This window comes from Molossus molossus, unplaced genomic scaffold (assembly GCF_014108415.1).
Source record: "Molossus molossus isolate mMolMol1 unplaced genomic scaffold, mMolMol1.p scaffold_m16_p_10, whole genome shotgun sequence".
Taxonomy (NCBI): Eukaryota; Metazoa; Chordata; class Mammalia; order Chiroptera; family Molossidae; genus Molossus; species Molossus molossus.
The window spans coordinates 47,199,687-47,488,044 of record NW_023425345.1 but is presented as its reverse complement, the minus strand read 5'-3'; the positions used below and the strand labels follow the sequence as shown (position 1 = coordinate 47,488,044).

The 288,358-nt window shown below is 41.3% G+C and overlaps 1 protein-coding gene and 1 long non-coding RNA gene across 5 annotated transcripts; one reads left to right on the top strand and one right to left on the bottom strand.

Annotated features, from left to right (window-relative positions):
- Positions 1 to 64,699: 64,699 nt before the first annotated feature.
- On the bottom strand, positions 64,700 to 266,752 carry ANO6 (anoctamin 6). 4 transcript variants are annotated; one of them, XM_036251953.1, is made up of 21 exons: positions 266,605 to 266,752; positions 215,760 to 215,819; positions 182,597 to 182,676; positions 139,891 to 140,019; positions 124,640 to 124,705; positions 123,445 to 123,732; positions 123,112 to 123,225; positions 120,516 to 120,631; positions 114,241 to 114,375; positions 111,460 to 111,565; positions 106,634 to 106,694; positions 98,344 to 98,486; positions 95,967 to 96,044; positions 90,426 to 90,651; positions 89,279 to 89,448; positions 89,002 to 89,099; positions 84,818 to 84,948; positions 79,026 to 79,231; positions 75,087 to 75,289; positions 73,248 to 73,353; positions 64,700 to 66,116 (listed from the first exon to the last, which is right to left on the bottom strand). In XM_036251953.1, exons 1-21 carry the CDS (start codon positions 266,675 to 266,677, stop codon positions 65,910 to 65,912), a joined length of 2,796 nt encoding a protein of 931 aa, XP_036107846.1. In that variant the 5' UTR covers positions 266,678 to 266,752; the 3' UTR covers positions 64,700 to 65,909. The 4 variants fall into 4 exon arrangements, with proteins under 4 accessions (XP_036107846.1, XP_036107848.1, XP_036107847.1 ...); XM_036251955.1 differs by lacking the exon at positions 266,605 to 266,752 and adding an exon at positions 239,958 to 240,165; XM_036251954.1 differs by lacking the exon at positions 215,760 to 215,819.
- On the top strand, positions 207,814 to 240,596 carry LOC118624029. The gene is made up of 3 exons (XR_004958319.1): positions 207,814 to 207,913; positions 209,029 to 209,104; positions 240,471 to 240,596. It is a non-coding gene; the product is annotated as an uncharacterized LOC118624029 (long non-coding RNA).
- Positions 266,753 to 288,358: the final 21,606 nt, after the last annotated feature.

The following is a 288,358-nucleotide window of genomic DNA, read 5'->3' as shown; positions in this document are numbered from 1 at the left end:
TTGGAAGACATTTTGGCAGGTTCTTACAAAAATAAATATACTCTTATCATATGATTCAGCAATCATGCTCCTTGCCATTTACCCAAAGGAGTTGAACACTTATGTTCACACAAAGCCTGTATATGGATATTTATAGCAGTGTTGTTCAAAATGGCCAAAACTTGGAAGAAGCCAAGATATTCTTTAGTAGGTGAATAGATTAATAAACTGTGGTATATCCATACAATGGAGTGTTATTCAATGCTAAATAGAAATGAGGTATTAAGTCATGAAAAGACATGGAGGAACCTTAAATGCATATTACTAAGTGAAATAAGCCGATCTTAAAAACGCTACATTCTGTATGGTTCTAACTATATGACATTCTGGAAAAGCAAATCTGTGGAGACAAATGATCAGTGGTTGCCAAGGGTTTGGTTTTAGAGAGGTGTGAATAGGAACACAGATAATTTTTATGGCAGTGAAAATAGTCTATATGATGTAATGGTGGATATATATATAATTATATGCTTACTAAAACCCATAGAGTGTACAACACCAACAGTGAACCCTAAAGTAAAACTGTGGACTTTGGGTGACTATGGTATGTCAGCATAGGTTCATCAATTGTAATAAATGTTCCACTCTGGTGGGGCACATTGATAATGTGGGATGCTACGCATGTGTGGGAACAGGGGTTAGAGGGGAGTCTCTGTACCTTTCTTTCAAATTTGCTGTTAACATAAAATTGCTCTATTGACCTATTTTGATTTTAAAACTAAAATCTTTTAAAATAATAGCAACAGCAAGAAATGAAGGGATCTGATTTATTCAGATTTCTCTGTGGATGTCTGTTTCTTTGGATCAAATGTTCACTTCTTACCCAATCAACTATGATGGGAAGAGTAACAGGGCCCACTGCCCATTCAGGAGGAGTTATGGGTAAAGAAGAATATAATAGTGTCTTAGTCTGTTCCGGCTGCTATAACAAAAATACCAGAGACTGGGTGGCTGATAAACAACAGGAATTTATTTCTCACAGTTCTGGGGGCTGGAAGTCTGAGATCATGGTGCGAGCATGATCGGATGAGGGCCGTCTTCTTGGTTGTAGACTTCTTGTTCTATCCTCACATGGCAGAAGGGGGTAGGGAGCTCTCTTATAAGAGCATTAAACCCATTCATTAAGGCTCTGCTTCATGACCTAATCACCTCCCAAAGGACCCACCTCCTAATATCATCACCTTTGAATTTTTAGGGGACACAAACATTCAGGCCATAGCAAATGGTTTTGGTGGAAGTTTGAGCAAGGTGACCACTCTGACTCTAGCGCCCCTTCAAGGGAGAACATTCTTTAGTAGAGCCCTGTGTGGGGTTTGAAGAACAATGGTAATTCAAGTACACAACTCTCAACGTTTGAACAAGGGTTTGATTCACTAGTGGCAGATGGAGCTATAATATTCAAATATGGTGATGAACAATGGCAGCATTGTGGCAAATCAGAACATTAGCACCCAGAAGAGATAAGAATCATTATGGATGGGGAAAAAAAAGGCTCATCTGCTATCGTAAAGTAAATGGTGATTGAGAGGATGGAGATTTAAAGATCGGCAAATCATGTGCTCTTATTGTGACTTAAAGTGGTGCTACTGAAAGTGTGATTTGTGAGCTTGATGGAAATGCATATTCTCAGACCCAAAGCTGGACCTCTGGTGGTGAGGTCCTGATTTGCCAGGTGATTTGGGGGCACACTGAAGTTTGAGAAGCACTGGCTGAGAGGACAGTCTTTCCTACTTGATTGGAGACCACATGGAAAATGGGGGGAGGAATGAGCCTGGGAGGGGGTGTAAGTGGGTTAGTTTGAGGTTCAAAGAGATGGAGATTTTTGGTGCAAATGGCAATATAAAAGTGGCATCCCAGGATTTGTAAGGGGGAGCCATTTACTCTTGAGAGGATGTTCATATACATAAGCTGAGCTTCTGGGAAATGAGAAACTTCTGGAAAGGCACCTCATACATCTGGAAAATTTGCACTGACTCATAAGGTCAGAGATCATAATGTCCTCTAGTCATGCCACCCTATTTGTGGAAATAAGGACATGACTCAAGACTCGTACACATCTAGACACATACCTCACGGATGTCACACTTATTAGAGAGTGTTCTATGGGGGCGCGGGCTGGTTTGCCAGGCATAGCAAATGCTCAAGACTTTCCTCCCAGGCATGGATTCTTAGGAAAGGGGTAGAAATTAAGGCTACTCTTCATTTTATTGTAGAGGGTTATCATAAAGAGCTTTCTGATGTTCTCTGAGGGCCTGAAACTATGTAGATAAAGAATTGTTTCACACCCAAAGTAAATTTTTTAACTTTATTTTTATTGTTGACACTATTATCACATGATGTCCCCATTTTCAAAGCTGATTTAACAAAAATGTACTGGTTTATCAAATAGAATGTGATGATGTCTATCAACCAGGCTGGGCGCTTTTCTTTGAATCCAAGCTACTTGACAGACTTTTTAAAAAGCTGCTGGTTCTGCTATTCTGTTTTTGTATTTCCTGATCTACCTTACTCCTAAAATAAATACAAAAAACACCATATAATGTCCAGTTACTCTTGCTACCATGGTAATAGACAAGATGACCCAGACTTCCTACTTTGTATGATTACATGAAGATCAAACTGAATCAAGAGCTATGCCATTTCTACTAGTTACAATTATTATAAATATCTTCATCAGTTCTTTAATAACATCTATAATAGCTTGGCTAATAAAATTGATGGACTTTGACATGTAATATTCACAGACACTAACAAAACTGTTATGATAGCCTTGGTTATGATAAATTATTTTTGGAGATTCCTATTTGAAGAGATGCTCTTATTAAATACTGTACTATAAGTCCAGGTCCAGATCTGTCTGCAGCATGGCCTCAGAAAATATTGATTTTAAATTAAGTATGACATTTAATCTTTTCTATCAAAACAGAAGACCATATGAAAACAAAAAGGAAGATAGAGGTTGGACGTTTGAAAAGAAATGAAAAAAGATGTGGCAGGAGCTCTTAGATAAAACTGGTTGATATTTAAAAGATAACCTAGTCCTGAATTAGTGAATTTAGATGGCATAGCTTTTAGAAAATTAACGTGTCAATGTAACTATTATACTTTGTGAACATTCTTAGCTGATGAGACAGGTTAGGGAGAAAGTTAAATTGCATTTATAATTTCTCATTTGTGTTGTATGGTCCTTAGCAATGCTGTGTGTGCGAGGACATAGAATTCCATTATTTCCTCTCCAGCATCAAAGGGATGGGATCTCAGGGTAGCCACAGACGTGGCTGGCGACTGGATCCAGTAGCTCACAGTTAGCTCCTCAAATCTATTTGTTAGAAACCTGAAATAAGTTGTTTTATATTAACAAAATCTTCAAGAACCATATGAAACTGTTTTTATGCTTTTAGTCAGATAAACTCACCCAGTGACTTACCTTTGGAAATAATGACTACTCTTTCAAGCCCTAATGCTGCTGGGCTGTGAGTGGCCTTCACTAATAATCTGGTATTTTTTAGAAGCTGTTTGCACTGTATTCGAGATTGCATGACCCCGATGTGTCCTGTACATATTTCACTGGAATCATTGGTATGAGACTGAGGGCAGCAGGAGCTGGCCATTTTCTTTTCCTGATAAAAGACACCTGAATATGGGTCGGGGAACCATGGTACCAATCTCTAATGATCAATCCATCAGCAACTGCCAAACAAGTCTACCTGGTAGCAAAAGTCTAGTTGTTCTTACCTTATTAAATTTGACAAAAGAAAATCATTGAGTCTATACTAAGGGCAAGGCACTGTGGAGAAATCAAATATGTAAAAAATATGTAATACAATATAATAGTGACAAGTTGTGTTTAGTCATTGTTTCCAAAGGGCTGGCACATTCATTGACTCATTTGATTTTCTAACAACTCTTACCCCTACAGTTGAGGAAACAGAGGTCATTGGTGACTGGTCTTTGATGACAGAACATAAGACTAAACCTAACTTCCCCACCCCCATTCAGAGTTCCCACCATCATTCTTACCTCTGCCCAACTTGCAACACAGCAATTGATTTGTTGCCATCCACTGTTTATTGATGAACATGATGTGGTGGAAAACATCATTGTACACAGGATTTCCTGGTTGCTGAGCCACTCTTCACCCTGGATGTGAAGGATGCTGCCTGCCAAGTGAACCTGACCCAGAAGGCTAGAGGTTTATAGCATTAACAGGTGCACGTCAAGTCGTCATCCATCATTGTAACAGCACCACTCTCACTCTCTTTAACCTTGCTCTGAAGTGTGATGCCTTTGTTAAGACTTGATCGGATGGAAGAAAAAGAATATTTCTCTTCTGAAGAGCATGCTTACTTTATCAAATGTATTTTAGGACAACACAAAACCTACTCCTTCCTTGATGTTGTGTGAAATCCTTTCCCTAGAGCAGACTGCAGATTCTTACCCAATTCTGTCAAATGTCAACATTTGGCTTCTTATTAACATTTAGCCGCAAACCTGGGAGAATTCAAGGATGCTCTCTAATCCATCAGTAAGTCTCCATGGCTCCATCTCCAAAATCTGCCCCTCTATTCAACCTTATCTCGTCTTCTCCCTGCATCCTCCTGAATCCGATCCACCAATACTTGAGCCTGCCCTTCTCTGCAAGAGCTAGGCTCTAGAGATTCCATTTACTTTCACTCTTGCCCCTGTTACTGTCTAGCCTACACAAAGTGACCACAGAAATGCTTTTAAAATGTAAAATACTCTCACTCCTTGTTTTAAATCTTTCACTGGCTTCCCATTTATTAAATGAAAACCTGAATCCCTTACCTTGGTCCACAGGTCCTGTCTATGTCTCTGCCTTCAAGGCCTTCACTCCCCCTTTATGCATGTTGCTCCGGCCATGCGCAGTTAGAGCACGCCACACTCGTCCCCTGCTGCTCCGGCCACACGCAGTCAGAGCACGCCACACTCGTCCCGTGCTGCTCCGGCCACACGCGCAGTCAGAGCACGCCACACTCGTGCCCTGCTGCTCCGGCCACACACAGTTAGAGCACGCCACACTCGTCCCCTGCTGCTCCGGCCACGCGCGCAGTCAGAGCACGCCACACTCGTCCCGTGCTGCTCCGGCCACGTGCAGTCAGAGCACGCCACACTCGTCCCGTGCTGCTCCGGCCACGTGCAGTCAGAGCACGCCACACTCGTCCCCTGCTGCTCCGGCCACGCGCGCAGTCAGAGCACGCCACACTCGTCCCCTGCTGCTCCGGCCACGTGCAGTCAGAGCACGCCACACTCGTCCCCTGCTGCTCCGGCCACGCGCGCAGTCAGAGCACGCCACACTCGTCCCCTGCTGCTCCGGCCACGCGCGCAGTCAGAGCACGCCACACTCGTCCCGTGCTGCTCCGGCCACGTGCAGTCAGAGCACGCCACACTCGTCCCGTGCTGCTCCGGCCACGTGCAGTCAGAGCACGCCACACTCGTCCCCTGCTGCTCCGGCCACACGCAGTCAGAGCACGCCACACTCGTCCCGTGCTGCTCCGGCCACGCGCGCAGTCAGAGCACGCCACACTCGTCCCCTGCTGCTCCGGCCACGCGCGCAGTCAGAGCACGCCACACTCGTCCCGTGCTGCTCCGGCCACGCGCGCAGTCAGAGCACGCCACACTCGTCCCGTGCTGCTCCGACGCGCAGTCAGAGCACGCCACACTCGTCCCCTGCTGCTCCGGCCACGCGCGCAGTCAGAGCACGCCACACTCGTCCCGTGCTGCTCCGACGCGCAGTCAGAGCACGCCACACTCGTCCCATGCTGCTCCGGCCACGCGCGCAGTCAGAGCACGCCACACTCGTCCCATGTTGCTCCGGCCACGCGCAGTTAGAGCACGCCACACTCGTCCCGTGCTGCTCCGGCCACGCGCAGTTAGAGCACGCCACACTCCTTCCCATCTGTAGTAGGCTGAAAATTGCACTCTCCCTCCCTCCAAAATATATCTTTCCCTAATCCCTGGAACCTGTGGATGTTTTCTTATCTGGCAAAAAAGGGCGGGGGAGGAGATGTGATTTTTTTTTTTTTGGCAGATGAGTTTAATTATGTGTCATGAGATAGGGAGATGGGCCCTAAACGTCATCACAAGTCCTTATAAGAGAAAGGCAGAGGGGGCTTATTCAGACAGTCGTCGAGGAGATGTGAAGATGCTGGCCTTGAAGACGAGAGATTCAGACAAAGGCCAAGAAATGCTGGCGCTGCCAGAGGCTGGGACAGGCAAGGAACGGTTTCTCCGGGGAAAACACGGCTGGAGAGCACCTTGTCTTCAAACCTAAGACTATGAGAGAGAGCATTTCTGTTGTTTGAAACCTCTAGGTTTGTGGTCATTTGTGACAGGAACCATCGGAAATTAATATACTATGAGGCTTTTATGGTTCCTTCTGTTTGCAGCTTATTTCTTTGAGACCTTTTTATATCTATTCTTTCTTGTTCCTTAAGACTCAGTTGAAATGCCACGCCCCAGGAAGGACTCCTTTGACCGCTGGAGCTAAGGTAGCTAGCTCTGGTCAGACATTCTTCATCACATCAAATGCTTTATTTTCTTCATCAAAAACATTATATTTTTTTCTTTGATTTGCTCGTTATCTTATTCAGCACATAAAACAGTCTCTGGCATGCAGCAGATGTTTGCTAAATATTTGTTAAAGGAAGGAAGAAAATAAGGAAAGAGTATTGCTAATTGCCTGGTAATAAAGAATTTAATAAACATCTAAGCTTTCGAAAGAGCTTTAGCTCCTATGGTGAATATTTTCTATAGATAGGGCTGTCTATTTATAGTCCTGTAAATAAAATATGGGGTACCCAGTTACATATGAATTTCAGATAAACACAAAGAATCTTTAGTATAAGTATGTCCTATGAAATAAGTATGTCCCACCAAATATTGCTCAGCATAGACTTAAACTAAAAATTATTAATTATACAAAATCAAAATTTAAATGTAGCTGGGCATCTTGTTTTACTTTTTTTTTTTTTTTTTTTTTTACATATTTGTAGATTGTAACTGTAGAACACCACAGCTCTCTGTCATAAACAGAGATTATTATCCTGTCAGGAGATAAGGGGATTCATTAAAAAAAAATCTTTTGAAAATCTTCTCTCCTGTAATTCTTATTGAAAATCTCAGAAGTGTACACAAAGCAGTCAGTTTACCCTTCTCTCTCTTCCTCATTGACGCACCTCCCAGGAGGGAAGGCACCTGCTGGGGTAAGACAAGCCCTGGTGGTTTCACGCTCTCTGTGTGCATGATGCCAGAGCTGGGTGTGGATTGATTCTGCCTGGTGGGACCATTTACATATGTGAAGGCTCTGTGAGTATCTGGGATAGTTTTCATTCCCTGTATAAAGTGCTGGGGGGGGGGGGCAGTGTGATGAGATTTTGCGTCTGCATCCTTTACTTACCCCCTACCTCCTTATTCCCCTGGGTCCTGGCTGATAAACAAACAAAAGGGGGATTGACAGAGGGGATGAGATATCACTGGATCTTTTTGGTCATGATCAGCTTGGAAACTGGGGCCTCTCACTGCCCACCCCAATCCAATGGCAGACATAGCCCTGCAGACCACATGCCCAGCTGGTCTGTGCTGAGAGAGAATGGAGAAGGCCCCGGCAGGGGCAGGCCCGCCTTCTGTGCTGACACAGAGACACCAGATGAGCTGCCCTGTGCCATGTGAGCAAGAGGCCATGCATCATGTGTGCAGTGGCTGTTAGCATGCCAGGTCCTCTCAGTAGAGAGCCGCCGAGACCCTCCAATCTGAGCAACCAGAACTCTTCCTATGAGGAGAGGGAGTGTGGGGAGAGGGGGTGGACACTCCTTCTCTAGCACTTCCTATCACAAGTGTTTGTGGATGTTCCCTTTTCTTTGGGTCAAGGAGGGAATATGAAAAGAGGAACATAATTACTTCTCCCTAAACTACTGCTTCAGGGGAAGCACATATTTATAGGACAGGGTTGTCATTGCCATTGATAGATGTGAGCAACCTTTAAAGCTGCCAACATGAGAGAGTCGCTGTGAGAACAAATCGCTCCCACTGGGCAGCAGAATTGCTCCACCGCCCCATAGACCACATTCCAATAGTCGTGTTTACCTCGACATCCCTTGGAAATCTAAAAATAGGGGGTTCTATGTTGAAAGACTGCCCATCAGTAAAGAACAGAGGGTGCTAGCCCTGCAGATGCACAACCCTAAACTCCATGCCTCAGTTTACCTAGTCATACAGTGGGGTCTCAATCCTGCTCAGTTCTTCTCAATGAGTTTGCCTATCACAATAGAAAAATGCCCTAGAAGAAGAAATTGAAATAATGACTAAAAATTAAAATCACTAGAGCAACATAGTTTTCTTTTTAATACACAAACAAGGTTCCCCTCAATCATCTCAGGAGAAGGGGAAAGAAAAGACATGTCTTAATGAGGCCCCACCCCCATCTTCCACAGATTTCCCTGGAATTCTGTATTAAATAAGATGATCACAAAGACAATCTCTTTTCTCTTCAGGATCAACTTAGAATAAGTGTTGTGATTGTTTTCTAAAAATGCATTAATTTCACATTTTAAAGAAGACACTGAGCCCTAGTGGTTACGAATAAAATTAAGTGTAGTTTTCAAAGACAACCTTTAAGAACTGAACCTGAAGTGAATTTGCTCTTCTGGACCATTAAGATTTCTAATAGGTAACTTTCCCAACTCTACTCTGATGCCTCAAAAAAGTAAATGTAAGTCTGGTGGATGAACCCATGCAGTTGGATTATTTTATTTCTTTAAAAGGTCATTAAGATCTGGATCAAGTTTTGTATAAGAAATTTCTCAAGTTTAGCTTCACAATACTTTTTACATGCTTCTCCTTCTGTAAGTTTCTTGCAATATTTGAGACTCCTTAAATACATTTATACATTTGAAAATTCTCTATAATATATAATCAAAAGACTAATTAAAAGAATTAATTATGGAAAAGCAATCTTATACATTTAATTTTTATTCTTTCTAATTAGAAATATGTATATTCATTATGAAAATCTCAAGGTGTATAAAGTAAAACAGAAATTTCCCTTCCTTTGACTCCAATTCTATACTTCAGAGATACCCATGGTTAACAGTTGACATGTGTCTGTTCAGATTTTGTTTTCCTACAAACATAGAAACATTTATGTAAATATATTTTAATTTACTTTATTATGAAAATTTCAAACTTGAAGAAATATAATATTATAATGAGCTAATATAAGTCTATCACCCAACTTCAGCTGTTATCGATTTACAGTCAATCTTGTTTCATCTATACTCCTACCTACTCTCTTCCAATCCTCAGTGGATTATTTTTAAGCAAATCTAAAACATAATAACATTTCATTAGTAAATACTTTAGCATTTATCTCTAAAAGATAAGAACTTTTTTTTTTTTTTTTTTCATCCTCATCCTCACCCATTTTTTTGTTCAGGTAGAATGGGAGGGAGAGAGAGGAACAGAGAGAGAGAGAGAAACATCGATGTGAAAGGGACACATCGAGTGGTTGCCACCCGCACAACCAACCAGGGCCGGGGACAAACTGCAACTGAGATACATGCCCTTAGCGGGAACCGAACCCGGGTCTCTCCGGACCGCAGACCGATGCTCTAACCGCTGAGCCAAACCGGCCAGAGCTAAAAGATAAGAACTTTTAAAAAACCATTGCCACACCCCAAATTTTCTAAATAAATAACTCTAAATAATGTCAACTTCCTCTTGTTCAAATTTCCCCAATTTTATATAATCATCTCTCAGTGTCTGTGGGGATTGGTTTCAGGACCCCTCAAGGAAACCAAAATCCAATGATGCTCAAGTCTCTTACATAAAGTGGCATAGTATTTACATATAACCTATGCATATCCTCCTGTGTACTTTAAACCATCTCTAGATTACTTATAATACCTAATTCAATGTAAATGCCATGTACACAGTTGTTATACTGTATTGTTTAAGAAATAATGACAAGAAAAAAAATGTCTGTACATGTTCAGTTCAAATGAAACCATCGTAGGCCTAATTACATAGCAACGGCATAACCAATATTTCTGATCCCTGTTTGGTTGAACTCACAGATGTGGAACCTGTGATTAGGGAAGGCCAATTATATATACGTTTGTTTGTTTTTCTTTTCTTTTTTTCTTTCTTTAACAAAAACAGAACTAGACATAGTATATACAACTTGTGGAAAAATTTAAACTTTGAAGAAAGATATTCGAACAAATAATATGGTCGAGATCCAAAGATACTCTTGAACTTATGTTTTATACCCCTTCTATTAATTAATAAAATCCTAATCATCTAACATTCATACTCACTCCCCCCCGAAATGCACAAGTGGCCAGTAAGGTCAAACATCTCTTCATGTGCTTCTTTTCCACCCGCACAGGGCGGAGCAGATGTAGGTTCACAGTTGTGAGTTCTGAAACACAGAGTTTATTCTTGTATTATTATTCGTTAATTACTGTATTACTTTCCATAGGGACAACTGTAAACCTTTGCCATGCCCTGTCTATCCTTTCATCAGCGAAATGTTTCGTGTCTTCCACCTAATTGAATTGTTTTTCTTTTTCCCCTGTGTAATTTTGAGAATTCTTTGTATACATGTGGTTCGCAAATATTTTTTTCCAGGTTCTTGCTTATCTTTTCATCCTCTTAACAGACTCTTGCACATACCCAAGTTTTCAGTTTGATACAGTTCAATTTATCTATTTTTTTCCTTTACGAGCCTTGCTTTTGGTATCATGCCTAAGAAGGTATCATTAAACCTTAGGGCTCAGAAGTTTCTCCTATGGTATCCTCTAAAAAATTTTGTTTTAAATATAAGTTCATGATTTATTTTGAGTTAATTTTTGCATAAGGTATGAGACTTAGATTAAGGTTCATTGCTACTTCCGCTGACCATTGGCCTTGACCCCGGCTTAGACCTTCTGCAGGCCCCATGTGCTGCCTTGAGACAGGTTTTCTTACGGCTGCTGCTGTGATTCTCTCTGCACGACTCTGCTGTGAGTAGTGGCACAGTTCAGTGTGCAGGCTGTTACCTCAGCCTTGTCGGGGATGTGTCTTCCCTGGGCCCGTGTGTGCTTCCCCACCCCACTTTCCCCATACACACGGCTACCTTCAACTGTCGTAATAGCCTATGAGTCTCCCGCCTGCTCCCCCTCAAGGCCGTGGACATCCTGTTGTTCTCCTCTGCCCCTCATCTCTTGACCCAGGCGTCCGCGGGTCCGCAGCCTTCCTGCAGCTCTCCTGCGCCAGTGCCCACCTGCTCTCTGAACAATGTCACCACCCGGCCGTGCCCTCAGGAAGATGAGACAGAGACCAGTCCCCCGGGCATCCCCCAGAGGAGCCAGAAAGGGGCCCCAAGGGAGGTACCAGCAGTCGGGCCTTCTCCCACCAATCACCCCTCAGCTCTCTGGAGAGGAATGGATTTGGGGGGCAGAAACGCCATGAAATTTCCTACCCTTTTGAGTGCGACCTTTCCTGGTGAGGCTTTTACTTGTTTGCTGCAATGTTGGTTCTGCAAGTGACTGTTTATTTGGTGTTTCTGTGAGAGAACAGGCTTGAGAGCTCACTGGTCTGCAGTCTTGCGGAGTCATTCTGCTAGGTTCCCTTAGACGTAGGTAACCTTGCGTCTTCTTGGAAATATGTCATAAATTGAATACGTAAGATAAATTCACATCATTTAAGAGGGAAACAAATGATAGAATATTAACATATTTGTGCTTCAGAGATGTGAGTAGATTTCCTTGAGAGATTAGTGCTCAGAGTAAGTGCAAAGAGGTGCTGAATGGCGGTGGTTTAAACAGCTAAAGACCTGGGAGACCGGATGTGTTAAAAGGACCTCCAAACAACCTTCGGTTAAACAGAGAGTAGTAAGAGAATATTTAGTGACTGTGTTGTAACATTGGGATATTAAAGTGAAATTGTTTTTACAAATTTTTTGTTTTGCAAAATGGGGTTTTCATCAGTTAGGCATATGCTCATTAGACCTCAAATTTATCTGAGGTCTAATAAATTTGGTTACTTTTTCTCATATGGGAAGTCAAGAGATAGATTCAGGCATTGGTTCAGCAACTCAGGTGGGTGGGTGTCAGCACCCTTCTGGCCTTACCCCCTGGTTGTAGTTGGTTCCTGCTGCCCCACATTCAAAGCAAAAAGAAGAAGGAGAGTTGGTGCTAGTGATCAGACACTGTCAGGAAAGCACATATTTCCCAGGAATCTTCAATCCCTGGAGACTTCAAGTGTCAGCTCACGGGCCATACCATGGTCACATGGCCCTCTTTGCTGCAGAGGAGGCTGAGCAAGTGAATGTCCACATTTCCCAGTTTGTGGAGGGTGGCAGGAGACAAGGCGGTGGGAATGGTTGTTGGGTGAGCAGAACCGGCTGTGTTTCCCCAGGGATATATATATATATATTTAATCCTCACCCGAGGATATTTTTCCATTTTTTGTACAGATAGAGTGGGAGGGAGAGAGAGGAAGGGAGAGAGAGAGAGAAACATCGACGTGAAGGGACACATCGAGTGGCTGCCACCCGCACGACCAACCAGGGCCGGGGACAAACTGCAACCGAAGTACGTGCCCTTAGCGGGAACCGAACCCGGGTCTCTCCGGACCGCAGGCCGACGCTCTAACCACTGAGCCAAACTGGCCAGGGCTCCCCAGGGATATTTAATGAGCAAAATCCCACTTGGTCCTCAAGTAAGCAAGAAATTCTGTGCCTTTATTTTATCACACAGTTTCTTAGTCTCTAGAGTATTCTAATGGAGAGGGGCATACACAAAGTGTATTCCTCAGTGTCTATTTTAAGATGAAGTTTTATATTTTGGAACAAAAGCATACTTTACTTCTTTTCCCCTATTAACAATTTTAACAACATTCTGACTTATTAACTCATTCAGCCAACATTTATTAGTCATTATCTGTGTGATAGTAATTATAGTAGATAATGATAATTCAGAGATAGATAAGATCCCCAGCCTCAAGTGGTTCATAGTCCAGAAGTTAAACACTTAGGTGTGAACAGTTATGTACATACAATTACAATGTATTTGTAAAGAGCTCTGATGAGCATATATGGTGATGTGTACATCCAGCTCTGGTGACACACATATCCTTTGTCTATGGATAATCAATCTTTTGAGCTTGTCCTCTTTGCTAGGAGATCCAGGAAGATCAGTTTAAGATGCCTCTAAGTTCCTTAAGCAAATGTCACTTTGTAATGACACTAACTTTACTTAATCTTTGTACTGTTCCCTAAAGTCATTGTAGGTCTTTTGTATAAGGCTAGCTTACCCACCTTGATGATAACATAGCAGTTTGAATTTCGGTACTCATGCTATGCTTGGAAACTAAGAATAGGATGGGCAGTTAGCTTATATCTGAACAGGGTTGGAGCATTTCTGTGTCTGATTTACTTGATGTACTGGGCTCTGAGTAAGAATAAGAATGTGAGTCAGAACTGCACCAGGCAGCCTAGCACCGAGCAGCCTTGTTTCAGGGCCGCTGAGATCCACTGCTCCAGCTCAGACGACGTGGAATGATTCCCCCTCACTTCCCTGCTATCAGCAGCTCACACTGGAATCAGAAGAAACTTGAATTCCTCTTCTTGGCTAGGACTTCTCCCTTTCCCCCAGTGGGTCACAAGAGACCAGGGCATGACATTACAGCGTGCTTTTCTTGACCTGCTTTGTGACTCGGTGTCTCTGTGCAGAAGTCCCTCCTTTAGAAAGAAGTCCACAAACTCCAGCCCATGGACCACATACTGTAGTTCTGTCATCCATGAGCTAAGAATGGTTTCTGTACTTTTTATTGGTTGAAACACTCAAGGAGAGGATTTTTGGATGATGTATGAAAATTATATGAAATTCAAAATTCAGTGCCCACAAATGAACTTGAATTGAGACACAGCCCTGTTCATCGTGTGCACATTGTGTGTGCTTTGAGCGACAATGGCAGAGTGGGACAGTTGTGACAGGGACTGTATCTGTCATCGGCAAAGCCTAAAGTATTTACTATCTGGCCTTTTACAGAGAGTGTTTGCCAGCCTCTGAATTAGCAGAAAATTTCCCCTGTGGATATAGAAAAGAAGTCTGTAATCACAGGGCTGTGCTGCACCAACCAGTTGGCGCTGTCTATCCTGCCAGTCTTCTGAGATGTAGGGACATTTGGCGCCTTGGCCCACCACAGCGATGAGCAGGCAAAAACAGAACTGTTTTTTCAAATAATTTGTATTTATTTATTTGATGTGGAACCAGATAGATAAATATAGACATAGATATCAATATAACAATATATATAATATAAACATAATGTGTGTGGTGTGGCTATAGGTTTGCCCCTGCAGTCCCAGCCCCTCACCGTCTCTGCATCTGTGCTCTTAGTTAGAAGGACTCCAGTTCACTGCGAGGAGGGCTCTCCATGACCCAGGAGGTCCATTGTTCTCACCTTAATAAATGGCACCGATCATCCCTATAAATAAAAAACCAGCAATGTCAACTGTAACAGTCATTCCTCTCCTTTATCCCCACATTCAATCCATCACCAAACTCCATCATACCTATCTCCTAAAAGTCGTGCCCAAGTGTCCTTATCTTTCCCTTTCTACCGCCCCCACCCTACCCAATGCTCCTACCACCTGGACTCCTGGACAAGCCTCCGGTGGTATTGTTCGCGCTGCCTCCCACCGACCACTCTCCACAGAGCAGCCAGAGTAGGCTTTTGCCAACATAGCTCTGGCGTGAGATTCCATGACTTCAGATCTTCCGATGTCTTCCCATTGACGGCCTCTTCCAGCCTCTCTTACCTCCTCTGCCTCGGACCCAACCTCACTGGTCTCCCTCCGGTCCCTCCACTGGGCAGTGCTCTGTTCTAGCTCGGGGCCTGCACGCCTGCTAGGTCCGGCCTTCTCCGCCCTCTTTGCCTAACGATTCCTTTTATTCTTTGGTTCTCAGTTTTCATTTACAAAATGAAATTCTGAGTACTTATTGTGATCCAGATGCTGTGCTAAGAACTCAGAATACAGGTATGGAGAAGACAGAATCCTGTCCCACAGACTTTATATTCCAACAGGGGATACTGGCGTCAAACAAATCATCCTCAAACAATGAGTTAATTAGTTTTGTGCTAGTGCTAGGGAGCTGAAATACAGCAAGATTTCAGAGAGTAAAATAGGGGTCTTGATCTAATGTTGGGGACACAGGGAAAACTTTGTGAACCTCAGAGGACGAGCAGTTATGGTCTGGATAAGGGAGATAACAGAATTCAAAGCCAAGGGAAAAGCTTGTACAAAGGTTCTGAGACCGAAAAGAATGGAAAGAGGTCCAGTTCCAGAACGTGAAGAGTAAGAGAGATGATGACTCACAATATGCTGAAAATAGAGGCAGGACCTAGATTATGCAGGGTCTCATAGTCCCTGTTAAGCATTTTGGCCATTAAGGAATTTAGGCTTAAGTGTCCCTTCCCCCAGGAAGCCTTCCTTCATTCTCCAAACTGGAGGCAAACAGCCCCTGCCCCTATCCCTAGCTCTGACATCACACACACATTATTCCATAGTCTCTCCTCCTTTTTAAACAAATCCTCACCCAAGAATATGTTTTCATTGATTTTTAGAGGAGGGAGGAAAGGGGAGAGACAAAGGGAGGGAGAGAGAGAGAGAGAAAAGAGAGAGAGAGAGAGAAGGAAATATCGATGTGTGACAGAGAAACATTGATCTGTTGCCTCCCATACATGCATGACTGGTAATTGAACCCGCAACCTAGGTATGTGCCCTGACCGAGAATTGAGCCTATATCCTTTTGGTGTACAGCACAACGCTCCAACCAATCGAGCCACCCGGCCAGAGTGCTCTGCTTCTTTGCTGGCCTTATTGCCTGTCTGTTTGCCCTACTAATCCAAGAGCATGAGGTTAAGGACCTTGTCTGTCTCTTCCATCACTGTTTCCTCTGTGCCTGGCACTGTGCTTGTAACAGAAGAGCTCAATATACACACATTGAATGAATGAATGAATGAATGAATGAATGACCCTTCTTTTCTCTTATTGTTCAATCATGGGCTCTCCTAGTGCTTCCCAGAAGTATGAAGGTCACCAGATGTTCTGGCAGTGGCCTTATTTATAGATTATTCTTTTTGATCATTGGAATAGCCTCTCACCTGCTCCCTGACTTCCATTCTCCTGCCTCTCCAGTCTATCCTTCTCACTACTGACCGAACTACTATTCTAAAGTAAAATTTGGATCATGTCTTAAAATATATATTTTTACCCTCAAATACCTTCCATCACTCCTCAGTGCCCACAAAATACAATTCAAACTCCTTTGTTGCTCTCTCAGACCCTCTGTGAATTGGCCTTGACCTATCTTTCCAGGTTCATCCATTCATCATTTCACACGTCTGGAGCTCCAATCAAGCAGGCTTCCCCAGCATATCAGGTGCTCAGGCATGCCCAACTCTGGTGGTTGTGCCAAGCAGGGGTGCACATCTCTCTCTCTCCTCTACCTGTCAACATTGGCTCATCCTTTGCCTCCCACCTGGATCCCAGCATCCTGTTCTTTTTAATCTGTTTCCATAGCCCAGTGGTTCTCAAGATGTGGTCCCTGACTAGCAGCGAACTTGTTAGATATAACAATTCTCAGGTTTCACCACAGACTTTCTGAAAAAATTAAGGGTGGGGTAATCTGTGCTTGAACAAGCCTTCCAAGTGATTCTAATGCACATTGACACTTCTCTAGCATGTGGCTGTATTTCCAGTTTAGGATTTTAAAGTTTAGTTTAGACCTCATTAAATTTCAGTTAATAGTTTACTTCTCAGTATCCCTTATTAGAATGTAAGTAGCCTGAAAGCAAGAACCTGATCTTGTTTTATTTCCACCGTAGTGAAATCAAGTGGCAGTGAAATACTGGGTAGTTTGGGGTAGTTGAGGCTACTCCTTTTATTCCTAACACAATTTAAGTTTTCCTTCTCTGCAAATAAATGTATTTGGAAAGAAAGATATATTATAATATATATATTTCACTATAGTAATTAATTCACCTGCAATATTTTCAATAATAGATCCTGGACTCAAATGTCAGGAGCCTGATACAAAGAATGTGTTTTAAGGGGAGACTGATTTGTCTTGCCTAGTTAGGATTTAGGTTTTTCTGCAATGCTTCTCAGAGTTCAACATGAATATGAATCACCTGGGATCTTTGTAAACCATAGACTCCCGAGTCAGTAGGTCTTTGGAGAGGCCAAAAGTCTGCATAGCCACAAACTCCCAGGTGCTGCTGGTGCTGCTGGTTGACAGGTACCCAGAGAAAATTTTACAAATGACCTATCTTCTTGCAAACTGGCTTTGTAGTTTCTTCTAGCACAGGGAGATTTAGTATGGGTGCTTCTTTGTGGTATTTTTATTCATGAATGGGTCAAAGGCCCCGGCCAACAGTTGTCCACCCTGGTTGCACTTTTGAGTCACCTGGCGGTGCTTTTAAGAAATACCAGTGCCCAGGCCCTGCTCTCTGAGAATTGGATGTAATGAACCATAGCCCTAGGCAATGGAGTGAAACAGGTGCATAAATTGCTGTTGAGTTCTACAGAGCAGACCTATGAAATGTCTGCCCTTGAGAAGCTTTTTGTTTAAGTGATAAGATGATACAATGCATATTAATTAGGACTTAACAATAAAAGGAAAACATGAAAAGTAAACCTTGTTTTTTGTTTAATTAATTTATTTGTGTTACAAATGTTTCTCCTTTTCCCCCATTGGCCCCCCTTCTCCCAATCCTGCCCCCGCATCCGTCCCCAGCATTGTTGTCCATGTCCATGGTTATGCATATCTGCATATAAGTTCTGTGTTTTATCTCTTCCCTCTCTTCCCCCCCAAACCCTCTTCTGAGGTTTATCAGTCTGTACCCTACTACTATGTCTCTGAGTCTATTTTTAAACCTTGTTTTTGATATAAAATATGCCAGACCACCTACTGTTTAAGATGGAAACCAAAGAGTAGGCCCGCTAAAGTGTGTCTTTCCTCTGGAAACACTCCTAAGGAAATAATTGGAAGAATAGAAATCTTGCTTCCTGCCTGGGTGATCATTATTTGTGTGGTGTGGAACATTTACAGACATTATTAAGCTGTAGCATCTTGGGTTCATTCCAGTTCCCTATTCCTTCCCTTGCCATGGCATCATGAGACATCATGCCCTGGGCATGTTGCTTTTTGGTGCCTCCCATAAAAGCAGGGAGAGCATATTGGGTTGGGTCAACGGAACGTCACAATGCAGAGACATTAATTTTTCTTTAGTGACTTTGCTTGTCACTGCTGCCATTCCTCAATAAATCACACCAAGGATAGCAGAAGTTCTGACTTACCCCCAAAAGATCTGGGGTACAGTTCAGATATCTGCATTTGTTCATAATAAACACAGGCAATTCACTGACCTCCTGGTTTAAGGAGACTAGAAAGTGAAACAGATCATGTAGATACATTTTGCCCAGGACATGTAAGTTTAAGTGCTCTCTATCAAGTCAACATCTGAAACATGCCTCATCTGATTACTTCTTGGATGGAGTTGTTACTGTTTAACTGGAAATTAAGGACACAATGGTTAGTATTTTGTAAAGTCAAAGATTCAATTTAAATACTTTGAGAATGTGATATTTTCTTTTTTGTTTAAATGATTTCTTTTATGAAATGATGGTGATAATTGGTTATCTTTGGATTTTTTTTTTCTTAGCAAAATAAAAAGTAGGAAATTGGAAGTGAGAAATCTTCCGTTTATTCCCAATTTTGATGGGGTGCAGAATACTCATGATATATGAATCCAAAGCTAGAAAACCACCTTTCCAATCTACTGACTTCACTCCATGTGAATAAATCAAACTTAGAAGAAGACGAATATTAGCTGTAGTCACAGGCCCTTCCCAGTGGCTGATAGGACAAGCAAAATATGCCCTAAATAAAACTATACTAATTAGGTGCTATACCTTAGGGCCATATTGTGCCATCAGATTTTTTTTATAACTTCATCTTAAGTCACGAGGCGGCTCTGCAGAAACCAGGGATGGATGAAATAGATGTTAGCTAAGCAAATGCAGTGTTTATAATAAACCACACCTAATCATATAAAAATGTCAAAATCACTCTCTCTAATAGTGTTATGAGGTGTTCTAAAATGAGAAGCTGTTAATTCCTCTTTCTGGGATTTCTAGCTGTCTGTCAAAATAATGGTAACATCACTTGATACGGTTTCAATATTTAAATAAAAGGTTGGTAACATCTTCACAAACATACAGTACTGCAGAATTGAGACAAATTGTACCAGTTGGCTATGAATAGACCCCCCCTGTTTAATGTCTGGAGGGGCAAGAACTCCTTCAAACCCACGTGGCAGCTGTGGATTGGCAGAAACACACTGCGCAGGGACAGGCAAGACCTGGCTGCCCGTGTGACCTGAGGCAACTCATTTAATCTTTCTGGGCTTCAGCTGACCTACAAAAAGAAGGGGTTAGATTAGATTTTTTTTTTTAAAGGACTTTACCAGCTATAAAATTCTATGATATTATTTACATTTGTATAATAACATCCCCAAATGAGGAGAAAAAATAAGTTTAAGTTGGCCAAGTTATTCCTTACCACTTTCTTAGTAAGACCGTTTTTGCGAATGAGGAAACAGACCCATACAAGGGTTAATTAACTTGCCCCAAACCACACAAAAACATTACACTTGATTTTTTTGATTCCAGAACTTTAAAATATGTGCAGATCTCCTTTTTTTTTTTTTTTTTTTTTTCCCAAAAGAGCAGCTTAAAAAAATTTCTATTATCTGTATTTTACTTTAGGCAGATAATAAAATTATTTTACCATTTTCAATTATTTCTCCTGGATTGTTAGATCCAGGAGAAATTTTCTAATTTACAATTAAAATGAACTACTTCTAAACACTAAATGCCCTGACTTCAAAGGTTTTTATATCTTGCCTTTATTTATTTATTTTTAAATCCTCAACTGAGGACATTTTTCCATTCATCTTCAGATAGAGTGGGAGAGAGAGAGAGGGAGGGAGAGAGGGAGAGAGGGAGGAAGAGAGAGGAAGGAAGACAGAGGGAGAAACATCGATGTGAGAGAGACACATCAACTGGTTGCCACCCACACAACCCCAACCAGGGCCGGGGACAAACTGCAACCGAGGTACGTGCCCTTAGCAGGAACCAAACCTGGGTCCCTCTGGTCCATGGGCTGATGTTCTAACCACTGAGTCAAACTGGCCAGGGCTATAGCTTGCCTTTGAAAGATAAACAAAAGCCAATTCAATGAGTTAAGAAACTACTTCTTTTAATCCTAATTGTTATCATAGGTACATGTGTGTGCACATGTATATGTGACAGAGGAAGAGGGTACAATGTACACTCTTGTTTTCTCCCATCACTTTTTACTCACATTCATTAAGATATAGGAGTTATCTGAGATCTATGAAACAGTTGCCCATGTGAAACCCTGCCATCCTCAGTTTTCAGACAAGGAGATTAAAGCCCAGAGGTGTTAATTGGCTTTCTCAGGTCACACAGGAAACTGCAATCAAGGCTGGATTAGAATCTTAAATTTCTTGTCCCAGATACTTTTCTTCCATTAGGCTGTGGTCTCACGGAGTCAGCTCAGACTGCCGACTCCTTTGTAGGACTGGGAATCTTAGGAAGTGCACCATTAATAATCCCCGCATCCTTGGACATGGGCACAGGTGGCATATTCCCAGGTAAAGACTGATGGGTTCTGAACAGGAAGTGAAGGAGCGTAGAGCATAAATTCACAAGAAAAGAAACTAAGGTGTAAGGACAGCCTGGATTTTACCAACCAGCTGGGGGTTTCACACAGGAATTCCTTTTTGTCCCCTGTGTTAACCACTCCGCTTCCACCAATTATTTGTTTTTACTGTGGTGCTACCCCCAGCACATATAGTGGCATCAAGACCTTGTCTCTTCTGTTTGAAATGCTTTTGTTAGTAAAAGCAGATTTCTGTGTATTTTGCAAGAACTCCTTTGGCAGTACTGCACAAATCGTATTCAAACAAGTTTCCCCAACCCTAATTAGAATATTGTTTTATTACTCTGCACATTTTCTAAATCTCACACTAATTAAATGTATATTGTACTTCATTATTACCAACAAACAACTAGCTGTACTCAAGATTTATGGCTGTGTACTGTGGTGGTTGATGACTGTATCAGCATTTCAATTTCAAATGTGTTTCGGAGGTTTAGAGCTTATCTGGAAAATTAATTGCAGTTGAAAATCTGGCACAGGCTGTTCTTACACAGACCAGCCCAGGTCCCCCCTCCAGCTCCCAGCTCCTTTTTCTGGACTGGCTGCCAGAGGGTGGAGGGAGGAGTGGAAGGGGAGGCAAAAGGAGGGTGGATGGGAGAGTGGAATGCCATCCCTTTCTCAGAGCTTTCCCACCAATCACGGGGACCTGTCTGAAGGGGAAACGAACATTCTCTCTGCTTACTGAACACGTAAGTGGACGGCGCCCTGAGCTCCCCTCGCTCCATCAGCGTGCCAGCCAGATGTTGGCTGTTGTCAACACTGGCAGCTTTTCCCCTTTGTTATTTTTTAAGCAAAGATTTCAGGGCTTTTGGGGTTGTTTTTAGTAGATTTCAGATGCAGGTTTTCAAGGATGTATTTGTTGGCTAAGAGGCAGATGGATGACCCTTGAAGGCAAATGGACATTTTTCTGCCAGCTTGTCCCTTGACTTTGCCACAGGGGTGGCAGGGAAACCTAAGACAGCTACTCTGGCCAGGGGCCTTGCAGCCCATGTAGTCAACCTTCCTGCTTTGCCAGTTTAATTGAACTCAGCCTAGGAACATGAAAGAGCAGTTTTCCAAAGATAAAACAGGGGAATGTACCTATTTTCGTTTTTTCACTAGTTTACCATGAAGGTCCTTGTAGCAGACTAGGAACTCTTTTAGCTCATCCTGAACATTAAAAAGCAAAGTATCCCTGCTGAATTCAGAGCCAGTGGCTGCAAGGAGCAGAAACCAATGAACAGCCATTTAGGTAAATGGCATCTAAGAGCTGAAAGTATAGCTGAACCTATTGCGAGTCTGGAATTGTACACTGGGAAGTTTCAGGGACCAAGATTCCCATTCTTTTCACTTCTCTCTCGTGCCCACATTGAGCTTCTCTATCTCTACACCGTGTATTTCATTTCCACCTCTTCCAGGACATCTGCTTCTCACTGTGGTCTGGTTCTTTCTTCTTGCTCATCCATCCACACAGTCCCAAACGCCCAGCCGGGAGGGTCTATATGACACTCCGGGTCCAACGACGACCACTATTGCTACAGTTTTGCCATCTCAGTTTCAGTGACGAAGAGAGGCTCTAATTTTTATCCGTGTGGGTCAGTGTCTAGCCGAGGCCAAGTCAGTTTTGATAGACGTGATGGCACCATGAACATTAGATCATGACTGTCTTTTGCAGAGTCTATGAGAGCAGTATTGCTAAAGAAGAGGGTGTTGGCTGGGCACAGAGGCACCCATCTCAACTGTGATATAAGACCCAAGATTATGTGTACAAACACACACTAGAAATGGCTTAATGACAGGCAAGAGGTAGCATATGTGAAAGATGGCTAACATGCATTGGTTAATTCAGTGGCTCCTAAATATTAGAGGGCATAAACACCCTCGCAGGACTTACTGAAAATGCAGATGCCAGAACTCCTGATTGAGTGGGGCGGTGAACAGGAACCAATATTGTTTAATAAGCCCTTCAGGTAAGTCTGATAAAAGTGGTCCTCATATTCATTTTGAGAAACCTGGTTTCTCAGCTGATTTTTAAATTTATTTTAAAAAATATGTTTTTACTGCCCTGGCCGGTTTGGCTCAGCGGTTAGAGCATCGGCCTGCGGTCTGGAGAGACCCGGGTTCGGTTCCCGCTAAGGGCATGTACCTCGGTTGCAGTTTGTCCCCGGCCCTGGATGGTCGTGCGGGTGGCACCCACTCGATGTGCCTCTTTCATGTCGATGTTTCTCTCTCTCTCTCCCTCTTCCTCTCTCTCCCTCCCACTCTATCTGTGCAAAAAATGGAAAAATGTCCTCGGGTGAGGATAAAAAAAAAATATATATGTTTTTACTAATTTTAGAAAGAGGAAAGGAGAAGGAGAGAGAGCGAGAGAGAACCATCAATCAGCTGCCTCTTGTACACCCCCTACTGGGGATCGAGCCCACAACTCAGGCATGTGCCCTGACCAGGAATTGAACAGGCAACTCCTGGTGCATGGGACCACACTCAACAACTAAGCCATGCTGGCCAGGGCTCTCAGCTGGTTCTTAACGTGAGTTCAGGTAATAACAAGTAATTTGTGGTGAAGAATTTCCTTGGTGACAGTTAGTTATGGTAATATATAGGGACTTCCGACTTCCCCACAGTGACCAGAACAGGTTAGGTAGTGAAAATGAATTGCATCCTACGTCTGCGCTTCGACTAGGATTTAGTGATGTGCATGTATTAAACAGTTCAGGAGCCTATTCAGAGAAACCCCAAGTGCTTTCATTTTACTAGATGTAGTTCCTGTGTGAAAAATAAAAGGTACGTTAATTATGAAATAACACAGTCGTATTAATAATGCCATACCCGCCAGCGCTCAGGTGAAACACGCCTGGGTTGATTGTGTTAGCTTGCCTGGGAGGATTGATACTAGACCGTCAGGAGCAACGTGAAAGAGGTTCCAGTGCCGTTATTCCTATCTCACAGGAGCATCATTAGGGAGGATAATTTAATTTCTTTCATCCTTGTTTCCAGGGTTTCATCTCTTCCTGAAAATGCTAATTTTAAAGAGCACAGATTTATAATTTTCATCCCCAAAGTTAAAAATTCACTTCGAGCTTGCCAGCGTGCTGTTTCACATGTGTTTAAGAATGGTTGTAGGTTTGCTGTTGGGCCAAGTATCTCCCTGATAGTACCCGGGGTTCAGCATGTTTTGTTGGATGGAAAGAAAAGCAGTCGAGGAAGAGTGAAATTAAAAAGAAATTAAGATACGAGCTTTGTACAGCCAAGTACATCATCTTCTCTCCACACGAAGCACAGAGGGCGGCTTTGCCAGGCGCACACGGGCGCCTGGCACCTGTGCTCATTTAAGTGATTACACATTCAACAACATTTGAATGTGTGATGTGCAATCATTTGAATTGCTCATTATACATTAAAATAAACCGACACAAACACAGCTCGTTCTCAGCTGCTTCTGAGAAACTAAGTCAAGTAAATGAAAGAATGAAATGAAGGTGATACTAGGCTGAAGATCTGCCATACAATAGAGTCAGAATTTGGAATGTTGTCTTTGACCAGGATCACATAATGTTGAATGCCACTGTGGAGTTAGAAAAGCAGCAAAAGGAAGGAGCATGCCTGCTCCTGCCTGGCCCACCACACCTGGGCGTACTTCCTGCTGGGCTATGGGCACCAGTGCAGAGGACCATGCAGCACAAAGGGAAACAGTGAAAAGACAAAAAAAAAAGCAAGTGGGAGGCATGGAGGCCTCAGGGGAAGCACAGGTGTTTTTCCGGGCTCTGCCATCATGGTTCCTATCTCTGACCCACACCCCTTCACCTATAGCTGATAATATCTACAGCCCATGTGAATGGAGAGTCTGACCCCATCAATCCCCGAAAATTGTTTCCAGGTTTATCATCATGACAAATCCAAAAGTGTCTTCCTTCTTCCCTTTCTTGAACTGATAGCATTTGAAATGGAAGAACCCGCACTCCCGCCTCCTACCTGAGACATCTTCACTTGCCTTCCACAGTAGCAGTGTTCAGTTTTCCTCCTTTCTCAAGACAGTGTCTTCTGAGCCTCCACCTCTTCCCCCTTCTCTGTTCAATGTTTGAATGATTGACAAATGCCAGAGCCTGGTTTGGGTGATCAGCTTTTGAGGGGATCATATTCAGTCTTATACATACATGCAAATGAATCTTGGTCTAAAGGCATCCTTGAACTCCATGAGTATATACCCAATGCTGACTTGATATTCTGAGTTGGAAGTCTTATTAAGATCTGAAACTTAACGTGGTGAAAACAGATCTCTTAATTTTATACAGACCTCTTCTAGTCAATATCATCTCCACCTACCTAGTTGCCCAGGCAAAAAATATAAGTTATTTTCAACTCCTGCTTTTACCTCTCTTCATCCTAGATCAAATCCACAATGTTTCCCAAATCCACCAGGTGTCAACTGCCATTATCCTTCATCCTGATGGCTAATAGATTCTTTCCTAGTAGAAGCAAGAACATTTCCCCCCCCAGTTTTCTCTGTCTTTACTGATATTACCTCATCCATTCACCATCAGGTTTTTCCTGGCTACTACATTTGCATTTTAATTGATGTCCTAACTCTGCAACCAAAGGGGTCCTATGAAAATACAAATCAGATTTGACACATCCTATAGTAGCTTCCTATTACAGTTAGAATAAAATTTGAGCTGATCGTGATCTACAAATCCTTAAAAGATCTATTCCTCAATTCTATGACCACATTGTCTACAATTCTTAATTTTACAGAACGTTCTTTTAAAAATTTAAATCAGAGAAACCTGAAAAATGGCAGTGGAGTGAATGGAAGCTACATAGACCATCTCCCAGGACCAAACTGGAATTACAACGAAAATAAAGACAAATAGTCAGGAAAAAGCAACAGAAAAGCAGCTTGGAGGACCACATAACCAGGGACACTGACTCAATCTTGGTAGGATTGTGGAGGCGCGAGAGTGGGCTGGCAGCCCATAGACCACATCGGTTTTAGCTGTGAGCAGTGCCCTCGGATTAAGCTCCCAAGTGGCTCCACAGCGCAGAGCCGGGATAGAGGCTAAAATAGCAGCAACCACTCACCTTGGGCTCCAGCAGAGGAAGAGCAGACTGGACTGGAACTGTGTGGGAACACTAGGGATTTGGAGGGCCCTCAGAGCTTTTGCTGAGTTGCGGCCACACAGGACAGTGGTCATTTTACTCCTTCCCAGGGCTCTGGGGAGAGGTAACGGCCCCTCCCTTGGAGATTCAACCCCACCCGGTGGCCATTGAAATGCAAATTGAGGCCCATTAACAACCAGCATCTGCTCCACCCTTGAGAAATCCCCTTACACTGAGCATCTGAGGGAGTTTTTCATTCAACTGAGAAGCTAAGGCTCTTTAGGTAACCGCTACTGATAGCCTCCAGGCAAAAAGCTAGAGGATAACTGTACCATTCCTGGGCTAGTAACTCTAACCAGAAAACTAAGACTTGACAGTGATGTTTAACGTGGGTCCTCCCTGGCTCATCCAAACCCAGGAGAGAGAGCCATAAGCAGCAAAACATCAAAACCTACAGGGAAAATTTGGCAGACTCAAAAGCCCACTGTGATAGTCAAAATGGTGAAACGCAGAAACAAAATCCAAATGAAAGAACAAGAGACCTCTACCAAAGAACAGATAAATGAGGCGCAGTTAAGCAAGTTAACAGAACTAGAATTCAGAGCCATGATCTTGAGGAAGCTCAACAGCATGTGTAAGGACATGAGCACCATGAGTAAAGACATAGAAATGTTGAAAATCAACCAGCTGTAAATTAAAAACCATCAAGAAGAAATGAAGAATGACATAGCAGAAATAAAGAACACATTGGAAAGTCTAAACAGCAGAGTAGAGGAAGCGGAGGACTGGATCAGTGAATTAGAAGATAGGGTAGAAAAAAATCAACCAATCAGAAAACCAAAGAAAAAAACAATTTAAAAACAGGAAGACAGCTTAAGAGAACTGTGGGACAACTGGAAACATAATAACATTCGCGTCATAGGAGTCCCCGAAGAAGAAGAATATGAGCAAGGGTTAGAGAATATATTTGAAGAAATAGGGACAGAAAATTTCCCTAATTTGGTGAAGGAAGAAGGCATTCAAGTTCAAGAACCACAGAGAGCCCCAAGTAAGAAGAACCCAAACAGGCCCACACCAAGACACATAATAATCAAAATGCCAAAAATTAAAGACAAAGAGAGAATCCTAAAAGAAGCAAAAGAGAAGCAACAGGTTACCGACAAAGGAAACCCCATAAGGCTCTCAGCTGACTTCTCAACAGAAACACTACAGGTCAGAAGGGAATGGCATGAGGTAATCAAGGTCATGAAAACCAAGGATCTGAATCCAAGACTACTCTACCCAGCAAGGCTATCATTCAAAATAGAAGGTCAAATAAAGAGCTTCCCAGATAAAAAAAGGCTAAGGGAATACATTAGCACCAAACCAGCACTGCAAGAAATATTAAAAGGACTGCTATAATTAGCAGGAGAAATAGGAAGAAAAATATAACCACACTAAACAAAACTGGCAATAAATAAATACATATCAATAATCACCTTAAATGAAAATGGATTGAATGCTCTGATAAAAAGACACAGAGTAGCCGATTGGATAAGAAAGCATGACTCATCTATATGTTGTTTACAAGAGACCCACCTCACAACAAAAGACTCACATAGGTTGAAAGTGAAGGGATGGGAAAAAATCTTCCAAGTAAACAGAAAGGAAACAAAGTTGGGGTAGCAATACTCATATCTGATAAAACAGATTTCAAAATGAAGGCCATAACTAGAGACAAAGAAGGCCAATACATAATTTTGAAAGGTTTATCCAACAGGAAGATATAACCTTGATAAACTTATATGCACCCAATATAGGAGCACCAAAATATATTTAAAATCTTCTGGAAGACTTCAAAGGAGAAATCGATAGCAATACAATCATAGCAGGGGACTTCAACACCCCACTGACATCACTGGATAGATCCTCTAGACAAAAATAAGCAAGGAAACAGAGACTCTAAATGAAGCACTAGACCAAATGGATTTAATACATATCTACAGAGAATTACACCCCAAAACTACAGAATTTTCATTTTTCTCAAGGGCTCATGGAACATTCTCAAAAATAAACCACATGTTAGGACACAAACTAAGTCTCTACAAGTTCAAGAAGACTGAAATCATATCAAGCATCTTCTCAGATCACAATGGCATGAAATTAGAAATCAATTGAAACAAGAACATGCAAAGACATTTGAACACATGGAAGCTAAATAGCATGTTATTAAACAACGAATGGGTTACCGAGGAGATCAAGGAAGAAATTAAAAACTTCCTGGAAACAAATAAAAATGTACACACAACAACACAAAATCTATGGGATGCAACGAAAGCAGTTCTGAGAGGGAAGTTCATAGCACTACAGGCCTACCTCAAGAAACAAGAAAAATCTCTAATGGACTATCTAACCTCACAACTTAAAGAACTAGAGAGCAAACAAAAAGAAAACCCCAGAGCAAGTAGAAGGAAGGAAATAGTAAAGATCAGAGCAGAAATAAATGACATAGAGTCCAAAAAAACAATTCTAAGGATCAATGAAACAAAGAGCTGGTTTTTCGAAAAGATAAACAAGATTGATGGGCCCTTAGCTAGACTCACCAAGAAACAAAGAGAGAGAATCCAAATACACAAAATCAGAAATGAAAGAGAAGTAAGAACCGACACCACAGAAATACAAAAGATCGTTAACAACTACTATGAACAACTATATGGCAACAAATTAGACAATCCAAGCGAAATGGACAAATTTCTAGAAACACACAGTCTCCCAAAACTGGACAGGGAAGAGATAGAAAACTTGAACAGACCAATAACAACTAAGGAAATTCAAGAGGTAATCAAGACTCTCCCAGCAAACAAAAGCCCAGGCCCAGATGGCTTCACGGGGGAGTTTTACCAACATTCAAAAAAGAACTAACACCCATTCTCCTCAAACTATTTCAAAAAATTCAAGAAGAAGGAAGACTTTCAAACTCGTTTTATGAGGCCAGCATAATTCTAATTCTAAAACCAGAAAAAGACACTACAAAGAAAGAAAACTACAGGCGAATATCCCTGATGAACGCCAAAATCCTGAACAAAATACTAGCAAATCGGATCCAGCAATACATCAAAAAAATTATTCACCATGAGCAAGTGGGATTCATGCCAAGGATGCAAGGCTGGTACAATATTTGCAAATCAATAAACGTGATACACCACATAAACAAAATGAAGAATAAAAACCACATGATCCTATCAATAGATGCCGAAAAACATAATCCAGCACCCATTTCTGATAAAAAAGCTCAGCAATGTGAGAATAGAGGGATCATATCTTGACATAATAAAGGCCATATATGAAAGACCTACAGCCAACATCATACTCAATGGGCAAAAACTAAAAGCATTTCGTTTAAGAACAGGAACAGGGCAGGGATACCCACTTTCGCAACTCTTATTTAACATAGTACTGGAAGTCTTAGCCACAGCAACCAGACAGGAAGAAAAAATAAAAGGGATCCAAATTGGAAAGGAGGAAGTGAAACTGTCATTATTCACAGATGACATGATACTATACGTAGAAACCCCCAAAGACTCCATCAAAAATTTACTAGACTTAATAAATGAATTTGGCGAAGTAGCAGGATACAAAATTAATGTCAAGAAATTGATGGCATTCTTATACACCAATGATGAACTTACCGAAAGAGAAACTGAGAACACAATCTCATTTACCATTGTGGCAAAAAATTAAGATACCTAGGAATAAACTTAACCAAAGAAATAAAGAACCTATTTGCAGAAAACTACAGGTCATTGAAAAAAGAAATAGAGGAAGATATAAAAAAGTGGAATCACATACCTTGTTCATGGATTGGAAGAATTAACATCATTAAAATGTTCATACTACCCAAAGTAATCTATAGATGCAATGCAATCCCCATCAAAATACCAACGACATACTTCACAGAACTAGAACAAATACTTCAAAATTTCATATGGAACCAAAAAAGACCTCGAATAGCCACAGCAATCTTGAAAAAGAAGAACAAAGTAGGAGGGAATCACATTACCAGATTTCAGGTTATATTACAAAGCCACTGTAATCAAAACAGCCTGTTACTGGCACAAGAACAGGCATATAGACCAGTGGAACAGAACAGAGAACCCAGAAATGGACCCAAGGCAATATACTCAATTAATATTTGACAAAGGTGGCAAGAGCATACAGTGGAGTAAAGACAGCCTCTTTAATAAATGGTGTTGGGAAAATTGGACAGCTACATGCAAAAAAAAAGGAACTAGACCATCAACTTACACCATACACAAGAATACACTCAAAATGAATAAAAGACTTAAATGTGACTCATGAATCCATAAAAATCCTAGAAGAAACTGTAGGCAACAAAATTTCAGATATCATACGCAGCAGAATTTTCACTGATACATCCCCTAAGGCAACAGAAACAAAGGAAAAAATGAACACATGGGACTACATCAAACTCAAAAGCTTCTGCACAGCAAAAGATAAAATCATCAAAATGGAAAGGCAACCCACTGTATGGGAGAGCATCATTGCCAATGATATATCAGATAAGGGGTTAATTTCCAATATATATATTAAGTGCTCTTACAACTCAACAAAAGGAAGACAAAAATCCCAATTAGAAAATGGGCAGAGGAGAACTAAATACACACCTCTCCAAAAAGGACATGCAAATGGCTAGGAGACATATGAAGAAATGCTCAACATCACTAATCATCAGAGAGATGCAAATTAAAACAACAATGAGGTATCACCTCACACCTGTCAGAATGGCCACCATCAACAAATCATCAAACAACAAGTGTTGCCGAGGGTGTGGAGAAAAGGGGACTCTAGTACACTGCTGGTGGGAATGCAGACTGGTGCAGCCACTATGGAAAACAATATGGTGTGATCTCAAAAAATTAAAAATTGAACTGCCATTTGACCCAGTGATCCCAGTTCTAGAAATATACCCTAAGAAGCCTGAAACACCAATCTGAAAGAATATATGTACCCCCATGTTCATAGCAGCACTATTTACAATAGCTAAGATCTGCAAACAGCCCAAATGTGCATCAGTAGACGAATGGATAAAAAAGCAGTGGTACATATACACAATGGAGTACTATGCAGCTGTAAGAAAGAAAGATCTCTTATCCTTTGAGATGACATGGAGGGACCTGGAAAGTATCATCCTAAGCAAAACAAGCCAAACAGAGAAAGATAAGTATCATATGATCTCACTTATATGTAGAATATAATGAACATAACAGTGTGAGGAATGGGGTAGTCCCAGAGACGTGGAAGTGGGGTACAGACTGAAAATCCCCAGAAGAGGGGGTGGTGGGGGAGAGATAAACCACAGAACTTGTATGCATGTATGCATGAACAATGGACATGGACAACAAAGCTGGGGACAGGGTAGGGAAGGAGGGGGATGGGAGAATCAGTGAGGGCAAAAGGAGAAACATCTATAACAAAAATAAATTAATTAATTAAATTAAAAAAACTTAAATCAGATTTTATCATTCCTCAGATTAACAACCTTCAAAGTCTAGTAAATTTTACCACATTGTACAATGTTGTGTCTGTTAAGAGTGTTTCTGGCACCAAGTATTGGAAAAACTAATACTGCCTTAGACAACACAGGATGAATTTTTCTCACAGAACAAGAAATCCTGAGCAGCAGTTGGTGGTATTGGTGCAATTTTTTAAATGATTCATGAAGTGCTCAGATTCTTTCCTTTTTTCTCTGCCATCCTTAGCATGTTGGCGTGCGATCTTATGCCTGTTGCCTCATGGTCCTGAGAGGGCTCTGACAGCTACAAACATCAGTCCATACCATCCATGTTCAAGGTAAGAAAAAGGTAGAAGAAGTAAGAGTTGTAAAAGCAAACTTATTCCTGCTCCAAGGCCTTTGTACTTATCATTTCTTCTAGAAATGCATTTCCCTCCAATTTCCATATGGTGTGCTCCCTGTATCTGTTAAGGTCACAATACAAAAGTCATCTCAGAGAGATAACTAATAGTGCCTTAGACAAAACACACTATTAATCCAAAGTAGCACCTCCTAGTTGTTCACCATGGCTGTATGTTTGGTTTTCTTCTTAGAGAAACCTGTGTTATTTCGCTAAGGATGTTGCAACAATGTATCACAGACTAGGCAGTTTAAGGTCTTAGTCAGTTCAGGCTGCTGTAACAGAAATACCATAGATTGGGTGGCTTAACCAACAGAAATCTATTTCTCACTGTTCTGGAGACTGAGAAGTCCAAGATTTAGGTGCTTGCTGATTCAGTTTGTGGTGAGAACCCTTTTCCTGGTTTACAGATGGTCACCTTCTTGCTGTGTCCTCACATGACAGAGACAGGAAGCAAATTTCCCTGTGTCTCTTTTTACAAGGGCACGAATCCCATCATGGAAGCGCTACTCTCATGAGCTAAACACCCCCAAAGTTCCCATCTCCAAACACCATCCCATTGAGACTAGGGTTTCAACATATGAACTGGGAGGTAGGGGCATATTCAATCCATAGCACTTAAATAAAAGAAATGTATTGTCTCATATTTCTGGAGTCTGAAATCAAGGTGTTGGCAGGGTTGGTAAGTTCTGAGGGCTGTGAAGGAAGGGGATGTTCCAGGCCTCCCTCCTTGGCTTACAGATGGTCAACTTCTCCCCGTGTCTTCACTCATCTTTGATTTGTAAGTATCTGTATCTAAATGTCACCTGAATGACCTCATTTTAACTTGATTACCTCTGTAAAGATCCTATCTCCAAATAAGGCCATGTTCTCAGCTACCTGGGGTTACTAATTCAACATGAATTTGGGAAGAGAGCACAATTCAACCCATAACAAACTCAATAAAGATGTGCTAAATGAATGGATGGATTTTAATCATAGTCACTGTTTTTTGAATGTTTACAGTGTGCCAGGGCTACATGAAGCACTTTATCCTGTCTCCTTTAATTCCACAATAATGCTACATGTATTCTCATTTAGAAATGAGAAAATCACAGCTAGAGATATAGTGAATAGTATAATAGTGTAGTGGAGGCCAGGAAGAAAATAAAGGCTAGAAGGTCTCTAGCAAAATAGTGAGGAAAACATCCTTAGAGACATCTTTGATCACTTTGGATTGTAATTAGACAAAAAGACTGAAATGGAGAGTTTAGAAAGGGGCCAGCAAACTCATTTCTGTAAAATACTTATTTTAGGCCTTCAAGTCACATGGTTTTTGTCACAACTACTCAATTCTGCCATTGCAATAGGAAGCAGCCATGGATAATGCATAAGTAAATGACTGTGTGTGTGTGTTCCAATAAAACTTTATTTACAAAAGCCAGTGGCCACCCATGTTTGGCCTAGGGCCACAGTTTGTTAAAGCCTTGTTTAAGGAAATTTTCCCTTGATTTTCTTTCCTCTTGTTTTTCTAAAAGTAAATTAATTTTATGAATTTTATAAAACCATGTTGGCTGGCCGTCTTAGAGATGCATAGCACCTACATCCCTCTGTTAGAAAGGATTGTTTGAAACCATCTAAAAGCCAAGAAAGGCTACAAACTTCCTCTGTTGTGTTCTGTCCTCTGGGAAATTCTTCGGCACCTCCTGTTACACTGTGAACTATGTCCCCAGTGACGGTGCGGGAGAGCTGTGGGGACAGAGGAGAGAAAGGGCAGGGTGCGAAGCCTGTCAACCCTGAGTGTCTTTCCTGGCTGAGAGGTTGACAAACACGTGGGCTCAGTGTCAGTTATTTCAATTCTCCGGGAGTTGTTCTCTTCCCTGATGAGATTGCAAAACAGATTGTGTTTATCTGAGGATGTAGTCCTTACTAAACCTTAGAGGTCATCTGGATAAACGTACTTGATAAAAAGGCAGGATAAGAGTAACCTGAGTTAGGGGTGCTGAAGAGTTCTCCCCTGTTGCCTGAACATTTGTATATTTTCAACTTGTGAGTCCCTGTGCTAAACGAATGAATGGATTTCACGCATAGCCACTGTTAACTGAATGTTTACAACGTGCCAAGGGCTACATGCAGCACTTTGTCCTATCTCCTTTGAATCTCACAATGATCCAGCAAAGAGGGTGCTACACAGGGATCTCACACTTTTGTGAGTTTCTTGTATTTTCTCCTGATTACAGGCCTTTGGACTCAGCTTGTTTTTTTTCTCTTCTCACTATCTGCCCTGCTATGAGTTTTTCTTTTTTTATGTCTAGACTCAGAGCAAGATGGAATTCCCCATCTGCCCCACCTCAGCCCCAGGAGCAGGCCCTTATGGACCAGTATCCATTACATTTTAAGTAACTTACTACTAGAGCAACCTGGGGAACAAGTGACGACAAATGGACATGGGAATTATATGTCTGATAAAACTATTACAATAGTGAACCCTGATCTAAGACTCCTCCATGTTTTCATGTTCTTTTCTTAAGGAGAAAAAAATCTAATTTCCCCCCTTATTGCAACAGTAACACATAGGCCTATAATTTTTGCAATGTGGTAGACATACTATTCTAGAAAGCCACCCAATACACACAACCCCTAGAAATGTTACATAAAATATAACAAACATTTTTTAAACATACATCTGAAATCTAAGACTATAATATAAATCTCCAAGGGCCAAAAACCAAGAGGGAACTGGGAATGTATGTGGCCATTCATCCTAAAGACTGACTTCTAGGGAACATCTGTCAATTCTAAAACCAAGAGACTTTCATTTCAACGGTTGAGCAGGAGACACATGAGGCTTTAGACACACACGGGACGGGGAATTGGAGCTTAGAGACTCCTCTACAGCCAGGAATTCAAGGAGTACGTTGTGAATGAAGGAATGGACTAGAAAACAATTCAACTGCTGGCAAAGAGAAATGACAAGGACACTTGCTTCTATCATGGCCTTAGCTCCAGGCTGAAAAAAATGTCTTCCCTGATATAATCAAGGCCTTCCTATGTGTGGGCTTGGGATTTGAGCCTATACTATCTGAATGTCTAGAAAATCCTAGTATGAGGAACTAAAGTGGTTCTTGTTTTAAGGGGACCCCACCTCCTACCCCACACACCAGGGCAAAAAGGAGAAGACCTGGCAAAAGCAAATGCACAACCCCCTAAGGAGACTTATCTCCTCACGCAGGCTCTGCAAGATTCTTATAGATTAAACCCCAAATATGACTCCACAGTTTAAAATTTCAAAATACATAGGAAATGTGACAATGGTAGCTAAAAGAACAAAAAACAAGATTACATACCCAGGATGTTCTCATATTGAATTATCAGATTCAAGATATGTTAAGTAGATTTAATGTCTTTTTGCCAGTACCACACTGATTATACTATACCTTTATAGCTAAGTTTTGAAGTCAAGAAGTACGAAATTTCTTTCTTTTTCAAGGTTGTTTTGGCTAATTGGGCTTCCTTGAGATTCATATGAATTTAGGGTGAATTTCCTAAATCTGCAAAAAAAGTCATTGGTATTATGTTAGAGATTTTTTTTTTTTTTTTTTTTTTTTTTTTTAATCTGTAGATTGCTTTGGGTAGTATTGACATTTTAACAATATTAATTCTTTGAATCCATGGGCATAGGATGTCTTCTCATGTATTGGTATCTTTAATTTGTTTCAGCAATGATTTCTGGTTTTCAGTGTATATGTCTTTTACCTCTGTAGTTAAGTTTATTCCTAGGTATTTTATTCATTTTGATGCTATTGTAAGTGAGATTGTTTTCTTCATTTTCTTTTCAGATTTTTCACTGTTAATGCATAGAGAAGCAACTGATTTTTGTGTGTTGGTTTTGTATCCTGTAACTTTACTAAATTCATTTATCAGTTCTAAGATTGTTTTTGTGTGGAACAGTTAAGGTTTTCTACATATAAAATACTGTCTGCAAAGAGATATAATTTCATTTCTTTTTTTTCCAGTTTTTTCTTGCCTACTTGCTCTAGCTAGAACTTCCAGTGCTTTGTTGAATGGAAATGATGAAAATAGGCACCCTTCCCTTATTCCTGATCTTAGAGGGAAAGTTTTTAGTGTTTCACCCTTGAGTACAATGTTAGCTGTGGCCTTTTCATATATGGCATTTATTATGTTGAGGCAGTTAACTTTCATTTTCTGTTTGTTGAGTATTTAGATCATAAAAAGGTGTTACATTTTGCCAAATGCCTTTTCTGCATCAATTGAGGTGATCATGGGTCTTCCCACCTTCATTCTGTTAATGTGGTATATTATATTGACTAATATTTGTATATCAAACTATCCTTGCATTCCAGGAATAAAACCACTTGGTCATAGTGTATAATCTTTTTAATGTATTGCTGAATTCAGTTTGCTAATATTTTGTTGAGGATTTTAGTATCTATGTTCATCAAGGATATTGGCCTATAATTTTTTTTTTTTGGTATAATCTTTATCAGGTTTTGGAATCAGGATAATGTTGGCCTCATAAAATGAACTTGAATATCTTATCTCCTTGAACATTGTGGCATAGTTTGAGAAGAATAGGTGTTAATTCTTCTTAGAATGTGTGATAAAATTCACCCGTGAAGGCATCTGGTCCAGGACTTTTGTTTGCTGGGAGTATTCTGATTACAGTTTCGATTTTGTTGGTTGCAATTAATTTGTTCAGTGTTACTCTTTCTTCATGTTTCAGTCTTAGAAGACTGTATGTTTCTAGGAATTTATCTATTTCTTCCAGGTTGTCCAATTTATTGTTACATAATTGTTCATAGTATTTTCTTATAATCCTTTGTATTTCTTTGGAGTCAGTTATTACTTCTCTCTCATTTCTGATTTTATTTATTTGTGTTCTTTCTCTTTTTTTCATGATGAATCTGGTTAAAGGTTTTTCAATCTTGTTTATCTTTTTAAAAAATAGCTCTTAGTTTCAGTGATGTTTTGTATTTTTTAGACTCTATTTTGCTTATTTCTGCTCTGATCTTTATTATTTTCTTTCTTCTGCTCACTTGGCACTTTGTTTTTCTTTTTCTAGGTCCTTTGGATGTAAGGTTAGATTGTTATTTAGGAGTTTTCTTGTTTATTCAGGTAGGCCTGTATTGCTGTGAATTTCCCTCTTAGGACTGCTTTTTCTATGTCTCTTAGATTTTGGGTTGTTGTGTTTAATATTCTTAGTTTAGTAACATGTTATCTAGCTTTCATGTGTTTGTGTGTTTTTGTTTTTTTCTTGTAACTGATTTTTAGTTTCAGACCATTGTGGTGAGAGATGATGCTTGGTATTATTTCAATCTTCTTAAATTTATTGAGAATTGTTTTGTGGTCTAACATGTTGTCTATCCTGAAAAATGTTCCATGTGCACTTGAAAAGAATGTATATTCTGCTGCTTTGGGGTGAAATGATCTAAATATCAATTAAATTCATTCAATTGACTGTGTCATTTAAGGCTGCTGATTTCTTGTTGATTTTCTGTCTGGAAAATCTATCCATTGATATCAATGGGGTGTTAGAGTCCCCTACTGTGACTGTATTGCTATTGATCTCACCCTTTATGTCCATCGAAGTTTGCTTTATATATTTAGGTGCTCCTATTTGGGTGCATAAATGTTTACAAGTATTATTTTCTCTTGTTAGATGGATCCCTTTATCATTATATAATACTCTTCTTTGTCTTTTAGTATGACGTTTTAATTTTTTATTTATTTATTTTTTTGTTTTGACTTTTCTTATTCTTGAATGTATTATAGATGTCCCCCCCCCTTTTTTCCTTATTGACCCCCCCTTCTCCCCAATCCTGCCCCACTTCTGCCTTCTCCACACTATGGTGTTCATTGGTTATGCATATATGCATAGAAGTTCTTTGGTTTATCTCATCCCGTCTCCCTCCCCCCTTCCGTTTGAGGTTCATCAGTCTAACAACAAAGTTTTGCTTCTTAAATTCTTCATGTTTTTCACCCATCCCTCCAACCTCTGTCCATCTGGCAAGCAACAAAAAGTTCTCTGTATCTATGAGTTTGTTTCTGTTCTGCTTGCTCATTTTGTTTATGGCTTCAATTGTTGATAGATATGTATTAATTGCCATTTTATTGTTCATATTTTTGTTCTCATATTTTTGTTCTCCTTCAAGAAGACCCTTCAACATTTCATATAATACTGGTTTGGTGATGATGAACTCCTTTAGCTTTTTCTTGTTAGGGAAACTCTTGATATGTCCATTGATTCTAAATGATAGTTTTGCAGGATAGAGTAATCTTGGTTGTAGGTCATCACCTTGAATATCTCTTGCCACTCCTTTCTGGCCTGCAAAGTTTCTTTTGAGAAATTGGCTGACAGTCTCTTTTTTTTATCCTTACCCGAGGACATTTTTTCATTTTTTGTTCAGATAGAGTGGGAGGGAGAGAGAGAAACATCTACGTGAAAGGGACACATTGAGTGGTTGCTACCCACACAACCCAACCGGGGCCAGGAACAAACTGCAACTGAGGTACGTGCCCTTAGCAGGAACTGAACCCCAATCTCTCTGAACCGCAGGCCGATGCTCTAACTGCTGAGCCAAACCAGCCAAGGCTGGCTGACAGTCTTATAGGAGCTCCTTTGTAGGTAACAAACTGCTTTTCTCTTGCTCCTTTTAAGATTCTCTCTTTGTCTTTAACCTTTGGTAGTTTGATGATGATGTGTCTTGGTGTGAACCTCTTTGGGTTCATCTTGTTTGGGGCTCTGTGCTTCCTGGACTTGTATGTCTGTTTCCCTCACCAAGTTAGGAAAATTTTCTGTCATTATTGTTTCAAATAGGTTTTCAATTTCTTGGTCTCTCTCTTCTCCCTCTGACACCCTATGATGTGAATATTGGCATGCTTGAAGTAGCCCCAGAGGCTCCTTACACTATCCTCATTTCTTTGGATTCTTTTTTCTTTTTGCTGTTTTGATTGGGTGTTTTTTGCTTCCTTATATTCCCAATTGATGGTTTGCTTCTTGGCTTTACCTACTCTACTATTGATTCCCTGTAAATTATTCTTTATTTCAGTTAGTGCATCCTTCATTTATGACTGGTCCTTTTTTATGTTGTTGCTGTTCTCACTAAGTTCCTCAGAGGTCTCCTTAAGTTTGTTAAAGGTCTCCTTAAGTTCCGTGAAGGTCTCACTAAGTCCCTTGAATGTCTCACTAAATTCCTTGAGCAACCTTATAACCTGGTTTCTGAACTCTGCATCTGATGAATTGCTTATCTCCATTTTGTAAATCAGAATTTGTATATACTTGTTCTCATCTATCTGGGAAGCTGAAGCAGGTAGCAGGGATCGAGTTCACTGGTTAACAGGCTCATTCACACACTCCAAGAAACTACGGCCAAGCAGACTTAATCCTCCAAATGGACAGGAAAACCTTCCCCAGGGTAGTCTAGTATGGCCTCTTTAAAAAGTCTATTTTCCCCATTAGTTATTGCTACTCCAGCTTTTCTTTTGTTTCCATTTGCATAAAGTATCTTTTTCCCACCCCTTTTCTTTTAGTCTGTGTGTGTCTAAAGTAGAATCTTGTCTAGACAGCATATATATGGGTCTTATTTTATTTCCATTCAGCTATCCTATGTCTTTTGATTGGAGCATTTAATTCATTACATTTAAAGTGATTGTTAATAGGTACGTAATTATTGCCATTTTATTATTCATATTTATATTTCCTTTCTTTTAACATTTCTCTTGAATAATTTCCTGTTTTTCTACTAAAGAATTTCCTTTAACATTTTTTTTTTTTGTAATTCTGACTTGGTGGTGATGAACTCCTTTAGCTCTTTCTTGTCTAGGAAGCTCTTTATTTCTCCTTTAATTTTAAATGATAGCCTTGCTAGGTAAAGAAGTCTTGGTTGTAGCTCCTTGCTTTTCATCATTTTGAATATTTTGTGCCAAGCCCCTCTAGCCTGAAAAGTTCTGTTGGGAAATCAGCTAAAAGTCTTATGGGCACTCCCTTGTAGATAACTGTCTCTCTCATTGCTTTTAAGATTCTCTCTGTCTTTAACCTTTTAATGTCTTTAACCTTTTAATTATGATGTGTTTTGGTGTGGGCCTCTTTGAGTTCACCTTGTTTGGAACTGTGCTTCCCAGACTGTGTGTGTCTTTTTTCTTCATCAGTTTAAGGCAGTTTTCAATAATTATTTCTTTAAATAGTTTCTCAATTTCTTGCTCTCTCTCTCCCCCTTCTGGTGACCCTATGATTCAGATGTTGTTAGGCTCAATAATGTCCCAGAGGTCCCATAAATTGTCCTCATTTATTTGGATTTTTTTTTCCCCTGCTCTGATTGGGTGTTTTCTGCTACCTGGTCTTCCAAATCACTGGTTTGATCCTCTGCTTCATCTAATTTGCTCTTGATTCCTTCTAGTATATTTCAGTTATTGTATTCTTTATTACTGGCTAGGTTTTTTTTTAAATTTTTTTTTTTTTTTTTTATGATTTCTATGTCCTTTTTAAATGCTGTTGAAGTTCTCACTAAATTCTTTGAACAACCTTATAACCATTGTTTTACTCTGTATCAGGTAGATTGCTTGCTTCTGTGACATTTAGTCCTTTTTCTGGAGATTTCTCCTGTTCTTTCATTTGGGACATGTTTCTTTGTATCTCCATTTTTGCTGACTCTCTGTGTTTGTTTCTGTATATTAGGTAGATCTGCTGTGTATTTAATCTTGGTAGGGTGGCCTTACATATTTGGTGTCCTGTTGGACCCAGTGGCACAACCTCCCTGATCCTGTGAACTGGTACTCCAGGAATGCCCTTGTGTGGGTTATGTGTGCCTCCCTCTTGTATTTGAGCCCTGGTGGCTATTGGTACTTCTGTGGGTACAGTTGACTCTCAGGCTGGCTTTCTGTGTTGATTGGCCACAACCACAGTGTATGAGCTGCTATGAGGGGACTGACCCCAGCAGGGTCTGGTTCCTGTTGAGACCTCCCTTTAAGTATGTCACTTATGTAGCTAAGCATATTGTGTTCTGTTGTAGTCTGAAGTCAGCCACTGTGTGTGTTGGTTCAGGGGCCTCTTGGGAGGGACTCCAGTTTTGGTCAATGTCAGATACTGCTTGTGACCCTCCCTGGGCTACTTATTAGGATCTACAAAGTGATCCACTGTTGGTAGCTGCCTGTGCTGGGTTTGGATGAATGTGGGAGGGACCAAACCATGTACCAAGGCAAGCTACCATCAGTTCCTGGCCTGGGGAAGGTTAGCAAAAGGCCCAAGGCACCCCAAGAGCTGTTGCTACCTGTCTGTTAGGCTCAGCTACTGAAAGAAACTTGAGTGTTATGCGAGTTGTGTGAGGCAGGTTCTCAAGGAATCATCAGGTAAGAGTGAGTGGTGTTCACCAGGTTAAAACAGATTCAAACTTGGTGCCAGTGCTGGGTCTGAGGCCACTCAGCAAAAGACTCTGAGTACACCGAGCCAGCCACCACCTGCCTGGGGCCTATGTCTATATCTTTTGATTGGGGAATTCAATCCATTTAGTTTTAAAGTAACTACTGATAGTGAAGGATTTATTATTGCCATTTTCTTATTTGTTTTATGTATGTCTTAAAGCTTTTTTTGTTTGTCTCTTACTGTCTTTCTTTGTGTATAGTTGATTTATTTTTTGTAGTGACATATTTTGATTCCCTTCCTGGTTTCCTTTGTGTATATTTTCCAGGTATTTTCTTTAAATTTTTAAAAATTTCTTTATTTTTAAAAACTATTTAATTAATTAATTTATTTTTGTTACAGGTGTTTCTCCTTTTTCCCCCCACTGATTCCCCCCTCCCCCTCCCTCCCTGCCCTGTCCCCAGCTTTGTTGTCCATGTCCATTGTTCATGCATACATGCATACAAGTTCTGTGGTTTATCTCTCCCCCACCACCCCCTCTTCTGGGGATTTTCAGTCTGTACCCCACTTCCACGTCTCTGGGACTACCCCATTCCTCAGACTGTTATGTTCATTATATTCCACAAATAAGTGAGATCATATGATACTTGTCTTTCTCTGTTTGGCTTGTTTCGCTTAGGATGACACTTTCCAGGTCCCTCCATGTCATCTCAAAGGATAAGAGATCTTTCTTTCTTACAGCTGCATAGTACTCCATTGTGTATATGTACCACTGCTTTTTTATCCATTTGTCTACTGATGCACATTTGGCTTGTTTCCAGATTTTAGCTATTGTAAATAGTGCTGCTATGAACATAGGAGTACATATATTCTTTCTGATTGGTGTTTCAGGCTTCTTAGGGTATATTCCTAGAAGTGGGATCACTGGGTCAAATGGCAGTTCAATTTTTAATTTTTTGAGGTAACACATATTGTTTTCCATAGTGGTTGCACCAGTCTTTATTGATTTTAGAGAGAGGAAGGGAGAGGGAGAGCGAGTTAGAAACATCAATGAGAAAGAACATCAGTTGGCTGCCTCCTGCATGCCCCCTACTGGGGATTTGGCCCACAACCTGGGCATGTGCCCTGACCGGGAATCAAATTGGTGACCTCTTGGTGCATGGGTTGATGCTCAACCACTAAGCCACACTAGCCAGTTGGTATTTTTTTAATGTTTTTTTTTTTTTTTTTTTTTTTAGAGAGAGAGGAAAGGAGAGAGAGATAGAAACATTGAAGTGTGAGAGAAACATCGATGTGTGAGAGAAACATCAATTGGCTGCCTCCTGCATGCCCCCTACTGGGGAGTGGGGATTGAGCCCACAACCCAGGCATGTGCCCTGACTGGGAATTGAACTGGGACCTCTCAGTTCATGGGATGACACCCATTCCACTGAAACACACCAGCCAGGCTATAGGTATTTTCTTTATGGTTACCTGAGGATTACATATAACATAGTAAAGTTACAACAATTTATTTTAAGTTGTTTCCAACTTAAAAACTCTACTCCTTTTCATCTCTGCCCTCTTTGTTATTTATGTTGCAAATTCAATCTTTGTATAATGTATAATCTTTGCCCATTAACATAGATTTATGATGATTTTTGTGTTTTCTTTTGAATCTGTAGAATAAAAATGGAATTATGAAACAAAATATGATAATACTCTTTTTAAATATTTGTGTATATATTAACCTTTAGAAGAAAACTTTATAGTTTTGTAACCTGTTTCATGTATCAGTTGGCCATTTGTATGTCTTCTTTGGAAAAATGTCTGTTCATATTATCTGCCCATTTTAAAATCAGATTATTTGTGTTGTGTTTTTTTCTATTGAGTTGTATGAGTTCTTTATAATTTTATATATTAACCCATTATCAGTTATATGATTTGCAAATATATCCTCCCATTCCATAGGTTGCATTTTCATTTTTTTGATGGTTCCATTTGCTGCGCAAAGCCTTTTAGTTTGACCATTTATTAATTTATTTTTAATTTTCACCCAAGGATATGTTTTTATTGATTTTAGAGAGAGAGGAAGAGGGAGGGGGTGAGAGAGAGAGTGAGAGAAAGAGAGAAAGAAACATCAATGTGAGAGAGAAACATCGATTGGTTGCTTCCCATATGTGCCCCAACTGTGGATTGAACCTGCAACCTAGGTATGTGCCCTGACCAGGAATTGAACCCACAACCTTTTGGTGTACAGGATGATGCACCAACTAACTGAGCCATCTGGCTAGGGCCCACTTATTAATTTTTGTTTTTGTTGCTTATACTTTCATATACAAAAATCATTGCTAAGATTAATATTAAGGCGTGTTTTCTCTGTTGTTCTCCTAAGAGTTTCTAGTTTTTGTTCTTGCTTTTAAGTCTCTAATATAGTTGAAGTTAATTTTTGTGTGTGGTTTAAAATGGGGGTGTGTGCTAATTTCATTCATATGTATGGGGAAAGTATAGTCTCTTCATTTGTAAAGAAGAAACTAGACTTTCCCCATTGAGTATCTTGTCTTCTTTGTCAAATATTAGTTGATTGTATATGCAAGGATTTATTTCTGAGCTCTTGATTCTGTTACATTGGTCTATGTGTCTATTTTTATTTTAGAATCAAACTGTTAGATTACTGTGGCTTTGTAATATAGTTTAAAATCAGGAAATGTGATACCCCCAACTTTGTTTTTCTTTCTAAAGATTGCTTTGGGTATTCAGGAACTTTAGTGATTCCATATACATTTGACAATTTGTTTTATTTTGTGAAAAATGCCATTAAAATTTTGATATAAATTGCTTTAAATCTACAGATGGCTTTGGGTAGTAGAGACATTTTAACAATATTAATTTTTCTGAACAGGAACACAGGATATCTTCTGATTTGTTTGTGTCTGCAATTTTTGTCATCAAAGTTTTGTAATTTTTAGTGTAGAGGTTGTTTACCTCCTTGGTTAAATTTATTACTAAGTATCTTATTGTTTTTGATTCTATTATGAATAAGTTTATAATTTCTTTTTTAGATAATTTATTTTTTTATTATTATTTTATTTTATTTTTGTTACAGATGTTTCTCCTTTTTTACCTCATTGGCACCCTCCTCCCCATCCTCCCCACCCCTTCCTTGGCTTTGTTGTCCATGTCCATTGGTTATGCATACATGCATATAAGCTCTGTGGTTTATCTCTTCCCACCCCCAACACCCTCTCTTCTGAGGGTTGTTAGTCTGTACCCTACTTCCATGTTTCTGGGTCTACCCTATTCCTCAGACTGTTATATTCATTATATTCCAAATATAAGTGAGATCATGTGGTATTTGTCTTTTTCTGCTTGGCTTGTTTTACTTAGGATAATATTTTCCAGGTCCCTCCATGTCATCTCAAAGGATAAGAGATCTTTCTTTCTTACAGCTGCATAGTACTCCACTGTGTACATGTACCACTGCTTTTTTATCCGTTCGTCTACTGATGGACACTTGGGCTGTTTCCAGATCTTAGCTATTGTAAATAGTGCTGCTATGAACATGGGGGTACATATATTCTTTCAGATTGATGTTTCAGGCTTCTTAGGGTATATTCCTAGAAGTGGGATCACTGGGTCAAATGGCAGTTCAATTTTTAATTTTTTGAGGTAACACCATATTGTTTTCCATAGTGGCTGCACCAGTCTGCATTCCCACCAGCAGTGCACTAGAGTCCCCTTTCCTCCACACCCTCGCCAACACTTGTTGTTTGATGATTTGTTGATGGTGGCCATTCTGACAGGTGTGAGGTGATACCTCATTGTTGTTTTAATTTGCATCTCTCTGATGATTAGTGATATTGAGATGATTTATTTTTAATGCACAAAAATTCTACTGTTCTTTGTATGTTTATACTGTATCCTGCAACTTGACTGAACTCCTTGATTTTATCTAAAGGTGTTTTGGTAGGGTCTTTAGGATTTTTCTATATGTGAGATCATATCATCTGCAAATTCTGACAATTTTGCTTTTTCTGTTCTGATTTTGATTCTATCTATCCATCTATGTACCTATGTATCTATCTATTTTCTAGATTGCACTGAACTTCATAGTAGAACTTCAACTACTATGTTGAGGAAGAGGGGTGAGAGTGGGCACATTTGTCTCCTTTCTGATCTCAGAGGAAAAACTACAATCTTTCACTATTGGATAAGATGTTAACTGTGGACTTTGTCATATATGGTCTTTATTGTGTTGAAGTATTTTCCTTACATATCCAATATGATGATAGTTTTTTATAATGAAAGGATGTTATATGTTATTAAATTCTTTTTCTGCATCTATTGGGATGATTATATAATTTATGTTTTCTATTATATTAATGTAATGAATTACATTTATTTATTTGCATATGTTAAACCATTCTTGCATCCCAGGGGAAAGTCTTGCTTGATCTTGGTGTATGATCCTTGATTTTGCTGTTGAATTCAGTTTGCTAGTACTTGTCGAGAATGTTTGCATATATATTCATCAATGACTTTGTTGGGTAGTTTTATTTTCTTGTAGTGCCTTTATCTGGTTTTGGTACTAGGGTAATGCTGGTCTGATAAAATTAATTAGTGAGTGTTACCTCTTTCTCAATTTTTGAAAGGGTTGAGAAGGATTGGTGTTAATTCTTTAAATGTTTAGTATAATTCACCAGTAAAACCAACTAGTGCTGGGATTTTCTTTGTTGTAGGTTTTTAATTACTGATTAAGTCTTCTTACTCATTATTGGACTGTTCAGAGTTTATATTTCTTCGTGATTCAGATTTGTCAGATTATTGTGGTTCTAGAAATATATTCATTCATTTATTTTTTTTTATAATTTATTTTTGTTACAGATGCTTCTCTTTTTTCCTCCATTGACACCCTCCTCCCCTGTATTCATTCTTAAAGGTTATTCAATTTGTTGGAGTATAATTGTTCAGAGTAGTTTTTTTAATGATCTTTGGTATTTCTGTAACATAAGTTATAACATACCTTCTTCATCTCTAATTTTATGTATTTCAGTCTTCTCTATTTTACTCTTAGTCTAGCTAAAAGTTTGTCAGTTTGTTTTACCTTTTCAAAAAACCAGCTGCTAGTTTCATTTATCTTTTTTATTTTTATATTTTTAGCTTTTTTTATATTTATTTTTTATTTTTCTGATTTTTATTTCTCTGCTAACTTTGGGCTTAGTTTGTTCTTCTTTTTCTAGTTTCTTAAGATGTAAAGTGAGGTTATCTGAATCTTAGTTTTTTCTAATGTAGAATTGCTTTGCACCTTGCAATAGGTTTTAGTATGTTGTGTTTCCATTTTTGTCTGTTTCAAAATAATTTTGGATTTCCTTTTTTTATTTCTTCTTTGACCCATTGGTTGTTGAGGAGTGTGTTGTTTAATTTCCACATATTGAATTTTCCAGTTTTCCTCTCAATTTTGATTGCTAGCTTCATTTCATTTGATGGAAAAAGATACTTGGTATGACTTCAATCTTCTTAAATTTGTTTAGACATTTTTGTGACCCATCATATGATATATACTACATAGTGTTTTATTGAATGTGTATTCTGCTGCTATTGGATGGAATGTTCTGTCTTGTCTGTTGGTTCTATTTGATCTAAAGTATGGTTCAATCCAAAGTTTCTTTCTTGATTTTTTTTTTTGTCTGGATGATCTATCTATTGAAAGTCGGGTTTTGGCCTCAGCCAGTTTTGCTCAGCAGTTAGAGCCTTGGCCCATGGACTAAAGAGTCGTGAGTTTGATTCTGGTCAAGGGCATGTACCTCAGTTGTTGGTTCAGTCCCTGGACCCGGTCAAGGTCGTGCAGGAGGCAGCCAATTGATGTTTCTTTCTCACATTGATGATTTTTTCTCTCTCTCTCTCTTTTCCTCCCTCCCTCCCATTCCATCTAAAGATAAATGGAAAAATATCCTTGGGTGAGGATTGAAAAAATAAATAAGTGGGTATTGAAGTCTTCTACTACTTTTGTATTGTCTATTTCTCCATTCAGATCTGTTAGTATTTGTTTGATATATTTAGGTGTTCCGAGGCTTTATGCATATGTACTTACAGTTGTTATAACTTCTTTATGAGTCAACCCTTTATCATTTTATAATGAGCGTCTTTGTCTCTTGTCCCTGATTTTCGGCTTAAAGTCGATTCTGTCTGATAGAAGAGCAGGTACACACCCATGCTCGCTATTGGTTCCCACTTGGGTGGAATATCTTCTTCCATCCCCCTACTTTGATCCTGTGTGTCTTTAAAACTGAAGTGGGAAGAGGGTTGGGGGGCTGGGTGAAAAAGGTGAAGGGATTAAGGGAAAAAAAGAAAAGCCACAGACAACAGTGTGGTGATTGCCAGAGGGAAAGAGGGTGGGTGGAGGTCAAGAGGGCAAAGTGGGGATAAATGGTGGTGGAAAGAGACTTGACGTTGGGTGGCGAACGCCCGATGCAGTGTGCAGGTGATGTGTTATCGAGTCATACACTTGAAACCTGTGTGGTATTGTTGACCAATATCACCCCAGTACATTCAATTAAAAAAACTGAAGTGAATTTCTTGTAGGCAGCATGTATTTGGATCTTGATTTTTTTTTTTTAAATCCAGCCAGCCACTCTGTTTTTTGATTGAGGAATTCAATCCCTTTATATAGAGAGTAATTATTGATAGGTAGTAATCATTTTACTAATTGTTTTCTGGTTGTTTTGTAGTTTGTGTTCCTTTCTTCCTCTCTTGCTGCCTTCCTTTTTGAACTAATGATTTGATTTTGTGAATGTACTGTAGGTTTTTGCTTTGTGGATACTACATGGCTTACATAAAACATCTTACAGATTCAACAGTTATTTTACATTAACAACAACTTCAATCGCATATAAATATCTTCCTTTTACTTCCCTTTTATCTTTTCAGTGTTACAATTTACCTTTATTATGTATCTATTAAGAAATTATTGTAGCTCGAGTTATTTTTAGTGCTCTTGTTTTTTACTCGAGTTAAGTGGTTAACAATCTCCCACGTTACAGTCTTAGAATTCTGAATCTGACTATGTACTTACCAGTGCATCGTTTGTTTTCATTTTACTAATTAGACATTAAGCTGGGGCCTAGTGTCTGCCTGGCTCAAGCTGCTGGGGTCCAGAGCATCAACAACTGTGTCCTCTTTGGTGAGCACGGTGCGCTGGCTGCGGTGGCTGCCGGCGCTGCTGTTGTCCTCAGTGGTGCCTTCGTGTCCAGTGGCTAGGAACCGGGGCAGGAAGCTGCGGCGGCTGGAGCAAGCAGCGTGCATGTGCTCGGCTGCGGGGACCAGCTGCAGGTGTCTGTGCAGTGTCAGGGGCAGGTTGCAGACACACGTGTTGTGGTGGGGGCCAGAGCAGGCAGCAAGGGACAGGGTCAACGACAGGCTCCCCGGCAGCGGCATGACCCTGGCTGTCTGTGCTTTCCCCTGGCTACACAATCTCTCCTCAGGCCTGTGCATCAGGCAGGCAGCGTGCCAGTGGGGGCTCAGCCATGGTGCTCTAGGCTGCTGTCTGGTTCTCAAGACAGGCCAGAATGTTGCAAACATTTCCCCCTTTCCTTCCAGTGGGAGGGAACCAGCAACTGGGTGCCTCTTTCTGAGCATGCTAAGCCCCATCAGAGAAGGGGGAAGACAAGGTGGAGTAAAAACATCTCAAAATTTCCTGCCATTTTGAGTGTGGCTTTTTCTTTTTTTAAAAAAATATGTTTTTATTGAATTTTCAGAGAGAGACAAAGGGAGAGAGAGAGAGAAACATGCATCGGCTGCCTCCTGCACGCCCCCTACTGGGAATTGAGCCCCCAAACTGGGCAATCGAACCGGAAATCAAACCAGGACCCGAACCAGGACCTCCCAGTCCATGGCATGACACTCAACCCACTGAGCCATAGCGGCCAGGCGAGTGCGGCTTTTTCTTGATTTGGATGTTCACTTGGTTGCTGCACATCCTTGATTAGTTTCCAGAGACCCCACAAAGCTATTTTAGTCCATCTGTACTTGTTTACTTGGTGTTTCCTCGGGGAACAAGGGTTTGGAGCTTCCTGTTCCACCATCTTACTGACATCCTTTGAGAAATAAATTCTTAAGCACACAAAAAATATTTACAAAAATAGCCATATACCAGTTCAAAATCAGGTGTCAACAAATGTAGAAAAATAAGTGTTATAGTATATGGAGACTTTTCTTGCTATAATTCAGTTAAGGATGGACTTGAGCATATAAAGGAGCTGTTACAAATTTCAAATCTCACAACGATGTCTGTGGCAAAAAAGAAATTAAACTCTAACTTTAACAATGAAAGTGGCATAAAGCCATTTCAGTTTAAAAACAAAACAAAATAGATAAACATTTAAAGTACTTAGAATTTAATCACTACCACCACAGCAAAGGACTCTACATAGAAAAGCTTGCGCATTATAGCTGAAACAGGATTTAGAGGAAAATTAATCGTTTTAAATGCCAATATTATAAAATTAATGAGCCAAGCAGCACAACTCTATCTCCAATATGTTAAACAATGCCTGCTCCACAATAACCACACAAATGTTGGTTGAATGAATCCAACTTAAATAAATTAGAGAAGACTACAGAATAAACCTGAAGAAAATAGCGAAGAATAAAATAGATATATTGAGTAGAAAATAAAGATTATAATAGAGTGAGTCAACATAGTCAAAAGTTGGTTCTTTCAAAAGTCTAATTTCATAGACAAACCTATGTGAGATGGGCAGTCAAATTACATATTGCATGTCCTGGTACTTACTGTTTCCAGTTGGGCTGAATGAAAATGAGAGCCAACATTTACCTTTGAGTGTTTGTTTAAAGGCCCAAATTCAAATGCTCATATGCATGAACAGACTCCTGTTTATCCTTCTCTGATGGACCAGGAGTAATTGGATTCCGACATCATGATAGCCTTGGTTGGACTGTCTCCCAGTTGGGTCTGTCTCTAATAGCAGGGACCAAGTGGGCATCAGTCATGAGAACTACACAGCAGATAAGTTCAGGAGTTTGTTCAATGCAGCATTGTAGATGGGGATTGAGAACTTCAGAGTCCCAGATCCACTTTTTGGTCTTTTACATTGACCTCTATATATCCTGTAACAAAATCATTGTTGTTAGCCCACCTCAGAAGTCTGCTGTAGCTGCATATTGGACTGAGACTCACTTTAGCAGTTGGCGGCCAGCAGAGTTGTCAACGGTGTCCGGAGACGCAGCAGCATGTATAGTAATGACACGTAGGACACACTGCCTCACAGCTCACAGTTGGGGTGACTGCTCAGCATTGTACTAAACCAACACCTCTAGCTTGACTCATCTTAATTTGGTATCTTGAACAATCAGCTGTCATTTCCATTTTAACCTATTCCACTTCCCAGGGTATGCTTTCTCAATCCCCTAGCAGCATGCATGCATGCATGCATTCATTCATTCATTCGTCAAGTATTTATTAAACATCCACTCTCTGCCAGATCTGCTCTGGATACAATAAACACACTATCTTCCTTCTTTGAAGGAAATCTCTATAACGGGGTTGCTTCCTGCCTCTGACTTGCAGGATCAATGTACAACCATGTTTTTGCACTGGGCTTTTAAATGGTACCTGGATTTGTAGTTCTGACCACCTTTTGCATGCTAGTCTACTAATATTGCTGATCACATTTCTCCCCTGGGGCCCCAAGATTTCCAAACAAATCAGAGCCTGGAATCCAAAATATATACACAAATATGTGCCAACTGTGGCAGGAAACACAAACTGCAGCGGAGCTCATCAAACTACGCAACCCAGGACAGAGAGCTGGAGAACAAACCTCAGGCAGGATGACGGGCTTGTCCGAGCAGAAGCACCAGGTGCAGCCCCTGGTGTTGGAGCCTGAGCTTTGACGGAGGTCGCTGACATTAATCAGAAGGTGGATTTCAGGTGCATGGAGAGTGGAGAGTACATGGGTCTTTTCTCCCACCTTCACACTTGGAGTTTCATTGTCTAAATCAAATGTGAATGCCATAGTTGGCTCTGGTTAAAATTTTTATTATTATAGCCCTGGCCAGTTTTCTCAGTGGTTAGAGTGTCGGCCTGCAGTCCAGAGAGACCTGGGTTTGGTTCCTGCTAAGGGCATGTACCTTGATTGCAGTTTGTCCCTGGCCCTGGTTGGGTCGTGCAGGTGGCAGCCACTCAATGTGTCCCTTTCACATCGATGTTTCTCTCTGTCTCTCTCTCTCTCTCTCTCTCTCTCTCTCTCTCTCCCTCTCTCTCTCTCCCTCCCTCCCACTCTGTCTGCACAAAAAAATGGAAAAATGTCCTCGGGTGAGGATAAGAAAACTTTTTAAAATTATTTTAAAGCAGTGGTTCTTATAGGTTTGGGATATCAACCCTCTCTTTATATTCTTAAAGTATTGAGAACCTCCTTAAAACACTTGTGTTTATGTGAATAATGGTTATTAATATTTAGTGGAATAGAAACTAAAACTGAGACATTTAAAATTTTTTAATTAATTAATTTAAAATAACAACAATAAATCTATTTCTTGTGAAACATAAAATATTTTAATGAAAAAACCCCTGTATTTTTCAAAATGTTAGAAGAGTACATGGCTTAATAGAAAACAGCTGGATGCTGATAACTGCTTCTGTGTTCAGTTTGTGGCCATATTCAGTGTTGTGTAGCCTCTGGAAGCATCACTGAACACTTGCAAGGAAAGAAAGTGAAAAAGGCAAATAATGTCTTCATATTATAAAAATTGTTTTGCCTTTGTGGACATCCTGAGGTCTCAGACCCTCCCAGGGAATCTAGATCACACTTTGACAACAACTGTTCTAGAATGTCATGGCTGTCAAAGTGTTTTCAACATATGTCAATATGTCTAAGAATTTTCCATCTAAGTTCCAAATGAAAAGAGGAAAGAAAAAACTGGGGGTCTAGATGAAGCATCTTACCACAGCATGTAATTTCTTTTAACATTGTTATTTTATTTATTTACTTTTCAAATTAAATTGATTGGGGTGACATTGGTTTATCATATTAGTCTTCAAGGGTACATTTCTATGATTCAAAATGTATATATTGCACTGTGTGCTCACCACCCAAAGTCAAACTGTCTTCCATCACCATATATTAGGCCCCTTCCAGTTCCTACCACTCCAGTACCCCCTTCCCTCTGTAACCACCACACTGTTGTCTGTGTTCATGAATTTCAGTTTTATATCCTACATATGAGTGAAGTCACATGCTTCTTAACTTTTTCTAATTGACTTACTTCATTTAGCATAATATTCTCAAGGTCCATCCATGTTGTCACAAATGGCAGTATTTCCTCTTTTCTTATGGCTGAGTAGTATTCCATTGTGTATATACACCACATCTTTTTCATCCAGTCCTCTAGTGAAGAACACTTCAGTTGCTTCCATATCCTGACCACTGTGAATAGTACTGCAATGAACATAGGGGTGCATATATCTTTGTGAATACATGTTTTCGAGTTTTTCAGGTAGATACCGAGGAGAGGGATTGTGGGCTATATGGTAACTCAATTCTTATTTTTTTGAGAAACTGCCCGACTGTTTTCCATAGCGGTTATACCAGTCTACATTCCCACCAGCAGTGAATGAGGGTTCCCTCTTCTCCACAACCTCTCCAGTACCTGTGTTGTTGATAACAGCCATTCTAACAGGTGTGAGGTGGTATCTCACTGTAGTTTTGATTTGCATTTCCCTAATAGCTAGTGAAGTTGAACATCTTTCATATAACTGTTAGCCATTTGTATGTCTTCTTAGGAGAGGTGTTTGTTCAGGTCCTCTGCCCATTTTTTAATTGGATTGTTTGATGTCTAGTTTTATGAGTTCTTTATATTTTTTGGATATTAAACCTTTGTCTGAGCTGTTGTTTGCAAATATTATCTCCCATTCGGTAGGTTGCCTTTTTGTTTTGTTGTCAGTTTCTTTTGCTGTGCAGGAGCTTTTTAGTTTGATATTGTTCCATTCATTTATTTTAGCCTTTACTTCCCTTGCCTTTAGGGTCAATTTCATAGCATGTTCTTTGTGACCAAGGTCCATGAGTTTAGTACCTATGTTTTTCTTCTATGTAACTTATTGTTTTCAGATCTTATATTTAGGTTTTGGATCCATTTTGAATTAATTTTTGTACACGGGGACAAACTGTAACCTAGTTTCCTTCTTTGTCAAGTGGCTTTCCAGTTTTCCCACACCATTTATTGAAGAGGCTTTTTTTTCTCTATGTGTGTTTCTGGTTTCTTTGTCAAAAATTATCTGCCCAGCCCTGGCCAGTTTGGCTCAGCGGTTGGAGTGTGGGCCTGTGGACCAGAGAGTTCAGGTTCGGTTCCTGCTAGGGGCACGTACAAAAAAAAAAAATATCTGCCCATATACAATGTGATTCTATTTCTGGGCTCTCAATTCTATCCCTTTGTTCTGTGTGTCTGTTTCTCTGCCAATACCATGCTGTTTTATTATTGTAACTCTGCAGTATAACTTGAAGTCAGATAGTGTGATACCTCCAGCTTTGTTCTTTTTTTTTCAAGGTAGCTTTGGCTGTTTGGGGTCTTTTGTGGTTTCATACAAATCTGATAATTTTTTTTGGTTCTGTTTCTTTAAAAAGTGACATTGGGATTTTGATGGGGATTGCATTGAATCTGTATATTGCTTTGGGTAATATGGCCATTTTAAGGATTTTGATTATTCCAATCTATGAACACTGAATATCTTTCCATTTCATTATCTTTTTCAATCTCTTTTAATAATGCTTTGTAGTTTTTAGTATGTAGATCTTTCACATCCTTTGTTAAGTTTATTTGTAGCTATTTTATCCTTTTGGTTGCAATTGCAAACAAATTATTTATTTTATTTCTTTTTCTAAAATTTCATTGTTAGTATACAGGAAAGCGGTGGATTTTTGTACATTGATTTTGTATCCTGCAATTTTACTGTATTTGTTTATTGTTTCTAATAGTTTTTTGGTGGAGTCTTTAGGGTTTTCTATGTACAAAATCATGCCATCTGAAAATAGTGACACTTTTACTTCTTCCTTCCCAATTTGGATGCCTTTTATTTCTTTCTCTTATCTGATTGCTCTGGCTAGGGCTTGGATAAGAATGGTAAGCCCTGGCCAGTTTGATTCTGTGGTTAGAACCATAGAGTGAAGGGTTGCAGGTTCAATCCCCAGCCCCAGTTGGGGTCGTGGAGGGGCAACCAATTGATGTGTCTCTCTCACATTGATGTTTCTCTCTCCTTCCTTCCCTTCCACTCTATCTAAAAGTCAATGAAAAAATGTCCTTGGGTGAGGATTAACAACAACAAAAATGAGTGGTGAGAGTGGACACTGTCTTGTTCCTGATTCTAGAGGAACAGCTTTCAGTTTTTCACCACAGAGTATGCTGTTGGCTGAGGTTTGTCACATATGGCCTTTAAGATGTTGAGGTACTTTCTTCTTTACTTATTTTATTGAGTGTTTTAATCATAAATAGATGTTGTATCTTATCAAATACTTTTTCTGCATCTATTGATAAGATCATATGATTTTTATCCTTTTGTTAATGTGGTGTATTACATTGATCAATTTGCATATGTTGAACCATCCTTGTGCCCCTGGAATAAACCCCACTTGATCATGATGTATTATTTTTTTAATGTATCGTCATGTTAGATTTTCTAGGATTTTGTTTAGAATTTTTGCATCTGTATTCATCAGAGATACTGGTTTGTAGTGTGTGTGTGTGTGTGTGTATGTGAATGAGTGTGTGTGTGTGTGTGTGTGTGTGTGTGTGTGTAAATGAATCCTTGTCAGGTTTTGGTATCAGGGTTCTGTTGGCCTCACAAAATGTGTTTGGAAGTATTGTCTCTTCTTCAATTTTTTGTAAAGAGTTTGAGAAGAACAGGTTTCAAATATTTGAATATTTAGTGGAATTCACTGGTGAAGCCATCTGGTCCTGGACTTTTATTTTTTGGGAGGTTTTGAAGGTTGTTTCAATTTCATCACCACTGATTGGTCTATTTAGATTTTCTAGTTCTTCCTGATTCAGTCTAGGAAGGTTATATATTTTTAGAAATTTATCCTTTTTTTCTAGGTTATTGAATTTGGTGGCATGTAGTCTTTCATAGTATTCTAGTATGATCCTTGTATATCTGTGATATATGTGGTAACTTCTGCTCTTTCGTTTCTAATTTTGTCTATCTGAGTCTTTTCTCTTTTTTCCAGGGGTTTGTCACTTTTAGTAATCTTTTCAAAGAACCAGCTCTTTGTTGTGTTAATTGTTTGTATAGTTTTGTTCTCTATTTCATTCATTTCTGCTCTAATTTGTATTATTTCCTTTCTCCTACTAACTTTGGGTTGCTTTGTTTCTTCTTTAGGATTTAATGATAGAACTGTTATGATGTAAACTTCCCTCCTATTACTGCTTTCATTGCATCCGGAAGTTTTGATATATATTACTGTCATTCTCATTTGTCTCTATATAGCTTTTGATCTCACCTTTTATTTTTTCATTGACCCATTCATTTTTTAGCAGTATGTTGTTTAATTTTTACATATTTGTGGTTTCTTTACTTCCTTTTTGTAGTTGATTTCTAATTTCAAGGCACCATGGTCAGAGAATATGTTTGGTATTATTTCAGTCCTCTGAGTTTGTTGAGGCTAGTTTTGTGACCCAACATACTATGGTCTAGCCTTGAGAATGTTCCATGTGCACTAGAGAAGAATGTATAATCTGATGTTATGGGATGAAAGGCTATGTAAATGTCAATTATTTTATATTGAAATTTATTTGCATTTTATATTCAATTCTACAATATATATGTATTCATTTTAATTTGGCCATTTCTTCCCCAGTCATTGAAACATTCACCTCCAAGAGGATACCCCTTGTTCATCCTGTGGTTTCTTACACTTCGTGGCACGCTAGTGTGAGGCCTTAGGGACTTCAAAATGACAATGAGTGGTGGGAACTATTTAGCCTCATTTTATGGATTAGAAAGCTAGAGCCTAGAGAGGTTAACTGTGGGAATGAGCAAAGATCAACCAAGAACAAGCAGAGGATGTTTACTCTGAGCTGTATGTGGCAAAGGAGTCAGCCATCATCAGCATTTTGGCAGACACGCAAAGACAGGCACAGGAGTGAGAAAGCTTTATGGTGAGGAAAGGGCTTTGTGTTTGCCCTGATTGGAGGTGTTGGCACGGGGAAGCTGGGGCTACCTAGAATTGGGGCATCCTATGAGACTGGTTAGGGGTACATATTTGGCTTTCTCTAATTGGTTCTAAGTTGTAAGCAGGGAGAAAAATTAGGGAAATTAAATCTACTGTTAATCAAGTCCTGGCCCTTTGGAGCTGCTTGTTCCAGGGGTTATTGTTTGGCTTCCTGGACTGTCGCTAGAGATAGGAATTTGACTTCTTACAAGTCTGACTTACAGCAGACTGGCTTCCTGGTCTGATTATTGAAAAGGGTTGGTTTCCTGGGCTGGTTGCTGTAGGTTGTGGGTCAGAGTTCTATTTTAATATAGGATCTGGACATTGCCTATTTGTACCTTCACTGTCTCAGCTTGCTACAGGTGATGAGGCCGGTCAGTGGCAGATCCAGGACTTGAACCAAGGTCCTCTGTTTCTAAATCTTATTTGCATTCCCATACTCCAGACAGGCTGCCTGGACCCTCAGTAAAATAACCATCACCACTGTCTTCCACACAAACACTGCCCTCATTTTCTCCAGTGACTTTCTCTTATATTCTAAATGTACTCATTGCCTCTAATGAAAACAGGATACATTTTTGGCGAGGCCAACTATAGTCTTGAGATGTTTAGATAAATAGATTAGAAGCCTCACTCTGTACCCCAGGCAAAGTTTCTGTTTCTTTCTCTCACAGTATGCAGGATGGTGGAGAGAGAGGGGAAACACATTTGCCTCAGGCCGTGGCTCACAGAACAGAAAGATATGAATTAGTTGGGATGGTGCAGCTGGCCAGATAGTTCCCAAGAAAACAGAGGGCTGAAGAAGAGATGTTTGTAACAGACTAGTTATCCAGGCTGCACCTGTGTGCTGCGGCTTTGAGTGGTTTCTGTTCTTTTTTTAAAATTTTCTTTTATTGATTTTAGAGGGGGGGGGGAGAGAGAGAGAGAGAGAAAGAGAGAAAGAGAGAGAGATAAACATTGATGAGAGAGAACATTGACTGGCTGCCTCCTACATGCCCCCACTGGGGATCTGGCCCACAACCTGGGCATGTGCCCTGACTGGGAATTGAACTGGCGACCTTTTGGTGCATGGATTGATGCTCAACCACTGAGCCACCCCAGCCGGGCTCAAGTGGTGGTTTCTGAATAGGATGCTGGTGTGCTGTCCTTCTTACCTTTAGGTGCAGCAGCTGACAGAAAGCAGGGAACAAAAATTAATAATTAGGTGGCCATGAGTGAATTGAAACGTTAAGCAGGACAAGGTTTGGGAAACAGTGATACTGAGGTATTATCAGGACCAACAAACTACAAAGAGTTGGAGCTCAGGAAAACTCAGGGGGAGAGCCCTGGAGATAGGGAGGGACCCGCCCCTTTCCCAGTGTGGAGTGCCACCACAGAGTGTTGGGGTCACACAGTTCACGTGGATCAGGTGACAGAGCTTCAAAAGGTGATATGAAAGAATATTATCTGGAAAGTTTTATTCAAGATTTTTGGCCCTGGCCGGTTTGGCTCAGCGGTTAGAGCGTCAGCCTGCGGTCCTGAGAGACCCGGGTTCGGTTCCCGCTGAGGGCACGTACCTCGGTTGTAGTTTGTCCCTGGCCCTGGTCGGTTGTGTGGGTGGCAGCCACTCGATGTGTTCCTTTCACATCGATGTTTTTCTCTCTCTCTCTGTTCCTCTCTCTCCCTCCCACTCTACCTGAACAAAAAAAAAAAAATGGAAAAATGTCCTCGGGTGAGGATAAAAAAAAAAAAAAAAAAAAGATTTTTGGTGCAATCTCCTAGATAAAAACACGGAAGGTAATGACGTGATTTATCCTTGCAAAAAAAGTCCCCCAAAACGCATTACCCCGCCTCATTATTAGTGAAGAGTGAGCAGTAACGAGAGGGTTCTCTCTGGCCCAGGGAGGCTCCTGGGGTTGTATCTAACCCACTGGCACCAGTGAAAAAGGCAACTTCCTGGGAGCTGCTCCTTACCTATGTTTGCTTTTAAGTATTTTGGGGTACAACCAAAATGGAGTATGGTTTGGTAGTTATAATTCATGGCAGAAAGGAGGGACCTGGAACCTCCCACAACGGAATCTCCTGAGAGATTTGCGCTTTTTCCTGGACTCCTCCAGCTGCCTCCCAGCTCCCTTTTCTAGCCCATCTTTCAGAAAGGGTTGCTCTACAATTTTGATGTTGAAGCTAGAGCCCTGGGTAGGTGGACACTGACTGCTGCAAAGAACCTGCAATACTTGAAGGTAAAATTTGATGTGTTTGGCCCTGGCCGGTTTGGCTCAGCGGTTGGAGTGTCCGCCTGCGGTCCGGAGAGACCCGGGTTCGGTTCCCGCTAAGGGCATGTACCTCGGTTGCAGTTTGTCCCCGGCCCTGGTTGGTCGTGCGGGTGGCAGCCACTCGATGTGTCTGTTTCACATCGATGTTTCCCTCTCTCTCTCTCCCTCTCTCTCCCTCCCACTCTATCTGTACAAAAAATGGAAAAATGTCCTCGGGTGAGGATAAAAAAAAAAAAAAAAATTTGATGTGTCTGTTCAAAAACAAAGTGGAGGAGAAAAGGCCCAGTGGTGAGGTTACCCCTTGATCTCTGGTGCCGCAGGTGTGCGCAGCTGGTCCTGCACCATGAGCAGCCAACTCCTCCGTGTTCTAGTTGGAAACAGAGGCTCATCACTGTCACCACAGGGAACACTGCGGAGGGAGAATGTGGCAACAGGGTATTTTGTAACCAAAAATGTGCTGTTCCATGCTGAGCAACATTAGGGATCACAGCTCTCTAATATTGTGATCCCTAATATTGTGATATTCTAAACGTACTTGTGTGGATTGGTTCTAAGTGCAAGAACTAGGTGTGGTCATGGCAGAACGCCCAGATGCGTGAATGAGAAATGAAAGGTAGGGCCAGCGGTCTTGGGGGCGCTTCCCATAGGTTAAATGACAAAAATCAAATCAAATCATTTCAGCATTGCAAAAGATGCCAGGTGCTAAATAGTTTAAGAAAACGAGGCAAGGGTTTAACGGGCCATGAAACTTGATGTTTTCTGGTAGGAAATGAAAATGCTGGTCTTTTAAAGAACATTTGCAAAACCTTCTGCTTCGAAAGCAAAGGAAAACTTCTCCCCAAGTAAAATGAAATAGTCATGGCCACAGTTGGTTGTTCCAGGATTGCTTTCTCTCCAATAGGCTTTAATCCCTCTTGGAATATGAAGGCTCCGAGGTCAACTGTCCTCTCCCCCTGCCTCAGGGATGTCGCAAAGCAGCCTCCCTGATAATTGGCACCCAACTCCTTCGTGACTGAAGGTGCCCAGGTGCCTTCTGAACATCTCAGAGGAGCAAGAGTTTAGTCAGAAGGGCAATGAGTCTTCACCAGGAACAAGGATGAGATTCTTTTGTTGTTGTTAATTCTCACCCGAGGATATTTTTTTCATTGATTTTAGAGGGAGGAGGGGAAGAAGGTGAGGGAGACAGAGAGGGAGAAACATGGATGTGAGAGACACACATTGATTGACTGCCTCTTGCACACACCCTGACTGGGGCTGGGATTGATCCTGCAACCCTGGTGCGTGCCCTTGACTGTTGAACCTGAGACCCTTAGGTCCACTCGCTGACACTCTAACCACTGAGAACACCAGCCAGCAAAGATGTGATTCTTGCTTCCAGTTTTCCCTTCTGACGTCTTTCGTAGGTTCTCCATTGCCTATCAAAGGCAAAACTGTGTTCAGTTTCACACCTGGTGGTCCAATCTATACTTTCAGAAGATTCAACTGCCATAATTACCAATCGTCCCTCCCCTTCTACCCCTATATGGCTCAAGGGCAGGAGTCAGGCAAAATAAGACTCCCAGATGTTTGTCCTACCTGTCCAGCAACTCCTCTCCACCTCTATCAGACAGTAATGTGAAATAAATGAAGACCAACTAAATGAGAACCACCAAAGGCTATTTATTCTGATCTCCCTATAGCAACGAGTCAGCCACTGTCACTTGCATTTTGGCAGAGACTCGAAGGCAGAAATGGACACAGGACAGCTTTATAGTGGAAAAGGGGAAGGCTTCTGGTGTGTCCTGATTGGGTATTGACATGAGGGGATGCTCACTAAACGTGAGGTGTCCTATATAATTGTTTAGGGGGTTCATATTTGGCTTTCTCTGGCTGGTCCTGAGTTGAAGTAGGGATAAAAAATAGGAAAGCTGTCGGTATTAATCAGGTCCTGGCCATTTGGGGCTGATTGTTTCAGGGGCTGTCACTACAGATAAAACAGTCTGACTTCCTGTTAGTCTGTCTGCCTTCCTGGTCTGATTATTGTAGATAAGGGGTTGGTTTCCTGGATTAGTTACTACAGGCTGGGGGGTCAGAGTTTTATTTTTATATGTGGTTTGGCCATTGCCCAGTGGTATATTCCGTCTCCTGTGACAAGGGTGACAAAGGAGAACATGGGCTCTGCGGCTTGGGAAGGGGTCCTGGAAACGAGAGCAGGGCCGGGAGCGCGCAGCCTCCTTCCTCGCGGCCGCGCCGGCTGGCCGGCAAGCCGGAGCTCTCGGTGAGGACAGGGAACAGGCCACACTGGCAACTGTCATTTCAGACACCTTTGAGCATTTCATTAAGTTTGTAAGTGGATTCAAAGTTTTCTTAAAAGTGATAAGATTTGCTAAATTTATGAAAAGAATAGGATTTGGGTTGAACTGAAAAGCTGAAGCAAAGAACTAGCTTTTATTATTTTCAACTCTACTACACTGAATATAATTTTTTGAGACCAAAGCAAATCCCTGGAGTCGCTTGGGGGCAAAGGCTGCCTGGATGGCCCCCCACTCGCACTCCCGGGACCCCTGGCAGTGGAATGGGTGGGCTGTGGTGACGGTGGGACATTTTGTACAGCTTGGGGCTTTCCAACATGTGGCATTTCTTTCATAATCCTTTGTTTAAAGCTACTTAAAATTTCTATGCAAAAAAAATGTGAATAGTGAGATAATGTGTAAGTAAACATCTAACATGGTGCTGGGTAGGGGTAGTCCCTTAATCCTCAGAGGATACATGAAAAAACTTGGATAGCATTGAATTACACACACTCACACCCACAGTTTTTAATACTGAACCCTATATATGTTTTTTCCCTATACATGCATAGCTATGGTAAAGTTTAATTTATAAATTAGGCACAGTAAGAAATTAACAACAAATATTCAAATAAAACAATGATAACAATATAATAAAGTTATATAAATATGGTCTCTCTCAGCAAACTAGCAAGAATGTCTTTTTCCTTCCTCACAATTTCATGGATTGGTGACTCGTTCTCACCATAGATCTTAGCAACCTCAGCATGTGATTACTTTTCTTTCCTTATTGAGAACGTCCACCTTTTCACTTAAAGGAAGCACTTTAAGGTTCCTCTTTAAAAATCTGAATTGCCAGCATCACTACCCTTGGGCTTTGGGGCCGTTATAAGTAAAATAAGAGTGACTTAAACACAAGCAGTGACAGCCAGAGCATTGGTCTGATAATGGAGATGGCTGCTTGGTGACTAATGGGCCATGGATGTACTGGGCAAAGGAATGACTCATCACCATACTCAGAATGGCACACAATTTGAGTCTTACAAATTCTTTATTTCTGGAATTTTCCATTTAATATTTTCAGACCACAGTGTACCATGGGTAACTGAGACCATGGAAACGAAAAGCTGTGGATACTGGGAAACTACTGTTATGTCAGATCTCATCATGACCACCAAATGAGAAGGGGCGTTAGCTTAAGGAATGAGCCCATAGTTGTCCTCTGCTGAACTTAAACTGAACTTAAACTGCTTGTAGGAAAGAAAAACAATATTGGTGCTGGTCCCAAAGGTGCTATTTTGGGATCAGAAAAGGCTTCTGTTTGTTCAGTTATGAACTATACATGACTTATAGACTGGAAGCCTAATCAGAATTAAGCTGGTCAAAAAAAAGGTCAAAGGATGAAATGAGTTAAAATATGAATGTTATATTGCCTAGGATTTTTAAAAAGTTGATTTTTGTAATATTATCTTTTATATTCTATATTCTCCATAATTTCCTCTCTGCAACCAGGGCCATGGCAGATTCAAACGGAACCTTTCTGAGACCTGTAGACTTTTACCCTCTCTGGGTGACGTTGCTCCTGTGACTGCGGATTAGCGATCAGACGCCAGCGCTGTGCAGGTAGAGGAAGCACCTCTTCCTCCTGGCCGGTGCGGTGCGACTGGTGCACCTGGCGTGGTGAGCAGAGACAGGTGCGCTGGTTTTCAGCTCCCACCTGGTCTCCAGGCTTGGTGCCTTGTGCTGGGTTCAACCCCAACAACTGTACGCAGCAGCCCTAGCTGAGTCTCCACCCCATTTTCCCCAGAAAAACCATGTTTCAAAGTGGAGGCTGTGAAAAAATATAATTTCAGATATAATCTATATAAAAGTGTACATTTGTTATCTGAGATCATTGGTAAATAGCAGGTATATCTTTGCTTTTTCTTAAAAACATTAAGACAATTAAATGAGTAGACCACAGTATTGTTTTTAAAATATTTTTATTAAAATGCCATAATTATAAAAGGATATTAAAATGCACAGAAATCACGAAACATTACAAATTTTACATCTTATGCCACAGTGTATGGAGTGTTATGACTATTTCAGTTCCATTTAGTTAAGATACTCATACATTTTAACTTTCTAACATCTTAAAATATAATACAAACATGACAAAATGGTACAAGAAGTGTTTCAACAACAAAGCCCTCCTATTGTGAATTAATGTTTTCTGAAATTCAACATGTATGTGCAATTAAAAGGGAAGACTTCGGTGACTGTTTACAAGATGGCCTTGTGTAGTTTACAAACAAAAATGATAGCTTTCCCCTTCTAGTGACATAACTAAAATATCAAAGGGATATTTAAAAAAAAATCCCCTGAGTATTTTGGTCTAATGCTTCACACTATTAATATTCAGAGGCATTACAAAAGGATACAACATGAACATTTCTCTAGTGGTTAACACTGGGCAGTTTGAGGGCCAGATTTTCCCCTTCATGGTCCACGGCCACGCCTAACCATTTCCCCAGGTGCTCCCTCTGTGCACTTCCAGGTCCAGCTCATCACTGCTGCAGACACAGCCCCCGGGTTTCCTCACCTCCAACAAGTTGGCACTAGACTCATATTAACAGTGTTGGTGTCATGGGTGACCCTGGGCTACACCACAACTGAGCTGTCTGGGGATTGTTGGCAGTGTCATACATCACATCTGCCTTTAAATTGTAGGGTTCCCCCCACCCCATCCACAGAAGCACATTTTAGATCTTGAAGACAAGGTATGAAAGATGGTTTATGAAAACATAAATGCATAATTCTTTTAAAGTTTTATATACAAGGAGATAAGGCAAGAACATTCCTTTTCCATGCTTCCATACACAACGAGTAATTGCCAAATCCAATGGCAGGAGACAGTCATACGGTTCAGAGAGGAGGTAATGTGAGAGGAAATGACGCCACCTCTAGGAGCAGTGTCACGGGGAGCGGGACGTGGCACCCTGTCTGGGCTGTGTGGAATAAGAAACAGTTTCCCCCCGGGTAAGAAATTCATTTCTCATTCCCCGTGTGCTCAGACCTCACACGGCTGGTCTTGAGCACTTCCTGATCACATCGTCTGCATTATCAAGGAAGTTAGTAAAATGTTGTTCTTGGTCCATTGGGACAATTCAAAAGTCCAGAAACTGCTTTGATGAATCCTATATAAATACTGCTTTAAAAAAAAAATTCATGGCAGGCATTTAGAATCGTGACCTGGAGTTAGACTCCGCTATTATAACAAGCCTCTAAACACTAAAACATGTTTCCTTTCTCTTTGCTGCTGGGATTCTGAGCAGCTTGGCTCCTGTGGCCCTGGGCACTGAGCAGCGCCCCCAGTGGGCGGTGACCCATCTAGCAAGAACCGGTGCTGGGACTCTCCTGCACCCAGTCAGGGTGAGGCGTGTGGCCCTGTCTCTTCTCTGGCGTTTACCGAGGGCCTAGCACCTGAAGGGCAGTAAAGCACTGTATAAAGCCCTGTAAAGGATGCTCAGCTGAGCCGAGGGGCAAGCTAGGCAGGAGTTCAGCAGGATGTTAGCTCCATTTTCTTTCCTTAGCCTAAATGCCCGATAGGGTTAGGGAGCAGGAAGCACAAATCAAATCCAAAGTCTTTTATTTTCTTTCTCTTTTTTTAATCCTCACCTGAGGATAGTCTTCTACTTATTATCAGACAGAGTGGAAGGGAAGGAGACAGACAGAAACATCGATATGATAAAGTCACATCGACTGTTTGACTCCTGCATGACCCAACCAGGGCTGGGGACGAACTGCAACTGAGGTACATGCCCTTGGCTGGAATCAAACCTGAGACTCATTGGTCCGCGGGTCAACACTCTAACTGCTGAGCCAAACCGGCCAGGACCAGAGTCTTTTCTTGATCGGGAATAATCTGGACCTACTCCTGTCTTTCCCCCTCCCTCCCCTCATATGCTCCCCGGTGCAAATGTGCAATACAAACACGTTACTGGGTTGGAAATAGGAGAACGGAGGGTGCAAGGAGCTTCCTAGGGCAGAGGCTTTGGTGTGCCGAGTGTATGGATGAGCAGAATCCCTGCTGAAAGGTGCTCCCCGTCCAGGGACGCAGCGTGGCTCACCATTAGGGCACTTGGTGGTCTCTTAACCACGCACGGCACCATGATGTCACAGCCAGCCCTTTGCGATGGTGCTTGTGACCTGTAATACTGTACATCCTGTAGCAAACGGGTAAAGGGCAACTGGTGGGAAATTGATGGGCTTATCTTTTCCAGACCATTAGGCTGATAGAAATGTAATTTTAATTCCTTTTTTATTCAAGAAACTACACATCTTTAGAGGAGGTAAATTAATTATCCTGATCAATAGGTGTTACAATTCTATTTGAATCTGTAACTTTCCCAGCTCTTGTCGTCTTATTCCCTTCAGAGCTGCAAAGCAGTCCACATTGATCAGGCACAGCGTCCTGGGATGGCTCCAGGGAGACAATCAGCGTCTCGGTGGGTTAGCACGGACACGCTGCAGGCCTCGCTGTCCTGGCCCGCTCCACGAAGAGCGTTTCGAGATGGACAGAGAGGCCAAAATGAAGACCGAAACCATTTCCTGTTAACTGAGGTTTCCTTTTCTGTAGGGCTGTGATAATACCTCTAAGTATCATGAATTCTCGAGTCTATCTGCCACTTAATACAGCATTCAGGCTGAATTCTGAGTTAGTGATTTTTAATCATGCAGAGACTAGCATGTCTCGCCTTTGGTGACGGCCCTGTGAGGGGGAGACAGCTGGCACAGATCCGGCAAAGTGAAGAAATGAAACACTCCCTAAAAATAATCAAAAGGTTACTTGATTCCTTTTTATTATCTTGTTTTCCCCTACAAAAGGTATTGGAAAACAAGAATCCATTCTGCCGCAGAAGGGGTGATTTTTAAGCATTCTCATTAGAGATTCATAGTATTTTTTGACAGAGCAAAATTCTTTAAAGTGCTTCTCAGAACATAAAACTCTTATTCTAATTTTGGTCGTAAATTGTTATCTATTGCTCCTATTATGCTCTCAGCGATGACCCCCATATTTTTAGTCATATCTTTGAGGTGATTCTCATGAAGCAGCTTTTGGGTTAGGTATTTTTCCCTCTTGATCTTGCTCTTCGTGCTTTTCGATACGTCTGGAATTGCATATGACAGGAAAAATTTCACAGAGTAGATGATATGCTGAAGGAGAGAAGAAGAAAAGAGTCAACTGCAGAGACATGGAGGAGAACAGAGTTCCTTTTGTTTAGTTTTGCTCGTCATTATGGCAGTGTATCTGGACAAGGTGGTCGATATCCGTCATGGTCCAGTCTCCTCCCCATCATGTGGCTTTGGCAAGGAGCTACACGTTGTTACTTTACCTATGTCAAGACTAGTCTTGATAGGTAGGACAGAATATATCTAATATCTGTAACACCACGACACTGACTATGCTGTAGTGTTTTGGTGTGTGTTCCTTTCCTATCTTATTCCCAAGCCTCTTCCCCACAGGTAAACACACTCCTATCTGTGCAAGTATATCATTCTTTTTTCTTTAAAAAATAGTTTAACAAAATATGTATATATCCCAAAATAATATGCTGTCTGGTGTTGCTTGATTTGAGCTTTATAAAACTCATGATATTGTATACAGTGTTTTGAAAATTGCTTTGTTCACTCAAAGCTAGTTTCTAAGATTCATCAATGTTACTGTATATAACTGTAGTTCATAACTATAGTCCATTTTCACTTCTATGATTTATTTGTTCCCATACAAAGGGTACTGGGCTCGTCTCTAGTTTTTGTATTAGAAATGATGCTGGGAATGTTATTGCTCTTGGATCCTGGAGCATAACTGTGAGAGTTTCTCAAGAGTATGCACCTAAGAGAGCATATGTTACATGAATGTTCAATTTTGCAAGATTGCACTCAAGTATGTCTTTCCCAAAGTAGTTACGCCAGCTCACACTCCCTCCGGCAGTGCATGATGGGTTCAGTTGCTCTACATCCTTGTCAGCACTTGTTATCAGACCTGGATTTTCCTTAAACAATATAGTAATTATGAAATGGACTTTCACTTTGGTCTTACTTTGCATTTCCCTGATGATTAATGAGGTCAAATACCTTTTTATTTATTTGCTATTCAACAATCTCTGATCGAGTAAGGGGTTAGAGATACTATACATTCAACATAATTAAAAACAAATAAATTAAACATGATGTTAGAAGCAGTAACGCTATGGGTAAATAAATGGTAAAGCAGGGTAAGAGTTAACAGTGAGCGTTATGGTGGCAGGTACATTTTTATAGATTTTATATAGATTATTGGATATTCCTCACTGAGCAAAAATTTCAGTGAGGTGAGGGAATCAGCCACGCAGTTATCAGGAGGAAGGACACACAGGTGGAACAAACAGGCAGGCAGAGTCTGTCCAGTGGAACCTCAGGATGTGGTCCAGGAATGGCAAGGCTGAAGGAGGCAATGACACCAGGGAGCTATGGACTGTGGCTACATTGTGTAAGATAATCAAGAGCCTGGTTAGAAGACTGCTGTGCTAACTCAGGCAAGAAATGATGATAGTTCTGACTTGAGTGATGGCAGCAGAATTGGCAAGAAGTGGTCAGATCTGAGGTGTCTTTCAAAAGGAAAAGCCAACAGGACTGGATGTGGGGTGTGAGGGGGCAGAAAATAAGGAGAATTCTGGCCTCAATAACTGGTGATCTGAGCAGGAAGACTGGCTGTGGATTTTGGACAGGGTTCGGAGGAGAACACTAGCAATAAATTTAAGTAAATATGGGAATTTGGGGCAGTGCATCTAGGCTATCTGTTAGCCATCCAAGTACAAAGGTCAAGGAGGCAGCTGGATTCATGGCTGAGTTCAGGAAAGAGGTATTTTGGAGATATCCATTTGTGAGTCATTGGTATATATATGGCATTCAAAGCCAGCGGACTCCATGAGGTCCACCAAGGCAGAGAACAGAAAGAAAAGCAGACAACCGAGGAGCCAAGTGAGGAAGAATATCAAGAGTGATCAGCTGTGTAAAATGCTTCGGGTCAGTTCGGTAATGTGAGGGTGGAGAATATTTTGAGATGAGAGAGAGATTAGTGTTGGAAATTATATAATAAGAGGCAAAAGTTGTTGTAAGAAAGAGGTTCTTTTCCCCATCTATTTCTGAGGTAGGTAATATTTATAAATATGTGGATTTTCTATGTCACACTACTCTTGCATTCCTGTGATAAATCCATGAGGTATGTCATCTTTTAAAAATATATTGCTCAAGTCAGCCTGCACATTTTAAAAAGATTTTGTATCTATGTAATGAGAGAGATTGGCTTACAATTTTCCTTTCTCTTGTCTGATTTTAGAATCTAAAAGGAGTTGGGGAATATTTCCCTTTTGATCTCTGGAGGAGTTTGTATGAGACTGAAATAACCTGTTCTAGAAATTTTGGTATCACTCTCTTATAAAACCATATGACCTGGTATTTTCATTGTGAAAAAATTTTTAATTACTCAGTTTTGCTATAATTCTAGGTTTATAGTTACCTTTAGCATTTTGAAGATAGTGAACTATTTTATGGCTTTCATGTTGCTGTTAAAAAGTTTAATTTCAATTTTCTTCATCAGTCATCTGTCTTTATGGTTACTTTTAAGATCTTAACTTTGGTGTGCTGATTTTCCTTATAATGTGTATAAGTGTGGATTTCTTTATCTGTTCTGCTTGGGATTTTTTGTGCTTTCTGCTCGGTGAACAGATGTCTTTCATATATTCTGGAAACATTTTGGCTATTATCTGTTGCATATTGCCTCTCCTCCATTATCTATTCTTTTCATTTTGTCTTCCATACTACTTAACCTCTTTTTCAAAATTTCCATTTTCTTATTTCCCTGTGATGTGTTGGGGTAATTTTTCAGACCTAACCTCCAAATCACCAATGCTTTCTTCTGATTTTCCTAATCCATATGTTAATTTTTCATTTCAACAACTATATATTTTCATTTCTAAAAGTTCTATGAAATTATTTTTCAAAACTGCCTTGTAATTTTTTTATAGTCCCTTATTGTTTGCTCGTTTTATACTCTCATTTGTTTAAACATTTTTATATACAGTTAATTTATATTCCTTTTCTGGTCATTCAAACTCTTAAAGATATTGATGGTTCAAATTACTTGTTTTTTTTCTATTTCATTTCATTATTGTTAAATTTTTTGTCTTTTTTCTTCTTGTGGAGGTGATTTTATTTATTCAAATGCTTTTTATTTTTCAATTATAGTTGACATAGATTAGTTTCAGGTGTACAACATAGTGATTAGACAATGATATAAATTACAAAGTGATCAATCACCCCAATAAATCTAGTACCCATATGACACATAGTTATTACAATATTATTCTCTAAATTCCCTCTGCTGTACTGTACATCCCTGTGACTATTCTGTAACTACCAATTTGTATATTCCCTTCAGCTTTTCCACCCATTCCCCTACCCTCCTCCTATCTGGCAATGGTCAAAATATTTTTTGTTTTTTAGATTCCACATATATGTGAGATCATATGGCATTTGTCTTCCTCTGTCTGACTCATTTAACTCAGCACAATACCCTCTGTATCCATCCATGTTGTTGTAGATGGTAAGGTTTCCTTCTTTTTTATGGCCGAGTCATACTCCATTGTATATATGCACCATTTTTTCTATCTATTCATCCACTGATGGACACTTAGGTTGCTTCCATATCTTGGTTATTGAAATAATGCTGCAGTAAACATATGGATGTATATGTCTTTTCAAGTTAGTATCTTGGTTTCTTCAGCTAAATCCCCAGAAGTGGAATTGCGGGGTCCTTCTTTCTCTCATTTTAGCCTTTGCTTTAAAGTCTCATTCATCTGGTAAAAGTACTACTACCCCAGGTTTTGTTTGTTTGTTTCCATTGTTATGAAATATCCTTTTCCATCCCCTACTTTCAGTCTGTGTGTGTCATTTGAACTAAAGTGAGTCCCTTGTAGGCAGCATATGTGAATCTTCTGTTATCCATTCAGCCAATGTATGTCTTTTGATTGGAGCATTTAAAGTAATTGCTGATACATATGTAGTTATCCCCAGTCTATTATTCTGATTTTAAGATCCTCTCTTTGTCTTTAACCTTTGGCATTTTAATTATGCCATGTCTTGGTATTGGCCTCTTTGGGTTCACCTTGTGTAGGACTCTCTGCACTTCCTGGGTTTGTATATATATTTTCTTTGCCAGCTTAGGAAAATTTTCTGTCATTATTACTTCCAATAGGTTTCTAATTTCTTGCTCTCTCCTCCTTGCATACCCCTATGATGTGAATGTTGGTTTGCTTGATGTCGTCCCAGAGGCCCCTTACACGATCTTCATTTTTTTGAATTCTTTGTTATTTTTGCCGTTCTGACTGGGTGTTTTCTGCTACCAGTATCTTCCAAATCACTGACTCATTCCTCTGCTTCATGTAATCTACTTTTGATTCCCTCTAACACATTATTCATTTTGGTTATTGTATTCCTAATTTCTGATACAGGCTGCATGTGCCCTCCTGTTGTGTGGAGGGACTAACCCTCAGGCTGGCTGGCGTGAGGCCTGCATGGGACTGCAGTGGAGGAGCTGTTGTGTGGGGCTGATCCTACGTCCCAGGATTTGCTTTCCTGGGGCGCTGGTGCCTGCTGAGCCTGCCGTTTGTGGAGGTGGCTGAGTAGTGCTCTGAGGCTGGCCAAGGGGTGTGCTGTTTCTGGAGCCTCTTGCGGGGTGTAGGCCAAGATCAGCTGCTGCCTGTGCCCTGCCCACCCAATATGAGCTACAAAGTGACCTGCAGATGGTTGTCCCATGTCCTGGGCTTGGAGGTGTCTGAGACAGGCTAAGCTGTGAACTGAGGCCATGTGCCCCTAATGCTATGCTTGGGGCCACTTAGCCAGAGGTACAGGGCACCGAGGCCAGATGCTGCTTATCTGGGGTCTGTGAGATTGGGAGATTTTAGGAAAGTCCATAGTATAAACCAAGACAGGTTGTTTGCATGGAAAAGCCACTGGACTCAGCTTCAGAGGACCCCAAACCCAAAAGTTGTGCGGGGTGAGGTCTCAGGGAATCACCAGGGCAGGGAGAACAATGTTAGGCTGATGAACTCAGATATGGCATCAGTCAGTACCCGAGGGGGAGGTCTCAGCAAAGGAACAATGGCTTCTGTTAACACTTCTGTCTGGGAGAAAACTGCCTTCTGCTCTTGCCCTGATGCCAGACAATTCAGCTCCTTCGGGTTTGTCCTTGATTCCTTCTGAGCTGTTGTCCTAGTGCTGGATCTCAAAGCAAGTGAATCTGAATAAGTCTGTGCACTGGCCCATTAAGATAAATGCCTGGGACTCTGTCTCACTGAGCCACTCCTTGCTGGTTTTCATAGTCAGAAGTGATGGGGATTTCTCTTCCTGGCACCAGAATCCTAGGCAGGGGAGCCTGGTGTGGGGCTGGGAAGCCTCACTCCTCAAGGTTGGCTGCAGCCTAGATACCCCTTCCCGATTTTTATCTGCCACCCATGGGTGTGGGACCAGTCAGTTCCCTGTCTCTGCCCCTCCTACGAATTTTGTTGTGGCTTCTACTCTCTATCCTTAGTGATGGAACTCTGTCAGCTACACTTCAGGTGGTCCTCAATGATGACTGTTCTGTAGTTTAATTGAAATTTTGAAGTGTTGGCAGGAGTCGGGAAATTCAGCATTTATGTAAGCAGCCTTCTTGACTGGAAGCCTGTCGATCTTTTATTGTAAGCTCATATTTGAGTAGTTAAATTTGAGAAAAACCTGGAGTCTAAAATTGAGGACGCTTTTCTCCAGAGAAGATATACATTTCCCTCTGCCCCGAGACCCCTTTTTGGAGTCCCTAGCTGAATCCAACCGTCTTGAGCTCAGCTCTTCCACCTGCTTCTGACCTGTGAGCTTTTCGATGGAGACGCTGATAATGTACTTGTTCTCAGAGACCCCCAAAGTCCAGCGTGCTTGCTGCTCACTCCTTTATTGTAGCCCATCGCCTTTGTTCTTTCCTATTTGTAGATTCCCCTCCCTTTAAAATGCAAAGGAAAATATGTTTTAAGCTGATTCTAAATGTTTTGTAGAGAGATGGCCCCTCACAGTATCTAGTCAACCATGACATCGAAAGCAGAAGTCTAAACACTGTGGTAACTACATATTTGAACAGTAACTCTTTCTGTATACCAGATACTGTACTTCAGGAAATCGCTTATGATGGCAAGCTAATGAGGAGTTATTTTCTTCTTCTGTTACTGTTTAGTAACTATTAAAAAAATACTAGACAAATGATCTAAGCCAGGTAGGCAATCCCACTTCATTCTTGCTAACAGATTACGATTTTCTTCAAATACCTCCAGTCTCGCATTCTTTGCTGCCGGGAGGAATCCTTTGCTATAATTCTAGCCCATGAGATGTAGATGGAAATCTGCTCTGGGGGGTTCTGGCAAAGCATTTTTTTTCTCCTGACGAGAAGGAACCGATATGGCTAGCATTATCTTTCTTCTCACCTAGGACGTAAATGTGTTATGTAAAATTGCAGCTGTCATACTGCAGCCATAAAGCTGCACTCGGAGGGAGAAAACCTAGGAAATCCGAGCGACGGTCCTTGTATGAGCAAGCTGGTATTGATTCAGGAGCAGTCACCTACTTCCAGGGAGGTTTATGTGAGAAAAATCAACACTGATTTGTTTAAGCCACAATAGATGGGTTTTCTGGTCCTTGCAGCTAAATGTTATCCTAACTGACCACCCCAATCAAGCAATTTCTGAGGCTTTGGAATATGTAGTGGTCACTCGGTGTAAGAAGTAAAGTTGGCTACATCAATTTAAAAATTATAGCTGCCCTAATCATTTTTCAGAGATGGTTAATGTTAAGAATATAAAAAAATATTATAAGAAGGTATATTATGAAAATCAAGAAATATATAAAATGATTAAAATATTATAGCAATAAGTTTCTCAGGGGCAGAGATCACATCTTACTCATTTTGAATAAGGCCCTTCTCAGCCTACCATGTAACCCGCCGCTCCTCCTCAAAAACACCCAATACTGAATTGAAAAAAATGGAATCCCCTTAGCATACAACAGGCTTTTAACATTTAAAGCAGATAAGCAACTTAATTTAATTAATGAAAGCTTAAAGGTATTTTCAGGTCAAATTTGATTAATAAATGTCCTAAAATAATTATAAGCAAGACATAAGAACATATTGCACATTTAAAGTCAGAGTCGGCAACACGGAAAGCTGATAAGAAGTATGCAAATACACTGCCTTCTGTACAGATGTGCGCATGCGCCGCCTACCTCCATGACGATGATGAAAGCCAGCTTGGCTGCGATCACGTGCCAGTAGTAGATGTTGTGTTTATACTCCTGGGGGTGTCCAGGAGGGTACCGGAAATCACGATACCTGGAAACACAATGGAGGCCCATCAGGAGGGAATTCTTTTTTGATGTAAAACAAGGGCCCATTTAAAAAGAGTTCATATTTAATACAATGCTTTTAAAAAATCAGACATCATATAAATATTCTCCAAGAGTTTAATTTAGTAACAAAACCCTGAAATACTATTCCAGTAACACTTAACACACAATAGGAAAATGATGGTAATGACAGACTCCATCTCTGTGACAAGAGAACAAAGGCATTTTGAAAGTTTTGCCAAAGTTTTATCCTTCCTTTCTCAAAAGCGTGTGACTAAAGCAATTGAGTGTATTTTCTGAAATGTGTTTGTTTATTTATTTATCCTTACCCGAGGACATTTTCCCATTTTTTGTTCAGATAGAGTGGGAAGGAGAGGGAGAGAGAGAAACATCGATGTGAAAGGGACACATCGAGTGGCTGCCACCCACACGACCAACCAGGGCCGGGGACAAACTGCAACTGAGGTACGTGCCCTTAGCGGGAACCGAACCCAGGTCTCTCTGGACCGCAGGCCGACGCTCCAGCCGCTGAGCCAAACTGGCTAGGGCCGGAAATGTGTTTATTTAAATGATGTCATCAGGGTTCACGCCACTGTGGGCCCTCCCCCACAGAGAACGCTATCTGTGTGTTACTGCCTTACTAACCGCCCACTGTCAGATATCACCTGCGACTGCAGTTAGTGTCCCTCCGTCAGGTAGCATGTCTCTAATTTTCTTCCTGTAACCTATTGGACCTAGACGAGTTTAATTACTCTTCGGAATTATGCAAAGCAGATTCCGTGTGGAATTCTGAAGAGGCTCTATGTGTAACTTTGAAACATTTACTTGAGGCGTATTTCTGGTTTCTTGGTTGTGTTGTTGAGAATCTCAATCAGAGAAGGCTTGGAGGAGTGGAACTAAATAACTTTTAAATCCTCCTTTAGGTTTAAGGCTCTGAACAAAAACACTCGATGACCCATAGTCATCAAACTTTATCAACTGGTAACGTAGGGCATGTATACTGTCCGCAGGTGCGCTCACCAGCCATGAACACCACTGCAGAGCACTCTGGGACACCTTCAGAGAGCCCTGCTGGCCAGGCGGAGGGACCTGCATTTCTTGTCTTTGCATTTCTTTGTTAAGAGGGTGCTAGTCTGTCATCATTCAGTGTTGCCAGGTTGTGCCTGAGTGACATTAGTCGTAACAAATGAAGTATCTTGCTTTTGGAACTCTTGGAATTTCCTCATTTCTAAGGTACAAGACTTTTTTCTCTGATCGGTCTCCCTGTGACCATCGAAATTCTCAGCTTTAAATCTTGCTTTATGATTTGATTTGGGAACTCTAACCCTAGTCTATATTAACTTTTATATACTATCCTTTTTTAAGTTTGATTGAAAAGAAAGCTAGGAAAAGATGTCTCTAGCTATTTTCTTTAAATGATAGCAAATGGAATTACCTTACAATAAAAGTCCTAAAGATGAAGTGCATTTTTATTTTTTAAAATGTTTTTATTGATTTTTTAGAGAGAAGAAGGAAGAGAGATAGAAACATCAATGTGTGAGAGAAACATCAACTGGCTGCTTCCTGCACACCCCCTACTGGGGATTGAGCTTGCAACCTGAGCATGTGCCCTGACCAGAAATTGAACCGGGACCTCTCAGTCTATGGGATGACACTCAATCCACTGAGCCACACCAGCTGGGCATGAAGTGCATTTTAAAACATATAAACAGAACTTGCCTGCATGTGGTATGGTCACCAAGCCCAGAGTATGGATTTCCCTTGCTTCTGTTTTTGAAGTCCGCAATGTTGAAGATGGAGAGAGTATTGTTGATGTATCCCTCCATGGTGTAGTGGGTGTGGTTCCCATAGGGAGGGACAGAGAAGGACCAATAATATACCAGGCGGGGGATCATGTCTGATGTGAAAGCAATAATCATGGCCTGAGTTGGGAGGAAAACAAAGGAGCATTAACTTAGAGCCTTTACAGCTATGGTTAATAAACAAGCCAGAATTACACTTTCATTAGTTGATTGTTTTTAAAATTAAAGATTCAGAAACCTTAATTCTTTCATAACTGTATCTATAACAAATGGATACAGATAGTGAATATCCTAAAATCTGTGAGCAGCTGCTTTAAAGTAGAATAGTTACTTTCCTTTTGGTCTTCAGTTCTAAGAAATGCCTGGAAGTCTATCCACCGTTCAAAAGCAAAGGGCTGACAGGTGCCTGTTATATTTCTTAAGCACAGTAAGAATAATTGTGGACTCTGGTACTGTGGGTAACTAAAGACTTGTTTGCAATGTAAGATATGTAAATTATATTTAAAAAATGAGAATATAAAAAAGTTCAATCAATTTTGGGGTTGTATTTAATATAATTTAAATTTTTCATGATTTAGATATAGAAGGCCCTTTTGTATAATGTAATACTAAGGTCAATATTCTAAAAATAATTTGGCTTTATATAATTCCTTTGTAGAGTAGATAATTAATGCAGAACTGATTTTTAAAAATGATTTGCCTCTTAAAAATAGCACGTAAAACACATTTTCCACAATCTAAGTTAATAATGGCCTTTAAATGTATACTTTTTTCTCTATAGTGTCTGGATTTGTTTAGATAAGTCAGCCTATAGCCTGATTTTTTAAAAAATATACTTTTATTGATTTTATATTTTTAGAGAGAGAGAGAGAAAGGGAGAGAGAAACATCAACTGCTTGACTTATTTTAAACTGTAAATATATACTTATATATGTTGCTTCAGTAGAGAGCAGTAATTTTTAAATTCATTTTATTAAAATATAGAAAGCAACCCCCCCCAAAAAAACCCTACCTATTTTGGGTTTCTCCATTCACACAGTCAAGCAATGGTGTCTGTAGTGTTAGACCTAGTAGCTAAGCTTCTAACCTCCCAAAAGATTAAATGGATAAAGTTATGACCATTATAAATGATCAAATAACAGAGTTTAGTGTGTTTCCAGATTAAAGGAATAAATATGGGTCAAACTACTTAAACCTGGGTCTAAACTAGGCCGATACCTATTCTGACGGAAAGCTACTGTGAATTACATAAATTGTCACCAAAATTTTTAATTTGGGCTTTAAGCTTTCTAATGCATAAAACTGGTGTGAAGGAAGGAGAAAGCAAAAAGTATATTTTAATCCAAATTCTATGTGAACAAACAAAGCTAATTGATTCAGGCATTTACTGAAGCAGAAGAACACACATATTTCTGGCACACGATGATTTTTAATAGTATTCGTTGGAACATATGGTTCAGACACAGTGAGTGAGACCACAACCAACAAACAAGATCTGGGGCGAAGCAGCAAGTAAAACAACGAAGGGGCTTTTCTGATGCAAAATTTCCCCCAAAGTGATATATTTCCATGTGTGGTTGTGTGGGTCTGCCTGCCTATCAGTGGTGGTGGTGTAAGGCAAGAATTTTTTCCCAGATTTCAACAAATTAAACATTTTTATTTTACTCAATTATTAGAATCACCTGCATGTGTGTTTTAGGAAGCTAACAAAATTCCAACAAGGAAGTTAATTCTATTATATTCTGACAAGATACTTTTCTTCCTGAACTGAGCTTCTTAGAGACATGCTACGTACAAATAAATGCAATGTACTTCATTTCCCATTTATATAAAAATAAGGTAAAACTGGTCGTCAATAGAAGGTGCTCTGGCATGATCCAATTCCGCTTATTTATTGAATGAGCAGCTTTAAAATGAATGATTGTATACCAAACTCCTGCTTAATGTCCATTCTCATCCCTTGTAGTTATTTTCTTCTTCCTACAGTTAAAAGTGAGCCTTTCTTGCACACATTAGGTAGATGAGGAGATAACATACATGCATAAGAAAATGATGCCTACGTTAAAGAAGGAACGACTACTTGGGTAAGAACCAGCAGCACCAGTGAGTGGGCGTGTGTGTGCCTGTGTGTACACACACTCATACACACACACACACACAAAGTAGCCCTGGAAACACAGCCAATATTCCATCTGCGCTAATGGAGTGGAGCCAGGCTGGGGATACTAGGAAAAGGAGCCTAATACAATCAAACCAGAACGGTTGAGGAATGGGGAGTCTGACTCAATTGAATTTTCCAGTTAGCTTAAGGTCAAACAAAAACCCTTTTAGTTTCAAACCTTGTTGCTGAAAATTTTGCTAAAGCACCAAGTCCACGTTCCTGCCATGCTTAGTGTTGTGCAGCATATTGAACTTGACAGATTCATTCTCTTATGACTGTGGAACTCAAAAGACCTCACTGTCATATTTATGAACATCAGTCTTCATTTTGCAGCACAGTGGATATTGAAGGTGTGGGCTATCTGGGTGAATGGACACTGATATAACCTATTAGTTGCTTTTTTTGTATGATTTGCCACTTTCTCCAAAAAGGAGGGATAGCATGCAATTCAGATAAATTGAGGGTTCTTGGGTGTGACAGCTGGGTTCCAGATAACTGTGTTATTGTGTAAAATGGTAACTAATCAGGGTCCAGACAGTGACACATTGTAAAATTCTTGTGCCTCTAGTTTAGACAGCTGTCAGTCTCCAGAGTCACTGTTAATGATGAAGAGTAATGAAGGGGATAAACAGCAGCAGCCCACATTCCACGCACTAACTCACTGAATTCCCTGATCACCCTTTGTGGTGTAGGATATTCTTAGAGTGTGTGACTGGGAATTATTCAATTTACAAATGATGAAATGAGCCCTGAGTGTTAAGGCCTGGTCCATATGCGCTGTTGAATTCTGTTGTTTCTCCAAGTGCTTGTGGGAAAAGGCTGGGGACTCAGGGCAAGTGTGGCTTGATTGAGCAATTAAAACTGGGCTATCATTTTGTTGGGGACTGTGACCTGGGAGTGAAATAAGGGAAGAAATAGCCCTGGTTGTAAGAGTACTTCTAGGGCAGGAGGTCCCCCAATGAGCTGGCATGTGGGGAAAAAAGGGAGAGACTAACTCTTCGGACAGGCCCATAATTAACTGAGTTCTGTTCCCTCACAGCTGGGATACATGCAGGCTATGAGGCTGCTTAGCTAATAACCAGAGCGCCCCCCCACCCCACTTGTGAGTAAGGGGGTGGGGAGGAGAGATGGGACCTGCCTTCTTAAAGCACCTCTGCCCCTGGAGACAAGGAAGGTAACACTGATTGGGAATGCACAAAGTGTTTATACTTCATCAACAAATAGTTAATGTTTTACGTTGATAAGTTGCAATAGATGGTAAAACGTGGTGGGATAACAGCTGTTATTTTAGGGTCCTCACACCTGGATAGATTTTTATCTCCATCACAAAAGCACCTTCGGATAACTCCTTTTATAGTCATGTAAGGGTTAAATGTCAGCACTTACAGTTATTACTATTACCATGTTTCCATTGAATAAAAACTTTAGCAAATGTGCAGCCATAATAATGGTTACTTTTCTTAGCAACTGCCTCTGTGAGAGGTCTTGACTTTGTAAGTCACGAGTAATAAGCATAAACAAACAAACTACATTAAAAAATAATAGCAATTACAATCATTACAACTATGCGGTTGATAGTCTTGGCATCTTTCTCCCATTTTAAGAAATACCAAACATTTGATCCCTTGGGTAATAACGCTAATGCATTTTAGGCCTTTTCAACATTTGACCCCGTGACCCCCCGGTTTTACTCACGTTGGTCACCACAGCTAGAATGGCTATCCCCTGCATGATGGGCTGCCACGCGCCGATGTCCTGGGCCTTTTCTGGCACCATGCGCCTATACTGGGTAGTCATTTTCCACGCATCCACTCTTATTTCCAGTATGTTGTTCACCAGAGCCAACAGAGGGGCCAGTGGAAAAGAGGCCACAAATAAGGTGACAAAGCCAAACTGAATAACTGTCAATGAAATGGACACACATCATGGATGGTGGAGGGATGGAAAGACAACACATTTTCCTTTACTCTTGTAAAGAAAGGCAAACAATAAACTAACCCCCAAAGAGAACAGACATTCATGGTACTAATAATGTGTAACAGTGAAAGAGTTCAAACAAACACAAATATGAATCTCTAGGAAAAAGACGAATTATAGCCTGTTTCTTTCACACACACAAACACACACACACACACTTAATAGGAATAATACATTTAAAAATCTTTAACCAACCAAATGAACTGGGGACACTCTAAGTGTACTATTCATTCTCAGTGTTGAAGTACTAGGATACTGGAAGATGATTTGTGATTTCGGATTAAAAAAAATATTGTGGAAGTATCTAACAAGTTAAAAAGAAATGAGACATGCACCTTTGGGGAGACGATACTTAGAGAACGTTGAAAGAAGGGTGCTGAAAAGAGGCACTCGAGCAAGCCTCCCCCGCCCCCCGGAGTCTGCAAGTGCTGTGCCATTCAGAGAATGGGAGGTATTACTACACACCACAGAAATGTATGTGATCACCGTGTTCTTAAGTTAAAATACAATCCTTCCTTAGGAAGTTTTATCTTGAAGTTGTGGTGGTCCGTGTGGTCACAGTAAATCAAGACTCAAGTGGTGGCTGAGCAGTTCTCTCCTTGTCTGTAACTTACACGGTGTATATTATCTACACTCCACTACATTCTACTCTTCTGTTTTAGACCCTTCCGTCCTCACTGGCAGACCTTTAAAGTAAATTAGTACAGGTATGTAGTACAGGTATGTAATGAAGGCTGGGAGGAGGGGAAAATGCAGCCCCTTTAGGGCTACTGCTTAGACAAGGGGCAGAGACCACTCCAGCCCGGAAGGGCAAGACTGCGGAGGGGTGGCTGGTAGGAGACAGTAATGGCTTCTGGTCTCAGAGGCTACGGTGTGTTAACGGAACGGCAGACAGGTGTGGACCAGTTCAGGGAAATCAGATAAAGGACCAGAGTTGGTGATGTCATGGAGTCAGCAGCACTGCATCAAGCAGTGATGTCAACATCTGTGTCCATGACTCATCTTCCTCCAGGGGCCAGGCAAGTAATAGGGATGAGCAGATGGGTGTGGCCAAATGGCAAGTGCATGTCTTAATGAAGGGACACTCACAGTCACCAGGTCTCACTATTCAAGAGGAGCCAGACATTGGGACTCTATTAGCAATAAACTCAGCTAAAAATCCGAAAAGGGAAAGACCAGTTATAATGACGACAAAAGCACAGACTATTTAGAAATAAATTAGTGAGAAATGCTAAGACTCTCATGATGACTTAAACAAACAATGATGAATCAATAAATGGTGGGCAGACTCAATTTTGGAGACATAGCAAATTTTTTCTCTAAAATATAAATTAGAATTTGAATGCAATTTTAGTTAATGATCCCAAATAAATTTAAGAAAAAAAGCTGAAAGGTGATGCTGAAATTCTTCAAGAGATATACACAAATACACAAGTAAAACAATGAGGAAGGAATGTGTGAACTGACAGTGTTAGGGTCATTCTGAAAAACAATAAAATGGGACCAGCTCTATGAGATATTAATGTACATTATAATGCTATGATAATCGAAACAGTCTAGAACAGGTGTGTTGATAGATAGTATGAATTAAACAAAATGCATTTCAAGAATAGATGCAGATATTCATGGGATTTTAATGTATTACAAATGTGATACTTCAAATCAGTAGATTCAAGTATGGAGCAATTAGCTCCACACTGGAAAAAATGAATGGAGTTCTCACTTTCGACACCAAAATCAATTCCAGATGGTATCTCTTCTGATATTCAAGTGAGAAGAACTTTCTGAACAACTTTGGAAAAGCCCTGCTGCAGCCCTCACCCCCCCTGCAGCCCTCACCCCCCCTGCAGCCCTCACCCCCTTGCAGCCCTCACCCCCTTGCAGCCCTCACCCCCTTGCAGCCCTCAACCCCTGCAGCCCTCACCCCCTGCAGCCCTCACCCCCCCTGCAGCCCTCACCACCCCCTGCAGCCCTCACCCCCCCTGCAGCCCTCACCCCCCCTGCAGCCCTCACCCCCTTGCAGCCCTCACCCCCTTGCAGCCCTCACCCCCTTGCAGCCCTCAACCCCTGCAGCCCTCACCCCCTGCAGCCCTCACCCCCCCTGCAGCCCTCACCACCCCCTGCAGCCCTCACCCCCCCTGCAGCCCTCACCCCCTGCAGACCCCCCCTGCAGCCCTCGCTCCCTGCAGCCCTCCCCCCTGCAGCCCTGCTGGTGCCTTTGTGTTTCAAAGCCACTGACATTTCAGTTCTTATTTATGTGATTGTTAGGTAGCTTTGATATGGCCAAACATTTCCCTCTCTGTGGAACGTTTTTCCTCTTAATTACTGTTTTCCTTAAATTTAAAAAAGCCAAGGGGTGTGTGTGTGTGTGTGTGTGTATAAAAATAATTTATAAAATAAAAAGTACATTTATATATTTACACACACTTTTTTTTTTTTTTGGTTTGTTTCATTTTTTTAAAAAAAGGCTACCTAGCTACAATGTTTTTCCATTTTGGAAAGCTCATCCTGTAAAGATAAGGAACGTCAATACCGTCAATACCGGTGGTGGACGGAAACAACGAGGGAGCGGGGGAGACAGGCCTGTGTCCTGCAGAGTGGGTGGGGGCTGGAGCCCCCGGGAGAGAAGAAAGGAAAGGGGGTGGTGGGTGCAAGGAGCAGGTGAAGAACAGTTGATACTGAATGGAGAAAATACTACATGGAGGTCTTTTTTTTTTTTAATCCTCGCCCGAGAATATTTTTCTAATTATCTTCAGACAGAGTGGGAGGAGGAGAAAGAGAAAAACATCGATGTGAGAGGGACACATCAACTAGCTGCTTCCTGCATGACCCCGACCAGGGCTGAGGACGAACCGCAACGAGGTATATGCCCTTGACAGGAATCGAACCTGCGACTCATTGGTCCTCGGGCGGACATGCTACTGCTGAGCCAAACTGGCCAGGGCTGGGGGTCATTGTTTTAATAAATGTTTAAAAATTAACTTAGGGATGGTGGATGGGAAGGTCAAACAGGGCCCCTCATCACTCTGCTGCATTCATTTACGGCTCCCGCCCACGGGAAGGCATCACCAAGGGCTTGAGACACTGGTGTGTGTGCTGAGTGAACGAAATGCTATCTTATGTCCTCTGGATTTTAAGACGTGTCTGCGATTTCAGAAGTCAGAACCATACACTTGGGGAGGCAATTTTGGTTAACACCCCAGGGTTGTTCTAATAATCTCAAAGGATAGGAGGGAATTCGCTAAATAAAATAAAGAAATTTCACTCAAAAGGCTCCTCCAAAAACATATGCCATACAGAACCTGGTGGGGGTGGCTGGGGCAATCTGAATGTAAATTCCACTCACAGTGGTATGTGTGTGTTGAAAGTCCAAGCTGAAGCCACTTAAATAAATATTTACGAGGACGAGGTCTGGGGCGGGGTCCAGCTGACTGAAAGATGCAGATGCGGGGGCCTTGCTCCTCCCTCCGGCCGAACCGTGCGGCCAGGGACAGGCCCGCACGCAATCACACACCACCGACACAAGTCACGCTAACGCCCAGAAAAAGAGCTGCGAGTCTGTGTGAAAAGTGGAGGGTTACCGCTGAGGCCTGGCAGGACTTCCTCGGACAGAAAAGAGGAGAGGCATTTCGGGTGGAGGGGAGCAGAGCTGGTGGCCAGTGCAAGGCCCACGGGGCAGTGGAGGGCGCCGGGGTTGTTTGTCTGAAGGTGTTTCCCTTCATAACTGAAAAGGCCGAGGGTGCTATGGTAATGAATGTGGGAGACGGAGGAAAGGAGGAAGGAGGAACTGCGGTGCCGAGACCACCACCGAAGGCTCTGTTTTAGAAAAACAAAAATAATTCAAACCACACTTGAAAATTCTATCTCCCAGACTGAAAGAACAAAAAATAGATTTCACTCTGGATTTGGATAGAGAATAACAGACTGCCTCCTCTTAGAAACTGATTAATTTTCTAAGTCATTAGAAATAGGATAATAGGAGAACAATTTAATAAATCTATAACAGTTGTTATTCTATCTTATAAGGTAGGGTGAGGCTGAATTATTTAGTTGGAAATTATTTTAATGAGATTAGGAGACTCTAGAAGTCATATCAACGTCTCCCCAAAAACATGACCATGTAACTCAATGTCATTGGTTTGACTCATCAACTACAGGAAAATAACTTTTTTTTTTTTTTTTTGGTGCTAAAATAACACATGGTATTCTGCCCCAGAAGTTATTATTAATGTTGATAATAGCTCCACATGAAATATTTATAATTATGACTCATTTTAGAATAACAGGTAAGTGTCTTGAAAGTCCTTTTGGAAATGCAGAATAAATATAGCTTCTGCATTATTTATGGAAGCTACACCCTTAATTGAACCTGGTCACAAAACATAACACAAGCAAAAAGGAAATTCAAATTAGGCTGCAAAACAGGTCAACTGAAGAAGCTACAAGATGAACTTCTTACTCACTGAAGGAAGTAGATGTGTTTCCATGTATAACATATATTTTTAAAAGCAATTATTTTACATATAGACTGTGATTTAATAAAAACCACCCTCTCTCTCTGCAGACTTATAAACAGGAACCACAAAGGGGTGTCTCTGCAAACACACAAACCCCTTTGCATAAATGCAAGGTCTGTCACCCAAAATGTTGTGCCTCCTTTTCTATTCTCCTAAGCTTTAAAAAACCATAATTCAATGCAATGGTTACCTAGAAGGGCGCAGATATAAAACCTGTACATTGTTAGCCTTCTGTTAGCTATAAGGGTGTCATGCATAATAGAAAAGGTGGTGCTTCCTACAGAAATCTATTTTGAGATGCATCCATTTAAAGGCAACTGAGAGCTCACAATCCAGTTCAACGGAAGAGAAACAGCCCAAGCAAACACTCCACAACAGGACAAAGACCCTCAGGCGGGAGACCTGTGCTAAATCTTAATTCCAGACCAGCGAACTGTTCTGAATTCAAGCCAGTGATGAGACTAGAGGTCGCTCAAGGAACCAGGCAGAAACCACTGGCCAGAAGAAATACATACGCCGTCAAAGGCAGTGGTGAACGGGGGCGGGGGCTGTGATCATCCCGGGGACAAGAAGCAACATGCTCCTCCCACAGGCTTTCTGGACAGGCTTGCTTACACGGCTCGGCTCGCAAGTGCATTGGCCCACAGCTGTGTCTGCGTGGACTCCAGCCCAAGCTGAATCAAATCTAATAATAGTTCCGAGTTCATTCCCAGACAACACGGTCAGAATGCTCTGAGAATTAATGGCGATGATGTACCTCAACGCCTCTTCCATGTCACCAGGATACAGCATTAGCTCTGCACAGCATACATTCTGACAACGACACACACAGTCACCTTATTTGAAAGCCTGAGTGTATCATCTCATCTAGTGGAGAAAAACATTTCCCGTTTCAATACGCTAGATAATTATTTGGCTTGAAAATCATGACTTTGGGATCTAAAACACGCTCCAATATAACTTATATCATCTAGAATTTCACTTATGACTTACTCATTTCAAGATATTCATAAAATAACCCCAGTCTGCCCATGAGTTGCAGGTGGTAGTCCTGTTCCCATCGCGGGCTTATCTTTTCTGAGCCCGAAACGGTGCGACAACGTCCGATTAGATTCTTCACCCAGCTGCAAAAGGATCACATTGTAAATTAGAACAGCATCAGACTAAGGTCAGAAAAGTACTCAGTGATATCTCAAGCTGAATACATAGTCTTCCCAATACATTAAATTTTATTTTCACATACATTGTTGACGTCTGCCTCCCTACTCCAGAGTATTTGGAAAAACAGTACTGAATAAAAATAGTACTTCGGTTTTATCAAACTTGTAACTGCTACGTTTTCTCTTAGCTCCTTTTCATATGGGCAGTTTATGTTTTATTTATTTTTAAATTTTTATTTAATTTTTAATTTTATTTTTGTTACAGATGTTTCTCCTTTTTTACCCCATTGACACCCTCCTCACCATCCCCTCTGCCCACGGTTTGGTTTTTAAAAGATACTTTCCTTCATTTGATTAACTTTTTCTCACTTCCATGCTATTGTCCAAAATTGCCTTTCCAGAGAAAGGAACAAGACAAAGACGTGGACTGTGGGCTGGGGGCAAGTGCTGTGGAGAAAAGGGTTTGCACTTGTGGTGGGAGGCGCGGGGACGGTGGCAGGAAGGCCTCACCACGAGTGACATCTGAGAAGAGACATAAGGATGCAAAGGGGCAAGCAGGGGAGGTAAGGAGACCATCGTGAGGATCTGGGTGTTTTACTCTGAGGGAACTGGGGAACCATGGAGGGACACTGAGAGAGGGTGACATAGTTTGACACTGGATAAAACAGGTCGAAGACCCAATTCTAAGCTGATCAGATCAAGGGCCAGAGACATGAAAGACTTCCTCCAAGTCCTGGTGCAGAGCTAGGGGAAGACACAGCCTTGGCTGGTGGCCCAGTGCTCCCCACTGCTGGGTGCTGTCCCCACAGAGCTGTCTGCTATCCTTCTGTGTTGTGTTTTTCTCCTACTCGAAGCCTTGTGGCCCAGGTACATGCTTCCCCCCATTATGGAAATTTGTCCTGAAAAGAAATCAGAGTTGGCAGCGACATCAGGTGTGCACCTGTGGCAGAAAGACCGTTGTCCCTAAAGCAACAGTGGCTTGTGGTTTCCTCATGAAGTTCAGCAGAAGGAAGCAAAACAGCAAACAACCTCAAATACAGAGCCTGGCCGGTGTGGCTCAGTGGTTGAGCGTCACCCATGCACCAAGAGGTTGCCGGTTCGATTCCCAGTCAGGGCACATGCCCAGGTTGTGGGCCCAATCCCCAGTGGGGGGCATGCAGGAGGTGGCCAATCGATGTTCTCTCTCATCAATGTTTCTCTCTCTCACTCTCTCTTTAAAATCAATAAAGAAAAAATTTTTTCAAATACAGACAAATGTCTGACTAAACTTCAGCTGATGAAACAACTTGTTTGTATGGATTTCAAATTCGGACAAGGAGAAGGCTTCACACTAATGTAAAGGTAGTTGCATATATTGCATGTGCATGTGTGCATGCGTGCACACACACACTGGAAGACATGACGAGCTCACCATGCTGGGTTTCACACTGCTACTGCTCTCAGCATTGACTTGACACTGACCACGCGCCAAGGTTTACTAGGGAGGGTTTCTCTACAGCAAACACGCCCCTGGCCTCACAGTCCTTCCCCACTTCTATCTCCTCTATGACATTAGGGACATAGCAGGAGGCTGTGGAAAGTGGAGGGGACGTGGACGCAGACAGCCCTTCAATCTGAATCCACACTTGACTGCTTACTCACTATTTAACTTTGATCAAGTTCAAATAAAATGGGGTGATAAAACCTACCCTGCTCAGGGTTGCTGCCAGGAAAGAATGATTCAAAACAGGTAAAGCATTTAGCACACTTCCCAGCACCTCAAAACCCACTGCATGGCATTTTTTTTTTTTTTTTAAACCAATCCAGGCCTAAGTTGTTTAGAATCTTGGCTCGAGGACGCAGCGCTGTCTGGATCAGCGGATCTCGCTCCAGCACTTACAGAAAACACAGGATGCTCGCCGCGAGTGCTACTTCCTAGGCTCCAACCCAAAGCTCCGTATTCCATCAAGTCTGGGAGTCTGCAGTTTCACAGACATCCCAGGGGTCTTGTGACAGGTGGCGCCGAGGACCACACATGTCCATCACCATTCATGACCCCAAACTCGACATGACTGGCTTTGATTGGTTTATGTGTGCCTCACACTTCCAGCCTCAGCCTCTTGCTGAACCCTCTCCATGGCCCAGAGCAGGAGATCGTTTACTGTGGGGGGAGGGGGGTAAGCCACCACTGTTTGGATTCTGGTGGAAACTTCTGTCCTGGCAGCCACCTGCGTGGCTGACTCACCTTGCGGTTCCCTCTTGTGCTGTCCTGCCTGCCCCCACCCATAGCACGGCAGATCAGAAGTCTTTGAATAGCTTTCTTTCCTTCCTGAGCCACAGACACTATGCCTCTTGTTCTGTCTTTCTGAATGAACCAGTCATCTGTAGAAGGAAACCTCAGGTTGCAGTCAGTTCACCACGGCCCTTGGTCTTTTGAGTTTTCTACTGAGTCATGATTCTAGTGCAGGGACATCCATCTTGACTGCATGTAAGAATGGCCTAGAGAAACTTGTTAAAATACAGACACCACACACTTCTTCCTCTGGCCAGGGCTGGAAGCTTCCTCCCTCTAGCAGGGGTTACAAAATAATTTTCTTAGGAATTTACCATGCATATTGGCATTGCAGCATCATAAGTTGCCCTTTACTATGTCTTTATCAGGTGTAGAGCACGAGGTGCAGTACTTCACACTTCAGTCTCTCTTTGTATCTTCATTATCACATTTAATCCACATATTACAGACATGCACCACTTGCCCTTGGAACATTCTACAGTATTCCCACTTGCTAATTTTGAACACAAGCATCCTTGACTACCTGAATCTATTTCATTCCTCAGTTTACTGTTCCTGAATTTAAAAAGCGAGTGTGGCTGGTGAGGGTACCTGTGTTTAGGGTTCACAAAATGCAGGTCTCTGGTTCACCCTCTAGCCAAATCATATAAAATATCCCTTCTCAAGAAAACAGTTCACTTTTCCTCTAAGTGGTGCGTACCCACTGTGGAAAGTATAGAAAACATATAAAGGAAAGAAATTACAGCCACCCATTTTCTAAACTATGACCAAAGGACGGTGCTGTTGGCATTTTGGATATTTAACTTTAATTATTTTCCTTAACATTTTATCATAAAAGCTTCTCCAGAGTGAGCTGCTTAGTGCAGAAACTGTACTAGGCTTTTGTCAAGTATGTGCAGAACAAAATTTCCAGGAATACCTCAAATACTCAAGGAGGCTAGGAAGGCCGAGGCGCTCCGAGCTTGTCTGAGTGCAACAAACAATTCTGTTAACTTACTCATGTTACGGATTTGAAGCATGAGTCACCCGTTCACTCAGCCGGGGCTGAGGGTGCCCACTGAACCCGCTGCTGACCTCGGCCTGGCGCGACCCCGGCACCGCGAGTGCAGTGCCAGGTGTGCTGGGTCACTCACTCCGAGTCCCCGCCGAGGGCCCCAAGGGTCAGGGGTGGGGAAGGCACATCCGTGGTGGAATTCATTTCACTGTGTTCCTTTTGATGTGCCTAATGTTGCGGATGCAGCCACTGACTTCTAAGGCTCGTCTCTCCCTTCATACGTAGTTTTTGGGAGGGGTGTAGTTTTGGGTAGCAAGAATAACAGACCTTTGGTAGGTTAGAATTTGGTATGAAAAGAGTTGGAAGGACACTGGCACCTCTACACACAGAGGCAGTGACGAGAAGAACCTGAGTCACTCTCTAGCTTGGCTAACACTTAGCATTCCCAGTTTTCAAACAAGGGAGAGATGATTCAAAACACACTGCCTAAATATGTTAGGCCAGGAGAAGAAACGTCAGAAGGCAAACTTCAGGCCATTGTGCTTTGCAGCAATGGGCTTATTGGAAACGAGGGTGTAAACACACCGATTACACTGCTGGCTGACCATCTTGCCTGGAGACCTTTGCTAAGTATCGCATCTACTCCACCTCAGGGTGGGCGTGCAGCCATGCGGACATGTAGGCAAATGGCCTGGATGGGTGGGCTGTGTTAGCCTGTCCTAGCGCGCAGACTACACAACTTGATACTCACGGAAGTAACACCTCTTGGATGTTATTCAAGATTGCTTTTCCTCCCATGATTATTGTCAGTTGCGTTGTCAGCTCAAAGAGACAGCCACCTGGGTCACACTGGAATATTAAAAATAAAAATCTCATGTAGATTTTAGATGGCTCTCACATGCAAGAGAGTCACTAATTTTCATTTTTCTAGTCTTTAGGCAAAAAAAAACAAAAACAAAAAAACACTAAGAATGCACAATGAAGAAATGGTCTTAAATTGTCGAAAGAATACACTTGTACATTCATACCTCTTCATTTCTGTATTTTCCCAGCCAATAAACTGGATCTCCAGGATAACCTACAAATTTGCCCTTAAAGAATGCGATGTAGAAACACGAAGAGTAGTAGTTGACAAACTGGAATAAGAACATCTTCATGGTTAGGCTGTTCTCATAATCAGTCTGGGTCCTTGGGAGTTCTGCAGTTAAAGCAAAGAAAAGTTAAGTTTTAAAACTTGTGAACAGCTATGAGACCCTAATCAAAGACACTGACACAGGAGTTGAAATGTTTAAAAAATACAATTCACACTGTTTCCATTTAAGCTGTTTTGAACTCCTTAATATAGCTACTGTGTTAATTCAAGTTTACACATTGTTATAAGAGCTTCTCTGCCATGAATACAATATCCTACATGGCAAAAAATATTCAACCGCTCCTAAAACTTACAAGCACAGTGTTATCAAGTGGGCAAGGATATTCTCTTGTCTGTTTTAGGGTCAGCGTTGAAGAAAACAAACACAACAAGGGGAAACTGGCTAGAAGCATTTGGGAAGACAAAACAGATCCTCCTCCCAGCTAAGAATTTAAATTGGGCTGATCACTGTCAGAACATGACCACTGAGCAGACCAGGCGGAGAAGAACCCAGACAGATGCAGCGTGTGGGAAGTACTTAACGCTGGCCACAGCGCAGCTGCCTGGGATACAAGCCAGAGAGAAGCATCATTTATTACAAAAGCCAGAGCTGATGAGAGTGGAGTTACACTAATAGGAACAGAATGGGGGAAGACATGCAGCAGCATGACTGCCTGTCCTCTGAGCAAGAGGAGCGTATCTGCCGTGGCACCATGACCCTGTTCTGCTTATTTGCAATAAAGAGACCATTTACTTTCAACAATAAAGTACATGATGTAATGTAATTGAAAATATTATTCAGCACCGATCTGCTTATACAGAACTCGGGCATTATAATAATTGTCTTTGCTTTGTCCCTTTGACTAATGCAAAGCTGGAGACAGACAATTCATCTCCCAGAAAGGTTGGAGAAAATATGTTTACACTTGAAATTTTCTAAAAATTGTAACCTACTGGCATTGAAATTGCCTAAAAGAGAGTCTCCACCTCGACCAGGTTCTAAAAAGGTCCTAGAAATGATCCACGCTGTGGTAGGAACTTACCAAAATTAGTAATCATGATTGCCACTTTTTCATAGATGATGTTCAGAATCATGATGATGACAAAGCTGATCAGGGAGGCGGTGATGGACGTGGCTGTCTGTGGAGTCAGGTACTTCTGAATTGGGTCTGTTCCATTGAAGTTCTTGGGCAGTTTTGCAGAAAATACAATGAACACTGAGAGTCTGTAGACAATGATCCCAATAACTGAAGCAATGATCAGTAGGATCTGAAAAACACAATGAACACTGAGGCATGAGACTCACCAATAATCCTATTTTTACACTGAAAAATTGACCTCCATGCTTTCAATGGACAAGGTGCATGGGTGAAGCGATGTTAAATCTCACATACCTGCCGCAGGAGAGGTGAAAATCAAGCACGTTACATGTCCCAGAAAGGAAAAGGAATGACTGAAGTCACTAGAGAACACGCCCACGAAAGTGAGATGTTAACAGAAGAAGCTGTGCGCAGGGAGCATGGGAACCCTGTGCCTCCTGTGCAATTTTTCTGTGAATGTTAAACTGCCCTAAAAATGGTTCATTAGAATGAAAGGGGAGAGAGAGGGAGAGTACATCCTCAGGTAGGGTGACATGGAATAACTGGTAGCATGTTCTGGTAGAAGGAAAAAATCTTTGAGATAGCAGATCCAGAGAAAACATCGCTTCTATAATTATGAAATTGTTTAGGTTATGAATCAGTGTTTTTTGCTCCATTAAGGGAGTATATGTCCTTCCCACAGAGAACCTATCCCTGGTTCAGGGGTCAGCAGGTGCTGGCTTTTGTCTAAGTTAGGTACCACGGACCGGTGGTCTGACCAGGCCCAGTGTTCAGAAGCTGTGCAGATCCCCCAAGGTAACCACTGGATATGGCAGCAGGTCTCTGCTTATAAAGCTTCACACACTCTCATTTCTTAATATCGTAAACTGGCAATTGGTCATAACTTGCACATGCACAAGATTCATTTCACTAATACCTTGTATTTTTAAAAAATATTTTTATTGATTTTTTTAGAGAGAGAGGAAGGGGGAGAGAGACAGAAACATCGAATTAGAGAGATACATCGATTGGCTGCCTCCTGCACGTCCCCTGGGGACCAAGTCCATAACCGGGGCATATGCCCTGACTAGGAATCGAATCAGGACCTCTCCGTCCATGGGTTGATGTTCAACCCACTGAACCACACTGGCCAGGCTGATCCACTGTATTTTTTTTTTTTTATTCCTCACTCGAGGATTTTTTTCCATTTATCATCAGATAGAGTGAGAGTGAGAGAGAGAGAGAAAGAGACAGAGAGAAACATTGATGTGATAGAGCCACATCAACTGGTTGTCTCCTGCACAACCTGACCAAGGCCAGGTACGAACCGCAACCAAGGTATGTGCCCTTGGCTGGAGTCAAACCCGCGACTCACTGGTCCATGGGCCGACGCTCTAACCACTGAGCCAAACCAGCCACGGCTGATCCACTGTATTTTTGACTGTGCAGACCCAATGCCAGTAGGGGTCTGAAGTAATGGTTTGCATATGGTTGATAGGATTTCACTTCCTCCCCAGGCAGGTTTTCTCTGTCACTGAAAGTGCATATTCAAGGTCCTGTTTTGAAGGTGTTTTCCCTGCATCTACCTCTTGGACCTACTCCAGAAGCAAGGACTGCTTGTGATGATGGCCATGAGGGAGGAAAGCTACAAAGAATGTGAATTTCAGGACCGAGCAAATCATGTCATGTTGTTTACAGTAACAGAGGGGGGCTGGCCACCTTGCAGAGCATCAAGGGAGTGAGCCAGACTTCTGTGTGGGGACCCAGCTCTGCCACTGGCTGGGGGGCCCTGTACAAGTTACTTCACCTTTGGGGGCTTCCACTTCCTCACCCATATAATGGGGGCATAATAACAACCAACTTCTAGGTCTGTTGTGAGGACTCAGTGAGTTGCTATCTGAAACGCTTAGGACAGTAAGCCCGGGCACATGAAAAGTAGTATATAAATGTCAGCTATGATTATGGCAACTGAAGGGTTAATGAGATGTTTTTCCTACTTTTTAAGCCACCAGTGTGTAGAGAAGGCATTATATTTTCTCCTCTAATCTTTCTCATTATCTCCTTTCCTACACAGTTAAGGCTTAACACTTGTGAAAGGAATAGCATTTAAAAAAAAAAAAAATGTGTGGAGTCTGAGAAAATTAGCCAAGGCTGAGAAATATGTATTATAGAAGGGATATTAATTCTTTCTTCGCACAACACATATAGACCATTTAAATAGTATGTATTTTAAAAAATTATCTCTATAATAATTTTTGAAGTTATTAAGTAATTAATAATAGTTAAGATTCTTTAAATGCTTACCATTCACCTCAGTACACGTATATCTTTAGTCTTCACAACAGCTCTGTGAGGTAGGTAATATTAGATCTCCTTTACAGATGAGGAAATAGAGCCACAGAGATTAAGCAATTTGCTCCAAATTAAGCAACGAGTAAGTGAAATAGCTGAGATACTCAAGGACTCCAAGACATGGTGCTGCCTCCCGTGTGGTTTCTGAAATGAATTCTTTCATCCCAGAGCTTTTACAAACTTAATGTTCCCATACTTCTTCAGGGCACTCGGCAGGCTCAATATTTCTTCATAGGAGGGAGAGAAGCTTTGCATTCTCCTTCCTCAAGTTTCTTACATATTTTCTCTCACTATAACATTAACCTACTTTCCTTATCATAACTTTTTATATATGCTCATCATATAAAACTTGAAAGTACCCTGTAGTGAATAATAGTTGTTTTTGCTGCCCTGGATCTGATTCCAGTCTTAGAAAAGGCCCCAGATTTTGGTTTTGGGGGAATACTCTCCCTATTTTCAGTCCCTTGGTTTGAGCTAAATTGCTGTCCCTCCGCTGGGCTCTAGAGGTAGATCCTTCATTTGAGACAAAGAAGTATCTCATCCTATTGACCTCAGCAGCTGATTAAAGGACTGACAACCTAATAAAAGCCACTGAGAAGTGAGGAGGTATCTAAAGTTTAGAGGAAGCTACTAAAAGAGACCTTTCTTGGCTTTGACATGATGTGAGATCCGGAATGCTGCAGCCACTCTGCCACCATAAGGGAGAGAGGCTAGAGCCCCCAGGCTGGGAGACCACTGGGCACAGAATGAAGACAGAAGAAAACACAGCCCTTGCTCTGGCCCGTCTGGCTCGGTTGGTTGAACACCATCCTATGCATCAAGAGGTTGCCAGTTCAATTCCTGGTCAGGGCACATGCCTGGGTTGTGGGCTTGATCCCCAGTAGGGGGCATGCAGGAGACAGCCGATGGATGTTTCTCCCTTATCAATATTTCTCTCTCTCCCTCCCTCTCTCTGAAATCATAAAAACATAAAGAACAAAACAACAAAAACATAGCCCTTGACATTATCTGGGCTGCAGTTTCTATCCTGGAGTAAAGCCATACCTCAGACCTCGGGTTTTCAGTTACAGGAACCAATAAATCCCACCCCCAACACACATGCTTTTGTTGTTGTTGAAGACTGATTGCTGGTTACCTACAATGGAAAGACTCCTACCTATAAAAAAAAACAACTAAAAAGTAAGAATAGGAAAAACTGTATCTATTATCTGTCTATAGGCACAATTCCTTCAGAACTGTATCGTTTGTACATTAAAAATCACATTAATAATGAATTGGATCTTTTCCTTAAGCCTATTATAACCATAACATTTTTACCTGTCATAAAATATTTTCATGAACATAGTTTTTCACAGCTGTACAACAGTCCACTGTATAAAGAGCTGGAAGTAGAATATTTAGGCTGGGTGAGTGGGTGGGTGAGTGGGTGGGGGTGTGTGTATGTGTGTGTATTTGTCTGTGACTAAATCTTTACTGACTTTTACTTACCATTTTGAAATGCCTCTTGATTTAAAGTTTTAAAATTTGAATTAGATCAAAGCATAGGAATATTTTTGACTCTTGATACATTCTGCCAAACTGCTTTCTAAGGCCAGAGCAGTGTAAAATTCTAACAGTATGAGTACTGATCACTGTATTTTATCCTCTCAAACACTAAGTCTTATCACTTGAGATGTGAAAAACTGTATCTCATTTTTTTTTTTTTTTATCCTCACCCGAGGACATTTTTCCATCTTTTGTTCAGGTAGAGTGGGAGGGAGAGAGAGGAACAGAGAGAGAGAGAGAAACATCGATGTGAAAGGAACACATCGAGTGGCTGCCACCCGCACAACCGACCAGGGCCGGGGACAAACTGCAACTGAGGTACGCGCCCTTAGCGGGAACCGAACCCGGGTCTCTCAGGACCACAGGCCGACGCTCTAACCGCTGAGCCAAACCGGCCAGGGCCTGTATCTCATTTTAATGTGCACTAATATAATTACTACTGAGGACTGACATCTGCCATGATATTTTTCCTTTTGTGATTGTGTATGCACATTCTCTGCCTCCTGAGCTCCTGAGATCTTGGGTATTATCTCAGAAGTGATATGGACTTTTTTAAAATTCTCACCCGAGGATATTTTTCAATTTATTTTAGATAGAGTGGGAGGGAGGGAGAGAGAGAGAAACATCAAGTGAGAGGGACATATTGACTGGTTGCCTCCTGTATGACCTCGATCAGGGCCGGGGATGAACCACAACCAAGGTACATACCCTTAACAGGAACCAAACCCGTGACTCATTGGTCCACGGGCTGACACTCCAACCACTGAGCCAAACTGGCTAGGGTGATCTGGGCTTTTTGTATATTGAAGTTATTAACTCTTTGCCCTATTTGTTAATAACTATTACTCTTGGTGTTCTGTTTAAACTTAGGATGTTTTTGATGTATGAAAATCTTTAAATACTTTCCTCTAAAAGCTTAGCAAATCTTTTTATATCTAGAGATCATATATTCATTAATATTTATTTCTAGTTATTTTTGGTGTTACTTATTTTGAATGTTTCGGAATTTATTATAGTATGTGGTTCATCATACGGTTTCAATTTTCAACTTTCCCCTCAACAGCTAAGAAGTATTCCATTACCATTTACTGACTAATCTTGACTTCTCCCACTGATTTAGAATGTCTGCCTTCTGCATTAGATTATTATTGCTATCAGGGCCTGTACTCGGTCTCGGGTCCTATTCGCTAACCTGGCTATTCTTGAGCCAATAAAACTCTCTTCATATTACTGATTATATTACTAATATGATTGTATTAGTAATAAACCCAAAATTAATTCCATAAGTTCAGATATTTAAGAAATATTGTCTTTTGATCTAGAATCATTTGTTTAAGGCTTCTTTTACATCTTCCAGTAGTTTTTATGCCTCTTCTTTGATAGTTCCTATTATCTTCTTGTTAAGACTCTTCCTTGACATTTTATTTTAGTTGTTTCTGCTGAAAAACTTTAGAATTCTTAATGCCTCCCAGGTGGTTTCTTCACCAGAAACAGGAAAATTCTGGACCACTGATCTGATTTAAACAAATGAGATTACATCGTTTCCAGTTCAGCTTCCAGTTTTCCTTGACATTTAAAATGCCATATTAAATTCTGTGGAAGACTCACCCAGAATAAGACGGCGCTGGCACAGAGGACCGCGCGTATGCACTTCCCCCAGGTCGTGAAGGGAACGCGCTCTTCTTCCTGAGTAAAGAAGAAAAAATGAAGTTTAGACCATCCAGGGATTACTCCGACGGAATGATTTTTCTCCTGATGGGTCACTAAATCCTTGGCTGAATTTAATTTTTCTAAACAGTGGTTCTCAAACATAGCCTCCTCACTCTTAATTGCATGTTCTTTTGTTAACAATTTCAAACATACATGGAACAAAACGTATGCAGTGTTCATTTCCATAGCATTTTTTGAAAATGCAAGTGTGCGTAAGAGTTCACCTGACAACGCCAAGCTGTAAAGCTGCTTGCGGAGGTGTCAGAAGTGAAGCAATGACAGAGGGCACGGAGCCCGTGCACGGGTATTTGCAAGTACTCGGCATTCAGTATGCGCTTCTTGGTTGAGCTTTACATATTAATTTGTCATGATTGAATTTTTAAAGTTTTCCCTGTATATGAATGTATTTAAAAGTTTAAGAGAAAAAAATCAACACTTCTCAGGATTTACCCGGATAGTATGAGCAGCTGTAGTATAATAATAGTTGCAAATACGTTTGTGCTATTTACTCTGTGTCAGGTACTATTCTAAGTACGTTCTATACATTAAGTTGATTAACATGAGGAAGAAACTACATTTGTTCCCATTTTATAACTGAGGAAACAATGGCACAGAGAAGTTAAATAATTTGTCCAGAACCATTAAGTTGCTGTGTTCTGATTTGAACTCAGGCAGCCTTGTTCTCAAGACTTGACCACCACTCTGTGTTTCTCTAAACCAAGGGAGGATGTATTAGCAACAAAAATAAAATAAGAAAGAAAAATAAAATGAAGTTTCATCTTTAATTTTTTAACAAGAAATGTTTCAATGGAAATTAAATCTATTAGTTGGCCATTTTAAATGTAAAACTGGCAGATTTAAATGACCAAATTGTTTTTTCTTTGGTCTTTTCCTTATGTTGCCAATATAAGCTTTTGTTTTTCAATACTCAAAACATGTTATGAACACAGTTCTAAGTTTCAGCTTTCATCTCTGAATGTATGATCTTTCAACAGCACATGCTTTGGCCCTGTCTTCCATAGTCACCAGTGGGAACAATTCATAATGGGGATTATCTGCAGCTTGTTACATTGTAAAAGACAAATGTCACCTTCTCTTGATAACTAGACCTCACTTTTTTCCTGCTTGTAAAACGGGGAGTTGAACTGCGCCCTCTAGTCCCTTTTAGTGCTGACGTTCTGTAAATGTGTGATTCAATTTATAAAATCTAGAGTTGAGGACATTTTCAGATGCTCTTGGTAAAAGCATTTTTTTCCTCAGAGATATTCATATTCAGAAACTACTGTCCTTAAACTGATGACTGCTGAGTACAATCAGCTCGACATACTCTGTGTTGATGGAAAGAAGCAATAATGCAGATGATTCAAAAATCATCTTTCACTGGCTTTGGAATATTTATACAGATATATAGCTGGGTTTTGTTTTTAATTTTTGTAGCAGCAGTAAATTTACTTTCCCAACGATGTAAAATGCCTCCCACAGTGACTGAACATGGTTGGACCTCAACAAATGTTTTCCTTTTTCATCCTTCCCCCACTTCAGGGAAGGAACCACACTATTTTGTGCACATCCCAGCCAGAAGGGGGAGCAGTGGCTGAGGCTTTTGTGCAAGACAAAGGAGCAGCCAAGTCTAGGATGACAGGGGCTGAAATAATGAAGGCGCATGTGAAAACTGAGAATCAACTGTAAAAACCTATGCACCCTTCCTTACACATTCAGGTTTGAGTCTATTTACATGTGCATTTTTTTTACTGGTGTTAGGAAAGAAAGGACACAAACCAATGCATCTTTTCCATATATAGGTCCTCAAATAACATCGCTTCATTCAATGTCATTTCCTTATCACGTTGATGAGTTGTAGGAATTTAACTCGTTTATCTCAATTAGCCTGTGGTAAAGTTGGTTTCATCATATGTCATTTTGCTTAAAGTTGCAGAACTTATCGATGACATCAAGTGAGGACTTACTGCACATTTATGGCAGACTCTAAATTTTTTTTTTCATTTTTACTGTTATAATGAAGGAAGGGACTACATTTATCTCCACTGTTCTAAGCATAGCTTCTTCACCTTGGGTGCAGGGTATAATTACCAGAGGAGCTTTAAAGAATCCCTACGCCCAGAATACACCCAGGCCACCAAGTGCCATCAGAATATGCAGTGATGGGACCCAGGTATCAGTATTTTCTAATGTCCCCAGGTGACCACAATGACAGCCAAGGTTCAGAACCCCTGCACTAGAAGACTCGAATGCATCTAAATGACGTTTCCCTTACCTGAGTAATCTCATTTATCACCACGTGAGTACAACGCGCCTCATATTCTGGCCGGGGTTGTTCTTCCTGCTGTAGCTCAACAGTGTCCCATTCATACTCAAGTTCTGCCTGGCGCCGCTTCCAAAACTCCAAAAACAAGGTAACTAATAGGGAGAGAACAGGATCGTGTGGGTCTCAATGAGGACTGATGTTTCAGAAATCTGTATGAACTAATATCATGATCCATAACACTTGTATATGGTCAAGAGAACCTAATGTATGGGTGATGGTAATACTTAGCAGAGCATAAAACAAGCTAATGCTCTTGTGAAAACAGACTACAGCTACAGGCAAGGTAATCACGGGCTGGGCGGAGGCACGGGGGTGCATCTAACGCGCAGCATGGGCTGCCAGCACTTCGTGGCTTTCTGACCACCACCAAGAACTAGCGTAGTTCGAAGCTGTTCGCGGTCCATTCTTCAGGCTGCTCTTCCCTACCTCCCTGCCCCTCGCTCCCCTCCCAAGGGCCTGGGTTGGGGGATGCTTTAGTAGTTCCCAAATCCCTATTTACCTCTACCCAAGTCACCCCAAATTAACATAATACTCTTAAATAAGGAAAACTGATATTTTTCTCTATCTTGTGTAAAATACAAATACTTTTTGGGCATCTTTATTATTTTTAAGATTTGTAACGAAAACAGTACGAAATAAAGACAGTATTAAATGTTAGTTGAAAATGTAGTTTCAGGGTAAGTCCCCTCAGCCCTTCTCCAGGCGGCTACCCCTCAGCCCTTCCTGTACAGAATTCTGGAGTGGACACTATTCCATCCGTAAATATTTTCTCAGTTTCGACTCTGTGCTGAGAAGAGAACAAAGACACAACCTCCTTCTGCTCCGAGGGGCTCCTCGGGTTATAGCACAGCAGACTATTGGCGGTCCTCAGTAAGGTGAGCACAGGCGCGCTGGGCGCACAGGGCCAGAATACAGAGCCCACGGGCAGCCACGGCTCCCTCTGAGGGGCCGCGTGCGTTCTGAGATGACTTAGAATGGACTAGGTTAAGGCCACCTCCCCCCAGGGAATGCGCATGCAAAGGCAAGGAGACGAAGAGGGCCAGGTACTTTCCAGAAACTGCAGGCAGTCTGGAAGGAGACCCTGTGATAAGCAGGGTGAGGCAGCAGGTGGAGAGATGGCAGGACTGTGTGTGCCCCGTAAACGAAACAGAACCCACCCCACAGGCTAATGCGAACTTGACGCAGTATCTGAAGGCCCGCCAAGCCCTCTGAGGTCATTGTTATTGCCATCTCCCTTTTATTTTTTATTTATTTATTTTTTGTTCAGATAGAGTGGGAGGAAGAGAGGGAGAGAAACATTGACGTGAAAGGGACACATCAAGTGGCTGCCTCCTGTACAACCCCAACTGGGGCCGGGGACAAACTGCAACCGAGGTACGTGCCCTTAGCGGCAACCGAACCCGGGTCTCTGGACCGCAGGCCGACGCTCTAACCGCTGAGCCAAACCAGCCAGGGCTGCTATCTCCCTTTTAGACACCAAGAAACAGAGGCACCGACAGGTTCAACTACTTGCTCGAGATTAGTGTGGGAGTCAGGATAAACCCAGGCATTCCCGGCCCCAGAGCCACGCTCTGCCCTCAGCTCTCCTGCTCCAGAGCCTGCCTTCCCTTGGCTCTATCCCTGGCACCCACACTCGGCTTAGGCGTCACCACCGCTTGCTTTTTGAGTTTCTGCTCCAGGCAATCCTCCAGGCACCCTGCTAGCAACCGTTCTGTTCCCACACACGGCCTTTGTGGGCACACCAACCCTCGACGGCCACTGCTGTGGCCGCCAGCATGTTTACAAGGGAATGCAGGTGGCGGCCCAGCTTTTTGCTGTGGGTGCTATTGTTAATGGAAGCATAGAGCTCAGCTGCAGGGGAGACCACTTCTTGTCTCCTATTGGCTAGGGTGCTGGAAGGAAGCTAGTTTTCCTTACGAAGCTTTGAAACCCAGGGCAGGAGTTATGTAATGCCCCCTAGCCTCTTTAAATAGGAATGCTACCTCCCCTTCCCCTGCCCCAAGTTGTAGAGTACTCTGTAGTCCATTGGCCCCATCAGGGAGCACAGGAAATGGCCTAATGGTCCATCCACCAAGTTCCATCTCCTCGCACAACAGCTACAATGGATGAGTTAACGCTGGACGGTGAAATCCACGAAGCCCTAGGTGCCACTTCCTGACGCTCTCAGGTGACTCAAATGCCCCAAACCCCGTAAGTGCATCATTGGGAGAGAAACTGAGCTGGTTCACCTGTCAGACCCCTGACAGCAGGGCTGAGCGGGCTGCCCTGCTGTCAGGAAGGTCCTCCTTCCCTGTGTGTCTCTCTTGAGTTCCGTGCTGGACTTAGTCCCCAGTTCCCAGACTGAAAGAACCTGTTCCTTGTTTGTGGGTACGACAGCTCCCTGATCAGAACCTTCACTAACACCTCCGGGTGAGAACGGAAGCGTGGTGTCCACATCTCCATAACTCAGCTACCCACCATCTCTCTACCTCCGGTCAAAGCCAAGGGGCCCACACTGCTGAGTGTTCAGTGGGGGGCCTGAAGCCTCCATCACTGAGAAAGTGCCCAGCCATTTGTGTTCTTGTGCCAAAAAGGAGGAAGTGGAATACCGATGGGATGAAAGTCTTAGGGGCACCAGGGGACTGTGCACCAAGCTGTCACTGGATGATCCTGCTTCCCACCTGAGCCATGCTGGCCTCACAGGGCAGATATTCCCAAGAGACCCCTAGTGGGGCAAATGATTCCCCCAAGAGCCAACCCTCCTTGAGCATCATCTGCAGCAGCACAGTCTACGCCACCCACTCACTGGAGTCCGTAGGCTCACATCTCCTTCATAAACACCCATGCACCCCACTCAGTAGCAGACCCTGACTTTATAGTTTACCTGCGAATTCTACTCCCAGAATTGTGTGTACTCTCCACCCCCGAAGTTCTTTCACCTGTGTCTCCCATCGACACTGCTAAATCCGCGCGGAGTGGTGCACATTCGCCCAGACAGGGCACTTCATGCTGACCTCATCTTTCGTGCCTCAAAGCAGGTAGCTCTCAGGACCCTGACCTATATTTGCTTCTACACGGACTGTTTATCACGCCCACTAGAGCACCACCTTCACGAGGGCAGGAATCTTGTCTCGTTCAGGCTGAAGCAAGAGCACAGACACTGAATGAATATTAGCTGAATGAATGACCTGTAAGAAGCCAACCCAAAGACTGGAGGACGCCCACCATCTGGGATCCCTGAAGGATGGCACCTCCCTCTGTGCATGGCCACTCTCCATCATTCTCTGCGACACCAGCCCAGCTGGGCCCCAGAGCTCCCTATTCCCAGCAACAGGGGTGGGTAAGGTGAGATGGAGAAGAAACCATGAGAATGTGGCTCTAGCCCCTCGACTGCTGGGAGGATTTCAGGGCATCAGACTGAAGGACTCCTCATGTGCTCTGTCCTTCCTCACAACGCCCTCGAAGCACTGTGGCCACACAGCAGCGGAAAGTCTGGCCCTCCCGGCCTAAGGAAAGAGACTCCCGGTGGGAAGGTGGCGTCTGCCCCGTCACGGCCTCTTGTGAACCCCGCCTCCTGGAAAAAGCCCTCTGAAAGCCACTCTAGATATCGTCCTAGTGTTACTGTAATTCCCCTAAATTTTGCAATTCTAATCTATTAGATGTTTTTGAAATTCTTCTTTAAAAATGGAGAAAAATCTCCAGTTTCCTTCTCTGCAGAGTAAAGAAAGTTACTTTTTGTTTCATAACAAAGCAGCTTACTTTCATGAATTTATATCTTTAAACATAACTGTTTTTTAAAAAAATTGTGATTAAAGTCCTGCTGGCATGAACACCTAGGGGCAGGTGAACCCATCTTATCTCATGAGGCTGGGAAAGCGAGGCCCGGAGTCCGGTGCTTTCTTCTCCCTTGATACCTGTGTCGGTGAGGAAGAACCGAAGACATGGAACCAGACGTTCTAACCCGTTCCTATTATTCAAAGCCCTAGGCAACAGTGCTATTATATCAATCGAGTAAATATTTATGCATCTTTCTAAAAGCGTCCTACACTTCTATTACTATACGCTGTATTTTGTCACTGATCTAAAGGCCAACGACAGCCAAATTATTTGCAGAGCTTTTATTTTATTCTGTGCTTGTCCCTTGCTGTCTTGGGGGGACTTGAGTAATTTACTTAATCTTTCTGAGTGTCATTTTCCTCACCTTTAAAATGGAAGTATAATAGCCATCCATTTACTCACTATCTAGCAACAGTATCAACAGGAGATGATTTACAAAAAGAAAACTTATTTTCCTCACAAAAAGCAGTATCAGCAATTCTAATCAGCATGATACAGGAAAAAGAGTGGATGCTATTCCTTGTCCTCCCTGAACTTGAACATAGGGGCAAAAAGGCTGCTGTTTACCAAACCCTGAACTTGAGGGGCGACTCTGCCGAGGAAGTGGTAGGACTGCCATGTAAGCAAGAAATGACCTGGTGACAAAAATAATGAGTTGTTAGCAAATCCTGAACCCTGAAGGCAAAAACCCGGAGAGTTGCAGAAATGGGTGGGAGTTTCTTAGTTCTTCATTTCACACAGTTAAGGACTTTCAGGGTCATGGAAGACAATGGTAACCCGGTATAACCACCCAACATTTTGGAGAACTCCTGGGCCACATCCCTGCTGACTCAAAGTGCTGTGTGTCCCCCATTGAGAACACCAGGACCAGGGATGACCATGCATGACGTCACACAGGAATTTCCTGTTCTGTATCCTTTGCTTTCTCCCTGCAATAAAACTGGCATAATTCCCGTGGGAGGCGCTGCACTTACGTTCACCGGCAAACCACATACCATGGAGCTCTGGTTCCTTACAGAGACACAGCTGGGACTTATACATCAATACATAACAAGAGAAGAGGGAAGCTGCTTAGGACCTTTGGGATTCAAGAACAGCTTGCCCTCTTAATCATGATATTATTACATCAGATGAAGATGCCCATATAGAAAAAAACGTGTTCAGGTCACTAACGCGTCGGTGGTGTTACATCCAGCTATATCTAAGGACAAGAGGCACATTCTTGGTGGATGGGAATGTTCTAGCTGCTATTAGAGTTTGCTGCTCAAGGAAATATAATCAATATTACTGTAATAACTATGTATGGTGTCAGATGGGTACTAGACTTATTGTGGTGATCACTGCATAATTTAAATAAATGTCTAATCACTATGTTGTACACCTGAAACTAGTAAGATACTGTATATCAACTGCAATTAATTTTAAAAATTTAAAAGAAAGGTTTTTTTTTTTTTTAATCCTCACCTGAGGACATTTTTCTATTTTTGTTCAGATAGAGTGGGAGGGAGAGAGGGAGGGAGGGAGGGAGAGGGAGAGAGGGAGGGAGGGAGGGAGAGGGAGAGAGAGAGAAACATTGACGTGACAGGGAAACATCCAGTGGCTGCTTCTTGCACAACCCCAACCGGGGCCGGGGAAAAACTGCATCCGAGGTACGTGCCCTTAGTGGGAACCGAACCCGGGTCTCATTGGTCCGCAGGCCGACGTTCTATCCATTGAGCAAACCGGCCAGGGCAAAAAAGAAAGTTTTATAAGAAGTTTGCTGCTGAAGGGCTGGGGGATTTTAACGGGCCTTGAAACTAGTCAGACCTGTTGACTCACAAAGGCAGGTAAGGTAGATGAGCCTTTATCTCAGCTTCTTAACCAAAAGACTGCAAGGTGAAAACTACAGTTCTCACAGACTCTCTTGTAGCTAGAGTTCCACAGGTACCTTTAGAGGGCCCATCCCATGCATCTGTGTGTCACTTAAATCAGAAACAGAGTTGAGCAGAAGCAAAGGCAGTTGTGGGAGCTATTTTGCTGACGAGGACCCAGAAGCAGGAGCACAGCTCTGGAACCCAGTGGCTACAGCCATTTCCTGACCCTCCCACCCCTCCACTGAGAGCAGCTAGGTAGGGTAATGTCTTCTCTCTTCCCTCATGAACCAGGTGTCTAGTGTTTTAGACTAGAACTCAAAGGTGAAAATGAAAAACTGTAGCCATGCAGCCAAGAGCCTGGCGCCAGGGAGAATCAGACAGAAGTAGGTGAGAAGCAGCAAGGAATGGGGAGCAGGGGTATGTTAAGAAATTTTACTTCAACCGTGGGCTGGTGTCCAGGACTCTGTGAGTCAGTATGAATGGGTGAGCTGGCTTGGCCCAGAAGGGTGAAGAGAAGTATATGATTTGTACTATAGTTACTGCAAAAGGTTTTCTACCCTCCACTTGTGTAACTCTCAGGGAACAGGAAAACTCTAAGTGCCACACACATCTGGGCACAAAAGAGATGCACAGGAATATGGTGACGGTGACAGGAAAACTCCGCGCGATCCTCCCGCCGCCTCAGGCTTTCCGCAGGGAGGGTCACAGCAGCAGTTCTCATAAGGCAGAGGCAACAGGAGCAGCAACACACGGCACTTCAAATAAAGACATCATCGTGCATACATTTCCTTAAAGACACACATATGGTGCAACAAGCAGGGCTGAGATGGTTTCTGCATTCCAAAATCGGATGAAATAAAATCAGTAGCGCAATATGCTAAGTCAGTGCTATCAACACGGTGTAGTTAATGCTCATGGAAACCAAGGTTAGCGCGGAAATCTGAGGTTTGTCTTTCCAGTGCCAAAAATAATATATCTTTACTTTATTTAAGATGTCTTTTTAAATTAGGTCTGTCAGCATCCATTAGTACATGGAGTTCAATAGATATGTCAGAGCTTTGTCCATGCTGAATCAGTGCTGACAGGAGTGAGAGGTGCCACCCCATGTGTTTGGCGCCTGTGCTCTCATGGGGGAGGAACAATGTATTACACAGTGGAGGGGTACAGAGGATCTTGATACATAAGAGTGATCTTTATTCTTCTATGTGTCAAATATTAGCCAGTATTTGGTTTTCAGCCGAAACATGCAAAGTGTCTGAATGACAATGTGACTTTTTTTAGCTACGTTTGGCCACCTGACAGTCTAGTTAATCCAGGAGTGGCAGCTCGTATCTCTAAAAGGTGTCTAAAACAACATCTGTTCTGCGACCCATTTGGTGACCCCTCATAGGCACAACCGCTTCAGAAGGGAACCACCACCACGGACACCTGCAGGGAACCGTCTCTGTGATTCGCAGGTGATGTGTTGTCTTAAGAATGAGAGACTTGGTTCTGTTTCTCCCCCACCTGTCTGTAACCTGGACTCTATTTTCCTCTTGACTTACACAATGGAATTGGAAATGTGTTTACCTTGGAAAGCACTTTTTTTTTTCCCCTTCTATGGTAGAACATTTACATCAATTAAACATGTAAAAGTCTGCATTTAAAGAAAATAATTGCCTCGTTAATGATGCTATTCAAAGTAAACGATATGAATATAATGTTAAAGCTTCTATATAGAATTATATTGTTTAGGATTATATTTGATTTATTAAATAGGATATGATAATATTATTATAAGAGTAGCACATACTTATTAAATACTCACAAAGAAGTGTATAAAGAAGAAAGCTTACCTGTAGTCCCTGGGTTGGCGCTTCCCCTGAACCCCAACCCCATGAAAGCTAGGGTGGCTGACAACTGGGGGTTGTTACAATAATGGCTCCCAATGAATCATGACTCCTCCTTCCAAGCCCTTGGGTAGGCCTCCCACCTCCTCACATTGTTGTCGGCTTGGCCATGACTTGCTTTGGCTGATGGGACGTTTGCAAACTTGAAGCAACCATAGGCTTCTAAACATGTATGCATTAGGCTTGTCCTCTCTTGCCTCTTTCTGGAACCCGAAAACTACCATGTGAAGAATCCTGGACTTGCCCAGTGGAGGATGAGAGCAGCATGGAGCAAGATGAGCTGGCCCCGCGGAGCCCCACATACCAGTCAGCCTGGCAACTGCCAGACCTGCTAGCCCGGTGGGGCTGCCCGCTCAACAGAGGTCAGCTGAGCCAGCCCAGAGCTGAAGAACCTCCCAGCTGACAGAGGGACTCACAGGAATAATGAATGTGTGTATTAAGCTACTACATTTTGAGTCAGTCTCTTATGCAGTAATGGATACACTGGCCTTTAAGAGTTCTAAATGGAGTTCTAGGGGAAGCCGGGACTTGGGCAATCCAAGGCCCTAAAAGTGGGTTATTTATCAAAGTGGGGACAAAACTATATAATGCTATTAAATTGGGCATTTGTATGATCTTAGGATGTTTTTAGGTTAAGCGGCAAAAGTAAACTGAAAAAAAAGAAAAAGAAAGAAAACTTACCCCATACCCCCATAAATACTGCGAAGACTAGCGTTCCAAAACTGTCGAAGATGCACAATTTCTGGAAAATACAATAACATATAAATTAATCCTGTTCTCCACTTACTAGAATTAATCAACTACTCCATGCATTGTGTACTGTACAGTCTGAATTTCCTTTTAAAGCTGATACCTATTTTAACAATCACTGCAGCCCTGGCCGGTTTGGCTCAGCGGTTGGAGCGTCGGCCTGCGGTCCTGAGAGACCCGGGTTCGGTTCCCGCTAAGGGCGCGTACCTCGGTTGCAGTTTGTCCCCGGCCCTGGTCGGTTGTGCGGGTGGCAGCCACTCGATGTGTTCCTTTCACATCGATGTTTCTCTCTCTCTCTCTGTTCCTCTCTCTCCCTCCCACTCTACCTGAACAAAAAATGGAAAGGTGTCCTCGGGTGAGGATTAAAACAAACAAACAAACAAACAAAAAACAACATTCACTGTAGGCACTAAGTACTTCTAGATGGAGTCCTTTCTTTCGAGGCAAACGGCCTTTGCTGTACTTACAAGTCCATTTTGCAACAAAATCTTTCCCCATCACGATTAAGAAATAGGACAGCTGCTGAGATTGTACTCTGCTTAAAGCCTGGGTCAGGCCTTCGAATCATGGCCTCACCCAGGAGCTGTCATAAAAAGATCTGAGGAAGTAGTACTGTCCTAAGAATAGCTGAACTCCAAGAAACTTTTAGATTACGATTTGCATCTTATCATCATCCCGCCCTGGTCAGGGGATAAGTGCCAAATTCCTGCCTTTCTTGATAAGAGAGGTACAGCCGGGCTGTCCTGAGCTGGTTCTCCCCAAGGAGAGCTCTGTCTTCGCAAACCCAGTGATGGCTGTTCTACCAGCACTGACAGAGGCTTCTCGGTGCACAGGAGTTTTCGCTGCCATTACAGAGGGCACAAAGGCCATGGATGAATAAATGACATGCCTATACAAAGAAGGCTCGATTCTGCTAAGTTCCCTCTTTTTGCTTATATATAAATAACCTCTCTCTCTCTATGAATTCCTGGAAAATTGTTCAGTTAGTTACTGATTTTTCATGAGGGAGCTTTTTCTTATATCGCCTAAAAATATCTGTAAGGTTAATGGAGGTATGGTAAACATATATAATATCAACTTCATGACCGATCATATGAAAAGTGAAGACAACAGAGTAGCAAATGAAGCTATAGGTAAAAAACAAAACAAACAAACAAACAATAACAAAAAAAGCAAGCTTTCAAACGCAAGAAAATTCCAAGCTGCTTCTAAGGAAAACTCGATTTGGTTTTGGGAAACTTTTTGGGTTGCCTTTTATACTGATATAAAGGGGTTGAACTTTCATCAACGCAAAAATATCAGTTATGTTATTTTCATAGATTATCCACCTAACCCCCTACTCATACATCTATTTTTCAAAGCAGATGCTCCTCAATCATCTGTATAGATTTTGACCAGAAAGCACAACCCATGTTTCTGCCATCCAATTATTCCTCTCAAGAAATCCCGGCTCGAGGAAGACAATGAATACACGAGTGTGCGCCCTGGGGGACGAAGCTCTCCACCTGCTCCTGTCGTCCTGGGATTCCACGTGCCACACATGTCAAATCTTTTAGCGTCCACTCTAATGCAACCATCTTCTCCAAGTTGTCTTTGAATGTTATGCCTTATCTCTTATTGAAAATATTATAAGGAAAGTTTTATGAAAAATAGTTTTGTTGTGTTATCATTGCTATTATTGATAATTCTGTCTGATGCTGTTTATCTTTCAGGAGTCTGCGCAAGTCTCTTTCTATCTGATACCTCTCCGCTTACCACCTACTCTAGAAAGAAAAAATCCTGTGACTTCTTGCCCTACTGGGTGAAAATAGCCAAAAGAAGAAGCACACCTGTCAGTGAGAGAGAGGAAAAATAGCAGCAAGAAAAAGCAGGTTTATTGCTGATGCCAAGATCACACCAGCTGCCTGGTTCAAGACAAGGGATGTGCCTTGCACGCCTATGAGAGGCAAGTAGGTGGTTTACATAAAGTTACCATTTTTGCCACATGGGTGAAAATCAAGGACCCAAGAGACAGAATGACACGGATGGCCTCTGTGCTCTGTGGCACCCACAGTGACATGGAAGAGGAAGGAGGAGAGAAGGTAAGCAGGGGGCTTTCTTGGTAAGAAGCCTGGCTCAGCTTGCTTGGCAGCCCGGCACAGAGAGGGAAAGCTAGCTGTGTGAGCGCAGCCCCGTCAGAGTTATGCTTCAGTCACGCGGAGCAGGAAAGACGACAGCTGTGTATGCAGGCATTCCAATTTTAAGAGAGGAACCAATCGCAATCTAGAAAGGTGACCATAGGTCATGCTTTATTCCTACAAAAGAACAAAACCAAAATTTTATAGCTTAATGTATTTCTAAGAACAAAATATTGTAATTTATCATGTTTTCCTTTGATCTTGCCAGCCAAAAAGCTAAGAACTTTATTCAATGCTCAATCACAAAAACAATATTAATCCTGATTATTTCCATAACTGTTTCTTCATTTCCTTGACCCTGATCTTATATTTGTAATCTGTTAACCCTTTTAGCATACATGTCAGTTAGTGAATACTCCATCTCGTTCCAAAAGAAAGGTAGAAATAAATATATAAATAAATGTATAAATAAAGAAATAATTGAACAGATGCCCTGGCCGGGTAGTAGCTCAGTTGGTGGAAGAGTCATCTTGATACTCCAGGGTTGTGGGTTTGATCTCTGATCAGGGCACATACAAGAAGCAACTGATGTATCCATCAGTAGGTGGAACAACAAATTGATGTTTCTCTCTTTCTCTCTCCCCCTCCTCCCCTTCCTCTCTTTCTAAAACACTCAATAAATTTTTTTTTTTTTTTTAATTCTAAAAAAGAGCCTGGCTCGTTTGGTTCAGCAGTTAGAGCGTCAGTCTGTGGACCAGAGAGACCTGGGTTCGGTTCCCGCTACGGGCATGTACCTTGGTTGTGGTTCGTCCCTGGCCCCGGTTGGGGTTGTGTGGGTGGCAAATACTTGATGTGTCTCTCTAGCATCGATGTTTCTCCCTCCCACTCTATCTGAAGATAAATGCAAAAATGTCCTCGGGTGAGGATAAAAAAAAAAAAATTATAAAAAAAGAAATAATTGAATTAACCAACAAAAAGAAAAGCATAAAAAGACTCTCTTTTCTAAACTTATTTTTGATTCCATTCTTTTACTGATTTTTAAATATATTTCCTTCCCTCTGTAAATCACTCTGACAAGGCTCAAGGGATCCTTCAGGAAACTGGAACAGAATGACTCATTTTTTCCAAAACAGTGAAAAAAATGTGTACACGGACATATTTGAAAGTCATGTGTTTAAGGATGGGTAAGTGGGGTAGAAGACATGAGAAAAGAGGTGGGGGTGGGGTGTGTGAAAGAGAATTTTTTAAGGAAAATGGAATGTGCAGTTGCACTTTGTGGAGCACAATTTGCCTCTGGTATTACTGACGACGTCTGCCCTCAATCCTGAGCCTAGGGTTACACACGAACTCCTGACCTTTATGAGTTGTCATGGCAGGCAGCTTCTCTCTCACTAGCTTCAAATCTTCATGTTATCTATGACAGATATTTGCAGCCTAGAATTTGTGATGGTTTTTTTTTTGGGGGGGGGCGCAATTAAGTGTAAAAATCCACGTGTTGACAACACCCTACAATCATCTCAATTACATGATGAAACAACTTTTCAGACACAGAGCTCAGACTGAGAGTGAAGTGCCGGGTACTACAGTCAGCTGGTGAGGAACAGGTGATGGCAAGAAGTGCCGATTCGTGTCAGTTTCTGGCTTTGTAGTTCACAGGTGGGTGACTTTGAGCAAACTATTTCCTCTCTCAGATCCTTGGTGTTTTCCTCTGTGAAATGGAGATAATACCTGTTCTGCCTCTCTTACAGAGTTCTGTGTGTCAAAAGTGGTAGGTCCAAGACTTGGCAAAGTATAAAACATAAAGTGACATCACTACAATGGTGTTGCTTTCAGTTGAAATAAGACTCAACGTGGAGGAGGTCAGAATATTCTGAGGTCATATAAGGACTCCCAAACTTTCATGGTGGAATAAGGGCGGAGAGGAAAGATCACACACAGCCAGAGAGGTAATGTGTCAAAGTTGTCAGGAGGACTCTACAGCAAGCTGACTGCCTTTCTTCCTCTCTGGAGTTTCTGCATGCCTTCCGGGAAGCTCCCTCTGGTCTCAATGCCTGTCCGAAACCTCCTGGATTTTGAGAAGTCATATAGCTCAAGACCATCTGCAGTTAGCAGGGGAACCAGATGTGTTTTGTGGGAATGTTTTGAGACAAAGAATATCTGTTGTCAAAACCTTTTTCATGCATATTTACAGATAGAGTCTAAATCTGACCAGCAAAGTCTTTAAAAATCCAAACACAGTTTTAGCACACTTTAAATGTGGAAAAACACAAGTACAAATTTCAGGTTTCCACTGACTTAAAGAGAACATGCATAACAGTAAACCTATTAAATAATATTCATGAAATAAGCCGAGTCTGAGACTGCTGCTTTGATTATTTGAAATACTCAAATAGTTTCAATTCCACAGTTCCTCCCTGACCCTCCTGGAGATTTTAGATAAGGCTTTTAATCTCAACTTATGATTTGTAAAAGAGGAATAAACACATGCATTCCATGTCTACCTTTCAGAAGGAAGAGTTAGTTCAAAGTTACCTCTCTGAATTCCCCCAAGAAAAAAAATATAATTTCTGCATTGTACATAAATTATTAAAAGAAAAAAATCTTTCATTAGTTGGAAATGTTTGGCATAAGAAAGCTTACCTGTGAGGACTCACAAGTAATATTGAGTTTCCAGAAAGGACAAAGGTTATCACACTGAGGACACATTACTATGTTGCCGCCAATATTAGGATCACAAACTTCTTTGCTAAAGAAAAAAAAAATTTAATTTAATTTTAAAAATTAATGAATAGGACTTCCCTTTTAGCAGAATGATAAAAATCTAACATCCATTTATCATAAGAAAATTAAACTAAATTCTTATAAAAGTAAGAGTGGAAATGAACTTCATTCACCTGATGATAAAGGCTTGCTACATAAAGCCTATAAAAAACATTATACTCAATGGTCAAATGCTGAAAGTATCTCCTTTAGATCTGAAACAAGATGATGATGGGTCCTTCTATCACTACTTCTCAGAGGTATCACCGACGGCACGGTAAATCAAGAAAAACAACCCTCGGAAAATTGGTAAGGAAAGAAAAAAACCTGCCATTGCTAACAGATTACATAATTGTTTATAAAGACAACTGAATAGAACCTACCGATAAATTATGGGAATAAATGAGTTTAGTAAGTTTGTGGGACACAAAATTAATACACCAAATATACCCAGGGTCACAAAAGGAATTGTGTCCATACAGACCTACAACAATTAGGAATTAATTTTTTAAAATGCCGTTTTTTCAATAGTTTAAAAATACAAAGAGCCAAAGAACAAATCTAACTCAAGAGGTATAAAATTTATGTGGAGAAAATCATAAAACTGTGCTGAAAGAGTGAGCTGTAAATTCAATAAGAAGGACAAAGGGCTCAGAAGATTCAAAACACCCCTAAAAAAAACAAAGTGCTATTTGCATGGGTTAAGAAAAACTGACCAAGCCCTGGCCGGTTTAGCTTAGCGGTTAGATTGCTGGCCTGCAGACTGAAGGTCGCAGGTTCGATTCCGGGTCAAGGGCACGTACCTTAGATGCAGGTTTGATCCCAGGCCCCAGTTGGCAACCAATCGATGTTTCTCTCTCTGCCCCCCTTCCTTCCACTCTATCTAAAAATCAATGGAAAAATATCCTCGGGAGAGGACTAACCAAACATCACTGCCGCGATGAAATCTCCATATGGGAAAATGTGAAACTGAACCCCCAAATCCTATCACACACGAATCAGTTCCAGGCGGAAATGAGAATGCAACAGTACCAACTTATTATTAAAAACAAAAAGAAAGAATATTTAGATAACGTTGGAGGTAAGGATAGATTCCATAAACAAGAAACAAAAGGCATTCATAAAGAAAAATACTGATACATTCAAAATCTTCCAAAAGTGCTAACTTCACCAAAATATACCATATGGGGCGGGGGGGGGGGGGGGGGGAGGATTAGCTACAACCTGGTAGAAGTTTTGTAAAACATAAAACTGACCAAGGATGATTCCTACAAATTAATAAGAAAAAACAGACACACTGACAACAGGGTACACTGCTCCCTCCAGGAGAGGCTACAGAGGGGCTTTGTGAACAGCTCTGGAGTTGTGTGATTAGCTGGTCTGACAAATAAGTAGGTTACAAATAAATCTGTTCCTCTACAAAAGTAATGAGAACAATGGCAACATTTGTCTAAATTAACCTCTGCAGAGCTCTGGAAGCTAAACAAAAACTTACAGCAACCTAAGGGGTATTTATTTGAGGGAAAACAGCTAAATTTCCGTAAGTCTACAACCACCATTCCAGAACTTGATGAAAATGTAATTTGGCACTTGGAAAGTATAATTTTTGAGATGTCTTTTTTTTTTTTTTTTAAGCTGGAAAAATATACAAAACAATGGAGAAGGCAAAGACAAATTTAGGTAAAAAGTATCCACATTCAGCGGTTGCCCCTAAACTCTTCCAGCGAAGTGAAGCCAGTACTTCCAAGAACATCTGCAACGCTCTAGCTAAGAAGCCAAATGGGTACAGGGGCTTAGGTCCCTCTGTTAAACAGAATGGATAACTGCGTCTGTACATCAGGGCTGCCATGTCAGTTGGTTGCCTTGGAGCCAGCCTGATAGGCTCTGGGCTAGAAAAATGTGGTCTGCTCATAGCTGGTGTCCAGAGATTTTGATCAGCTGTCCCATCTGGACAGAGGCCGGGTGATCAAAAGAAAATACTTGTTTAGTGTTGCATCTCTGCTGAAGGTTGAGACCACGGGAAGCGGAGGCATAGTAACATAGTTCAGACGAGCAACGGTGTGACTCGGGGCTCTGGCACCCACCACCTCTCTTCACACAGTGCGCTGCTCTCTGAATTCCCACATCAAGCACATACTCACTCTTTATCGCTTGTTTTCCCACCTAACTTTGTAAGGGCTGATTTTTAGAAAGTAAAACAAAAGTATTGTTTTACTTAAATTTTATAACATGTATGTCTTAACATATATATTAAGAAATCATTTCTAAAAGCATGAAAACACCAATTTTATCAGTTTTGTCATAGAAACTTTGAAGAAATCTGAGTTGCTCTTGGCCCACATCTGTAGGGCTAAGGAAAGCATTCCTCTGGAGGCCAGAAGTTCAAGGATGATCCTCCCTACAGATCTCCTTCCTTTTTCAAAGTATTGTCTTAAAATGTTGATGTGTTTCCTAAGGACAATATTCCTGTCAGAGACTGGGCTGCACGATCTAAGAAAAACATTTTCCACTGCACTTAATTATTAGACTTGGAACAAAAGGGAGGCACCATCTGAAGCAGTGACTGTTTTGCGATGAGTCTTCTTTACTGAAAAACTGTTTACTGGAAATAGTTTTCCGTGTCATCCACTCTCAGCGCGGTAGCAAGGAATCAGCGGTTACCTCCAGGTGCAGTTGTTTCGATTCACGAATCCGTAGAGAAAGCAAGCCACGCCCACGACCGCTGCCAGGAGGAGCATCTGCGTGTAGTAGCCCAGCCACGCAAAGTAGATTCCTATCTTCTCTCCGTAGTATTTCCTGAAGACAGAAACATAGTTTTAGAGGACGCAATCGCTCTGCAGCTTCATCTGAACATCAATTTCCGATTTTAAAAAGAGAAGCCTTTGAGCTTAAACACTGGATTCAATTCACACTTAAAACATCCTCGTGCTCATTGCAGACCCCCCATTTCACTGCAAACTGCGAAGTATTTTACCCATCATAGAGTGCTGGTCACTGGCTAACCTGTAAAGCCAAGTACATCAGAGTACAGTAGAGGAAGGAACTATGCTGAACAGGTGCAGAATCACCGTCGTTCTTCCTCATGAGCAGCACACCTGACAAGTTTCTGGCAGGTGCTTCTTAATATGCACGAAGCAAATGGACATGAACAACCCATTCAGCTACCTGCTCTCACTTATCTAGGGAACGTCCCTGGAGCAAATGTAATGTAAACCACAAATAATAACAATGAAAGGACTGATATTAATAATAGTTAGTAGTGGGATGTGCCTCTGATCAAAATATTCATGAAACTCATTGTGGGGGGGCAGGATGGACACCACTGAGGAATCCCCCACCCTGTGCACCTTCCACCTAGCACTTCTACTTTTTCCTAAGTTTTAAAAACCGATCGATAGGAAAAATGGAAGAGGCCAGGTAGGCAAGACTTGAAGAAGGGAGACTGGGCAATGGGAGATTGTTCCTGAAAGGGAGACAAATACAGTTAGGTGGGGGCAGAAGTTTAGGGATAAGAGAAAATGCAGGTGATCGTTGCTGCTGTTGATACCTTTCTAGAGTGATTCATTTCAGTTTCCGTATTGGTTGGTTGATGCTGCAAATGAACTTAACTCTGAGTTAAGCCGGGTATTTCTGGCTCAGCAGGGAGCTGGGATGAGCTCCTTGAGTTTACCTAGTGGGGACTTAGCTCTGAGAACCAGGAGATCTAGATTTCAGATAGGAATATCCACGGGCTGGATATTCTATCCAGAGCAGCTGTGAGACCAGCTGGCTGGTTATAGGCCTGGTGTAGATCACCTCCCTGGGAAAAAGGAAGGGGTGAGACCAACACGCAATCAGGAGAGCGAAACGTGTTGGTTTTCATGTGACTGGGGTTTGTTGTCCAGCACAGGCATGGCAGGCAGGGCGCAGGCCCAGGACAGAGCCCGGGAGAAAGCCTCGTGAGAGGTTTGAGCTGTCCTGGACTCTTGGCTGTCAGGTTTTCTGCAATATGTTCTTATCAATCACACACCCTAGAAATGCCACATTTAACACCGAAAAGAATGTTAAAAGTTGCCTGGTCCAACCTCCCTGGGGTAAAGCCATCCCGCTGCATTTAGAGCTGGTCAGGCAGTCTCTGCTTGGACACTTAGTATGGCAGTTTATTACTTCTGAAGGGATCATCCACGTTCCACTGTAAGCAAGGAGGTCAGGTTTTCTGAATCTTAACTAGAGCCTGCCTCATAGTTCTTGCTGCAAGGCTAGGAATAATGAGGGTGCCTTCAAATGTAATATTCTGATCATTACCTCTCTCTGCCAAAACCATCTCAATTCTTAACACCAATTTTTAAAACTCAGCTCTGATTTTTATCAAAGTTGCAACTAGACATTCATTAAAGAGTTAGTTAAAGAGTTCTAGAAGACTGATTATAAAAAAGAGCAGTCCCCAGCAACTTCCCCCATTTCCTGTTTCCCAGAAGCAACCACTTTCAATTCTTACAGCTGATTCTTGGAATATTTACCTCTGTATCTCTAAATAATATACTTGCAGTGTTGCCTTTTGATTTTTCGGTTTCATGGATCACCTATTGACTTTCTACTTTGGAAGATGAGGATTAAGCTCTCTTTCAGCCCCTTGTCTCCCCTCCACATCCACACCTCCATTCCCTCCATCCTCTTGACAGTCACATTATAATTTTGGTTAGATCGATCTTCTTGCTTTAGATTATTATGACTTTGTAAAGACGATTCATGGCTGAAACAGGTCATCTGATATGCTTACTTTTTCTTTCCTGCTCAATATTTTGTTTCCTTGGAGTTAGGAACTGTCAAGGTGGTTTGCTGCCTAGTTATCTGTGTGTTTATCAACCTTCCTCAGACATTTGAACTGATTTCTTCCTTTTCTTCTACCCTGCAGTGTTTTTGTGAAGTCAGTGCTATTCAGAGTCTCACTCCTTCCCCATGAAGCCTGTTTTTCTTTGTCTCCAGGGTTCTGAGATGTCATGTTATAGGGGCTTCCCTGGGCTGGGTACTCAGTAGGCTCCTTCCACCTGGAGACTCACGGCGTTCAGTTCTTCAATCCACTCCTGATGCAGTTCTCCGATTTCCTTCCCACCTTTTCTCTGTTCTTGTTTCTAGCCCTCCTATTGTTTGTTCATTGTGCATCCTGGACTGATCTTCCAACTTCCCCCTTCCCCCTTTATTTCGCAGCCATTTATACTTTTGCTCTATGTTCTGCACTATTTCTTCAACTTTATATTCTAAGACTGCTATTGGGGTTTTTCTGTTCTTTCACTTTTTTTTTTATGTTTTATTAATTTTTTAGAGTGAGAGGAAGGGAGAGAGAGAGAGAAACATCAGTCAGCTGCCTCCTGCACACCCCCTACTGGGGATGGAGCCCACAACCCAGGCCTGTGCCCTGACCGGGAATTGAACCAGGACCTCTCAGTCCATGGACGATGCTCAATCCACTGAGCCACACTGGCTGGGCTTCTTTCACATTTTTATTTCTGACAGCTACATTTCATTCTCAAAATGACCCTTTTTTTTTGTAGAAATCTATCCTTGTCTTGTGGATATCATATCTTCTCTGATCACTCTTAGGGAGTTTGGGGAAAGATTCCTCCAGTTTGCTTTTTCTGTTTTGTTTGGTTTGCTTGCTGGGAAAGAATTCATTTTCCCTCTGATTATCCCTGGGAACCACAGGTGAAGATTTACCGGACTGCAGTGTCAAGGGATTACTGGTGGGGAGCAAAGAAGGGACATGCGATGTGGACCACAGACAGGCAATAGTTACATTTTCCTCAGCCAAATATTTCTAAAAGAGTGAAAAAATTGTTTTCTTTACCCCAAAAAACCCCCTGAACCACAAACAATAATTAAGAACCCCTTAAATTCATCACCCTGCTATGAGAGGCTATGGATTTAACATAAAAGGAAAATAATAAAAGGGAAACCTCATACTTATTTACGAATATCCTCTTTTAAAATTCTATCCTACAGGATAACCAGAGTTAAGGAGAGCAACTGCCTCTTCATGGTTGTAATCCAGCTAATAAATGAAGGAGGAAATTAGAGTATGACCAAATGAAATGAAATGAAATCCCTTATGAAACAATAAATCTAGGCAATAATCACTCATGGCTGCTATCATCACAAAAAGAGACAACTGGACACTATGCACCTTCTGAGAAAAGTATGAAATTCCACATATCAAGCATTCTTGCACAAAGTTGACCGTCAATTAGATCAAGCTTGAAGATAAGGATCAAATTATTAGCTAAAGCAAACACACAGGACAGAGGAGCAAGTCTAACACTATCACAGGGGAGAGGAAATCAGCAAAACAGATGGAAAAACCCCTCAACAACTGCAAGGAAAACAAGAAAGAAACGGGAAGTTACAGATTGGAAGACATTAAAGAGATTTATTAGTTGCAACATCTGGACCTTGTTTGGATCTGATTTGAACCAGAAAACTATTAAAAAATATTTTTTTGTGTGTGACAATCAGGGAAATGTAAACATTAATTAAAAAGTATTTTGGGCCCGGCTGGTGTGGCTCAGTGGTTGAGCGTTGACCCATGCACCAAGAGGTCCTCAGCAGTTCAACTCCTGGTCAGGACACATGCCCAGGTTGTGGGCCCAATCCCCAGTGGGGGGCATGCAGGAGGTGGCCAATCGATGTTCTCTCTCATCGTTGTTTCTATTTCTCTCTCCTTCTCCCTTCTCTCTCTTTAAAATAAATAAAGAAAAAAAAAGTATTTTGGTAGTATTCAAAAGGGATCTTCTCATTTTACTTATAAAATGATATGATATTTGGAATTTTCTTCAAAATAATCCAGTGGAGGGGGGCGGGAGGGTGGTAGAGATAAAGATGAACAAGATTGGCTCTGAGTGTATAGATTTTTGGAGCTGGGTGATGGGATAAATGCAGGTTTGCTGTATTCTTCTCTCTACTTTTTTTATGTTTGAAATGTCTCATAATAAAATAAATGTAAAATGAAACAGAACTATACAGTGTTTTAACACTCTTACTTTTGAGGCTAGGAAATGTTCCCCAATAGGTGGACACGTGCATGGAGCTTTGAGATATTGTAGAAAGAACAGGTGCTTGGCTCCAGACCGACTTGGGGACACCGTGACTCTCCTCTCTTGCTCACTTTTTGACATCCAATCTATAATCGAGCCCTGTCAACGCTGCTCCTAAAATATGTCAAATTTGTTCCCATGATCTCTCATCTGGTCCACTCCATTAGCCTCCTATCTAGTCTCCCTGCTTCCTGTAATTTCCTATCTTTGCAACATGTGAACAAGATGAAACGACTTGAATGCTTCAACTACCACAACAGCACTTAGTCTAAACCGCGTTCAGTGTCCCTGCTACCCTGCTACCCAGTGCACCTGTGTCTTTGATATTTCCTCAGACTTCAAAAATGTGTTTGTGCCTCAGGGCCACAGTACAAGCTGCCCCTATTCCTGGAATGACTTCTAAATCTTCCAAGTCCCAGTTCCTTTTCACTATATGAGTCTCAGCTCAAATGCTACTGACTTAAAGATAACTTTCTTGCTTCATTTATCCCTACACCACCCCCCATCTCATTACTGTTATTTTCTTCATTTCAATCAAAATTTTTTTTTATTTTTTAAAAATATAATTTTATTGATTTGAGAGACAGAGAAGGGTGGGAGACAGACAGAGAGAAACATCCATCAGTTGCCGCCTCCTGCATGTACCTAAACCAGGAATGGAGCCCACAACCTGGGCATGTGCCCTGACGGGGAATCAACTAGTGACCTTCTGGTGTACTGGAGACACTCAATCAACTGAGCCACACACAGGGGCTGTTTGCTTATTTTTGTTTGTTTGTTTTTGGTCTCTTTTCATAAGCCTTTCCCAAGTGTATAAGCTTCTGGAGATCAGATAACCTGGTGCTTTGATAAGACACATGTTGAGCCAGACCTAACATTCATGTGCTACAGTAAAACAGTATCTTAAAATAGACACAGAAAAGCAGTGAACATTTATCTCTTATCAAACAGTTTAAGCAAAAGCTAACATTTACTCCTATGCAATGAAGCTTTTGGTGGGTACTTATTCCTAGTTCCTGGGAGTAATCTCTAAACTCTTGGAATTTCCTGAGATAGGAGTGTCTTTGTTATTCATGGTGACCCCCTGAAGAGTCTGTGCTGATGACAGGAGTCAGGGAGGGGAGTGGCCATGCCAGAAAGACCAACCTTGTGATGAGAGGGCTGGAGCTTTGAGCCAAGTGATACTGGTCCAGCCTCTGGGGAGACAAAGGGGCTGGAGGCTGAGTCACCTGGGGAATGACTCAGTCAGGCATGCCTACATAATGAAGCCTTAATAAAGTCTCTGGGCAACAAGGCTCCAGCAGTCCAGGTGAGCGTGCCTGGTTCGCAGCTCCCTGAGTATTGTCACACTTGAATGCCATGAGGGCACCCCTGAGTCCACAACATTTTGCCTAAGTGATTTTCAACCCTTTTCACCTTGTGGCACACACAAACTAGTTACTAAAATTTTGCAGTACACCAAAAAATATATTTTTTGCTAATCTAACCAAAAAAAAAAAAAAAAGGTGTAATTGTGATTGATTTATAAAAAGAAAACAATAATAGTAATCACCTACCCCTTTTTGCTCCAAAGTAACTTTTAAAAAAATCAGGGGCCTATACTTGTATATAAGGATTCTGGTACCAAGAATTAACTAATCAGATGCAACCTTACTCCGTGAAGTGACCAATAAAATGCAACTCTATTATATACCTATAGATGTATGGTTCAAAACAGGGCATTCACACCAGATGGCTATTGTTGTGTTGGCATTGTCATTTTTGATATGACAATCTAAGGGAAAAGAGATCCGTGCCCCTGACAAATTAGTCAGGTACTGCATGTTTTAAACATTCGCACGGCACACCGGTTGAAAATTGCAGCCTTACCTGATAAGATCCAAGGGCTGCTTTTTGTATATGCTTCGAGGATGAGCCCACTCCATGTACAGAAGGTACCGTTCATTCGGGCAGCTGAAATCTTCTGACGGACAGCTGAAGTTGCACTGGGAAACCAAATGAAACAAGTGAGCATCGTAGTCACCACGTGTTCTAATACTTCACAGGCGTTTGTAAATTAGGGACCCTTATTTGTTAAAGGGAATGGAAATACCACATACTTTGGGGGGGGGGTATTTTATTTATTTATTTTTTATTAATTTGTTTTTGTTACAGATGTTTCTCTTTTTTCCCCCATTGACACCCTCCTCCCCATCTCCTCTGCCCCATCCCCAGCTTTGTTGTCTATGTCCATTGGTCATGCATACATGCATATAAGTTCTGTGGTTTATCTCTTTCCCCCCAACCCTGCCTCCTCTGAGGCTTGTCAGTCTGTACCCCACCTCTATGTCTCTGGGTCAATTTTGTTCATCAGTTCATCAGTTCATTTGTTTAGTTCATTATATTCCACAAATAACTGAGATCATACCACGTACTTTTTAGTGATTTTCAACCAGGGTTATTACTAACCCCTTAAAGGCCATTTGCAAATGTGGGTGGGGAGGAATGCCTGGTTGTTACAATCCTGGGGAACACGGCAGGTGCTTGATGGGAGCCTACAAGTGGGTCAGTCCTAAACAATGAAAAATTGGGCCACTTAAGTGCCAAAGCTGCCACAGTGGAGGGACACCTGATATCAAGCCCCCTCCTCGGACACCCAGGGGAAGCAGGGCCTTAGCTGGTTAGCAGCAGGGTCAGTTCTAAAACCCAGGCTCCTTTTCCCCCAATTCAACAGTTATTCAGTAACAACATGTATAATATAAGTGACAAGGACGCTTGATATCATGTTATACACTTAGCCTATTCAAGAAACAAAACTTCCTGCCTCTGCTTAAATTCAGTCCCTCTTCTTTCCACCTGACTGGTTTTCCTTCCTCCTGTAACTAGAACCAGATTATCACCCAGACAAGACTTCACATGGGTCCTGACCTCCACTCCATTCCCTTCCAAATAGCACATGAAATCATTCCTTAGCCTGGAAAAGGGGCTTTAAAAGAAAAATACTGGGCATGGCCAGATGCCAACTGAATAGTATAGAACCTTGGCATCCCAGATTATATTCATGAGAGGTCTCTGCAGTATCCCCCAAATCCGTGTCATGCTATACTTGCAAATTTTGCTGGGGCACAAATATAAAACACATGGCTGGGCTGCTGTGTTGCGTCTCTCAGCCAGGAAGCTCAGCATCTGCTTCTCAGCCCTCCTCTCTGTTCTCTCGTTTGCATGTGTCCTGGCTTTACTACCTTATATGGTACATTTCAGTACTGTCTTCATCCACCGATACAGGCACTCACAGCAGCAATGATCAATCTCAGTGTTTGCTTTCTTTGGTCTTAGAGATTCAGATAAATTGATGGTGAATGTAACACGCCTTTCATTTATTTCAATGGCAGAATTTATTTAAGGCGCTTAGATATAATATCCTTGCATTTACTAAATCGCTAAGGGTCTGAGCAGTTACATTTAAAAAGTTGCATTTCATGTGAGATGTGATCAGCTAGAGAAGTACCCTTGAATTTGAGGAGTTGCTGTCGTCTCAGAACGTAGTCCTTAAAAAATGCCAACTCAGTGCCATACTGCCATTACAAGAACCCTGAGGGGTGGCCTTTTAAAAGCCCGTGGTATTCCAGGGCACAATGTGAAATGGCTTTTCAGAGGAGAAAAGCACCTATATTCTAGAAAATGATAAATGAAAAGTTCTAACATGTATTTTTGCGTACACAGAACCACTACTTTTCTGGTTGATGATACCATCTGTCAGTAATTATGAAAAGAGCTAAAACATATATAGTACTCACTATATGCCAGGAACTGTTCTGGCATTTGACATGGATTAATTCATCCTCATAGCAACTCTGAGGTAGGTACTATTATTATTCCCATTTTAATGATGAAGAGACTGAGGAAAGGAAGGACTAAATGACTTGCACAAGGTCATCCATCTAGAAAATGGTGCAGCAGGCATTTCGGCCAGAGTCCATGCTCTTAACTGCTAATCTACACTGCTTAATGCATCAACTATGTGAGAGCTACTGTTTGTCTGTTGGTTCTTTCATTCATTGGTTCATTCATTCACTCACTCACTCATTTATTCATTTTTTAAAAACATGTTTTTATTTTAGAGAGAGATAGAAACATCGATATGAGAAACAATGATCTGCTGTCTCCTGCACGCCCCCTACTGGGGATTGAGCCCAAAACCCAGGCATGTGTCCTGACTGGGAATCAAACTGGGACCACTCTGGTCCATGGGACAATGCTCAATCCACTGAGCCACACTGTCTTGGCTTCACGCACTCATTTAAATGGAGGGCCTTCTCTCTATCTAGGATTTATCAGTGAACAATGCAGCCTAGTCCTGTCCCTGATAAGCTAGTAATCTTTCTATTAATTTTACTGAGAAAAACGTAAGGTCAAGATTAGCTCTTCCCTACTAACACTGGAGTGTACATTAGATATTTTATTTCATTTTTGCTATTTGACTTACATCATGAAGAGGGAAAGCTGCCTTGTAGATTCCAGAACTGACAAGTTTGTTAATTCCAAACTTTTTAACGTTTTCTCTCACTTGATACTTGATTCGAGAGAGGATGAAGTAAACCTGAAAAGATTACAAAACAGAGTGTGTGGTTTATACAGCATAACTAACCAATCCTTTTTACTACCATAACCAGAATCTGGAGGCATATTTCTTTTCTCTTCTGTGTCTAGCAGCTTCTAAAAACAAAACCGAGCCAACCAAACCAAACCAAACCACTAATTATTCAACAGCAGGTTGCAAATCACCCAAAGACAGCAAGTAAATTTGGTCTGGACTTACAATGCGGCTTCTGGTGGCTGGATTAAAGAAGGTATCTTTATCATGAATATAAAAATCATTCATCCGGTTCTTCTCAAATGGGGCAGTGAAAAACTCTTGCTCTGGCTTGATGATACTTTCATCCACTTGGAGGACTTTGCTAAACCAGGTGAAGTTACCGAAGGCTGAAGACCGGGTCTTCAGATCATTGGGTTTCAGAGGTAATTTGATATGCATTAACTCTGCATATGTACACAACACCTCCCATGGGGCATGCACCTTCACAAATACAAGCCTGTCATCCAAAACCTATATTGGAAGAATAAAAACACAATTTAGGAAACCAAACATACAGATTTTTCTTATGTGGTTGGTAGTTAAACACACGCATATGTGAACATACACACAGATGCTAGTGTAAGTAAAGATACAATAAAAAAGACATTTGCAAACTACTGTTCACTTTTTGCCTAAAAGATAACTTCTTAGTTTGAATTACTAAGTAATTAAAAATCTTATCATAATTCCTAATATTTTAAAAGAAGAAAAGCAAACTTGTTCATTTGCCTACCACTCATCCAAATTAGTGAATAAAAATTAAAACACTGGAATATTACAATGTTATTGTAATAACAACTTTTTCATTTCTTAAACCCAGGACTGTTTAATTTATTATATTTGTTCAATATTATGTTATGTGGTCATTATAAAGGATGTCAGAGGATGTTTATTGATATAGAAATGCATTTACTATATATTAAAGGGAAAAAAGTAAATTAAATCCCTGTGATATTATAATGTCTCCTTTTGGAAGACAAAAATGGATATATTTGAGCAAAAAAATTTTAGAAGGACTACAAGGTTATTTATGGATAATTAAGATAAAGGTGATTTGTATTTTCACTATTCCTACACTTTCTTTTTTTTGTAAATTATTACTTGTATAATAAAAAAATCTTAAAAAAATTTTTTTTAAATAAGAAAATAATCACTTATACCTGTATTTATTGTTCCATTCTTTGGCAACTACCAAAGATCTGCTGGCTTCGATCAGAAGCACGTACATTCTATAACGCAGATTATGACCAACTCCCGCCCAGCCTGTAACTAAGGCCTGGCTGGGACTGTATGTTTCAGACGCCCTTCCAGCATTCCAAGTGACAAGCGAGTTCCCCAGAGCCACGCGGCCAAGGGTTGGGAAGGGACTGCCACTTACCGATCTTGTTGCTTCTAGCTGCAGGCCGTCATGGATGAGGTTAGATTCATATGCTTGTCTTTTTTTCTGTTGAACGAAATCGGAACATATTAGGCCTTTAGTTTTACCAAGGCTAGAAAAAGATTGTGTGTGTGTGTATGTTTAAAGAAAATATAAACATCAAATCAGTTTGAACCTGATGAAGAGAGACATGCGCTCAAAATGACACAGGAGCAACTGGAGGTCTCTGGCTGTTGGTGGCCCGTGGGCGTTGGCTTCCTCAGAGGGGTGCCGTGGAGCACACTTGGGAAAGCCCTTGGGTGTCCCACAGATTTTCAGTCATTTGAGGTACATAAGAATCTCTAATTTGGGCACAATTCCAAGGATTTCTTTTTTTTTGGCTTATAAGAGATTTTACACACAAATGGATTTTTTTTTTTTTAAAAGTACCTTTCACTGATGTTGTTTACCAGTTATAGCCCAGATCTGACATTCTAAATTTTTAAAATGTTATTTCCATATCAGGCATTCGAATGGTTCAGTTTTGGACAAGGCATTTCACCTCTGCACGCCTTGACCAAATTCAATAAAACAACACAGAACATTTTGGCACAAGAAAGGAATTTTTCTCTTTGCAAGACTGAGATGTTTTTAAAGCTATAAAAAACGTCTAACTCTACAAAACCAGGGAACTAATGAACTGATAATATATTTGTCCATGTTATGAGGCCATCTGAAAAGATACAGAATCTAGTGCTATATTTATTGACATTAAATTCTATACTTGGCTAGGGTTTTATCAAACTGTGTCCTGAGTTGTAAGGGAAGCAGGTAGAGATAGGAACTTGTTTGCCTTTTTAATGAACATAACAGTCTGAGGAATACAGTAGACCCAGACACATGGAAGTAGGGCACAGACTGACATCCCTCAGAAAAGGGGATGGGGGGTGGGGGGGTGGGAAGAGATAAACCACAGAACTTATATGCATGTATGCATGACCAATGGACATGGACAACTAAACCGGGGACAGGGTGGAGGGGGGGTGGGGTGGGGGTGCCAATGGGGTAAAAAGGTAAAATATCTGTAACAAAAAAATAAATAAAAATTCATAAAATAAAAAAAATAAAAAAAAAAAAGAATGCTTTTGATGATGAGGAAATTATACAGTGTTATGAACAGAAGAAAATGAGTTCACATGGATTAAACACACAAGCTGTGAAAAACTGTGAAATTCACCTCTCTGACTCTTGGCAGGAACAAACTCTCTTGCCTCATTTTTCTCATCTGTAGAATGGAGAAAACCTCACCAGTTTCCTGCTGGGTTCTTGCGAGGGTTATATGATTTAAACCACACAAAGCACATAAACTAGAATTTCTATCTCTAGTAATCACAGGAGGTAAACTGGACCAATTTCCCCACTGGAGAAAACGGAAAAATCTAGATTAAAAGAATTTTTTTAAACGTCAGCTGTTAAGCCCTGGCCAGTTTTGCTCAGTGGTTAGAGCATCAGCCTGCAGACCAGAGAGTCCCGGGTTCAGTTGCGGCTAAGGGCACGGACCTTGGTTGCAGTTTGCCCTCGGCCCCGGTTGGGGTCGTGTGGGTGGCAACCAGTCGATGTGTTTCTCTTACATCGATGTTTTTCTCTCTCTCTTCCTCCCTCTCCCCTTCCAATCTATCAGAAGATGAATACAAAAATATCCTTGGGTGATGATGAAAAACTACAATAATAAAGTCTAAAAAAAAAAAAAAACGTCAGCGATTAAGATAAGAGAGGAATCAGTGAGCCAGGCCGAGGTACACGGCTTTGCCCAGGGAGCCCCCTTGGTTTGCCGAGGCTGTGGTGACCCGTGGGCGTCGGTGCCCGGAGGGTGGCTGAGCTGCTGAGCTCCCGACAGCGCCTAGCACAGGCAAAGCACCTCACGAATGTGAAGCAGATGCTGTGGACAAAAGACCGATCGTCAACAGGTGAAAAGAACACACCTGGAGTTTGGCTAAATATGAATCCAAGTGGAATCCCTAACATTTTACGGAATTATCCGAAACAGAACTCTGCTTTATTTTTATGTATTTAGTAAATCGTTATATAGTACATACAACATGCCAGACACTGTACTAGAGCTTTGCAGATATAACAGATGTAATCGCTTGTTACAATCTGAGCGGACATAGTCACTTAGAGAAAAACCAGCAAGTACTACAGCGCCTTTAAAAATAAACAAGCAAGCAGCCTAGGAATGCCCAGTCTGAGGAGACCGGAGCTGGAGGTGCAGTCCTCCCCCGAGCTCCCGGCACACGACTGTCCCCTCTGCCTGCCTCTCACCCCTGCCACCTCTGCAATTCTCCAGGCCACATTTCTCAGCCCTTTCTACCCCCGACCTGCCGTATCCCCGACCTCACCTTGGGAGGCTGAGCCAGACTCACCCTGCTTCGTGCCGAGGCAGTATGTCTTCACTCTAGATCCTAATTCTCAGCTTGGTTCCTGCATGGGAGCCCACTCCTCCCTCCCGACGGCTTTTCGTTGCTACTGGGTAAATGCATTTTTGATCTGTAAGCAATGTTTAACCTGGCTGGCGCGGAGTATATGCCCAATACATGTTTGTGGAAAGAATATACTTAACAACACTTATGAATTCATTCTACAAACTTTTTCTGAGAGCATCCTACAGAGAATTTAAGATTCAAAGAAAAATTTAAAGTAGTCTGCTATAGAAGAACTACAGAGACACTCAGCATCCCTTGACCTAAGGGTCTCCTGATGCAGAAGGAATAAAACATTTATTCACGTGTTTCGTGGCACTGTAATGGACATTTATTCACGTGTTTCGTGGCACTGTAATGGATGGCTGTCATTCTTTATGGCCACCCAGCACTTCAACTCCTGCCAGAGCCCACAGCCACGACAGCAGGTAACAACTCAGACACTCCCAGTCCTGGTCTCCCCTGAGGTTCAGTGACTGGCACACAGGCTAGACCTTGTTGATCAGGCCGCCCGCTCCGGGCTCTGCATCAGAAGCTAGCAATGCAAAGAAGTCGGGCCAAGCAGAAACCATTCTGGGGTGACTGGGAGAGCAAATGCCAGTTCCCGAGATGGCCCAGGTTTTAGCAGGAGCTTTAGGGGACCACTGCCGGTCAGAGGTGCCAGGGTAGGGACCACTCTTGCCCATCCTGGCACTGCAGTGGGATCTGGGGCACTGCTCTGGCTGCCTAGTCTCCAGGCATGTTTGCCCAACCCCTCCGAAGACCCTTCGAGCTCTCTAACGTGCACTGACAAACTCCCTGCGTGCTGACATTGGAGCTCATTTCTGTCACTTGCCAGTGAGAATCCCGACAGAGAAGTCACGGACTAGGGAAAAGTTGTTGGCCTAAAGCTTAAATCACTGTACAGTGCAGGTGGCAGGTGTCCTTCCGAGATGACTCACCCTGAGCCTGCGCAGGGGGCCACCCAGACTGTCTCACTAGCGGGTCCTAGCAGGATCTATGACTGTGTCTTCTGCATCCTGTACGTCAGTCAGAAATAATTTCAATTAGGACGTAAAGCTCAGACCCAAGGATTTGAGCTCTTGTAGACAATGTCCTAGTTAGAAGAGTAGAAAAATCAGTCAGAGGGGCTTCTCCAGTGGTTTAATGGGTATGTTAACAATTAAGTACTGGTAAAAAGAAATCATATAACATGTTAATTGGCCTTATTAGAAATTCACGGATCCTATCAGTTAGGCACTCCATGATGCTCTCCTACCTGGCCTCTACTCATCCCCCAGGGAGCTGTTCAAACTTTCAAGACGCTCCTCAGACTCCACACCTAACTCCCAGGCCAGCAGACTCCAAGTGACCTTGCCTCCTTTGTCACAGAGAAACTGGCAGCCACACACTGGGAATCTCCTGCAGGTGTCTTTACACCTGTCGACAGCTGGATGTCATCTCTCTTTCTAGTGTCAGAAGATTGCATCCTTTTCCTATCTCTTCTTGAGCTTGGTGCAGCAATCCCTTCCCTTCATCCTTTGTTCTTCATTGCTCTTACTCAGCCAACACACGCCCTCAAATGTCTCTCATCTTTAAGAATATTCAATCCTTCCACAGCCCTGCCCGCTCTTCAGTTACCATCCCTGCCCCTGGAGATGCTTGTCTTTTAATCTTGATATCCTCAGCACTTAGGCCTATAACAGAAGAAACACGCAATAAATGTCTAATGAATGAATGAATAAATTGAGTGGATGGTGGATCGATGGCTGCCTGGTAAGAGAAAATGAACTGAGGAATACAAATCACTGCAGTGTAACTGGGCTCACCTGTCCTGAGCCCTGCAAAATGTTCCACGAACTTTTACTTACAGTATTACAAAATATGATGAAGAAGGAGAGATGCTGTTTAATTCTGGAGTGTACTAGCTCTGGATAGCTCAGGGCAGAGTGAAGTGACTTCCAGAGACCTTGGACTCTGAATTACTACCTGACAAAAGGGGGATGGTTTGGAGAGCTGGGAAGGAACCAGCCCCACAAGACGGCAGCTCTCTCATCAAACATACAAACACAAACTACTCCTGCCTTGGTTGTACCAACTGTATCAACCAAGACCACAACGTGCCGCATGGTGAAGAAGGACACAGTTCCTCCTTTGTTGATTTCTGAGGCTGTAGCTTCTCATGCCCTTCACGGGACCCTCCCCTCTCAGGCTTCAGTAGCCCACATTGTCCCTCTAGCTCTTGCAGTTTGGGTCTGCTTTTCACTCCTGGGCATAATGGTTAGAGTAGGAGTCAAAACTGAAATCCTGGTTCTGCAATGTGCTAGCTCTGTGATGGGCAAATAATTGAAACTCTACAAGCATCAGTGGCTTCATCTAAAAAATGAGATAAGAAATAGCTTCATTTTGGAGTTATTTAAGGACTAAATGTGATCATGGGTATAAAGTACATGCTACATGGCCCTTCGAACATGCTCAACTTCCCTTATTTCTTTTAAAAATATCCTCTCTACCCTGTAAGTTTTATACTCTCATCTGTACTTTTTCATGCTAAACATCTGAGCAAAAATAGGTAATTCCCACTTGGCCTCCACACTATGCACCCAATGACACCTTAATCCCTGCAGTGGGATATGAATGATACCATTTCGCTAGAACTCCAGAAAATGGATCTTAATGCTGGGTCACTCAGCCCTCTCTCTTCCAGATTCTTCTCTACCACTTGGTCATCCTGGATCTTAGACTGTCTTATTCCCCATCTGATAGCTATACAGCCTTTACATCCTCCAAAGAATATAAACACATCTTTGTATCTCCTCTCTTTTGGCCCATTTCTGTAAGTATTAAGGAAGTCATTGATACGAGTGTATAGCACATGCGAATATCACAGATGCAGAAAAATTAGATATACTTCTCTTTTACCTCATTTTAATGGCATAATATTCTCTTAGACAGATGGACTTTTTTATTTACCAACCTCAAAGTGTTGGTTATTTAGATTGTTTCTAATTTTCCACTTCTATAAAAATTCTTATAGAATAATCTCTGTGCCTCCATCGTTACTTTCTCAGGACAAAGTCCTACAAGCAGGATTATTAATCAAAGAGTATATGCAATTTTAAGTTTTTAGTATGTACTGTTATACTGCCCTCCAAAAAGGTTGTACTAATTTATTCCATTTAGTTCTTATCTAGTTCTTTACAAAGAACTCCTGAGATATTTACCTGATTTCCTTCAAGATAATTGCTAGACCTTGAAGTTGCTTTATAATGCCCTCGATTTTACCACTAACTATGAGTATTTAAACAGCTGAATCAAGGGTAGGACATTTTTATATAAACATGTTAATATATCAGCATGTCGGTGTTACTTAGTGAGACAGTTCTGTTGATGGTGATGTGGGCTCTTGTTCTTGACTTCACGCAGGAAAGATTGCACGAGTCCAGGTGATTTGAAAGCATGTTTAATAAAGCTGGGGGCAGTAAAACAAAGGAAGGGCTTAAGATAGAAGAGGCATGATCACAGCAACAGGAGGGAGCCTAGGAGTGGCTGCCTTGGCCCTTTGGAAAGTCAGAGAGGCAGAAGAAGTGAGCCAGCTGTGCTGCGTGAACTCAGGAAGAAGTGAATGAGGCTGAAGTAGTGCCCTTGGAGAAAGGAAGCAGATATGCTCCGTAGGAAGGGTGGGGGGAGCCAGCGTGCTCTAGAGAGAGCGAGCCCCTCAGGAAAGAGGGGCGGGAGCATGGCTGTGCTCTAGAGAGGGAGCTCCTGCCTTGGGATAGCAGGGGGAGGTGCAGGCAAGCCCCAGAAAGACAGAGGCACTGATGCTTCCCCTCACCTTCTTTCCTAAGGCACGTGTCTTCGCTCTCTTTCTCCAAGGGCACTTCTTGTGTCTCAGTAACTTCTTTCCCAACCCCAGGCAGCCCAGCTGGCTACTTCTTCTGCCTCTGCCCTCTGCCCTCTGCCCTCTGCCCCTGCCTCTCCAAAGGGCAAGGCAGCCACGCCCAGGCTCACTTCTGTTGCTGGGATCTTGCCTCTTCTATGTAAGCCTTTCTTTTGTGTCACTGTTCCCAGCTTTAATAAATATACTTTCAAAATCACCTGGACTTGTGTTGAGAAATCTTTCCTGCATGAAGTCAAGAACCGAGAGCCCACATTGTTGCCAAGAGTTCCTGTTATTTTCCCTTAACAAGGCAATTCATAAAGAACTAGTGGAATATTTAAAAAATTGATGAAGCCAGTTTCCTTGGTTTGTCAGGTCGCTAAAGTAAATTAGCATACGCGCTATATTTGTCAAACAGGCGCGTTTCAGGAAGAGAGTGCTTAGGGCTGTTTAATATGAAATCATCATCTTTACTTCCCTGTAGAATTTACACTTGGGTGGGTAACAGTGCTCTTGGCATTAAAAAAAATTAGGTTAGAGCTGTCTTCTATCTTAAAAATGAAAGAAAATTAATATAGTATACTGCCTGACACAGCCATTGCTCAATAAATATTTGTTGAGTAAATGAATATCTGAGGGCACACAATCTTTCACTAGAAATTATCTATGTGCCTTGTTGGAAAACCTTACCTATAAGAACCTAAACTATGTTCTACAGTCTGTGATTGTATTTTGCAGCACAAAATGATTCCACTAGACTCACTAGCTCTGAAAAAAAAAAAAAAGCCCTGTTGAACATTATAATTGTGCTGTAAATGACTCTTTCTCTAGGGAAGCAAATCTATCGGCATTGCAACCTGGATCTATCTTTCCTTTTCCTCCCTCTCTCCCTCCCTCCCCGATAGCCAAAGTGACTATCACCTTTGAGGAGCTACATACACCACAGAAAGATGCATGTGATTCTGTTACTGCTGGAGGAGGAAGTACTGGGGGCTCAGTGAAAAGGACGCAGGCACCTAGCTCACTCCAGAAACTGATGTCTTTTATTCATACCTCTTTTGAGAGATTAGTAAAGCTGTCAGAGAAATAAAGAATAAAGCAATCAAAATCACAAAGGACAGACTGGCTTAATTAAGGAAGCTTTCTGTCCCCAAGCACCTCAGATTACACATCTCATTTGGCTTAACAAAGTCATTGTTGGGAAGGACTTGCTTGTGAATTATGTCGTAATAATGGTGATTGTAAACACCAACCTACCGTTTTCTTCATGTCATCCAGCTCTTTCAGCATAAAAAGCAGGGGTTATAGTGTCTAAGAAGTAAAATTTACTGAATACATTGTGATGATGATAATAAAGAACAAATCAGTTGGATTAATGAAAGATATGCATAGATTAATTTCAAATATTCTCACAGCTTTTCCAGGCAAAGGACTGATGGTGCTGTCATTGTATCTTTCAATTTGCCAATCTCTGCTAAGCCTACAAAGATGGGTGAGAAAAATTCAAAGGCACTTAATTTGTGCAAAAAAATTACTGTCTAATTACTCTAAGTGCTATTTATTAGTTACATATCATGTGCTCAAGAAGGTTTGGTAAGCAAAATAAATTATTTAAGTAGGACTTAATTTAAATTCACGTGTTGGTGGCAAATGGTTTGAAGGGAGTGGACTGATCTGCTGGGGGAATCTGCCCAAGTGGGCAACGTGAGTTCCCTCTAGGACAGAACACAGACGAGCCTAGGATGAAAGTGAGTACCTAGGTTACGTTCCCTTCCAACTTTTCTCTTTAAATGAACACTTTTTGTGTAATTACAAAAATAAATACATAAATGGTAACTTAGAAATTGTCTAAGAATGAGAAAAAAAAAATCACCTCCTATCCCTGCTGAGATTACTATAAACATTTTAGGGCCACATTTTCTGAGGTTACCTTCTTATACACACAGCGGGGAGCACTGTTTAAACAGACGATTCTCGGGCCCTCTTCCAGGAATTCTGACTCAGTGGGGTACAGGATGGGGCCTGAAATAATCTAGTTTTAGTAAGCAAAGTAACAAAAAAAAAAAAAAAAGAGAAAAGAAAAGAAAGAAATACTGCCTTTCAGGACACACCTTTTCTGTGCATCCACGCAGCTATTTGTGGATTATTTATCCCCCTTGAGCCTGCTCTTTATAAGAATTCAGTCTAGTTGATTTTTCCCAACCCTTTACTTTTACAGATGACCCTTTAAAAGGAGAGAAACAGATGACTTTGGGGACCAGGGCAAATGGCAGCTTCTTCATTCAAACCTAAGGTCAAACCACAGAAGGACCACTCAGGAAATGGATTTTCTCTTCTCCACATTTCAGGATTTCACTGTCCTCTTTGTTTGTCTGTTTGTAAGGACTGGATCCAAGAACACTTCCCATTTTGGAAATAAAAAGCAAGATTTGGATTCACTGCTCTTGTGCTGAGTACTCAAAAATAAAACCAAATGTGCTTATTACCAGCAACACATTTTGTAGCTGTAATTTGACACTGATGATTCTAATTTAATTTATTCATTTGAACCTACAATCTTAGTATAAAAGCAAGTAGGGTGTGAAGGAAGAAGATAAAAATATAAAGAAGAGGTCTCTGCCTTAGTCTAAAATCTTAAGGAGTTGAAACCAGACCTGATTTTTCTTCCTAAAACAAAAGAGAACACCTACCCAAATTATTTGCGAAGGTGAAACCACCCAACACTCTTTGCCATCATCTCTTCTTAACCCATCCCATTATGAGCATCAAGTTTCCAATTCATGGACTATCTGTGGCAAACATGTCATTTCCAGGAAATGTTCTGATTCTTCATAATTCTCCTCTGCCATCCCTTTATTTCTTCAATTTGGAGAAGGTATGTTAATGTGAAGTCTATTCAATCAGGCCTTACTCTTTATAAGGAACCATGGAATAAATTTCTTTCTGGAGGATCCTCACACCAGACATATTCCTTTTGAACAACCAGTTTGGTTTTTATTGGGTTGAAACTTTAGACCATGCTATTGATTTTCTTTAGCTACAAGGAATCTCAGAGGCAGATTTGCAGGTGAACTCTTAACTTCTGAACAGGACCTTATGGTTAATCATAAATCATTTGTTTATTACTCTGATACATGGCTTTATGTTATTTTCTGGCTTTTATATTTCTGTTACCCTGATTTACACACTTAATTATTTTTATTCTTGATATATTTCTGTAACTGACCTCAAATACATTTAAAAGGGTTATTAGTAAATAAACTATGTTAACATAGTATTAGCATAAGTAGGGAGCTAATGACTATAAAAAATATACATTGCATGTTGAGGCCAATAATGAATGATTTTTGAGTTATCATCTTAATAGCCACAAGTAACCATACACTTAATGCACATATGACTTAATGAGAAATTAATCCATATGATCACTTCAATAGATATCAAAAAAAATTAAAAAGCATTTGATGAAATTGAACACCAAATTATAAAAACTCTTAGCAATCTAGAACTAAAAGGGAACTCTTAACTTTTAAAAAGAAAACTACCAAAAACTTATAGCAAGTGTGATATTTAATGGTGAAATTGTAGGAACATTCCCACTGAAATCAGGAGCAATACAATGGTGATTACTGTGTGCAAACTCGTTCTATGTCTTAGCCTTTGCACTTGGACAAGAAAAAGAAAGTATAAAGATGGCAATAGTAAAGCAAAGCTGTCACTTGTAGACAATATGGTTTTCTGAGAAAACTTAAAACAAGTATTAGAAACTACTAGAACTAAAAAGAGTTTAGTAAGGTCCCTAGGTAGAACTTAATAGATTTTTTTACACACAAAAGTAAATCACAAATTGCAATTTAAAATCCTTCTGACAAGAGCAACAAAAACTGAAAGTAATTATAGTTAACAAAAATGTATAAGATCTTCATGGACATTGTTATACAACTATTTAAAGAATGTGAGACCTCAATAAATGGAGTGACACAGTTTTCACTGCACTAGAACTTTTTTTTTCTTTTTTTTTTTTTATCCTCACCGGAGGACATTTTTCCATTTTTTGTTCAGGTAGAGTGGGAGGGAGAGAGAGGAACAGAGAGAGAGAGAGAAACTTCGATGTGAAGGGACACATCGAGTGGCTGCCACCCGCACAACCGACCAGGGCCGGGGACAAACTGCAACCGAGGTACGCGCCCTTAGCGGGAACCGAACCCGGGTCTCTCAGGACCGCAGGCCGACGCTCTAACCGCTGAGCCAAACCGGCCAAGGCTGCACTAGGACTTTTTGATGAACTTGTAAACATCCAAAGAGATCTCATACAACTTCTAGGCAAAGCGTTCCAGCTTCATAAAAACTCATCTAAAACAATGTACAGCAGTTTTAAAAGTTCACAGGATCTATAACCAATTTATCAGGTGTCCCATATTATTCGAAAGTTTGGATATAATTTAATCTGATTACTTGTTTTTTAAAAATCTCTTTTTCCCTTGGTTTTTATTGGACAGATCCTTCTGCCATACACTAAAGAATTTTTAAGGTCAGATATGAAATACAAATTTTTACTTCCATATATAAACTTTTCATCAACCTTTAAGAAATAAATTTTCTATCAACTTTTAGGAGTGAATTCTGCTGATAAAAAAAGATAAATACATAAAACATATAATCAAGATTGCTTACACTGTCTTTGTGCTATCTAGACCTCTCCACCCTCTTTATCATCATTTGAATTATACTCATACATGGTCATAAATGCTGTTTGAAGGGAGGCCAAGTGTCAGACAAAATGAAATTCAAAATAGATCAATTTGGCCATTTGTTAGCAGTTCTAGACAAATGAAATGAAAGAAAGAAACATTATAACAAAAATTAGCAGGAAGAGTAGAAAAGTATATGGAAATTTGTTTTAGCTAAAATACTTTTGCTCTTTGCCCTGGCCAGTTTGGCTCAGTGGTTAGAGCGTCGGCCTGTGGTCCAGAGAGACCCGGGTTCGGTTCCCGCTAAGGGCATGTTTTGTGGTTGCAGTTTGTCCCCTGCCCTGGTTGGATTGTGTGGGTGGCAGCCACTCGATGTGTCCCTTTCATGTCGATGTTTCTCTCTCTCTCTCTCTTACTCTCTCTCCCTCCTACTCTATCTGAACAAAAAATGGAAAAATGTCCTTGGATAAAAATATATATATATATTTGCTCTTCACAGTATAGATTAGACATATTTAGTCATTTCTTGTGCCAGGTACTGCTGGCTTCCTAATGAACAGTCCCTCTGCCCCCTCTTCATTAAGAAGAGTCTAGTGGTTTTTCAGATATTAGGTGATTCAAGAGATGAAAGACTAGTCTTGATTAGTCTGTGCTAATGACGGTAATTCCATCTATCTTGCCAGTAGCTGATTTAGAAATAATTTGTGATAGACAAGCAACTGTAAAAGGATGTCTGCTCAGGGACCTTTTAGGGGAGCTTTCTTCCCCTTTAAAAAAAGGCCACGAGAAAGAGCATTCCTCATTTTTGCCTCTGGATGCCTGGACCTGCAGCAGCTGCCTTGTAACAAAGTGAAGCCAGTTTAAGAACAGCCGACACTTGGAGGATGGAAAGACAGAAGGATGGAATGAACTTCGATTCTTGATGACCTCGTTAAGCCAATTTAGAAATTATCTAAACCAGAAATGGTCCTATCTGCAGGATACTTATTAAATGAGAAAATTATTATTTTCTGTTAGGAGTGAAGTCATTTTGAGTTTGATTTTCTGTTACTCGCAGTAAAAAAGAAAATTCAAGCTGATTCTGTGCTAAGAACAGGACTGGCTAAATGAGCATTCGTTACCGAAAATACTTATAATCATTCCCTTGCAAAATCTAAATGTAAATGGTTTATGGTTTTAAAAGGAAGGTGTGAAGAATCTCAAGTAGCTTCACTAATATAAGGGGATGAAGTTACGTGCTATTTGGAGATCTGGATAGAAAAATAATTTCTCTTTTGCGCATGGAAAGTGCAGCCTTTTACTCCTCTGTGTTTTTTATATTTGTGGCCTTATTATGTCTATCTTTCTCCATTGTCTCTAAAAAGGTATTTAACAGTCCTCTTTAGCTCAGCCCCTGGCAAAGTCAACCTTGGTGTTGCTTCAGGAAATCAATATGATTTAGACGTGTTTTTTCCTCTCAAAGAAAACAGGATTTTGAAAATGCCTTTCCTTGGTGTGGTCCTAAATCTCGAATAAGGCCTGACAGGGAGTGTGACAGAACTCACAAATGTTTTTCAAATTAATGAAAAAAATGTGATTCCAAAGCTGAGCTTTGCATTCTGGTGGAGTCTAAATTAAGTAATGTGTACAAACAGAAACTCAAACACTTCAAAGCACGGTTTATAAAAACCGACAGCACGATATATCAATCTCAGAGTTCAGGGATTGCCAAAACTAATGATCATTTTCTTCCTCCTGATTTATGACAGCTACGCCGGGACCTAGGTCTCTGTGTAAAGCAAACGCAGAACTTATTAATAATGTAAGCAGCTCTGGGGCTCCTTCTCCATGGCAGCAATGCTCTTGTCTAAAACCAGAACTGTTTCCTTTCTACTTTAATGGATTCAATTTGTTTAACTCGCCTTCTGCAGTCCTCAGTCCAGCCCCCCCGGCATACGGACGCTCCGTGCACATGTGATGGTGGTGACCAGGACTGCACAGAAGATGCCCCAGTGTCCACAGGAACATGATCAAGCACTCTAAGCTATCTAACTCTAATGATAAAATTATACAATAACAGAAGGAGAGCCATGCCTTTTCATACTAGTGCACTGTTTTAAGAAAACCCCACATATGAAAAAGGTAAAGCGATGGAGGAGTACAGATGGGTGGTTACAAAACAGTCCTGGATGTAAAGCACAGCATCGGACATACAGTCAATACTACTGTCATAGCTATGCATGGTGCCAGGTGGTGCTGGAAATACTCGGGGACCACTCTGTAAAGTATATATTGTCTAGCCACTGTGCCGCACACCTGAAACTAATAGAAAATAATACTGAATGTCAACTGTAGTTGGAAAAAAAAGTGTACATAATAAAAGAACACCCCAAATAAAAGGGAACGATAGAAATTAATATTCATTATCTAATATGCGCTGAAAATTTACATAACATCTCTGTATACTATTTGATTTCATTTTAGCCATAACCCTATGGACTAGGTTTTGGGATTCCCACTTCCCTGAATCTAAGATGCCAGTAGTTGTATGGTGAGCCAACATTCTATATACCAGTAAGAAAAAATCCAGCCAATGAAAGTATGACACACCATTTGTAAGCTGTACCTTGATACTAAAGATGTCGAAATGTAAAAACAGGCATCTCAAAAGTAATATAATAGGACATTGATCAGAAAATTCACCGATGTCACAAAGCCAGTTAGTAGCTGTGGCAAAACACGAAAGCTTCCCACCAAGATTCCAGCTCCTCTCCCAGAACGGGTGTTCCTCCTGGGAAATGGCTGTCTGACCAGAGGCTACCCTGTCTGCCTTCCTGAATTCTGATCAACACACTGAACACAGCTGATGTAGTCGCTTCTGGGCCAAAGAGGTAAGAAGCCTGAGTGCTGCCTCCCTCTCTCATCCTCTCGGCCGTCATGCTGACGCCCACACTGATGTGAGAAACCACCTGCTGAGTGCGGCAAAGCCTCTGTGTCAGCGGGGAACAAAGCCCTGACTGTACCCCAAACCGCTGCACCGAACAGGGCTGCCACGTTTGACTTGACACGAGCAGTAAACAAACTTGTGTTTTGTAAGCCCCTGTCATTCGGGGCTAGTCTGGGACATCATCTAAAATGACTCCAATAACACAGTGGCAGAATTGGATCCGAATGCCGGGTTTCAAAGTCAGGCTCATCCGGTGACACGAAGCAAATAAAGCCTCCAAAACAAACACACAGAACCAACAGAAAACAGGGACGACTGCGTCATCTTAAGCAGGTTTCATCAGCTGGTTTGAAGGAATGGGCAGACATAAATAGATTTAAGAATAATATATTTCAGAGAGAAAGTCCAGACAGGGACAATTAAAGTAATATGTGTGATAGCCCAGATGAGAGAGAAAACAAATGAAAAATGAGGGAGTGATTTTCAAAGTGGGTAAAGGAGAGACTAACATGTATACTCTCTTTTCTGTCTTGTTTTGGGCTAACACGGTTTGGGTTCAGGTAAAGACGGTCCAGGTAGGTGTTATCACCCTAGGCTCCTCAGTGGCCAAATATCTTGACATAAAGAGGCCGGTTACCTGGCAGACCTTGAAGCAAAGGAACGGGAGGAAGGAGCAGCGTGGCTGGCAATGGATGACAGGGAAGGATGTGAGGTGACCGAAAATGGGGAAGGTCAAGAACAGAAGGTCCAGATTCAAGACAAGAGTTTGCTCCTTGGCTCCACTATTTCTTATACTGAGGTCCGTGATTTGGGGCAATTTAACCTAAGGGTCAACTCTTTCATCTATGATGGTATGATAATACAATGCCCTTCATAGGTTGTTATAGGAATTAAATGAGAAAATACACGTAAAAGGCCATACATGAAAGAGCACACATTGAACGCTGGTCTTGTCACACTGGCTGTCATTATTAACCATTGACTTCTTTTCCCATCTAAGTGCAAACAGCCAAGTATGCTTTTAATACAAATCTCTTCTACAGACAGAAAGTACAATTAATTCCTTGGAAGAAAGCCTGCCTTTAGCTGTGAAACCAACTGAGGTTAAGAGGCTGTGGATGTCTCTATTTCAAATTAAAAATAAACAATTTGTTAACATGCCTTGAGGGGATGATGGGTAGAGAAAATATGAAGGTATGTATGGCGTACGGTATTTCAAACAGCAGTTTCACTTTACTGCTTACATAAAATAGCGCTTTGCCATTTCACAATATTATAAGGAATAAAAAGAAAGGAAAATAGCATAAAACACTTACCCTTTGTTTTTCATTGGAACCCTTTTTATTGGTCTCTTTTCTACTTTCATCTTCATACACTAGAACAAAGTCGATTCTTCGCTGGCCGTCATTGAAATAGAGTGAGTCCGGTTTCCCATTAAATTCTTCCTGTGTAGAATGGAAAAGCAAACTTTAATATAAATTTATTTATTTTCTAGCTTTAATGGGTACATTGATATATTTATAGAGAAAGAGAAATACATCCATTAATAGTTACTTGACAAAGGTCATGGTCACCATGATTTTCACAAGCACTGCTTATTCTTGGTGAAAGCCCGCCCTTGAATTGGCAGTTTGGCATTATTCTGGCATTATTCTACAAGTGCATGGGGAAATATCAGTACTACATATGTAAGACACTCATCCCAGAATTATTTCCACCTCAAACAGCAAAACGAGTATCGTAATTGGAAATGAACACAGTAACCAGAGATGCTTATCTGAAGGGCTGAAGTTTGTTTAACAAGAAAAATCAAAGACAAGTACTGTTGATGAAAATCTCCTCCTTAGTATGTCTTATTCTCTAACTCCCGTCATTTTTCCTGACCTCCCTTGCCCTCACCACTTTATAGAAGGTATCATTTTATAACCTTAAACAAATATCAGAAGATGCTTCAATATACACAAAAGCTACCGTGGCCTTTGGTTATTTGTTCCCAAATCCACAAAAGATAACCTCTCACTCCTAGGGAAAAACAAAACTAAACCAAAAACCAGCAACAACAACAAGATAATTGAGCGTTTAATTTAGATCTCAAAAGCCTTGTAAAAACCAAAGAAATAATGGCAAAACACAAACCTAATACAAGTTAAAACAATCTCTATTACATATGATTTAAATAGAATTGTTTTCAAAGTCCTGAGCCTGTGCTCTCACACAGCTTATCAGGATGCTTACATTAATTTTGTTGTTTAAGAATCAGACTACTTTTTAACTAAGTAATATTTTTTTAATGTTTCAGTTTGTTTTAAATCCTCACAGAATATTTTTCTCTTTATCTTCAGATAGAGTGGGAAGAAGAGAGAGGGAGAGAAAGGGAGAGAGAGAAACACTGATGTGAGAGGGACACATTGACTGGTTTCCTCCCTCATGACCCTGATCAGGGGCGGAGACGAACCGCACCCGAGGTACGTGCCTTTGACCCCACGATTCATTGGTCTGAGGGTCGACGCTTTACGGCTGAGCCACACTGGCCAGGACTGTTTCAGTTTTTTAAATTAAAACCCCCTGGGGAGACTGCATTTTGCAGTCTGGTAGAACCACTTAATCATTAAATGTGATTAATTCTCCTTTGCATTCAGCATCAGTTAGTACAAAAATCACCAAATTTTATCACCACGTCCTCCTTTTCTTCACACTTTGGAGATGTATATTTCGCTGAACATAGTCAACCTGATCCTTGTGATTCCTCTCCTCTTTTCCACCAGGGAGCCTGTGAGCTTATCAGTACTTGAAGCTCCTCCCACTGAGCAGCTATTTCAGCCACAGATCAAAGCACCTTCATCTCAGCCGCATTTAACCAGCGATTCTAAGCACAAACAGTGTGATTGTACCCTGAGACCTTCCCTAGCCAGGGCACTGCAGGGCCTGGAGAACAGACACATCGATGTCTTAGGTCACTATCCAATTCTTGTATTTGCAATTTGGTATTTAAAACCAATACACTTCCTTTCAGAATATTTAAAGCCATATAAAAACGCCAAGCCCTGTCTTTTTTGTTTCAGCCACAGAGTCCTCGAGGCCCCTTCCATTTCTCTTCCTTTCAATGAAGATGTTACCATTGGTGACGACCAGGGCTGCTGCTGGAGGAAAATTTTCTGTAGAGGGGAAAAGATAATGACTAGTTTCTAGAGTGGCAAACAGGAGGTGAGGTGGGTGGAATACAGTCAGGAAGACCTGATCACCGCTGCGGACGTCTGTGAAGTGTACTTGTCCTCTGTCGCCCACACTGTGCTGCCTTTGGTGGCCTCCAGCAGGAGTGCAATGAAGCTGTTCTGAAGATGAGGCCTGGAATGAGAACCACCTTTGCACATGACTCCGGGCGCTCTTCCCTGCATGGCCACTGGCTGGCTGCACGGGTTGGCAGCCAGTTCATCTGGCACACGGACAGGTCTCTCTCTGTGACAGAAGGCCGCGGCCGTTTGTTGGGAGGAAAACCCCTATGGACTTGGCAACGATCATCAGTGAGAAACAACTAGGTCAAACTCTGGCCTGGTTGTCTGAGGATGCGGGAAAGGGTGCCAGTTTCCTACCGCTGGGAAATCCAGGTTTCCCATCTCTCGGCAGGAGATATTCTACTAGACAACTGGGAAGGAGAGAGAAACTAAATGCTGGGCTGAAAAGAATATGTTAAAAAAAAAACAAAAAAAACACCACGAGAACCGGCCTAAATAAAGAAGACTGATTTATGAACAAAAGTGTGCTATTAAAAAAAAGCTGGATTTTTCAGTGAAAAGTCCTACTATAGGACTAACTTACCCATCTGGACAGAAATGACAAAAAACTAAAAAAAAATAATTTCTTTCCTAAGTTTTTGCTTTATACGAAATGAAATTTTAATAATTTCTCAGGGTAAATACAGAGAGTCTTCTTTAAATGACTGATCATTCAGAGATACAGTATTCAAGTCCTGGTCTCTATGCCTTCTCTTGGAGTGTACTCAACATGTAATCTTTAGTCTTTTCTACCAAGTCAAATGGCACCAAGATGAAATACAAAAAACCCTGAAACCCAACTTTTCCTGTGCAGCAGCTTAAATTGAAAAAATACTTGAAGAGAAGGCTTACAATTTATCAGGAAAAGTCATTTTAGAGGTCAGAGCTTATGTATGGCTACTGACTTTCCATCTAGAAAACACATCAACTCTTATACTCAACAGGTAACTTATTAATTATCACCTGAGAGTCTTAGACAAATGGTCTCAATGCCAAGGAAGCCAACAGCCATTGTTAATACTCTAGCTGTTGCCTTGGCCGGTTTGGCTCAGCGGCTGAAGCGTCGGCCTGCAGTCCAGAGAGACCCGGGTTCAGTTCCCGCTAAGGGCACGTACCTTGGTTGCAGTTTGTCCCCGGCCCTGGTTGGGTCTTGTGGGTGGCAGCCACTCAATGTGTCCCTTTCACATCGATGTTTCTCTCTCTCTCTCTCTCTCTCTCTCTCTCTCTCTCTCTCTCTCTCTCCTTCTCACTCTATCTGAACAAAAAAATGGAAAAATGTCCTCGGGTAAGGAAAAAAAAATACTCTAGCTGTTAATACTTCTTCCTTCCTGGAAAAAACATCAAGCACATTTCTGATTACAATTTTGAGTCTAGAAGACATTCCATCTGTTCACAACCATTGTCCCGTCCGGTCCCAGGATGCTACATTCCACCAATCTAGCATTCGTTTACCCTTCATAGTGCCCTGACCTAACACTGCACTAGAGGTTAAAGGCTGCAGTGGTTAAAGGCCGACCTATGTTCATGTCATTATATTTAAATAAAGCAGAACAATACTACCAACCATTGCTGTTGGCAGTGACATTTCACACGTGAGACGAAGAGGAGACATGCGTGGTCTGGGCAAGGGGAGACCCAAGAAACGGAGCTGGGCTAAGGAGTGTGGAGGGGGATGCGCAGGGAGGTCCCGTGTGATTTCCCCAAGTGATACTTTCCAGGCCTCCTCGCTCTCAGCTGGCTTCTTCCTCCCTTTATTTGTGCAGCTACTTCAACAGAAGAGTTGAAAAGGGCAGGACCCTCCTCAACCAAATCAGGATTACAAAAATGCAAGCAGTAAAATCACTCTGCCCAGTGTTTTCAAGCTAGAGTTGTGAGTTTCAGAACATGAAAAAAATATGACTTTTTGTTGTTGCTATTTGTAAAACTGAGGATCCTTATCATTCTGACTAAGTTGAGCTTTAAATCCCAGTTCTATAAATAATATCTCACCCCTTCCCTCTCTCCCTCTTTCTCTCTTTCTCCTTTTAAAATTTGCAAATAATATTTTATTTTTTTTCTTTTAACTTGCATTTTTATTTGATTACTAATAGATCTGAACTTTTAAAAATTTATTAGAATTTTAAAGCTCCTTTTCTGTGAAATTTTTTTCTTTATTGTTGAAAGCATTACAGATGTTCTCCTTTTCCGCTCATTGACACCCTCCTCCTCCTCGCTGTCCCCCCTCAACTAAAAATGGCATCTTGATCTAGGTATGTTTTAGTTCCTGAGCCCTTAAGGTGGGTGGAATGACCTCCTGGCTAGTCTCTCATAAAATGAGACAGACGGACACTGGAACAGACCTCAGAACTGTTCTCAAGACATTTAGAAATTACTCATCACCTTTACCTCATCTCCAACAAATCAGCTCCCAACACCGCCCCAACCCCTAACCCAGCAGGTCTTGTGATTTTGCCCTGTATGAGCTGTAACCTACACACCATCGGGTCTGGGCTTTCGAGAGTAGCTTCCCGTTCCCCTGGGTGGTGCCATTCATAAAAACAGAGGCAGTATTTCCCCACGGCAGCTCTCGTGCCGGTGCAGGAACTCTTCCCGTTCTGGAGCTCTGGCGGGAAGTGTGTGCTGGAGCGGTCGAGACCTCCACACCGTAGGACAAGTTGCTGAGAAAGAATGTCCTGGAGCAGTGACTTTCAACCTTTTTCATTTCATGGCACACATAAACTAGTTACTAAAATTCTGCGGCACACCAAAAATTATTATGTTATTTTGCCAATCTGACAAAAAAAATAGGTATAACTTTTTTCTTTTTAAATTCTCACCCGAGGATATTTTTCCATCTATTTTCAGAGTTGAGAGGGGAGGAGGAGGGAGGGAGGGTGGGGGAGGGGGGGAGAGAAACATCAATGTGAGAGAGAGAAATCGACTGGTTGCCTCCCGCACAACTCGGATCAGGGCCGGGGACCGAACTGCAACCGAGGTATGTGCCCTTGACGGGAATTGAACCCTCAACTCTTGGGTCCATGCGCCGACACTCTAAACACTGAGCCAAATTGACCAGGGGAGTATAATTTTGATTCATTCACACCGGATGGCTATTGGCTGTTGTCATTTTTTTATTTGACAATCTAAGAGAAAAGAGGTCAGTGCCCTGACCAAATAGTAAGGTAGTGCATGTTTTACAAATTCTAGTGTCACACAGGTTGAAATTGCTGTCCTAGAGAACAGACATTCAAAGATAAGCATTTTCCAGTAATTACTTGGTAGGAAAATTTCTCAAAAGCAGTCTCTGAATGAAATCAGGCACTGGACTTCTCCTTGAACAGGATGGTATTTTTCTTATCTTTTTAAAAAATATGTTTTTATTGATTTTTGGGAGAGACAGAAACACATCGATGTGAGAAACATCCATCAGCTGCCTCCTGCACACCCCACACTGGGCATCAAGCCCAAACCTGGACATGTGCCCTGATTGGGAATCAAACTGGGACCTCTCAGTCCATGCGACAACGTTCAATCAACTGAGCCACACCGGCCGGGCAGGATGGTATTTTTCAAATGTAGGAAGGGCCACCTGATGATTACATCATGGTGAGGTCTGTCTCCTGGGCAGAGAGAACCTGGGAACAGCTGCCTTAATGCCCTTGCTCTGTGGCGTTCAGGTGGATTACAGGTGAGCAGTCCATTATTAAACACCCTCCGAAATCCCAGCATCATCAGCACCTGGTGAGTCCGTGAAATAACCTGCTACTTATCATCTGTCTGATACTTCTCCAGTGTCCCATATAACCCTGCAAAATCAAGACTGGAAGTTCCATTTCACAATAGAGGCCTCTGCTCCTAGAGTTCAAAATGCTGGGTCTAAATTATTTGTCCAAGATCTGGATAAAAAGCAGGCCGACTTGGATCTTTGCTCAGATCCTTGTTTCTGTGTAAGGGTGCTGGCAATGTGTCTCGAGCAGCAAGTGATACTATCTGACTGTATTGCTGGAATTTCCAGGTAAGCTGTTTCTGCCCTGACATAGTTGTCACGGACTGTGTGAGTGGAGAGTATGCCAAGATTACCTGGGTTAATGGTCCTGCCCTCTACAGGACAATTACAGAGCAGGAGACAAGACAGGTTTATTGTCTAACAAGAACAGTTAAGGAAAATTACACTATGGAAAACAATATCAAGACACAAGTAAAGAGCAACTGATAGGTGAATGTGGAAAAAACATGTCTCTCTGCAGTCTTTTAGACTAGCAAAACAGAATAATTAAATTCAAGAACGCAACAGAAAGAAAAACAAATTTTAATCATAGCAGAGGACAAAAGTGAACACAGAGGATCTTCTATTTCTCATTGAACCCTGAGTCCATGCATATAGCAAGTTCTAGGGAAACAAACTTTTTAGAGGCAGAAGGCTTCATGTGAATATTTAGCTCTCACAAAATATGGAACATAATGAAACGTTAGGTACATGCCATGCAGTTATGAATGAGATACACTCCGAAGTGTTTCCCCTGCCTGCAGCAGAGTTCAGGCAGACACAAGGCATAAATAAGAGTGAAACTTTTCCCCTTTACACAACTGTGGAAAATTACTGCAAAGACAAGAGAGGACACATTTTATTCCTTACGTTTCGATCACCTCTCTCTCTAGCCCATAAGAACACCTGATTTTGAGGAAATGCAAAGTGCAAAGAAAAAATGCCAAGAACTGCAGGTACTAGCACTGTGAGAAGCAGGGGTGGGAGGAAACGAAGGTAGAGATTAGTAACAGGGATACGGAGCCGTTCATGGACACACAGGGCGCCAAGAGGAAGTCAGCCCAGTGAACAGCAGGCTGTCCTGTCCGGGAGAGCGAGCACGGTTTTCACCGGACCCAGGCACTCCGGAGTGTGTTGACGGAAACAGGGTATGATGGAAAAGGGGCCCGTTCAAGGACATGGGTGCATCTAGAAGTGAAGACTCCAAGTCTCTTAGGGCCAAATATGTTAGGATGTTCCAAGAAAGTCCCTTGGTGGTGACTCTGTGATGATCAAGATGTACTCAGGAATGACCCAGAATGATTTTTGTACAAATCACACTTTCTCCTTCCCTGCTCTATTAACCACACCACTAACCTCTGCTGAATTCTCTGCTGACTCCTTTATCTCAGAATAAAAGAGAGAGAGAACTCAGGGACATGGACAACAGTGCGGTGACAGTGGGGGAGGGGTGGGTGGAGGTGGAAGAGGGCACAGAAGGGATAAATGGTGCTGAAAAAATAAAATAAAATAAATAAAAAATAGCTTTTCCTATTAAAATAAAAGTAATATATTCTCAATACAAAAAATTCTTAAGACAGAGAAAAGTACAAACAAATTAATAAAAGTCATATGCAATCCCATTTCCCAGAGCTGAGCAGAACTTATTTTGGAGTACATCTTTTTAGGTTTACACACACACAGACACACACACACTCTCGCATGCGCTCACACACATCCACCAAATGGTACCACATATATGCTATACAGTTGTATATACGGCCATCATAGACATTTCTCCAGCTTGCTATAAAGCACTGCATCATGCTGTTCAATAGCTGCAATACAATTTAGTTCAACAGTTTCTCCACTGATGAACACATAAGTTGTTTCCAATTTGTTGCTTTTATAAACACTGCTGCAATGAGCACCTTTGTACATATGTATCTGTGCACACGTTCAATGACAACTCCCTCAGGCTAAATTCTAGAAGCAGATTTTAACTAATGTGGCCTTTTTAGAAGCTTTTTGTATATAGGTTGCTACACTGTCATTCAAAATATTTATAAAAATGAACACTTCCACCCGCAGCGTACACAGTGCCTCTACCCACCATCACTAGATAGCAATCTTTTTTCACTTTTCCTGTGGTAGTCCATTTTTTTTTCATTTGCACTTTTTAACTAGAAAGCTCTAACATTTTTATGGGTCCTGCCCAACTGAATTACTGCTTTTGTGAAGTATCTATTACTATTCTTGACTTAACAAAACCATCTTATTATACAATCACTTTCCAGTAGATTTTCTTGGGTTTTACTGATGAAAGCCCCAAAACCATATATGTAAATGGGTAAATGGTAACATAAAAGAGGCCCATAGAAATACCAAGTAAGTGCCCCAAGAAGAAGTGATAAATAGTCTAGGGCACTGCCAGCCAGCCCTGGGTTCCAGTTAGCCCTGGGCTAACTGGAATGTGCCTGCTGGGGTAAGAAGCCCCCCGCCCTTCCGGATGAACTTGCCACTATCGCGCATGTGCCACCTGTGGAACTACCAAGTGCCAGTTATATCTTTTGACTCACATATTTCTTCATGTTTAGCCCCCACTACTTATTTAGTTTGTAAATGACTCCTACTGCAAATTAAAAACTGATGTACAAATTCTTAAAAAATAGTCTTGCTATTTTATACTGGCAAATGGCTATCACTAGTTTCCAAATAGCTGAACTTGTTATTTTTAGTCATTTCTCATCAGGGATAAATGTAGTTCACTTATAAATATAATTAGATTGTGCCAGAAAAAAGCTGCTGCTGCTTCTTTTTCCTTCTGTTACGCACACCAGGGGATGTGCACAGGCAACAGTTCCTGACTTGGTATATGCCCTCTGCCTTTGCTTCCCTTTGCCTGTGTTAACATAAACGTTAGAGTCTATTATTAGAACATCGCATTTCAGAAGTTGAGTGATTACTGTTAAATAGTTCCCTCTAGCCCATGCCAAAGAAGCAGTTGTTTTATCAAATGGGGTTCTCATGTGATTTTAAATATTATATTCATAAAATTTCTGAACTGGGCTATAGGAAATATGAAAATAGAACTTTGACATGACTTTTAAAATAAAACTTGCTTAAAAGGAGTTAAGTATGCAGTGTAGATAAACAGCTTAGGAGCCTTCTCTCATAGAAATGGGACTCTGAACCTTTTCCTTATGACCAGAGTTAAGAGTTGGGACTGGGATTTTCAATTAGCATCATTTCAAACTTTTTTGGCTTTCCTATTTTCCCCACAGGCTTTTCACCACTTTAAAACCTTAGTTTAGCCTTCCTTAAAGATGATCTGCAGAAAAGAAGAGGAACAAATAAAGAAAAGCAAAAAAAAAAAAAAAAAAAAAAAAAGGAAGAAAAGGAAAAATGTGGAGATGCCTTTAGTGGTTATTTTCACACCTTTTCCTTTTCTAGAAGAAGCCATCATCTGTTTGCACTGTTCTCGTGTGGCAGTAGTAACACTGGTGAAAGAAATGTGGGTGGATTAAGCTATGAGATATGCCCAACAAAGTCTCAGGAATGATAAAGTGATAGATGCATCAAAACAAGACAAGTGACACAACAGGAATTCGTGAGTGTGATTATCTTCCTGGGGGCTCACCTCTTAAGGTCTCAAAATATCTTGCTTTGCTTTAATATCCCCTTATAGATTTAACATCCAACCATTTACCTAAAACTTTTTTGAACCTATTAGCATTTTCAGGTGGCACCACCTCCTGAAGAAGTATGTTTTGTTTTGTTTTTTAATCCTCACCTGAGGATATGTTTTTATTGCTTTTAGAGAGAGAGGAAGGCAGGGGAGAGAGAGAGAGAGAAACACTGATCAGTTGCCTCCAGTACACATTCTAATTGGGGACTGAACCTCAACTTGGGTATGTGCCCTGACTGGGAATTGAACCTGCAACCTTTTGGCGCATGGGACAATGCTCCAACCAACTGAGCCACACCAGCCAGGGTGAAGAAGAGTGCTTTGTAGGTTTTCCACCTATACAAGATGGTTGTTCTAAATAACATTTTTTGGACCTTTAAGAAATAGTTCTCAATCTTATACTCTTGTTAGAACCAAAATAATATTGCTACAAGAAGATCCTTCATGACTTTATGGACTTTCACAATATTCTCTTTTTGTTTGTTTGTTTTGTTATTTTGTTAATCATTACCTGAGAATATTTGTCTGTTGATTTTCAAATAGAGTGGAAGGGAAAGAGGGAGGGAAGGAGGAAGGGAGGGAGGGAGGAACAACAACGGGAGAGAGACACGTCAATTGGTTGCCTCCCCCACAGCCCCAACCAGAGCCGGGGATCAAACCTGCAACCAGGTACATGCCTTTGACCAGGAATCAAACCCACGACTCTTTGGGCTGCAGGCTGATGCTCTAAACACTTAGCTAACTGGCCATGGTGATTTTTACAATCTTCTATCTACAACTTTAAGATCTTTAGTCTCAAGGAATAATAATTTAGCTTGACTTCAAAACTACAGGTTCTCCTCCACCTACCCTCCTGTTCCTCTTAACCATATTTCAACTGTCTTTGCATGTCTATTTTCATTTCTTGAAAAAGTAACTCATTATGACTCAAAAATATTTCCTGGTAGTTTCCATTCACCAAATCCATAGCTGTCGTGCTTGAAACTCTATGCTTTTGAATTAAGAGCCAATCTTATAGAAGGTGTCATCTGAGAATGAACAGAAAGGGAGTCTTAGGCGTAACAGGGTGTGAGTAAGGCAACGAGTCTTACTTAAATTGTTTACCAGGTTCTTGTATAATTCATTTGGTGCAGATTCCCTTAAAATTACAATCCATCATTCCCAGGAAGCTCTTCATCTTTCACAGGAGGTTTCCATTTCTAGTCTAAGAACTACCCTGAGTTATTTTTAGCTTTTCAGCTGCTCGGGGTTTACAGCACAGGAGTCCTGTCACCAACCGTAACTCCCTTGTTCAACTGATATGTCACATGCATCCCTTGGCCATCATCTTCTCAGACTACTTCTCTGGGAATTGATGGTTACAACCTCATTCAAAAGGAAGAAGAAATCACAGCATCTTGCACCCAGCAAAGCAAAGGATTGTGACAACTCTTATCAGCTGGTTAATGTTTTATACAGATAATACTTTCCTTTAATTCAAGAAGCTGTTTACAAGAATGGCTATTCTTTGTGGTATGAAAAAGAAGATGCAGACATGTTTCCAAAACAAACAAACAAAAAAATGATTCATTTAAAACAATGGCAAAAAAATGTTTTAAACTGACTATAAATAAATAACCTTACAAAAAACCTCCTCCCATCAATTATTAGAAAATTTCAAGAAACAAAGTACTTAGAGGCAATGAGTTTTCTGATAACCTTTTTATCAATTTCCAGAAGGCTATTTTAACTTTTCTGTGCTCAAATTTTTCTTAAATATAGTATATGATATTTTTTAATTTCTCAAAGAGAAGATGGATATTAAACACAGATGTTATTATTACTATTACTAACATTGTTGTTATTATTATTATTGAGGTAAAAATGAAGGGAGCCTAAAATAAGAAAAAAGAACATGGGTTTTGCCCAGCCAGTTGAGCATAGACCCATACACCAAAAGGTCGCCATTTCGGTTCCTGTTGGGGCATATGACCAGGTTGTAGGCCAAATTTCCAGTGGGGGGCATGCAGGAGGTGGCCAATTGATGTTCTCTCTCATTGATGTTTCCTTCCCTCTCTCTCTCTCCCTTCCTCTCACTCTAAAATCAATAAAGAAAAAAAATTTTTTAAAAAAGAACATGCGCCCTGGCCAGTTTGGCTCAGCGATTAGAGCGTCGGCCTGCGGTCCAGAGAGACCCGGGTTCGGTTCCTGCTAAGGGCATGTACCTCGGTTGCAGTTTGTCCCCGGCCCTGGTTGGTCGTGCGGGTGGCAGCCACTCGATGTGTCCCTTTCATGTCGATGTTTCTCTCTCTTCCTCTCCCTCCCTCCCACTCTATCTGTACAAAAAATGGAAAGATGTCCTCGGGTGAGGATAAAAAAAAAAAAGAACATGGGTTTTGACTTCCAGTCACAATGGCAGAAGAGAGAAACACTGTGCTCACCTCCCACAACCACATCAAAATTACAACTAAGTTACAGAACAACCATCACTGATAATAACCACCTGAAGACAAGCGGAACAGAAGTGCTATAACTAATGATATAAAGAGGCCAGGAGCAGACCGGTAGGAGGAATGGCCTGGCCTCACGCCCACATGGTGATTAAGAATCAGGAAGGATAACTTGGCTGTGGAGGTGCCCCTGAGGAGAGGGGTCACAGCCCCACGTCAGGCTCACTAGCCAGGGGCACCAGTGCTGGGAAGAGGAGTCCTCACAACATCGGCCTATGCAAACCAGCAGAGAACGCATCTGAGACAGATGAAAGGCTGCTGGAGTCCCAGGCATTCCTCCTGAGGGGACCATGCATGGACCTACTCACTCACAAGTCACTTGCTATAAGTTTACAGGGGCCACAGCTCCAAAAGCACCAGGGAAATATAAAGAGGAACCGAACTGACCAGCACCAGGACAAGGGCTGGAGGGGCAGGGGCCAGGGCAGCCCTCTCCAGGGAAGGAAGCACTGGCAGCCATCAGTGTTCCTTGGTTGAGCCCTCCCCCTAGCCAGCCACCCTGGCACAGGTGGTTGCCAAATGGAAGTGGAGCTCTCAATTAACCTAACACGGTTCGCCCCGTCCTGGTGCATCCCTTAAGCCCGCCCATACAACTTGCACACTTCCAGCAACTTTTTCCACACAAGCAGCCCGCCTTGCCTTGCGCTGCAAACTTTCCTAAAAACTTTCAAAGATCTACAAACCCCAAACAAGCAGTGGCTGGCCTCAGTGTGCCCTGTATATCTAGCTAAGTGGCCCCAAGCCTGGCATAAGCAGTGACCAGTCTCAACTTGCATTGTAACTCTCATCAGGTGGCCCCAAGCCTGGCATAGCTGCGGCCAGTGTTGACTTAAAACATTGCTTCAACCAAGTGGCCACAAGTCCAACACAAGTGGTGGCCGGCCTCAGTTCACAACGTGGTGCCTACTTAAGAATCCGAAGCCTGGCACTAGTAGAAACTGGCTTTGGGTCGCAGCGTAGGCTCTATAAAGTGCCTCCAAGCCCAGCACAAGCAGAACCAACTGCAGATAATTTTGTAGCTCCCACCAGGCAGCCCTAAACCAGCCACAAACAGAAGCTGACCTGGCCTGCACCTGAGCCCCTCTGAAGAGGTCAAAGAACCAACACATCTGGTAGACAGCTTCAGAATACACCAGAGCACCACCCTGACAGCTCTACAAATAATGCACCCGAAAGGAGGACTCCTCTGGCCCCAGTGACCTGCTAAAGAGACTCTTGCTCTGTGGGATGAGCCCAAACATAACAGCTTATCTGCTGTAGTCACAGGCAGCCCTTATGGCCAGACAACCTGACAGTAAATCCCATCTACTGATGTGCCAATGGCAATCAAAGCTCATCTACAACAGGAGAGCACACAGCTCACCAAAGGACACCTCTGGAGCACCCAGCTCAGGTGATCAGGGAGACTGTGCCACTGGGCCCCACAAAACAGCTACTACATTAGGCTCCTCTGCAACGACTGAAAGACATAGTAAATCTACCTAATATACAAAAACAAACACAGGCAGTCAGTCAAAAGGAGGAGACAAAGAAACATGTCCCAAACAAAAAAACAAAACAAGACTCCAGAAAAAGAACTGAACAAAATAGAAATAGATACAGAGTTCAAAACACTGGTTATAAGGATGTTCAATAAACTTGGGGAAGAATAAGTGAACTAAGTGAGAAATTCAACTAGGGGGGAAAAACATAAAAAAACAAATCAGGCAGATATAAGGTCAACAAACACAAAAATGAAGACTACATTAGAAGAAATCAACAGCACATTAGATGAAGCAGAGGATCAAATCAACAGTCTGGAAATAGAAGCAGCAGAAAACACCCATTGAGAAAAACAAAAAAGAAAAAGAATTTTAAAAAAATGAGGATAGTTTAAGAGACCTTTGGGACAAGTGTACCAACATTCATATCACTGGATACCAAAAGGAAAAGAAAGACAGCAAGAAATTAAAACAAAACAAAACAAAAAAAACAAACTTAAAAGCCCTGGCTAGTTTGGCTCAGCGGTTAGAGTGTCGGCCTGTGTCCAGAGAGACCCAAGTTCGGTTCCCGCTAAGGGCACATACCTTGGTTGCAGTTTGTCCCCGGCCCTGGTGGGTGGCAACCACTCGATGTGTCCCTTTCACATCGATGTTTTCTCTCTCTCTCTTTCTCTCTCCATCCCACTCTATCTGAACAAAAAACGGAAAAATGTCCTCGGGTGAGGATAAAAAAAATAATAATTAAAACATATTTGGCCCTGGCCGGTTTGGCTCAGAGGTTAGAGCGTCGGCCTGCGGTCCGGAGAGACCTGGGTTCGGTTCCCGCTAAGGGCACGTACCTCGGTTGCAGTTTGTCCCCGGCCCTGGTTGGTCGTGCGGGTGGCAGCCACTCGATGTGTCCCTTCACATCAATGTTTCTCTCTCTCTCCCTCCCACTCTGTCTGTACAAAAAATGGAAAAATATCCTCGGGTGAGGATAAAAAAAACAAACAAAAAAACATATTTGAAGAAATAAGGACAAAAAATTTCCATAACTTGGAGAAGAAAATAGACATAAAAGTCCAGGAAACTCAGAGAATCACAAACAAGACAAACCCAAAGAGTTATACACCAAGACATCATAATTAAAACACCAAAAGTTAAAGACAGAGAATTTTAAAAGTAGTCCAGCCGTTGTGGCTCAGTGATTGAGTGTCAACCCATGCACCAAGAGGTTGCCAGTTCGATTCCTGGTCAGGACATATGCCCAGGTTGTGGGCCCGATCCCCAGTGGGGGGCATACAAGAGGCGGCCAATTGATGTTCTCTCTCATCAATGTTTCTATCTCTCTTTCTCTCTCACTTCCTCTCTCTCTAAAATCAATACAGGAAAAAAATTTTTTTTAATTAAATAAACAAAAGTAATAATAAAAAAGCAGTTAGTTACATACAAGTAGTTTCCATTTCTCAGCAGAAACTTCACAGGACAGAAAATATTGGCACTAAATATTTATTTATTTATTTATTTGTTTATTTATTTATTTTTTTATCCTCACCCGAGGACATTTTTCCATTTTTTGTTCAGGTAGAATGGGAGGGAGGGAGAGGAACACACACAGAGAGAGAGAGAAACATCAATGTGAAAGGAACACATCGAGTGGCTGCCACCCGCACAACCGACCAGGGCCGGGGACAAACTGCAACCGAAGTCCGCGCCCTTAGCGGGAACTGAACCCGGGTCTCTCAGGACCGCAGGCCGACGCTCCAACCGCTGAGCCAAACCGGCCAGGGCGGCACTAAATATTTAAAGCAATGAAATGCAAAGACCTGCAATCAAGAATACTGTACCCATCAAGGTTATTATTTAAAATTGAGGAGAGATAGAGAGTTTCTCAGACAAGAAAAAGCTAAAGGAACTCATCACCACTAAACCAATATTACAAGAAATGTTAAAGGGTATTCTTTAAGTAGAAAAGAAAAAAAATATATAAAAAAGGAAATGTAGGAAAGAAAAGATGCTCACTCACAAATGCAAAGAGTAAAAGCAGAGGATCAACCTACTATACAGGTTATACAAAGATTAAAAGACAAAAATAGAAAATGTGCAATTAAAGCAATAAACTAAGGAATACACTCATACACACACACACGAAGTAAAAAAGAGACAAAAACATAAACACAGAGAGGTTAGTAAAAATCGTAGTGATTTTAGCTTTGGCCGGTTTGGTTCAGTGGTTAGAGCGTCGGCCTGCGGTCCAGAGAGACCTGGGTTCAGTTCCTGCAAAGGGCATGTACCTCAGTTGCAGTTTGTCCCCGGCCCTGGTTGGGTCATGCGGGTGGCGACCACTTGATGTGTCCCTTTCACGTCAATGTTTCTCCCTCTCTCTCTCTCTCCCTCCCACTCTATCTGAACAAAAAATGGAAAAATGTCCTCAGGTAAGAATTAAAAAAAAAATTGTAGTGATTTTAGAATGTATTTGAACTTAAGAAACTATCAATTTAACTAAACTGATATAAACATAGCTTGGTATATATGAAGCACATTGTAACACAAACCAAAACTCTACAAGAGATATATAAGAAATAAAGAGGAAGGAATAAAAACGCAACACTATTGAAAGTTATCAATATACAAGAGAATAAGAAAGAAACAGAAGAATTAAGAAAATGATCAGAAAACTAATGGAAATAATGACATACTTATCAATAATTACTTTAAATGAAAATGGGCAAAATGCTGCAATCAAAAGACATAGGGTGGCTGAATGGATTAAAAAACAAGACCCATACATAGGCTGATAACAATAGACCCACTTCAGATTTAAAGATGCTCATAGGTTAAAAGTAAAGGAATAAAAAAAGATATTTCATGCAACTGGAAATGGAAAAAAAAAATTGGGGTAGCAACACTTATATCAGACAAAATAGACTTAAAAAGGTCTGTAATAAGAGACAAAGAGATAATTTCATTATGATAAAGGGAACAATCCAAGAAGAGGATATAACTCTCGTAAACATTTATACATACAATGTAGAAGCACCTAAATATACAGAGCAAATATTGACAGATATATAGGGAGAGATCAACAGTAATACAGTCATATTAGGGAACTTTAACACCCTATTGAAATAAATGGATAAATCTTTCAGACAGCAAATCAATAAGGAAATAGTGGCCTTAAATGACACATAAGACCAGATGGTTTAATTCATACTTTTAGGACACTTCACCCAAAAGCAGCAGCATATATATTCTTTTCAAGTGCCCATGGAATATTTTCTCTTTTTTTTTTCTTTGTAATTTTTTTTTTCCTTTATTGGTTTTAGAGAGAGAGGAAGTGAGAGGGAGAGAGAGATAGAAACATCAATGAGGGAGAACACTGACTGGCTACCTCCTACACGCCCCCCACTGGGGATCAGGTCCACAACCTGGGCATGTGTCCCAACAGGGAATCAAACTGGCGACATCTTGGTGCATGGGTCAACGCTTAACCACTGAGCCACATGGGCCAAACCCATGGAACATTATCTAGGACAGACCACATGTTAGGTCTCAGTAAATTTAAGAAGACTGAAATCACACAAAGTATCTACTCCAGTTACAATGGTATGAAACTAGAAATCAGTTACAAAAAGAAAACTTAGCCCTGGCTGGTTTCGCTCAGTGGTTAGAGCATTAGCCTATGGACCAAAGAGTCATGGGTTTGATTCCCGGTCAAGGGCACATACCTTGGTTGCAGGTTTAACCCCCAGCCCTGGCTGGGATTGTGCAAGAGGCAACCAATAGATGTCTCTCTCTCACACCAATGTCGCTTTCCCTCCTTTCCTTTCTTCTGTACTATCTAAAAAAAAAAAAAAAAACCAATGGAAAAATATCCTCAGGTAAGGATTTAAAAAAAACATGCATACAAATGGAGATTAAATAACTGCTACTAAGGAATGAGAGGGCAAATAGATCAAGGAAGAAATAAAAACATACTTTCAGACAAATAAAAATTAAAACACAATGACCCAAAATCTAAGGGACATAGCCAATGCAAGTTCTAAGAAGGAAATTCATAGCAATATAGACCTACCTCAAGAAATGAGAAAAACCTCAAATAAACAATTTAACCTTGCACCTAAAGGAAATAGAAAAAGAACAAAGTCCAAAGTGAGTAGAAGAAAGGAGAGAATAAAATCAGAGTGGAAATAAACAAAAGAGCCTAAAAAATTAATACAAAAGAATCAAGGAAACCAAAAGATAGATCATTAAAAAGATAAAGAAAATTGATAAACCTTTAGCGAGACTTGTTAAGAAAAAAAAGAGAGCCCCCCAAACAATCAAATATAAAAGATAAGTAACAACTGATACCACAGAAATACAAAGGGTTATAAAAAAATATAATGAACAATTATGTGCAAACAAACTGGACAACCTGGATAAATGGATAAATTCCTAGAAATATACAATCTTCCAAGACTGAATAAATGACAACAACAACTCCCAACAAACAAAAGTATGAGACCAGATGGCTTCACAGGTAAATTTTACCAAATATTTAAAAAATTAACACCTATCCTTGAACTATTCCAAAATATTCAAGAGTAAGAAAGGCTCCCAAAGCTCATTTTATGAAGCTACCATTACCCTAATTCCAAAACCAGACAAAGACACTACCAAAAAAGAAAACTGTAGGCCAATATCCTTGATGAACATAGATGCAAACATTCTCAACAAAATATTAGCAAGCTGAATTCACCAATACATTAAAGAGATTATACACCATGATCAAGTGGAATTTATTCCCAGGATGCAAGGTTGGTTCAATATCCAAGAATCAATCAACATGATATACCATATAAACAAAATGAAAAATAAAAATATCATATGATTATATCGATAGATGCAGAAAAAGCATTTAACAAATTCCAGCATCCATTTAAGATAAAAACTCTCAGCAAAGTGGGAATAGAGGGAACATACATCAACATAATAAAGGCCATTTATGATAAACCCAGGTAATATATCATACTCCATGGGAAAAAGCTAAAAGCATTTTCCTTAATATGAGAACCAAGAGAGGGATGTGCCCATTCACCATTTTATTGAAGACAGTATTGAAAGTCCTAGCCACAGCAATCAGACAAGAAAAAAAAAGGACATCCAAATTGGAAAAAATAAGTTAAATTGTCATTATTTGCAGATGACATATACCATACAGAGAGAACCCTAAAGATTCCACCAAAAAACTATTAGAACTGATAAATTAATTCAGTAGAGTAGAATGCAATATTAATATTCAGAAATCAGTTGTATTTGTATACACCAATAATGAACTATCAGAAAGAAAAATTAAGAAAACAATCCGATTTACAATTGCATTAAAAAACAAAATACCTAGGAATAAATTTAACCAAGGAGATAAAAGACCTATACTAAGAAAATTTTAAGATACTGAAGAAAGAAACTGAGGAAGATACAAATAAATAGAAGCTTATACAGTGTTCATGGATAAGAAGAACTAATACTGTTAAAATGTCCATATCACCCAAAGCAATTCATAGATTCAGTGACATTGCTATCAAAATACCAATGGCATTTATCAGAGAACTAAAACAAATAATCCTAAAATTTATATAGAACCACCAAAGACTTTAAATAGTCAAAGCAATCTTGAGAAAGAACAAAGTTGGAGGTATCATGCTACCTGCCATCAAACTAGTAATCAAAACAGCATGGTAATGGTATAAAAACAGACACATGGATCAACAAAACATAGAGAGCCCAGAAATAAACCTACACCTCTAAGATCAATAAATATATGACAAAGGAGACAAGAATATACAGTGGAGTAAAGAGAGTCTCTTCAATAAATGTTGGGAAAACTGGGCAGATAAAGGAAAAAAAAAAAAAAGAAGAAGAAAGAAAGAAACCAGACCACTTTCTTTTACCATATACAAAAATAAATGTGTTAATCACCAAAACCCATAAAACCCTACAAGAAAACACAGGCAGTAAACTCTCTGACCCTGCTCTTAGTAATATTTTTTTTCGGCTATGTCTCCTCAGACAAGCAAAACAAAAATAAATAAACAAATGTAACTACATCAAACTAAAAAGTGTTTGCACAGCAAAAGCAACCACCAACAAAACAAAACAAGATAACCTACTGAATGTAAGAAGATACTTGCCAATGAAACATTCTATAAGGGCTTAAATTCAAACTACATTAAGAACTCACACAACTGAACACCAAAATGACAAACAATCTAATTAAAAAATGGACAGAGGACCTGAATGGACATGTCTCCAAAAAGGACACACAGATGGCCAATAGACATATGAAAAGATACACAGATGAGATATGACATGAAAAGATGTACAGATGACAATAGACATAAGAAAAGGACACACATGGCTAATAAACATATAAAAAGATCTCAATGTCACTAATCATCAGGGAAATGCAAATTAAAACCATGAGATATCACTTCACACCTGTCAAAATCAATAAACAAATGTTGGCAAGGATGTGGACAAAAGGGAATATTTGTGCACTGTTGGTGGGAATGCAGACTGGTGCAACCACTATGGAAACAGTATGGAGGGTCCTCAAAAAATTAAAAGTAGAACTACTTGCAATCCAGCTATCCTACTTCTGGGTATATATTTTTAGAAATCCAAAACACCAAGGGGGCAGGAGTGGGGTGGAGGGGGTTATTGGGAGAAAAAAGGGGAGACATCTGCAATATCTTCAACAATAAAGATAAATTTTTAAAAGAGAGATATGCACTCCTATGCTCACTGCAGCATTATTTACAATAGCCAAGATATGGAAGCAACCTATGTGTCCATGGATAAACAACTGGATAAAGAAGACATGATGTGGTCCATGTATACAATGGAATATTGCTCAGCCACAGAAAAGAATAAAATCTTGCCATTTGTGACACTGATAAACCTACAGGATATATGGTAAGTGAAGTACATACCATATTATTTCACTTATATGTGGTATCTAAAAAACCAAATAAGTGAACAAATACAACAGAAACAGAGAAGAAATAGATTGTTGCCAGATGGGAGGGGGTTGGGGACTTGGGTGAAAAAGGTGAAGGGATTAAGCAGTATAAATTGCCAGTTACCAAAACAGTCACAAGGGCATAAAGTTCATCATAGGGGAAATAGTGAATAATATTGAGATAACTATATAGTGTTGGATGGGTACTAGACTTACTGGGGTGATCACGTTGTAAGTTATATAAATGTCTAATCACTATGTTGTACACTTGAAACTAATATAATATTGAATGTCAACTGTAATTGAAAAAATTGTTTTTAAACTCATGGGCTTTGGTAGCTGGTAAAGTTGGGTTTAAATAACAACTCTGCCACATTCAACTAACCATCTGCGTTGTTGTATATATTTTATCTCTTTATAGCTAAATGTATTCATCTGTAAAAAGGGTGAAATCAGAAAAAAATGCAGGGTTACAGTGAAGAGTGAAACAAGGCATATAAAAGCAATAATGTAGATCCTGAAACATAGTAAACGCCCAAATATGGCTGCCAGTGTTCTCTACTTTAGCACCTAACTGTTCCTTACTGACCTCTAGCTTTGTTGGGTGCATCCACATACTTTGTAACCATCATGAACTTCCACTTGCATCTTGTTTTTTCTCTCTGTCATACTTCTTTTGCTACCATTTTACCTCTTTTGAATAGGTATTCTCCTACCCTTTTATCTGGTGCTTTGAATTGGACTGCCAAATTAACTAAATTTGTTGAATTTCTTTGAAATTAAGCCTTAGCGCTTTGGTTTTGGGGACCAGAGGCTTTTTAGCTTTATTTGGGTATTGAGTAAAATGTGACTGAAGTGGAGGGCCCTAGCCCACAAATGTATAAAATATGTTAAAGGTTAATATTATATTATATATTCCCCATCCCCTCAATCTGTTTCAAAAGAGGTCTTGTGGCATGTGGCATTAAACAGAATGAAAACAAGTAAGATTAATGAATTATAAACAGAGACAGAGAATCAGAGCCAGAGAAAGTAGGAGGAAGAAAATGCACTAACCATTAGGACAATTGTAATTGTGATTTCACCATGACATTTGTCACAAAACCTTCTGGTGGCAGGACAGAAAGGAAATGTGTTCCATGATACAATCCTCATTATCAGAAAGAAAACGGAAACATTCTGATTTGGAGGGGGAAGGAAAAAGGCTCATGTTAGACCTTACAGAGATACACCTAGTCCTCATCCACTTCCCTAACAATGTCCTTGGCCTGGAACTGGGGTTATAAAATGTAATAAATTGGTAACCTCTGACTTTTTCATCTTTAGTTCTCATATCACTTCTCCTTTGAAGCAGTTAGATTACATGTCACTCTGTTCCATGTACTGCCGTCACTCCAGTCTGCGCTCTTAACTCTTACTAACTAGATCACAATGAACAGCCCAGCGCATCTCCTTGCATCCAGTTATCCTGTTTGCCAATTCACCTTTCACATTGCCACCCCAGGGGTGTTTGTAACCGACATGTTCAAGTCTCAGCATCCAAACACCGACACCTACTCCCAGGGACCTCTGGAGAAAGTGCGAACATTTCAAATGGGTCTTCAACCTCCCTCATAATAGGATTATAGCCCACATTTTATTAACTGACATTCCTAACCCTCCAACCACCATTCTTTCCAATCAGTGTTTTGACTATGTGATGCCACTTCCTGCTTCTACTTCTTTGCTAACATGATTTCCTCTCCTGAAATCCCTTTTCCGTCTCCTTCCCACTTTCTAAATCTTAATTGCTCAAAGTCCAGCTCAGTTCTTCTTCCACGAAGCCTTCCAAACAACTTGGGTTCATGTTTCTTTCTCCCTCACTGGACTACTGTCTATGCCAATCGATGTGTGTTCTGTGGACTCCTGGGGATTCCTGAGACCCTTTCAGGGGGACCATGAGGTCACAACCATTTTTGTAACAATACTAAGATGTAATTTGTTCTTCTCATTGTGTTAACATCTGCAATGATGGTGCAAAAGCAATGGTAGGTATAACTGCCAGCACCTTAGCACAACTCAGCAGTGGCACCAAACTGTATGAGTTGTCACTGTACTCTTCACCACCATGCACAGTAAAAAATCACTTCACGTAAGAATGTTCTTGATGAAGTGGTAACAGTTGCCATCTTCATTAAATCCCGACCCTCAAGTCCACGGCTTTGCAACATTCTGTGGGGAGACATGGAAGTAAAGCACTTCTGCTGCATGTCAAGTATGATGGTTGTGTTGAGGAAAAACGTTTGCACAATTTTTAAGTTGCCAATTTTTTTCACAGACACTACTTTACTTGACAGAAGACTGACACAAAATTCAGTTATACAGACTTGGGCACTTGGCAGATATTTTCCGGGAAATGAACGGTGAAGCTGTCATTTCAAGGAAAACAACTGACAATATTTATTGCTAATGATAAAATTTGAGCTTTCAAGCAACTACGAGAATTTAGGACAACTTGTATTCACCACTGAACTTGACAGCTTCTCAATATTCAAGGGCTTTTCTGATGAGATTGGACATGTGTTAAAAAATGTAGTTTTTTTCATATTGTATAAAAAAAATAGGTCAAATTTATAAGAGCTACTTAACTCATTGAACCTACATTTTTCAACTGCCCTATGCATGGTGATAAAAATCATGCTTGGGTTTCAAAATATAACATAGGTTTTTAATAAACAAAAGTTAATTGATATGGTATTACATTCCACATTGCAATCAACCTTTAAGAGACTACCACTTATTGAGTTTTATTGTGGTATCAAAGAAGACTATCCACAATCACCTAACAAATCTTTAAAATACTCCTCTCTTTTCTAACTACCTACCAGTGTAAGGCTGAATCTACTTCACATAATTCAACCAACCCCCCCAAACATACTGTAACCTTTAACTGCAGAAGCAGATGTAAGAATTAATCTGGTCAAAGGAAACCAACAACACAATAAAAATACCATCTACTGAATGGGAAGAAATACTTGCAAATGATGCATTGGATAAGGGGTTAATATTCAAAATATAAAAAAAACTCACATATCTCAATAAAAAAACAATTAGATTAAAAAAGGAGTAGTAGACCTCAATAGACATGTCTCCAAAGAAGATACGCTAATAGCCAAAACTCATGAAAAGATGCTCAACATCACTAACCACCAGGAAATGCAAATCAAAACTATAATGGGATTACCATACACATGTCAGGATGGCTATTATTAAAAAGTCAACAAATAGCATGCAGTTGTGGGTATGTAGAAAAAAAGGAAACCCCTGTGCACTGCTGGTGGGATTGTAAACTGGTGCAGCCACTATGGAAAACAGTATGGAGGTTCCACAAAAAATTAAAAACAGAATTACCATATGACTCAGCAATTCTACTTTTGGGTATTTATCCAAAGAAAATAAAAGCACTAATTCAAAAAGATATATGCGCCCAGATGTACATTGTGGCATTATTTTCAACAGCCAAGATGTGGAAATAATGTAAGTGTCTACTGACTAAAAAATAAATAACAAAGATGTGATACACACACACACACACACACACACACACACACACAATGGAATACCACTTAGCCATAGAAAGATGTAATCTTGCCCAAAAAAAGATGACAACATGGATGGGCTTTGAGGGTATTAAGCTAAGTGAAATACGTCAGATAGAAAAGGACTAAAACCGTATGATTTCACTCATGTGGATATACAAAACAGAAAAGAAACAAATACTCATCTGTGAGATGTAAAACTGAAACTCATAGACACAGACAACAGTGTAGTGGTTACCAGAGGAAAGGGGTTTGGGGAGCAGTGAAGGGTGATGGGGGCCAAATATATAGTGGATGGAAGATGATTTGACTTTGGGTGGTGGGCATACAATGCAATATACAGATCATGAACTTGAAAATTAAATAGTTTAATTAACCAATGTCACCCAAATAAACAATAAAAAATAAAACAGACAAAACAAACTCAGATACAGACAACAGATTGGTAGTTATCAGAGGAAGGGAGGCAGAAGGGAAGGCAAAATGGGTGAAGGGGGTCAAACGTATGTTGACAGATGGACTCTAGACTTCTGGTGGTGAGCACGCTGCAATGTATACAGACAGTGGGTTATAATGTTGTGCACCTAAAACTTATGTAATGTTATTAACCAATGTTACATCAATAAAAACAACAACAAAACATCCAGTGGTCTTCTCTTAAAGAGATCTGTAAAGTATACAAAATAATGACACCTTTTTTACAAAATTTTGTTTTAGAAAATAATTATTTTTCATAAAATTCCTTATGTTAATGTGGACTGAGTTTATTATTGGTTATGTTTAAATGAATTAATAAATATTTAAAATTTTCAATTTTAAGTTCTAATATAGTAAATCTTGATTGATACACTCACATAAAAAAGTTCTTTGGTGTCAATACTTTAAGAGTATAAACTGTAAGAATATATAAAGTTTAGAACTGCTGTTCTATACCATTCATTTTGGCTCTTAATTTTGCATTATACAAAGTATAATAGCAAGATACAATACATATATAATATAATGTTATCTATTTTTATGTACTCATGCTATCATTTTAATTGTATTATAACAATAAAACACACACACACACTACTTTTTGTTTTTTAGGAAAGTAAGCCAATAGAGGCACTTGCTGAATTGACTTGAGGTAACATATCTAAGTCAAAGTGTTTAACAGAAACATCTTATGCAAGTTTTATAAAGGTTCAGTATCATTGGTTTCCAAAGGTTGCTCCAGATGGCTTGGAAAATTTAAGACCACATTTCATCCAATGTAGATGTCCATTTCTATATACCATTCAAGGTTTTTTAGTTTTTGATCTTTTTTTTTTTTAAATATGTTTTTATTGATATGTTAGAGAGAGAGGAAGTGGGAGAGAGAGAAAAACATCAATGTGAGAGAGAAACATGATTGGCTGGCTCCTGCACGCCCCCTACTGGGGACCAAGCCTGTAACCTGGGCATGTGCCCTGACCAGGAATTGAACCGGGACCTCTCAGTCCATGGGATGATGCTCAATCCACTGAGACACATGGTTGGGCCCATTTATGATTTTTTTTTTTTAATCCTCATCTGAGGACATTTTTTCCATTTTTTGTACAGACAGAGTGGGAGGGAGAGAGAGGAAGAGAGAGAGAGGGAAACATCGATGTGAAAGGGACACATCGAGTGGCTGCCACCCGCACGACCAACCAGGGCCGGGGACAAACTGCAACCGAGGTACATGCCCTTAGCGGGAACCGAACCCGGGTCTCTCCGGACCGCAGGCCGATGCTCTAACCGCTGAGCCAAACCAGCCAGGGCCCATTTATGATTTTTCTTTTATTTTTTTTTTTATCCTCACCCGAGGACATTTTTCCATTTTTTGTTCAGGTAGAGTGGGAGGGAGAGAGAGGAACAGAGAGAGAGAGAAACATCGACGTGAAAGTGACACATCGAGTGGCTGCCACCCGCACAACCAACCAGGGCCGGGGACAAACTGCAACCAAGGTACGTGCCCTTAGCGGGAACCGAACCCGGGTCTCTCCAGACTGCAGGTCGACGCTCTAACCGCTGAGCCAAACAGGCCCGGGCCCATTTATGATTTTTAATGACTACACTGTATTCCATCAAAGTTAAGTATTTCCCTCCTATCCTTGCTCATGCTGTTCCCACTTCTTAGAATCTTCTCTCCCGTTCCCTGGCTGATTCCTCTTTATGGAGCCTTTCCCCGGCCTTCCTGGCTAGCTTCTTCTGCTCCTTACACACTCTCGGAGCACTGTATACTTCTCCTTAAATGTCACGTCTCACGATTTTAATTGTCTCGCTATTTGTGTAATTATTTGATTAATGTCTGTCATTCTCACTAGAACATATGCCCCAAGGGATATTTCAGATGTATTTCCCAAATGTCCCTGCTTAATAGGGTTATAGAAATATTAAGTGGATAAATATTATTAAATAAATCAACTGAAATTAATTAACCCTTTGTCCTGTGACACTTTGAAGTATAACAAAGACACAGGGGGAAAATTCCATTACACATCACAGAAAAAAAGGAAATAGTCTGATTTCTGTTCTTAAAGGAACTGTTTGGAGGGCAGACAGTGGGTAACAAACGTGGTCATGGGGAGACGAGAGCCCAGAGAAGAAAAGCGGCCTGTCCTGAGGGGTGGTGGAGCAATGCAGATGAGGAGAAAGGGACAGACTGCAGCTGCAACTTACACTGAGCATCAGCAGGTCACCAACAAGGTGTCAGGCACATTCTCAGGGGACCGGCTTGAGCTGCTGAGAGGACGACAATTATATGTACCCAGATTCAGAAAACTGAAGGAGAAATACGAGCAAGACAGGAAGACGAAGGCTGGTGAGATTTCCAAGAGGCGATATCGGGGTCAGGGTAGGGAGGGGCGATCTAAGACCGCAAACATGAACGTGGGAGCTGTGAACACGGAGCCTGTGACTGCACCTGAAGGGACATGGGAAGAGCAAGGCAGAAAAGATGCTGGGGAGCCCCGAGGAACGCTGACGCGGGCCAGCGCGGGTGCAGGAGAGGGGCAAGCAAGAAAGCACAGCAGTGCCTGAAAAGACACAGGAGTGGTCAACCATAAGAAGCTTTTGATTCCCTTTGTCCTCACTTTCCCTCTCTCTCTTCCTCTCTGCACTCCCTGCTCTGGCCGCACCCTACGCCGGGGGCTGTGAGGGTCAGGTAACTGGACTGCTCGCTTTCTGTGTTTCCCTCCAGTGACTCCCGTCTGCTCCTGCCAGATTCATCTCTCTGGAGCTGCACTGTCCACGCGTGACTGTTCACTTTACATGAATTAAAACTGGACAAAATGAACAGCTCAGCTCCTGTCTCGCTAGTCCCATTTCAAGGGTTTCCCCAGCCATGTACAGCTTAGTGACAATCACCGTGGACAGCGCAGTCAGAACATTTCCAGCATCTGAGAAAGTTCTGTTGGACAGTGTTGCTACAGCACTGCACTGTCCTTTCAGCTCACAAGTCCAAGCCCCGAGCCGTCTAACTTCATCTCCTCCCACACCCCTAGGTCAGCTCGGCAAACTGGGTACGCTGCTCCCCACTTTCGCCTATTTGTTCATGCAGTGCTATCGGGACGCCCTCTTGCAGCACATCCACTGTGATGGTGAGGTAAGTGTCACCTTGGCTGGGCTGCAGGACCCAGCTATGCCACAGAACACTGACCTAGTGTTGCTGTGAAGATACTTTGTGGATGTGGTTAACATCTGTGTTCAGCTGACCTTCAGTAAAGGAGATTACTCTCAATGATCTGGATGGGACTCAGCCAGTCAGCTGAATGGCCTTAAGAGAAAAACTGAAGTTTCTCTGGAAAAATTCCACCTACAGACTGCAGTGCCAGCCCTGATGGAGTTTCTAGCTTGCCCTTCCTACTGGATACCCAGTGGATCAGACCCATGGCTGCAGAAGCTGCAGAAGCCAAGTCTTGGAGAGAAATTCTTTATTAACTCTTTTTCTCTCCGTGCTATGTGTATATAGAGAGAGATATATATACACATATAGATATATGTACACACATATACGCATATACACACGTGTATGTAAGTATATACTGTACTGGTTCCGTTTTCTGGTAAAATCTTGATTGGTATAGATTTCGGTACAGATTTCAGTACCTACTAAAATATATCCTTAAAGTTGAGCTATAAACCTCCTTCTTCAAAAATATACAGCTGTATTTTTCAAAGACAATGATTATTAAACCTGGCTGCACAATAAAGACACCCCTGTAAACTTTACATCAACACATACGGCTTCTAACCAAGAGTAAGATGCGCTCAGGAAGGCGGAGCTGGGGCCTTCACATTTTATATATATATTTTTTTATCCTCACCCGAGGACATTTTTTCCACTTTTTGTTCAGGTAGAGTGGGAGGGAGAGAGAGGAACAGAGAGAGAGAGAGAAACATCGATGTGAAAGGGACACATCGAGTGGCTGCCACCCGCACAACCGACCAGGGCCGGGGACAAACTGCAACCGAGGTACATGCCCTTAAGCGGGAACTGAACCCGGGTCTCTCAGGACCGCAGGTCGATGCTCTAACCGCTGAGCCAAACCGGCCAGGGCTGGCCTTCACATTTTAAAAAAAGCTCTCCAAGCCCTGGTCGGTTTGGCTCAGCGGTTAGAGCGTTGGCCTGCGGTCTGAGAGACCCGGGTTCGGTTCCCGCTAGAGGCACGTACCTCATTTGCAGTCTGTCCCCAGCCCTGGTTGGGTCGGCCTTGGTTGGGTCGTGTGGGTGGCAACCACTCGATGTGTCCCTTTCACGTCGATGTTTCTTTCTCTCTCTCTATCCCACTCTATCTGAACAAAAAATGGAAAAAATGTTCTCAGGTGAGGATTAAAAAAAAAAAAAGGCTCTCCAGGCAATTCTGACGCACAGCCTGGGATGAGAACTACAGTCCTAACTGAACTCCTGCAGTGTTTTTAATCTAAGTGCCACAGGGACTCATCAAACACTGCACACTGCCAGGAAGTCTCCATTTCACCAACCAACCAGCTAACCAACCAACCAACCGGCGTCAGGTGCATGACTCACATTTATCAGACGATAAGACAATGTGCCAGGGACAGCGGCAACAGGGGCCTTGGGGGGTACACACTGAGATATACTGCTCGGCATTCCTCGAACTACACTGATTAATAAGTATTAAGTGATCGGATAAATGAAAAATGTACTGCAAAATTTAGGAAAGCTGATAGTAGTTTATTCAAAATAGTGCATAATTTAAATAGCTCTTATTTCCAGTTCAATTTAAAATTCTATTAGCAAGTGTTAGTAAGAGTTTGACAATTATTTATTGATAGAGTGTACTGTGGGTATTTTATAATATTGCTGGTTATGATGAATTCTCAACCCACTGATAACTTGGGAGGTACCTAAGAGCCTGTAACTACTTTCTCAGGAGCATAAGTCATAAATGCTCCTGTGTGCTCATCAGAACCCATTCCTCATGCCCACACAATTTGATTTCATTTGAAAGAAATGAGAAGGGGTATGGGCTGGGTTGAGCAAGGGAGGGCTGTGGCCACCGCAAGGCTGGCTAGCCCTGGGCCTGCAAAGTGTGCTGCCAACTATAAGCATCCATAAATGTTAGACAGGACTTCTCACTGTACTACCCGAGGACATTTTTCCATTTTTTGTTCAGATAGAGTGAGGAGGGAGAGAGAGAGAAACATCGACGTGAAAGGGACACATCGAGTGGCCGCCACCCGCACAACCAACCAGGGCCAGGGACAAACTGCAACCGAGGTACGTGCCCTTAGCGGAAACTGAACCCGGGTCTCTCTGGACCGCAGGCCGACGCTCTAACCGCTGAGCCAAACCGGCCAGAGCTGTATTACTATTTTATGAATATGTTTTTAAGATAGCTAAAACGCTTTTCAATCACTGTGTAGTCACTGAAAGACACCCCGGTGAGGAAATCCACTGCTGATTTTTCTGCTTTTTAGGAGAAAACTGAGGGCCAAAAAGCAAAAGCAACTTGCCCACAGAGGAGGAGAGTAGAGCATCGTAGGAACAGAGACTTCTAAGTCCCTGAAATTCCCTCTTCCATTCCGCACGGGGTGTGGTGGCAGGTGGGGAGAGGAACGACTTTTAGAATGACTTTCCCTTACTTAAAAGAAAGCATTTTTAAAAATAAAAGTAGAAACACTTCTGAAAATCTCAGAAGTATCTCATTTCATTTACCTCTCTCCTTCAACCTTATTACTTCCTAGTTCAAGGCGGTATATTTATTTTTTATAAACACTTCAGACTAACAAAAGCATATGAAATGGTGGTGGTAGCAATAACATCACTAAATGATCTGTTCAAATTTTCACGATGTGTTTTTATTTAAACAGATTTGAGCTTAGCAGTCAGCTACAAGTATGGTCCTGATTTAGTATATTCTAATTCATACTAACATTGTATAAAGATCTGTATTATTAGTCTGCCCATTATTATTAATGAAAATGCTCTTTGGTAGTTATTATGTCAGTTCACATTGACCTACATTTCAAAAAGTGACTTGGGAGAAGGTACTGTAAAGACATTTTTTTTTTCCTTTTGAAGGAACTTATTAAGGGTTTCTGGGTAAAAGAATATTTATAGTTTGTTGTGTTTTTCTTTAACCAGAAACAGACTACATTTGATACTTATAGTAAAAATAATGAATGTAGTTTTTATTATTTGTTGAAATAAGGAAAACTATAGTTAAATAGTTGAACTTCAGAAATAAAAGAATTTTAAATCATCTCTCCAAACCCTTAATACTTCCGAATGAAGAGTTCAAGACATGGGGTGGACAGGGATGGACGGCTGGAGCTGAAATCCCACTGGTTCCCCCTTTCAATTTCCCAGGAATCCTGTGAATTCATACTGTATATACATTTCCACCAAGTCTGTATTTCTCTTTAAATTTTAATTTAATGTGTTTTTTAGGTCATGGCACAGTTAGGTTATTTACTAGCAGACTCTCAACTTTAACTCAATTCCTTTGCCTCTGTGGGCTCTTTGCCCGTTATTGTGATATGCTTCTAGATGACTTATAATCAAATGAGTTCTATGGTAAATACCATATCACATCTTTGTTCAGAATGCCCCCAGAATGCTCAGGGCTCCCTGCTTTCTTCACACACGTTTTTGTCAAATTAATTTTGACATTCCCCAGATAATAGAGGGCTTGCTGAATTTCAAAAGGCTACTTTGTGGGGCAGAAATTCACAAAGCATTTTTACAGTCAAGAGTTTCTGAAAAGGGGGGGAATAAAACCAGGTAGGATGAACATTGCTATATGGAGGAAAGGGTTTTAATCATTACATAATTTGGCTGATGATGGTAATAAGATGAAAGAAGGAAAAAAATAAAAAAGAAAGCAACTCATACATCAGGGAGCCACATACATCTTCCTGGGGTGGTACAGGCCCAGAGACAGCCTCTCCTCCCCTCATTCCCCGATTTCCACCCACTGCCAAGTCCAGTTACACACAGACGTGCATCCCCACAGACACGTCCCGGTCCAAGCCTTCATCATCTCCTACCTAAACTGTTCTCCAGCCTGTCTGTATTTGAAGTACACCAAGGAATAAGGCATTTTATTTATGAGAACATTTTTCTGAAATGAAATCTGTCTGCCTGTATATACTTCCTATTCATGGGTCTTAATACTATATTTTATTTTATTTTTATTTTTTTTTAAATTAATTTTATTGTTGTTACAGATGTTTCTCCTTTTCCCCCCGTTGACATCCTCCCCCCTCCCACCCCGTCCCCAGGTTTGTTGTCTACGTCCATTGGTTGTGCATACATGCATATAAGTTCTGTGGTTTATCCCCGCCCCCCCGCCCCGCCCAGACTGAAGTTTGTCAGTCTGTACCCTACTTCTATGTCTCTGGATCTATTTTGTTCATCAGTTTGTTTTGTTCATTATATTCCACAAATAAGTGAGATCATGTGATATTTGTCTTTCTCTGCTTCGCTTGTTTCACTTAGGATAATACTCTCCAGGTCCCTCCAAGCCGTCTCAGAAATACTATATATTACCATCAATTACTATTGCAAATATTTAAACTTGTCATCATATTGTTTCCACGACCACGTTGATCCTTCTCCTTTGAATAGGAGGTGGATTTACCTATACTGAGTGGGAGAAGCCTAGTACTTCCTTTGTCCTGGACACATAGGTACGAATGCAACCTAGTGGTACTATTACATGCTCAATTCATACTTAGTTTAATTAGCCAAATACTCAGCCTTTTCATGTCATTAGGCTGGGCCCCTGTGATCTTTACTTAAGCAGCTGATATTTATGAATTAGGAACAGGAGCTTACTTTAATTCATATTGATTTTCGTCTCCTCTAGAAATTGATTTCCATCCATTATTTCACAGTCTTGGTAAGATCAAATGTCCAGATAAGCACACTCTCACTGGGCCTGTATTAAATGCATTTTTTTCCTCACACCTTGCTCAAATCAAAACACACAAAAATGTCAGTGGCTTTCTCCTGCTCTACCTGTCTAATAATCCCTCCCACGTGAAAAAGGGGGGGGGGCATGCGCTCACTTTGACATGACATTGTTCCTGAGCTCACACTGGTACCTGATGACTCTTTCTCCTTCTAACATTCATAGACCACGTGCTTAAAAATCTCCTGTAACATTCCTGGAGATTAATGCTCAAGTGTCAATGTCTCCATTGATCAAAATGTCTATGCCCAACTTCTACCCTAACCCCACCCCTTTGTGAAAATGGTCACATTTGTCCCTTTACTATATTCTGGAACTTGTCATGTTCTCCTTATCACCTGGAGATGACTAACTGTGATTCCATGAACGAATCTACAGGCTCTTTTAATACCTTGGTTGACACATAATTTTTCTAGTCAGGAAATTTAAACTCATTTGGAATAATTGTATTCCTTTCTCAAATAGCCTCGTGCAGAAGGAGCTTCTCTGGCCCCTCCCCAGGGCTCAAATCATTTCAATCTGAAGTTCACTTTTATTAGCAGAAAAGACAAAAGTAACATAGAAGCTGATGAGCTCTCTTCCCTGTCATCTCGTACACTAAACTGTCTTCCTCAGTTCTGACCCATCACCGCCTCTTCAGGATCTCACGTAACTCAAAATTGATCCATCTTTCTCTTATCATGTTAAGAGCTTTTTTTTTTAAAACAAGCCTCAACTACTCACTCTGGACTTGAGTTTTACTCCAATTTTTCTGTCAAAATGGAAAAAATAAGATTGGGGTGTCCCAGAAAATTATTAGTACAGAATGCCAGTGTGCTAGCTCTGAGTTTAACGGGCTTTAGTGGGTCTGTCTGGCTTGGGCCTAAAAGCCTAATCACCATTTATGACTATTTCTCTGGGAAAATAAACTCTGCATTCCAAAGAAGTGACTCAGATCCGTGCATGCTGGCCTGCCTCCTCTTGCTACTACCCCTGACTCCTAACAAATGCAGCTTCTGAGTCAGCCATAGAGAGCAAATGAGCAGGTCCCCTCCTGCGAACCCGGGCGAAGCACACATCCACTGCTCGCGCTCCGCGACTCCGGCGGCTTTCCACCGGGGCACACCGTCCGCTTTCCACCGGGGCACACCGTGTGGATGCTGCTCGCAGCGAAGGGCCACGGAGCCATTCTCAGCAGCGAGTTGATCTTTGATCTCATTTCTCCTTCGGAGGGTCCTCTTTGCCAAAATAATGTTTCTTTATTTGGTTTCCTTTTGCAGTGGAGTTCCTTTTCTTTTTTAGTTTGCTGAACCTGGTGCCAAAGCGATCAGGCAAACCGCCCTATCTCTCTGCCCAGAGCGGCCCAAGGGTACACGTCCCCAGTGCAGAAACGCCTGAATGGGGGAGACCTGCTTAAGCCCCGCCTTCAGAGCCCGAAGATCCTGGGAGCTTGAGGCAGACCTTGCGACTTCCTTTGGGTCTCCGGGATTAGCCAGAAAGACTGTGGACTGACCGTAAAATAAACCACAACTGTTCAATAGTCCTAGCACCTATGTCCTTACCACAGGGCTGGACGAGAAATAACCAAAACAAGGTCTGAATTTCTAAGGGAAAAAGAAAAAGATCTAACTGAATCCACTTTGAAACAAAACAGACTGACCACCTTGAAACAAAACCTGCAGGCAAAACAACCCTGCAGTGCTGTGGCCTCTAGCTGCGGTTCTTGTCTCACAGTTCACACACCTGGGCAAGGAAGGAGGGCTGACAGCCTCTTCGTTCCATGGGTCACTCTCAGACTGTTACTCCCAATGTTCTTGCCGGGAGATGTTTAGGTCTGTGCAAGCAGAATATACTCCCAGAGTCCCCCACAGTCTGTCTTTCTGTCCTCAGCTACAGCTTCCAGTTCACTGGGAATCTGGCCCCTGGCTCACACTGCCCTCTCCACTCCGAGTCTTCCATCATATAAGAGGACATCCGTACCCACAGGCGTGACTGATGTACATTGGTGCCTCAGTAAACCGACTTCTTATCACCAAAGGTCTTCTTCCTTTCATGCACGAACTGCCACGGTCCCACCCTGGTCCTTGTCATCACTTGAAAAATTCTCTTTCCAAAATCACTTACTTGAGAATCCCTCTTGCTGACCACAACTAATATCTCTGCTTCTCATTTCACAGTGACTTCAAGGGGCCCCATGATTTTTTTCTAATCAATCTGCAAATCCTCTTTTGCTTCCCTCCCTTCCTTTTTAAAGGGTCCATTTCCCAGCTCATCATTTCTGTGACATTCGTTCTATCATGTCCACGTAGCAAAGCTCCAGCTCTGGCTGAAGCCTCCTACCTGCCTTTTCCCTGAATGAGTGATGCTGGGGAACGAACTGTACGTTCAGGCTCTCTTGCCTCACACAGGCCCTCACCACAGCCCAGAAACCCTAGAATTTTTTCTAGGCTTTTCCAGGTCAACTTGGTCTCTCACTCTCCACAACTACTTCAAAGCTCCAACTCCTCTTCCTCAGTGCTCGCTTCCCTCTCAGCTGCTGCAAATTGAAACACACCTGGGCAAGGAAGTAGGGCTGACAGCCCTACTGTCGGATGGGAATTCCCTCAGCGTCTCTCCATCGAATCCACAAATAGCACCGACCCTCTTACTCCTGTACCTCACTCCTGCACACTGCTCCCCCTAGCTGGTGGTGACTCCACGCGTGCTCTGCAAACCAATCTGCAGCTGTTTCAAAGCCATTCGTCTCTCAATTTAGTTGTTCCTCTCACACGGATCCTCTTCCGTCTTTAAACTTGTTCAAATACCTCCGTCTGACACAAGGAAATCATCTTTGGCTTTCATATTCTCCTCCCGTTATCTCTCATCCTCCAGCCCTTCACAGTCAAACTCCTTAAAAGATAGGTCAGTATTTCTGTTTTCTTTTCTCCTGCTTACTCCACAATCCTCCCCAACACTCCCTAGAAAGAGCTCTCTATAAGGACACCAGTGGCCTCAACACCTTTTCTATATTCATCTAACTCAATGGTTCCCAAATGGGAATTGGTTTTGCCCCCCAGGGGACATTTGGCAATGTCTGGAGATGTATGGTTGGCACAACTGAGGAGAGGGTCCTTTGCACCTTGTGAGCAGAGGCTGGGAACCCTCCTAAACATCCCACCATGCACAGGACAGCTCCCACAACAAAGAGAAATGTGGCCAAAGCGCCAGTGGTGCTGAGGCCGAGCGATCCTGATATGACCGAATCCCTACATAACTCTCGAATACAACACCTCACCTGCTTCTTGGCTGCCATCCTGCCAGTCTCCCGATTTTCTCCTGCCTCTCTGGTCATTTCTTTGTGTAGCCATCTACTGAGTCCTGAGTCACTACACCTCGTTCTTTAGAGATTTAAGCTTTGGCTCACTTTACTTTTTAAATACATTACTCTTGGAACAATTCTTGGGGATTTTCATATCCATATATGTGATCCTCCCGACACCTTGTTCTTGCAACTCCACCCTGCCTCAGCTGTTTATTTCCATATTCAAATTCCAGACCCTGTCTGTACTAGTTACTGTAACTCCTCCCTCAATGATAAACATCTGGGTCTCCAACTGCTGCCTCTTATTATTCCAGTTAACTTACTCTGATACCCCAATTCCAAAAAATGATCAAACCCCATGAGTTTAAATCTATTGATCCTATTGCTTCACCCTTCTCTTATCCTTGGTCTTATACTCTCTTGCAAACACACAGTAACTCCCTTAGCCTTGTCTTACTTCACTAAACTGACCTGGCGAAACCCCAAAATATTTGCCTATTCCACACCTGCTCCCCAAAGCTAGACTTGAATGGGAAAAGCATACAACCATCATGCCCACTTCAAATGGGCTCTTAGGGCTGCCAGGCAATGTATCACATTTCTCGGTGTTTTCACTCTCAGATGACTCTCTCATACCTTCTCATTCACTCTCAGATGACTCTCTCATACCTTCTCCTCTCCCTTCACATCTCTTTTACCTCTTTTCCTTTCTCAAACTTAGCTAATGCCTTGCTTCCCATTTCATTGGTGAATAAAAAGCAATCAAGAAAAAAGTTCCATAAGCTCCTACTAGCCAGTGGAATAAAGTAACTCCTCCTACCTGAGTCCCATACTGGCTTCCCTTCTACTTCTAAAACTAACCGTCTCCATCTCCATAGCTGTGTGTGTGTGTGTGTGGGGGGGGGGCAGGGGCAACCCCTCCACCTGTGGACCAGATTCCACCCCCCTCCTCTTAGGAGGGCATTCCCGGAATTCTTCCCTTTCACTCCTACATCCTCAGATTTTTTCTCCTTACTGGATTATCCCTCTTATCTTACAAATGGTCATTCCTGCCGTCTTACAACTAACTAAATAAGAAAAAACTCTTTTCATTCTAATGCCCTTCCAGATAATACCTGCTTTCCTAGCAATCTTTTGGAAAGTGTTATCTGAACTCCCTGTACCCAGTTCTTCTCCCTCCATTCCTTTTGAATCCTCTCCAACGAGGTTCTGGATCCCACCACTCAGCTAAGACTTCTCTCGTCAAGGTCTCTTCCACGTTGCTACACCCGATTTTCCATCCTCACCAGCAGAACTGGGTCACTCCCTCCTATTGGTACTTTCTTCATAGGATTCTGGGACTTTCCTCACTGTCCTGTGAACTCACTGGCTCTTCCTTCTCAGTCTCCTCTGTTCCTTCTTCGTCTCCCTGACCCGTAAGCACTGGATCCCCAGGGCTCGCTTGAGGGTTTCTTCTTTACCACATCTCACTCTTTCCCTTGCTCCTCCCCTTCAGTCCCATAGATTTAAAGACCATTTGTGTGCTGATACCCCACAGATCTCTAGGTAGACCCTGCTCGAACTCCTGACTCATATACCCAATTGTGTAACAACTTCCCGACTTGGATGTCTCAGACTTTACATACACAACACAGGAATGTGGCTTGCCTCTGCACACTCTTCCCTGCAGCTGCTCCTCCACAGTCTTCCAGGTCAAAAACCTTAGTGTCATCTTTGACTGCTCTTTCTTGCACATCTCACATCTGGTCTGTCAACAAATCCTCGTGGTGCTATCTTCAGAACACACCAAGAATTAGTGTATGTCTCGCTACTGCCACAATTAACAGTCAGGGCCAAGCCACCATCATCTCTCACTTGAAAAGTCACAGGTCTCCATGCTTCTGCTCTTGTTCCTCCACAGTCACCATTCACCACTGTCAAAGTGACCCTGTTAAAACACAGGTCAGGTCAAGTCTTTCCTTTGCTCAGTTTATCCTCCAACAGTTCCCCAACTCACTCAGGGTAAGATCCAAGTGTTCAGAATGGCCTATAAAGTCCTCACTATCTACTATTCTCACCATCCTTCACCATGTTCCAATCTAACTGGCTTCCTTCCATTTCCTCAAACACATCACAAACTCCCACCCCCAGACCTTGGTCTACGCTCTTCCTCCTGCTTGGAAGGCGCTTCCTCTAGATTTCCAAATAGTCTACACCCTGCTTTCGGGTCTTTTCACATGTCGCCTTCTCAGTGAGATATGCCCCAAACGCTACTTAAAACTGTAGTCTTTCCCTCTCAACATACACATATAATCCTTACTTTATTGTCCCTTAAGGATTTACCGCGATTTGGCATGTGATGTATTTTATTTACTTGTGTTTTATGTCTCCTCCACCAAAGGGAAAGTTCCACAAATGCAGGGATATTTTCTGTTTGTTCACTAGAGTACCTAAAACAGTAGATTTCAAACACAGATTTGTTAAATAAATTAATATTTTAACTCTTTCTTGGAGATCACACATATTGTCTGTTATCGATTTAAAGATAATCACATGTGAATTTCAGGGAATCGACAGTATTTTCTAGATAGTAGTATCTTCCCTCAGAAATGGAGCCAGTTACACAAACTCCCAAATGGGACACTCTTCAGACCTTCTCTGCACAACCATGAGTGCTGAACAAAGGGGACATACAGTATATTTACTCCACCTTAATCCTCACCTTCCTGAGTTTATTTTTCTAGTTTAGGCTCTCTTAATCCTGGTTTCTCATCATTTTCCCTGGCTTATCCTATTGTAATCCTAATACTCTTTGGCCAGCTCACACTCATTATTCTTTACTCCAAATTTGGTAGAAGCTAAACAAAGAAAAACATCACTAATAGCATGAGACAAAAGGTGATAAGAATCTTCCTGCCTCCAAAAAGCCAGGAGAGTTATATATAGACCTTGAGTCGGAAAAGGCCGGAAAGGGGGATAGTACTATCGAGACACAAATCATAAAACAATTCCTTAGCCTTCTCTTTCTTTCCCTGTGTTTTCCTGTTGACCCAGCGTGCTTCCACCCGGCTGGCTGCAAGGAGTCTCCACTGCTAGATCCCAGTTCTTCCCCACACCCCACCCTCTCCCCAGGTGCTCAGGCAATCAAGCCCATGTGAGTTCCGGGGCCAATACCCGCAGAGACAGGGTTTCTAGAAAGAAACTTGACCACTACCCAACCTTTCTCCCTATGAATCCCTCCACTCCTTGAGGTTTGGAATAAACCTGAGGTCTGCTGGGTCAGCCAGACTGCTGAGCCCCTGGACCGAACCCTCAGATCTTAACCAAACCGGAAACAGAGAGCACTGGGAGGAGCTGGATGCCACACTTCTTCATGTTACCACGCTGCAGGACAACTCTATCTGCTCCACAGCCATGTGGATGGCTCCCATCCTCAGTTCTAAACAGCAGCCTAGGTCTGCCGTCTCTGCTTCAAAGCAGGAACTCTACAAATGCATCGGGGATGTTCGATCCCTAGCCCCACTCTGGCCAATCCCCTTCCCCAGGGTGTGAGACCTGCCATCATCTACCTAGTCTATGCCTGGGGTCCATGCCCCAAAATGACGGTCACCAACCACCTGCTTCCACAGATCTGGCCATCCCACCCTTTCCTTGACCAGATCCCTTGAACTGACTGCTCTGCAAACTATAATGTGATTAATTATACTTTACTGACACAAAGAAACAATGTTAAAGGGAATAATGTTAGTGGAAGAAACAGTGTGGTACCATATAACTTAAATGGACACAGTGCTATATGTCAATTAAATCTCCATAAAACTGGGGAAAAAACAGCATGCGAAACGTTCAGGATAAAATGTTAAGTTAATAAAGCAGGTTATAAAACTGATTTTCATTGTGCCTACACAAAAAACTGACCCGACTGAGATGGTTTCTCAGCCCAGCAAGGTCAGCGAGTTCCTCTCTGCACGGTCAGCGTTTAGCCAGGTCCCTCTCACCTCACACAGCCACCTCAGTGCAGTGGGTCCAGGTCTAGTCTCGACATGTTCCCAGGTTCTCAGCGTAGCAAACACCCACACACAGCATGTGTCCACATCTCCATTCATCCCTTCCCATTTCAGCATGGTCTGGCTGACCTCCCCCGGTCTGCAAGGTGGGGTGGGAGGTGGTCGGGAGCAGCACGCGCCGGCGGCGGGTCATCAGTGGCCACCTCTGAAGCGAGCAGAGACGAGCCAGAGTGGACGCTGCTGAGTACAGGGGGGCTGCTGGCTCCAGGCCACACGGGCTTCACAACAGCATTTGTCTACCCATCGTGTCCTGTCCTTTACACAGACTCTCTGGCAACACAGGGTCTGCCTGACTAGGCCCTTCGCAGACACCTGGGCTGCGAAAGGAAACCTTTAATGTGCTTATCATGCCGGTAACCAAGGCTCCTCGACCAGCAATGCTCTCTTAGGCCTTGTTTCAGAGAAAAGAGAAACAGAAATTCTGAAGGAAACAAATGAATAATAATAGGCATTTTTGTTCTCCCTGCTGGCCAAACTATATAAATATACTCCGTTGTATAAAAACACTAGGCTCTTGATCCTTCTAAAATCTGAACTATTTGAGGAGAAGGCCTGAGTGAACATGGTCTACGCCTTGCTTTATTTCAGTTCAGCTCAGCAAAATGCCAGATGGAAAATAGAACAGTTTACAGCTTCTTTTACTCTTCTCCGTCTTCTCCCTGTTTTCAATTTTGCTTTGCTGTTGGGTTCTCTCTGCTCCCAGGTTCATACTATCCTGTTTCTGATTTTAGATTTGGGGTTGGATCGACTTACCTGATTTTGTCCTGGCATTTGTCCAATCCGCCTGCCTGCACGACCCGAGTGACCCATTTCCACTGATGCTGTAACAATAATACCTACAGAAAGGGCTGCCCTTAAATAGCACGCCTGATCCCCTCGAGTACCTGACTCCCAAGGCACCTTGTACATGTCCCATTTGTTTACCATGGAGACAGCAGTTTGGGAAATACATGTTTACCGTGGAACTGGGAGTGTCCAGGCTCTGCTGATGCCGAGGAGAAAACAGCAGCAGCCACGCACACGCCACACAGGGACGTGGCATGCAGTGAGCATCCGATGTGTGAAAATCTATAAAGCCCGAGAAGAGTCACAGCCTCCTTCCTGAACACGGTGCGAACACACAATTAGAGAAAGAGAACAGCCAGGCTGCAGACATCGGGACCAACACACACAGAAGGAAACTGCTTAACCAGTTCAGCTCCACTAATTGTGGTCTAGAGAAATGACTCTGAATAGTCTTAAGTGAAAAATAAAAATATGAGGCTTGAGCCTAAAAATCTTTTAGCTTGGAGGTTCTCAGGCTCATTGTTAACACAAGTCACGATAAGTATATTCTGGGACCCCCGAGCTCCACCCTGGTCATGCGAGCTTGGACTGGCCAGTCCTCACACCTTGAAAAGGGACCTGTGGTCCTCACACCTTGAAAAGGGACCTGTGGTAGTTAAGAAGTTATCACTGAAGGTAGAAGAGGGTTACCAGTGTAATTACCAGTGTGGACCCTCTGTGGCAAAGACAACACGAAGGTATGCCAATCTCAAACGTCATAATATTCCAAGATCTGTTCTTGAGAAAAATACTTCTATTTTCATGCAGGGAATTGGTGTGAACTGCGCGGGTTTACCAAGCACACCACCACCTTACCGCACAGAGACCTTTTCAGATTAGATATGTTGCTGACAGGTTATCAGAACAAAGCAGTTAGAAAATAACAAAACCACAAAGGGCCACCTCCACGAGTCTGTACCAGCATCATACTCCAATATAAGTGTCGGTGCCGATCCTGCTTCGGGGCTCTAACGCAGACATTAGAAATACCGCAGAACTGCTCTGCAATTTTAAGATACAGGAATATCGGTGAGCAGTCACAATTTCCCTCACTGAAAACCTCATTGAATATAATAGGGAAGTCATCGAATACTACGTCCTTCTATTATAGCCAAGTGATTTTCACAGCAGGCAATCTGCTGGTACCCTACAGGAGTCCACACTCTGAAATAGAACGGCACTGTGGATACGGTTTTATGTGCGTTCTCTTTTCAGTCCAGAGCTCTGCCTCGTTTCCTTCCTCTTGGCTGAATCCAGTGGGCAATCCATAAAGAGTGAGTTGAGAAGAGGAAAATCACATAATGAGTTCTTTTTTTGGTTTTTATCAATAATACAATAGTGCTCTGCCAATTGCCGGAGTGGCGACTGTATATTACACTTTAAAAATAAATTAAAAAAAAAAATCTTAGCATTGCTAAAGTGCTCGACGAGCCATTTGCAGCAGGGGGCAAAAATCAGTACATGTAGGTGGATCTTGGAATGCTTTTCCTACGCATCTGGTGAAATGATACAGTACAGGAGTCAGAGAGACACTTCTGCCCATCCCTCTCTTCAGATAAATCTAATATAAAACCTATTTAGTGAGGACATTCTGCATAAAGCATCCTATGTGCTTAACTATCTTTTAACAAGGCATTAATAAAATCACAGTAGCATCTAATAAGATTTCTAATTCCTTAAGGGTACAGACCATGGCTAACCTTTAATGAATCTAATTTAGTGAAAGCATTTAGTTCCCCTCTTGGTAGGAATAACCAGTACAATATTCCTAGCCCTGCAAGATGCATCTATATAGGTTGTATTTATTGAAGGTTTGGGAATCAAACTGGTTAATGGACCTGTACATGCTCAGTAAAGACTGGTTTCTTGGGCTACAAACAGAACCCAAGGGTATCAGAGAATGATGGGGGGGGGGGGGCTTCAGGAACATGGCGCTATTTTATACTGCAGAATGAGTTCCCATTTACAATTACAAGTGGCATGAAGAACATGCCTTCAGAGCAGAGCATGATACCAAGACACTACAGTTCTATAAAACCTGTTCCCCAAAGAACCAGAGCTCTGAACACACAGCACTGCCAGGGGGGCCTGTGTCAGATGATGAGCCACTGCAGACAAAATCCATTTTAAAAAACCCACACCTTTTCCTCCACGGTGTAAGAAATCTCTGGCTAACCATTACAAATATAAGACAGAGCGGTAATACTCACAAACTGTGGGGACCGTAAATCTTGCTGACTTTCCAGAGTTCCAAAACTGGAGAGAACCATCTGATCAAAGTTTTCCAATGCTAAAAACAAACAAACACAGAAATAAATGAAGCATAACGTTTCATTGGCTCACTTACTTTTTTGCTTGTAAATCAGCAGCACTGGCTTACCAACAACTACATTTAGCATTTGTGGCACACTTATAGGTTTACATCATTTATCAGGGAAACTCAAAATCTTCAGCAGCTGCTTCATCTATTGGACCATGCCATGCTGGGAGGATATTTTGCATAGGGTAGACCTACCACAGAAAATCTTGTTAACTTCTATATAGGACACAGCACTACATGTTATAACACTAGCTAAAAAACACTTTTGTCTACCGATGTTCTTTTTCTACTATGTCTCAGAGAACTAATGTGAAGTCATTCTGGAGGAGCAATTTTGTTTTAAAATCTGCTAAATAGCACCATTTGGTAGAAATATACTGGAAGACAAAATTTTCTATAAGATAAATTAAGAAAATAAAAAACAAAATTAATTTTAGTAATGTGACCTATTGAAAGTATATGTTCAGATTATCACTTGAGTATGTATTCAATATAAAAATTATTAGCGGACTATTTTACTTTTCTTTGGTACTAAGTCTTAGAACTCCAATGTGCATGTTAGACTCACAATACATCGCAATTTGGACTAACCACATTTCAAAAGCTCAGTAGCCATGTGTGAGTGGCTGCTATAGTGGATAGCTCAGTGTTAAGGTGGATGGAGGGACCAAACCCAGGCGAGCCATTGCGTAAGATACTACTCTCATCAACAAGTTCCTGACGTGCATAAAAGGTTTTTTCCAGATTAAAAGATAGGGAGAGAACAAAACAACCATTTGCAGGGTGCTTTTGCCAATGGAAAGTCCAGGTTGTCACCTGTGCTTTTATTTTTGATCCTCACCTGAGGATATTTTTACATTTATCTTCAGACAGAGTATGTGTGTGGGGGTGGGTGGGGGGAAGAGAAACATCAAAGTGAGAGAGACACATTGATTGGTTGCCACCTGCACAGCCCCAGTGGGGATGAACGCAACCGAGGTATGTGCCCTTGGCCGTAACTGAACCGGGACTCTTCGGTCTAAAGGCTGACTGCTCTAACCACTGAGCAAAACAGGCCAGCGCTGTCACCTGTGGTTTGATTGGCTATAAATTGGAGGTTCCCACCACCTTCTCGTTTTGATTGGCTATAAATTGGAGGTTCCCACCACCTTCTCCCCTAGAGGGGTTCACAGAGTCATAAAAACATTTACTCACATTTATCAGTTCATTATAAAGTGTATGAAGGAACTCACAACATGACGTGCATGTAGATTTCTTTGAGCTAAAGGCAATTGAGACCCGGAGGGCTCAAGAGAAACTTTTATCTCTCCCTTAAAGAATTTAAATTGCACCCAGCTGGTGTGGCTCTGTGGTTGAGCATCATCTCATGAACCAAGAGTATGCTGGTTCAACTCCTGGTCAGAGCACATGTCCAGGTTGTGGGTTCAACCCCCAGAGGGGGGAACGCAGGAGACAGCCAATCGATGTTTCCATTTCTTCCTCTCTCTCAAATCAATAAAGAAAAAAAAAATTTTAATTGTGGGCCTTGCCCCTAATAAGAGCTATCACCAGAAATAAATCATTATGGTCTATCTTTGTGGCCGGGTAAATATCTAATCGCTGAACACCTGCTCTTCTCATAACGCCATGAACGCCTCCTCCCCCTGATGCTCCAAGCCCCATCCTATTCCTTGGCTCAATATGACAAGTCCTGTGGGACTGAGCCCTTCACTATGGATCTGATGCTCTCTTCACATCATGTTGGAATAGAGTCAACCTTGTTATACTTATACCTTAGGTTACCTTTCTATCTTTGAACCTCTCATGTGTGGGGGGTTCCGGTATGCACAAACTTACATTTGTTCTTTTCCTATGATTCTGTTTAATACTGATTTGATTATTAGACAAACCAAAAAAACCTTTGTATAGTGCAAGAAAAATTATTCCTCCCCAACAAGGTATTATCAGGACACAGACAAAGCCAGATGAAGAGGCACCTGGCACTATGTGGGCAGAGGGGCAAAGTTGCCTCGGCCTCTCCAGCGCACCACTCCCCGCATCTCCCCATGCTGGCCAGCCTGACGCTCTCCGAACTCTGTCCTTGGGTTTTTATGGAAGCTTCATCACATGAGCATGACTGATTGTCACCAGACACTGGCAAATGATTTAACCTCACCCAGGTCGGCGGGGTGGGGTGGGAGTGGGGGGCTGTAAGTTTCAACCCTCTAATCACCTGGTGGATTCTTCTGGCAACCAGTCCCCAGATTTGGTTACCTAGGACAGCGGTTCTCAACCTGTCGATCGTGACCCCTTTGGGGGTCGAACGACCCTTTCACAGGGGTCGCCTAAGACCATCGAAAAACACATACAGTGATACCTCGGTTCTCGAACATAATTCGTTCCAGGAGGACGGTCGAGAACCAAATTGTTCGAGAACCGAAGCAATGAAACTCAATAGGAAATAATGGAAACTGGATTAATTCGTTCCAAGCCCCAGAAAATGCCTATTTACTGGCCTAATTTGTATATAATATGTAGAAAAACATAAGTCTCAACAAGAAATAAAAGTGTACAGTATGTCTAAGGGTTAAATTCAGTGTAAAGCGTGACTCTCTCCACAAAGCGTGACTCTCTCTCTGCACTCACACTGAGGACACAAGCAAGGCGCGCTGGGCCGAATGAACGCCATTCGGCTCAACTCGGCTCATCTCGGAAGTTCGAGTTCCAAATATTTGTTCGGATTCCAAGACAAAAGTTTCTCGAATCTCCTGGTCGAATACTGATTTGGTCGAAAGTCAAGGCCTTCGAGAACCGAGGTATCACTGTATTTCTTGTTGAGACTTATGTTTTTCTACATATTATATACAAATTAGGCCAGTAAATAGGCATTTTCTGGGGCTTGGAACGAATTAATCCAGTTTCCATTATTTCCCATTGGGTTTCATTGCTTCGGTTCTCGAACAATTTGGTTCTCGACCGTCCTCCTGGAACGAATTATGTTCGAGAACCGAGGTATCACTGTATTTCCAATGGTCTTAGGAACTGAGACACCGCTCCTCTATCCGTCTCCAGGCGGGTCCGCCCACATGCAGATGCGCCCACATACAACATGAGGAGCTGTATTAAAGGGTTGGGGCATTAGGAAGGTTGAGAACCACTGACCTAGGGGCTTTCCAAAAGTCACTTCATTAACATAAAAGGCACATTTCACTCTTATCCCTGAGGAAACGCCTAGGGTTTTAGCTCTATATTTCTCATTATAAATCCCAATACCAAAACAGTCATTAATGATATGTGTCACCTAGCTGGATCCTAACAGGGACAGACCAGCTGTGATGAACATGTTTACCCAAACCAGGAAGACTGAGCATAGAATAGCATTAACTTACATTAAGAAATTACTTTTAATTTTATGACATATATTATTTTGGCTTTGTAGTGACTTTATTTTTAATTCAAACTAATTTAGAAAAAGCCCATTAAAAGGTTTGTAAAGAAAAAGGCTGGGTTCCTATGAACCCAGAAAAATTCCCTCCAGTGGTCCAAAAGGAAACTGGACATCTACAGGATAGATTCACAAGAACAACAAAATCAAAATACCAGCCAACAGCTCAGCGACCAAATTCTTAGGTTTGGCACAGCACTAAGAAACCCCCCAATACCTGGCTTAGATTTTAGGTTCACTCGGAGTCTTGTCCACTCAACTCAGACAACTGACAACACAAACAAGTGATTCTAACTCTATCGAAAAACTGAGTTCATCACAGGATCCGTACATGTGAACCAAAGCAGAAACAGGAAACAGATGAGGTGAACCAAAGCCGGAACTGAGGGGTGGGCCTCTGAGAACTCCAGGGGGGCGACCGGTCGCTGCAGCCTGCCACACCTAGAATGTAAGAGCTGGTCATTCCAACCCCAGAGCAACAGCTGTCCAAGATAACTGCATTCTTGCAGCTCACCCTTCAAACTTGCTAACGTGTTTATACCAGTCAGTAGCTGTGAAGGTATGTTTAAATTGGTATTTTGCAGCTTGGTTTGCATTACAAATAAAAGACCTAACCAGTTTATAGCACTTAGATATTGAAAAGAATTTTATCTGTGGTGTTTATGATACTTTTTCTTTTTATTTTGGCAGAACTAGCAAGTCAACGAAACAATAGTACAATACTGCAGATAATTTCTTATTTTCTTATCATATTTTTATCTTTATTGTTGTGCTACAGATTTCCTCCTTTTAAAAAAATATTATAAATCTGATGGAGTGACCTGACTTTTGCATTTTATCTTTATATCATTTTTTAGATTCCAAATTTATCTATTATGTATCTGGAGTCAGTAGATGGGACAAAGCTGCCATTTTTTGTTTTTTAATGACAGGACAAGCTTAAAAATGTATACATTTTGCCTAAAGACAGAGTCGAGAAACAAGATGTATTACCCAGATAATTTATCAAATTAAATGCATAGATGCAGCTTGAAAGGATTTGTGAGAGAAAGTATAAAACTATTTATAGTGTTGGTTTTCTGCTGGTAATGGGAACTAATACCCTCACTGCTTAATGTCAACACAAAAGAGAAACTGTAAATTTGAGTGAATAAAAACAGAAACAGCTTTACTGAAACAGCATCTAGGTAGAAAAAAGCTGCAGCTGTTGCTCTCATGACCTAATATAGTACTGAGAAGCAAATGATTTATGAAGCTAATATGATAATTATACTTCCACTACTGATGGGCTCCAGTTACTGTTGGATATTCTTGATTCTGGTAATCTAATACAGCTGAAAAGTCCCTTTCTCGGCAGAAATAAACTAGTCAAAATCAAGGTGACACTTTTAGGGCTTTTTATTAAAATAGGGATAGAATCAAGGGGGTGGATCCCCCAACATTTTTCAAAATTTATTTTTGTTACAGATGTTTCTCCTTTTTTCCCCCTACACACCCTCCTCCCCATCCTGCCCCCCGATCCCCAGCACTGTTGTCTATGTCCATTGGTTATGCATACATGCATATAAGTTCTTTGGTTTCTTTCTTCATATAAATCATTTTTTTTAAAATGTAATGTTTTGACATGTACTTTTAGTATTGTCACAGTGCCTTGCTTTATACAATAGAGGTATCACCTTGAATGGCACTGTGATTAGTTCCTTTAACTTGGGCACCTGGAATATAAAAACGTATTCGGGTCCTCTATGTTACCTGCTCATCAAAAAGCTGACTAGAGAACTGAAAATGAGTTCCTCTAACATGATGATAAAGTCCTTGGTATTGACATGTCAATGGAATTTTGTACGGATGCATAATGAAAGCACAATTCAAAGTCAGGTTTGACAAATATGCAGTGTTTATATCAGAAAGTGGCCAATTGAACAAAGCCATTATCTGTAATTTTGTAACAAAGACAATTTATTACCTATTAGAAAACACAAAGTGACCTCTCAGGAAATTCACAGGTAAAAACCGAAGTGCCAGATAAGTAGTGCAATAAAAGTAATCAGAATTACACATCTACACGTCATCTCTCTTACAACACCAGCATGGAGGTAGCTGGTCCGCCTGACGTGCTTATTACGGTAGTTCCTTGCCACTGAAATGAGCAGAAATGTATGAGACCGCAGGTAAGAAAAGACTGGGGCCTGGTGCTAAGGGCACTGGGCGTGGATTGAGGGCACTGACTGGGTTCAAGTCTTGATTTTGCAACTTAGCTGTGTGATCGTAGGCAATAATTTATTCTTAGTTTACTTATCTGAAGCTGATAATAAAATTCCTCTCCTTGGTTATCTGACAGTTGTGTAAAGGATACGAATGACAATTCAAAAGCATGTTGTAAAAACATAAAGCACTATATAAATATAAATTAAGTTCATGTACACAGACCCAGAGATATGAAAAAATGTAAATAAACATTTCCTGAGTGTGTTTTTTTGTGCTGGGCACTTTCAAATGTCTGATCGTACCTAATCCTGTTTGTATCCTTGTTTTCACAAATGATGAAAATTCCAGGTGATTAGTTGCCTGAAGTCAAACACTAGAACTGACACAATAGAAATCTGAATCTATTCAATTCCAAAATTTTTTGAACAGTTTGTCTCTTGAGCTGCTGTGAATAATTCCAAGGGGCTTCCAATGCTAAATCTAAGTTGATAAAGAATTCAGATAGTATTGTAAATATAAGTAAAAAACAAAAACAAATAACAGACCAACATATCTTGAAAAACAAATAATGATAGAACAAAGCAGTGAAATTTATTGATATAAAGGTCACAATTAGAAGAACTAATGGAAAAGTTCCACAAAATAAATAAATGGTTATAATATTCTGGCAAATGGCTAAAAACATTCCTGTGCCAAGAGTATGAGCTATATGATATGAGCACAAATACCAAGATGAAGAAAGTATAGAAACTATCCTCAGGAATTCAATGGTCTAGTGAGTGTACAACTAAGGAAATGTCAAGGAATGGCCCATAACCTTGGGAATGAGGATGTGTTTACATATCCGGACTGGACAGGATGTCTAACAGTCCTGTACCTGAAACTCTCCTCTCCCATGTGACTAGAAGTCCCTAAAAAGTGGTCTCAGAATACATATAATGTTTGACTTGAATGCCAACACCCCCCAATCACTATTCTTAAAGCAACCATACACTTGAGCCACCATTTCCCATCATCCCACACTTTCTAGCCATTCTGTAGGTCTGCCTAGTCTCACACCCACATCACTTCCAGCTGAGTCTACCCCTCAGGCCTCACGTCATACTGTGGTAGTCATATTTGGTTCCCAGCTTCCAGGATCTCCTTCTGTGGCCCCAGTTTAACAGGATCTACAGTATTTTGGTGACAAGTGGGGGGAAATATCTATCTCCCATATTACAGAGAGATTGTAAACCTGCAGATTACAGACCCTAATATATTAAATGAGATACTAACTAAATTCTGAAATGGGTCAGAGTCATTATTAATGAAAATAAAGTTAATAATGAAACATAAAACAAAAAGACAGAAGACTTTCCTTCAAGGCTAAGATGGCTGTATTTTACCACATAGAGCAGTGGACTTGAATTATAAGACCTCTACACAGTGTAACCCTGTAGCTTCAGGTACATTACTTAACCCTAAGTCTCAGTTTCCTCGTCAACAAAATGTAGATTACAATACCTACATCGGAAGGTCATTGTGGAGAATACATCAATAAAATGCATATTATAATACCTACATCAGAAGGTCATTGTGGAGAATACATTAATGAAATGCATATTATAATACCTACATCAGAAGGTCACTGTGGAGAATACATTAATAAAATGCATATTATAATACCCATATCAGAAGGTCATTGTGGAGAATAAATTGTGGACACATATATAAAAGTAACTTGAACACTGCTAAGCACTATATAAATATTGGCTATTATTACTTTTTCACTTCAATCTTAAATAAATGTCAACATCCTTGACATTGTTAGGCATCAATTTTTGTTACTTTTTACCTTGACTATCCCTGCCATTCACTTCCTTTTGAACAATAAAACAAATTAGAACATAGAAAAAGATAACATTGATTCAGCAAATATTTTTGAATGACCTCAATGTCCTAAGCACTTTTGGCTACTACTTTCAATAAAAAGGAATGCTAATCAGGAACTGTTTTCTCTTTTCTAAATTTGGATGGATCAATATGACTCCCGCTTGTTACTGGCAGATAAACTAAATGACAGTAATATTTAAATGAAAAAAAAAAAAGAGGCATTGTCCTCTAATCATTTCTGGAATGCAAATTCCAAGTTCAAGGTTGATGGTTTCCATTAGAGTTCTCTGTTTTTCCCATCTTGAGAAAGACAAAAGTGCTCTTTGTCACTCTTGAAAGTTAATAGTGCTCTTCAGTTCCTCAGAATGCAATTTAATTACCTACATAATAATGAGAGTTTTTATATTTCCAGAAACCTATTGCATTGGGCCACACTGAGATAATGTCCACACACAAAGCAGGCTAATAATATAGTGTCCCTTCATGATTATATCTTCAAATATTTGGACAATATTTACAAAAAAGAGGGGCTCAGCCTCTCCTCCACTCTGCCCTCTGCTCCAGCAACACATCAGACAGACAGACACGGGCACCTACACAAGTACAAAAGACTCCACCACAGAACGCAAGGGGACAGAGCAGTTCCGGGAGTCCCCTGGGCACCTCACCTTCTCAACCCCCCCCCCCCCATAAGTGAGTACTCTAAGGATTTCTTCCAACCACAAGAAACACTACCACCCGGAGAAGATCTCTGGTGACATTTAGCATTATTTCAGCTCCTCTTACACACTGCCTTTCCCTCTTCCCACAGCCTTCTCCCTTCCTCAAAGTCAGCTCTAAAAATGTGTCTAGAGGTTGAACTTGTCTCCTTTGGAAGAGCTGGGAACCATCATCACATGATTCATTCTCACATACCAGCGACAGTAGCTAATGCCTTTATGGAAAAGCCCGATGAGTATCACAAACCTATATGTTCCAACTGAATTTATTAGGTTCCTTTATGATTTTTTAAAAACTTCTTTGTTGTGGTATCACATTAAACATAAAATTTGTCATTTTAACCATTTTTACATGTACAATTCGGTGGCATTAGTTCCATCATGATGTTGTGCAACCGTCACCACTACTTCCAAATTTTTTTGGATCACCTCAGAGACTCTGTAACCCATTAAACAGTAACTCCCTATTTTCCCCTCCCCCAAGTCACTACTTTCCGTCTGTATGAATTTGTCTATTCTAGATATTTCATATAAATAGAATCATATAATATTGGTCTCTCACTTTTGGCTTATTTCACGTAGCATAATGATGTCAAGATTCAATGATGTAGCATACATCATTCCTTATGACTGAACAATATTCTGTTGTATGCATATACCACATTTTGTTTATCCTTTCATCTGCTCATGGACAGTTTGCTTGTTTTCACCTTTTGGTTACCGTGAATAACACTGCAATGAACAATGGCATACAAATATCTGTTTGGGTCCCAGTTTTCAATTCTTTGGAGTATAAACCTAGGAGTAGAATTGCTGAGTCATACAGTAATTTTATGTTTAGTTTTTTTGAGGAACCACCAGATTATGTTCCACAGTAGATGCACCATTTTACATTCCCATCAGCAATGTATGAGGATTCCAATTTCTCAACATCCTTGTTTACTGACACCTGTTATTTTCTGATTTTTTTTTTAAATTCTAGCAATTCTAATAGGTATGAAGAGGTGTTTTGGTTTTGATTTGCATTTCTCTAATGACAAATGATGTAAAGCATTGTTGCATGACCATTTGGGTATCTTCTTGGAAAAGTGTCTACTCAAATTCTTTGCCCATTTTTCAACCTGGATGTCTTTTTGTTGAGTTGTAGTTCTTTATATATTCTGGGTACTAAAGACTTATAGATATATTATTTCCAAATATCTTCCCACTCTGTTAATTGTCTTTTAATTTTCTTGAGACTGTCCTTGATGAACAAAAGCTTTTAATTTTGATAAAGTCCAATTTATCCCTTGTTGTTGCTCATGCTTTTGGTGTTATTTCTAAGAATCATTGCCAAATTAGGGTCATAAAGATTTACCCCTAAGTTTTCTTCTAAGAGTTTTATGGTGTCACCTCTTATATTTAGGTTGTTGATCCATTTTGAGTTAATTTTTATATATAGTGTGAGGCAGAGGTCCAACTTCACTCTAATTTTTAGCATATGGGAATCCAGTTGTCACAGCACCACTTGTTAAAAGGCTCTTATTCCCTCACTGAATGTCGTTGACACCCTTTCAAAAATCAATTGGCCATAGATATGTTGATTCACTCCTAGACTCTCAATTCTATTCTGTTGGTCTTATGTTTATCTTTATGCCAGTACTACACTGTTTTAATTACTGTGGTTTTATAAAAGTTTTGAAATCAGGAAATGTGAGTCCTCTGACTTTGTTCATCTTTTTCAGATCTGTTTTGGCTACTCAGGGCCCCTTGCAGTTCCACATGAATCTGAGTCAGCTTTTCCATTTCTGCGATCTTTACTATTTTAATAAACAGTTTTTATTTAGATTTATTAACATTAACAATAACCAATCATATAATTAAAGAGTGATTTTATTTCATTTAACTAATTTGGTGTTGCTTTTTAAAAGCTTGGCTAAGACAGTTGATGTTCTATTAAGGACAAATGGTTTTAATTATAAAAATATGTTCCAACAACATGTTGGAAAGCTATCACTAACACTTCACAGTCCAACTGGTTCAGATCTCCTAAGACCCTCAGGGTTCCCAATTGAATACCACCCCAAATTTGCAGTTGGCTATGGCTCAGCTGAAAGTTGGTTCTAGTCACTGACCTGTCAGTTCCCAGATTATAGTGATTACACATGTCCTGGGGATGAACGAAGACACCGCTCTTAAATTTCTATTGTCTTTAAATGCAAGCACATGTGAGTCAAAACTCCATGCTTAACTATCAGAGCAGGCCTGATTTCAAAATCAGTTTTTGAAGCCTAGGAGGGATGAGAACACAGAAATGCAAGGGGAAAGAAAAACCTGTAAGTCCACATTCCCTTATCCAACACCTTTGATGCCAGAACTTTTGTGTTTCAGAATTCAGAATATTTCATAATTCAATAAGAAAGAACATTGAGAGGCTTCTGGGTCAAGATGATGGAGTAGGTAAACACTGCCCTTGCCTCCTCCCACGACCGCTTCAAAATTACAACTAAATGACAGAATAACCGTCATTGAGGCCCTGGCCAGTTTGGCTCAGCGGTTAGAGCGTCTGCCTGCGGTCTGGAGAGACCCGGGTTCGGTTCCCGCTAAGGGCACGTACTTCGGTTGCAGTTTGTCCCTGGCCCTGGTTGGTCGTGTGGGTGGCAGCCACTCGATGTGTCCCTTTCGCATCGATGTTTCCCTCTCTCTCTCTCCCTCCCACTCTGTCTGTACAAAAATAAATAAATAACCGTCATTGAGAACTGCCTGAAGTGTAGCTGAGCAGAACTCCTGTAGCTAAGGACATACAGAAGAAGCCACATTGAGACTGGGGGGTGGGGGGGCATAAAATGGGCTGGTGCCACACACATAGCAAGTGAAAAATCAGGAGGGATATCTTGACTGTGGAGGTCCCCCTTAAGAATAAGGTCCCAGCCCCACACCAGGTACCCAAGTACAGAGTTCCAGTGTCAGAGAAGACAAGAACTACTGGCTTGAAAACCAGCAGGAAGAATGGCTAAGAGTGAGGGCTGCTGGAGTCTCAGGTGTCCTCTTAAAGGGCCCACATGGACTTATTTACTGATGGACTCACTTGCTCTGAGCTCCAGCACTGGGGTAGCAGCTCAAAAAGTGCCAGGGGCATACTGGGAGGAACGCAATTGTCTGGCTTCAAGGCAAGGACAGGAGGGGCAGCTTTCTCCCAGAAGGAAGTGCTAACAAAAGCCGTGGACTCTTGCTGAGCCCTCTCCCTGAAGGCCCATGTCTGAGTTTCCATCAACCTGGCTAACATCGTTAGCCTGTCCAAGTAATTCCCTGAGACCCTACCCCACTCAACTTGCTGGCCCACCCAAGCCCTCTCCAGGTGCCTTTCCATACGAACGACCTATCTTGGCTTATGCTGGGGACTCTTCTAAAATATCTCCAAGGTTCACAAACCTTAAACAAGCAGCATCTGACCTTGGCATGCCTGTACCTCTTGCTAAGCAGCCCCCACTCCAGGACTAGCATTAGCCAGCCTCAGTTTTCAGTTCAGCCTCTCCCAGGCACTTCCAGCACAAGTGGCAACCATCTGCAGATCATTTTGTAGCTCATACCAGGTGGCCCCAGGCAGGCACGGCAGCAGCTGACCTTAGCCTGCATCTCCCTGGAGACCCCAGAACCAACACACCCTGTGGGCAGCTCCAGACCCCAGAGTACCACTTAACTACCTCCACAAATGACACACACAAAGGGCAGATTAGGGAGGAACCAGAGACCACTAAAGTGCATCTTGATATAAATGATCAGTCCCTATACAAGAGCTCCTCCACTGTAGTTATGGCCAGTCTTTACAACCAATCAACCTGAGGGTCAATCCCTCCAAATAGCAATCAAGGCTCAATTACAACAGGAAGGCACACAAAACCCACACAATAGACACAGAGAGCACCCAGATCAGATGACAAGGTAGACTGCATCACTGGGCCCTATAGGACACCTAATACATGAGGCCATTCCACCAAGACTGGGAGATATAACAGCTCTACTTAATATATAGAAACACACAAAAGAAGTCAGTCAAAATGGGGAGACAAAGAAGCATGCCCCAAATGAAAGAATAGGAGAACTCTCCAGGGAAAAAAATAATTAGAATATAGGCAAGCAATCTATCACATACAGAGTTCAAAACAATGGTTAAAGGATGCTCAAGGAACTTAGTGAGAACTTTAACAGCATAAAAAAGGACATAGAAACTATTAAAGAACCAGTCGGAAATAAAGAATACAATAACTGAAATGAAGGAATACATTAGAGGGAATCAACAGATTAGATAAAGCAGAGGATCAAATCTGCAATTTGGAAGACAAGGTAGTAGAGAAGATGCAATTAGAACAGCAAAAAGAAAAAAGCATTTAGAAAATGAGGATAGTTTAAGGAGCTGCTGGGGCAACACACATCAAGCATGCCAACATTCACATCATAGGGGTACCAGAAGGAGAAGAGAGAGAGCGCCAGGAATTGAAAATCTATTTGAAGAAATGATGACTGAATACTTCCCTAACCTGATGAAGGAAATAGACAGAGAAGCCCAGAAAGCACAGAGAATCCCAAATAAGATGAATCCAAAGAGGCCCACACCAACATACATAATAATTAAAATGCCAAAGGTTAAAGACAAAGAGAGAATCTTAAAAAAACAGCAAGAGAAAAGCAGTTAGTTATCTATAAGGAAGCTTTCATAAGGCCAGAGGGATTGGCACAAAATATTTAAAGTGATGAAAAGCAAGGACCTATAACCATAATTACTCTACCCAGAAAAACTATCACTTAGAATCAAAGGACAAAGAACTTCCCAGACAAGAAAAACCTAAAGGAGTTTATCACCACCAAACTAGTATTACATGAAATGTTAAAGGGTCTTCTTTAAGTAGAAGAAGAAAAGATAAAAAATATAAATAATCAAATAGCAATAACTACAAATACATCAATAATTATTTTAAATTCAAATGGACTAAATGCTCCAATCAAAAGCCATACGGTGACTGAAAGGCTAACAGAATAAGACCCTTCCTTACACATGCTGTCTGCAAGATACTCACTTTAGTTCAAAAGACACACACACAGACCAAAAATAAAAGGAGAAAAGACATTTTATAAAAACAAAAACAAGCTTGGCTAGAATGTCTCAGTTAGTTGATCATTGTCCTGAGTGCTGAAAGTTGGCCAGTTTGATTCCTGGTTAGAGTACATATCTGGGTTGCAGGTTCGATCCTTGGTTGGGGCATGTACAGGGGGCAACTGATCAATGTTTCTCTCACTTTCTCACTCTCTCCCACTTCTTCTCTCTAAAAAATCAATAAAACATATCCTCAGGTGAGGATCAAAATAAAAAAAAAAAAAAAATAGGTGGGGTAGCAATACTTATACCAAACAAAATAGTCTTTAAAACAAAGGCTATAACAAGAGACAAATAGAGACCCAGCAATTCCACTTCTGGGTAGTTATCTGAAGAAACCCAAAATGCTAATTCAAAAAGATACACACATCCATATATTCCTTGCAGCATTATATACAATAGCCAAGATATGGAAGCAACCAAAGTGCCCTTTAATAGATGAGTGGATAAAGAAGTACATATAAACAATAGAATATGACTCAGCCATTTAAAAAAATGAAATCTTGCTAGCTGCAACAATATGGATGGACCTAGAGGGTACTGTGCTGAGTAAAACAAGTTAGACAGAGAAAGACAAATGCTAGGTGATTTCACTTATATGTGGAACCTAAAAAAAAATAAAATAATAAAATAAAATAACAACAAACAAACAAACAAAACAAAAAACAAACTCAAAAATAGAGAATATTTTGACAGTTGCCAGATGGGAGGGGGATTGAGGGATGGGTGGAAAAGGTGAAGGGATTAAGAAATACAAATTGGGCTCTGGCTGGTTTGGCTCAGCGGTAAGAGCATTGGCCCCCGGACCAATGAGTCATGGGTTCGATTCTGGCCAAGGGCATGTACCCAGGTTGTGGTTCATCCCTGGCCCTGGTTGGGTCGTGCAGGAGACAACCAGTCACGTGTCCCTTTCAAATCGATGTTTCTCTCTCTCTCCCTTTCTTTCCCTCTCCTTCCCACCCTATTTGAAGATAAATAGAAAAAAAAAAAAAAAAAGTACAATTTGGTAGTTACAAAATAGTCATGGGGATGTAAAGGACAGCATAGAAAATATAGTCAATAATATTATAATAACTATGTATGATGTCATATGGGTGCTAGGTTTATTGGGTAATCACTAAGTTATATAAATGTGTAATCACTATGTTGTATACCTGAAACAAATATAATATTGTATGTCAACTGTAATTGAAAAATAAAAAATTATTTAAAAAGGAAAAAATTCTTACATGTATATGTCACATATTACTATGCATCCCTAGTAGGATCTGGGACAGCACCCCTTACTCAAACATCTTCCTATTTTGCAGTATAAAATATGAACAGTCACTCTAAGTGGAATAAATTAAAAAAGTCTCATGATGTTTGAGGTCAGGTTTTTCCATCAAATGAGTACAGATTTGTCAGGTTCTATCACCAAATAATGATCAGAAACTGTTGTTTTCCAGCAGTTTTTGAATTTTTGAATTTTAAGTAAGGAACTGTGAAACAGTAACTAAGAATATATTCAGCACACAATAGCAGAATGCAAAACCCTATTATAGCAGCTTGTTACATACACAGAAATAAAAGGCTTGCAACTGCCTTAGAATGAAAGACTAAGAAGGAAGAATCCCCCATAGGTTGTCATTCTTCTCATCATCTCACAAGTAGAGTGTTTATGAAATTTATTTCCCCTAGTAATCAGCTACAAATCAACTCTAACCCAGAAAGTGAACCCTAGATTTGCCTAAAAGGAATAAAGAAATTGATATACTGTTTTTAGTTATCAAAGTGTCTGAAAACAGTTAATATTGTCTAATTAGCAGTAGTGCAGGGAACACACACAGGTGTCACCAGTGTCAGGCGGTATGAGCTTTCTGGGTGGCAACTTGGCAAATGTAGCACAATCATTACTATTAGTCATATTCTTTGATCTTATAAATTTTATTTCTAGGAAATGAAAATACTTGCTTGCTTAAATGTAGCTATGTGGACGTATATAATGCAATTATTTAAAAACCATTTTGTAGAAGAATATTTATGACATGGAAAATTCTAATAATATATTTCAATGAGAAAAAGTAGATTAGAAAACTGTACTCAAAAGAAGGAAAAGGAGGACCTTGAACAAATATTTGCACACTCATGTTCATAGCAACATTATTCACAATAGCCGAAAGATGGGAGCAATCCAAGTTTCCATCAATTAATGGATGGATAAACAAAATGTACAATAGAGTATTATTTAGCCTTAAAAAGGAAATTCTGACACATGATACAACACAGATGAATCCTGAGGGCATTATGCTGAGTGAAGCACATAAACCAGTTTCAAAAGGACACGTTTTGCATGATTCCACTGATACGAGGTTCTTACAGTAGTCAAATTCAGAGAGACAGAAAGTAGAATGCCGTTGCCAGGGGTTGGGAAGGGAAGAATGGAGAGCTGTTGTTGAATCGTGCAGAGTTTCAGTTCAGCAAGATAAACAAGTTCAGGAGATGGATGGGGGTGATGGTTGCACAATATTGAGAGTGTTCTTAATGCTATTGAATGGTACTCTATCCCAAGTCTTCCCCCTTTTGATAAATTCCAAATCCACCAAATTAATCAGACCAAAACTCCTGGAGTCATCCCTAACTCCTTCCCCTCACACACTGACACTCAATAAATCCAGTCAGCTCAATTTTCACAATCTGCCCAGGAACCAGGCATAGACTTCTCAGCACTCCACAGGGCTTGGGTAATAACTAGCACCCAACACTAATATGTTAAGAGGGCTTATCAAATCCTTGTGCCTGTTTTATATCTCAGTTCTTTTCCTATATGGACCCATTTCATCCTCACAACAGCCCTATATGGTAAAGATACATTTTCTTGTTAGTTTTACATCACCAGTGAAGAGGCAGGGAGAAGTCAAGTACTTTGCCCAAGCACCCACAGATAAAACTGGAATTTGAATCCAGGAGCCCATAGGCTGGCCATGCTTGTAACCATGATACAGCACTGCTTCTTGGTCTAGGCAGCTCGCTCTCTTGCTATCTGTTCAACATCCCTGCCTCGAGAGAGGTGGTCCCGGAAATCCCAACTTTGCCTCAGAACAGTCACTCTTCTCTGTCACCTTGCTCTGCTGTACTTTTCTTTAGCACATAGTTAATAATTACTTGTTATATATTCTTTGAGTTCCATGAGGGCAGAGATTGCACCTTGTTTGCAATAGAATCCCAAGCACCTAGAATGGTCCTGGCCCTTGTTAGGCACTCCATAGTACCTGCTGGAAGAATCATCTTTCCCTAGGGCTGGCTGCTGGAGTCGGGCACACCAGGATTCAAACCCCAGACCCACCACTTCCTAACTGTGTGACCTCGGGCAGCTTCTTCTGCCTTTGCTGTCTCAGTGTCTGCACCTGAAGATCAGCACTTCCCCTTGGGGCTGTTTTGAAGATGCAATGAGTGGTGGCATATGAAGTGTTTAGCATAGAACCTGCACAGAGTAAACACTAGATGAACATTAGCTCAAGTATTACATAATTACACGGAAAAATGTTATGTTTGAACCTTCCTAAAGTGCTTTTTATTTATTTAAAGGGATATATGGTATATAGCCTTTGGAGTATGTCAATAAAGATGCTAATGGCAGTTTATTAAATGTTCAGTAACAAAGAAATGATGAAAGTGCATATAAATTCAGTCTAAAAACTAAGAAAACTCAAGAAACATGTAAATCCCATTTTATGTATTTTCTACTATATAAAACACACCCTTTCCTTAAATTTTGAATGTAGGGTCACATTTTGTTAAGCCACCAATTAAGTAACAAACTGACATGACAAAAATTCCTTCTCAATAAATCCATTTTAGTAGTTGAGGATATTACTTTAGGCTAAATAGCATTAAATGCCTGTATTCAACCACCGCCCATTCTGCAGGCTCTACGCAGCAGAAAAACAATGAAATGAGAGTCAAGTGCAACCCTGGAAAGTCTCCTCTTCCTTCAACAGCCCAATAGCCTCAGGAAAGTGTTCAGAAGTGGGGCTTCCAGATCCAACCCGTTACTCCTTTCTGCTGAAAAGTGGCCAGGGTGACGGCCATCCTAACTGCTGCAGACACATGGACTGTGCTGTGAATGGGTGGCTGTTTGAGGGAAACTTGGACCTGGCTGGGGAGGGAGGAGCTACAGCATTCTAGAAGCATCTGACTCCGTGCCACCGGTTGCTGGTATTTCTACAAGATTGCAACCCTCGAGACAAGCTCTCTCTAGAAGGTCCCAGGGGATGTAAATGATTCTCATGGTCTTCTGATCACAGCATTTCTCAGCTGTGAATATAATAGAAGGTTTGAACCCTGCTGTTTGCTCCACACACACAAAAATAAGCAATTCCCTGTGTCTCTTCTTTCATTACACTTTGATTCTGTAACTTGAAATTCTAGCTCCCTTGCCAGCTGGTAAGGACTCGCTGCTCCTCTAGGTGGGGGCAGGGAACAGGCCGATCCAAATGGGAACCTTCCATCCCAATCTGGGAGCTCTTTATTTAATGGATTGGAAGGCCATTTCTTTTAGAATCCCATCAGGGACTTTAATTATGCGATTGTCCTCTAGCTGGCCAGATTCGGCTAAGGTTCAGGAGCTTCTACTCTAGTAAACACCACAAAGTATAGCTCTTTAATTAAAAATTTTAAAGATAAACCGGAATATAGCCAAATCACCTGAGAGATGCAAGGCATTTACGTTTTCTCAAAATATGCATTTAATATGCTAATTACAAAAATAAAAATACAAATGACACTTAAATCAGATTGCCTCTCCCTAGGCAGAGTGTAATGACCCTGAAGCTTGTTCAAGGATCAAATGTCTTAAACTCCAGGTTCTTTGTGAGGTCATCTCATGCCAGCTTTTGTCCTTGTCCTTCCTGTCCATGTACCACGTTTATATAAGCAGCAGACTTTCTTACATAACCTAATATCTATCATTTATTTAGCATGCAATACAAGCTAAGCAATATAGTGGGTCTTAGAGATGTAAAAATGGCCACTAAGGTGTTTACTTGTGAAGGTTTTAGGCAAATAAACACACAGTGGCCATGGAGGGGAAATAGGTTCCTGGCTGCCCAGGGCTGAAGAGCTGAAAGAGTCCTGAGCCATGCACAAGAGGAACCAGGAGACCTTCTAAGAGGCTGCTCTGGTAAGAAAATGCAGGCTGGAACTCACACAGCGGTTGTAATAGCGGGGATGAACAGAATTAGGAGGAGGCCAGTGGTATGAAGGCCTTAGAATCAACAGGCTTCGCAGACTGACTGGAGAGGAAGGTAAGCGATACCTAGACTTGGAGTCTTGTCTGACCGGGGCAACTGGGTTCACTGAACAAGAAGGGCCTTCCAAATCTTCAACTCGTCCTCCACCAATTTCAGTAGGAAATCTTAACCTTCTAATATGTAGAGGAAGTAGGGAACTAGATGCCTCCTATGGAAACATCATTAAGTTCTATAGCTGAACCAACCAAACAACATTCACTTGTTCATTCAACCAACAAGTATTTGCTGAGCGCCTGCCATGTGCTAGCACTGAGGACCCTGCCCCGTGTCATCCTCTCCAACCCCTCAGCCTAAAGGCTCCACCCATGCGTTGGCTTCTGTTCCCACTGTTCTTCTCACTATAAAACATTTAGCACTTTTTCCTGTGACTTCAACCTATTTTTTTACTTTATTTGTCCCTTATTGACATTTTTCATGCTGAAAGTTCTTTCATTAAAAAAAAAAAAGAAAAAGAAAAGAAATAGGCCTTTTCTTTGGGCACTGTAGCAGTAACAAAATGTCAAATGTACTTGCCCTTTGACCCCACAATTCTACTTTTGGAACTTGTCCCACAGAAAGTCCTGTACACATTTGAAAGTAACGTACAAGTAAATATGCACAAGCACGTTCAGGGTAGCACGATGTGAGAGAGCAAACATGTCTAATTAAAACTCAAATGGCCCTGGCCAGGTGGCTCGGTTGGTTGGGCATCATCCCATGCACCAAAAGGTTGCTGGTTCAATTCCTGGTCAGGGCACATGCCTGGGGTGCAGGCTCAATCCCCAGTAGCGGGCAGGCAGGAGGCAGCAATTCATGTTTTGCTCTCACACTGATGTTTCTTTCCCTCTCCCTTCCTCTCTCTCTAAAAAATATCAATAAAAATTAAAAAACAAAACAAAAACAACCCTCAAATATCCAGAGAATATACTATATAGCAAAATAGAATACATTTGCTTATATAGTGTGATATCTGAAATATACATATCAAAATACAAGCTTTAACAGACTGCTGGGCAATAACCCAATATTGTAAAATGAATGTGTGAGTGTGTGTGCATGCGGTAGCATGGGCACAGAAAAACCTCACATGATTAAGTGGTTACATATGAGGAAATAAAATTATAAAGACCATCCTCAGTCATATTTTTTTAATGTTTAAAACTTTTACGAGTACAAACTGCTTTGATAATCAGAATAAAACAACAAAGATAAGAAGCTATCATAAAAAGGAAAAATGATAACCTTATCAGTCTTGCCCACGGCATAGTCCAAAGTCTTACCGCTGCTGTCACAGGGCTCTAGGTGAGCAGCACCTCTCCAATGGAATTCAGCCTCTACCCCTAACACCCAGCTCTGGCTGAGGGCACCCGTGACTGGTATGCCATTAGATCTATGTCCACTTCACATTTCTGCCTTATTTGATATTTCAACAATCTCTGACACAGCTGACCGATACTTCTTTTGAAGACTCTCTTCTCCTGTTTTCCTTCTCTTAGAGGCTCTTCCATTTCTCTGGTTCCCTCTGTTGGTGCCTCCTCCCTCACTAGACCTTTACTTCTGAAGATATTCAGGGCTCTGCCCGGAGCCCGTTCCTCTGTAACCTGTCCCATGGCATCTGTTAACACTCTTAGGCTAAGGGTTCCAAATGCATCGCTCTATTTCAGACGCCTCTTCTGCACTCCAGATCCACACATTCACACATGCCTATGTGACTCCTCTACTTGGGAACCTCCCAGACATCTCAGACTCACAGTGTTCACATGGCTTATGTTCATCCACACACACCCGCCCCCCCCCCCCCACTCTTTCTCTATTTCTTGTCTTAGTAAATGGTACCACCACCTATTCCGCTGGTCAAGCCAGAAACCTGGGTGTCATCTTGGATTCTCTTCATTTGCTCTTCCCACAGCCAAACATTCTCCATTGTTGGTGCTAAACTATTTCTTCATTCTGCCTTCCTCTCTCTGTCTTACGCTGCCTAGCCCTCAGCAGCCCTGTTCTGGACTACATACAGCATTAATCTACTAACTGATAACCTCTCAGTAGCTTTCATCTCCTCCCAATCCTTTCTCCCTTCAGCAGCCAAAGTGACCTTTGAAAATGAAATTCTGACCCAGTAATTTTCTGCTTTAAACTCTTTAGTGGCTCCCCATTAGGAGGCTACTTTCAAATAACATATGTGTTTTTTCTGTAATGAGAAGAAATTAGAACAGTAATTTTTTAAGGAATCAGATTAAAAAGAGACTGCAAGCATCATGACAGCAGAGGCTGTGTCTATTTAGTCTGCTGTAGAACCCCAGTGCCTAGCCAAGGTCTCTGCACAGCTGATCCTAAGAAATACTGAATGAATGAATGAATGAATGAATGGGAGAGACACAGCAGAACCTAGTGTGGCCATAGGGTTGAGGAAAGTGTACTTTTGCTTGTTGTGCCTTGTTTTGCAAAATGAAATATGCATTCAAATTGTATATTACATATTCATACACACAAATGTTAATGGAAAAGAGTGAAAAAAAAATACATAGGAGGAATCATTGATAAAGAAGGCATAGGTAGAGGGGTTAACCCTAATTACAAAAGCAAAAATGAGCATAAACAAACATTTATATATGCATTACACACACACACACACACACACACACACACACACACACTTTTTTTTTTTTGAGGGAAGGAGAGAAAAGAAGTCAGGGCAGTACCCCTGAAGGTTTCCACTTCCTCTCTGGTTTCAGAAGCAAGGTGGCGTAAGAACGAGGAGAAAGGACAGAGTGGAGATGTGAGGAAATCAGAGAGAGTCTGAAATCGTTTCTGTGACTGAGAGCATTAGCGAGGTATGTCGGGTTCAGTTTCTGTTCTGCTAATTTTTTTCCTGAGCTCTGCAAATGCTCAGGACTCAGATTTTCTTTTTGGCCTCCTGTCCTTAAGACGATAGTTCCCAGTGAGTATGAGAATCAAGTGTATCATAAGCTGGGCAACTCTGACAAAGTGATTCCCACTCCCCACCCCATGGAGACTGTTTCAGCAATCGGGGGCGGGGTGACTAACATACAACTCAGTGTGTGAAGCTCTGCCCTGAGGAACTTCAGCTGGGTGGCTGCACAAGGCCACTGGCTTCGTAGACTACATTCTCCTCAGTCATTATACTAACCACGACTGAGCACACTGGGCTAGTGATCAAACCCACCAGCCAAAACCGCAGTGACATGCAACGTACACCCTGTTTCTCCATGCGGCTGGGACACAGTGACGGGCCGGGGAGAGAACTGTATCTACTCACACATGGCTTGAATGGGAGGGACATTTCCTGATGGTGCGCTACGAGGACGGCCACCCCTGCCAGAGGACGTAAGGAGGAAAAAGATAGACTTCATTGCCTGTTATCTCTCCTGTCTCTCTGGTTCAAAACTAACATTTTATCTAGCTATTGAGGATACAAATAAATCCAGGTAGGCTTTGGAACTGAACTATTAACAGCTGAAAATAGCCCAGAAGAAAAAAGTTCAGAATTTTTAACCTTTTAATTGTTTCATGTTCATGGAATATTTGGGACTTGCCAGATGTCCGAGTTACAGAGACTGACTGACATATACAAGGAGAACCTTATGTTCTGCTTCAGCTGGTGCTACAACTCTCCTTCCTAATCTGGAGTTCAATTACATGTGCATATCTTAATTTCTTGGAAATAAAATCAATCTGGGAATAAAGAGCCTTTAAAATCATCGTTTTCAATTCCTTGGTCTTGTAGATGGGGAAACAATGACAAGAGAATGCCCATATTGATTTGTAGCAAATCTGGAAAGAGAACCCAAGTGTCCTAACTCCCAGCCCAGGGAACTTTCCACCATGCCCCACCCCACTGTAGGTAAGACAAGAACTGAAGTAGGGGGAACAGAGATTCTCAGCTTACACGGAAATCCGTTTCACACACGTGATCAAATGCCTCGTAAACAATACATAAAAACTCATGTCTAGAGAAACTTTTACTAGATGAAGTACTGAACACATGCATTTGGTTCCGGTCCCTCCTCAAATACTACTAGAACATCAACTGACAAAGACAAAGAACAGAGAATGCAATTTTGGATGATGGAGAGCAGACAGACAAGTGGCAACTGGTTTAGCAGACTGGGGAAAGCTTGGTCTAAAACTAGGACCACCTAGAAGCAATTTCATTTAAATTATAAAACCCCCAAAAGGCTGAGGGACTGCCAGCACCAGGTTCCTCCGGAAGGGGGGTGAACATGGGATGGAGAATTGGCTGAATGAAGTCTGTTTAAGTAGTCAGACCCCAGAATCTCTCCCTCACTCCTTATGGACAAGTGATAACCTCCAAAGCTTCAGGCCCCACCTAGAAGACTGGAGATATATTCTCTGAAAAGAGTAAAGAAAGGATCTTTGGACTGGAGAATTCCATACTTCAGAGAGATTACCCAAAGACTAGTGCTGAGTGTTGAGACCCCGGCCTTCTGCTTAGCTTTCTGACTAGTCAAATATTTTTCTGGGGAATCTGATCAGCTATAAGAAACAAACAAACAAACAAACAAAAACAAAAACAAAAAATAAACCACCTAAAAATACTAACATCAGGATTTCCTAAACAAAACAGCCAGATACCCTAGAGTGAAGCCCATAACTGCCAAGACCTATCCACTATTCTAAGAACTTCCAGGCATCTTTTTAGATAGCTACTCTAAAACAGGCTGGAGGAGCAAGACTTGACAATATTAAGGAAACCATCTAACAGAGAAACAGCAAATCAACTTAGAGAAGAGAAAACAATCACAGAAAGAAGAAATTTAAAGAAACAAAAATAAAAATAGCATCTTCAGAGATCTGAGAAAAGCATATCTATGAATCCATGAAATAAAGACAAGATGTTGCGAGAGAGAGATTGAGATTCAGAGAATAAAAAAGAGCTTTTAGAATAAAATGATGGCAGATTAAAAATTCAATATAAGATACAATTTAGGAAATGTCTAAGAAAGTTGAACAAAAAGACAGAGATATGAAACAGGAAAGATGGAGAGTTTAGGGGCCAATTCAGGATATCTAATATCAAAATAATACAGTGTCCATTATCAAAGAAAATGGAAGGGCAGTAACTGTTAAGGATATAGTTCTCAGAACTGAATGTTATTCCCGCCCCCCCAGAACTGCAGGACACTGTTTCTGTTTAAAGGAAGGACAGAGGTGGGGCTGGGGAGGATGGAGAACAGGGTTTCCACAGTGAAAAGGCCAAGGAAGTTGCCAGCATGTTCAATGCAAACAGACCTACACCAAGGTATGTCATGGAATTTCCAGAGAAAAATAGTTTCATACAATGGGTTTCAAGTCAGAATGACAGAAAGTTTGCCAGAGCAACTCTGGGAGGCAGAGACTTTGAAGTTGTGAGAACAGATGACTTCTACCTTAGAATTATAAACGTTATCAAAGTCATCAATTCAAAACCAGAGTGAACAATACAGGAGAGGAAAACAGAGTCCTCAGGAGAGGGGAGAAGGGGAAGCCCTAGCTTTTGAGGGGGGCCCGAGAGAGCAACCTAGACAGAGAGAAGACCAGAAGGCTCTGGGAGAAATTTCCCAAAGTAAGATGAACTGGATAGAGTCTCCATATAGTTGACTATACTGACAGGAGATTTACAAGTGGGGTTGAGCCTGAGGTTGAATATTTATAAGCACATCAAACATTAAGAGAAAAAGAATTAACATCTGCTGAGTAGTCTTAACAGGGACTGTAATCAACTATGTTAGGAGCTAGTCTGTGGAAAGTTCTACACAGTGATAATAAAGTAAATACTGTATACTGCTCTCACCAAAGTTACAACACAATTACAATGGGGGAAGGAGGGTTGGGAAAGTTGGCGTGAGAAGCGGAGAGGGGCAGGGGTAGATGAAAGCAAGCTAAACACTCGCTTTTTCATCAACAGATAATTCCTAAAACTACAAAGTAGGTAGGTAAGTATGTGGATTAAAAATACAGAAGGAATTACTAATAGCATCCGTTGAAGTAGAACACACTTGCCTCTGGTGAACAGAAAATGGAAGGGGAGATGCTGCTGTTTTTTTTTATAGCAAATTTCATAGCATTATTTAATTTTCTTGTTATGTAAACCTTACTAACTAAACTTTGAAAACATAAAAACTTAACCTTTTCCCTATTTAAAGAAATGGAGGCATGGACTCATGTCAACCATGTCACACATGACACAGAAGCGCAAGCATCAGTGTTCTGGCCAGCAGTGCGCTGGATGCCGGGGACCCACAGTCACAGGGAAAGGCCCTTTCCAAGGAACTTATATTCTACAGTAAAAACTAAACGTAAGTGCCTTTGAAATAACTGACGCTGCTTAGTGGCTAACAAGGACATAGATAGCTGCCATGACAGAGCATTCGGGTGGGAAGGACTCTGGGCACTGTGGTCAGAGGAGTCTCCCTGAAGGGTGACATTTAAGTTGAGACCTGAAGGATGAGAAGGGGTTGGTCATGCAGGGCTAAAGAAGGAACATTCAAGGAAGTGGGGAAAGCAAGCCAATGATTCTGCAGCAGAAAATATCTTGGTGTGCTCAAGGATATGCCCAAAAGAGGTCAGTGCCCCTGGCCGGGTAACTCAGTTGGTTAGAGTGTTGACCTGATACACCAAGATTGTGGGTTTGATCCTCATCGGAGCACATAAAAGAATCATCCAACGAATGTGTAGATAAGTGGAACAACAAAACAGATGATTCTCTCCCTCTCCCTCTCCCACTCCCTCTCCCTCTCCCTCTCCCTCTCCCTCTCCCTCTCCCTCTCCCTCTCCCTCTCCCTCTCCCTCTCCCTCTTCCTCTCACTTTCTCCCTCTGGCGCTATCTAAAATCAGTTTAAAAAGGGGGGGTGGCCAGTGTGATTGAAAGGTAGTGGAGAGAGGAGAGGCTGGGACAGAGAGAGGCTGCGGGGGAGGCACCGACAGGCGAGCAGCGTGCGGCCTCGCAGCCTGACCGAGCGCTGCTGTGCGACAGCAGAGGCAACAGACCAGCTATTAGACACTGCTGGGGTGCAGGCAACAACGGTGGCCTAACACATATGTATTTGAACATATACATTTAATCTTCACCCAAGGATATGTTCTCATTGATTTTAGAGGGAGAGGGGGAGGGAGAACAAGCAAAACATCCATGTGAGACAGAAACATTCATCGGTTGTCTCCCGGTGCACCCTGACCAGGAATCGAACCTGCAACCTTTTTGGTGTATGAGTTGATGCTCCAACCAACTGAGCTACACCAGCCAGAGCCAAAATGTATTTTGAAGGTAGAACTAAAAGTGCTGGGAAGGGTGGCCAATGAAGGAGAAGCTAAGGAAGTCACCCAGGTTTCTGACACTGGAAATTGGGAGGATGGTGGTACCACTGCCTGAGAAAGCAAAGATGGGAAAGGCTGCTTCGGGCAGATGGGATATAGAAGCAAACCAAGAGTTCGCCTTGGGGATTAAGGTGTACAAATCACCAGTTATAAAAACAGTCATGGGGATGTACAGTACGGCATCAGGTATATGGCCAGTGATATAATAATTATGTATGGTGTCAGACGGGTACTAGACGTATCAGGGTGATCACTTCATAAGTTATATAAATGTCTAATTACTATGTTGTACAGCTGCAACTGATATAATATTGTATGTCAACTGTAGTTGAAAATTTTTTTATATAATTTATTTTTTTACAGAGTTCTTCCTTGGGCATGAGACATCCAAAGAGATGTCAAGGAGGCAGTCAAACGCAGGGTCTGGAGCTCAGAAGAGGTCAGCATTGTACATGTACACTGGGGAGCCATCAGCTTCATTACTGGTATTTAAAGCCCTGGGAATAGATGAGTGTGTAGAGAGAAGAGGGCCTAAGCCATACCCCGAGAATTCACCACATTTTGAGGTCCAAAAAAGTACGAAATGCTGGAAAAGGATCAAGGAATGCCTAGTTGGGGAGGGGGAAGCCAAGTTAGGAAATTTCAAATGTAATTGCAAACTGTTCTTATAGCTACCCAGAAACCAGGAAGACAGGACAGGAATGCATCTATTGGAAGCAGCAGCACATAGATCTTGAGTGACCCTGAGAAATTTCACAAGGGTGTTGGGAAAAGACACCAAATTGTAACAGAGAAAAGAGTAATTGAGTAACAAATGGCTATAGTACATCCAGATAACATTTTAGAAATTCTGCCTTAAAAGTGGACAATGAAATTGGGTGAGAGACAGAGAGGCATATTATGGTCCAGGAGGGTGCGTGGTTCTTTAATTTTTAACGTTAAGGTACCAGAGCATTAATTCACTTACACCTTCAGTTGTTCAACAAATACTTATTGAGCACCAGAACAATGTCCTTATGGAGCTGACGATCTAACAGGGGACAGAAGCAATAAACAAACACATATACTAATTTCAAGTGGAGATGTATGCTTTGAGGTCAAATAAAGTACGTGAAGGGGCCAGAGAACCAGTGACATTTCAGAGAGGTGAGTCCGGGAAGCCCGCGCTGAAAGGGTGGCATCTGAAGGAGAATGGAGTGAAGTGCAGGAGCAAGAATCCAAGACAGGAAGGAGCTGGGAGGTGGAGGGGAGGAGGATGGCAGGTCAAGGGACAGTGAGCAGCCAGTGCGGCAGGAGCATCTCGAGAGACGGGCAGAGAGGGAAGAGATAGGGACAGAAAGGTAGCAGGGGCCTTACAGTGCATGGCTAAGCGTTTGGACTTCATACTGATTGTAGAGAAGCCACTGAGAGCAGTATAAAGTGTCAAGCAGAAGAATCGCTGTGGCCGTTGTGTGAACGCAGACCATGGGGCACACAAGCGCAGACAGGGAGATGGCCTAGGAATGCACTGCAGAAGTTGCAGAAAGACTTGGGGGTGGCCTGGCCCTGGATTTAGGCGTGGGGCGGGAGATTAGGAGTGCTTGGATTGAGGACAGAGGCTAATGGATCGAACATGAGGTGTGAGAGAAAGGCAGGAATCAAGGATGGCATCAGGTCTTTGGACCTGAGATGAGGCACCATGGAGGGAGTGTAGGTTTAGAAAACAAATCAAGAAGTTGGGTTTGGACATGTTACTTTTGAGATGTCTATGAGACAATCAAGTGGAGAGGTAAAACAGGCATCTGAAAAGCAAGGGAGAAATGTGGATGCCATCAACACACATGGTATTTAAGGCCTTGTAAAGGAATGAGATCGCCTCAGGAATGAGTTGAGATGGGGAAGTGGTCGGAGAACAAAGCCCTTAGCTCTCCACAAAGTTTAGAGGCCAGGAACAGAAGGAAGAAGGATCCAGCAGGGGAGACTGAGAAAAAAACAAGTGAGTTGTAAGCAGAATCAGGACGGAGTAGCATCACGGATGCCAAGTGAAGAAAGAATTTCAGGAAGGAGGGAATGGTCAACCGTGCCCCATGCTGCTCAGACAGACTTGAGCTCTATGAGGAAGTGCCAAGGGTCGCCGTGCTCATGAGATAACATTCGTTACTCATAAGTGTACTCAGATTACTCAGTAATCTGAAAAAGTAACCCTCGGTTCATCTAGAACACCAACACTCTGTTTCCATGAATGCTTTACTGCGTGGCAAACCCTCCTGCAGGACTCTCCCAGGGGTAATCCAGAAAAGCCCTGTGTCCGCGAAACAGAGACAGCCCCAAATGGGCAGGCTCAAGACATGGGAGCAGGCCATTGCTCACAGCACAGAATCAGAGGGGGTAGGCAGAACTGTTTCACAGGTTACTACATTTTTCTACCTCACAGTCTGTGAGAGGAAAATTAATACAACACTTCCATCTTATACAGACACCAAAGAATAGCTGCAGTTTCTGGAACTTCTGATTATTCATTGTTTAACCCCTTTTTCTTCTATCATTCTTTGTTCATGTTGCAGTATCTGACTTAAAAAAAATCATATTTACTGGGGTTTAACTTATATACAGTGAAAGTTTACCCATTTTAAGTGATGTGTTTTGACAAATATGTACCATCTGAGCTCCACCACAGTGAAGATAGAGTATTTCCATCAACCCCAAAAGTTCCCTCTTGCCTCTGTGTGGTCAAACTCCTCTCCCCACTTCCCATCCTTGACAATGATCTGATTTCTGCCTCTACAGTTTTGCCCTTTTAGAATCATATAAATGGAATCAAATAGAATGCAGCTTTTGTATCTGGCTTGTTTTAGTTAGTTAGCATAATGCTTCTGAGATTTATCCATGGTGTTGCCTGGGTCAGGAATTTGTACCTCTTTGCTGCTGAATAGTATTCGATAGCATGGATGTACCACCGTTTATCCGTTCGCCAGTTGATGAATATTGGAGTTGTTTCCAGGTTTTAGCTATTATGAAGAAAACCTTTATAAACTTTTGCTAAAAGATCTTAGATGAACACAGGTTTTCACTTCTCTTGGGTCAATACCTGTGAGTAGAATCACTGGGCCATGGGTGCATCTAGCCTTTGTCCACTAAGACTAGGTAAACATTTACTGAGCACTAACTTTGCCTCACACAATATTCTAAGCTCTTTGTATGCTTTGGGTTATTTGATTCTTAAAATGACAACCAAGTTATTATTCTTCCCATCGTACTAAAAAGGAACTAAGGCACAAAGAGATCAGGTCACTTACCCAAGATCACACAGCTAGTAGTGGGTAGCAGTCAGGATTCTCAAACCCAGAAACTGCAAACATTTTGCTTGGCTGCCTCTCCCAAGTCAAATGCATGGTGTCTGAGAGACAGAGCACAGAATTGTACCGGGTGCTCTACGTCTTTGGGCTATTGCTGACTATTCCTTTCCTCCCCTTTAAAGCATGACTGACTACACTGGGAATCTGAGGACCATTTTAGTAATGAAGTGTCATTTTTAAAGTCAGAACCTCATAGGATATTATAAGAAAATGCTTTTAACTGTTTAACAGAAGCTTATAAATGTTAACTCACTGGTGTCAAATGACAACTCTAAGGGAAGCAAGAGTCAGCCCTCTTCTATCAGCATGGTACGTAGTCACAGTTAACAATCTCTTCTGGAGATCTTGCTATTCTCATGACATAGAGGACATGTTTGGTAAAAAATATAAGGATTCTGGAATCAGACAAATCTGCATTCAAATTCTGGCTCTGCTCCCTACTGGACAGGTACATATAAACATCCTCGCATGTTAAAATGCAAGGTAGTCATGAAGATTCCATGGCACAACATGGTGAAACCACTGACCACTGTGCCTTCTGTAGTTAATAAGCCCTCCTCCCTCCTTCTCCTCTTCAATGCACTGCTGAGGCTCCGAAATTAGTATAATAGAGGTAGATTACTTAGCAAAAACTTTCGTTGATTTGTTAGTGTTTCCTCCAAATAGAAGCAAAGAAAAAATTGGAAGAAGGTGGTTCTTTAAAATTTCATATTTTATCTTTTCAAAAAGTCACTAAAACTTTTCACGTTATTCAAGAACATAATCAGCTTTGTTGTTGTCATATACCTGTAACAGGTTTTTTTTTTTCCTTTTTTTTTTATCCTCACCCGAGGACATTTTTTTTCCAATGTTTGTTCAGATAGAGTGGGAGGGAGAGAGAAGAGAGAGAAACATCAACATGAAAGGGATATATCGAGTGGCTGCCACCTGCACGACCAACCAGGGCCGGGTACAAACTGCAACCGAGGTACGCGCCCTTAGCGGGAACCAAACCCGGGTCTCTCTGGACCGCAGGCCAATGCTCTCACCATTGAGCCAAACCAGCCAGGGCATGTAACAAATTTTTAAAAGAAGTGTATACACCGTTCACCCCTTACTCTCAACACCCCATCCCCACACACCTCTGGCAATCAGCAATTTGTTCTTTGTATCTGTAAGCAAGGTTTGTTGTTGTTTAGATTCCAAATATAAGAGGCATCATACAATATTTGTCTTTCCCTGACTTATTTCACTTAACATAATGCCCTCGAGGTCCATCCATGTTGTTGCAAATGGCAAGATTTCATTCTTTTGTATTGCTGAGCATTATTCCATTATATATATTCTTTATCCATTCATCCATCAATGGACACTTAGGTGTTTTTCATACCTTTGCTATTGTAAATAATGCAGCAATGAACATGGGGATGCATATATTTTTTCTAGTTAGTGTTTTCACTTTCTTCAGTAAATATCCAGAAGTGGAATTGCTGGCTCATATGGAACTTCTATTTTTAATTTTCTGAGGCAACTCCACACTGTTTTCCATAGAGGCTGCACCAACTTACAATCCCACCAAGAGTGCACAAGGGTTCACTTTTCTCCACATTTGTGCCAATTCTTGTTATGTCTTGTCTTTTTGATAATAGCCATTCTATCAATTGTGAGGTGACAGCTCATTGTGGTTCCGATTTGCATTTTCCTGATGATTAGTGATGTTGAGCATCTTTTCATGTACCTGTTGGCCACCTGTATGTCTTCTATGGAAAAGTGTCTATTCAGATTTTTAATCGCATTTTTTTTCTTTTGCTTTTGAGTTTTATGAGTTCTTTACATATTTTGGAGATGAGTCTCTTATCAGATACATGATTCGTGAATATTTTCTCCCATTCAGTAGGTTGTCTTTTCATTTTGTTGGTGATTTCCTTTGCTGTGCAGATGCTGTGTAGTATGATGCAGTCCCACATGTTTATTTTTGCTTTTGCTTTTGGTGTCAGATTTTAAAAATCATCACCAAGAACTCTATCAAGGAGCTTACCAACTGTTTTCTTCTAGGAATTTTACAATTTCAGTTCTTATGTTCAAAGTTATTGTAATATAAACCTGTTGTGCACATACCTTCAGCTGAATGACTTAGCTTTCTCCTGAAAATGTAAAGACTATTTGTTGTAGGAAAATTTCCCCTGATAAGTAGTGGCTTTATTTATATGCTGCCACCTTGCCACTTGCCTGGGGCAAAGGCTCCCAGTTGTAAAGCATGAACCTGCAACGTCTCAGTAAGACTTCATAATGCTCTCACACACGCTGGGCACCATTCTCTCCTGTCTGCAACATCTTACTGTCTACCTACAACACTGCCCAGTTTGCAGTCTTGGCTCCAAGAACTTTTAACTCTGAATTCTCCAAACAAAATAACAGCAACTCCCTGTGAGCCCTGTGTGGAGCCTACTGGCACCCTGTAAAGTGAAGAGATACCGGCTACAATCTACTTCCTGAGACAAACTCTGTTACAGTTACAAGAGTAACCATAAATACTGCACATCCAAAAAATATTTTTCAAATAAAAATAAGACCCTGGCCAAGCAGAAGCTTAAGGAAACTGGGATGACAGATTAATAGTTTTTAAAAATCTAATGAAAAGACTTTCACATATTAATCCAGAGAAGCCAAAGGATTTAATTCATCTATGCTAATGAAATGTGGCCGCTCAGAGTTATATCTGCAATATGCTAAAGGAAATAATTTAGTTCTTAACATATATTTTCATGAAATAACATTATATTTTTTCAAAGTTTTATATACTTATTTAAATTTTGTTTTTTTTCAGAGAGAGAGAGAGTAGAAGGTAGGGAGGGAGGGAGACAGAGAGAGACATCGGCGTGATAGAGACACACTGGTTGCCTCCTGCATGATCCTGACAGGGGCCAGGGATCGAACCTGCAACCCAGGTATGTGCCCTTGACAGGAATCAAACCCACGACCCTTTGGTCTGTGGGCCGACGCTCTAAGCGCTGAGCCAAACCAGCCAGGGCTTCTTCAGACAATGTTTTATCCTAAGGTAATACCATATGCTCCCTTTTGTTATGATGTACACACCTGTATGTTACTCAAACAATCTTGGTTGTTGTAAGTACCGTGAGCAACTCATAAAGTCACTGAACACTTCTTTTCATTATTTTGTCATCCAAACCCCCTTGATAGACATCTTTTTTGCCAAAAAGCCCTCTCCTGGAAGGCAGGTAGGAAGTCCTCGTGGATGAGACCTTGACCCACAGTACATTGGGCTGATGACAGGTAAAAAGTAACTTCTGCTTTCAGAAGCTAGTTTAATGGAATGGATTTTTTAAATTTTATTTTAGCAATCCACATGGACTAATTGATGACTAAAAAGTTAGGGAACTTCATCGGGCCAGTGTGGCTCAGCGATTGAGTGTCGACCCTGCACCAAGAGGTCGTTGGTTTGATTCCCGGTCAGGGCACATGCCCAGGTTGTGGGCCTGATTCCCAGTGGGGGGCATGCAGGACGCGGCCAATCGATGTTCTCTCTCATCGATGTTTTTATCTCTGTCTCCCTCTCACTTCCTCTCTCTCTAAAATCAATAATGAAAAAAAATTTAAAAAAAAAGTTAGGGGACTTCAATACAACAAACAGTATCTGGGACTCAGTGACATGCCAGCAAGTTCCAAAAAGGACAAGATACAGGCTCTGTGCTCCTGGAGATGACCATGGAGGGGAAAGATAAATAGGGGTGCTGTTCCAACATAGAAAGGGCATCTTACCGCGACCGGATGGGAGGGTGTGAGTTCTCAGAAAAGGCCTGCTGGAGGCAGGAACATCACCTGAAGGATGAGGAGGCATTAATAAATACAAAGAGGCAAGACGGGCAGCAGAAAAACCAGCGAGGCATCCGACCGGAATCCCAGACCTGCCTCCACAACAACCTGAGCAAGCTGTCCGACCCTTTTTGCTCTTTTTCCCTACCTATGATATAGGATGGTTAGATTCTGTCAGTGACCTTATCTCTTGCTGTGCATAAGAATCATCTAGGGGCTTTCTGAAAACACTAGCTTCCTCCCCCAGAAATGTGGTTTCAATTGGTAGGGCATCGGTGTGATGACCTCTTAAGTCCCAGACAGCTTAGGTCCATGTTCTCAGCCCACAGTGCACAATAACATCCTCTGCGGAGCTTTCAAAATCCCCAGTGCAGGCTGCATTCCAGACAAGGAAACGAAATCTCTGGGTGGGACCCAGGCATCAGTGTTATTTAAAGTTCCCAGGCTGATCCAAGGTGCAGCCAAGGCTGAGGAGCACTCTCCTAGGCCCTCTTGGGAACTTCGGTTTCCTCTTATGGCCACTGATGGAAGATGAAAAAAGGAAGCAAAGGAGAGCTCTTAAGTTCTCTCTCTCATTCTTATCTTAAATTAAGAGTTTGTGTTTTTTAACCAACTGAAAAGACTTTAACATATTAATCCAGAGAAGTCAAAGGATTTAATTCAACTATGCTAAGGAAATGTGACTGCTTAGAGATGTATATGCAACATGGTAAAGGGAATGATTGAGTCCTTAACACAATGTTTGTGAACTCAATGCCAAGCGCCACTGATGCATTTTAGATAGGCTCGTACCACACAGGAGGGTGGACTTTGGACATGTGCATAATTCACGGTGGTGAATGACAGGTAGAAAATACCCATTCCAAATGCTTTCAGTTCCAAATTTAAAATTCAATGGAACACATCTATAAACTGACTCCATAGTGCGTTCTCTGCAATACTCAGTCAGAATTTGATTTGCATGGTTGACTGTAATATGAACATTATGTTCCCTACCCCCAAGGTTACTTAAATCCACTTATTAGGTAATGGTGAACTAAACAAAGAGTAATTAGAAACACTCCAGACTACCTTTTAAATCTGTTGCTAAATTATACTTTTCCTGCACCAAAGCCCATACACAGCACGTCTACAGGCATCATGAAACCAAAGCCTCAGAAATATTTCCATTAATAAGAGCACAAGCTACCCCTGGGCCTCCACGCTGGATCCCACAGGGAAGTAAGGGCTGCTTTAGAAAGGGCTGTTCATTCCTCTTATTCCTCACATCTGGGCAAATAAAGCACTGCCCACATGTGGTTAGATACCCCAAGAGAAAACGAATTCTCTGGGGGTCTGGAAATGAAGAAACACCTCTGACAGACTGCCTCATTTCCTAAAATGAGTCAGAAATGAAAGTAATTCTTCAACAAAGAACATCTGCTTCGTGGCACAGCTTGTAAAACAATGCCAGATGATACCTGTGGCTAGGCGGTCGGCCTGGGGAAGGAGGGGGCCCGGAGCACAGGGCTGGGACCTCGGCGCTGCACTTCATCTCAGACAGTGAGCACCGGGCATCCCGGTCTCAGCTGTAAATCTTGATTAGCAGTAAGACTGCTCACATTCCATTAGAAAGCTGGCCCTTCTCCAAAGGGTGGATGCAGCCAGAAAGGGTTCATGTGCTGCCATAGGCATGGAAACAGCAATTCTTAGAAGAAAAACTGTTTTACTTAACTGAAAATAGTCTATGCCTGTTAATGATGCGAAATGACCTTTCTTCCTGAGGAGGAAGGGCTGCTGCACAGAGATGAGCTAATGCCTCCAAAGGAAGCCAGGGAGGAGAGGTATGACGTACGGTCAGGCACGGGAAGGTAAGCAAGACCGAAACACCTTTCATAACACCTCTGGTAAGGACGATCAACAGAAAGGGGAAAACAAAGCTGTCTTCCCCCAAGTGGGTGGGGGGGCTAGTTCCTGTTGTTAGGTGGCTTGTCACTATTCTTTCCATCATGGATTTTTAAAAGGAATCCAACTCTATCACTTGCAATTGGGGGGGGGAGAAGGAAATGTGGAAACAACCTAAATGCCCATTAATAGATGACCAGTTAAATTAAAATCTGGTACATACACAATGGAATACTATGTTGCCTTTTAAAAGAAGGTCAACCCAGAGGTATCCATACTCTGCAGGACACTGACATGAAAAAAAAAAAAAAATGCACCTGCTGTCTGTACAGCAAACATCCATGTAAACATATTGAAAGAAGTTACCTTAGTGTAGGAAAAAGGGCCAGGAGAGTATTACTTTTCCTTTTATACACTTTAGTACAGTTTGAATGATCTTTTCATGTACTTATATCCTCCCCGTTTTAATAACAGGCATCATGGGGGTAGAAGGCTATTTTTGGCTTCTCCTTTATATTAGTTTCCCTCTATATAATTTAAAACAAAGAATACTATTTTAAATAGATGTTATAGGCTAAATTGTGTCTCCTCAAAATTCGTAAGTTGAGCCTGGCCAGTGTGGCTCAGTGGATTGAGTGTCGTCCCATGTACTGAGAGGTCCCAGTTCAATTCCCAGTCAGGGCACATGCCCAGGTTGTGAGTTCGATCCCTGGTGGGGGGTGTGCAGGAGGCAGCTGATCGATGTTTCTGTCTCTCTCTAAAAAACTCAATAAACACATATTTTAAAAATTCATAAGTTGAAGCCCTATTGCCAGGACCTCAGGATATGACAATATTTGGAGATGGGCCTTTAAAGAGGTAATGAACTAAGATGAAGCTGTTAGCGTGGGCCCTAATGCAATCTGACCAGTGTCCTTATAAGAACATGACATCTGGGCACACGCAAAGATGCAAGGAATGGGCACACACAAGAAAGACCATGTGAGGACACAATAAGAAGGTGGCACTGGCAAGCCAAGGAGAGAGGCGGCGGAAGAAACCAAAGTGCCAACACCGGGACCTCGGACGTAAAGCCCCAAGAACCGTGAGAGAATATATTTCCGCTGTTTAAGCCGCTCAGTCTGTGAGTGTTTTGTGACAGCAACCCTAGCAAACTAACACAACATATAAAAACTATATGGATAAAATTCACCCGACAACGGGGAGAGAGGCACCCATAAATGTCTTCGACGGGTCAGAAACCCACTGTGTCTGCTCCCGTACAGATGGTCTCATTAACAAGTGAGGTCAAACTGGAGCTTGTGCTGTCTCTGCCTACCGCAGGGTCACCTGGTCCGGGCCTGGGCCTGGACTAAAACAGGTTTCCTACTTCCCGATTCAGGACCCTTTCTGCTCACCTATGTATCTTTTATGGTTATTTTAACAAATCCCACAACTCACAGGACTACAGCCCAGGATATTTTATTTATTAGTGTCTTTTTAAGGCTTGGCTTATAGTCAAAAGGCTTTCCTCCTATGCTGATAACTAATGAAAAGGAAGGTGTCACAGTAATATCATTAATTTGATTTAAAAAAATAAAAAAGACTTGGCACCAGGGTTTAAAAATCCAGAAAAACAAATGATATGCCATAGATATGTGCCAACCTAATTTTTTATACCTTAATACATGTGGTCTCATCATACAATATATCAAAAGTATGGTAGTCCAAGGCTAAAATTTTCTTTATAAAATTTTATAGATTTTTTACAAAATTAATGAATCTTCTCTTTCAATATTAGAGTTTCCAGCTCAGTTACATTAATACCCCAACTTAGCCTATGGCGTCTATAACTCAAAACGGGTTAAGATCCAATCACACGCAAAGAAAATGAAAACTGGAAGGTAAATATTTGACAGTCAGCTCAGACTGCATTCTCAGGAAGGCAGACTCATCTTTGCCTTGAATAATCAGAGAAAGTTTCACCAAGGGCAAGAGCTCTAAGCCAATCCTAAACTAGATACATAAAGGAGAAGTAATTTTTAAAAAATATGTAAGACTATTTTAATAGAAATTTTGTACTACCCCTTTTCTTTTTTTACCTTATTTTAACTTCCCCTACAACTTATTTTAAGTTTTTAAAATTAAAAAATATTTTTCAATTACAGTTTATATTTTAATCTTGTATCAATTTCAGATGTACAGCATAGTGGTTATATATTTATGTACTTTACAAAGTGTTCCTCGTAAAAAGTTTTTGTACAGCAAAGGGAACCATCAACAAAATGAAAAGACAACCACTGACTGGGAGAACATATTCGCCAATGATACATCTGATAAGGGGTTAATATCCAAAATTCATAAAGAACTCATATAACTCAACAGCAAAAAAACCCAACCCAATTAAAAAATGGGCAAAGGACCAAAAGAGAAACTTCTCCAAAGAGGACATACAGATGGCCAAGAGACATATTACAAGATCCTCAATGTCAGTAATCATCAGAGAAATGCAAATTAAAACCACAATGAGATATCCCCTCACACCTGTCAGAATGGCTATCATCAATAAATCAACAAACAACAAGTTTTGGTGAGGATGTGGAGAAAAGGGAGCCTCATGCATGGTTGTTGGGAATGCAGACTGGTGCAGCTACTGTGGAAAATAGTATGGGGGTTCCTCAAAGAATTAAAAATGAGCCCTGGCCGGTTTGGCTCAGCAGTTGGAGCGTCGGCCTATGGTCCAGAGAGACCTGGGTTCGGTTCCCGCTAAGGGCACGTACGTCGGTTGCAGTTTGTCCCCAGCCCTGGTTGGTCATGCGGGTGGCAGCCACTCGATGTGTCCCTTTCACGTTGATGTTTTTCTCTTCCTCTCTCTCCCTCCCACTCTATCTGAACAAAAAATGGAAAACTGTCCTTGGGTGAGGATTAAAAAAAAAAAATTGAGGCTGCCTTATGACCCAGCAATTCCAGTTCTGCATACTTATCTTTAGAAACACAAAACACTAATTAAAAAGAATATGTGTGCCCCTGTCCTATGTTCATTGCAGCATTATTTATAATACCCAAGCTAAGAAAGCAACCCAAGTGCCCATCAATAGATGAGTGGATAAAAGACGAGTGGATATATGTACAACGGAACGTTACTCAGCAGGTCTGGGGTGGGGCCAGAGTGGCTCCATTTTTAACGAGCTCCCAGGTGAAGCCAATGCTGCTGGCCTTGGGCAGCACTTTGAGAAGCACAATCAGTGCTTCAGGATGTCAAAGAGGGCAGAGATTAAGGCTGACCCCGCCTTGTTCTTAATATTAACAAAAGAAAGAAAACAATGTGGGCTTCTTCTACATCATTTCATAGGTAGAGGTTTAATATTTTTTTCGTGATAATGAGAACAATTATACTTGGCCAGGAACACCAGGGCAGTGCTTGCAACTCGTTCACCGCAATCTCGCGAACCATAAAGCACGGTTCTTTTTCTTGGGTTCTGCTTTTTTTGTTTTGTTTTGTTTCTAGTCTATTAATTTTATTATGCATGTTTTTGGCTGTAAGTTGCCTCAAACCTTTGCTTGAAAAACCTAAACCAATGAATTGAATTGCAATGTTTTAGTCAGTCATCACTGGTTTCAAAAAATTTGAAGGCTTTTAAACTGAAAATTAAATCCAAGATTTAAAAAAAGAATGAAATCTTACAATTTGCAACAGCATGAATGGACCCAGAGGGTATTATGCTAAGTGAAATAAGTCAGAGAAAGACAAATACCATATGATTTCATTTATAAGTGGAGTCTAAAGAACAATATAAGTGAACAAACAAAACAGAAAGAGACTCATAAATACAGAGATCAGACTGATGGTTACCAGAAAGGAGGGGGTTTGGGTGAAAAAGGTGAAGGGAGTGAGAAGTACAGCGTGGCAGTTACAAAACAGTCATGGGATATAAAGTACAGAATAAGAAATATAGTCAATAACATTGTAATATCTATGTAAAAAGTGATTTACGCCCAGGTCTGTCTTGCCACTAAGCATTAAGTTTTAAAAGTAAGAACTGTAAACCTAAGATTCTAACAGAGTGCCTGGCAAGTAGTATTCATTTGCCAATGCTGGGGCAGGGCAACAGGTTGGAAAATACACAGCATTGATCACCTTAAGGTAGGTATGAACTCCAAGTTCTTGTAAGGAGGCAGTGGGATATAAAGTTAAAGGAAGTGGGCCAACCTGTATATAGCAAAGTTTGGGCTTTATCCCTATGCAGGGTAGAATCTTGAAAGTGTTTCTGTGCCCGGCTGCTGTGGCTCAGTGGCTGAGCATCAACCCATGCACCTAGAGGGTCCTGGTTCGATTCCCAGTCAGGGCACAGGCCCAGGTTGTGGGCTCGATCCCCCATAGGGGGCGTGCAGGATTCAGCCGATCAATGTTTCTCTTTCACATGGATGTTTCTATCTCTCTCCCTTCCTCTCTCTTTAAAAAAATAAATAAATTTAAAAAATCTTTTTTTTTTTTAAAAAAAGGGTTTCTGAAGGAGAATGTGATAAAGAACATGAATGGGACCAGCTGTGGTGTGCAGAATGGACAGAGGTGATAGGAATGACAAGAATCAATCAATCAAGGGTCATCAGGAGGTTAATTGGGTGATCAGTTGAGAAAAACCTCAGCTTCCTAATCTGAAAAATGGGTATCACCCTAACCTATTTAATAGGGCTGTTAAGCATACTAAATGATCTGTCAACAAGCACTTAACAAAAATATAACTGTTGTTATGACAGCCAGAGTATGTCTCTCTAGGCTTTCCTCAGGCCCCTTAGCATGGGTAAGCCTCGGAATCTTCCTCTGAACAGAGAGTGTGTGATATTCAAAGATCTCCTCCTGCTCTGATAATAGACCAGGAGTTCCTGTTTAGATAATACAAATAATTTGTTTTTTAAATTTCTTGGAAGCGAAGTGTGCTGTATTTATTCCTTAGATCTCCAAAAGTTAATTCTTCGATCCAGTAGACAGGAGGAACAGATGCCGGAAATGATCTTTAAAACTGAGATACTCCAAAATCAATTTTTAAGTTGCTTTTCTATAAAAATATCTAGGTTAATGCCAATCAGTTCTGAAACACTACATTAATGGACTCAGCTATAAATTTAAAAAACTATTTTCACAATGAAAATGCCATTGCTTTTTTAATTAAGGATGAAATTGCCAACATGAAAGACTTAAGATAAATGAGAAATTATTCCTATTTCTCATAAAGGAAAGGCTCTGAAAACTGTGAATTATTTTGAGATACTCATTATCAGAAATTGTATAGAATTTAAGCTATAGGATTTTTCAACTGCATAATAATCACTTCATATTGGGGCTGACAGCCTCAGACCAGATTTGGTGCTCTGCTTTTTAAGTTCCTTTTTCTAATTATTATCAGGGGCCCATGGTAATATATTTAGAATCATTATATAGATATAAAGTTCTGCTGAAGATAACGGCACTCTGCCTTACACAAAGTGATGCTAACTTTTCCTTTTTGTAAGTTTGACCTTAGAAGGAAGACTTACTATACATAAAAAAGTTTATGCACATTTACATAAATATATTCATGTATATCAATTTTAAAGTTTTACCAACTAACTGTTATTTATTAGCCATCGTGAAATCAATACATCAGAAATCTGTGCTAATATTCCTATTCTCAAAATCAATGACAGTTTAAAAACTATTTCCTCCTTGGCCCTGGACCAGGTTTCCACATTTGCTGTATCACTGGAGGGTGTCTTACTTCTTAAAATTAATTAACAAAAATAAAATTACCCAAAGGGACTAACATGAAGAGGGCAAAGGGAGCAAAATAAGACATTACTGATTGACCCAAAGAAAGCAAAATAAGACAAAACTGATTACTTTGGCCAGAGTCAACAGAATTTTAATCCCTCTTGGATGTTTATTCAACTGGTGTCCTTTGGAATATTCCTTACCTCTGTAAGCCTCAGAATCTTCCTCTGAACAGAGAGTGTGTGATATTCAAAGATCTCCTCCTGCTCTGATAATAGACCAGGAGTTCCTGTTTAGATAATACAAATAATTTGTTTTTTAAAGCTGCTTTTAGTTCAGAGTGAGCATCAAGTGCCCGAGTCTGGAATCTCACAGAAGGGAGCCCCGCGGTCAGCATGCACTTGGAGCACAGCCCTAAGGCATGAGTTAAACCACGGCCTCTGAAACGAGCACAAACAGCTGGACAGTTTGCAGGATACCTGTGACAGTGTCAACCTCAGCCACGATCTCTGTCTCGTCCCTTCCTAGCTACTCTCAGTGGGATACACTCAATTCTCAGCCCCCACTTTTCCCACAATCCTGCCAAATGCAAATTAGATACACACTAATAAAAAGAAGCCAGTAGAGCTTATAAGGTGTCACAGGCAAAGAAAATGTTTGGGGGCAGCTCCTAATCTTGAGAATAGCACAGTGGGTACCAATAATAAGCGTTCTAAAAGAACACCTCTCACTGTCCCTTTACAATGAGTAGTCCAGTAATTCTACTTTTTTAAATCTTCATAAAATAATCTGACATGTGAACATATTTATATCTACAAATATATCACAATATTACTGATAACAGGAAAAAATCTGCTACACACTAGATGTGCAGGGATCAAGACATGACCATATACATTATACTGCGAGGTTCTCCTCTGTGCTCCACAGGAGTTCGACTGCCCCTTATGGCTATTTCCTCCACCAGATCAAGGCCCCTGAAGGCAAAAACCATGTTTTGTTCATGGCCTTGGCCATAAAGTCTACCTCAGAGTGAACACAAAATAAGCTATCTATTGTATGTTTGTGAGGAATGCTTTGAAGTAAATACTGTCTGATGAAATATTACACCACTATTAAATGTGGTTTGTGAAGCACTTTTAAATGTACAAAAATGTACATGATGAAAAAGTTCTGGAAATGGATAACAGCAACGGTTGTCCGACATTGTGAATGTACTTAACGTCAGTGAATTGTACATTTGTAGATGGATCAATTTTGTGCTATGTATATTTTACCACAATGGAAAATAAAAGTCTTAGGGAATGCTTAAGAGGCAAGTGAAAAGGCCAGAAACTATATATCTAAACTGTATAAAATTACATCTGCTTTTAAGAAAAATTTTTTTTTCTTTATTGATATTACACAGAGAAAGGAAGGGAGAGGGTGAGAGAGATAGAAACATCGATGAGAGAGAATATCGACTGGCCACCTCTTCCATGCACCCACTGGGGATTTGGCCCACAACCAGGGCATGTGACCTAACCAAGAATCGAACCTGAGACTTCTTAGTGCATGGGTTGACGCTCAATCACAGAGCCTCACTGGCTCAGCTATATCTGCATTTTTAAAAGGCAGGAAAGGGAGATTCCAAAATGGTGGCGGAGTAAATGGAAGGTACACAGACCTACTCCCAGGACCAAACTGCAATTACAACAAAAATAAAGACAAATCATCAGGAAAAAGCAACAGAAGAGCAGCTTGGAGGACCATATAACAAGGGACACTGACTCAATCCTGGAAAGATTGCAGAGGCGTGAGAGTGGTCTGGGAGCCCACAGACAGCATCAGTTTTAGCTTTGAGCAGAGCCCTCGGGTTAAACTCCAAAGTGGCTCCACAGCCCAGAGCCGGGGCAGACGCTAAAAGAGCCACAGCCACTCACCTTGGGCAACGACAGAGGGAGGGCAGACTAGACTGGAACTGTGTGGGGACACTCGGGATTTGGAGGGCACTCAGAGCATTTGCTGAGTTTTGGCCACTCAGGACAGTGGTCATCTTACTCCTTCCCAGGGCACTGGGGAGAGGCTGAGGCCCCTCTCTTAGAGATTCAACCCCGGTCCAGTGGCCATTGAAATGCAAATTGAGGCTCATTAATAACCAGCATCTTCCCCACCCTTGGGAAATCCCCTTACTCTAAACACCTGAGGGAGTTTTTCATTCAACAGAGAGGCCAAGGCTCTTCAAGTAACTGTGACTAATAACCTCCAGGCAAAAAGCAAGAGAATAACTGAACCATTCTTGGGCTAGCAAGTCTTCCCAGGAAGGTAAGACTTGACAGCGGTGTTTAACATAGGTCCTCCCACGCTCATCCTAACCCAGTAGAGGGTGCCACAAACAGCAGAACACCAACACCCACAGGGAAAACTTGGCAGGCTCCAAAGCCCACAGAGATAGCCAAAATGGTGAAACAAAGAAACAAAAGCCAAATGAAAGAACAAGAGACCTCTACCTGGCAGGCTCCAAAGCCCACAGAGATAGCCAAAATGGTGAAACAAAGAAACAAAAGCCAAATGAAAGAACAAGAGACCTCTACCAAAGATGAGATAAATGAGGTGCAGTTAAGCAAGTTAATAGAACTAGAATTCAGAGCCATGATCTTGAGGAAGCTCAACAGGATGTGTAAGGACATGAGCACCATGAGTAAAGACACAGAAATGTTGAAAATCAACCAGCTGGAAATTAAAAATCACCAAGAAGCAATGAAGAATGCCACAGCAGAAATAAAGAACACATTGGAAGGTCTAAACAGCAGAGTAGAGGAAGCTGAGGACCAGATCAGTGAATTAGAGACGGGGTAAAAAAAAATTAACAAATCAGAAAAACAAAAGGAAAAAACAATTAAAAAACAGGAAGACAGCTTAAGAGAACTGTAGGACAACTGGAAACATAATAGTTTTCGCATCATAGGAGTTCCCGAAGAAGAATAAAATGAGCAAGGGTTAGAGAATATATTTGAAGAAATAGTGTCAGAAAACTTCCCTAATTTGGTGAAGGAAGAAGACATTCAAGTTCAAGAAGCACAGAGAGCCCCAAGTAAGAACAACCCAAACAGGCCCACACCAAGACACATAGTAATCAAAATGCCAAAAATTAAAAACAAAGAGAAAATCCTAAAAGCAACAAGAGATAAGCAACAGGTTACCTACAAAGGAAACCCCATAAGGCTCTCAGCTGACTTCTCAAAAGAAACACTACAGGCCAGAAGGGAATGGCATGAGGTAATCAAGGTCATGAAAACCAAGGATCTGAATCCAAGACTACTCTATTCAGCAAGGCTATCATTCAAAATAGAAGGTCAAATAAAGAGATTCCCAGACAAAAAAAAAAGGCTAAGGGAATACACTAACACCAAACCAGCACTGCAAGAAATGTTAAAAGGACTGCTGTAATTAGCAGGAGAAATAGGAAGAAAAATAGAACCACACTAAACAAAAATGGCAATAAATATCAATAATCACCTTAAATGTAAATGGATTGAATGCTCCAATACAAAGACACAGAGTAGCTGATTGGATAAGAAAGCATGACTCATCTACATGTTGTTTACAAGAGACCAAACTAACAACAAAAGACTCACCTAGGCTGAAAGTGACGGGATGAAAAAATCTTCCAAGCAAACGGAAAGTGAAAAAAAGCTGGGGTAGCAATACTCATATCTGATAAAATAGATTTCAAAATGAAGGCCATAACTAGAGACAAAGAAGGCCAATACATAATATTGAAAGGATCTATCCTACAGGAAGATATTATCTTGATAAACATATATGTACCAAAATATATTTAAAATCTTCTGGAAGACTTCAAAGGAGAAATCGATAGCAATACAATCATAGCAGGGGACTTCAACACCCTACTGACATCACTGGATAGATCCTCTAGACAAATAATTAGCAAGGAAAGAGACTCTAAATGAAGCACTAGACCAAATGGATTTAATAGATATCTACAGAGAATTATACCCCAAAACTACAGAATTCACATTCTTCTCAAGTGCACACGGGACATTCTCAAAGACAGACCACGTGTCAGGACACAAACTAAGTCTCTACAAGTTCAAGAAGACTGAAATCATATCAAGCATCTTCTCAGATCACAATGGAATGAAACTAGAAATCAATTGCAACAAGAACATGCAAAGACATTTGAACACATGGAGGCTAAACAGCATGTTATTATACAACAAATGGGTTACCGAGAAGATCAAGAAAGAAATTAAAAACTTTCTGGAAACCAATGAAAATGAAAACACAACAACACAAAATCTATGGGATGCAGCAAAAGCAGTTCTGAGAGGGAAGTTCATAGCACTATAGGCCTACATCAAGAAATAAGAAAAATCTCTAATAGACCATCTAACCTCACAACTTAAAGAACTAGAAAGCAAACAAAAAGAAAATCACAGAGCAAGTAAAAGGAAGGAAATAGTAAAGATCAGAGCAGAAATAAATGACATAGAGACCAACAAAAAACAATTCAAAGGATCAATGAAACAAAGAGCTGATTTTTCGAAAAGATCAACAAGATTGATGGATCCTTAGCTAGACTCACCAAGAAACAAAGAGAGAGAACCCAAATACACAAAATCAGAAATGAAAGAGTAAACAACTGACACCACAGAAATACAAAAGATCGTTAACAACTACTATGAACAATTATAAGGCAACAATTTGACATGCTAAGCGAAATGGACAAATTTCTAGAAACACACAGTCTCCCAAAACTGGACTGGGAAGAGATAGAAAACTTGAACAGACCAATAACAACTAAGGAAATTGAAGAGGTAATCAAAACTCTCCCAGCAAACAAAAGCCCAGGCCCGTAGGGCTTCACGGGGGAGGTTACTGAACATTCAAAAAAGAACTAACACCCATTCTCCTCAAACTATTTCAAAAATTCAAGAAGAAGGAAGACTTCCAAACTCGTTTTATGAGTCCAGCATAATTCTAATTCCAAAACCAGAAAAAGACACTACAAAGAAAGAAAACTGCAGGCAAATATCACTGATGAACATAGACGCCGAAATCCTGAACAAAATACTAGCATATCGGATCCAGTAATCCATCAAAACAATTATTCACCATGACCAAGTGGGATTCATCCCAGGGATGCAAGGCTGGTACAATATTTGCAAATTAATAAATGTGAATACTGCATAAATAAAATAAAGAATAAAAACCACATGATCATATCAATAGATGCCAAAATAGCCTTCGACAAAATCCAGCATCCATTTCTGATAAAAACGCTCAGCAATCTGGGAATAGAGGGGTCATATCTCGACATAATAAAGGCCATATATAAAAGTCCTACTGCCAACATCATATTCAATGGCAAAAATTAAAAGCATTTCCCTTAAGAACAGGAACAAGATAAGGATGCCCACTCTCACCACTCCTATTTAACATAGTACTGGAAGTCTTAGCCACAGCAATCAGACAGGAAGAAAAAATAAAAGGGATCCAAATTGGAAAGGAGGAGGTGAAACTGTCATTATTTGCAGATGACATGATACTATACGTAGAAATCCCCAAAGACTCCATCAAAAATTTACTAGACTTAATAAATGAATTTGGCAAAGTAGCAGGATACAAAATTAACGTCAAGAAATTGATGGCATTCTTATACACCAATAATGATCTCACAGAAAGAGAAACTAAAAAAACAATCCCATTTACCATTTCAGCAAAAAAATTAAGATACCTAGGAATAAACTTAACCAAAGAAATAAAGGACCTATTCGCAGAAAACTACAGGTCATTGAGAAAAGAAATAGTGGAAGATATAAAAAAGTGGAAGCACATACCTTGTTCATGGATTGGAAGAATTAACATCATTAAAATGTCCATACTACCCAAAGCAATCTATAGATTCGATGCAATCCCCATCAAAATACCAACGACATACTTCACAGAACTAGAACAAATACTTCCATGTAGAACCAAAAAAAGACCTTGAATAGCCACAGCAATCTTGAAATGGAAAAAAAAAGTAGGAGGGATCACATTACTAGATTTCAGGTTATGCTACAAAGCCACTGTAATCAAAACAACCTGGTACTGGCACAAGAACAGGCATACAGACCAGTGGAACAGAACAGAGAACCCAGAAATGGACCCAAGGCAATATGTTCAATTAATATTTGACAAAGGTGGCAAGAGCATACAGTGGAGTAAAGACAGCCTCTTTAATAAAAGGTGTTGGGAAAATTGGACAGCTACATGCAAAAAAATGAAACTAGACCATCAACTTACACCATACACACAAATACACTCAAAATGGATAAAAGACTTAAATATGACTCATGAATCCATAAAAATCCTGGAAGAAAATGTAGGCAACAAAATTTCAGACATCATATGCAGCAGAACTTTCACTGATATATCACCTAAGACAATAGAAACAAAGGAGAAAATGAACGCATGGGACTTCATCAAACTCAAAAGCTTCTGCACTGTAAAAGATAATCATCAAAATGGAAAGGCAACCCACTGTATGGGAGAGCATCATTGCCAATGATATATCAGATAAGGGGTTAATTTCCAATATATATAGAGTGCTCATACAACTCAACAAAAGGAAAACAAAGAGCCCAATTTAAAAATGGACAGAGGAACTAAATAGACACCTGTCCAAACAGGACATACAAATGGCTAAGACACATATGAAGAAATGCTCTACATCACTAATCATCAGAGAAATGCACATTAAAACAACAACGAGGTATCACCTCACACCTGTCATAATGGCCACCATCAACAAATCATCAAACAACAAGTGTTGGCGAGGGTGTGGAGAAAAGGGGACTCTAGTGCACTGCTGGTGGGAATGCAGACTGGTGCAGCCACTATGAAAAACAAGATGATGTTACCTCAAAAAATTAAAAATTGAACTTCCATTTGACCCAGTGATCCCACTTCTAGGAATATGCCCTAAGTAGCCTGAAACACCAATCAGGAGGAATATATGTACCCCCATGTTCATAGCAGCACTATTTACAATAGTAAGATCTGGAAACAGCCCAAAGTGTCCATCAGTAGACGAATGGATAAAAAAGCTGTGGTACCTATACACAATAAAGTACTATGCAGCTAGAAAGATCTCTTATCCTTTGAGATGACATGGAGGGACCTGAAAAGTATTATCCTAAGGAAACAAGCCAAGCAGAAAAAGACAAATACCACATGATCTCACTTATATATGGAATATAATGAACATAACAGTCTGAGGAATACGGTAGACCCAGAAACATGGAAGTAGGGTACAGACTGACAATCCCCAGAAGAGGAGGTAGTGGGGGAGAGATAAACCACAGAACTTATATGCATGTATGCATGAACAATGGACATGGACAACAAAGCTGGGGACAGGGCAGGGAGGGAGGGAGAGGGGGGAATCAGTGGGGTTAAAAGGAGAAACATCTGTAACAAAAATAAATAAATTCGTTAAAAATAATAATAATAATAAAAGGCAGGAAAGAGCCCTGGCTAGTGTGGCTCAGTACATTGAATGTCAGCCCATACACCGAAGGGTCACATGTTCGATTCTTCGTCAAGGGCATGTAGCTGTAGGTTCCATTCCTGGCACTGGTCAGGGTGTGTGTGGGAAGACTATTAAATACGGTAATTGTATTTTCCAAAGCTTTGCTCTGGGATGCACAAATCTGGCCTCTGCTTTGCAGGATGCTCAGCTCTATTCAGAGGGGATCAGAGGATCCCCAGGTAACAGAATGTGGGGGAAGAAGACCGCTTGCAAAGGGCTCATGGGAACCACCAACGTAGAGTTTTAAATATGGGAATGTTGAGGAAGAAACTGAAGGGTGCTTCATGAACTCAGGTATATGCAATACACAGAGCACAGTTTTTTCCACTTACTGAAGAACAAGGAACAAGAACATTGTTTTGAACTTTATCATAAAGGCTTCTGAATGGATAGGGTGAACTAGAAGATTGTTGGAAATGCCTTTCTCTACTCCTGTCGTGTTAGCTTTATTAGTTATAGACAGTTGGTCACTTTGAGCATTCAAGTCATGTACATTGTTGTTTCCCAGATTAGACACTCAATCTACAGCAGGAAAGGGAAGAAGCTAGTGATACTGACTGAGCACCTATTGGCAGCAGGCTCTGGTTTTCCCACGGCTCTGATTTGCAAACTTCATCCCATTGATACCTAAGGGGTTGGTGTGGTTATCCCCATTTATTTGTGGGGAATCGGACCAGGAGCACTCAAGACAACAGTCAGGTGGCAATCCTAGGTCTGTATTATATGCTACTTCAGTGCTGGGCCTGTATGACTCCAAAGGTCTTGCTTCTAATTTATCCATAAATGTGACAAATCTAGTGTTTACTGAGGCCGTCTGGATGCCTCACAGTCTCTGAGGCGTTTCAGACTGGTCCGCCCCAGGTCCTCGATGCCTTCACCTCTAGAACAAGTGCACATTTGATCCAGTCTGGCTCTTGTATATCCAAAACAACCATCGATCACCTCTCGGTCTGCACACAACGCACTTATAAAGCAGCAAATCTGGAATGCGCGCTTTCTGGCGTAGCAAAAAGAGAAAGAAGAAAAATGTTTTCCAATATAACAAAGATAAAATTTGAACTCCAGTGGCCTGCCTTTGGATTCTCCACAGGGAAGGCAAGCACAGATGGTGTGCAATATACACTACATCAGGATCATAGGCGGGTGAATGGTTCCCACCCAGATCAAACTTGCTGGTACCCAGCCCTTCCTATCCCTGACATTGGCTGTGGCTCATCCTTTCTGATTATAAGCATTCTGCGCCGGCCATTGTGGATATTTGGGAAAATATAGAAAATTGCAAATAAAACAAAATTTACTTCTAATGCTTCTGCCCAAATATGAATACCTTAGTGTGCCTCTTTCCTGCCTTTTATTTTATTTGTTTATTTTTTGTTAATCCTTACCCAAGGATATTTTTTCCATTTAATTTTAGAAAGAGTGAAAGGGAGGGAGGGGAAGAGGGAGACAGACAGAGAGAAACATTGATGAGAGAGAGACACATCAATTGGTTGCCTCCCACACGACCCCGAGTGGGGCCGTCGATCAAACCTGCAACCCAGGTATGTGCCCTTGACCAGAACTGAACCTGTAACCCTTTGTCTGCAGGCTCATGCTCTAACCGCTGAGCCACACTGGCCAGAGCTAAAACCACTCTTTTGACAAATACTATATTCCACTAGAAATGGGTGATGTAAGAGGTGAAGGATAGAAAATGATTCGCAGGTAAACTGTCCCAGCTGTAGTGGGTGGGGATGCACCTGGGCATCCCCAGGGCACTAGCCTGCTAGAGCCACTAACAGCCTGGTCACAACGGGCACTTCTATTCATGGTTCCAGGGCTGTTTTCTAGCTGGACGACTGTATATAAATAAAGAATCCTACTTTGTGGAAATTCATTCACTGCAGTAGTCTGGAGCTGATTAACCACGATAAACGAGGGCCGACTGCAATCATTATGGTCCTGAAGGTTACATGCCTTTGGGTGACAGATGGGGTGTGTTGATGCTTCTGAGCCAGATGCCAGATCCATGTGTGACCAACAGGGCCCCCCACATCTGCTCCTGTAACCTTCGTCCTTTGCCTTGTGGTTATCAACATTTCTTCAGCAAGCTGATAGTGTCTGGTTGCATCAGATTCCACTTTATGACAAACCCCTCCCTTCAAAAGAACAGCCGTATCTTTGCAGATCTGCTCCCTTCCTCAGTTAGCTCTTTCCCACGAGTGCCTCACAGGGCAAAGGATAATGGGAATCTTCAGCAGTTTGGGGCTTCCTGTGTGCATGTAAAACTATGAATTCTACTACCTTCAGGCTAGAAAGTTCATTCTCTTGATAAACAGGAACTGAGCCCAGTGCTGAATGCTGGACATTCAAAAATAAGCTAGTTTTTTTGCCTCATGGAGGAACAGGATATCAACAGTTACACCACAGTGCAGTATGTTCTAGAGCAAAGGTACGTACCGAAGGTGATTGCAGCAGTGCAGCAGGGCAGAGGGTCTGCCTGGGCAGGATCCTAAGAGTGGACAGTTCACACCTCTCTCCGGCAGTGGCTGAGGAATGAGTGAGCTGACCTACACAGTCTCTGAGGGGTTAATGCTGTCCCCGTGGTTTCATGCTGTCTCTTTAATAGTACTGCCACTGGCTTGCTCTGGTTACTGTTTGCTTTCTTCGTCTCCTCGCATATTCACCTCCTCACTTTATTTCCAGAATAAAACATACGGTGCTTCCATTCTCTCCAGAGTCTTTCTGCCCCATAATGTTTCCTGCCCTGGAGAGTTGCTTTGACTGGGAGGAAAAGAATACTGTAATTGGCTTAGCTGGAGCAAGCAAAGACGCAGCAATGAGCTTGCCTCTGAAAGCAGCTAGAAAACAGCCCTGGAACCATGAATAGAAATGCCCGTTGTGACCAGGCTGTTAGTGGCTCTAGCAGGCTAGTGCCCCGGGGATGCCCAGGTGCATCCCCACCCGCTACAGCCGGGACAGTTTACCTGCGAATCATTTTCTATCCTTCACCTCTTACATCACCCATTTCTAGTGGAACACAGTATTTATCAAAAGAGTAGTTTTAGCCCTGGCCAGTGTGGCTCAGCGGTTAGAGCATGAGCCGTTCGGTTTGCAGGTTCAGTTCTGGTCAAGGGCATGTACCTGGGTTGCAGGTTTGATCATGTGGGAGGCAACCAATCAATGTGTGTCTCTCTCACATCGATGTGTGTGTGTGTGTGTGTGTGTGTGTGTGTGTGTGTGTCTCTCTCTCCCTCTCCCTATCCCTTCCACTCCCTCTATAAAACAATGGAAAAAATATCCTCAGGTGAGGATTACAAAAAAGAAAAAAAAAAAGGAGAGAGAGTGATTTTATCCTTTCACAGACCATGCAATGCTTTGGGAAAATCTGGTGAAATTCAAGGATCCTCTCCTAGAAAACTTTTCAGAAGCACATAAACATCAATTATTGTAAATAACTTCTGGGGATCCACAAACTCCTGAGGCCCATGCACAGATACCAGGAGGAGCACCCTGCTCACTTTGGTAGGAGCTTCTACTGCGTGCCAAGCAGCATGGAGACCCCATCTCAAGATCAGCTCATCGCCACACTGAATGTTGGGACATTTTCCCACACGTTGCCTGGAACACTTGTCCCCAAGTCTTCTGCCCAGGAGACCCCTATTCTGCAGCATCTCACCACTTGAATGAAAACATTCCGCACCCTTTACCCTAATTCACCCCCAAGAGGAACTAACTGCACCTTCTTCCTGCCCTGCTATGCCCTACGAGTGCTAGCATCAGGGATCCTATAATACTCATCACCACACATTTATGTGCCTTTCTCCTATTGCTAGAAGCAACATCAGGGCATGGACTCAGTCGTTTTTTCTTTCCAGTTTCTGGCCCAGTCCTCATTCTGGAGGAAAGCATTCCACTGAGGGAAACAGACACAAAACCAAATCACTGTAACACAGAAATCCCAACGCTGAATCTGAGGGGATGAGGGATTTTACGCTAAATTGTATACAGAGGAGCAACAATAAATCAGACACAGGTAGGAGTGGACACGCTAAGCCGAGAGGTCGGCAAGGCGTGCAGGCGGGAGGCGGCTGACAGTACCTCGGACTCGTGATGACTGAACGGGCAGGCAGGAAGCGGTACGGGGTCGGGGGTTAAGGAGGCCACTGAATGAGGTTCAAGGGAGCTGGAATGTACTGCATAAGGTGGGAAGTCACTGAATGATTTTTACAATTTTTTCTACTTAAAAAGTAACAAATAAGAATTGTAGAAAATGGAGAAAAGGTACAAATGAGGAATATTACACGTTTACCATAGAGAGACAAACGTTATTACTCTTCTTTCATCTGTATGTGTTATGTAAACATGTATCATGTGAGTACGATTTTCATGTTACTTTAATTCTGCTAATATTTATGAAGCATTTATTAGGTATCAGACATTGTGCTAAATACACCGCAGGTATTCTGTTATGTTATTTAATCCTCACAAGAATTCTTCAGAGGGAGCTCCTACTGTAATCCCATTTAGAGACGAACGCGGGACGGGTTGTACCACCCGCAAGTCCACGCCCACATGCAGCAGCGCGGAGATGTAACACTAAGGTTTCGTACTGCAAAGACCATACTCTTACATTTCAAGTTTTTTTTTTCCCTCTCACTCATTTAATTTATAAGACAAGTGCATCGTTTTATCCAATTTTCTCAGAAAAACGCTCTGTGCTCTTGAGTAGCCTTGCAGTAAACCGAAAAAAGTAGATCTGGAAAGCAAGAACACCTCACTGCACTGTGTTCCCCTACAAGGAGCACAGAAAACCCCGGCGTTACTCCACCTTTCTGCAGCCCTGGTGACGTTGGCACTTTTCTTGTAAACCAGCAGGGTGACATGTTCAGATGTGTCCTCTGGACAGATTAGTCTGGCAACAGTATGAAGAAGGATGGGTTTGAAAAAACCAGATTGGAAGGCTGAGGTACAATCCAGGTGAGAGACACGAAAGCCAAGGGTCAAGGCAGTGATATTTGGGGTGAAGGGGAGGGACTGAATCAGAACACAGAGAAGACAGACTTTAAACAGAGAGGACAGACTTTAAAAGACTGGGTGTGGAGCAAAAAGAAGAAGCAGGGTGGTGTTGCAAGAGAGAGGAGGTAGGGGAGAACGGATGGTGGATGTCATTCATTGAGAGAGAGAACACAGGAAAGAGAGAGAGAGAAAGAGAGAGGGAGAGAGAGGGATTGAGGGAGGAGGAAGAGAGGGATCGAGGGATAGAGAGATCAGTAGGGAGAATAATTAATTCACTTGTGCATTAAATCGGTGGACACACTCCAAGTGCCTACTCTCCGGCGGGGGCCTTGCTGAGTGCTGGGGAGTCAGTGTGAACCAGACTGAGGAGGTCCCAGGAGGAGTGGAAGGAGGGTATCAAGGTGATTGAGACGAGAGCACAGAAGGTACAGAGGGCTGTTGACCTGGCAGAGGTGGCCTGGAGAGGGGTCTGAAGTCCAAGGACAGGCTAGAAACTATGAACCGCAAGCATGAATGAGAATGTCCTCAGAAAATGTGCACGCGGAGTGAGAACAGAAGGGGACTGGGCTGGCGCTCAGAGTACACTGGTGTTTTTAGCTCAGCAGGGGAAGCAAGGGACCAAGAAGGAACAGCCAGATGCAAGAACCAGAGGTCACAGGAGCCAAGTGGGGAACAGAAGGAATGACAACCCATCTTGAGACCATACTGCTCTGGGACTTCTCAGAAAGAATAATTTAAAAAAATATATTTTTAAAAGTCCCATAGAAAGTCCATGATGAGGGTAAGAATTTACATCTCCTGGCTGCCTCTCCAAGCTTTATCCATCAGCCATTTGGAGTTGATGATTAATATTCAGTAGAAAGTGAATTTATAATCATGTGTCTGCCATTCAAATGTGAAATGTTTTCTGCTCAGTACACCCAATAATACATTAATATATCTCTAGTTTAAGATACATTTATGAATAATTTTATATATTTTATACATTCCCTGGCAAGAATGATAATAGAACAATCTATTTTCACTGCTACATGAAACAAAAAGAGAAATGAAAGGTTCAGTTAATCAAGGGATTTAATATGCTTTATAATAAATATCAAACAGTCATTACTTGGGCTATACAAAGGGTGGCTGAGGTCAAAAGATTATTATAATAGCAAGAGTTTATGCCCATTTTTATTCTGTCAGTTGCTTACATTTGCATAGGAAGTTTCTTTTATTCATGAATTTTTTAACCACATTAGAATGCTAAAAATCAAATTTGTTTTTCCTGATTTATATATGGGCAGTAATAAGATTTTGGGGATGATTAAGAGTAGTAACAATCAAATAAATAAAAAACACTAGCTCTTCCAAGGTACCAACAGACAGATATGAAAACAAATTACCTTCGCTGCCTTAGGTAAATGTGGCTTGGAAAGACCAGAATCTGAAATGATCACTGTGGCAGTGTTTGATAAGGCCAGGAGAGGCAAAATAATGGGAATTCTACCTCTTTTGTCATCTTTGTCAAAAGTGTGTATGCATATGTATGTATGCACAGTCTGCACACTCAAATTGATGGCATCCTGATCATCAGGAGAGAGGCAGTGATTTCAAAATTGTCACGGAGAGACCTGGGTCAGGTCTCTCCCAGGAGGAGCTGACGAAGTCACAATCTCCCCCCTTAACCTCCACCTGGATCTGGGAGTCACAACTAGTCCAGAGTAAGACAGCTAATTTAAGACACCAAAAATGACTCTGGGGTGATTCTTCCTCAAATGATCGAATAGCACATTTTTAGCATACTGTAATTAAAATTTAAGATCTGTCCATGATGTTGGTGAAATAGAAAAGACGATTACTAATCACCAGCTAGTGTGGGGTGGACATTGGGCTGGACCAGGTATTCTGACTCATGTTGATGTTCCTTCTCATGGTAGCCTCTAATATTGGTAGGTTTTCAGTAAACTATAGCAATAGGTACAAAAGTAAGACCATAAATAAATGCAAGGTAAATATGTCCCCAGGGACCACAGTGAAAACAGTGGAGCTCTAGTTAAAACATCCAACTGCACAGTTTCGTGGCCTGGATCCTTGGCCACATGTGGTGGTGTATGACAATATGACAGAAAGGGTAATCTTCACAGGGCCAAAGCCATGAGCTAGCAGGTACTGTCTCTCAGGAAATAAGCAGCAACAACATCTCCATCCTCCTCTGTCGCCCTATTTCTCGGCTCACCTGCAGGAGCTGTGACAAATTGGGGTTTCCAGAATCCTGGAGCAACCCTCCCCTGGCTGACCAAACTATAACTCTCCTACCCTCTCTGTGCCATTCGGCATTCATCCTCACACGCTGGTGAACTTCCTGGAATGATTACATGGAGAGTTCTGAAAGCTTTCGAAAATCTAAAGTATAAACAAATACTACTAGCTTCATTCTAGGGGTTATTAATATATACTTTTGGAATCAGCAAGCTGGGAGAAATCTTGGATATATTTTATTCTAAGCCCTTCATTTTACAGATAAAGGGAACTATGGTGCTGGTATTCGCCGGTCACCAAAATAACAACCGACTCAAAGTCATAGGACACATTCCCGTAATTTCTAAGGCTTCATGAAGGCAAACCTTAATGACACATTTTCATGTTGTAAGAAGTTAATCATCTAAATCCAGGATGTCAATGATATGGTGTATCTCGTCATTTGTAATCATGTTCAGATTGAGGGTATTACTTCAACTGTTCGAAATGCGTTCTTCTTCCATGGACCCCAGTTTCACGTTCCGGTGTTATCAATGGCATCAGCATGCCTCTCATAAATTATCTTTGAACAACTTTATATATGTTAAAGATTTCTGAATTCTTTCTTCTCTTCTCTGCACCTGGATCAGTGACAAGAAGAGAAGCTGACCCCCGTTGACTTCAAATGGGACAGCCCAGTGGGAATGGGTAGGATGGAGATAATCTGTAAGGCTTCTCTTCCCAAAATGTGCTCTGCTTTTAAAAGATGTACATACTTTACATTTACTAAATGAAAATCTATTATTATGTTTAAGAAACTATGTCAATTAAATTTGTAAACAAATAAACAAGTAAATTTTATTTTTCTATACTGTGGACTCAACTTCTATTTCTTACACATAGATTCAAGTTGGTAGAATCAGTCTTTAAAACACTGCAGATGCTTTTGAGGGGCGAAGGTAAGAAAACTAATTGTTTAGAATATACAGCATGTCTGTGTACGTATGGGAAAACATTCGGAGGAATACACCCGAGACTGACTGTAACTGAGGGCATGTGTCATGTAAGGCCAGAGTCCATTCTGATTGGTTGGTGCCTGTGCCATATTGGCTGTTAAATATTTTTTATTTCACTTCTAAAATAAACTAATATGTTAACAGACATTATCAGGTGTTACCATTTTTTTTTCTTCTTCTGTATAGTCTCATTTATTCTTCCAGAGAAAATGTAATACTTATGCAATTAAACAAATGTGATATTAAATGCGAACTACAGAATGCTCATAGTATGTGTTATGCCAGGCTACGGAACATCTTCCTATCACCAAAGCAAAGGAATTGGCTGAAGATAAAGAAGGGTAGCCAGTTTAAAAAGCAGACAGGACAAGCTTTTAGTAAAATGGTGTTAATTATGTCAGTATCTGCAGACAGTAAGCAAGAAAAATCCAGTGGTAACTATTTTCCCTGAAGAAGGCTCAAAAGATACCAACATCCAAGTGCGTCGGGAACCATGACAACTTCCTGCTGCATGAAGGTGTCCACACTTTGCAGAGCGATTTCAGAGACAGACATTGATCACATCCTCACCGTCATTTTCCCCTCACAGCCAGTATTTACACTTTCGTGTGTTGCCGACCAACCCATTATATAAAAAAGTAATAAAATAAAGTAACACAACATCATATTTTACACATTAAATTAAAAGAAAATAAATGTTTTCCCACCACCTCCACCTGGTTAACTTGGAGCCTCGGGAAGATGTGAGGATCGTTTGACCGCTGTGAAGCGTTCTGACCCATGTCCAGCCGCACTTCCCTGGCTTTGGGCTCCGCTCCCAGTAAGCTTGACGGGCCTGGGTAACAAAACTCCTTCCGAGCAGTGAAACAATTCTTTAATGAGAACGCTGAGTGCCAGCCAGATTTCCGCATGTGCCCCTGTCTAACAAACAATGGAGACACATCATTTCTTATAAATTATAGCGAATAAAAATAGTAGTTTTGGAAAATCACCTAAACTTTTTAAAAACAATGAAGCATCTTTGGAAATACAAATGTGTTTGTGTTTAGACTTTCCTGTAATTTTGCTTAAAGAATTTCTTTATGACACAGCGTGTTGTACTCGGGATAAATACGGGTCTTCAGGAGAAAGGATTCAAATCATGTCACTGAACTTCCAAATTATGGAAACATGATGCATTGACTCAGACAGTTTGGTGGTTTAATCACAAATTACTCTCCATTTTCCAGCTGCTGAAATGATTGCTTTGTGACTGTGCTCTGCCCCGTGAAGACAGCGCCAGCATCAGCTTCTTACTTCGAGCTACACTCACTGGAAATAAAGCAGCTGGGAAAGATCCCGGTGCTTTACCCAAGTCAACCCACAGAGAATGCTCTCAAACTCTACTTTTCAAGGTATCAGTATTCTTGATATGGAATAAAATAATCAATTAAAAAGCTGAAGCTGGGGTTGAGGGACCCTGAGAGGTAGTCTGAACAAATCCAATCTAAGTTTTACGAAAATCAGATGAATAAGCGAATGTTCCAGGAGAAGGGGGCAGAAGAAAGAATGGAGAGCAGGGTGTTCACCTTGGCCACCAGCACTTTCTGCTAGGGCACACGGATGGCTTTTCCATCTTGTCAAGAGTTCGAGGAGGCTCAATTTAAAACAGCAGGTTCTACTACAGTTGAACACACTTTACCACACATGGTTAATGGGATTCAAGCAACTTTTATTTTTAAAAAATCTTCACCCGAATCTATTTTTCCATTGATCTTCAGATAGAGTGAGGAGGTGTGTGTGTGGGGCGGGGGGGGGGGGGGGGGCGCGGAGGGGTGGAGAGAAAATATTGGTGTGCGAGAGACACATTGACTGGCTGCCTCCCGTACAAACCTGCCCAGGGCCAGGGACCAAACCCCCACTGAGGCAAGTGCTCTTGACCAGAATCAAATCTATAACTCATTGGTCTGCAGGCTGAAGCTCTAACTGCTGAGCCAAACCGGCCAGGGCAGAATTAAAGCAACTCTAAAATTTGGCCATCAGTTCCTTGAAACTCCTCTCCTTAGGTGGTGGAGGCTATTGTCCCCTCCCCTTGAATCTGGGCAGGACTGTGCTGCTTCCTCGCACAGAATGCTGGAAATGCTGCTTGTGACTTCGGGCGCTAAGCTGTAAGAGACATGCAGTTTCTGCCTGCACACTGAAACACTAGTCCCTGAGCCTAGGTGCCATGTGGTTAGTCCCACTGCACTAAGGCCACCATGCTGAAGTCACTCTGATGAATGGCCCCAACTGAGCCCAGCCTCCCCGACATCCCTGCCAAGGTCAGAGAAACAGGAGCAAAGCTGTCTTGGACAAGACCATCTGACAGCTGAACACTACTCGGCTGAGCCCTGGCTGAATCTCTGTGCAAAATCCCAAGAGAGAATAGAGTGATTGCTGCTTTATGTCACTAAGCTTTAGGACAGTTTGCTATGCAGCACAGAGAATCACAGAATTTGGAAGGGTCTTAAAGATCTGCTGGTGAAAGGCTGCTTCTGAGCAAACAGATCCAGACTGGGTAAGTGGCCAACGTCACTGGCTAGCAATCGTGTCAAAACCAGAAACCAGGTTACATCCCACCTCCACCTTCTCAGTGTTATTGTGAGAACTCAAAATGCATCATGCATTATCTACGTACCTTTAAAAGTTACGGAAAATTCTGATATCTTTTTTCTTATGCCTTTACTTTAAAAGCATTTCTTTGGATAAATTGGGAAATAATTACTGTTTGGAGAGTATAGAATAAAATTTCTGACAAACACTGGCTTCAGTATGTGGACTGTAATATTAGCTCCAAAAAGTATGCATAAGATTTCACCTCTTTACTCCCATTTCATGTTAAATATCTTCAGGTAAATAAATTACACCTCTAGTACTTATATAGTAATGTTTTGCTCCAACTTGTTAAGACAATATATGATCTTTTCTTAGATACAATAACACAGTTCTTAACTTTATTTCTTTAGTTAGTTGAAAACATACTACAAGGTGACAGTGAGCTTCCCATGGTCAGCTTTTTCTTTTTCTTTTACTAAGGTTATTAGCTTTTTGTATGAGCAGTTCACAGAAAACATGTCAGGTGTTCTTTAGGCTCCGTGTTAACCTGAAATTGCAGATTAACAATCCACACAGTAAATTTTCTCATGAAGTATTTCAGTCTTTTAGATACTGTGTTCATTAAACTGTTAATCAGTAAAGAAGACAATTCCAAAGATAAAAGAGTTTGGGCAGCCATTGAAAAGGAAAGTAGGTAAGCTATTGGCATGCAGACAACTGGCCCCTCTGTGAGAATCTAGAGCAGCGGTTCTCAACCTGCTGTTCGCGACCCCTTTGGGGGTCGCCTAAAACCATCGGAGAACACATTTCCAATGGTCTTAGGAACCGAGACACCGCTCTTCTATCCGTCTCCAGGCGGGTCTGCCCACATGCAGATGCGCCCACATACAACATGAGGAGCTGTATTAAAGGGGCACAGCATTAGGAAGGTTGAGAAGCACTGATCTAGAGATTAAATGGCCATAAATGGCTGAATGACTTAGATAATCATCAGAATCTAACATGTTCCTCTCGAAGAAGCTTTCCTCTAAATTCACATGAAATATTATCAAGATTTTTTAAAAATCAAGTTTATTACCTGATGGATAGCCTCTTCTTCCCTCAACAAACTTATATTCTCCATATTGTATCCTCAACACAAAAAAGAGATCCCTCAAATGCCTTAAAATGGGAATGCCTTGCCCTGCCAATGAATTTGTCCTCAGAAACAGATTTTCAAATGCATGACTGTACCCCAAGAATCAGAAGAGTCTTATCACGTTAAAAAGATTTTTCCAAATTTGCAACCCTTTATAAACTTGCAGGATATTTAATAAACTAAATTCAAAATGGCAGATTGTAGTACAAAGGAATAAATATCTCAGAAGAAATTAAAGGTGAAATGCTGATCACAACTTTAAAAATATTTGTGACTATTTCATGAACATAATATAAAGTAGGCCATATTCCTGTGAATATACTCTTTCCTTTTATGGAACAATAGTTTTTAATTATGTATCTTGCTGTTCTGCTTCTTTGATGTTAAAATCACAGCTTCAGTTCAAACCAAGTTATTGTATTTACAAAGCATTCTAGGTCCAAGGCATTCTAGCTGTTGGGACAAGTCTCTATTCCAACTTGCAATTCACACTCTTTCAAAGTAGTATAACATCTACTATATCATTTCATTCTCACAAAAAGTCCAACGTGGCACCATTGATAAATACTATGATGATTTTAAGACAACTTGAGACTACCCAAAGCAATCTATAGATTCAATGCAATTCACATCAAAATACCAAAGGCATTTTTCACAGAACTAGAACAAACAATCCAAAAATGTGTATGGAACCACACACACAGATACACAGACACACACAAACACACCTATGCCACAGCAATCTTGAGAAAGAAGAACAAAGTTGGAGGTGTCATGCTACCTGATATCACACTATATTACAAGGCTATAGTAATCATCACAGCATGGTACTAGTATAAAAACAGACACATAGATCAATGGAAGAGAATAGACAGCCTGGCTATAAACCCACAGCTATAGATCAATTAATCTATGACAAAGGAGGCAAGAATATACAATGAGGTAAAGATAGTTTTTTAAATAGATGGTAATGGAAAAACTGGATAGATACATGCAAATAAAATAAAACTACACCACCTTCTCACATGATATATAAAAATAACCTCAAAATGGATTAGACTTACATGTAAGACGAGAAATCACAAAACTCCTATAAGAAAAGACAGGCAGTAAACTCTGACACTGCTTTTAGTAATATCCTTTTGGATTATCTCATCAGGAAAGGGAAACAAAAGAAAAAATAAACAAATGGAACTACATCAAAATAAAAGTTGTTTGCACAGCAAAGGAAACCATCAACAGAACAAAAAGACAACCTATTGAATAGGAGAAGATATTCACCAATGATACATCCGATTATGAGTTAATATTCAAAATTTATAAAGAACCAATAAACTTAACAGCAAAAAACAAAAACCCCACGAACAATTCAATTTAAAAAAAGGCAGAAGACCTTAATAGACATTTCTCCAAAGAGGACATACAGATGATCAAAGTACATATGAAAAGATGCTTATGTCACTAATCATCAGAAAAATGCAAACTGCAACCACAATGAGATATCACCTGTCAGAATGGCTACCATCAATAAATTAACAAACAAACAACAAGTGTTGGCAAGGATGTAGATAAAAGGGAATCCTCATGCAGTGTTGGTGGGAATGCAGACTGGTGTAGCCACTGTGGAAAACAGTATGAAGTTTTCTCAAAAAATTAAAAATGGAACTGCCTTATGATCCAGCAATTCATTTATTTACAATAGTATTGTTTATAATAGCCAACATATGGAAGCAATCCAAGTATCCAATAGATGTGCAGAAAAAGATGTGGTACAGCCCTGGCCGGGTTGCTCAGTTGGTTAGACTGTCGTTCCAGTACAATAAGGTTGCAGGCTCAATCCCCAGGTCAGGGTCAGGGCACATACAAGAATCAACCAATGCCCTGGCCAGTTTGGCTCAGCAGTGAGAGCAATGGCCCACGAACCAGAAAGACCCAGGTTCGGTTCCCCCTAGGGGCATGTACCTTGGTTGCAGTTTGTCCTCGGTCCCGGTTGAGGCTGTGTGGGTGGCAACCGGTCGATGTGTCTCTCTCACATCCATGTTTCTTTCTCTCTTCCTCCCTCTCTCCCTCGCCGCTCTATCTGAAGATAAATGTAAAAATGTCCTCGGGTGAGGATTAAAAAAAAAAAAGAATCAACAAATGAATGCATAAATCAGTAGAACAAGAAATTGATGTTTCTTTCTCTCTCTCTCAAAACAATAAAACAAACAAAAAGATGTGATATATAATATAATGGAATATTACATGGCCATTAAAAAAAAATGCAATCTTTCCATTTGCAACAACATGGATGGACCTAGCAGGTTATGCCGAATGAAATATGTGACACAGTGAAAGACAAATACTATATGATTTCACTTATATGTGAAATCCAAAAATAAAATAAATGAACAAACAAAACAAAAACATACTCATAGATACAGAGAACAAACTGATGGTTGCCAGATGGGAGGGGTGCTGAGTGGCTGGGTGAAAAAGGTGAAGGGATTAAGAGGTGTACACACTGGCACATACAAAATAGTCACAGGGATGTAAAGTCAAACATTAAAAAAAACAGTCAATAATTTTACAATAACTATGTATGGTATTAGACTTATGGGGGGGGGTATCACTTCGTTAATTATAAAAATGTCTAACCACTGTGCTGTATACCTGAAACTAATATAATATTTAATATCAACTATAATTGAAAAAAGACAAACAAAACTAGCCATTTAAAAAAAATAACCACATCCAATAATCCTCCAGAAAACCCGGATGTCCTAAGAACAAATATTTTTAAATGCTCCAAGTGTTCAAATATTTAATGTTTGTTTGAACAGATTCAGCACCCAGCACAAAACCTCAGACTGTGATCAAATGTTTTTACTATTTAACTTTAAATAAAATAAATTAAATTAAGAATACCATCCTAAAAAAAAAGAAAGAAAAAGAAAAGATGCTGCAGAGAGGTTGAGCTATGTCACTGAACTGCAATCCTGACTCGGGAACCTTCCATTTCCACAGCGGACCCATCCTCCAAAGAGCAAGTGTTAGAAGTGAGTAGGTCTTGCTTTGGGCTAAGGCTGACCAAATGGGCCCAGGCCACATATCCTCGAATCGGGAAAGCACTCTAAGACTGACTTGGCAGGAACTCATTAGTGACAACTCTTGGTTTAAATGACTTTTGCCAGTGTCTTCCTCCATATTCCTTCAGGTCAACTAACTCCAAATGTGTGGTTTTGTTTCTTTTATTAAGTGTACTTACATTAAATACATTTTCTTTTTTATTTGTTTTTGTTAATCCTCACCCTAGAATATTTTTTCCATTGATTGTTTAGAAAGAGTGGGAGGGAGAGAGCGAGCGAAAGAAACATTGATGTGAGAGAGACACATTGATTGGTTGCCTCCCACACAACTCTGACCGGGGCCAGTGATCGAGCCTGCAACCCAGGTACGTGCCCTTGACTGGAATTGAACCCCAGACCCTTCGGTCCCCGGACCAACGCTCTAAGCACTGAGCTAAACTGGCTAGGGCTAAATACATTTTCTTTACGATCTCATGTATATTCCCTATAGACATAAAAATTCACCATACTACTTGGCGAAAGCTTTCTAAACTGATTAACAAATCAATGTGACAGCCAAAGTTCAGGGTAACTCAGCACTTCAATTTGCTCATCCATAAAACAGATGTCTTGCCAACTTTACATATTGTTGTAAGAATCAAGGGAGACACAAGTGCTTTGTTAACTGTAAAGTACCACAGCTACACAACATGAAAGTATTACCATTATATATGCATGGCAAGAAAAAATAACTTTATGGTAATATTTATCAAATTTTTCCTTCCATTAACTCCAAGGACTCATTTTCATGTCCAGGTCAGCCTTCTACCTAAGAGGATACTAGCAGGATTTTCAAGTGGATGAAACATCAATGGCAATGAGATTCTACAGATTATGAAAAATATTCACAATCCCCCAGGACATTAACTGATCAAATTTGTACACTGTTCTTATTTTATTTTTCATTCTTATACCCATAGTTAGATTGTCCAAGAATCAGCTTAATTGAGCCTAAGTTCCAATTCTGCCTTCACCATTTACTTTCTATGTGACTTCAGTGAATTAACTTTCCTGACCCTCAGTTCCATCATCCATAAAATGGGTACTGTAATAGCCCCTACCTAATAGCATTGTTATAACTATTAAATATGTTATTACCTAAAGTATTTATATTTATACCTGGTACTTAAAACATTACGTTTCTTATGTACCTGTTTAGTTTTTAACACTGATGGGCATAGAACAGAAGCTTAATAAATCCTGGGTTACTGGTTCAGTAGAAATACAATGGAAAGTCCCCACGTGGGAGTAGACCAGATGACTTCATTTGAAGCAGGGCTGTGTTGAAACAATCAGGCCAACCCTTGCCTTGTCTATTTTTAAACATTTTCAGGGAAAAAGTCTATATTTGGACCTCATTAATTGTTTAACAATCTAAACCATTAGGTTAATTATAAAGATGAATCCCTTAAATCCAGTAGGATTCTCTCTATATCCACTTTCTCAGCTGGCCTCTCCACATTATTGCAGGTTACTGGTTGGCTTTCTTTTTCAAAGCCCAACAACCTCAGCCGGTTCCTCCTTCCTCAAAGTTAGTGATGTTTACTTTGACTTGAATTCCCAAGTGCAGAAATATTTCAGGCACTATACTGACCCAGGTTAAAAAAATCCCGAAGAACTCAACAAGGATTACACTGGAAAGTGCAAGAAAACCAAAAACCACAAAGTAAACTTTCAATAGGTTTCAGTCCTACCCTCATTGGCTCCAAAGGATGTCACTGATTCAACAATTCTGATCGGAACTACTTACTGTAGAAGGTAAATGAATATATTCATTTTTATTCATTCCTATAATATTATGAAAAATGAGCTCCAGTATAAACTGAAAAAAGTCACCCAAGGAATAAAATCAATTAAAGATGTTCTGTGTACTTCCACTCAAGCAGATTTGGATATTCAGTGCTTTAAGCTAATTTCCCTCTTGAAATATTCAGTAATATAAGTAAAGCTTATTAATAATATTAATATACCATATTCTATCTCTGACAACTTAATAATCTTAGTTTTTCTTTTGTTTTTTACTAAAATGTCAATTTAACTTCTAGTATCCTACCCAAGAGAATCTATGCAAAACTACAATGAACAGACTGGTTCTATAAACATAACAATTAGCCATGGGCCTAGTCATAAATGTTTGTAATTAAGTTCTTGTACATATTATAATACTTTTATTTGAAGTTTGTATAATTTGGCTAATGTACACATCTACTAGTCCAGGGACTGTACTAAGTCCTTTATGTACTTTATCTCATTTTATCTTTACGAGAAAAAACAGCTCAGAGAGTCAACAACTTAAGGTTGTACAACCAGCAAGTAGCAGAGTAAAAATTTTACTTTAGTCATTCTAACATTAGAAAAGCCTTGCCAATGGGCCTTTTCTACTGCTCTGAACTGCAGAGATATTTGAAAAATGTTTTGGTAACACAATGAAAAAGAAGTTAGGGAAATACCTTTTCTTATAAGGAGCTCCCACACCACCAGCCCAAGGAGATGAGGGTTCCAATGCAGTCTCCCAAAAAACCAGTGGATGCACACATACGTGGAACAGCAAGTTGATGTTTGTTTCTCTCTCTCCCTCTCCTTGTCTCCCTCTATCTCTAAAATCAATATATTAAAAAATTTAAAAAGCAAACATAACTATTAGATCATGAATATTAAAAATATTTCAGTACATTGAATTAATGGATGATTTCACTGCAGTTTTAAGTTCAGAAGGTAATAATACAAAAGTTCAAAAGAAATTGTACATATTCTCCATTTTCATTTACGTGGCTTAAGTAACTTCACTCTCACCTAGGACTGATCAACACACCCTATAACTCATGTCCACAATGGTGGTTTCAAGGATGAGTACATAATCGCATGAGAGCCATCTGCTGTGATTTCTAGGAAAGAGGTGACCAGAACCCTTGCTCCCTGTGGATGACATGGTGAAGGAGGACTGATGGACGGGAGACGACCACTGCCACTTAGCAACAAGGGAAGAGCTGGAGCTACTGGGCATCCCTCCCATGAAGCCTGAGGGCGAGGCTGGCTCCTGCAAGCAGACCTACCTATGAGCCTTTCAGTTATGGCACTAATAAGTTCTCTTTATTAGTCAGGACATTTGTTTTGGCTTCCTGTCCCCTGTGGCCAAAGATTCCTAATTAAAACAAGCAATCAAAGTTGAGAAATATAACATTTTCTATTCCTTCTCTGGTCTTCTGCCAATAAAACAACCTAAGAGAATCCACTGTAGTGTACACATTTTAAAGCAGGCGGAATTGAAGAAATGTCAGTGCGGGAGCTAATGATGACAGCACAGGAAAACAGACATTCAGTCACAAAAAGCAGGGATTTTTGCCCTGGTCAGTTTTGCTCAGCAGTTAAAGCATTGGCCTGCGGTACAGAGAGACCCAGGTTCAGTTCCCGCTAAGGGCATGTACCTCGGTTGTGGTTTGTCCCCATTCCTGGTTGGGTCATGTGGGTGGCAACCATTCAATGTGTCCCTTTCACGTTGATGTTTCTTTCTTTCTCCCTCCCTCCCTCCCACTCTATCTGAACAAAATATCAAAAAATGTCCTCAGGTAAGGATAAAAAAAAAAGGCAGTGATTTTATAGTACCATGCAGTCAACAAACCTTAACTCATAAGTTCTATATCATATTCACCACTGTTTTAATGAACCAGCAATTTAGTCCTTTTGGTTAAGAATTCTCTTAAGAATCTGATAAAAGTTCCAGATTTCTTTCACCAGAGACCTGAAAATCTGCAAATGAACACATTTCCCAGACAGGTTAGGGGATCCAAGAACTCCCCCACCTGAAGCCCACCCATGTGGATCTGCAGGCCTCAAGGTAAAAACACATGCAGTACCACACGCTTGGGCAATCTGCTAAGCAGAAGTGGAGCAGCCAGCATCTTCCTGGTCAGCTTCTCAGAAAGGTCATCCTGTGTGGAGACCCCCACACCTCTCAAAGATGCCTGACAGACATGCTCCTTTAAAGAGCCTCTTCAATCCCCCCAAACTGTGAAGACGTTCCTCCTCATCTTCTAGCGGTTACAATCAAAATAAGGCAGGAATCACAAAGAACATGAACAGAAACTTTTCATATTGTCATAAAAAATCAAATGATTTTATATTACTGTTATATTTCCCTGTCCAGTTTTTAAGTTACTGGGAAAGCTTTATGTGAGGATATGAAAGTATTTGTAATTATTTGTATTAAACACAGGACAAGCCCTAGCTGGTTTGGCTCAGCAGTCAGTGTTGGCCTGCAGTCCAGAGAGACCCGGGTTCAGTTCCCGCTAAGGGCACGTACTTCGTACTTCGGTTGCAGGTTGTCCCCAGCCCTGGTTGGTCGTGCGGATGGCAGCCACTCGTTGTAACCCTTTCACATCGATGTCTCTCTCTCTCTCTCTCTCTCTCTCTCTCTCTCTCTTCTTCATTCTCCCTCCCACTCTATCTGAACAAAACATGGAAAAATGTCCTCGGGTGAGGATAAAAAAAACAAACAACAAAAACACCACAGGACAAAAAGACCTTTATACACTATTCCTTTGAGAAAATGAGCTTTGATTTTAGTTATTTTCTCTGTAATGCACATAGCAGGTAACTTGCTGTAAATGAGAAGGCAATAAATACTGTACCTGAATCTCTCTCATTTAATCTTCAGTAATTAATGACACTAAAAAATATGGCTATAAGCCTCTCTAATATGACCAAGAAGCAGGTAAATTCAATCACTGCTTTACACATCAGGAAACAGAAATATGTAGAAGAATTAAATTCTTTATTCCAGGTTGTCATAGCTGGATAATGTTAAGAAAGTGGTGCTTTTAAAAGATCAGAATGCATGACTAAGATGACTACTATGTATAATAAATACAGTTACACTTCAAAAAACTGCAAAACAATTTATTACCATAATTATTATTTTATTTTCCAAATAATCTCTCACTGATTATGGACAAACTAACATGGCACACAACAGAAATTACAGATGATGGCTTTTCTACACATAGAGCTGACTCTTTAACAGCAGGTTTGAACTACGTGGGCCCACATATAAGCAGATTTTTTCAATGTTCTCTTCCTTATAATTTTCTTAACAACATTTCCTTTTCTCCAGCTTAGTTTATTGTAAGAATACAGTATATAACACATATAACACAAAACATGCGTTAATTGACTGTTTATGTTAATGGCAAGGTCAACAGTAGGCCATTAGTACTTAAAGTTTGTGGGAATCAAAAGTTGCATGTGGATTTTCAACTCTGCTAAGAGTTGGTCCCCCCACCCTTGTGTTGCTCAAGGGTCAACTGTATTTGTGAAAGAATGATAAATGTATACTTTCCTATTCCACGCAGATTAAAAGTCAGGAAGCACAATCAACTTTTTTAAAAGGCAATGAAAGAATATAACTTTACTTATTTTGTAAAACAAAAGGTGCAGAAGGGAACCTTTCTCAATGTGAGAGCTCACAAAGCTTAATAAATGAATCTCGGTGACACGCACCAGCTCTACCGAAGCAGACAATCAACCCTACAGCTTACCCATCCACAGCATTTATCGATTTTTACCCACAAGTTAAACTCTGAACCAGATGCCTTCCAAGTTCGGTCACAGCACGGCTAAGTCGGGTTTTGCCTGTGCACTGCCTGCAGCTCATTCCCCTCACCTAAGGCAGACAAGGCCCTCTCCCCTCCTTCCCGGCAATACAGCCTCTGCCACTTCCAAAGACTGTCAGCCTGGTTATGCGAAGATCCAGGACCCAGACGGGCTTTGGTGGCTACCCAGGAAGAATGATGCCAGCCTCTGGAAGGGATCAAGTGCCTGGGAATCAACCCAGTTTGGGAGCCAGGAGGAAGCCACCTGACACAGGATATGGTAGCCAAGAAACGTGGGGATAGACAGCATGCTAGTTCAGGAACGCCACCTGCGCCAGGGAGGGAAGGAAACATCCCGGGGTGGGTCTCAACTTTTTGGATTCCTAGTGCATTTTCAAACACTGGAAATTCTGACCAGGGGACTTTTCTTCAAGCCGTGTGCACACAACATTGAGGAAAATGTCCAGTTTCCATACTGAGAACTAGAGGGGTGGCTGACAGCCACGGCTGTGTTATGGGCGCTGCTGAAAGCTAGCTCTGCTCAGACGTCCTGCTGCTCAAATCGGGCACTTCTCGGACTAGCATGTCCACCGCCAGGCACCAACGTGTCCTGTGCCTGCGAGGCGGTTTTCCCACATTCCAGTCGACACTTGATCTTTCTGAGGTCCAGGCTCGAGTTCAGTCTCCTATCTCACTGCAGGAAACTGAATCCACTCTCACTCACAGACCCACCTACCGCAGCCAGCAGGGCATGACTAATGAACTGGAGTGAAAATAAATACGACCCTTGGATCACAGTGCAGGGCCCCAGATTTAAGGTACCACTGGTATAACAGCTAAAGAAGGGAATGGAGGTACGGTTCCTATTATTAAATCTGGGGACACAAGCAGACCATTACCCGGGTCTGCTACATGCGGAGGCAGGCAGCACCATGTAGGGGAGGACTTAGTTTCCAGGGCAGGAGAGCAGTTAGGACACATTCACAAGAGGAAGACAGGACCTGAAGAATGAAGAGATGGGGTCCTGAGCATGTTTCTGAGAAAGGAGTCTGGGCAACTGGGGAAAAGAAGGACCGGCCAAATTATCAAAACCAAAACACAAGCACAAGGTCAATGCTGAACCAGTAACCAAATGCTGAATTTTAGAATCCTTCTTGCCTGGGGTCAGAATTGGTTCCAGAGACTGCAGTGTGGCCACGCCCAGAAGTGGGAATCAAGAAGGGGGTGGGGTCTGTGAAGGCTGGAAGGCAGGCCAAGTCCAACAGCCTGCTTTAACCCAAGCAGTGAAGGTGACTAACCCTGGAAACCAAATCTAAGAAATCATGAGTCACCCTAAGGGGAACCATCGTCAGCCTCTGTAACGTCTCCGGGAATTTGGAACACATGTGCTTGAACAAATATTTTGGAACCGAACACCTTGCATCAACATGGAATGCTCCTTCATTTTGGATAGGTTGTCACTCTCACTTTTCTGTTCTCTGAGCTCTTCGGCCACCAAATGAGGCCAACAGTATCTGTTTAGAATATCGTTGGCAGTACAACACAGCAGTGAGAGCTGACCTTTCAGAAAAAGGAATCATTAAACTCGCTCCGTGCACTGCGGAAGGCATCCACAAACCATCCGCTCTGGACGGGTCTCACATGCCTCGGGAAAATCAGTGGACCAGCGCTCAGAATGAATGTGCCGTTTGCTTTCACAGATGCAGCTGGGCAATTAAAATCTGAATTTCTGTAAAGTAAGATGAGTTCATTTTCTCACACACTCTCAACTCTTGCTAGTTTCCTTTCGTAGGCAAGGAATTGTATGAGCTGCTAAAGGGACTACAAAAATAACTAATACCAAAAAAACAAACAAACAAATTATTTGACTTTAAAGTAAAAACACAATTAAAAGGTTAAGTATTGTGAGTTAACCATCTATGAGAGATGTAATACTGCAAGATTTAATTCAAAATATTTTTTCAGCTATTCTTACAAATAAAATAGCTTGGACTATTACTCATCACCACATCAACACGGACAAATCTCCAAAAATATTATGCTACGTGACAGGAGCCAGGCTCACAAAAGACTGCATTCTGTATGATTCCACTGATATGAAGTTCAAGAACAGGCCAAACCAACCGACAGTATAGAAGTCACTGTGTGACACCTGGATTGTGGGGAGAAGGCTGGACTTGAAAGGCCAATGGACACGTCCTCTCTCTTGTCTGGCATGATAGTTATACCATTGCCAAAGCTTACCAAACTGAATGATCAGCTGTACATTTTATTGTGTGTAAAAATTACTTTTAAATATTAAAAAATACCACCAGACTAAATAAATATTACTAGGAACAGACTGTTCAGGTAAAACCATGGCAAAGGGTTAATGGTAGTATCTGGTATACTTGCTCTCAATGGCATTTAAAAAAATATTTCCAATTAGAAAGGAATTTGATGTAATGGCTGTGACAAGACGTTTAATAATACAGACTTACTGCCTCATAGATTTCAGTCATGTATGAAAGATCCTAACATGGAAAAATAACAGGATTTTAAAATAGCAATGAAAACCAAATTTGCATCCATTTCTTTCTGCCTTGTCAACTGAAAACGACAAGTTTTAATTCGCATCTTCCATATTGCTCCGTTACCAGGGTGCTCTGGCTCTGCACAGGGAGCGATTCTAGAGAGTGATTCTCTGGCACAGCAGCCCCCCGGCCCCTTATCCACGAGGGAAATGTTCTAAGACGCCCAGTGGATGCCTGAAACCACAGACAGCGCTGACCCCTATATATACCGTCGTTTCCTAGATATACATACCGATGATAGTTTAATTTATAAATTAGGCACAGTATGAGATCAATCAAATTTTAAAATTATAACACCATACTATTGTGTATGTTTTCTCCCTCCCTCTCTCTCTCTCTCTCTCACAACCAATCGCTGAGATGACTACGTGACTAACAGGCAGGGAGCCTATGCAGCGTGGACAGACTAGATGAAGGGATGATTCATATCCTGGGTGGGATAGAGCAAGATTTCATGCTACTCAGAATGGCACACAATTTAAAACTTATGAATTATTGCTGAATTTTCCATTTAATATTTGCAGACTGTGGTTGACCGTGGGTAACTGAGAACACAGAAAGTGAAACTGCGGCTGCAGGGGTGGGGTGGGGGTCGCACTACTTAACATCAGGGTTTCTCAAAGCAACAGTCCTTGATGGAACACGTCAGGGTGGCTGTGGGGCTTTTCCACCCTCACACACATTCTGATTCATGCCTCAGGGGCTTGGTTATGACCCCCAGCCAAAGTCAGTCACTTGCAGACTGGAATGAGTCACAGCCCTCAGCTGGCAGGGCAGGAAGACTACGAACCAGTTCCTGGCTGAGAATTCAGGAAACGGGCTCTTCACTAGCTCCCTGCCCCTTTCAGGTTCGGAAAGGAAAGGCGAGTGCAGGGAACAGGTGTCCCTGCTCCATTCCCTGTTCCTCCTCCTGTCAGCTCAAGGAAACTGCACCAGTCACTTAGGCCCAAACTTTCTGCTCCTCCTCCTTTAGCTTAAGGGAGAAGATGGTGCTACACTGAGCTATAAAGGAAGAATAAAGGGAAGTGGGAGTGACCTACCAAGTTCTGGACTTTCCCAACCCAGCGCTAATGTTTTAGCTTTTGTACCAAGAAATAAAGGGGCATAAGACCATACAGCGCCAACACTCACCACTGCAAGGTGCATTAACAGCTGTAGAAATTAATATAAGCAAAGTTCCCCATGGAGGATTCCTCCAGTACAGTTGGAATTGTGAGCCTGGAAGCATTTGTGGTTTTTTTATCCATTAACCTACTACACATCCCGAGCCTTCTCATTGACCTGCATTTTCAAGAGTCTAAGGCCATGTTATTTTTAGAATAATGAAAATAACAGCTGCACCTGTTACCACCCCCAGTGAGGGCCCATCCCGGCTTTGGATACACCCAAGTTCTGTTCCCAGCAGTGCTATCCTGGTTCAGTCTCTCCTTTCACAACCCTCGAATATAACTTGCTGCTCATCTGTTGGCATGTTAGTCTTCCCTGCCAGTCTGCCCACTCATTGAGGGCAGAGGCTGTTTCTGTCTTGTGTATTACTAAATACCTAGTGCCGAGCACAATGCATGGCACACAGGTACTGGAGAGACATGAGGAAAATGAATAAATTTTTGCTTGCATTTTTTGTTTTTATTTTATCACTTATTAGAATATTAACGCCAATGAAGATGGGATCCTCTATACCTGGTTTTGTATCCTTAGACCTTACATGACCTATAGGAGGTCTTCAGTAAATACTTACTGGATGAATAAAGGTTGAAATAAGATAAATCCACAGCTCTGAGCTAAACTAAATCTCTATGCACATGACTTTTTAAAAGAGTGATCTACCTGATTATGAAGGCCACTGCTAGCAAAGTCCACATCAGCTTTCAAAGGGATGCTTTTGTGTGTGCCAAGTAAGTCAAGATTGTGATTGAATGCTTCAAAATAAATCTTTTGGAGTATAAGACAAGCCTCTAGCCACAGTTCAGGGAACCGTAACTCTCAGGAGAACCATGACCACCCCATTGCTCAAATGCCATTCACTGTGTTCTTATCCTCACCGTGGATGACCAACCCGTTAAAAATGTGCGTGTCTCTGTGTTCTGTAAGCTGCACCATGTTTATTAGAGAAGCATGGACACAGCGGGTACTAAATACAATTTCAATTTAAATGGAGTCAGGAAATAGGAGACAGTCTGACAATCTTCTGAACAGAGTCTAGGTTGAAGCTCTGAGGATGCAGAATGGAATTTTGGCTTTTACTGAAAAGTCACTTCAATGAAAGGCTTGACTAGATAGCAAGTATCTTAAATCCAGCCTGATTTGGGGATAAACACAGCCTTCTTCCTTTCACTTTGCTGTCACCTACCCAAATGGAAAGGAGTATCTGATTTTCCTAGGTCTGGTGGTCCTGAAGGAGGCCCAGCAGGTGTAAGTTTAAACAACTGGAAAGAGGCTGAATCATCCCAAACTTCAAACATACAAAGTGAGAAACATTATTTCAAACCCCTGATAGGCAAATCAGGGAGAGATTATTTTATTTTTTTATATCACTACCTGTAAATTGAAAACAATTCAAACTGAAGGGCAGTTAAGCAGTAACTGCCACCCTGAAGTGTGAGAGAAAAGGCTCTGCGCCAGCCCAGAGCTACACACCCTCCTACCCTGCCTCCTCCTGACAACCCCCCAGGGCTGGAAACAGGCTCAGGGAAGCCTAGAAACCTGCCCGGGTGATAGAGCCCAGGTGACAAAGCCAAATGCAAACTCAGGTCTTCCAACAGCAACATGTTCCTTTTCTCCCTAAACTGCATCAACACAGCCTTCACTCCTGCTTTCTTCCTTTTCATTTTTTTTTTTTTTTTCCTGTCCTCTTAGGGATTAACTTCCCCACAAGAAACCAAGAAGCTCTGTTTAAAATGTCCTACTTTTTGCCCTGACCAGTCTGGCTCAGCAGTTAGAGCGTAGGCCTGTGGTCCAGAGAGACCCAGGTTCCTTGCCGCTAAGGGCACGTACCTCGGTTGCAGTTTGTCCCCGGCCCTGGTTGGGTCATGTGGGAGGCAGCCACTCAATGTGTTCCTTTCACGTTGATGTTTCTCTCTCTTTCTCTTTTTCTCTCTCCCTCCTACTCTATCTGAACAAAAAATGGAAAAATGTCCTCGAGTGAGAATGAAAAATAAATAAAATGTCCTACTTTTCCAAAAAAGTATCTAAAGTCAATGAATTTGTACAATGTTTCTTTACTATTTGTATCGCTTAGAAACAATGGTGGGTTTCATTCGTTGCTTTTTGAGAAAGAGCATCTTATGTTTTGCACAAATTAATAAGCATTCACGGTTTACTAAGTAACAGAGGAAATAAAGTAAGAAATGAATGTAACTGTTTCCAGTCAGATTATAAATAACAACTTTTAAAATAATGTTGAGGATCTGGGTTTATCTGAAGGAAAGGTGCATTATTTTTGTTTAGAATTTAGTGAGAAGTAATTTTTTAGATAAAAAATGAGCACATGTCACAGGGGGAAACATGCTTAAGGTGTGTCTGTGTGATGCCACAAAAAAAAAAAAAATGCAGCCATCGTTTTGTCTGTTCAGACTCTTTTTCAAACATCTAGATAGAGTGTCTAAAGAAACATAAATTCAATTATGTAAACACAATCTTAGTTTATATAAAACAAGCTTTAGAAACAAACCTAAAATTTGCATAATTACACTTTGTGAAAGAACGTCTTTTTAGATGACTATGACCTGCGGCTAAAGTTCTGCCAAAGTTAAAATAAAAATTATAGAAAAGAAACTGTTAAAGACCAATATCTTTTTTCTCCCAATTTCAAGTATTTGTATCTTAAAATAATGTGGGACATAGCAGAGTTTCAATGTCTTAGATTGAAAGCATTAACTATAAAGGCAACATCTGGACTTCACAAAAGAATATATTTTCTTTCATTTGTATTTTTGGCTACTGAATAACTTACTGCAGCAAGTTCTTTCAATAAGTATTCAGATATGCAGCCGGGGCAGTAATAAATACCATAGCGGAGAAAATGGCCTATTAACCCTTCAGTTTATCTTCTATACAAACATTCCTTCTGATGTTTAGAAGGAATGGTATTTGAATCACTCTTTGGTACACATCCAAAATATTTTACTGTTGACTTTTTCGGCTAGTATTCTTTAAACTGGCTGCTTCTTAGAATGGATGCGAATTAATTTTACTTGCAGTATTAAAAAGCAAGACAAAACTAAAGGAAAAGCAATAAGAGTAATGATAATGATTTAAGACAATCACTTGCTGCATTAATTTCTCACAGTCTCTATCTTTACACATGAGTAAAGTACATTTCCGTCTGGACAGTGTGCCTCAGTGGTTGAGCGTCGACCCATGCACCAAGAGGTTTCTGGTTCAATTCCAGGTCAGGGCACATGCCCAGGTTGTGGGCCTGATCCCCAGTGGGGGGCATGCAGGAGGCAGCCAACTGATGTTCTCTCTCATTGATGTTTCTATCTCTCTCCCTCTCACTTCCTCTCTCTCTCTTATCAATAAAGAAAAAAATTTTTTTTTAAGAAGTACATTTTCTTGGCTGAAGGTATAGTTATTGGGAATGTTTTTCTGTTCTAAAACTAGTAATTTTCCCATAGACCCAGCCCTGAATGCGTTATTTCAAAAGCAAATCAAGCAGCTTAAATCTCATGGTATACAAAGCCTCCATTGCAATGTAAGATGGAAAGAGGAAGAAGAGGAGGAAGAGGAAGAGGAGGAGGAAGATGAAGCTTAAATGGCTGCCCTGTAATGATGTGTGTGGAGTGTACGTGTGTGTTCAGGCACCTGTTTCGCTAAGAATTCAAGTGCAGCTCAATATTAGCTTCAGTATAAAAACAGTACAGATTTTGTATAGCCAATAAGATTCTTTGTAGAGAAAATATTTTTTAAAAAATACCAGCTGTAGCTTTTTGAGGAGCTACTACATAGAGTTAGGTTTTAAGACTTCTGATGTCAAATATTTCTAAGTATTTAATGGTTTCTTTAAGTTCTTGACTTGTGTATGATAGCATAGCAAACTGACAGGAATTAGTACCACTAGTAAATGATGGGTTTTTCAGAATGTTGCATTTTTTAAAATTCTGTAATAAAATGATGTATATTAAAAAATAAACAGCCCTGGCCGGTTTGGCTCAGCGGTTAGAGCGTCCGCCTGCGGTCCTGAGAGACCCGGGTTCGGTTCCCGCTAAGGGCGCGTACCTCGGTTGCAGTTTGTCCCCGGCCCTGGTGGGTTGTGCGGGTGGCAGCCACTCGATGTGTTCCTTTCCCATCGATATTTCTCTCTCTCTCTCTCTCTCTCTCTCTCTGTTCCTCTCTCTCCCTCCCACTCTACCTGAACAAAAAAAAAAAAAAATGTCCTCGGGTGAGGATAATAAAAAATAAACAAACAAAAAACCAGTCCCTTAACAATGTTGAGTACCTACTATGTGTAAAGCATTGTGATATACAGTCTGTGGTCAATAAGTAGCCCTACTGCCCTGGCCAGTTTGGCTCAGCGGTTAGAGCATCGGCCTGTGGTCCAGAGAGACCCGGGTTCGGTTCCCACTAAGGGCACGTACCTTGGTTGCAGTTTGTCCCCGGCCCTGGTCAGTCGTGCGGGTGGCAGCCACTCGGTGTGTTCCTTTCACATCGATGTTTCTCTCTCTCTCTCTCTGTTCCTCTTTCTCCCTCCAACTCTACCTGAACAAAAAATGGAAAAATGTCCTTGGGTGAGGATAAAAAAAAAAAAAAAAAGTAAGTAGCCCTACTGACCCTCCAAGACTATAAGCATTTTGTTACCATGTATTCAATTGGCTAGAACACAAAACACAACTGAGCAGTCTGATAACAGAAGAAAATCTTAAGTATTATTAGCTAGATTGAAAACTTCAATTAAAATATAATTTTTAATTCAAGCTGCTACAAATACCTCTTTGAGAGTTCAAGACCATCCTTTAAAGCTAGATTGTGGGATTCTTAATAATATATTGTCATCTTCCCTCAAAAACTTCAGAGTTTAGTATCTCTGATGTTAATCTTCACATGAGCTTTTGGTTTGAATTTCTTGGCTTCTGAGAGGAAAATGAAATGTATAGCCATCAGCAAATGTGGCTGTTGCAGCCAGCTGAGCAAAAAGTAAGGGGGGTAGGGGGTGTGGAAGTCCTTTACTCGTTTAGGGTGAGTTTGTGTCATTCTCTCAGGAGAATCATGAGAATTATAAGAGGAGCCTGGGGGACCTTTTGGAAAGTAATTGTTTAACCCGTGGGAAGAAAAACTGTGGATTTGAAACTGAAAATGATAAAAGGTTTACGAAAAAGGGATAAACTGACTATGCTAAAAAAGAAACACTTTGAGGACAGTTAGCTTGTTTTGTTTTTCAGCTGTAATCACCCTGATAGAAAATAATTATCTATGTTTCTATATATGTATATGAATGATCCCCCTGCTACAGCAAATAAGGCAAGGACATCATCACGGTTAACTCTTGGATAAATCACAGCACATGTTGGAATTCTCGGACACTCCCTTGTCCCAGCCCCATTCCCTCCCTCATCTTCTCATCCCTCCTAGGGCTGGCTCAGGAACTGCCTTTGTACTATCTTGGATTCGCCAAAGCAAGGTTACATGCTTTCTCCTTGGCACCAGGACTGACCCTGGCACACATCTTGTTTACAGCACTAATCACAGATTACTGCAATTATCTGTTCACATATCGGCCTCCTTCCTGTACAGTGAGGTACTGGAGGGCAGCTAGGTCCAGAACCTACTGAGTGCCTCATAGAGTATGGACAATCGACATTTTTATAACCGATGACTGAGGGAACCTCAAATGGCAGAAGAGAGAATTATACTAGGACCATAAAACCACTAAAGCATTATGTTAATCAAATTATTTTAAAAGAGTAATTCATTCTTTAAAAACGATTTACTTGGCTTCTACTGAATATCAAGCACCAGTTTAGGTACACAGGACATCTGCCTTCAGGGAACTGACTTTTTTTTTTAAATTTTTTTCTTTATTGATATTAGGGAGAGAGAGAGAGAGAGAGAGAGAGGAAGTGAGAGAGAGAAAGGAAGAGAGAGAGAGAGAGAGAGAAACAGAAACATCGATGAGAGAGAATGAGTGGCCGCCTCCTGCATGGCCCCTACTGGGGATCAGGCCAACCTGGACATGTGCCCTGACCTGGAATCAAACCAGTGACCTCTCGGTGCATGGGTGGTCACTCAACCACTGAGCCACACCAGCCAGGTGAAACTCACATTTTAGAGGACAGCGAGAATGAGAGAATTTTTTTTTATTATAGCAGTGGAATGTCTACAACATTTGTGCTATTTTGCTTGATTTCTAGAAAGCCCAAATGACCTACTTCCAGTCCCCAGGAAATTTACACTCTAGTTGGGAGGATAATTAATGCAAAGATAATGAACAACAAAGACAAAAATACAAGGTGAATGCTAATTGGGTAGAAGAGAAAGATAAGGGGTGTGAGGATTCACTGGTGGGCACTTTGGGCTAGGAGGATCAGTCATAGCTTTCTGTGTTTGTAAAAAACTTGGGAAAAGAGGAAGTGAGTCTGATATTACAAGGATGGAAAATGGTCTGGGCCACAGCAGTGCAGAAATGTGTAAGAACTGTTGGAAGAATGGATCTCTCTCCCCTTCCTGCAAACCCGTTCTCCTCCTCCTCCTCCAGCCACCACTTTCCACCTAATCACTCAATTCAAGTCAGAGATTCACCCAGAACTCCTCTCTCCAGTCTCTTGAGACCTCGTAGATGCCGGATCTTTCATAAGCTCTCAGACCCACTCATCTCTAACCCAGTGACCACTGCAGGCATTTCTAAACCTGATTACTGGAAAGGCTTACCTCTCCCATCTCCTCTCTCCAATCCCTTTTCCAGCATGCTATCCGGGAGAGCTTTCCCAAATCAAATTCCATCCTATCACTCCCTTCTTTGAAATCTTTTAGGAGCTCCAAATCACATAGATGGTAAAATCCAAAATCCTTAAAACATGTGGAAGATTCTTCATGGTGCAACCCTTTCCTGTCTTCTCAAACTTGTTGACTGTTCCCTGAGACCACAGGTGACTACTTGGAATTTCAGCATGATTAGGTGCTGGGCCGGGTGTTGGGAGACTAAAACCTCAGCAGGTTTGCTCAATCAATGTTGCTAAGACAAGATTTCCAGGGGACTGATTAAACATAAAGTAGGGCGCTGGCTGGGTAGCTCCATCGTTGGAGCATATCCCGTGCACCAAAAGGTTGCAGGTTTGAGTCTCAGTCAGGGCACATACCTAGGTTATGGGTTTGATCCCCAGTCAGGGTGCTTATGGGGGCAACGAATAGATGTTTCTCACATCGATGTTTCTCACATCGATGTTTCTCTCATCGATGTTTCTCTCTGTCTCTCAAATCAATAAAAACATATCTTCAGATGAGGACTGAAAAACAACAACATAAAGTAGGTAGTGAGGGGATAGTGACTGTGCAGGAAGACGGTGAAAAGGGAGCCAATAAAAACAACTGAGAGGTGCAGCTGAACCATTCTCTCTCAGAGGTATCACCCCAGTGCCAAGATCATTGGCTGTGGGGATCAGACAGTAAATACTTCCACAAATAGCCTGGGAATGCAAACCAACCATCTAAACCAAAAATTCCTTGCCTAAATTTTCTGACTTCTTTCTGTAGCCCCTTCCTTAAAAAAAGAACTTTTTTTTTCTCTCTCTCAGTAAAGTTTGAACCATAGAAATGCAAGAAACAAAATAAAACAGCATACTAAACATAATAGCTACATTCTAGCTACAAACGGTGTTTCCTATTGCCTTCTACATCAGCAAGGTGGAGATGTTGGAATTCAATTCACTGATTAATTTGGGGGTGGCACAGTGTGCTTCTGGAGGCAAGGCAGCCAAGAACCCCCTTCCACACACCAGGCACACACAACCTGCATGGACATGGGATCTCCACCAGCACCAGTGCTACATGGCTCCAGGTCAAATATTTCCTGCCACTACATCCTGGATGTAACATCTGTGGTTGGTTGTTGACGCTCATGGAGAAAATAAGTCTAATTGAGGCCACACTTCTATATATGTGCGTAAAACATCTCTACAATGAAACCAGGGGCTATAACTAGTTTAAAAGTTTGTTTTTCTTTTTTGTCTCTTGCAAATTAGCTGAGGATAGTAATTTTATCCAGTAACTTATGTATAAATAACTCTCCTGCTCTGAATTATAAAGTTAACACTTATAGAGAAAATTCATAGAAATCTTCAGTACCTGAGTGGGTTTAAATTATTACACAACTATTAGTAGTGACAATCAAGTACTAGGGGAAATATGTTAGTCAATAGCTTTAACATGGCCCTGCATTACAAAACTAGGGACAAAGGTTACAATTATAATCTTCATTTCACCAGAGTCTCCTCTCTCATATTTGGAAATTACAATGATTTCATAAAAGGCTGTATACCATCAGCCTACTTCTGGTAACCCTTTAAAAGGCTTATTATGGTCCGGTCGGTGTGGCTCAGTGGTTGAGCATCGACCCATGCACCAAGAGGTCACCGGTTTGATTCCTAGTCAGTACACATGCCCAGGTTGTGGGCCCGATCCCCAGTGGGGGGCATGTAGGAGGCGACCAATTGATGTTCTCGCTCATCGATGTTTCTGTCTCTCTCTCCCTCTCACTTCCCCTCTCTCTCTAAAATCGATAAGGGAAAAAGCAATTTAAATTTTTTTTAAAAAAATAAAAGGCTTATTATGTATGTTACAATGACATAAACTTTACATTGGCATGGTAAACATTTTCTCTTGATATCAAATCACTGCAACCCACATTAAATTTATGTAACAAGCAAAAATCGCTGAGACATATTTAAATATTTGTTGCCTGACATAAAATATGTTGAACTGACCCCTATACACACTAATGCATTCATATCATTGGCCTATGGAGGGGAGGATAAAGGAGGCATGGAAATATTTAACATTTTCTTAAATATATCTACACTGTTTGACTTGATAGAATTAGCATAGATTACACCCACAATTATAAAGAGTCTGTTGCCACACACGTAAGATGAATTTTATGATGACTCATCATGCAAACAAAGACTAGATCAAGTTAGTTTTCTTTCTAAACTGAGATCTATTGATGGCACAGAGAGCTAAAAAAAAAAAAAAAGTTCAGTGTCTTGTTTACTTTAATTTCCATTTGGGTTTTTACCATTATTCATTTACCATATCCAACATAAACAGTTACACTTCACCACAACAAAGGAATTTTCCAATGAAACAGGCTGCTAATTTTATCATAACTTTTTAAAGTTTGCTCCTATGATTTATATTTTTATGTAATCATGATTTACTACTAAAGCCTGCCAATAGCATCATGCATTATCTGACAGCCTGGAGTCATCAGGTGGAATGTGCATTAATCTGTGCAGGTATTGCAAATCAGAAAACTTGGGTTTGAACCTTAACTAGCTGTGCAAAAAGCTAGGCAGATCAACCTGTGAGCTTCAGTTTTCTCCCCTATACAAAAGAAAAACACTATTTGTCCCTCCATAAGGATGGATACCTAATAAATTGTTCTCAACTGAATGACAAGTAAAGCTGAACCATGGAGTAGCATCCCCTCTATTCATTTTGTCCCTGGTCAACAAGGAAGTTATCAACTTCTATGAATTTAAATGAGCAAATATATAATAGATGACATAAAAAATTTAATTGTCTGACTACAGACGAATGGATAGAGATATGGGGAGAGGGAGGGGAAAAGAGGAGGAGAGGGAGGGAGGGAGGAAGGGAGAGGGGGAGAGGGGGAGAGAGAGAATAATGTAATAGTATTCAACCATGAGAAAGAAGGAAATCCTGCTATTTGTGACACCATGGACACTTGAGGGCATTATGCTAAGTGAAATAAATCAGACATCACTTATATGTATGATATCACTTATATGTAAAATCTAAGAGTTGAGTTCACAGAAACAGAATGGGAGGGGGGTTGGGAGATATTGGTCAAACTTCTAGGATAGTGATTATAGTTAATAATATTGTGTCAAACACTTTTAAGAAGCTGAGAGTAGATCTTAAATGTTCTAACCACAAAAAGGAAATGGTAATTATGTTATGTGATGGAGGTGTTAGCTACAGCTAGGTAGTAATCATTTCAAAATATATGAGCATCAAATCAACACTGTACACCTTAAACTTATACAATGTTATGTATGGAAACAGAGATCGAAAAAAAGAACTAAACAAATAATCAGTGCCTAGATTGTGAAAGGAAGGAAAACCACACCTAACTCCTAAAATTAAGTTACTTTCCAAAGTTATTAGAGAAGACTAAGGCTTTAGGACACAAACAGGAACTATTATGTTTTAAAGTGACCTGCCATCCAGGAAACTGAAGAAGAGCCTGTTGGACAGACCGCCGTGGTAATTTAATTGCCAGTCTCCACCAGAGACACACTGTCATCATCCTTCCCTGAGAGTCTTCTCTTTAGAGACCTGATTCTCTCCCTACTCCTCCAATTGCTTCCCCTTCCTGGCCTCCTCCCACCCTTTTGTTTGCTTTTTTACTGTTAAACAGCTCTCCCTCCCTTCCTTTGACAACTTTATGCATTTTTAACTCTAATTAGGAATGGGCTTGCCTCGCCCCAAGCTCCAGGGGCCCTCTGCACTAGTAGGAATGCCTGCGGTCCACCCTACCTAAGGGTTTCCTCCTCTGATTACCACCTCGTGGGCTCTGCGGATGAAAACAGGCTGCCGGCCCGCGGCCACAAATCAGTTCCCGGGCCGCTCCACCCGGCCCCAACCCTGCCTGCCAGAGCCGCGCAGCCGCGGCCAGCACGGAGGATTCAGGTGGGCCACACCCCTGCTCCCCGGCCGCCGCGGCGCCCCCAACCCCGCCTCCGGGCTCGCGGCCCGCGCAGGTTTTACAGACGCCCCAGCGCCCGTACGAGGCGGAGAAAATGACCCAAAAGTTGTTGTTTCTGAGTCAGGACTTCCGTTCGCAGCGGCGTCCTCGAGTCTCCAGTGACTGCGCCCCTTCCCGACCCAGAAACTGTGCTCGGGGCCCCTGCGCGCCCCGCGCCTCCCAGGCCTTCCCGGGGGCCGTCGGTCGCCGCGAGCCAGCCCGGAGGCGACCCGGGTCGGCGGCCCGAGGCGGCCGCATTGCGGCCCCGGACAGTGGCGTGGGCTCCTTCTCCCGGCCCGGGCGCCCGCCCAGGCTCCTCGGAGCGGCCGAAGGTCCCCGCAAAGCTCCCCCGCGGTGGGTGCAGCGCACCGAGCAGTCCCCAGCTTCCTCCCGCGTGGGCTCGGGCGTTCGGGCGTGGACGCGGGGCCCCGCGCCGGCCCAGCCACGGGAACCCCTCGCTCACCGATGTCTCCATCCTCGTCGTCATCCTCCTCCTGTTCCATGTCTAACAGAACGTCCCTGGTCATCATTTGCATTGCTCCCCCGAAGGCGGCTCCGAACTTGGCGCGAAGTTGGGGCTCGCGGGTTCCGGAACGACGCGGCACTCGCGGGCCGGGCGCCCGGGTGGGGACGCGGGGCGGCTCTCGCTCCCGGCTCAGGGGCCGCTGCACCAGCCCGCGCCCCGGAAAGCCGAGCGCGGCGGCTGCCGATCCGAACCCAGCGCCCAAGGCTACCACTCGCCACTGAGCATGCCCAGCGCGAGGCTGGCTGCGGAATGATGGACTTCCCCCCGTTTATTAGGCGCTCGGAAGGAAGTCGGGAGACCAGAGGGAGTAGTTGGCGCTCGCCTTCTGCACGCTGGTGACCTCGTGGAAGGGCGAGGCGAGAGCACGCGCGGGTGGGAGTGGGCCGGGCTGCCGCGGAGCAGGCAGCTTTCGCTTCTAAGGTCACATACAGATACATATACGGGGCTTGCTCTTTGATAACTGTTCCTGGAGAGGAGAAGACGCTGCAGCAGCTCACGTGAAGAACCCTGAAGGCGAGCCGGTTTGAACTGTGCTTAAAGGCGACGTGGTGCCAATGGAGGATCTCAGTTTCATTGACTCTAAGGGGGACGAGTATTCTGTAGGGAAGATGAGGAGGGAGATCACAGAGAAAAGAGGCAAAAGTCGTGGGGAATAAGCAACAGAGGAAAAAAGGTAGAGCCAGATCTAAAGAAATATTCACAAAGGCAGGAGGATTTCCGCATAAAGTGAGGCTAAGAAGAGAGAGAAGCGCCCCCTACCCCCCGCCCGCTGAACACTCACAGGGAGTGGTCGAGGATAATCAGAGTGTGCAGCCCATTAGGACCTTGTAAAGCTTAGTCCTACGTGTCCAAAAAGCGAAAGAAACCGAGGACCCCCACCATGTAAACTCTAAAGTCGAGTAAAAAAAACCTATAATAGCCCAAGGAAACAAAGACAGTACTGAAATAAAATTGAGACACAGAGTAAAAGAATGAATTCCTGGAGACCAAAGGGAACAATAGGACAAATCCAAAGGGGGTTCTATTTTGAACACACATTGCCTAGTTTGGGCTGAAGGTTCCTAGGATCAGACTACTGCAGAACGTTTTTCAAAAGGGCTGGTGAATTCTGATGCGTGAGTTTTAACTTCTCAAAGGGGCTAGAGGTATATTTGAAATTCTTGATACAGTCGTTGCCTCTCTCTAACACTTCTCATTGAAACTTTTTATATTTTCCACTGAAATACCAGAATTATTATGATAATTACAGTAATACTAAAGCTACTGTGCATTTTATTTTTTCATGTACATATTTATGATGTTTTTATGTGCAAGAAAGAGGACATTGAGACTAATCATAAGTGGGAAAACGGTCGTGAATATACATTTTAAGACTTGAGGGAATTACTTTAAAGAAAATATCCAGGAAACACTATACTTCTTAAGGAACTTTTCTGAATAAAGAAAATTGTTTTTAATATAAAGAGAAAATTACAGTACTCTGAAGATGGGTGTGTGTATGGGGGGGGGGTGGAAAAATACAGGGGAAAAATGAGGAGAAGAAAAAACTTAGTGAACTCTCTCCCTAGCTCTTGTGGGACCTACTGTAATAGAAATTCCAGAGGTATTTTCGTTACATGATTCGTTTTCACAATTTTCATTCAACAAGTAAATATACAGTGCTTTTTATGTGGTAGGTACAGTTCTAAATATTTTACATTCAGGTATTTAATTCTCATAACAACCCTAGGAGTCATTACCACTCATTTACTCATGCACAGGGCAATTGAGTAACTTGTCCAAAATCACATAGGGAGTAAGTGGCAGGGCTGGGATTCAAACCCAAGCAGCTTGTTTTAGAATTTGTGTTCTTGGCCACGTTATGAACCACTTCCAGAGACATTTCTGAATCCATTAAAAAAAAAAAAAAAAATCTCCCCCCAATTCTAAACTCCCAAGTTCTCATCAACTCCCTGCCACCATTCTGTCACCCAATGCTTAGCTTTTTATAGCCCGAGACTTTGCTCAAAGTAGTTAGAAAACTCTTGTGGTTGATTTTGCAACAGGTTTCAATGAGTCATCTAAAATTCTTCACAGATTTTAGAGTTTACATTTTTCTTGCTTTATAAATGTTGCAGAGAGACTCTGCTGGCCTTATGTGAAAGGATGGCTGTGGCTGGATGTGAAATGAATTATTTACTTAGGTTAGCTGTGAGTCTATTATTAGTAAGCCCCATTATCTCATTTAACCCATTTTATTTCTTGCAGCTTCTCTCATGCATTTTTTTTTCAACTGAGTAGTCTATGCTTCAAAAATAATCAAGGTAATAGGACTTTGTAAGAACCACACCCATGACCCTGAAAATGTATCATCTCTACCATAAATAGTTTGTGAAATAAAATGTGCTTAACAATAGGTGGCCAGGTTATTGGATTTGCAAAGCTTTTCAAAGTCAGGATCATAGACCAAGTGTTTTCTTCTTTGGTCTTCTGATAGTTACAACCTTTGGCCACAGGATGTTCTTTCTCTACCCATCCCTTAAGTCTTGGGTTTCTTTGGCTTTAGTCCTTCAGCCCCTTTTCTTCTCATCTCGCTTTTGAACTCATTCAGTCTTATAACTTTGCTATGTATTCCAAGCAAGGCCAGGTTCATAGGCATTCGAACAGTTCATTCACACAGAGTCCTGCATGCAGAAAGGCTTAATGCTTAGAGTCTTAATACTCTGTGGTTGCTGGCTTGAAATTCTTAATAATTTCATCTTTGAAGTTTTGTTTTGTAAGTGAAGTTCAGAGAGACAGTGGAGCTTGTGTGAGTTCACATGTAGTCCTGCCTCCTTGGGGTAGGTTCTCAGTGCCAGCTCCCACATTCTCCGGCACCTCAGCCTTTCCCATCCTCCCCTTTGCCCCACTGAGAACCAGAACCTGAGGAGACCTGGGCAAGGGCACAGGGAAGGTCAGGGTCATGTGTATGTACCCATGGTATCTTAGGGTGGGGCATGGTGGTGGCACCTGTCCCTGCCCTAGACAGGCAGTGCCACAGTGCACCCAGGAGGTGACTCAGTAGAGATGAGTCTCTTGCTTATCTCCTATTCCAGTGCATCCTGGCAGGGAAGTTGCAATTTCTTGGACATAGCTCCTCCAACATAGTTTGGAGCAAAGAGTCCAAGGGAAGAGAAGATACCTGACTCAGCTTCTGCACCCTCAGCCAGTGCATAGTCTGCCAATCCTACAAACTGACCAGAGGGGGACCTGGCAGCTGGTGGACATCAGGCAGTCTTTGAATAAGGGACCCTGCATTTCCATTTTGCACTGGGCCCTGCAAATTGTCTAGCTGGCCCTGATTCTAAGATCTTAACTTCTAGTCCAGATATCTTCTTTGTTACAAATGGTATATCTGTGTGCACGTTAGACATTTTCACTTGGATATTAAACATTTCAAATTCAACAGGTCCAAAACTGAATTTATAATCTCTTCCCCAAACCTGATTCCCTAAATCCAGGAATGGCACAAACTAGTTACACAAACCAATAATTTGAGAATTATTTTGACTCCTTCAGCTGTCTCTTATCCCTCATATCCAATCAGTTGCTAAATCCAGTTGCAGCTCCTAGATAACTCAAACACATCCTGTATTTGTTATCTATTGTTGCATTGCTGTATAACTGCATAGAATGACATTTTAACAGAGACCTAAAGGAAGTCAGAGATTAAGACATGCCACTATCTGAGGGAATGGAGTTTTAGGCAGAAGGAAAACAAATGCAAAAGTCCTGAGGAAAACCAGCAGAGGACATGGCAACTGTGGCATAAAAGATTACCCAAAAATTTAGCAGCCTGGAGCAACAATCATGTATTATATCATACAGTTTCTGTGGGTCAGGAATTTGGGAGCAGCAGAGTCACAGGGTTCTGATCTGAAAGTTTGATGGGTTTGAGATCTGTTGCTAAGATAGTTCATTCTCAAGTGGTGCTGCCTGTTAGGAGGAGCGCAGTTACTGCCCACACGGCCTGGGTACAGGCAGCGTGAGCATCTTTATGATGCAACACAGATTTCCCACATGCAGAGCAATCCCAGAGATGGCAAGGTGGAAGCCACAACATCCTTTATGACCTAGGCTTGGAAGTCACACATTGTCATTTCGTTCTTTTTATTTTTTTTTAAATTTAATTCATTCATTTTTGTTACAGATGTTTCTCCTTTTTCCCCCACTGGTTCCTCCCTTTCCCTCCCTCCCCGCCCAGTCCCCAGCTTTGTTGTCCATGTCCATTTTTCATGCATACATGCATATAAGTTCTGTGGTTTATCTCTCCCCCACCACCCCATCTTCTGGGGATTGTCAGTCTGTACCCCACTTCCACGTCTCTGGGACTGCCCCATTCCTCAGACTGTTATGTTCATTATATTCCACAAATAAGTGAGATCATATGATACTTGTCTTTCTCTGTTTGGCTTGTCTCACTTAGGATGATACTTTCCAGGTCCCTCCAAGTCGTCTCAAAGGATAAGAGATCTTTCTTTCTTACAGCTGCATAGTACTCCATTGTGTATATGTACCACCACTTTTTTATCCATTTGTCTACTGATGGACACTTTGGGCTGTTTCCACATCTTAGCTATTGTAAATAGTGCTGCTACAAACATGGGGTTACATATATTCTTTCAGATTGGTGTTTCAGGCTTCTTAGGGAATATTCCTAGAAGTGGGATCACTGGGTCAAATAGAAGTTCAATTTTTAACTTTTTGAGGTCACACCATATTGTTTTCCATAGTGGCTGCACCAGTCTGCATTCCCACCAGCAGTGTACGAGAGTCCCCTTTTCTCCACACCCTCGCCAACACTTGTTGTTTGATGATTTGTTGATGGCGGCCATCTGACAGGTTTGAGGTGATACCTCATTGTTTTAATTTGCATCTCTCTGATGATTAGTTCAACATTTCTTCATATGTCTCTTAGCCATTTGCATGTCCTGTTTGGAGAGGTGTCTATTTAGTTCTTCTGCCCATTTTTTGATTGGGATTTTTGTCTTCCTTTTGTTGAGTTGTATGAGCACTCTATATATATTGGAAATTAACCCCTTATCTGATATATCATTGGCAAGTATTCTCTCCTATACAGTGGGCTGCCTTTTCATTTTGATGATTGTGTCTTTTGCTGTGCAGAAGCTTTTGAGTTTGATATAGTCCCATATGTTCATTTTCTCCTTTGTTTCTGTTGCCTTAGCTGATGTATCAGTGACAATTCTGCTGCGTATGATGTCTGAAGTTTTGTTACCTACAGTTTCTTCTAGGATTTTTATTGATTCATGAGTCACATTTAAGTCTTTTATCAATTTTGAGTGTATTCTTGTGTATGGTGTAAGTTGATGGTCTGGTTTCATTTTTTTTGCATGTAGCTGTCCAATTTTCCCAACACCATTTATTAAAGAGGCTGTTTTTACTCCACTGTATGCTGTTGCCACCTTTGTTAAATATTAATTGAGCATATTGCCTTGGGTCCATTTCTGGGTTCTCTGTTCTGTTCCACTGGTCTATATGCCTGTTTTTGTGCCAGTACCAGGCTGTTTTGATTACAGTGGCTTTGTAGTATAACCTGAAATCTGGTAATGTGATCCCTCCTACTTTGTTCTCCTTTTACAAGATTACAGTGGCTATTTGAGGTCTTTTTTGGTTCCATATAAATGTTTGAAGTATTTGTTCTAGTTCTATGAAGTATGTCATTGGTATTTTGATGGGGATTGCATTGAATCTATAGAATGCTCTGGGTACTATGGACATTTTAATGATGTTAATTCTTCCAATCCATGAACAAGGTGTGTGCTTCCACTTTTTTATATCTTCCTGTATTTTTTTTTTTCAAAGACCTGTAGTTTTCTGCGAATAGGTCCTTTATTTCTTTGGTTAAGTTTATTCCTAGGTATCTTAACTTTTTTCTGCAATGGTAAATGGGATTGTTTTCTTAGTTTCTCTTTCTGTGAGATCATTATTGGTGTATAAGTATGCCATCGATTTCTTGACGCTAATTTTGTATCCTGCTACTTTGCCAAATTCATTTATTAAGTCTAGTAAATTTTTGATGGAGTCTTTGGGGTATAGTATCATGTCATCTGTGAATAATGACAGTTTCACTTCCTCTTTTCCAATTTGGATCCCTTTTATTTTTTCTTCCTGTCTGATTGCTGTGGCTAAGACTTCCAGTACTATGTTAAATAAGAGTGGCGAAAGTGGGCATCCTTATCTTGTTCCTGTTCTTAAGAGAAATGCTTTTAATTTTTGTCATTGAGTATGATGTTGGCAGTAGGACTTTCATATATGGCCTTTATTATGTCGAGATATGACCCCTCTATTCCCAGATTGCTGAGCGTTTTTATCAGAAATGGATGCGGGATTTTGTCGAATGCTTTTTCGGAATCTATTGATATGATCATGTGGTTTTTATTCTTCATTTTATTTGTGTGGTGTATCACATTTATTGATTTGCAAATATCATACCAGCCTTGCATCCCTTGGATGAATTCCACTTGGTCATGGTGAATAATTTTTTTGATGTATTGCTGGATCCGATCTGCTAGTATTTTGTTCATGATTTCGGCGTCTATGTTCATCAGAGATATTGGCCGGTACTTTTCTTTCTTTGTAATGTCCTTTTCTGGTTTTGGAATTAGAACTATGCTGGCCTAATAAAACGAGTTTGGAAGTCTTCCTTCTTCTTGAATTTTTTGAAATAGTTTGAGGAGAATGGGTGTCAGTTCTTTTTTGAATGTTCGGTTTAATTCCCCAATGAAGCCCTCCGGGTTTGGGCTTTTGTTTGCTGGGAGAGTCTTGATTACCTCTTCAATTTCCTTAGTTGTTATTGGTCTGTTCAAGTTTTCTATCTCTTCCCGGTCCAGTTTTGGGAGATATGTTTTTCTAGAAATGTGTCCATTTCGCTTAGGTTGTCAAACTTGTTGCCATATATTTGTTCATAGTAGTTGTTAACAATCTTTTGTATTTCTGTGGTGTCAGTTGTTACTTCTCCTCTTTCATTTCTGATTTTGTGTATTTGGGTTCTCTCTCTTTGTTTCTTGGGTCCATCAATCTTGTTTATCTTTTTGAAAAACCAGCTCTTTGTTCCATTGATCCTTTGAATTGTTTTTTGTTGGTCTCTATGTCATTTATTTCTGCTCTGATCTTTACTATTTCCTTCCTTCTACTTGCTCTGATGTTTTCTTTTTGTTTGCTTTCTAGTTCTTTAAGTTGTGAGGTTAGATAGTCTATTAGAGATTTTTTTTGTTTCTTGAGATAGGCCTGTAGTGCTATGAACTTCCCTCTCAGAACTGCTTTTACTGCATCCCATAGATTTTGTGTTGTTGTGTCTTTATTTTCATTGGTTTCCAGGAAGTTTTTAATTTCTTCCCTGATCTCCTCGGTAACCCATTCATTGTTTAATAACATGCTATTTAACCTCCATGTGTTCAAATGTCTTTGCATGTTCTTGCTGCAGTTGATTTCTAGTTTCATGCCATTGTGATCTGAGAAGATGCTTGATGTGATTTCAGTCTTCTTGAACTTGTAGAGACTTAGTTTGTTTCCTAACATGTGGTCTATCTTTGAGAATGTCCCATGTGCACTTGAGAAGAATGTGAATTCTGTAGTTTTGGGGTGTAATTCTCTGTAGATATCTATTAACTCCATTTGGTCTAGTGCTTCATTTAGAGTCTGTGTTTCTTTGCTAATTTTTTGTCTAGAGAATCTATCCAGTGACGTCAGCAGGGTGTTGAAGTCCCTTGCTATGATTGTATTGCTATCAATTTCTCCTTTGAAGTCCTCCAGAAGATTTTTAATATATTTTGGTGCTCCTATATTGGGTGTATATATGTTTATCAAGGTTATATCTTCCTGTAGGATAGATCCTTTCAATATTATGTAGTGGCCTTCTTTGTCTCTAGTGATGGCCTTCATTTTGAAATCTACTTTATCAGATATGAGTAATGCTACCCCAGCTTTTTTTGCTTTCCATTTGCTTTGAAGATTTTTTTCCATCCCTTCACTTTCAACCTATGTGAGTCTTTTGTTGTGAGGTGGATCTCTTGTAAACAACATATATGTGAGTCTTTCTTTCTTATCCAATCAGCTACTCTGTGTCTTTGTATCGGAGCATTCTCTTTGTATCGGAGCATTCAGTCCATTTATATTTAAAGTAATTATTGATATGTACTTATTTATTGCCGGTTTTGTTTAGTGTGGTTATATTTTTCTTTCTCTTTCTCCTGCTAATTACAGCAGTCCTTTTAACATTTCTTGCAGTGCTGGTTTGGTGCTAATGTATTCCCTTAGCCTTTTCTTTGTCTAGGAAGCTCTTTATTTGACCTTCTATTTTGAATGATAGCCTTGCTGGGTAGAGTAGTCTTGGATTCAGATCCTTGTTTTTCATGACCTTGATTACCTTATGCCATTCCCTTCTGGCCTGTAGTGTTTCTGTTGAGAAGGCAGCTGAGAGCTTTATGGAGGTTCCTTTGTAGGTAACCTGTTGCTTATCTCTTGCTGCTTTTAGGATTCTCTCTTTGTCTTTAATTTTTGGCATTTTGATTACTATATCTTGGTGTGGGCCTGTTTGGGTTGTTCTTACTTGGGGCTCTCTGTGCTTCTTGAACTTGAATGCCTTCTTGTTTCACCAAATTAGGGAAGTTTTCTGTCACTATTTCTTCAAATATATTCTCTAACCCTTGCTTATTTTCTTCTTCTTTGGGGACTCCTAATATGCAAATATTATTATGTTTCCAGTTGTCCCACAGTTCTGCTAAGCTATCTTCCTGATTTTTAATTGCTTTTTCCTTTTGGTTTTTTGATTCGTTGATTTTTTCTACCCTGTCTTCCAATGCACTGATCTGGTCCTCAGCATCCTCTACTCTGCTGTTTAGACTTTCCAATGTGTTCTTTATTTCTGATATATCATTCTTCATTGCTTCTTGGTGGTTTTTAATTTCCAGCTAGTTGATTTTAAACATTTCTATGTCTTTACTCATGGTGCTCATGTCTTTATACATGCTGTTGAGCTTCCTCAACATCTTGGCTCTGAATTCTAGTTCTGTTAACTTGCTTTACTGCACCTCATTTATCTCATCTTCAGTAGAGGTCTCTTGTTCTTTCATTTGGCTTTTGCTTCTTTTTTTCACCATTTTGACTACCTCAGTGGACTTTGGAGCCTGCCAAATTTTCCCTGTGGATGTTGGTGTTCTGCTGTTTGTGACACCCTCTACTGGGTTTGGATGAGCATCGGAGGACCCACGTTAAACACCACTGTCAAGTCTTACCTTCCTGGGCAGAGTTGCAAGCCCAGGAATGGTTCAGTTATTCTCTAGCTTTTTGCCTGGAGGCTATTAGTGGCAGTTCCTTGAAAAGCCTTGGCTTCTCAGTTGAATGAAAAACTCCCTCAGGTGTTCAGCCTAAGGGGATTTCCCGAGTGTGGTGAAGATGCTGGTTTTAATGAGCTTCAATTTGCATTTCTGTGGCCACCGGTGGGGTTGAATCTCCAAGGGAGGGGCCACCGCCTCATCCCAGAGCCCTTGCGGCTACCACTGTCCTGAGTAGCTGCAACTCAGTAAAAGCTCTGAGTGCCCTCCAAATCCCAAGTGTCCCCACACAGTTCCAATCCAGTCTGACCTCCCTCTGCCATAGCCCAAGGTGAGTGGCTGTGCTATTTTAGCGTCTGCCCCAGGTCTGCGCTGTCAAGCCGATTGGGAGTGTAATCCTGAGGCCACTGCTCACAGCTAAGGCGCTGCCATCCGTGGGCTCCCAGCCCCCCTCTCGCACCTCCGCAATCCTACTAGGATTGAGTCAGTGTCCCTGGTTATATGGTTTTCCAAGCTGCTTTTCTGTTGCTTTTTCCTGATGATTTTTCTATATTTTCATTGTAATTCCAGTTTGGTCCTGGGAGATGGTCTGTGTAGCTTCCATTCACTCTGCCGCCATTTTGGAATCTCTCACACATGGTCATTTCTGCCCTTGGTTACACGGGTCAGCCAGCTCTACTCACTGTGGGAGGGCTAATATAAGGTCGTGACTACCAGAGGCAGGGATGTTTGGAGCCATCTAGGAGGCTGGCTGCCCCACATCTCCACTATCACTGTTCTGATACATACCAGTTAAAAAAAGAAACAACAGGCCCAAATGGAGTCCCTTGTGGTAAGCCACACCACTAAACTGAAACTTAATAACTAACCTAACTGCAATTTCAGTCTCTTCCAGGAGTGACCTTTTAAACCAATCAATCTGGAATTTCTGACCAACACTAGTGAGGTAGTCTGCCCGATAAGACCACTTTCCTTCTCCTGAGGGAAGGTGTCCTTCATGCAGTAACCCACATGGTTAACTTCATACCCCTCTTCTTTTCTGCATGTAAAAACCTTCCATTTTATACAAGTCTTTGGAGCACCCTTGTAGTTGTTAAATGGGATGTTCCCTGAGTCATAAACTGTTTAATAAAGCCAGTTATATCTTCAAACTTATTTGGTTCAATTTTGTTCTTGAACAGCACCATCATTCTTTATTCTTAGTCACTAAAAACACGCTGTATGCTGGCCACTTTTCTGGGTGTTGGGGATTCAATAAGAATAAAAAATAAAAAAATAAAAAAATAAAACACCCCTGCTCTTCTGACTTTGCATTCTAGTGGATAGAGACAAATAAATAAGTAGATGTCAGGAAATGATGGGTACTGGTGAGAAAAATGAAGCAGGGCAAGAACAGTGAGGGGCGGGGGAGTGACACTTTATATCAAGTGGTTAGGAAAAGCCTTTCTGTTGAGGTGACATTTTAGCAGAGATCTGAAGGAAGTGAGGGAATAAGACATGTAATCTCCCGAGGGAAGAGAGTTTTAAGACGAGATAAAGACAGTGCAAAGGCCTTGAGAACAAGCATACTTCTGTCTTCAGGAAAAGCAGAGAGGCCATGGTGACTGTGGCCTCGAGGTGGAGGAGAAGAGGGTTGGAAGGAGGTCAGGGTTGGTGAGGAGGGGAGTGCTGCAGATAACTTTGGATCATCAGAAGGACGTGGGCTTTTACTCTGAATAATATGGAAAGCCTTTAGAAAGTTTTGACTAAACAGGTGGCATAATGTAACTTATATTTTTAAATGATCTTTCTGACTGTATTAATGAAAAATATACTTAACTGTAGAACATCAAGTGTAGAAGAAGGGGGATAGTTAGGAGACTCATTTTTTCACTAAGACAAGGGATGATGGTCTTGAACCAGAGTGGTCTTGGTAGATGTGCATTATAGATATGTTTTGAGGTATATCTGAAAAGAGTTTCTGATGTACTGGATATGAGTACAAGAAAAAGAGGGAGCTGAAGATGACTCCAAGGTTTTGAGCTCAGTAGTTGGGATAATGGAGTTGATGTTTTTGAGATGCAGAAGACCACATGAGAATAAAGAGTGGGGGAGTTTGGGTTTGGACACATAGATCTGAATTCAGGATTGGATAGCCATATGAAGATGCTCAGTAGTCTTGAGTCTGGAGTTTGGAGGAGAGATCTACTCTGGAGATATAAACTTAGGACTGGGTACAAAAAGGTGATCTACATAAAGAGATAAGGTCCAAGGACAGAGCTCCAGGACTCTCCACTCCAACCCTTGCATTGGGAAAATAAGGAAGAACCAGCCAAGGAGACTGAGAAGGAAGGGATGTCCAGTGAGGAATGAAGAATCACAGAAAAGGGTGAGGTTAAGTAAAATATTTTTCAAAAGAGGAGGAAATAATGTCCTGTGTCAAATGAATCCGATAAGGGGACTCTGTCAAGACTTCAAATTTTCCTGGACCTTGAATAGTTTTCTTCAAGATTGAAGAGAATTGGCCACTGATTTAGCAATGGAAGGCCCTTGGTGACTCCAGCAGCTTCAGAAGAGTGGTGGGGGACAAAAGTCTGGAATGAGTTTTCTAATATGTTTTTTTCTTTTTTTTTCCAGCATGATCAAGCAATTCTCCAGTTCTCAGTGGTGACTGACTGGGTGTCCTACAGTGAACTCAATTCTGACACTATGTACCTGGAGGTAGCATCAGCTCCTGCAAGTCAAGGGCACAGTCCCACAAAACTGCATCCGCTGACACAATCACAAATCCAGGTTGTCATCTGTGCTTCTGACCAACTGACTATAGACTAGAGATTTCCACACCCTCAGGTTTGATTAATTTTCTAGAGCAGCTCACAGAATTCAGAGGCTTACATTGACCAGTTTATTATAAAGGATTTTATAAAGGCTACAGATGAACAGTGAGATGAAGCGGTACATAGTGGGAGATTTGGAAGGATCCTGAGTGTAGAAGCTTCTGTTCCCATGGAACTGGGGTGTGCCACCCTCCCAGCCGTGGGTGTGTTCACCAACCCAGAAGCTCATCAAATCTTGTTCAGGAGTTTTTATAGAGCTTAATCCACAGCACTCTCCTGCCCTTCCCCTTCTCAGAGGTCAGTGAGCCAAAAGTTCCAATCCTCTAATCACTTGGACTTTCTGGTGACCAGCCCCATCCTGAGTCTACCCAGTGGCACCACCCTAAGTCCCCTTATTAGCATAAGCTCCAAAGGGGCTCCTTATGAAAGACAAAAACTTAGAAAATTCCAAGGGTTTGAGGAGATTTGTGCCAGGAACTGGGACTAAGACCCAATGCTGTATATTTCTCATTATGCCACAGGTTCACAGGAGAATGGAGGAAGAGGAAATGGTAACAATGACTATAGATAATCCTTTTGGGGAGACTTGAAACTCGTTGAGACCCATGAACTCTAGACTCTTCCGTACCCATTTCCACTTGGATTCCAATAGGCAGCCAAAGTTTACCATCTGAAATCAAACTGCTTACCTTCCTCCCAACCCTGGTCTATCCATATTTTCATCTCAGATAATCAAAACTCCATCCTTCTGACTGCTCAGGTCCCAAACCCAGGAGCCACCTTTGACTTCTTTCTTGTACCCTCAAAATACACCTCATCAGTAGATCATTTTAAGCCTATTAAAAAGTGTATTTTTAAAAAGTATGTCTAGAATTGGACCACTATACACCAGCTTAACCACTAACACATCACACCTGACATCATCCTCTCTCCTTGGATTTTTTTTCTATCTGATTTTCCTGCTTCCACCTTTGTTCCCCATAAAGTTCATCCTCAACACAGTGGCCAAAGTGATGTCTTTAAACCGTAAGTCAGATCATACTATTCTCTGCTCAAACTATCAACAGTTCCCCATTTTAACTGTAGGAAAACCTAAGGTACAGACAAGCCTACCCTACTTAAGTTGCTAATTCACCAGAGCCAACCCTGATGGTTGTGTAAGATGTTTACTCTACACAGATGCCTGGTCAAGGGGAATACAACGAGTCATGGGATATAGCTTGGGCTCTGCTTCCCAAGCCATGTGCGTTGGTCAAGGCTCCGTCTGTACAAGGTTCTATGTCGGTGTCAGCAACGCTGGACACCTCTGTCCATGTACTCTCCATCCCTCTTACTTTGCTTTATTTTCTCTTGTCACCTAGCCCCTCTTACATGCTACATAATTTGTTTACTTACTTTGATCTTTACCCATCTTCATGAACTAAAAGATGAGCTCCATTAGAGCAATGCTTTTGTCTTTTGTTCATTATCACCTCTCCAGCACACAGTAGGTACTCGATAACTTTTTTTTTTTTTTTTGAATTGAGTTTTTCTGTTAAGGGTAGTGGAGAAAGGCAAGTGCAGTAGTAGACAGAAGAGTGTGTGGGGCCCAAAGAGGGAAAGATCACAATGTAGGAAGGAGAAGGGAACATTGCTGACATGATGTCCCTGGGTAAGTGAAAGGGATGAGCTCCAGTATACCACGAAGATATTGGCCATGAAGAGCAGGATAAATCTTCCATCTTGAAAACTACAGGGAAGATACAGCGCAGATGCAGGTATAATGGTAAATGTATTGTAGAGGCTGTGGAAGCAAAATTCCTCCCCAAAATGTTTATTTTAAAGCTTTCAGACACATAGAAAAGTTGAAAGAACAATATAACAGAGACCTAAACATCCCCCACCAATCTTCGGCAATTGTGAACATTGTGCTATTTTTATCTGTTTGTTTCTCTGTACATATTTCATTGAACAATGTTAATGTTGCAGACCTCATGACATGTCATCCCTACATAAATAATATATTCTCATTGAAAAGATTTAACAATAGTTCCCTCATACCAACAAATATCCAATCCATATTCAAATCTCAGAGTCTTAATGGCCAAGGCTTTTCATACAAGTCCCCAGTCACATTTCACACAGTGTGACTGATTACATTTTTCAACATTGTCCCCCAATGACTTTTACTTTTTCAAGAGAACAGAACAGCTGTGGATGATGTTTTAACCCTAATGCTGTTGTTCGATGTCTAGTATTTCCTGTAACCTGGACATTACGTTGGAGCCTTAATTAGACTTAAGTTAAACATTTTGGGACATAAGCTCCATCCTAGATGCTGTGTCTTCATGTGTCATGAGAGCTGAGATCCTGTACCATTATCGGTGCCAAGTTTGACCACTAGGCTCCATGGTAAGACCAGATCTTTCCCTTAGGTCAGAGTTTGAACCGGAAGTCTGACTCCTGGGTCTCTGCCTCTACCCACTTTGTATCCCCTCTCTGGGTAAGAGCATAGGGCTCAAGAACTAAGAGCAAATACACAAGCAACAAGGCCAGGATTCAAAAGCTGATTTCTCCTCCTGCTATAGAAAAATGCCTTGTCAGTTCAGAGTCTTAAAAAAGGACCTTTGGAGCTTGCTGCAGTTCCTGCTGAAAGCAAATTCCTTCTTGTGTTCTCTGTTCATTGAGGAAGAGAAAGATGCATGTATTACCTTACTAGCTGGTACCAAGGGCAGTAAAGAGATAGGTCAGATTGTAACTGATTTCCCAGTTTCCATGTTGATTCATTGTCATTGCCCAACACCCAGCTTTCTTATGCACAGAAAAATGAGTAAATGAAATGGAAAAGTGGTCTTTGATGTGGCATTAATCCCTTTGATTCTGTGATAAGCTGGGCTTGGAGGAAAGAGGATTCTAATTTGGAGAAGGCAGAAACTTGAGATTAGAATTATTTTTTTTAAAGGAGGAATTTAGATTACCTGTAGCCCTGCTTGAAAGCAATGAACTAATCCAGATAATTTTTTTTGGTTACTAAAGTTTCAGTTAGATGCTTTTGTTTTTGCTTTGCTAGGGAAGGTTGCCGACTTGAAGAGTTTGCAATCAGGTAAATGAAGTGCCTGTTCTGACAGCAGTCTCTGAAGTGCGGAAGCAGGGCTGCTGTACTTCCGTGCAGAGGCCGAAGGATCATGGGAAAATCAGGATTAGAACCACCTACACTGCTGCATTAGATCAGAACCAGTGTTAGTAGTGGACAGGATTTTTTTTTTTTTTTTTTTAAAGGAGACTGTCCTACTTGGTTTTCATGTTTGTTTGTGTTTTTGTTTATTTACAGAACTGAATGCAGGCCACAGCTCAATTGCCATACAAGATGGGAAATATCAAATACCCCCAAATGTTCACATGTTCTGTTCAATTCTATAGAATCTAAGTCATTGCTGGGGGGGGCAGGGGGCAGGGCTGAAGGATAGGGCAGCATAGATTTCTATAACACAATCTCAAAGTTATTTTGATTTTAATTCCATTTGTAAAATATATAATACTTTGCAAAACAAGGTGAGGTGTCCAGAAAAAACATGACACTAGGGTCTCACACTTACAAAGAGATTAGCATTAACTCCCCGCAATAACTAGAGCAGTGGTCGAGCAAAGTGGACAGACCACAAGAAGGCTGGATTCCCTATAGGGTCTCAATTTCACTAGCATTTAATTCACAAATAATTTTGTGAGTGAAAGTGATGTAAATTGTCCTTTTCTAGGACATTGCTAGATGTTTTCATAGTCAACAGGAGTGTGTTTTTATGAGTGTGGTCATCTCACAGGACTATCTAAGCCTTCTTGGTATCTTTTGTCTCATTTACTGAGATGGGTTGTCCTGCAACTCTGAAAATACTTCCTATCTGACCCCTTACAAAGAAGGTTGTCAACCCCTGGGTTATCCTATCCCTTGACCTAACTTTTAAACAGTACATTGTACTTCAGAAAGGGAGCTGTTTTAGCAGGTAAATATCTATACAAATGGGTATAAAAATACCACTTATCTGTGTTGATTTTTATTCATTATTTTCAGCAATTACACATTCTCCCCCTTATAGATTCCTGGAAGAAATCACATAAATCTTCATGGAATTATCAGGCCACTCCCAGTGAGTGCTCCAGAAGAACATTTAAAAAAAAAAAAATTTATTGTTGAAAGTATTACAGATGTCCCTCCTTTTTTCCCCTCCTCCCCGCTCCAACCCTACTCCTGCCTTCCTCACACTATTGTCTGTGTCTATTGGTTATGCATATATGCACATATGTTCTTTGGTTTATCTCTTCCCAATTCCCCCAGCCTCCTTCCTTCTGAGGTTTTTCGGTCTGTTACCTACTTCCACGTCTCAGGATCTATTTTGATCATCAGCTTATTTTGTTCATTATAGTCCATAAATAAGTGAGATCATGTGGTACTTGTCTTTCTCTAACTGGCTTAATTTGCTTAGTATAATTTTCTCCAGGTCCCTCGAGGTTGTCTCAAAGGGTAAAAGATCCTTCTTTCTTACAGTTGTACAGTACTCTATTGTGTAAATGTACCACAGTTTTTTAATCCACTCATCTACTGATGGGCACTTGGGCTGTTTCCAGAGCTCAGCCATTGTAAATAGCACTGCTATGAACATAGGGTTGCATATATTCTTTCTGATTGGTGTTTCAGGCTTCTTAGGATATATTCCGAGAAATGGGATCATTGGGTCAAATGGAAGTTCCATTTTTAATTTTTTGAGGGAACTCCATATTGTTTTCCATAGTGGCTGCACCAGTGTGCATTCCCACCAGCAGTGTACTAGAGTCCCTTTTCCTCCACACCCTCGCCAGCACTTGTTGTTTGATGAATTGTTGATGGTGGCCATTCTGACAGGTGTGAGGTGATGCTTCATAATTGTTTTAATTTGCATATCTCTGATGATTAGGGACGTTGAACATTTTTTCATATGTCTCTTAGCCATTTGTATGTCCTCTTTGGAGAAGTATCTATTTAGGTCCTCTGCCCATTTTTTTTTTTCTTAATCCTCACCTGAGGATGTTTTTTTCCATTTTTCTTCAGCTAGAGTGGAGGGGAGGGAAGGAGGGAGAGAGAGAGAGAAGGAGAGAAACATTGACGTAAGAGAGGTATATCCACTGGTCACCTCCTGCACAACCCCGGCCAGTGCCCAGGACAAACCACAACCAAGGTATGTGCCCTTGGCTGTAATTAAACCTGAGACTTCTTGGTCCATGAGTCAATGCTCTAACCACTGAGAAAACTGGTCAGGGCCCTCTGCCCATTTTGTAATTGGATTGTTTGTCTTCCTTTTGTTGAGTTGTATGAGTACTCTGTATATTTTGGAAATTAAGCTCTTACCCAATATATCATTGGCAAATACGTTCTCCCAAAGAGTAGGTTCCCTTTTCATTTTGATGCTGGTTTTGTTTTTGCCATGCAGAAGATTTTAGTTTGATGTAGTCCCACTTATTAATTTTTTCCTTTATTTCTCTTGCCCTAGGAGATGTATTGGTGAATATTTTGCTACATGTGATGTCTGAGATTTTATTGCTTACATTTTCTTCCAGGATTTTTATGGTTTCATGACTTATACCTAAGTCTTTTATCCATTTTGAGTTTATTTTGTGTATGGTGGTCTAGTTTCTCTCTCTTTCTTTTCTTTTCTTTTTTTTTTGCATGTACCTGTTCAATTTTTCCAACACTATTTATTGAAGAGACTGTCTTTTCTCCATCGTATGCTCTTGCCTTCTTTGTTGAATATTAATTGTGCATAATGTCTTGGGTCGATTTCTGAGTTCTCTGTTCTTTTCCATTGATTGATATGCCTATTCTTGTGCCAGTACCAGGCTGTTTTGATTACAGTGGCTTTGTAGTGTAACTTGATATGTAGTATTGTGATCCCTCCCACTTTGTTCTTCTTTTCAAGAATTGCTGTGGCTATTTGGGGTCTTTTATGGTTCTATATAAACTTTTGCAGTATTTGTTCTAGATCTGTGAAATATGCCATTGGTATTTTAATAGGAATTGCATTGACTCTCTATATTGCTTTGGATAGTAATATTTTACTATCATTTTAATGATGTTGATTCTTCCAATTCATGAACATGGTATATGCTTCCATTTTTTTATATCTTCCTCTATTTCTTTTTTCAGTGTCCTGTAATTTTCTAAGAACAGGTCATTTACCTCCTTGGTTAAGTTTATTCCTAGGTATCTTAATTTTTTTGTTGCAGTGTTAAGTGGGATTGTGTTTTTAGTTTCCTTTTCTGAGTGCCCATTACTGGTGTATAAGAATGCCATTGATTTCTGGGTGTTAATATTGTATCCTGCTACTTTGCCAAATTCATTAGTTAAATCTAGTAGTTTTTTGATGGAGTCTTAGGGTGTTCTATGTAAAACATCATGTCTTCTGTGAATAATGAAAGTTTTGCTTCCTCCTTTCCAATTTGAATCCCTTTTATTTTTTCTTCTTGTCTGATCACTGTGGCTAAGACTTCCAGTACTATGTTGAATAAGTGTGGCAAAAGTGGACATCCCTGTCTTGTTCCTGTTCTTAAAGGAAATGTTTTTAGTTTTTGCCCATTGAGTATGATGTTGGCTGTAGGTTTTCTTTTTATAGCCTTTATTATATTGGGATATGATTCCTCTATTCCTGCTTTGCTGAGAGATTTTATGAAAAATGGGTGCTGGATTTTGTCAAATGTTTTTTCAGCATCTACTATATGATCATATGATTTTTTTTTTATCCTCACCCAAGGACATTTTTTTGAACTTATCTTCAGATAGAGTGGGAGGGAGAGAAGGGGGAAGAGAAAGACAGAAACATCAATATGAGAGAGATACATTGACTGGTTGCCACTCACGCAATCCCGACCGGGGCTGGGGATGAATTGCAACCAAGGTATGTGCCCTTAGTGGGAACCAAACCTGGAACTCTCTGGTCTGCGGGCCAACCCTCTAACTCAGTGGTTCTCAATCTTCCTAATGCTGTGACCCTTTAATACAGTTCCTCATGTTGTGGTGACCCCCAACCATAAATTTATTTTTGTTGCTACTTCATAACTGTAATTTTGCTAATGTTATGAATTGCCATCGGAAATATGTGTTTTCCGATGGTCTTAGATGACCCCTGTGAAAGGGTCATTCGCCCCCAAAGGGGTTGCAACCCACAGGTTGAGAACTGCTGCCTAACTGCTGAGCCAAACTGGCTAGGGCATGATCATATGATTTTTATCTTTCATTTTGTTTATGTGGTATATCACATTTATTGATTTGTGAATATTGAACCAGCTTTACATCCCTGGGATAAATCTCACTTGGTCATGGTGAATCATTTTTTAATATATTGTTGGATTCAATTTGCTAGTATTTTGTTGAGGATTTTGCCATCTATGTTCATCAGGGATATTGGCCTGTAATTTTCTTTCATTGTAGTGTATTTATCTGGTTTTGGAATTAGGATTATGCTGGCCTCATTAAAAGAGCTTGGAAGTCTTCCTTATTCTTGACATTTCTGGAATAGTTTGAGGAGAATTGGTGTTAGTTCTTTGAATGTTTGGTAAAAAAAAACTCCCCTGTGAATTTGTCTAGACCCAGGCTTTTGATTGCTAGGAATTTATTTGATTATTCTTTCAATTTCCTTAGTTGTTATTGATCTGGTCAGGTGTTATGACTCTTCCCATTTGATTTTAGGAAGACTGTATGATTCTAGGAATTTGTCCATTTTGTCTAGGTTGTCCAATTTGTTGGCATATTATTCATAGTATTTTCTAACAATCCTTTGTATTTCTGTGGTGTCAGTTGTTACATCTCCTCTTTCCTTTCTGATTTTGTTTATTTGGGTTCTCTCTCTTTGTATCTTGGTGAGTCTGGCTAAGGGTTCATCAATCTTGTTGATCTTTGCAAAGAACAAACTCATGGATTCATTGATCTTTTGTATTTTTTTCTTCTTCTACATACTCTGGGTTTTTCTCTTTGTTCCCTTTCTAGTTCTTTAAGTTGTAGGGTTAGGTAATCTATTAGAAATGTTTCTTGTTTCTTGAGACAGGCCTATAATGCTATGAATTTCCCTCTCAGAACTGCTTTTGCTGTGTCCCAGAGATTTTGTGTTGTTGTGTGTTCATTTTCATTGATTTCTAGGAATATTTTTTATTTCTTCCTTGATCTTCTTGGTAACCCACTCATTGTTTAATAACATGCTATTTAGCTTCCATGTGTTTGAATGTTTTTGAGTGTTTTTATTATAATTAATTTTTAGTTTCATGCCATTGTGATCTGAGAAGATGTTTGATATGATTTCAGTCTTCTTGAACTTGTAGAGACTTAGTTTGTGTCCTAACATGTGATCTATCTTTGAGAATGTTCCGTGTGCACTTCAGAAGAATGTACATTCTGCAGTTTGTTTGTTTTTTAATCCTCACCCCAGGACATTTTTCCATTTTTGTTCAGACAGAGTGGGAGAGAGAGAGAGGAAGAGAGAGAGAAACATTGATGCGAAAGGGACACATCGAGTGGCTGCCACTTGCACGACCAACCAGGGCCAGGGACAAACTGCAACTGAGGCACGTGCCCTTAGCGGGAACCAAACCCAGGTCTCTCTGGACCGCAGGCCAACGCTCTAACGTCTGAGCCAAACTGGCCAGGGCCATTCAGCAGTTTTGAGCTGTAATTCTGTCAATAACAGAGGAATGTTATTGACAAGTCTGAAATGTTCTTTGGATTGAATCAGGACAGACAACAAAATGGTGCCCGAGAATGGAGCTGTGAGTCCAGCTCAACATTAAATTTCCTCCCACACTCTCCCTGAGGCCCCTCTTTACTTGGGGGTGAAAGGGCCAAATATTTGGGTCTCTGCTCTTTCTTTGGGCCTTGGTGGCATTGGGTCCCACCAGGTCAGTTGTTACCTACCCTGGGCAGCATGCATGTCCCATTTCCTCTGCTCATTCAATTTCCTGGCATAGATTCTGGTCAGTGTAATGGATCTTTGTCACTCCATATGCTGGATTGGCCAGTCCTCCTTTGGGTGCGTTCTGCTCTGTATCCTCCACAACTTGTTCAGGTTCTCATTAGCTGCTCAGTGATGGTCTCACTTGGCAACTTCTGCAGTTTTGGGGTGCAGTCTTTAAGAGCTCTAAGACTCTTCACCAGATATGTTCACTTTTGTGCCCTGGAGCTTTATTAGGGTAGTAGCTCCATCCACACATCACTGGTTTGTTTTCACTGATGCCTCTGCTTGAATGTGAAAGGGTGGCAGACCCCCTGGTGATGTGGGGATGAAGTGGCAGGGACAGGAAACTTGGGGTGGGTGCAGTACACCTAGCTTAGGGTGGGTCAGACTAAAAATTGGAAGGTATTTTTAAAACATTGTTCTAAAAACATAATATAAAATTTGCCTTCTTAACCATTTCTAAGTGTATGGTTCGGTAGTGTTAGATATATTCACGTTGTTGTGCAACAGATTTCTGGAACTCTTTCATCTTGCAAAATTGAAACTATAGTCATTGAACAACTCCATTTCCCCCTCCCTTCAGCCCCTGGAAACTGGCATCCTACTCCATGTTTCTGTG

Bases quoted from the DNA above. Each gene is read 5' to 3' on its own strand.
- ANO6 (XM_036251953.1), bottom strand. From the start codon at position 266,677: ATGCAAATGATGACCAGGGACGTTCTGTTAGACATGGAACAGGAGGAG. The intron at 111,566-114,240 runs GTAACCGCTGAT...TTTTTTCTTTAG, and splicing joins CGAAACAACTGCACCTGGAG to CAAAGAAGTTTGTGATCCTA. The intron at 96,045-98,343 runs GTAAGGGAAACG...TTCTTTACTCAG, and splicing joins TGATAAATGAGATTACTCAG to GAAGAAGAGCGCGTTCCCTT.